The following is a 288,358-nucleotide window of genomic DNA, read 5'->3' on the forward strand; positions in this document are numbered from 1 at the left end:
GATTAGAAAAACACAGATTAATAAAAATAAAAACCCAAAATGTATAATAATTACGATCTTGTGGCAAGGACCGGTCTTAGGAACTGCAACGCGTGATAGTGACGGTATCTAGTTCTGGTCCTTGACGCAGATCCACTGCGAACCTGGCCCTCAGCACGAACATCACTGTTGAAGCGGTCCTTGATCGAACGCCAACGTGTTCGGACTTTGTCCACTGTTGATTAAAAAAAACAGTGCCGTCAAGGACAACAGTCACTGCGTCACAATGTAGCAATACAATACTCAAAGCAGTCACTGTAGACCCCGATGACACTGTTGGGTTTCCTGCTAGAATACGCCTAGCACGAAACCCAACAGTGCCGTCAAGGACAACAGTCACTGCGGCACAATGTAGCAATACAATACTCAAAGCAGTCACTGTAGACCCCGATGACACTGTTGGGTTTCCTGCTCGAATACACCTAGCACGAAACCCAACAGTGCCGTCAAGGACAACAGTCACTGCGGCACAATGTAGCAATACAATACTCAAAGCAGTCACTGTAGACCCCGATTACACTGTTGGGTTTCCTGCTAGAATACGCCTAGCACGAAACCCAACAGTGCCGTCAAGGACAACAGTCACTGCGGCACAATGTAGCAATACAATACTCAAAGCAGTCACTGTAGACCCCGATGACACTGTTGGGTTTCCTGCTCGAATACACCTAGCACGAAACCCAACAGTGCCGTCAAGGACAACAGTCACTGCGGCACAATGTAGCAATACAATACTCAAAGCAGTCACTGTAGACCCCGATTACACTGTTGGGTTTCCTGCTAGAATACGCCTAGCACGAAACCCAACAGTGCCGTCAAGGACAACAGTCACTGCGGCACAATGTAGCAATACAATACTCAAAGCAGTCACTGTAGACCCCGATGACACTGTTGGGTTTCCTGCTCGAATACACCTAGCACGAAACCCAACAGTGCCGTCAAGGACAACAGTCACTGCGGCACAATGTAGCAATACAATACTCAAAGCAGTCACTGTAGACCCCGATTACACTGTTGGGTTTCCTGCTAGAATACGCCTAGCACGAAACCCAACAGTGCCGTCAAGGACAACAGTCACTGCGGCACAATGTAGCAATACAATACTCAAAGCAGTCACTGTAGACCCCGATTACACTGTTGGGTTTCCTGCTCGAATACACCTAGCACGAAACCCAACAGTGCCGTCAAGGACAACAGTCACTGCGGCACAATGTAGCAATACAATACTCAAAGCAGTCACTGTAGACCCCGATTACACTGTTGGGTTTCCTGCTAGAATACGCCTAGCACGAAACCCAACAGTGCCGTCAAGGACAACAGTCACTGCGGCACAATGTAGCAATACAATACTCAAAGCAGTCACTGTAGACCCCGATGACACTGTTGGGTTTCCTGCTCGAATACACCTAGCACGAAACCCAACAGTGCCGTCAAGGACAACAGTCACTGCGGCACAATGTAGCAATACAATACTCAAAGCAGTCACTGTAGACCCCGATGACACTGTTGGGTTTCCTGCTAGAATACACCTAGCACGAAACCCAACAGTGCCGTCAAGGACAACAGTCACTGCGTCACAATGTAGCAATACAATACTCAAAGCAGTCACTGTAGACCACGATGACACTGTTGGGTTTCCTGCTAGAATACGCCTAGCACGAAACCCAACAGTGCCGTCAAGGACAACAGTCACTGCGGCACAATGTAGCAATACAATACTCAAAGCAGTCACTGTAGACCCCGATGACACTGTTGGGTTTCCTGCTAGAATACGCCTAGCACGAAACCCAACAGTGCCGTCAAGGACAACAGTCACTGCGGCACAATACAGAGCAGGGAAATACTCACTAAACGCCTTTTTGGCGGATGCTGTGGCGCTGTCCCAGCCATCCATCAACGCTGCGGCCACCTCATTCCATAGCCGCCGGGTCACCACATTGTCCTTGTACAGCCGGTCACGGCTGTCCCACAACGGCGAACGCTCCTGGACCAGGCTGATGAGCTGCTCATTATCCAGGTAGACGTCTTCATCCCGTTGTGGAACCTAGACAAAACACATTCATTAGAATAATCAAATTTAAATTGACTAAAAAGTTACAAAAAAAGAAACAAAAAAAAGAGTAAAAATAGAAGATAAAAAAAAAATAAAGAACATTACAAATCATTTGATACTTACATTCCGTATCACCACCGGGACTTGTCTTCGCTGCTCCTGCTCTTCGCCCTCACTATTCCCGTCCACAGATGATGATGACGATGTCTGAAAGTTGAAAAAAACGTAAGAGATTTGGAGAAGCAGCAGATATACTTACCAGATGCACGAAAATAATCACCTCACGGTCTGCTTGCGCCAATTCCTGCCGCGATGGGGAATACTCAGATTCTGAAGACATACTGCATGTAAAAATAATAAAAATCATTAGTACATACATAATTTAAAAGGACAGGCATATAATGTAATATACTCACATTCTTTGCTGATATAATGGGTTCTTGGTTGAATGTCTGCTCTTCAATCTGTCTAGTGTAGTAGTGGCAGAGTTTTGGCAGGCACCTCCTTTATATAGACTTTTTTTTTTTGACTTTAGAAGATTCTAACTAGGATAAAAAGTGGACACCACCCAAAAAACGCAGCGCTAAAAAATCGCATACCTGCGCATGCCAGTGCGCACGTATGCGCATCCATAGGCTATAATGGCCATTTTTAGCGCAAAACGTGCGCATGCGATTTTTTCAAGGGCCAAAAAATGCAACATGCAGCGTCTGGAAAATACCAACGCACACCCCAAAAAAACGCAGCGCATGAAAATCGCATACATGCGCTTACAAGCGCGCAGGTATGCGCACCCATGTTAAATATAGGGGAAAAATCGCATGCGCACGTATGCGTTTTTTTCCAGCGCTAAAAAACGCAAATGTGAAACCAGCCTAACCTGTGAGCTCCCCTGGCTGACTGAAGCTTCTGGAAGCTTACCTCAGTATTTATTCAGACAGACCAGGTAGCCCCACCCTCTGTCACCTGACAGTCACCTCTGCCCAATCAGAGTCACCTTGACCTCTGGCAGTTATGTAACACTCAAATGACAGTTACATAATCACTGCCATCGGCGCTCTCCAGTGACCTCTGATGGGCAGACTGCCACATGACAGCTGCTGTCAAACTCTCTGTCTCCTATCACAGACAGAACCGTACCCAGCTCAACCTCCCCACATGGTTGCAATTGAATGCGGCCAAGTACAGAGATATCCTGGATGAAAACCTCTTTCAGAGTGCTCTGGACCTCAGACTTGGCCGAAGGTTCACGTTCCAACAAGACAATGACCCTAAGCACACAGCTAAAATAACAAAGGGGTGGCTTCAGAACAACTCTGTGACCATTCTTGTCTGGCCCAGCCAGAGCCCTGACCTAAACCCAATTGAGCATCTCAGGAGATGTAGGGTTCAGGCTGAAAGAGGCGCGATTAGGTGTTTGTTGATGCTGATAGGCGGGGGAAGGTGTGCTGTGATGCTGATCCCACAGAACTGGGGGGTGACCCACCTCTTGGCGTCGGCAGACACGAGACAGAGACAAGGGTTGTGTCCAACAATTCAGATTTTATTGGCCGTTTTCTGGTCGACCACCGTACTTCATCACAGGATTAGTCCACACTTCACTTCTTACACAGACCCGGGTACTTTCTCTTCCTTGTATTACCGTTCGTGGCGTCCTCTATGGCTCTTTCCCGCTGTGGCTGCCCTAGGTACTTTCACCACAGCGTTGCCCCCTTTAGAGTACACCGTCCACCTGAGACTCACAGTCTGTCTCTGTCCGCAGCCACTATCCTTTTGGGTCACTCCCCCCCGTGACCGTCTCCACTGTAAGTCTCCCTCTCTGAGGGTTCTTCTCCTGCCACTCCTCATAGCAGGCCCTCCTCTCTTGTGAGCTCCCCTGGCTGACTGGAACTTCCAGAACCTTCCCTGACCTCTTATACTCCCAGTCCCAGTAGCTCCGCCCATTATCACCTGACAGTAACCTCTGACCAATGGCAGTTACACAGTCACCCTCCTATACTCCCCACTGCCCTCCAATGGTCAAACTACCACATAACACCCTTTTCTCTGTATCTCAGTCTACACTGCGCTATCTCTCTGTCTCTCACTACAGACAGACCTGTCCGAAAGCTCAACCTCCCCACAGAGAGTCCTGAAAATGGCTGTCCACCAATATTCACCATCCAACCTGATGGAACTGGAGAGGATCTGCAAGGAAGAATGGCAGATGATCACAAATCCAGGTGTGAAAAACTTGTTACATCATTCCCAAGAAGACTCATGGCTGTACTAGCTCAAAAGGGTGCTTCTTCTCAATACTGAGCAAAGGGTCTGAATACTTATGACCATGTAATATTTCAGTTTTTGTTAATAAATTTGCAAAAATTTCTATGTTTCTGTTTTTTTCAGTCAAGATGGGGTGCAGAGTGTACATTAATGAGAAAAAAAGAACTTTTTTGAATTTACCAAATGGCTGCAATGAAACAAAAAGTGAAAAATTTAAAGGGGTCTGAATACTTTCCATACCTACTGTTTGCTGATGTTGTCTTTAGTGGGATTTGAACCCAGGACTCCAGTGCTAACCACTTAGCCACCATGCTGCTTGAAACAATACTATTATGTGGATTTGCTGCAGTAATGCTATTCTAAGATCTCTGCTCGCCTTTTTGTAGGCTGGGTTTGTGACGTGTACCAGCCCCCATGACTCCAGAGTGACAATGTCTTGAGCTATATAGGATTCTGCACAGTGAATTTAAATTATCATCTAATCACGGGATAAGCTGTAGAAGAGAGAACCAAGCTGCAAGTGCTGCTGAAGGGCCTGGACCAGAACTGCTGGGGCCGAACCTCCTGTTGCAGGGGGGAAGGAAATTGAGGACTGTGGAGAGCCATTATCTGCAGAGAGGGGGTGTGGTGAGTCAGGGGAGTATAAGGAGGTTTGCGTGGGAAAAGAGAGGGGCTTCCCGCCGGAGGGCTGAGTGAGACAGGATCTGCACCGCGAGCAGCGATAAGGGTCAGGTGCGGTAAGGACCCTGGGAGCGTTTTCAAGCATGCAGGTCAGAGCACGCCGAGCGGGAGTTTGTTGGGAAAGGCTCTCGGCTGCAGAGCACAGATCCAGGATGGGCGCAGTAAAGACTCACAAGTACCAGCAGGCGTGCAGAGATACGCGCGCCGGGCAGAGCGTTGCAGTGCGGATATCCAGGTGACGGCTGCTCAGAGGCACATAGGCCGATTGGAATATTACAGAGAGCTTCACTCTTCAGCTCCACAGTTAGATGGACTGCTCAGCGGGTGAAACCGGTTACCGCCTGCTGCCGCCAGAAGTGAAACCGCGTGTTGGGTTAGGACGTCTGAAGACGCTGTCCTCCGGTATCTCATCACCTGTTAGACCTCCAGAGAGTAATGGACAGCGGCGCTACGATAAGTTAAATCTGATATAAAGACTGTATAGTTGAATAGCAGTTATATTGTTTCCCCTGTGAGAAGTTTATTACTAGTAATTAAGTAAGTTAACCCCTGCTCTGTGCCTCCGTGTCACTGCATCCAAGTACCTGTGTTACAAAGCGATCACTTATAGATCAGTGGGTCTGTAATTAGAAGTGCTCCGTTCTGCACATTGGTGCAGCTACCAGTGGTTGGACCCCCCTTATCTAGAAGTTATTGCTTATCCTGTGAATAGATACCATATCCCCTGGACAACCTCTTTAATACTTCTTCGACTACTTAGTTCTATGAGGGATTATTTTCAATGCAGTCCTGAATGTCTGATAATACCTCCTTGTCTACACACAGATTTTAAAAGGGTTGTTCCAAAACTTTTATATTGATGGCCTATTCCTAAAAAAAAGTAATCGATATCTGATTGATGGGGTTGCAACACCCGGGAACCCTGCCAATCAGCTGTCCTCAGTCCTGGCAAAGGCACAGCTTCGTCGACTGTATAGTGGCTTTGGCCGGGTGCTGCACATCCACCCCATATTCGAATCTATACAGGCTGGATGTGCCATGCTGGTGCTGTACAGCTATGCAACTAAGCACTTCCGACCAACACCAGGAAGAGATGATCAGCGGGGGTCCCGGTGTCACACCCGCATCCATCTGGTATTGATGATATATCCTAAGTATTAGCCATCAGTTTAAAAGTCCCAGACAACCTTTTTACATACTGCGTATATGAGGCTGCTGAGTTAGGAGACCTATGGCCATTACGGACATCACAGTGTGTACTTAGACCACAAATATCAGATATGAAGCCAGGCTAACAGAATACAGATATAATACTTTAGTGTATGCCAAGTTTCATTCTGAAAAATGTGAGATTTCCTTAAAGTATTTAAAAATACAAGTAATCTAGGGTCCAGGACTGAGCGACTCTTTTGTAATCCCATAAACACACAAGATCATCGGTTGCTACTAGTGGGATGTGTGCAGAAAATTGTTAAATGTTTTACTTCTCTACTGAGTCAGTAAGGAACATGCCACGACCATGATTTCATGGTCGGGATAATCCGCCGGATTAGATCTGTGAGGAGCACGAGTGGTGATGGAGCGTCGACCTGAGCAGCCACCTGTCCCACAGCTCTGGAAGAAGAATCCAGCACACGCCAGGTATGTAGCCCAGGGATTGTCTTCATGTCGCTGTCTGCATATATTTTCTAAATCTCACGTCTTTTTGGACTGTTAAGAGCCTGACTTTGCTACGGTTGCATGATGCATATTCATAGCTCTGATTAACTTTACCATTATTTTTGACCACTGGATCTAACATACAAATTAGTTAGATACAGTAGTCAAAAGCGTAATTTTTGATAAAAGGGAAATATGTCCTCCCATCTCCTTTGGAAGAGAAAGCAAAGAGACGGTGAGATGAAGTAGTAGGGGTCCAGAGGTGAGCATGGGGGGGTTTCATTTACAAACACAATTGGTGCATATGGAAAATCAAATATTGTAAGGAGACAGAAGTTTACTGATGGACCGCATTCCTGCTCTCCCATTAGGTGAGCATACTAGATACAGGGACCACCACTATCAGTCACTGATCAAGGCCCTGAGGCTGTAGTTTCCAAAACGGGGGTCACTTCCACTGTGTACCCAGACTGCACTTCATGACTACGTATGAGGTATTACTCAGCACCCAAAAGGATGTGTGATGAAAAATGTGGTACTTTATTACAACGCAAAGCAGCCCATTTAACACTAATGACGTTTCGTCCAACTTGGACCTTCATAAGAGAAATGCAGACCATGGCAGAAGGAAGGACTATATCAGTCAAAGTGCTAGTGTCACTGTCTAGAATGGCGGTCACTTTACACTAGCATTTTGACTGATGTCATCCACAGATCGCTACAGCTGAAGCAAAGACCTGTGCAGGCGCTCTATGCTATGCCCTATTAAAAGTCCTACAATGTGATGGCACCTATTAACCCAGAAAAGTCGGTGCCGAAGCATGCGTAGTACGGGACGCTTGCTGCTTTAGGCTATGTGCACATACTGCGGTTTTTGCTGCGGATCCGCTGCGGATTTGGCCGCTGCGGATCTGCAGCAGTTCTGCAGTGTACAGTACAATGTAAGTCTATGGGATTTACATTCTGCTGTGCACATGCTGCGGATTTTCAACTGCGGAAAAGCTGCGGTTTTGAATCCGCAGAAAGAATTGACATGTCAATTCTTTCTGCGGATTCTGCTGCGGTTTGCCACCTATTCCACTGTCCAGGTTTCAAACCGCAGGGGAAAACCACAGGCCAATCCGCAGGTAAAATCCCAGGTCATTTTACCTGCAGTTTTACCTGCGGATCCGCAGATACAAATCCGCGGGTGAATCCGCAGCGTGTGCACATAGCCTTATAGAGCGCTTGTGATCTGTAGATGCCGTAGGACACACCATCTACATCAATCAATCCAAGAGGACGGCATCTGCAGGGTTTCATGAGGTGCCAAGAAAAGAAAAAAAAAGATGCCCATCGGACCGGACTGCGCCATATTCCAGAAGTATAGAAGGTATCTTTGGCAGGTGCAGGGGAGTTGAGGCTATAGATACAGGTGGTAATCGAGCAATGGTGACTTTATATTAGGAAAACCCGGTGACTTGTTTCTTTTTAACAAGTTATTTTTACCGCAAACAAAATCTAAAAAACAATGGTGTATTATCTGTTTTGCACATTACGGTCAAATGGATGGCATCATTTACAACTAAAAAAAACAAAGCCCTCATATGGCCAGAGAAAAATAAAGAAAGAGTTCTTTGGATGTAAAAATTATTTTTGCAATTGGTTTTCAATAAATATTTTGCACCGTTGCTTTTCCAGGCTCTTTTTCCCCCCCCTGCACCTTCAGCTTTAATTAGGCATTTGGACATAAATCATCTGAGAGGAGCTTCACACTGCACTCTGCACCCTCCTGCGGCCCCACACTGTGCTCCACGCCCTCCTATGGACCGCAGTTTACTCTGTGTCTTTCCCTGTGGCCCCACACTGTGCTCTGCGCCCTCCTGTGGCCTGCACCCTCCTATGGACCGCAGTTTACTCTGCACCCTTCTGCGGCCCCACACTGTGCTCCACGCCCTCCTATGGACCGCAGTTTACTCTGTGTCTTTCCCTGTGGCCCCACACTGTGCTCTGCGCCCTCCTGTGGCCTGCACCCTCCTATGGACCGCAGTTTACTCTGCACCCTTCTGCGGCCCCACACTGTGCTCTACGCTCTCCTGTGGCCCACACTGTACTCCGCACCCTTCTGCGGCCCCACACTGTGCTCTACGCTCTCCTGTGGCCCACACTGTACTCCGCACCCTTCTGCGGCCCCACACTGTGCTCTACGCTCTCCTGTGGCCCACACTGTACTCCGCACCCTTCTGCGGCCCCACACTGTGCTCTACGCTCTCCTGTGGCCCACACTGTACTCTGTGCCCTCCCTGTGGCCTGCACCCTCCTATGGACCGCAGTTTACTCTGCACCCTTCTGCGGCCCCACACTGTGCTCTACGCTCTCCTGTGGCCCACACTGTACTCCGCACCCTTCTGCGGCCCCACACTGTGCTCTACGCTCTCCTGTGGCCCACACTGTACTCCGCGCCCTCCCTGTGGCCTCACACTGTACTCTGTGCCCTCCTGTGACCCCGCACTGTATTATGCTCCCCCCTGTGATCCTGCACTGTATTCCGTGCCCCCCTGTGGCTCACGCCTGCACTGTACTCTGCTCCCCGCCCCTTGCTGTGGCCCTCCCTGTACTCCCCGCCCCTCCCTGTGGCCCGCATTGTACTCCGTGCCCCCCTGTGGCCCACACTGTACTCCGTGCCCCCCTGTGGCCCCACACTGTACTCCGTGCCCCCCTGTGGCCCCACACTGTACTCCCCTCCCCTCCCTGTGGCCCCACACTGTACTCCGTGCCCCCCTGTGGCCCCACACTGTACTCCGTGCCCCCCTGTGGCCCCACACTGTACTCCCCGCCCCTCCCTGTGGCCCCACACTGTACTCCGTGCCCCCCTGTGGCCCCACACTGTACTCCGTGCCCCCCTGTGGCCCCACACTGTACTCCGTGCCCCCCTGTGGCCCCACACTGTACTCCGTGCCCCCCTGTGGCCCCACACTGTACTCCCCGCCCCTCCCTGTGGCCCCACACTGTACTCCCCGCCCCTCCCTGTGGCCCCACACTGTACTCCGTGCCCCCCTGTGGCCCCACACTGTACTCCGTGCCCCCCTGTGGCCCCACACTGTACTCCCCGCCCCTCCCTGTGGCCCCACACTGTACTCCCCGCCCCTCCCTGTGGCCCCACACTGTACTCCGTGCCCCCCTGTGGCCCCACACTGTACTCCGTGCCCCCCTGTGGCCCCACACTGTACTCCGTGCCCCCCTGTGGCCCCACACTGTACTCCGTGCCCCCCTGTGGCCCCACACTGTACTAAGTGCCCCCCTGTGGCCCCACACTGTACTAAGTGCCCCCCTGTGGCCCCACACTGTACTAAGTGCCCCCCTGTGGCCCCACACTGTACTCCGTGCCCCCCTGTGGCCCCACACTGTACTCCCCGCCCCTCCCTGTGGCCCCACACTGTACTCCGTGCCCCCCTGTGGCCCCACACTGTACTCCGTGCCCCCCTGTGGCCCCACACTGTACTCCGTGCCCCCCTGTGGCCCCACACTGTACTCCCCGCCCCTCCCTGTACTCCGTGCCGCCCTGTGGCCCCACACTGTACTCCGTGCCCCCCTGTGGCCCCACACTGTACTCCCCGCCCCCCTGTGGCCCCACACTGTACTCCCCGCCCCTCCCTGTGGCCCCACACTGTACTCCCCGCCCCTCCCTGTGGCCCCACACTGTACTCCCCGCCCCTCCCTGTGGCCCCACACTGTACTCCGTGCCCCCCTGTGGCCCCACACTGTACTCCGTGCCCCCCTGTGGCCCCACACTGTACTCCGTGCCCCCCTGTGGCCCCACACTGTACTCCGTGCCCCCCTGTGGCCCCACACTGTACTAAGTGCCCCCCTGTGGCCCCACACTGTACTAAGTGCCCCCCTGTGGCCCCACACTGTACTCCGTGCCCCCCTGTGGCCCCACACTGTACTCCGTGCCCCCCTGTGGCCCCACACTGTACTCCCCGCCCCTCCCTGTGGCCCCACACTGTACTCCGTGCCCCCCTGTGGCCCCACACTGTACTCCGTGCCCCCCTGTGGCCCCACACTGTACTCCCCGCCCCTCCCTGTACTCCGTGCCGCCCTGTGGCCCCACACTGTACTCCGTGCCCCCCTGTGGCCCCACACTGTACTCCCCGCCCCCCTGTGGCCCCACACTGTACTCCGTGCCCCCCTGTGGCCCCACACTGTACTCCGTGCCCCCCTGTGGCCCCACACTGTACTCCCCGCCCCTCCCTGTGGCCCCACACTGTACTCCGTGCCCCCCTGTGGCCCCACACTGTACTCCCCGCCCCCCTGTGGCCCCACACTGTACTACGTGCCCCCCTGTGGCCCCACACTGTACTACGTGCCCCCCTGTGGCCCCACACTGTACTACGTGCCCCCCTGTGGCCCCACACTGTACTCCGTGCCCTCAAAGTGGCTTCAAATCGCTTGGAAAAGCACAAGCATTCTGCAAGCTAAAAACGCTTGTGTTTTGCTGGAAAACGCATGCAAATTCTGCATGCTTTTTACCTGAGGCAGGGAGTTGCGTAAATGCTGCGGACGATTCCGCAGCATTTCTGCAAAGTGTGCACATGGCCTTATGGTGTTGCTTTATCCTCAGAGTTGCAGACGGCACAGCGCCCTCCTGTGGATTGCAGCTGTCCATGGCTACTGGTCGCCTGGAGTGCAACGCTATGAAAGTCACGGCCTTATTTTTTAGTCTCCGCAACTTGTATCTGCTGCCGCTAGGTGTCGCTGTGGCATGAGACCACAGAGGAAGCTGTGCTTTAGAGCCGGAGTCTATGGTTGTTATGTTGTACACGCCGTCCTTCTCTATGGTAGCTGTATGTATCCGCATGAGACGTCGCTGCCCGGTGCATCTCCGTGAAACGCTGGCGGTCTGTCCTCCGGGTGCCGTAGCTGTTACACCTGCCCAGAGCCCTCATTCCGCTGAGTACGCTTATACCGCGCGGGGCACCCGTATCTGAGGTCCGGTCATGGCCTCTGGACGTTATGGAGCCCCCGATGCGCAGGCACCGAGGTCACTAGATGCTTTCCGCCAGTGCCATGAAAATGACAAGCACTGGGCGGCCCGCAGGGAGTTCCTGGCCCGTCACATCCATCTGTACCCGGGCCGCAAGACCGACCAGCTGATCGCCCTGTCAGTGGTGTGGAGCAACATCGTCTTCATAGGGAACCGGTGAGTGCAGCCCTGTGCCCGCCAGAGGTAACAACAGACACTGGTGTGTACAGGTGCAAACTGAGAGCAGCCATCTCTATACATAACAAATAAAGCAGGCTCTGTAGAGCTATAGTATGGGAACATGAAATGTATGAACTGCTCTAGATAACAAGAGAAAATGGAGTGTTGAGGTGGCAGTGTGCCCAGCATCCCAGGTATGGAGGTGGCAGTGTGCCCAGCGTCCCCGGTATGGAGGTGCTGTGCCGGATGTCCAGAGTATGGAGATGGCGGTGTGCTCAGTACGAAGGTGCTCTGCCCAGTGCCCCAGTATGTAGGTGCTGTGCCGGATGTCCACAGTATGGGGGTGGCGGTGTCCTTAGTATTGAGGTGTTGTGCCCAATGTCCCCAATATGGAGGTGGTGCTGTGCCCAGCATGAAGGTGCTGTGCCCGTGTCCCCTGTTGCAGAAGTGGCAGGTTCCGTGGTATGAAGGTGTTGTTCCCTGTGCCCCAGTATGAAGGTGTTGTGTACAATGTCCCCAATATGGAGGTGTGCGCAGTATGGAGGTGTTGTGTCTGTGTCCCCTGTATGGAGATGGTGGTGTGTCTGTGTCCCCCTGTATGGAGATGGTGGTGTGTCTGTGTCCCCCTGTATGGAGATGGTGGTGTGCCTGTGTCCCCCTGTATGGAGATGGTGGTGTGCCTGTGTCCCCCTGTATGGAGATGGTGGTGTGCCTGTGTCCCCCTGTATGGAGATGGTGGTGTGCCTGTGTCCCCCTGTATGGAGATGGTGGTGTGCCTGTGTCCCCCTGTATGGAGATGGTGGTGTGCCTGTGTCCCCCTGTATGGAGATGGTGGTGCGCCTGTGTCCCCCTGTATGGAGATGGTGGTGCGCCTGTGTCCCCCTGTATGGAGATGGTGGTGCGCCTGTGTCCCCCTGTATGGAGATGGTGGTGCGCCTGTGTCCCCCTGTATGGAGATGGTGGTGCGCCTGTGTCCCCCTGTATGGAGATGGTGGTGCGCCTGTGTCCCCCTGTATGGAGATGGTGGTGCGCCTGTGTCCCCCTGTATGGAGATGGTGGTGCGCCTGTGTCCCCCTGTATGGAGATGGTGGTGCGCCTGTGTCCCCCTGTATGGAGATGGTGGTGCGCCTGTGTCCCCCTGTATGGAGATGGTGGTGCGCCTGTGTCCCCCTGTATGGAGATGGTGGTGCGCCTGTGTCCCCCTGTATGGAGATGGTGGTGCGCCTGTGTCCCCCTGTATGGAGATGGTGGTGCTGTGCCTGTGCCTCCCTGTATGGAGGTGCTGTGCCTCCCTGTATGGAGGTGCTGTGTCCCCCTGTATGGAGGTGCTGTGTCCCCCTGTATGGAGATGGTGCTGTGCCTGTGTCCCCCTGTATGGAGATGGTGCTGTGCCTGTGTCCCCCTGTATGGAGATGGTGCTGTGCCGGTGTACCCTGTATGGAGGTGCTGTGCCTGTGTGCCCTGTACGGAAATGGTGGTGTGCCGTGTATGGAGGTGCTGTGCCTGTGTGCCCTGTACGGAAATGGTGGTGTCCCCTGTATGGAGGTGCTGTGCCTGTGTCCCCTGTACGGAGACGGTGGTGTGCCCTGTATGGAGGTGTTGTGCCTGTGTCCCCTGTACGGAGACGGTGCTGTGCCTGTGTGCCCTGTATGGAGGTGCTGTGCCTGTGTGCCCTGTATGGAAATGGTGGTGTCCCCTGTATGGAGGTGCTGTGCCTGTGTCCCCTGTATGGAGATGGTGGTGTGCCCGGTATGGAGATGTTGGTGTGCCCGGTATGGAGGTGCAGTGCCTGTGTCTCCTGTATGGAGGTGTGTTATGAATGAGTCACCCGAGGAGGAAAAAACAAAAATACAAGCTAAGTCCAGAAAAGCGGAGAGGTTGGTAGCTAGCGGATTGCAGACCCCTGATCCTATTCACAACAACTAACAGTAGCCGTGGGGTGTTCCTACGGTGGTCCTAGACACCTCGTTCACAGCCGGAGAACTAAATAAACCTAAAGAAAGGGGAAATCTAAACTGCCCCAGAGCAGACCCCAAAGCAATAGACAGCCCCCAACATGTATTGACGGTGAAAACAGATGAAAACACAGACAGAAAGACAGGCTGAGCAAACGATGGGGCCCTCACTAACTAGATAGGACAGGAAAGAAAAGCAACTGTCAGCAATCACGCAAAAACCCTGCCGAAAATAATGTCCAACACGTCTGATAGAAAAGGCCCTGAAGTCACTAGACTTCAAAAATCACTATATCAGCACTCAGGTATATTCTGAAAACAGAGCAAAGAGATCAACTGATCAGAGACAAAAATGGAGTTCAGCCAGTCCCAACCAGGGCTGGCTGAACACAAACACTAAGTAAACCAGACAAAATCTCATGGAACAATAGCAGAGCAAAAACTTAGCTTTAGTAGACAGGACTAAACTGGAGGCCAGAGCTCAGAGCAGAGAGGATCACCAGCAACCCAGCAAGGCGTCGGCGGCCTTATATCCACTCAGAGATTCCGGATGTCCAATCACACTCCACCTGTTCAGATGACAGGTTTTTCCCATCCAAATCAATTTCACTACCTCCTTTCACCAGCAGAGGGAGTTCATCGGACATCAAAGGTGAAGGAGAAAATGAGCTCATAATAGTACCTCCCCCTTGAGGAAGGGTCACCGAAACCTCATCCACGCCACCAGGGTGATCAGGATGGGCCCGATGAAAAGCACGAACCAATCTTTCGGCATGAATATCGGATGCAGAGACCCAAGAATTATCCTCCTGGCCATAACCCTTCCACTTAACCAAATACTGGAGTCTCCATCTAGCCAGACGAGAATCCAGTATCTTCTCAACCTCATATTCCACATTACCTTCAACCAATACAGGGTCAGGAGGTGCCACCACAGGAACTACTGGCTCAACAAACCTCTTTAACAGAGACTTATGAAACACGTTATGGATCTTGAATGTAACAGGAAGAGCCAATCGAAAAGAGACCGGATTAAGAATCTCCAAAATCTTGTAAGGTCCACTAAATCTAGGTTTAAACTTTGGAGAAGCAACTTCATAGAGATATTCTTTGATGACAACCAAACCATATCACCCACCTTAAACCGGGGACCAATGGTCTTATGCCGGTTGGAAAACCGCTTGGCCTTTTCCTGGGAGAGAGACAACTTATCCACCACTTGGTCCCAGATCTGGTGCATTCTCTCCACCACAGTGTCAACACCTGGGCAGGCAGAAGACTCCACCTGCCCTGAAGAGAATCGAGGGTGAAACCCAAAGTTACAAAAAAAAGGTGACATCAAAGTGGCAGAACTAGCTCTGTTATTTAAAGCAAATTCGGCCAAGGGCAAAAATGAAACCCAATCATCCTGATCAGCAGAAATAAAACATCTCAAATAAGACTCCAAAGTCTGGTTTGTTTTCTCCGTCTGCCCATTGGTCTGAGGGTGAAATGCAGAGAAGGACAACTGAATTCCCAGCTTGGAACAAAATGTCCTCCAAAATCTAGAAACAAACTGAACTCCTCTGTCAGACACAATGTTCTCAGGAATCCCATGCAAGCGAACCACCTGTTGCAAATACAAGGGCACCAACTCTGAGGAAGATGGCAACTTAGGGAGTGGTACAAGATGGACCATCTTAGAGAATCTATCACAAATCACCCAAACAACAGTCATTCTCTGAGAGACAGGCATATCAGAAATAAAATCCATTGAAATATGGGTCCATGGCCTCCTGGGCACTGGCAAAGGCATCAACAACCCACTAGAGCGAGAACAAGGTTTAGACCGGGAGCAAGTCCCACAGGACTGCACAAAATTCCTGACATCACGAGACAAGGCGGGCCACCAAAAAACCGACTCACCAACTCTCTAGTACCAAAAATACCTGGATGACCAGCCAATGCGGAGCAATGAACTTCAGACATTACTCTCTTCCTCCGCTGGTCAGGAACATACAATTTTCCAATGGGATAGCGCTCAGGTTTGTCCTCCTGAAACTCTTCCAGAGCACGTCTCAAATCGGGCGAGATGGCAGAAAGAACTACCCCCTCACCTAAGATGGTAGGCTTGGTCACAATAGGAGAATCAGCAAAGAAACTCCAAGAGAGGGCGTCTGCCTTGACATTCTTAGTGCCCGGAAGAAAAGAGACCACAAAATCAAAACGTGTGAAAAACAAGGCCCACCTAGCCTGTCTAGGATTCAAGCGTTTGGCCGACTCAAGGTAAATCAAATTCTTGTGGTCAGTAAGGACCACGAATTGATGTTTAGCTCCCTCCAACCAATGTCTCCACTCCTCAAATGCCCATTTCATGGCTAACAGTTCCCGATTCCCCACATCATAGTTGCGTTCAGATGGGGAGAACTTTCGGGAAAAGAAAGCACAGGGATTCATTTTAGATGTTACCGGATCTTTTTGGGACAAAACAGCTCCTGCACCAATCTCAGAAGCGTCCACCTCTACCTGAAACGGGAGTGAGACATCAGGTTGCCGCAAAACCGGTGCAGAAGTGAACCTCCGCTTCAGCTCCTGAAAGGAAGAAACAGCCTCTGGAGACCAATTCAGCACATCAGCACCCTTCTTAGTCAAATCAGTCAATGGTTTGGCAATACCAGAAAAATTAGCTATAAATTTACGATAAAAATTAGCAAAACCCAAAAACTTCTGGAGGGCCTTCAAAGAAGTGGGCTGAACCCAATCATAAATGGCCTGTACCTTGGCTGGGTCCATTTCGATAGTTGACGGAGACATAATAAATCCCAAAAATGAAATCCTCTGTACACCAAAAAGGCACTTCGATCCCTTAACATACAGGGAATTCTCCCTCAAAATCTGGAACACAGTCCGAACATGTTCCACATCAGAGTCCCAATCCCTGGAAAAGATCAAAATATCATCCAGATAGATGATCAAAAATGTATCCACAAAGTCCCGGAAAATATCATTCATGAAGCACTGGAAGACAGAAGGGGCATTAGTGAGCCCAAAAGGCATCACCAGGTGCTCAAAATGTCCCTCCGGAGTATTAAACGCCGTCTTCCATTCATCCCCATGCTTAATGCGAATAAGATTATACGCCCCCCTGAGGTCAAGCTTGGTAAACAAGCAAGCACCTTTAACTCTGGAGAATAGATCAGAAATCAGGGGTAACGGATACTGATATTTAACAGTAATTTTGTTGAGGGACCGATAGTCAATTCAAGGCCTTAATGAACCATTTTTCTTGGCAACGAAAAAAAACCCAGCACCCAAGGGTGAAGAGGATGGTCTAATATGACCCTTCTCCAACGACTCCTTAATATTAGATCGCATAGCCTCGTGCTCGGGTACAGATAAATTGAAAAGTCGACCCTTGGGAAATTTACACCCAGGGCTCAACTCAATTGCACAGTCATAACTCCTATGAGGAGGCAAAGACGCAGACTTATTCTCACTAAATACATCATAAAAATCAGCCAAATAGTCAGGAACATCATGCGACTGGGGAGAGGTGGAGAAAACAGGAGCATCACTAAGGGCACACCGACAACCCCAACTCACCACAGACACAGATTTCCAATCCAAAACTGGATTATGGATTTGCAACCAGGGAAATCCCAGAACGATGGTATCATGCAAATTATGCAACACCAAAAATCTGCAATTTTCTTGATTGTCTGGGGCAACCCGCATTACCACCTGGGTGCAAAACTGAGGTTTATTCTTCGCCAAAGGAGTAGCATCAATCCCCCTCAAAGGGATAGGCGTCCGCAGAGGTGTCATAGGAAACCCACAACGTTTAGCAAAATCCAAGTCCATCAGGTTCAGAGCCGCTCCCGAATCCACAAAAGCCTTAGCGGAAAATGTGGACAGGGAGCAGATCAGAGTAATTGCCAGAAGAAACTTAGGTTGAACACCACCTACAGCAAATGTGTGTGCAAAACGTTTCTCTCGTCTAGGGCAGACAGAAATCATATGAGAGGCATCTCCACAGAAAAAACACAGCTTATTACGCCTTCTGAACTCCTGACGTTGCGCCCTAGACAAAACTCTATCACATTGCATAGGTTCAGACATTTGTTCAACAGGTGGCAACATTTCTCGTGTACTTTTACGTTCACGTAAACGCCGATCAACCTGAATGGCTAATGACATAGAATCTTTTACGGTTTCTGACAAACCCTTCCGAAAGAGAGCTGCCAAGGCACCATCATTCCAAGTAGTAAGGACCGCCCACTTTCGGAATTTTTGACAGTATAACTCTGCAGAATTCTGACCCTGGCTCAATGCCAACAGGGCTTTCTCAGCTTGATCAATAGCATTAGGTTCATCATACAACAACCCCAAGGCTTGAAAAAATGCGTCCACATTAGTTAGAATAGGATCATCAGGTATCAAAGAAAACGCCCAATCCTGGGGATCGCCGCGCAGCAAAGAGATGACAATTTTAACCTGCTGCGCAGAGCTCCCCGATGAGTTGGGCTTCAAGGCAAGAAATAATTTACAATTATTCTTAAAATTCAAAAATTTAGACTGATCCCCAAAAAACACATCAGGAGTAGGAATCTTTGGTTCAGCAGCATGTGAATTAGCAAGATAGGCGGAAATTCCCCGCACTTCAGCAGCCAGCTGCTCCACACGATCAGACAATTGCTTAATCTCCTTTAAGAAAATTCCTCCTACGGCCCCAGAGAAAAAGAGGAAAAAATATACATAAAAGAAAAATTGTGACTTTTTTTTTTTTTTTTTTTTTTTATACAATTCTTTCCTGCTATTGAGTATCCTAGAATCTGCGGTATGGCTGGTGATTCTGTTATGAATGAGTCACCGGAGGAGGAAAAAACAAAAATACAAGCTAAGTCCAGAAAACCGGAGAGGTTGGTAGCTAGCGGATTGCAGACCCCTGATCCTATTCACAACAACTAACAGTAGCCGTGGGGTGTTCCTACGGTGGTCCTAGACCCCTCGTCACAGCCTGAGAACTAAATAAACCTAAAGAAAGAAAGGGAAAATCTAAACTGCCCCAGAACAGACCCCAAAGCAATAGACAGCCCCCAACATGTATTGACGGTGAAAACAGATGAAAACACAGACAGAAAGACAGGCTGAGCAAACGATGGGGCCCTCACTATCTAGATAGGACAGGAAAGAAAAGCAACTGTCTGTAATCACGCAAAAACCCTGCCAAAAATAATGTCCAACACGTCTGATAGAAAAGGCCCTGAAGTCACTAGACTTCAAAATCACTATATCAGCACTCAGGTATATTCTGAAAACAGAGCAAAGAGATCAACTGATCAGAGACAAAAATGGAGTTCAGCCAGTCCCAACCAGGGCTGGCTGAACACAAACACTAAGTAAACCAGACAAATTCTCATGGAACAATAGCAGAGCAAAACTTAGCTTTAGTAGACAGGACTAAACTGGAGGCCAGAGCGCAGAGCAGAGACTATCACCAGCAACCCAGCAGGGCGTTGGTGGCCTTATATCCACTCAGAGATTCCGGATGTCCAATCACACTCCACCTGTTCAGATGACAGGTTTTTCCCATCCAAATCAATTTCACTACCTCCTTTCACCAGCAGAGGGAGTTCATCGGACATCAAAGGTGAAGGAGAAAATGAGCTCATAACAGAGGTGCTGTGCCTGTGTCCCCTGTATGGAGATGGTGGTGTCCCCTGTATGGAGGTGCTGTGCCTGTGTCCCCTGTATGGAGGTGGCAGTGTGCGCAGTATGGAGGTGCTGTGCCTGTGTCCCCTGGTGCAGAAGTGGCAGTGTGACCGGTATCACGTATGTTGCTGCAGTGTGCCAGATAATTCCTATACTCCTATACAGAGGTGGCAGTGTGCCCAGTGCCCTCGATATTGTGGGGGAGGTGGCAGTGTGCTCACTATCCCTGATGATGAGGTCCTCTGCCCTCAGGGTTATGTCTGGGTGGTTCCTGGATTGTGATGATTAGATCAGGTTAGAAGTGGTCGTCCATGAAATGACCATTTCTCATTGAGAGATTAGCAGTAATCACAATGATGGAAATCTTTTCATTATTCTTATCTCACCCAGTATTGGCTCCTTCATGCGTCCTTCACATGGGGCAAATATCTAGACTTTAGTGTTTTACTTATGCTGCAATAATTGAAACATCATTGCATGAGCGTCCATTAAGATTGGTCATGAATGGTGAGAACTGCTTACAATGTGAGACAGAGAGATGAGCTGAAGGAATAATTGTAAGCTAAACCAGTGTCTGACAGATCTCTTATACACACAGCTGACCTGGAATGAGAATTGTTACATATAATAGCCGTTTTATATATATATATATATATATATATATATATATATATATATATATATATATATATATACACACACACACACACTTTTACAGTTGATTTCAGTCTGCAATATTCATTCAGTTTAAGAACCCCTGATCTGCCACCTCATCCAAGTTTCACATTTTTCTCTTGTGGGAGTGTCCCTACTGGTAGTACAGGCTGGATGTGAGGCCTGTGTCTATCCAGGGTGCTGCTATCTTCATTTTTATGTATCTGCAAAGCTCCAGAGCTAATAACCAAATTAGTGCTCCCAAGCAATAAGATGCAAAAAGATCATCATATGTTATATATCAAGAAATTATAGCATCCAAGTAGGACCAATGTAAGACAATGTTCCACGCTAAAACAGTAAGAACATATAAGCAAAAGCGTATTATGAACAATAAAATCATAAACTTGGTCCTCTCCACTCTGTACCAGTCTGTCATTGTAAATTTGTTGTGGAAACTTGTTTACTGTTAACGATATCTATAACTTTGTATGTAACCCCAAAATATAATAAATAATCAGAGGCATAAATAGGCCAGCATTCTAATAATAACAAATATGAACCTAGCACTCAACTTAAAGGTATTTGTAAGGCGGTTTATTGTAGTACACGAAAAAAGACGTTTCGGTCAATGTGACCTTCAGTTACGTGTGGTATATAGATTGTGTAGAGCTTATAGGCATCTATCAGAAAGGACGATGGTGCTTTAGGCATTGAGGAGAATGATCTCTCTAAGGTAATGAGCTTGTCAGTATATAGGAGAGGGGCAAACGTGCCTCCAGATGCGGTGTCCACACGTAATTGAAGAAGGTGACATTGACAGAAACGTCTTTATTCGTGTACTACAATAAATCACCTTACAAATACCTTTAGGTTGAGTGCTAGGTTCATATTTGTTGCTTTAACGGTTTGGGAACATAACCTTAGCACCATCTTGAGTTGTGCTCACGGTGTTCTTTCTATAAGCATTCTAATAATAACTGAGCATCAAACTTCAATTCACAGACACTAGTATAGAATCATATCAAGATAATTAGAAAGCAACCACAGTGCCTACAACCATGAAGAACACACTAAACATAAGAACTAACGTATGATGCTCCATAACCACAGAGTCCCAAAATCCGCAAATCTTACCAGTTGCCAGGTGATGGTGCCACTGCCTCTATGCGCGTTTCGACAGCGTGCCTTCGTTCCGCCCTTCTGTGGGCATTGGCGTCACTTTCCTACCGCGCCGGTGACTGCGAGTTACTGGTACTTCTGCTCCCAGTGTTTTTGCGCGCTGGAGAATGCCGGGAGCAGAATGGTCAGATTTTGGCAAGACAAAAGTTTTGTCGCCCATAGAAAGTAATGTGATATTCAAACAACTTAAAATACAAATATATGTTGCATAACATTGGTGAATGAAGTTGTGGTGCTATTAGAGTCATATTTACAGTCATATGTTAAAGTTTGGGCACCCCTATTAATGTTAACCTTTTTTCTTTATAACAATTTTGGTTTTTGCAACAGCTATTTCAGTTTCATATATCTAATAACTGATGGACTCAGTTATATTTCTGGATTCAAATGAGGTTTATTGTACTAACAAAAAATGTGCAATCTGCATTTTAACAAAATTTGACCGGTGCAAAAGTACGGGCACCTCAACATAAAAATGACATTAATATTTCGGAGATCCTCCTTTTGCAAAAATAATAGCCTCTAGTCGCTTCCTGTAGCTATTAATGAGTTCCTGGGTCCTGGATGAAGGTATTTGTGACCATTCCTGTTTACAAAACAATTCCAGTTCAGTTAAGTTTGATGGTTGCCGAGCATGGACAGCCCGCTTCAAATCATCCCACAGATGTTCAATGATATTCAGGTCTGGGGACTGGGATGGCCATTCCAGAACATTGTAATTGTTCCTCTGCATGAATGTCTGAGTAGATTTGGAGCGGTGTTTTGGATCATTGTCTTGCTGAAATATCCATCCCCTGCATAACTTCAACTTTGTCACTGATTCTTGCACATTATTGTCAAGAATAGAGAACCCATCTCTTCAACCTATCACTAACAACTGGTGTTTTCCCCTCAAACTTTAAACATGCCTCCATCACACCTATCCTCAAAAAGCCCTCTCTTGACCCATCCTCTATATCTAGCTATCGCCCTATATCACTTCTCCCCTATGCCTCCAAGCTACTGGAACAACACGTCTACCTTGAACTGTTCTCCTACCTCTCTTCTTGCTCCCTCTTCGACCACTTACAATCTGGCTTCCGGTCACACCACTCCACTGAAACTGCCCTTACTAAGGTCACCAATAACCTCTTAACCGCCAAGAGCAAGCGACACTACTCTGTCCTCCTCCTCCTGGTCCTGTCGGCTGCCTTTGACACAGTGGACCATTCCCAATTATTACAGACCCTCTCATCCCTTGGCATCACAGACTTGGCCCTATCCTGGATCTCATCATACCTAACAGACCGGACATTCAGCGTCTCCCACTCACACACCACCTCCTCACCTCACCCCCTATCTGTCGGAGTCCCACAAGGTTCAGTCCTAGGGACCCCTGCTCTTCTCCATTTACACCTTTGGCCTGGGACAGCTCATAGAATCTCATGGATTTCAGTATCATCTCTATGCTGATGACACACAGATCTACATCTCTGGACCAGATATCACCTCCCTACTAACCTCCCTACTAACCAGAATGTCTGTCCACTATTTCATCCTTCTTCTCTGCTAGATTTCTGAAACTTAACATGGACAAAACAGAATTCATCATCTTTCCCCCATCTCACGTGACCCCCCCCAACAAACCTATCCATTACAGTAAAAAAAAATATTTCACTAATCCGTTCATTCCTCAACCAAAAATCTGCAAAAACCCTAGTCCATGCCCTCATAATCTCTCGCCTTGACTACTGCAACCTCCTGCTCTGTGGCCTCCCCTCGAACACTCTCGCATCCCTCCAATCTATTCTAAACTCTGCTGCCCGACTAATCCACCTGTCCCCCCCGCTATTCCCCAGCTTCTCCCCTCTGTCAATCCCTTCACTGGCTCCCCATTGCCCAGAGACTCCAGTACAAAACCCTAACCATGACATACAAAGCCATCCACAACCTGTCTCCTCCATACATCTGTGACCTCGTCTCCCGGTACTTTCCTGCACGCAACCTCCGATCCTCACAAGATCTCCTTCTCTACTCCCCTCTTATCTCCTCTTCCCACAATCGCATACAAGATTTCTCTCGCGCATCACCCCTACTCTGGAACTCTCTACCACAACATATCAGACTCTCACCTACCATCGAAACCTTCAAAAAGAGCCTGAAGACCCACCTCTTCCGACAAGCCTATAACTTGCAGTAACCACCGATCGACCAAACCGCTGCATGACCAGCTCTACCCTCACCTACTGTATTTTCACCCATCCCTTGTAGATTGTGAGCCTTCGCGGGCAGGGTCCTCTCTCCTCCTGTACCAGTTATGACTTGTATTGTTTAACATTATTGTACTTGTTTTTATGTATACCCCTCCTTACATGTAAAGCGCCATGGAATAAATGGCGCTATAACAATAAATAATAATAATAAAGAATCTGCTGATACTGAGTTGAATCCATGAGACCCTCAACTTTAACAAGATTCCCGGTGCCGGCATTGGCCACACAGCCCCAAAGCATGATGGAACCTCCACCAAATTTTACTGTGGGTAGCAAGTGTTTTTCTTGGAATGCTGTGTTTTTTAGCCTCCATGCATAACGCCTTTTTGTATTAACAAACAACTCAATCTTTGTTTCATCAGTCCACAGGACCTTCTTCCAAAATGTAACTGGCTTGTCCAAATGTGCTTTTGCATACCTCAGGCGACTCTGTTTGTGGCGTGCTTGCAGAAACGGCTTCTTTCACATCACTCTCCCATACAGCTTCTTCTTGTGCAAAGTGCGCTGTATTGTTGACCGATGCACAGTGACACCATCTGCAGCAAGATGATGCTGCAGGTCTTTGGAGGTGGTCTGTGGATTGTCCTTGACTGTTCTCACCATTCTTCTTCTCTGCCTTTCTGATATTTTTCTTGGCCTGCCACTTCTGGGCTTAACAAGAACTGTACCTGTGTTCTTCCATTTCCTTACTATGTTCCTCACAGTGGAAACTGACAGGTTAAATCTCTGAGACAACTTTTTGCATCCTTCCCCTGAAAAGCTATGTTGAATAATCTTTGTTTTCAGATCATTTGAGAGTTGTTTTGAGGAGCCCATGATGCCACTCTTCATAGGAGAATCAAATAGGAGAACTACTTGCAAGTGGCCACCTTAAATACCTTTTCTCATGATTTGATACACCTGGCTATGACGTTCAAAGCTCAATGAGGTTACAAAACCAATTTAGTGCTTCAGGAAGTCAGTAAAAAGTAGTTCCGAGTGTTCAAATCAAGAAAATGATAAGGGTGCCCATACTTTTGCACCGGTCAAATTTTGTTAAAATGCAGATTGCACATTTTTTGTTAGTACAATAAACCTCATTTGAATCCAGAAATATAACTGAGTCCATCAGTTATTAGATATATGAAACTGAAATAGCTGTTGCAAAAACCAAAATTGTTATAAAGAAAAAAGGTTAACATTAATAGGGGTGCCCAAACTTTAACATATGACTGTAATATTTTGTGTGACTTCCATAAGCTTGAAGGACTGCATCCATGGGGTTCAACAATGATTCATACAATTTAATAATGAAGTCATCAGGAATAGCAAAGAATGCAGTCTTACATGCTTCCCAGAGTTCATCTAGATTCTTTGGTTTTGTCTTCCAAGCTTCCTCTTTCATCCTACCCCAAACCTGCTCAATGATGTTCCTGTCTGGTGACTGGGCTGGCCAGTCCTTGAGCACCTTGATCTTTTTTGCCTGGAGGAACTTTGTGGTAGAGATGGATATATGAGATGGAGCACCATCCTGCTGCAGAATTTGACCCCTTTTATGATTTGGAATATAAGAGGCAGCTAATACTTCTTGATATTTTAGGCTATTAATATTGCCTTCCACCTTGCATATGTTTCGCACACCCCCATACTGAATGTAATCCCAGACCATGATCTTTCCACCACCAAATGTAACTGTTTTCTGGGTGTATTTTGGATCCATACGAGCTCCAGTAGATCTCCTGCAGTATTGGCGTCTGTGGTGTAATTTTACTGAAGATTCATCAGAGAAAGCCACCTTCTGCCACTTTTCCTGCGTCCATCTGTTTAGCAGGCTGTGGGACTTTGCAAATGCTGCACAGTTTATTTGCCTTTTGTTTAGTGCTGGCTTCTGGGCACTGATTCGACCATGGAGGCCATTTCAAGACAGAATCCTACAAAGTGTTCTAGTTGACACAGGGACTTGAGGTGACCAGGCCTGTTGGAGCTCTGCTGCAGTGGAAGAGGGGCTTGCTTTGGATTTTCTAACCAACAAACGTTCCTCCTGAGCAGTTGTCTTGCGGGATCTGCCGGACCTGGGCTTGTCAAACACATCTCCAGTCTCTTCAAATCTTTTCTTTAAATTCTTTGTACTTCAAGCTGAGAGGTGCCAGCCACCTCTGCAGTGGATCTGGTCTTCAGCCTCTTGATAATCCAGGCTTTGGTCGCAGGGTGGATTTTTGGCATGTTGTCAGAGCTCAAGTTGCAGCTCAAGTGAAGATCTGGGGTGCTGGGCTTCTTTTTATACACACCCACTAATTAACCAATCATTTACTGAGCACAGGTGAGGATGTAAACTAGGATTGGGGGCATTATATGACCAGGCGACAAAACTTTTGTCTTGCCAAAATCTGACCATTCTGTGTCCATTAAATGATCAATATTTCTGCATTGATGCCAATTAATTTTCTTAACCTAAACCACATTTCAGAGGGTTTCAGCTTTCAAAAGAATAATGTATACAACTAATGGATGAATTTAACGTCAGGTTATAAGCTTTTATTTACATAACATGGATAAGCGACATAACTTCTGTCAGGGAGTGTATAACCTGTATGCCCATACTTTGTATGGTCTCTGTACTGTCTGTTACCAATGTGTGCAGCCCATAATCTGATGTCAGGTCGTAATGTTTGTGCTCTTAGGTATGGTGAGCAACTAACACAAAAAGTCCACCAGATGGCTGATGGAATCGACATCGGTGAGGTGCCATCTTATGAGCTGGTGCCAGGGGCAAAGGCAACAAAAAGACCAACCACTTCAGATGCCGGTAAGTCTTCAGTGATAAATATCGCTGATTTATCTCTGTTAATGGTATTTAAAAAGAAAACCCCCAAAAAATAAAATTAGGCAAATGAGTAGCAAAATTTCCTCCAATAACTGCAAAGAATGAATCCCAAAAGTCAATAACCAGTTTATTGTATTGGAGTTCATCAGCTTCCAGGCTTCCCTCTGGGGCTTCTATAAATAAAGTGCTGTCATATAAATGAATTATTAAAGCCTTTGGAGGAACTGTTTGCTGTAGCTATAAATGACAAGCTCTAATTAAAGAGAGCAAAAGGGAAGACACTGGAAAAAATTAATAAAATCTGCTGTCAGGACTCCTAGCCACTGTGCATGGAGAAAGCAATGAATGTGTTATTGATTGATCCAGTGTACTGTCAGTCACATCTCCTATAGCTCTCTCTCTGGATCACTGGAGATTAGTGAAAGGACTCGGATATAAGCGGATACAATAGTATATCATCTATACCTAGTACAACGTGAACACTAGCATCTCTGGAGTCATACGTCCTGAGCTAAACCTCTAGGCAAAATCAAAGGGGTTTTCAACTCCGTAAATGCTAGAATATGCCATCACTGGCTGATCATATTAATCACAAGAATAAACCGAGGCCTCTTCCACATTTTTTCTGCCTGGCACTTCTATGGAGAACTGTGAAGGGAATGTGCTGCGATATCAAACACGACACTTGTGTCCGATACCTTCCCATAGTGCAAGGCTGCCCCGACGTTCTCCACTCACCAGCACGTGATGGCACTGAGTAAGGAAAACCCTTTTCAGTGTACAAGAATAAGAATTGGATTGGTTATTTAAATCCCCTCTACCCCAGTATTCCTTGCTAGTAGCGTATAAACAGCTCAGTACACATGCAAGTCATTAGCACAGGCCTACTTGTCTCAGCATATAGTATAGGGATGTTATATGCATTATAAACCCCCCTCTCCCTATAGGCACACAGCATAATGTGTCCACTGCATAGCAGTCTATGGTATGGACTGATGGACATGAACTGTTCTGCACCCTTCGGTTGTTATAGACTTATTCTTACGGTTATGTCATATGATTGTATAATAAATTCAGGTTCCAACAAAGGGACCCACATCTATCTGGAGAGCTGGGCCCCTTCCAGTCAGTGGAGAGGTAGTCGGAATTCCCACACAGATTTATTAGCGCTTCAACCACCTCGTCACTGATAGCGGTGCATGTCCGGACCCTGTTCTCGGGATACATGTGGAATCCACACCTACTATACATTTGTGGTATATCCTATGTATAAGTGAACGAGATGGGAATACCACTTAAAAAACAGCCCTATTAAAGGGAATCTCATCACCAGGTTTTTGCTAGGAGAGCTCGCTACTGCAGTCTTACTTGATACTGGAGGTTTGTTTTTATAACTTTTACGAAAAGTGAAGAGAAAATTGAGAAGTGGTTGTCTCAGTAATGGACAATAGTGGACAATTTCCATTTATTTTTATGTTTAGATAACTCTTAGGGTTTGTGCAGACGATCAGGGATTAGCAGCACATGTTCGCTTTGTCCAAAGCGCTGCCATCTATTGAACGTAGGTGAATCTGGATTTGCCGCGTCCTATATGTTCTATTGGTGAAATTTCTATTGCGGAGACTAGCATCTCTGCAAGAGAAATTGACATGCTGCGGTCAGGAGAGACACGTTGCTTGTCAGTCTCCGCGGGTGATCCACAGGCGTCTGTGAACACATAATGGACATGGTATTTCTTGAAATCCTATCCACTATGCTGTAACATCTGGCTGATGCGGGTTGGATGCTGCACATGTACGCAGTGTCCAACCCGCACCGTTTCCGGATTGTCTGCACATACCCTTACAGAAAATATTTCTGTACAATCCATATTTACTTGTAGCTGTATACAGTGACTTAGTTACTTTTTACTTGTGAAGACATTTTTAATATTATAACATATATATCTTTTTCACGTGCAGCTGGACAACCTCAAAAAAAGTTCGGCCCACGGCCACGTTTCGAACCAGTCCATTTTGTGGTGAGCACAGTGGAGGATGATAAGCAGTTTCAAGTAACTGAAAAAGCAAATAACAATACGAGCAATAAGGAAAAAGCGAGCCCTCCTCATAAGACAAATGCTGTCCAGGACCATTTAGAAGCAGAGGAATTTTCAGAAATGGAGTTGAATCCCAGCCCTTATATATATGACCCCTACGTGATGGATGAGCCAAGTAAAAGTGACTGCAGTAACTTCATGACCAAAATGGAGCAGGATTACTCCGCGAAGTTTGAGTCTCATTATTCTAACATGTCCAAAGATTTCCGTTCCAATGTGCTAGATTCATGGAAGAGCGTAAACAGACAGGGGAGAAAGGGCATTGGTTTTGTAAAACCACCGAAGAAAGCTGGCAGGTTTGGAAAGGAAACTGCATCAAGTTCTGTGGGTTGTACAATGCAGACTTTGGATAAATCCAGTTTTTTCAACCAACTTTCTGCCTATGTGAAACAAAATATGCAAAATCCTCAGATGGCATCTGGTAGCTCGCAAATTAACTACACTTACATGTTAACCGTGTCTGTTCAGGCATGTAAAACAAATCCAGAATATATTTATGTTCCCATCAGAGAAATACCTCCGAGCAATGTCCCTCGACTCAGGAAAATCCCCTTAGATGGCTTTGCTTGTGAAGTCAGATGCCAAGATGTTTACTTGGCCACAGGGTATTCTTGGACCAAAATTGGGGCTCGGGACAAAGCCGCTGAGCTGGCCATACAGCTCTTAGTAAAGCCCATGTTGGAAGTAATATCTGTGAGGCGAAAGTTTGGTTATGGTTATCGAGAAGACCTGGTGGTATGTTCTAGTGATTCACCAAGGACTGAATACCCACCAGCTTTGAAACAAGATGGCGGGCATGAAGGTGCCCAGGCAGGTCAACAGAGCTCTGAGACTCTGAAAGGTGCATCAAGTAAACCATGGTCAGAATTTACTCTGACTGAAAACGCTTGTGACGCAATAGGCATTTTGAACAATTCTGCCACACTTAACAAAATGACAGTTGAATACAAGTATGACATGATGCCCAATAACATGTGGCGGTGCAGTGTATACGTGCAAGACCATTGTGTAGCAGAGGCATATGGAAATAAGAAGAACAGCAAACATGCTGCAGCCGAAAAGGCTGTCAAGGTCCTAAAGAGTTTGCAGACAAACAAGCCAAAATCAGACTTGGCTAGATCCACTGGTAATGGAGCAATAACCTCATTAAAAGACATTGTGATTTGTGAGAATGAAGAAAATGCCATCTGTGTTTTGAATGCCACCGCTCAGTTTAACAAAGTCTCTATAGAATATGTATTTGAGAGTATCTCAGAAGTAAATTGGAAGTGTAAAGTCTTCATTGCCCAAGAGTTTGTAGCAGAAGCCATTGGCATTAAGAAAACTGTGAAGCGCGAGGCTGCAGAGGCGGCTGTGATGGCTTTAAAGAAGACCCAACCCGTGATCATTAATAATCTGAAGAATGGCCCTGTAGAAGATGCCATTTCTCGAAATCAGATCCGAGGCTTGTCAAATCAAGAGGCCTACACGCAGCAAATCAAGGAGGATAATATCGGAAACCAGCTTCTAAGGAAGATGGGGTGGACTGGTGGGGGCTTGGGCAAGGGAGGGGAAGGCATTGCAGAGCCAATTTGTGTTAAGGAGAAGTTTAGTCGTGAAGGTCTTGGCCTAGCAACAACTACCCAAAACATCACAAAGGGAGATATTCATAAAATTATCAGGGACTACGCATCGTCTGGCAATCAGGAAGACCTCACATTCTCTAGTGAACTGAGCCACGAAGAACGGAAACAAATACACAAGACAGTCAGGAGATATGGACTTAAGAGCAAGTCATATGGGAAAGGCACGCAGAGGTTTTTGGTGGTATGTAGGAAAATGAAACAAATGGATCTTATACACCAGCTCCGACAAGAAGGCCAGGTTGGCCATTACGCTCTAGTTCTGCCTGATCAGTAACACAATGGCAGCTATTATTTATTATAGGATCCCTGTTTGTCAAACAACTAAATAAATGGTGTTTTTACCCTACTTTTTGGGAGCAGACCCAAGCAGATATATTTTTAAAGGAAAAAGGAAAGGTGAATGCCAGACATGGACACGTTTAAGGTATTTATGATTGAAACACCTTGTGTCTTTATGTTTAGTTATTTCTTTTCGATGCTGCATAGCTAATTTTTTTTTCTTTTTTTTATAAAGTGTAAGGCCTCTATGATGGTGGGGTAGTCTCCTCGATGTTTATTACAAATGTAAAATGGTAGTTTCACATCTCACGTTATGTCTCAGTAAACTTTTACTGTTATTTACTTGAGTCATTTTCTATACCTTCATATTACCAATTTTATGCTACAGCTTTTTTAAAAATCTGGACTTTGGAAAAAAAAAAGGGTTGATTTATCACTATCTTCTGAGACTAATAATTTATTTTTATGGTGATGTGATTGCTTCCCAATAAAAACTGAACTAAGGCCTCTTTCACATGTTCTGATAACTGCGGTACTGGTTTATCCGGTACCAGAATTATCAGTGTTGTCTAACTTGTAGCATTCGTGTGGCAACCTTGTGCCGCATCAGTACCACACCTACCGGCGCCTGGTAATCAGCGGTACAGTTAGCACTGTTCCCTGGCGCTGGGTGCTGAAGACCGTTTGCATCCATTCTAAACTGCTCACACTGCAATCAGCGCAAGCAGGGGAGAATGTTGAAAGTTATATTCGGCTGACAACATCAGGCAGCAGCTGATGGGACTACTACACATCAGCCTTCAACTGCTGCCGCTAATAAGTGACAGCTGCTGCTGCACTATAAATAAATTAAAAAAATGGCCTGGGTTCCAATGTATTTTTGACAACCAGCCAGGCAAAACTGATTATCAAGAATAACACAACATGGGGTCCTCTCATTCTTGACAACCAGCCTTGCTAAAGCAGACAGCTGTGGGCTGGTAAGGGGCCATGACTATTGGCCCCCCCCCCAGCCTAAAAATAGCAGGCCACCGCCCAATTCTGTCGCTTTGCCCAGCTCTGTCAACTTGCCCTCTGGCGGCGGCAAGTGGGGTTCATATCTGTGGGGTTGATTTCACTTTTGTGTTGTCTGGTGCCATCAAGCCCACGGCTTAGAAATGGAGAGTCGTCTATAAGACAAGAGAATTTCATGTTAATCTGCGACCTTTTCCTCACGGAGCTGAGGTTACTGCAGTTCAGCCTGGTTGATAATGCAGCTTCAGTGCTTCACGTCAATGATGTCACTGCTGCGGTTTGCAGCAGCTCATTCATTAGTGGTTTACACCCTGGACGGTCGCATCTTGGCAACCCCAGACATGGATTACGGCATGGGACATGTTTTTTTTATTTTTGTTTTATTACAGGAGACTAGGTCTTTGGTGGAATGGGTGTTAGATGAGTATAACTGTGTTTGGCATTTTTTTAAAATAAAAGTGGAAAGGTTTGTTGTTTTACGTCAAATAAAAGACTTTATACTTGCTGCATGTTTATTTATAACATAACTAAAGATTAGTAATGGATATGTGTCTTATAGACGCCTCTCCATTACTAAGCTGTGGGATTGATGTCACCAGACAATACAAAGATGACATCAACCCCACCTGCCACTGCCACAGGGCAAGTTGCAAGAGTTGGGCAAAATGCCAGAACTGGTGCATCTAATAGATGCATCTTTTCTGGGCGGCTGCCATTTTTAGGCCTGGGGAGTCCAATATCAATGGCCCCTTACCAGCCCCCAGATGTCTGCTTTAGTGGCTTCATGTCAAAAATGGGGGGGAGGGGGGTACCTCACATAATTTGTTTTATTTAAAAAAAAAAAACGTGGGGTCTGGGGATGCCTTTATTAATAAACAGCCTTGCCAGTGCTGACAGCTTAGGGTTGCAGTTTTGCCTGGCTTGTCATCATAAATACAGGGAAACCCAGGCCATTTTTATAGCGCCTGTGGCGACTGATAAATTCTCACATCAGCTACCTGCTCTCAGTTATTAGCGGTAGCAGGTGTAGCCTGATGAGAGTAGTAGTCCCATGAGCTGCCACCTGCTCACGCTGTTGTCAGCTGAATACAACTCAACATTCATCCCTGCTAGCGCTGATCTCATGATGAGAGCAGTCTTCAGCACCTAATGCCGGAGAACAGCACTAACTGTACCACTGCTTCCCAGATGCCAGTATGTGACACACGGATGTCCTCAGTGTGCGTGAAGTTTTGCGGCCCATGCTGCTGTTAAAAAATAAATAAGACACATGGTCCGTGGAAACACTGACATGCATGGACCCAGTCACCACAATGGATCTATATGTGTAAGTGTCTTGGTCAAATATTCAAAATGCACATAATGGATCTATAGGGTTGGGAACTTAGATTATGAACAATGTAAAGAGGGGAAAAATAATTGAGTAATCATGAACCATAAGCGGGGCTAAAAAGAGAATAACGTTTTAAATACAATATGTGAAAAACATCAAAAAATATCAACAAGAGGTCCTATAGTAAAGGAAAGTACAAGGGGGCATTTTTTTTTTTTATAAATTACAAATATCCTCCATGGGACAAGTACCAAATAATGCAGTGATGTGTCTGGATAGAGAGTGACATAAGGATTTCCAGCTAACATATGTCACTCACTACCCAGATAAAAATGCCCCCCCCCCTGTATTTGTTGTTCCTCCTTTACTATAATACCTCATTATGTTTGTGTTTTTACATATTGTCTTTAATAAACTTTATTCTTTTTATCCCTTCTTGTGGTTCATGATTACTCAATTTTTTTCCCTTTTTTACATGTGTCTCCAGTACATGTGAAAACAGTCACTGGACACACCGATGTTTGATAGAGACCTAAAGTCGTGTACCAGCAAAGGCAAAATGACCACTAACAACAATCATTACCCCCCCTTTGTCATTTACTGTACGTTACATTTTTTCTAATCAGGTTTTTATGGAAGTTGAAATGTTTTAGGAGTGAGGGTGTGCTTTCAACTTCTAGGACCCAATTAATAATTTGCAGGGTTTTTTTGCCATCTGTTGGCATTTGTTCATGTTTCTATAGTATATAGTCACAGCATAGCACTGCAGGACCAAAGCAGCACAGAAAAAAGGCGACGCCAACAACGGGCAAGTATAAGAGTAGGGGCAGGGACCTTAGGTTTAAAGCACCACTCCAGCAATGAAAAAAAAAACCCCACTGGAGTGATGCTTTAAAATGGCAAATGTGGTTCATAAATTTTGCACAAAAAGTCATGTTTCACTAGTATTGCAAAATTTGTGCAAGAAAAAAAAAAAATCAAGCTTCACTGAAAATTAAAACAGAAAGGTACCAAACACTGAAGAAAGGCAAATAAGGAAATGAATCAGATCTTTAGTGTTTTTACATTTTTCCACTTTATGCCTTTGCCTAACCGACACAAATGTGTGATCTTTTATACTGCAATAATAAAAAGTATTATACATTATAGTAGAGCAAAGTACAGGTGATGGGAACAGTTGCCTGCTGGACATAAGCCTCAATGATTTTTAGGTGGGGGTTGGAGTTAATTAGCCAAGAAAATAAAAGAAAGCCATTACTTATCTGTTGAATCAAGTGCTGTTGCTCCAGTCTGTCCTGCAGTGATAGCGTCCTAGTACTCACTGCTGCAGACATTGGGAAAGTTGGGTTTGCAGCTCAGTAAGTAGATCACCAATCAGTCTGGGGAGGCAGGGTGAGCAGGCGAGGATGTGATTGTTACATTTGGTAATAGCATCACTTGCTCCTGTGTCAGTCGCCGCTGTAATTTCAGTATTCTAGTCAATTTAGACTTTGTGTGAACAAAGCCAATTTAATGGTTAGGCCTCATGTCATTTTCATAGAACACATACCCAATGTACTCTATGGGGTTGTTTACATGACGTGGGCCATGCCTGCAATAAATAAATCCCACATGGAGACCTATTTTTGATCCAAAACATGGATTAAACTCACCAATGCAAGTCCATGGGTTTGATGAAAATTCAGACAAGACCCTGATGCCATCTAAGTGCTGTCCATTTTTTCCACCAACATTGAAGACTGACACAGGCAAGACAGTGCAATTTGGAGGCTTTGAAAACATGGCAGCAGTTGCGGTGGGCATTCTCGAATGGACCAGCTGGCATCTCAAGAATTCAGGAAATTTACATTTTCAGGTCATTTTTTAGGGGCTGGGGTGAGAGTCTGTAGTTTGACTATTAGAAATACTGCCGACATTACAGGATTGATAAAGTCTATAGTGCGCCCTCCAACCTCCCTCATCTCTGCTGAGGACTTTGCTACACACTTCAAAAATAAGATCGACCAAACAAGGCAAGCCTTCATTGTTCAACCACCATAAACCCTTTGTATACCAGACCAATGCCCAAACCCCATAACCTCCCCTTTCATCATCACTGAAGGGGAGCTTAATTGTCTCCTCTCCAAATCGCACTTGACCCCATCCCACTTCCTCCCCAACACTATTATCCCATCCCACTTCCTCCCCAACACTATTATCCCATCCCTAACCCACCTCTTCAACCTATCATTAACTTTTGGTACCTTTCCTTCTGCTTTCAAACATGCCACAATCACACCTATCCTTAAAAAGCCAATCCACGATCCAACCGCTATGTCCAGCTATCGCCTAATGTCACTGCTCCCATTTGCTTCCAAACTCCTGGAGCAGCATGTCCACGCTGAACTTTCCTCACACCTTTCATCTAACTTGATCTTTGACAGTCTACAACCTTCTGCCCCATCACTCCACTGAGACAGCCTTGACCAAAATTACTAATGACCTACTTACAGCCAAAGCGAACAGACAATACTCTATACTCCTGCTTCCAGACCTGTCCTCTGCTTTCGACACAGTTGACCACTGCCTCCTACTAGAGATCCACTCCTCCTTTGGCATCAAAGAACTCACCCTATCCTGGATCTCCTCATACCTTTCCAACCGCACATTCAGCGTCTCCCACACTACCTCCTCATCCTACGCTCTCTCTTGGAGTCCCCCCTAGGCTCTGTTCTAGGCAGGGTGGATTTGATTTAAATCTAACTGATTTAAATCACGATTTAAATCACTAGTCAGTAAGGCTTGATTTAAATCAGTGATTTAAATCAAAGTTTCTACCTAAACTAGTTCTTGCTACTTTAACATGCAAGTAGATGAAGATTTTTAGAATCACTTTTTATATTACTTTTTTCTCCCCAGTTTAATGGGTTAATCATTCATATTTGGACACCACTGTTCTGTTGTACTTAGGAAGGAGAAAAATAATCCTGAACTTAATAACAATTTAAATAGATTTATTCAACTGAAACAATAACATTACAGCATAAGTTATTTGCTTAAACAAACATCCATTGTTAACTAATTTGGCTAAACAAAATATATATATATATTTTAAGAAACTTAGACTGTCAGCCCAGCCGACACATGAAAAACTTAAATACTACTGTCCCTGCTGTCCTCTGTAGCTCACTTGTCGTCATCTTCATCATCATCTTCTTCTTTGTTCCTATTCATAATCTGGAAAAGAAAAACAAGCTTTCCTGCTTTACTGGGTCCCAACCGATTTCTCAATTTAGAATGAATGAGTCCAAAGGAAGAGAATATTCTTTCAACGCCTGCAGAAGAAGCTACTGCTGTTAAAAGTGAAATCATTACTTGAACAGTCTCTAAATCCAAGCGCTTAAGTGACTTCCACCAGTTTACTGGTGTGACCTTCCTTAAAATATCTTCAGCAAACATATATTTCTTGAATGGTTCCCCCTTAGCTCTGAAGTTTATTATAGTTGGCATTAAAGATGGATGATTGCTGGATACCCATGTCATAGCTAACTCCTCTTCCTCAGCACTTAGGTTTTGACCCTGATATTGGATATTGACAATATTTGCCAAAAAATGAGCTGGAGTCAGTGCTTGTCCCATTCGTTTGTTTACTGCTTGTAATTTAATTCTGTCCATGTGTAGTTCTGTTTTTAAGTGTTCACTCAGTTCCTTCCAAATTTCAACAGCATCCGCAATAAAACAGCTATTTTTCTGTATTTTGTTTAAAGCTTGAGAGATGGGTTTCAGGAAGCTCAGCATATGTTCAACATTTCTCTTAAGCCCAATGTTGAGGATTTTGTCCTTGACAGTGCCATCTATTTTATCTCGATTTTCTTCACAAAGTGTCATCAGAATAGGCCAGTTTTTGATATACTGCTCAAAACAGTCCACCACAGAGTTCCATCTAACATCTTGTGGGAGCGTTAGCTTGGTTCCACCCATCCTTTTCAGAGCTGCTGCAGCAAAATGATTATTACGGAAGTATTTAGCAATTTCAACAACATTAGCCTTTATTTCTGGAACACTTAAGTCTTTGGCTAAGAGGTGCAGCAAATGAGCACTGCAACCATATGTTATTAGCAGCTTTGTATTCCCTCCCTGCTCTTCTAAATCTCTCCTCATCTTGGATACGTTTGCAGCATTGTCAGTGACCAAACTGCGTACTAGACATTTGAATTTTTGTTCACATGTCGTTATAGCTTTTACTGCCACTTCTTGTAAGTATTCTGCTGTGTGTGCATTTCCTGACGTATCAGTTGTTTGTGCAAGGAAGACTTTACCTTCTTCTGTTGTTATACAAGCACATACAATAGGATCATTGTGGACATTACTCCACCCATCAATACTTAGGTTAACAATTTTACCCTCCAGAGCTGTTGCACATTGCTCCATTTCTCTGTCATACACTTGATCCAGCAGTTTCCCTGCAACATCAGCTCTGCTGGGTGGACTGTATCCTGGTCTCAGTGACTGAACCATATTAATGAAATGTGGGTTCTCAGTCAGACGGAAAGAAGAGTTCGTTGCATAAATAAACTGGGCAATTTTTTCAATCAATCAACTCTTTTTCTAATCTGCTAGTTCTTATCACAAACCTATCTATGGTGGTTCCAGGAGGTAAAGGTTTTTTCTTCCTTTTGGGTGATGGTGATATGTGGGTGTCTGATGGTGATGCTGCTAATGAAGCACTATCCTGGATGGATAACTCTGAAACTGTAGAACAGGATGATGGTGATCTTGGAGGTGGATAGTTTCCAGAATCCATGAATTCCCCTAAACAAAAAAAAGTCAATGCTGTTATTTTATTGTTTATACAATTTCTGCTTATTGTACACAACACATCACTGCCCCTGCCCCAAAAGGAATATTTGTTTTTCTTCATAACTGTACCAAATGACAGTAACATGCAGTAATAAGAAATATAACTTTTCTCACACATGACAGTTCCAGACTTGTCTGTCTGTGGCTATGCTGCAGTATTGTGCTCAAAGTTTCACTTTCATTTTCTTGTCTGCTTGCCCTTCCTCCTCCTCACACTTAGATTCACATTCTTCTTGTGTTGTGCAGATCTATTCCACTCCAAACAATCAGAAAAAATTTTGTCTAACTTCTTGGACTTGGCACTGAAGGGGTTGATTCTGTATTCATAGGTTTGTAGGACAATAGGATTAAGGTCTTTTTCTCAACTCTGTTCATGTTGTAACATTTTTGCCGTGAAGAAGAGGCTGGGACCTCTGCGGAGTCAAATTCAGTTTTGAGAACTGCGTAAGTAAAGCGAGCGTCTGTGATAATATAGGAGAGAAACTGCCCACTAATCCTACAGAAACCTCTGGAAGAGCATGGCATTGTGAATGTTACACATATACAGCCTTTATTCTACGGAGTTAAACAACTCAGCTTTATCTCATGATGGAAGAACCTTTGGATGGTAAAATATTTTCCTCAAAAAGCAGTTTATTGAAAAAAATCCGATTTATATCAAAAAAACTGATTTAAATCAAAAAAATCCGTTTTTATTTTTAAAAAAAAACCATTGATTTTTATCCACCCTGGTTCTAGGCCCCCTACTCTCCTCAATCTATACACTTGGCCTGGGGCAACTCAAAGTCCCATGGATTCCAGTACCACCTTTATGCTGATGACACTCAGATCTTCCTCTCTGGCCCAGATGTCCCCTCTCTACTGTCCAGAATCCCAGAGTGTCTATCAGCCTCCTCACTTCCTCAAACTCAATGTGGATAAATATGAAGTAATCTTTCCCCCCATCTCACAGCTCTTCCTTACCTGACCTATCACAATTAACGACATCACACTTTCCCCTGTACCGGAAGTCCGTTGCCTCGGAGTAACCCTTGACTCTGCCCTGTCCTTCAAACCGCACATCCAAGCTCTCACCACCTCCAGCTCAAAAATATCTCCAGAATCAGTCCTTTTCTCAACCCTCAATCTGCCAAAATGCTTGTGCATGCCCTCATCATCTCCCACCTCGACTACTGCAACATCCTTTTCAGTGGCCTCCCTGCTAACACCCTCGCACCTCTCTAGTCCATCCTTAACTCTGCTGACCGACTAATTCATCTCTCTCCTCGCTACTCCTCCCCTCTGAAAATCTCTTCACTGGCTCTCATTCCCTCAGCGTATCCAGTTCCATTGACTAATACTGACCTACAAAGCCATCTATAACCTGTCTCCGCCATATGTTAAACTGTTAAACTGTAAAGCGCTGCGGAATATGTTGGCGCTATATAAAGATTATTATTATTATATGTCTCTGAACTAATCTCCCGATACCCTCCCTCACGTAATCTCCGGTCCTCCCAAGACTTCCTTCTCTCCTCACCCAACCGCCTCCAAGACTTCTCCCGAATAACCCCCATCCTCTGGAATTCTTCGCCCCAACACTTCCAACTATCAACCACATTCGGATCCTTCAGACGGACCTGGAAACCCACCTCTTCAGGAGAGCTGACAGCCTGCAATTACCCTGCTACCTCCTCACAACTACCAGAGATATCGCCTCAACCAACACTGGAACTGCTGCAACCCCCCAACCTACTGTCTCCTTCCCCCCCATCCTGTAGAATGTAATCCTGAAAGGGCAGGGTCCTCTCTCCCCTAGATCAGTCTGTGATTGTTAGTTTGTTTACTGTAAGTGATATCTAATTTGTATGCAACCCCCTCTCGTAAAGCACCATGGAATCAATGGTGCTATATAAATAAATGTTATTTTCATATACAGTGTACATGTTGACAATATTGAAATCCATTTGTGTTCACCTAACAGTTCCAAAAACAGGCAAAACCAAGAGTCACACTACTAAACAGTGCAGACTACAAAATGTGGAATTCTCCACCTGACCTATATCCTCCTGTCTGTGTTAAAGGACAAATATTTTGTTTCATATTGTTAAATTCATAATGTGCTGAAAGAGGGAAAAGCAGCCCAAAATTCTGATGTTACATAGGACACACACGTAGGTTACATTTTTTGTTTTATTTACAAGTTTACGATGTACAGTTTTACATGGGTTACTTGTGTAAAGTGAAAAAAAAAATTTTGCTCCTTCAGTAGAACTAAACAAAAAGGAAAATTAATTACGATCAGAAAAAAAATAAAGTGCCCGATTTTTGTCATCTATAAATTCTCATCCAACTCCTAGCTGTCTGAATCTGCTCAATGCGGTTGTGTTGTTGGGCAGCTACATAATGGACAACCTCTAGGGTCTCCTCTGTGTCACTAAGACTTCTTGCAGACGATGTCTGGTGGTCTTATGCACATTTCCTCTTAGTGATATGAGGCAAACACAGACACTAGAATAAAGGAGTTGTCCAGAGTCCAGCTCTTGCTTTCCGGAGACCCTGAAAAGCAAGAGCTGCCACGCAATTGATTACGATGGTCAACACCTCCACCCTTTCCCCCTTGAACTAGTTTGATAAATCTCCTCCAAAGCTGTACATAGCAAGTTCATGTATGACTACGGTAATATTTTACTGCCCGTGTGCCACAGCGCTAGCTGAAAACTGCCCATACAGCAGTACAAAACAGTGGAAGTTTTTGCTGAGGTGGAGAAAATAACGACATTTTTAAACCAATAGGAACTAACAAGTTTTGGTTTTGTCTCCCCCTAAGACAAAGTGAAGATGAAAAAGGAGCAACACTGAATTAATTTAAGAACAATGTTTAACCCAACCTGCAAATCCTGGATGTTGAGAAGGTCATTAAAATATAAAGCCTGCTAAAACCAAAATGTAATTAAAAAAAAAAAAATCCACATGAGCAGTGTTACAAGCCCAACGTCCTTGTCTGGCATCAGACCGGTGAGTCTGTATTCAGCAGAGACACAGATGGCAGCTGATGTTCTTGTATAACAGTGAATGACTGGATCACAGAAGAGTCACCATTTTGCAAGTAACCCACATATGGTACATTTGTTTTCAATACGAGTGCTCTCAGGTGTCCGAGGGGGAGGGAGAAAAGCGTCAGCTGGGGCTAAGGAAGTCAGTGACAGCACAACAGCCATTTTGCAGTTGATGCAAATGTAAAGATTCTAGCAAGAGGAAGATCACTCAAACACTTCTTATATAGAGGTTTCCTCTCGATCAGAGTGTTCATATACAAGGGCCAGTGTCAACAGTCACGCCAGCTCTGTTCCACTATTGCGGAAACCCTTTTTTCATATTCGCGCTTGTTTTCTTGGTACAGTTGAGCTGCCTGGCTGTTTGCAGGACTATTTGGGTTTGGTTCATCCAGCAGAGACTACAAAGAACAAAGGAGAGCGTTACATTGATGCTACTATACAAAAGTAAGCACTAGACCATCTACAGAAACTGCACCCACCTGTATAGAGGTTAAAATTGAAGAGACATCATATGTTGGACTCCAACGATTCTGAAGAATGTCCAAACATATACTGCCATCAGCATATACTGAGGGGAAAGCAGAAGGACACATGTAAGAAACACTTAAATTCAGGTTTGATAGTGACCGTGCCTGTAACTGTCAGCCAAGATGGACTAGCACTAAAGGCATTGTTGAGGCCATTTTTTTTTTTTTTTTTTTTACTATGGGCCTAAAAACCGATAGCGGTAACTACGTGCCTGTTCTACTGAGCACTGGCTAAGAGCAGTCCCAGACCGTCCCTGCTGTTGACTCAGCTGCTCCAGGTATATAGGGCAGCTCGACCTCTGGTGTCATGCTGATAGACAGCTGTCTTTCCAAAGTTATGCAGCAAGGAGTCGGCAGTCCCACCCCATCAACAGAGCAGAGTGATAAGATGCTCTGCCAATGTGACCAACAGAACCGCAGGCAGGAACGGTCTGTGTTGGCAGAGATCAGCACTAGCCATATAGTTAGCAACTACATGCCTGTTAGGCTGGTTTCACAGACCTGCGTCGGTCTGCGCACGGCTGCCGCTAAGCTCCTCCCCCTGACACGCCTCCGGTTAGCTCCGCCTATGGGCGCATGACGCTGCATGCGACCTGCGTCCCCTATCTTTAGACTGTGTGCATGTATGCGTTTGCCAGAGCATGCGTCCTTTTGATGATGCACCGACCAGCGCCAAACGTCAGCTGTTGCATTTTGGTGCGCTCGGCGCACCATCAAAATGACGCATGCACCGGCAAACGCATACCTGCACACGGCCTGCGTCCCCAATGCTAAAGATAGGGGACGCAGGTCACATGCAGCGTCATGCGCCCATAGGCGGAGCTAACTGCAGGGGCGGGGCTTAGCGGCGGCCGTGCGCAGACCGACGCAGGTCTGGGAAACGCCAGTGTGAAACCTGCCTTAGTTCTTAGGCCCATAGTAAAAAAAAAAAAAAAAAATAAAAATAAAAATTAGATAATGAAATAGTCAAGGAAATAAAAAGTTGAAACTGGCTGGAGATGCATTTTTCATTCTGCTTTTGAAGCAAAGCATAGCAAACTGGCATCAGCAGTGGTGAGAAGTCTGGCTCTGCACCTACCTGCAGATATCTGTTTAATATTTTCCAAAACTAATAGAAGAAAAAGTAGCATTCACCAACTCAACTTTAAGATATCCATTTTACAATTTATTAAGAGAACACTTTCTAGCAAATTTCAAGTCTATTACCATAAAAATCATTACTCTGGAAGAAAAAAAATAATTTAAACCTTCAATATAGTATCGCTGTATTAGGGCTTTGTTATGGTGCCACAAGCTGTAATTTTGAAAGACACCATTAATTTTACCATATGTACTGAAGAAAAAAATTAAAAAAAAACTTCTTAAGTTTTCATGAAAATTGTAAGTTAAAAAATGCAATTGCGCCATTTTAAAAGTCATTCATTGTGCTGCAAATGACCTGGCAACATGAATCTCCAGGCCTGTATGAACAACGAACCCCTCAAGAAGAGGAGGTTGGGGAAACCATTAGTCAGACTTAATTTTTAAATAAATAATATTTGGCCCTCCACAACAACCACAGTCTCATGATTTGGCCATTCCCATCTCCAAGATCCTATCCCAGTAAAATGTAGCACTAAAAATTAATAGTGAATGGCTCCAATTAGAAATGTAGTAAATTTCTTCTGATCTCCTATGTCGCTTATCGCATGTGCAAGGCATGGCAGCAGCTTAGGCTATGTGCACACGTTGCGGATTCCGCTGCGGGTTTTTCCGCGCGGAAACGCAGGTAAAGTGACCTGCAGTTTTCCTGCGTTTTGGTCTGCGGTTTCGCACCTCTACTATGTTAATGGTGTGAAACCGCTGCGGAAACCGCCCAAACAATTGACATGCTGCTGTTTGTAAACCGCAGCAAAATCGTGCGGAAAAACCCGCAGCGTGAGCACAGCGTTTTCAAAAACCCATAGGCTTTCATTGTACTGTACCATGTCAGCGGAACTGCTGCGTTTCCGCAGGGCCAAAACCGCTGCGGAAACGCAGCAGAATCCGCAACGTGTGCACATAGCCTTAGGTAACTATGGTCATGACAACTAACTCACTGTGAATCAGATGCACTTGGGTACAAAAGCTCCCCCTCCTCCCCCCAAAAAAAAAACAAACAAAAAAAAACACCCTGCTATGGCACTTACCATTTGGATGAAACATTTTTGATACAAATCGCACTGTGGGTGGTTTATTGGGATATTCTTCTGTAAATTCTATCGTAAGTTTAAAGGTTCCTAAAACGCAACAGAAATAGAAAAGAGATCAACTTTACACAACATATATACATAATACATGCATATTATCAGTATTGTATAAATCCGGTTATGTCAGGAATAACCTCCCAGAAGTCAATTCTTGGAAGACCTATAAATGTAGACCTTTCTAAAGCCGTTTAGAGTGGCCATGTATTCCTCATCTGACTTGCTTTGTTTGGGCACGGCTACACGACTGACCATCTTACAGGCAATATGGCCGTATGATACACACCATAGTAATGACTAATGTAATTGGTATGAAGATATCTGGTGTGATTAGAGTGGAGTCCACGTTGCACCATACAGTAGAGAAAAGCATTATTACAAGTTCTTGAACACTGCTATTATTGTATTCCAGCCACTACAATGCTGGAAGCAGGGAAAAAATCATGAAAAGCCACTACCATCAGCAGAATGCACGCTGCCACATACCGTATTTTTCGCTTTATAAGACGCTCCGGATTATAAGACGCACCCCAAATTTTGAGGAGAAAATTAGGAAAAAACGTTTTTTTTAATAAAATGGTGGTGCTTCTTATAATCCAGGTGTCTTACTGCTTACCGGTCTGTCCCCGGGGTGCTGTCGCCACCGCGCTGGGTCCTCCGGGTGCTGCCGCCACCGAGCTGTCACGTGCTGCGTGGGGGGCTCTGCCGTTCCATCCATGCCTGCGCGGTGGCTTGCTTCCTGGAAAATGGCTGCCGCGCAAGCGCAGATGGAGATCTCGGCACTGAAATATCGGGAGATGAGATTTCAGCGCTGAAATCCCATCTCCCGAGATTTCAGTGCCGAGATCTCCATCTGCGCTTGCGCGGCAGCCATTTCCCAGGAAGCCACCGCGCAAGCATGGATGGAACGGCAGAGCCCCCCACGCAGCACGGGACAGAGCCCGGTGGCAGCGACAGGCACCGGGGGATACAGCACGGCGGCAGCAGCACCTGAGGGACCGGGTGCTGCCGCCGCGCTAGGAGGACCCAGCGCGGTGGCAGCAAGTAACTGACACCCGCAGCGGCAGGCCAAAAAACGTATGTTTGCATTGTAAGGTGCACCCCTATTTTCCCCCCAAATTTGGGGGAAAAAAAAGTGCGTCTTACAAAGCGAAAGATACGGTAAATACCCTTCTGGTCTCAGGAAACACAACAAGGCCCTAGATTTTAGCATACAAGGTCTGGAAAGAATTTCTATGGCAAATGCTGTGATGACTTTCCATCTAAATACAAGTGATTAGAACTCTGGTCTGTCCAAAAACCACCTGGAAAGCACACAGAATAATAAAAGGAAAGACCCAATGATGGGGGAACACTAGATGTCTGTATATTTATCCAGTGTAAATATGCTTTACTACTTCCACTGATGCAGTTATCACCCCCTATCCCATTCATATGCTGGACATACACAGATGCTTCAGCCAATTGTGTGGCTGATGGCCACCTCCGCAGCCTCTCCCATATGCTGGAGAGCTCCTGTGTTTTACATGAGAAAGCTGCTGACTGATGTTGGCTGGCGGCTTAACTCTGGCACAACAATGCAATCTGAAATCGGACATGCATTATCGACATCTCTCCCAACCAGAGCCCCCATACACAGACCGTCGGCTGTACCTGGCTATATTGGCAGGTCTGACAGTCTAATGTAAGTGGGGGCCTTTAGACTAAATACGTTTGGGTATGATACCCACAGAGAAACCAAGAATAGGCTGAAGGTACAAATGTCACAAGTGGTTTGTTAATCCCACACATTCGGTGACTATTTTGTGCCATTCAAAGAGGATCCGTCCTCTCTCCGGCCACGTCAGGTTTACTAATACACTTGTCTTATCCATAATACAACAATTCTGGAGCAGCTTTTCGTACAATTCTACATTGTGTTTCCCCAAGAAAGTTCTGGATACATTAACAACTTGGGCAATACTATTCCCCTTGGCAAATGGATGTGTCCCTCAAATGTCCGCTACCATCAGCATTTTTTTTTTTTCAACAGTTCGTCTGTAGGAACACCTCCCGCTAGTAGCATTCAGCCGTCAGTTTATTCATGTTTCTAGGAGGTATAAAGGGATTGTTCCACGTTTAATTTAGTTAATAGATCTTGGAAATATAGTAGAGAGGGTAGAAAATTCCTGTGCCGAGAATCTGATAAATATTGTCCCTGCTATGTACTGTGGAATTCTTGTGTCAGACAGTGCAAAGCTGTTACAGTTCATTGTAGGCACATATCACAGCTTCTGACTGGAGAGGAGCATAAGTCACTTGTGAGTATATAGACAAAACAGCCAGGGCTTGCAGCTGCTACTTTCTGGGGTAACACATTTCCCTGCCTGTTTGATCACAGGAGTGAGTGTTTCTGCAACATCATCTATGAGCTCAGGCTGCTCAGCATAAATCAAGCTAGTATCATAAGCTCAGAGGCCACTGGAGCTTTTGCCTCACCGACTTGATTTACGATGAGCTCAGAGGGCTGGTGATGGGGCAGAAATATTCACTCCTGTAGTAAAAAAGGCAGGGAGATGTGTTGCCTCAGAAAGTAGCAGCTGCAAGCCCTTATTATTTCAGCTGCATACTCACTTAGAATGGACTTAAGCCCCTCCACCTGAAAAGGAGCTGTGGCAAGTGCCAACCGTGAATTAGATAGATATCTTATTTGTGGGACAATCCTTTTAACAGAGTTACGCATTGGGGAAACAGATTAGGAAAGATGTCAGGTCCTCCAAGTGTTAAAAAACATGTTCCTTTATACACCATAAGGTTTAGTTTACCACTGTCTATAATTACACAGCACATAACTATTTGTACATGTTGCCGGACCAGTTCTTGTAAATGTCAAAATAAGTGTCCCACACAATGCTAGATGGTGAGACATTTAAAACACTTAGGGAAGAGTTCCCTTTGGAGCATACTATGTTTTACCAGTATCTGCGACACACATTCTCTAAAACAGTGGAGGTCACCAATAGTGATACAAAATGACAGTATGTTGAATATGCTTGGCCCCCAGAGGGGTACTAGGGGTCTTATATCGATAATGTACAGGGGATTGCTGGGTACGTTTTTGGATAGACACCCACTGATGGCTAGATCCAAATGGACAAGGGATTTAGGAGACATATCGGATGAGCAGTAGGAGTCGGTTTTACAATATGTCTCTAGAATATCTATAAGTGAATCTGGGAGGGTGTCACAGTTATACACTATACATAGGGTATACAGGACACCTGTGTGGATGAAAAAGGCTGGACTAAGGGCAGACTCTGGATGTCCGAGATGTACGATGGATGAAGCTGATATTCTTCATATGCTATGGTCTTGTCCAAGATTACAGGCATTTTGGATTGGGGTCCTGGATTTGGTGGAAAGAGTGACGGAAACAAATATTACTCGAGATCCGTTGACGTGTATTTTAGGACATGTAGAGGAGGTGGCGTCGGATGAATGGGGTAGGCTAGCAATAGCCAGATTGCTTTATGTTACAAGGAAGACTATCACATTGCACTGGTTAGATGAAAATCCTCCTACTAGGAAAGAATTTGTAAGTAAGAGTTTATTTTGTAATCCTTATGGAGCGAAGCGTCTACATGAAAAGAGGCAAGATGAACCACTACGAGAATTTCAGGGGGGGGATGGGAAGATTTTCGTTGGACTCACCATATTGGCTTCCGCAGAACTCGTCAAAAATAGGTTATTAGGGTTATAAAAAAAAGTGTACAACATTGTAATGCATGGATAGGGATTGTAGTTGGGTGACGGGGGGGGGGGGGGGGGGAAGGGGGGTTTCTTGTTATGGGAAGGGATGTGTTTGGTGTATTTGCTTTTATTAAAAAATGTGAAAAGCATAATTTGTACTCTAATGTATACTTATGTATGAATACTATCCTGTATGCTTTCTTGAATAAAAAGTATTTGATTTAAAAAAAAGTAACGCACAATGCAGGGTGCCAAGTATGGTGTCCGCACACTCACATCCATGGAGCAGGTGACTATTTCCTGCAGAAAATACACCCTCTCTGGTATAAGGACCCTCCTGTATAACCATTAGTGCCCACTCACTGATTTTTTTTTTCTTTTCACATGCTGTGAACCAATAAAACCTGAACCTAACTGATCGCATGGAAAAGTTATGATTTTTGTGTGCACCCATTCCCTCTCTAATTTGGGACTTCTAACATCAGTCGTTGAAAAGTTGTTGTGACCGACATTGATGGCATGCACTATGACCCACTGCATATTGTGGCCTTTCTGATTTGGAGTTCAAATTATTTAGCATCACCCATTTTAAACAAGCATAGAATTAGGCACACCGCTACTTATTGTGCATAGGGTGCAGCCAAACCACGCAGCCAGATATCCACTGACCACTGTTTCACAATTGCGTGATCATTAGCCTACCAGGTGGATAGATCTTCTGCTGTGCTGATAGCACCATTCAGCTCTACCCACAAACAAATGGTATAAGTGGTACTGAAGAGCATAAAAGGGGCTTATCCAGGACCAACATATTGATAGCCTTATCCTGAAGTCATCAATATCAGATCGTTGAGGGTCCAACGCCCCCCACTAATCCGCTCCGGTGGCAGCCAGAGCAGCACAGCTCTGTATAGTGCACTGTCCCCTTCTGAGGTGCAACGCATGAGACCTGCCACCACACATTGTACAGACCATTGTAGATCTAGTCCATACAAGAGCTGATACCATCATTCGAAGCCTCTATTGCCATAAGTCAAGTTATACAAAAGCCTAGCTGTAAAGATGGAAGCATACTGTTGAACATTAGTCTGGGGAGATAGGATGGGAAAGATCTTTTCCTAATCAAACATGGCTGCAGTCCTGTATACAAACAGGGTTTACAAGAGACATGGTGCTGTTCACGATCTCAGCTCAGCCATTTATGGTGATGGCAATGAAGAGTTACCATACAGCAGAGTGGAAACAACATGACAATTCAGTCCTATCAGCAATCTGGTGATCAACGTGTCACAATGTTCACATATGACAGCAATGTCAGTGATAAACTCCTCAAGGGCAAGTTCACAGAGGGCAAACATCCTGCAGACTTACAAGATTGATAAGAGTTTACCAAAGCTCATCCACAAGCTATGAAAGATCAGTGGATTTCGCTGTGAAAAGTCTGACAAAGGAGTGTATTAATGCAGCCTGTCCGTCCTGTGTGCCCACACTGCTCACCAAGCACAGCATTACCGGATCACCATGTGCATGAGTTTGTACCACAAATATAAGCTAGATGCAGCTTTGAGTAATTACATGGCAAATATAGGTCATGCAGCGGAGATTTTTTTACTTTTGTAAGAGCCATCAAAAATACGACGTATAAGGAAATATCAACTAATGGAAATAATAGCGTACCATCTTCAAAAGGCGTTCCTTCTGGCCTGTGGAAAAGTAAAAGAAAAGTTATCAGTGATTACAATTGTCATTTCTTCTGCAAGATATAGAAAAATCCATTGTATAATGTATTTTGTTCTGGAAATAACTGGAGTCTATTGTCTGTTTGCAGATAAAAAAAAAAAAAAAATCAAACTGACATTTCCTTTTTATTTTGAGCCACAGATCAAAATTATGTGAAGCACAAAAGATCGTTTTACCAAATAAGCAAGTACTTTACTCGTTCACCAGGTGATTGGCAGTCCGGTTACACTGCCAGATAATCATATACCAAGCGTTCCATGATGTAGAACAATTTCCTTGACACCTGGCAGATGTGCATGCTTAGTGTCTACATCTACACATAGAAACACTAGAGCCCCCCATACACACTGACTAATGACTGGTTCAGCCAAAAGTAATGTGTATGGGAGCTCTGGACAACTTTGTCTGATTTTGAACTGCAGATTGTATTGGTCTCCTGAAGACAAGCTGAAGCTAGACATGTCGGCCGACAGCACTCTCAGAGAGCAGGAGTGCTCAGCCAAGCAAGCGCTCCTGAGAGATGACTGCCTGCCAAGGGATTGTTCGGTGGGCAGACGTCTAATGTGTATGCACATAGAAGCCGGCAGCGTATAAGACCGTGAGTGTGTAGACACATGTACTTACGTTTGTGACCATGTCACTTAAAGAATTAAAATTAACTTTATTAGTGCATAGTATAAAAAATAAAAATCAATACAAATACAACTAGCAAAACAGTGGTCCACAAAACAGTAGGTAAATATTATATATAGTAAAATACATTCAGTCTAGGAACATGATAAACATAAGGAATTACAGGACCAACATACTAGAAATAGTGATTAGTAAAGTATACCGTAAATAATAGTCAATAGAGTGGTCTGTAAGCAGGGCTGTGGAGTCGGAGCTGGTATAAAATGGACCGACTCCTAAAATATATAATAAATTGGGTACAGTTGTGCAATGCAGAATGTGCTGAATATTTTTTCATAGGAATTTGGGAAAGTTATGAAATGTCCTATAAATGACTGTTCTATTCCTGATCTAAGGCTACATTCACACACAGCGTTTTTCCTGCGTTTTTTTGGAGGATACGTTTTTCAGTTGCAAAAGCAGATCAGCTTTTTAAAAAACCGCATCACCTGAAAGGTTTTTGAGCTCAGATAATGTTTTCAATAGCAAAAGCAGATTAGAAATCTGCTCTATATATCCATATCTGCTGTCTATCCATATCATATCTGTACCAAAAAGAATGAAAACCGGATAGCACACAGACTAACACTCCTTTTTTTTTTTTAGCACCAGTCAGGTACACCTCATAGCTGCCCAAAAGGACGCCCAGGACAGGCATTGCTCGTCTTCAGTAACATCAACTGATAGTTGGAATAAATAGACTGCATTCATCACCACCACATCTTCTTAAGGTGCAGGCTTTATTTTCAAGTGTAGGGGTGTGAAGTATGAGGTTCTGCAGCAGCTGAGGTGTGCAGTATGAAATTCTGCAGAACAGTATGAGATTCTGCCCCCCCCCCCCAGGTTTGATCCTGGCTACGCCCATAGCGTGAATGTAGCCTGAGGATCTAGGCTTTATCTTAGCCGAGATAAGTCATAGTGTGTGTGTATATATATATATATATATATATATATATATATATATATATATATATATATATATATATATATACACACACACACATACAGACCAAAAGTTTGGACACACCTTCTCAAAGCGTTTTCTTTATTTTCATGACTATGAAAATTGTAGATTCACTCTGAAGGCATGAAAACTATGAATACATGTGGAATTATATAATTAACAAAAAAGTGTGAAACAACTGAAAATGTCTTATATTCTAGGTTCTTCAAAATAGCCACCTTTTGCTTTGATTTCTGCTTTGCATACTCTTGATGAGCTTCAAGAGGTAGTCACCGGAAATGGTTTTCACTTCACAGGCGTGCCCTGTCAGGTTTAATAAGTGGGATTTCTTGCCTTATAAATGAGGTTGGGACCGTCAGTTGTGTTGTGCAGAAGTCTGGTGGATACACAGGTGATAGTCCTACTGAATAGACTGTTAGAATTTGTATTATGGCAAGAAAAAAGCAGCTGAGTAAAGAAAAACTAGTGGCCATCATCACTTTAAGAAATGAAGGTTAGTCAGTCCGAAAAATTGGGAAAATTTTGAAAGTGTCCCCAAGTGCATTGGCAAAAACCATCAAGCGCTACAAAGAAACTGGCTCACATGAGGACCGCCCCAGGAAAGGACCAAGAGTCACCTCTGTTGCAGAAGATAAGTTCATCCAAGTCACCAGCCTCAGAAATCGCAGGTTAACAGCAGCTCAGATTAAAGACCAGGTCAATGCCACACAGAGTTCTAGCAGCAGACACATCTCTACAACAACTGTTAAGGGGAGACTTTGTGCAGCAGGCCTTCGTGGTAAAATAGCTGCTAGGAAACCACTGCTAAGGACAGGCCACAAACAGAAGAGACTTGTTTGGGCTAGAGAACACAAGGAATGGACATTAGACCAGTGGAAATCTGTGCTTTGGTCTGATGAGTCCAAATTTGAGATCTTTGGTTCCAACCACCGTGTCTTTGTGCGACGCAGAAAAGGTGAACGGATGGACTCTACATGCCTGGTTCCCACCGTGAAGCATGGAGGAGGAGGTGTGATGGTCCTTTGCTGGTGACACTGTTGGGGATTTATTCAAAATTGAAGGCATACTGAACGAGCATGGCTACCACAGCATCTTGCAGTGGCATGCTATTCCATCCGATTTGTGTTTAGTTGGACCATCATTTATTTTTCAACAGGACAATGGCCTCAAACACACCTCCAGGCTGTGTAAGAGCTATGTGACCAAGAAGGAGAGTGATGGGGTGCTACGCCAGATGACCTGGCCTCCACAGTCACCAGACCTGAACACAATCGAGATGGTTTGGGGTGAGCTGGACCGCAGAGTGAAGGCAAAAGGGCCAACAAGTGCTAAGCATCTCTGGGAACACCTTCAAGACTGTTGGAAGACCATTTCCGGTGACTACCACTTGAAGCTCATCAAGAGAATGCCAAGAGTGTACAAAGCAGTAATCAAAGCAAAAGGTGGCTACTTGGAAGAACCTAGAATATAAGACACACAGTATTATCAGTTGTTTCACACTTTTTGTTAATTATATAATTCCACATGTGTTAATTCATTGTTTTGATGCCTCGAGAGTGAATCTACAATTTCCATAGTCATGAAAATAAAGAAAACTCTTTGAATGAGAAGGTGTGTCCAAACTTTGGTCTGTACCATATACATGTACACAGTGTATTACATATTTGCAATTTATTACAGTTGTGTTCTAAAGTTGTATTCCAATAAATAGATATTATGTTCTAAATATCTTGATTATTGGATCATAGAAATGATTAAATGTCTGATGTTCACATTGTACTACAATAAATTTTTCACTTAAATATAAGCAATATGTGTGGGAGTCGGAGTCGGTGTAAGGGAAATTGAGGAGTCGGAGTCGCAGGTTTGGCTTACAGACTCCACAGCCCTGTCTGTAAGGATACATGTCCCCTATCAAGGCATGCTATATAGAAAAGCAATTTACCCAGACCAAAAGAATGTAAGGGAAGAAATAACATGTATTTACAAAAACAGGACTGTGGAACCAGATACCGTATCCAAAAAATATTTTATTATCTATAATATTTACCTACTAGTTTTTGGACCACTTTTTGGCTAGTTGTATTTGTACTTTTTTATTTTATGCATTAATAAAGTTTATTTTTATTCTCTGGATGATATGATTATCTACAGTTTTGGTATGATTTGAATGTGGTGTGTTTAACATATAAAGAACAGCAGAGGAGGGAGGGGCAGGAACTGACAGATAGTAAGCAGTCAACCCCGCCTCGTGACAGTTCTTTGTCACCACAGGGAAGCTGGGATTAAGAAGAGATGGCCAGAAATCATGCTATGTACATAGCGACAGATTTCTGTGAAAGACACCTGGTACCCCCGCTGATCAGCTGTCAGTGTTGCCGAGCGCCGCCCTGAAGTACTTACTTGCCGAGATGCTCCATCTACTCGTAGTGGCCACCGCAGGGTACTACACATACGCCCCCTATTGATTTGAATAGGAGGCAGATGTGTAGTACCCTGCGGCAGCCACTAAAAGACTGAGCAACACGGCAAGTTAGAACTTCTGGCTGGCGGCCACCACCGATAACAGCTGATCGGCAGCGGAAGTGCCAGACCCCAGTCGATCAGATATTGATGATCTATCCTAAGGATAGGCAATTGATGTAAAAGTGGTCAACCACTAAGATTTCAGCATAGAGAGGAAACTATATAGTGCTGTAACAGGGAACTGCCCTAGTGAAATACCCATTTAGAGACATTTAGGAAACCGATGAATTCTGGTTACCCACCTGTTTCCTGATTTCAGAAAAAAAAAAAAAAAGAAAAAAAAGGAACAAAATGGTTGCAGCAAAGTGAGAATTTAATAAATCTCATCCCAGTGATGCAGCAAAATAAAAATGATGTGAAGGAGTTGACCTGCGCTGCAGATTATAAATCCACAGCACAACAATTCTATGTAGATTAATTCTTTGTAATGCACGGCGAGCAGTCCGCTGTAAATCTGTAACAATTCCTACATGTAAGGCCTCCTTCAGACATCAGTGTTTTTCACATACAAAAGAAAAAAAAAAATACTGATGTGAGCGTTGTAGATTGCACGTCACCAGCGATTTTCACCTATGGTTAAATACAATCACAGAACTTAACCCTATTCTTGCAATATGAATTACTGATGGCATCCATGTGCTGTCTGATTTTCATGCACTGGACATCTCTCTGATGAGGCACAGTAGATTTTGCATCAAATCACCAATATAGTGCAAAACGGGATTGTTCGTGTGTCACTTTCCTCAATTTTCTGCCAGCTAGTCCAGATGTTCAGCTGCTGTGAAGCTGTAGAAGGGTCCTTGCTTTACCCAAGTGCAGCCATTAAAAGGTATCAACCACTGAGGACTCAATTCTGAATATTTTTCTACCTACTGGCTAACAGTACAAAGATATACAGCTTTCCTGAATAGAAGTGCAGCCATCACCTATCCAGACAGTCATGTCAATATGGGGGTGTATATAACCAGGTTATCACACTGCTATGGAGAGGGAAGAACACACAAGATATGATCCTCCCAAGTGTTTTTTCAAGGAGGTGTACATATGAAAAGGGTATTACCATCCCATAGAGTGGCACATCAAAGATATGCCACCAGTTTGATTGCTGGAGGGTGGGTAAATCAGATTTCTGGGACCCCGCTGATCCTGTACCATACGATGGTGGCAAGACCCTGGCATTGCCATATTCATCAGTACTCAGCAGATATGATCAGCCATTCTGACATGGATTTTGAAAGCAATTACATCAGCCTCATCTGGTCTAAAATCTATTGAATAAAATATGCCCTTTATGTGTTGTGTTCAACCAGATTTGTCAGCAGAATTTAGGTTAGGATCACACTTCCATAGCTCTCTGTCGAACACTACATTGGGACTTCAGTCCTAATCCCCAAAAAATTATTCCGATGAGGACAAGCCATCCACATGAATGAACACAATCGAGTCAGTCTTTGAGAAAACCATCTGACCACTTCCCTAGCAGCATGTGTTTTTTCCACCCAGACATGCAGAAAAACCTGGCCGACGACGTTGCAGCTCTATAGCGGTTCCAGCCAGAATACAATTTTTCAGGGATTCCGATAAACCCCGTCGGTGCTCTATGGAGAGTGCGGTGTTAAATGTGATCGTACCCAGACAACTACAGAATACAGTGGGGCTAAGGGGATAAAACAGGACGTGCGGTTACAATCAACTATATGTGGAGGATACACTAACCAGTGTTCCCCCAACTCCAGTCCTCAAGAGCCACCAGATCGTGTTTTCAGGATTTCCTCAGTATTGCACAAGTGTTTGGAATTCGTGCCTGTCCAGGTGATACAATTATCACCTGGGCAATACTAAGGAATTCCAGAAAACTTGACCTGTTGGTGGCTCTTGAGGACTGGAGTTGGAGAACACTGCACTAAGTTGTACGGGTTCTAGGGCATGAAGCATGACAATTGTCTGTCTTTTTTGCCCCACCCCCCCTCTTTTGATACTATTAATACAGGTACAGTGTCAATATACGACACATTACATATTAAAAGCAGCAATATCTTCTGGCACTATGTCATCAGGCAGATGGCCGTGACTTTTCATACACAAAAAAAGATGGTAAGAGTGTCAGTGTTTTGGATCCAAATGTCAGTTTTTCACCATCAGCTTTTTGATCTACGAAAAAAAATAAATGAAAAAGCTTCTCCTATTCATTAAAATATAAACATCTGAATGAGACTTTTCTTCTTCAATGGGGAAACCCTTTACAGCAGTGTAATACAAACAGGGATCATGCTGCCAGGACAATCCTTCTCCACGTTTCATGTACTCCAGAGCCAGTTATGTATCATCTGCTCGGCTTCAGTACAGTCCGTTGCCTACAAGAGCTGCAGAACCGTTTCATTTGAAGCGGAGGTATGTGCCCAGACATTTCACTCAATGTCCACACAGTGGACTACTGGAAATAGCCAGCTCCATCTCTCCTATAGACTAAATGGAGCCGCACAGGTACAACTATAAGGCTGTGTGCCCATGTCGTGTTTTTTTTAAGCGTTTCCGCAGCGTTTGTGCTGGCTCAGACGCTGCAAAAACGCTTAAAAGAAGCTTCTAATTAAATGTAATGCATTTTTGGCTTTTTGTGCCAATGCATGCGTTTTTAAACGCTTAGAAAATGCTTAGCGGCTAAAAACGCAGCATGCTCATTAATTTCCGCATAGCTGAGCGTTTTTAGCCATTTCCAATGTTCCCAGAAAATGCGCGGAAAAAAACGCGTGGAAATAAAATGCGCGGTTTCTGGGAAGGAGTCCGGTTTTCTAAGCGTTTATAAATGCCAACGTGGTAACATAGCCTTACTGCACTCCACGATATAACGTATCCATAGGTGATAAAATCACTTTTTATACTTTGCAGTTATTTTCACAGGCACCGTACCAGTTACAGTGTCACTAGGACTCCTATAGAGGCGAATTCTCCTATATAGCCTATCACCCCAAAAATAACTTTTAGACTGACTCCCTTTAAATATAGTTGAGGGCAGAGCAGAGTTCTGTAGTGCGCAGGCGCCAGGAAAGGTCAGAGGTCCGGCGCCTGCGCACTGCAGGACTCTGCTCTGCCCTCAACAGGGAAGGTAAAGTACGCCTGCCCAGGAGCCATGATGAGAAGAAAGAGGACGTCATCGCTAGAAGATGGGAAGACCCGGACCTCGACACCAATCGGACTCCCCCCGGTGAGTATAAACTAGTTTTTCTCCTTTTTCAGGTTACATCAGGGGCTTATCTACAGCATTACAGAATGCTGTAACCAAGCCCCTGATGGCGGTGGCCGCATCTTGTATGTGAAAAAAAGAGGTGACAGATTCCCTTTAACTGAACATGCAATACTTCTCCTAATGTGCTACATACGGAGCTATGGCTGTTGTCACTTCTGTAGTTGTACACGCCTCGTCACTTTTTCAGAATGACAACATTGAAACTATTTCTCGTTCCACAGATACTGGTTTCGCAGAACAAGTTGTAGTTTTAATTAAATTTGCACTCGAGAGGAAAGAAAACAAAACACTGAATATTTCTGCATCACCTGACTGTCTTATGCTTTAGGTCAGTGTAATTACAACATGCCGATACTAAACATGCATAGCTTTTTATTATTATTTTGTTACTTTAACCCCTTCATGACCCAGCCTATTTTGACCTTAATGACCTGGCCATTTTTTGCAATTCTGACCAGTGTCCCTTTATGAGGTAATAACTCAGGAACGCTTCAACGTATCCTAGCGATTCAGAGATTGTTTTTTCGTGACATATTGGGCTTCATGATAGTGGTAAATTTAGGTCGATAATTTTTGCGTTTATTTGTGAAAAAAATGGAAATTTGGCGAAAATTTTGAAAATTTTGCATTTTTATTCTGTTAAACCAGAGAGTTATGTGACACAAAATAGTTAATAAACAACATTTCCCACGTCTACTTTACATCAGCACAATTTTGGAAACATTTTTTTTCGTTAGGAAGTTATAAGGGTTAAAAGTTGACCAGCAATTTCTCATTTTTACAACAAAATTTACAAAACCATTTTTTTTTTAGAGGCCACCTCACATTTGAAGTCACTTTGAGGGGTCTAAATGGCAGAAAATACCCAAAAGTGTCACCATTCTAAAAACTGCACCCCTCAAGCTACTCAAAACTACATTCAAGAAGATTATTAACCCTTCAGGTGCTTCACAGGAACTAAAGCAACATGGAATGAAAAAATGGACATTTTAATTTTTCCAACCAAAATTTTATTTTAGCATCAGTTTTTTCATTTTCACATGGGTAACAGGATAAAATGTATCCTAAAATTTGTTGGGCAATTTCTCCTGAGTACACTGATACCTCATATGTGGTCATAAACAACTGTTTGGGTGCACGGCAGGGCTCAGAAGGCAAGGAGCACCATTTTACTTTTTGAATGTAAAATATGCTTGAATGTTTAGCGGTTGCCATGTCTTGTTTTAAGAGTACCTGTGTGCCTAAACATTGGAGCTCCCCCACAAGTGAGCCCATTTTGGAAACTAGACCCTCCAAGGAACTTATCTAGATGCATAGTATGCACTTTGAACCCCCAGGTGCTTCACAAATTGATCTGTAAAAAAAAAAAAAAAAAAAAAGTACTTTTTTTTTTTTCAAAAATTTTATTTGGCCTCAGTTTTTTCATTTTCACATGGGCAACAGGATAAAATGGATCCTAAAATTTGTTGGGCAATTTCTCCTGAGTACATCAATATCTCATATGTGGTCATAAACCACTGTTTGGGCGCACCGCGAGGCCCGGAAGGGAAGGAGCGCCTTGTGACTTTTTGATTGGAAAATTAGCTCCAATCGTTAGCGGACACCATGTTGCATTTGGAGAGCCCCTGTGTGCCTAAACATTGGAGCTCCCCCACAAGTGACCCCATTTTGGAAACTAGACCCCCCGAAGGAACTTATCTAGATGTGTGGTGAGCACTTTGAACCCCCAAGTGCTTCACAGAAGTTTATAACGCAGAGCAGTGAAAAGAAAAAAATAATTTTTTTTCCCCTCAAAAATGATTTTAGCCCGCTATTTTTTATTTTCCCAAGGGTAACAGGATAAATTGGACCCCAAAAGTTGTTGTCCAGTTTGTCCTGAGTACACTGGTACCCCATATGTGGGGGAAAACCACTGTTTGAGCGCACGGCATGGCTCAGAAGGGAAGGAGCGTCATTTGACTTTTTGAATGGAAAATTAGCTCCAATCGTTAGCGGACACCATGTTGTGTTTGCAGAGCCCCTGTGTGCGTAAACTTGGGAGCTCCCCCACAAATGACCCCATTTTGGAAACTAGACCCCCTAAGGAACTTATCTAGATGCATAGTGAGCACTTTGAACCCCCAGGTGCTACGCAGAAGTTTATAACGCAGAGCCGTTAAAATAAAAATATTTTTTTTCCCTCAAAAAATAATTTAGCCTGCTATTTTTTATTTTCACAAAGGTAACAGGATAAATTGGACCCCAAAAGTTGTTGTCCAGCTTGTCCTGAGTACGCTGGTACCACATATGTGGGGGGGACCACTGTTTGGGCACACGTTCGGGCTCAGAAGGGAAGTAGTGACGTTTTGAAATGCCGACTTGATGGAATGGTCTGTGGGCGTCATGTTATGTTTGCAGAGCCCCTTATGTACCTAAACAGTGGAAACCCCCCACAAATGACCCCATTTTGGAAACTAGATCACCCAAGAAACTAATATAGATGTGTGGTGAGCACTTTGAACCCCCAAGTGCTTCACAGAAGTTTATAACGCAGAGCCGTGAAAATAAAAAAATATTTTTTTTTCCTCAAAAAATTATTTTTAGTCCACTATTTTTTATTTTCACAAGGGTAACAGGATAAATTGGACCCCAAAAGTTGTTGTCCAGTTTGTCCTGAGTACGTTGATACCCCATATATGGGGGGGGGACCACTGTTCGGGGACACGTTGGGGCTCGGAATGGAAGTAGTGACGTTTTGAAATGCCGACTTGATGGAATGGTCTGTGGGCGTCATGTTACGTTTGCAGAGCCCCTGATGTACCTAAACAGTGGAAACCCCCCACAAGTGACCCCATTTTGGAAACTAGACCCCCCAAGGAACTTATCTAGATGTGTGGTGAGCACGTTGAACCCCCAAGTGCTTCACAGAAGTTTATAACGCAGAACCGTGAAAATAAAAAATCTTTTTTTTTTTTCCACAAAAATAATTATTTTAGCCCCCATTTTTTTATTTTCCCAAGGGTAACAGGAGAAATTAGACCCCCAAAGTTGTTGTGCAATTTTTCCTGAGTACCCTGATACCCCATAAGTGGGGGTACACCACTGTTTGGGCACACGTCGGGGCTCGAAATGGAGGGAGCACCGTTTGACTTTTTGAACGCAAAATTGGCTGGAATAAATGGTGGCTCCATGTCGCGTTTGGAGAGCCCCTGAACAGTGGAAACCCCTCAATTCTATCTCCAACCCTAACCCCAACCCTCAACCCTCACCCCGTGTCCAACCCTCACCCCGTGTCCAACCCTAACCCCGTGTCCAACCCTAACCCCGTGTCCAACCCTAACCCCGTGTCCAACCCTAACCCCGTGTCCAACCCTAACCCCGTGTCCAACCCTAACCCCGTGTCCAACCCTAACCCCGTGTCCAACCCTAACCCCGTGTCCAACCCTAACCCCGTGTCCAACCCTAACCCCGTGTCCAACCCTAACCCCGTGTCCAACCCTAACCCCGTGTCCAACCCTAACCCCGTGTCCAACCCTAACCCCGTGTCCAACCCTAACCCCGTGTCCAACCCTAACCCCGTGTCCAACCCTAACCCCGTGTCCAACCCTAACCCCGTGTCCAACCCTAACCCCTAGTCCAACCCTAACCCCTAGTCCAACCCTAACCCCTAGTCCAACCCTAACCCCTAGTCCAACCCTAACCCCTAGTCCAACCCTAACCCCTAGTCCAACCCTAACCCCTAGTCCAACCCTAACCCCTAGTCCAACCCTAACCCCTAGTCCAACCCTAACCCCTAGTCCAACCCTAACCCCTAGTCCAACCCTAACCCCTAGTCCAACCCTAACCCCTAGTCCAACCCTAACCCCTAGTCCAACCCTAACCCCTAGTCCAACCCTAACCCCTAGTCCAACCCTAACCCCTAGTCCAACCCTAACCCCTAGTCCAACCCTAACCCCTAGTCCAACCCTAACCCCTAGTCCAACCCTAACCCCTAGTCCAACCCTAACCCCTAGTCCAACCCTAACCCCTAGTCCAACCCTAACCCCTAGTCCAACCCTAACCCCTAGTCCAACCCTAACCCCTAGTCCAACCCTAACCCCTAGTCCAACCCTAACCCCTAGTCCAACCCTAACCCCTAGTCCAACCCTAACCCCTAGTCCAACCCTAACCCCTAGTCCAACCCTAACCCCTAGTCCAACCCTAACCCCTAGTCCAACCCTAACCCCTAGTCCAACCCTAACCCCTAGTCCAACCCTAACCCCTAGTCCAACCCTAACCCCTAGTCCAACCCTAACCCCTAGTCCAACCCTAACCCCTAGTCCAACCCTAACCCCTAGTCCAACCCTAACCCCTAGTCCAACCCTAACCCCTAGTCCAACCCTAACCCCAACCCCTAGTCCAACCCTAACCCTAACCCCTAGTCCAACCCTAACCCTAACCCCTAGTCCAACCCTAACCCTAACCCCTAGTCCAACCCTAACCCTAACCCCTAGTCCAACCCTAACCCTAACCCCTAGTCCAACCCTAACCCTAACCCCTAGTCCAACCCTAACCCTAACCCCTAGTCCAACCCTAACCCTAACCCCTAGTCCAACCCTAACCCTAACCCCTAGTCCAACCCTAACCCTAACCCCTAGTCCAACCCTAACCCTAATGGAAAAAAAAAATATATATATATTTTATTTGTCCCTACCTATGGGGGTGATAAGGGGGGCGGTGATTTACTTTTTATTTATTTTGATCACTATGAAAGTTTATCATAGTGATCAAAATAAATGAATGAATCTGCAGCGTTGCAGATTCGATTCGGCGCACTGCCCATGACGCTGGACGGCAGGACACCGGGACGGATAGTGGGAGGTCGGAGGCACAAAGGAGGGTGAGAGTGGGTGATCGGAGGGGCGATCGGAGGGCTGGGGGGGGCGGAGGGAAGGCGGAGGGGCAGATCATGACGGCGGCTGCCGATCGGTGCCGTCAGACGGTGGCGGCAGCCGACCGGTGCCGTCAGTCGGTGTGGGGGGGGGGGTCGGGTCTCGGTGTCCAGCCATGTCCGATGCTATTTCAGCATCGGCCATGGCTGGATTGTAATATTTCACCAATTTTCATTGGTGAAATATTACAATCGCTCTGATTGGCTATTAAAAGTGAAACTGCCAATCAGAGCGATCGTAGGCACGTGGGGGCTAAGCCACACCACCAGGTGTTAACTCTGAAGGGTCCTTTGTGTGCGGGTCGGGTGACCTTTCAGTGACCCCGGTCACCCGACCCGCAGGGGGGCTATTTATAGCATGACGCCTATGTAGGCGTCATAGGTCGTTTGGGCACTGCTTTTCATGACGCCTACGTAGGCGTCATGGGTCGTGAAGGGGTTAAAAGCCATTCTGGACTTAGTAAAGACTCTGAGCCCATCCCATTCTTCTGTCACTGCGAGGAATGGGATAACAGCGATACAGGTAGATCAGGGAGTTTTCCTTCTTTACAGAATTGTTCAGTAATTTTATACTTTGTTAGTTCTGACCCCTAAAGGCACAGCAATACTGAATGACCCCAGAAACAGTGGGGAACCAGCCCTGGACGTGGGGAGGGAGAGTACCCGCTGTTATTTTACAGAACTTTGGGGTCCACCTTTCTAAAAAATGGAAAACCCCCTTTAAATGTCACTGTCTGATTGCCAGCAGCACTTCGTGGTTACCAGCTCCTGTCAGCCGGCATTGTACGGTGTGATCCCTAGGCAGGCTCTATGCTGGCTCTGCATGCCACAGAGAGGGAGGGTGCAGATCCACTACCCCTCATACGCTGTGTGCCCCCTTATATTGGCCTCCCAACAGTCACATGACACTTAGGCCACATGAGCCTTGCAGCCGGTCCGTGGCCAGTGATGGGCTGCAGCGCTCACACTGGCCCAGCACAGACACTGGCCAGGAGAGGAGAAGGGTTTATTCATCTTTAATAGGCGACTATAGCATGTAAGAAAGGGGACCCAAGGAATGGACAGCCCCTCTGATGGAGACCATGACTAGCAGAGGGGTTTCCAGGGAGTGAGGCGACCATGGTGAGGGGATGTTACTTATCTAGGGGACAGGTGTAGTACACCCCCCCCCCGAGCAGCGACGTGGTACAGCCTTACCCGAATATCACAGCGTTCCAGACCATGATGTTGTTCTCGGAGGGCGCACCACTCACTCCGGCGGGGGGATCCTCTTGAAGCCTGTGAGACACCCAGAGACACAGCATGAGCATAGCCGCTCCCCTCCAGCCCGTGAGCCGGCACCGCCACGTCCCTTCCTTCCGGCGGCTATGCCGGCTCGGTTACCACAGGGAGACGCCATTTTATAATCTGCCACTTACCTTTTGAAATCTCTCATAAGGCGCCGTCTCGCTGGAGTTGACATTTGCCGCTGTTTCCGAAAATAAATAAAATTAAGGGAAGGGAAAGTAACGTGGACGTATCAGCGGGTTCTGGGAGACCTACGCCCGAAATATCACGGCGATCAACACCGAGCACCACAAAGCAAGGCCGGCGGCAGGAGCAGCTAACCTCTCTTCCGGGAGCTGCCGACCGACCCTGGCGGAGGGATATAGGATTGCACAGCGACGGAAAGAAAAACAAGTCCTGCGCTTAGGCCTCATCCATTATTAACGGGGGTGCTCGGTTATACCTAGCTGGCTTCTGGATATTCTGACAGAGTTGTGACAGCTGTGTGTCCAGAAAGACATGTGATAACACTTGTGTAATAGCGTGAACAAAAATAATAAGATGTACGGGGTTAGTAAACATAACGGAAACCTAGCGAGCAGCACAGACTACCCCCATTTCATTTTTGGTACGATCCATATAGTGTTGTCATCTAAACAGCTGCTCCACCAGCATGACGTCATTCGTTACCGCCCCCCGAGAGTGGCTTACGTCTCCAGCGGGGACGTGACGGCTCTCGGAGATGACTGCTGTCGGTGTCTCCCGTGTGCCCGGGCTTGTGGCTGCTCGTCAGACCAGTCCCCTCACAGCTGGGATACATTGTTACTGGGCAGCTCACCCGCCAAGACTATTAGAAGGATGAATAAAGTTACAGTAAATGCTTAACCCCTTCACCCCCAAGGGTGGTTTGCACGTTCATGACCAGGCCAATTTTTACAATTCTGACCACTGTCTCTTTATGAGGTCATAACTCTGGAACGCTTCCATGGATCCTGGTGATTCTGACATTGTTTTCTTGAGACATATTGTACTTCATGATAGTGGTAAAATTTCATTCAAATAACTTGCGTTTATTTGTGAAAAAAACGGAAATTTGGCGAAGATTTCGCAATTTTCCAACTTTGAGTTTTTATGCCCTTAAATCACAGAGATACAGCACACAAAAAACTTGATAACTAACATTTCCCACATGTTTACTTTACATCAGCACAATTTTGGAACCAAAATGTTTTTTGTTAGGAAGTTATAAGGGTTAAAAGTTGACCAGCGATTTCTCATTTTTACAACGCCATTTTTTTTTTAGGGACCACATCACATTTGAAGCCACTTTGAGGGGTCTATATGATAGAAAATACCCAAAAGTTACACCATTCTAAAAACTGCACGCCTTAAGGCTACCTTCACACTAACGTCATGTGACGTACATCGCAATGCGCCGTTTTGGAGAAAAAACGCATCCTGCAAAGTTGCCCGCAGGATGCGTTTTTTCTCCATAGACTTGCATTAGCGACGCACGACGGATGCGTCGTGTTTTGGCGGCCGCGACGCACAAAAAAGTTACATGTAACTTTTTTTCTGCGTCGTGTTCGCCATTTTCGACTGCGCATGGGCGGCCGAAACTCCGCTCCCTTCTCCCTGGACATTACAATGGGGCAGCGGATGCGTTGAAAAGCTGCATCCGCTGCCCCCGTTGTGCAAATCTTTCACAACATGCGTCGGTACGTCGGCCCGATGCATTGTGACGGGCCCGTACCGACGCAAGTGTGAAAGTAGCCTAAGGTGCTCAAAACCACATTCAAGAAGTTTATTAACCCTTCAGGTGCGTCACAGGAATTTTTTGAATATTTAAAAAAAAAAATGAACATTTAACTTTTTTTCACATTTATACTTCAGCTTCAATTTTTTTTGTTTTACCAAGATTAACAGGAGAAATTGAACTGCAAAAGTTATTGTGCAGTTTGTCCTGAGTACGCCGATACCTGATATGTGGGGGGAACCACTGTTTCGGCGCATGGCAGAGCTCAGAAGGGAAGGAGCGCCGTTTGACTTTTTCAATGCAAAATTGGCTGGAATTCAGATCGGACGCCATGTCACGTTTGGAGAGCCCCTGATGTACCTAAACAGTGGAAGCCCCCCCAAGTGACCCAATTTTGGAAACTAGACCCCCCAAGGAACTTATCTAGATATGTGGTTGGAACTTTGAACCCACAAGGGCTTAACAGAAGTTTATACCGTACAGCGGTACAATTAAAAAATCATATTTTTTCCACAAAAATGATCTTTTCACCCCCAATTTTTATTTTCCCAAGGGTAACAGGACCCTAAATGTTATTGTGCAATTTGTCCTGAGTACGCTGATACCCCATATGTGGGTGTAAACGACTATTTGGGCGCATGGCAGAGCTCAGAAGGGAAGCAGCGCCATTTGACGTTTTTGGCTGGAATTGAGATCGGACACCATGTCGCGATTGGAAAACCCCTGATGTGCCAAAACAGTGGAAACCCCCCACAAATGACACCATTTTGGAAACTAGACCCCCCAAGGAACTTATCTAGATATGTGGTGAGAACTTTGAACCCCCAAGGGCTTCACAGAAGTTTATAATGTACAGCCGTACAATTAAAAAATCATATATTTTTCCACAAAAATGATCTTTTCACCCTCAATTCTTATTTTTCCAAGGGTAACAGGGCCATAAAAGTTATTGTGCAATTTGTCCTGAGTACGCTGATACCCCACATGTGGGGGTAAACCACTATTTGGGCACATGGCAGAGCTCGGAAGGGAAGCAGCGCCATTTGACGTTTTTGGCTAGAATTGAGATCGGACACCATGTCACGTTTGGAAAGCCCCTGATGTACCAAAACAGTAAAAAAAAAACACAAATGACACTATTTTGGAAACTAGACCCCCCAAGGAACTTAATTAGATGTGTGGTGAGCACTTTGAACCCCCCAGTGCTTCACAGAAGTTTATAACGCCCGGGCGTGAAAATGAAAAGAATCGTATTTTTTCAACAAACATGATCTTTTAGTCACCAATTTTTTTATTTTCCCAAGGGTACCAGGAGAAATTGGACCCCAAAAGTTGTTGTCCAATTTGTCCTGAGTACGCTGATACCCCATATGTGGGAGAAAACTACTGTATGGGCACACGTCGGGGCTCGGAAGGGAAGTAGTGACGTTTTGGAATGCAGACTTTGATGGAATGGTCTGCGGGTGGCATGTTGCTTTTGGAGAGCACCTGATGTACCTAAACAGAGGAAACCCCCCACAAGTGACCACATTTTGGAAACTAGACCCCCTAAGGAACTTATCTAGATGTGTGGTGAGAACTTTGAATCCCCCAGTGCTTCACAGAAGTTTATAACGACCGGGCGTGAAAATAAAAAAATCGTATTTTTTTAACAAACATGATCTTTTAGTCACCAATTTTTTTATTTTCCCAAGGGTACCAGGAGAAATTGGACCCCAAAAGTTGTTGTCCAATTTGTCCTGAGTACGCTGATACCCCATATGTGGGAGAAAACTACTGTATGGGCACACGTCGGGGCTCGGAAGAGAAGTAGTGACGTTTTGGAATGCAGACTTTGATGGAATGGTCTGCGGGTGGCATGTTGCTTTTGGAGAGCACCTGATGTACCTAAACAGAGGAAACCCCCCACAAGTGACCACATTTTGGAAACTAGACCCCCTAAGGAACTTATCTAGATGTGTGGTGAGAACTTTGAATCCCCCAGTGCTTCACAGAAGTTTATAACGACCGGGCGTGAAAATAAAAAAATCGTATTTTTTCAACAAACATGATCTTTTAGTCCCCATTTTTTTTATTTTCCCAAGGGTAACAGGAGAAATTGGACCCCAAAAGTTGTTGTCCAATTTGTCCTGAGTACGCTGATACCCCATATGTGGGAGAAAACTACTGTATCGGCACACGTCGGGGCTCGGAAGGGAAGTAGTGACGTTTTGGAATGCAGACTTTGATGGAATGCTCTGCGGGTGTCATGTTGCCTTTGGAGAGCCGCTGGGCCGGGTGGCAGGGAGGCACATGCCCCCTGGGCCGCTCCCCCAGCAGCTGTGCAGGGCCGGCCGCCTGATGGCCCTGCACAGTGAACTGCGTGCGGCCGTGCACATCACACATCGAAGAGGACAGAAGAGGACACGGAGGCCGCGGTGCCGGGAATCAGGATGAGGTGAGTATAAACTTTATTATTTTTTATATGAGCGTGCTGTGGGGCCAACATATTATATATATGGGGGGGGGGGCTGCGGCCATTATATTATATATGGGGGGGGAACTGCGGCCATCCTACTATGTATATGGGGGGGAGACTGCGGCCATCATACTGTGTATATGGGGGGGTGAACTGCGGCCATCATACTGTATATATGGAGGGGGGAACTGCGGCCATCCTACTATATATATGGGGGGTGAACTGCGGCCATCATACTGTATGGGGGGGAATGCGGCCATCATACTATATATATGGGGGGGACTGCGGCCATCCTACTATATATGGGGGGGGACTGCGGCCATCCTACTATATATAGGGGGGGGAGCTGCGGCCATCCTACTATGCATATGGGGGGAGACTGCGGCCATCCTACTGTATATATGGGGAGGGACTGCGGCCATCATACTATATATATTTGGGGGGGAACTGCGGCCATCCTACTATGTATATGGGGGGGAAACTGCGGCCATCCTACTGTAAATATGGGGGGGAAACTGCGGCCATCCTGCTGTATATATGGGGGGGAAACTGCGGCCATCCTACTGTATATATGGGGGGGAACTGCGGCCATCCTACTGTAAATATGGGGGGTAAACTGCGGCCATCCTGTATATATGGGGGGGACTGCGGCCATCATACTATATATATGGGGGGGAACTGCGGCCATCCTACTATGTATATGGGGGGAAACTGCGGCCATCCTACTGTAAATATAGGGGGGAAACTGCGGCCATCCTGTTGTATATATGGGGTGGAAACTGCGGCCATCCTGCTGTATATATGGGGGGGAAACTGCGGCCATCCTACTGTATATATGGGGGAAAACTGCGACCATCCTACTGTAAATATGGGGGGAAACTGCGGCCATCCTGCTGTATATATGGGGGGGAAACTGCCGGGAATCAGGATGAGGTGAGTATAAACTTTATTATTTTTTATATGAGCGTGCTGTGGGGCCAACATATTATATATAAGGGGGGGGGGCTGCGGCCATTATATTATATATGGGGGGGAACTGCGGCCATCCTACTATGTATATGGGGGGGAGACTGCGGCCATCATACTGTGTATATGGGGGGGGTGAACTGCGGCCATCATACTGTATATATGGAGGGGGGACTGCGGCCATCCTACTATATATATGGGGGGGTGAACTGCGGCCATCATACTGTATGGGGGGGAATGCGGCCATCATACTATATATATGGGGGGGGACTGCGGCCATCCTACTATATATGGGGGGGGACTGCGGCCATACTACTATATATAGGGGGGGGAGCTGCGGCCATCCTACTATGCATATGGGGGGAAACTGCGGCCATCCTACTGTATATATGGGGAGGGACTGCGGCCATCATACTATATATATTTGGGGGGAAACTGCGGCCATCCTACTGTAAATATGGGGGGGAAACTGCGGCCATCCTGCTGTATATATGGGGGGGAAACTGCGGCCATCCTGCTGTATATATGGGGGGGAAACTGTGGCCATCCTACTGTAAATATGGGGGGTAAACTGCGGCCATCCTGTATATATGGGGGGGACTGCGGCCATCATGCTATATATATGGGGAGGGACTGCGGCCATCATACTATATATATTTGGGGGGGAACTGCGGCCATCCTACTATGTATATGGGGGGGAAACTGCGGCCATCCTACTGTAAATATGGGGGGGAAACTGCGGCCATCCTGCTGTATATATGGGGGGGGAACTGCGGCCATCCTACTGTATATATGGGGGAAAACTGCGACCATCCTACTGTAAATATGGGGGGAAACTGCGGCCATCCTGCTGTATATATGGGGGGGAAACTGCGGCCATCCTACTGTATATATAGGGGGGAAACTGCTGCCATCCTACTGTATATATGGGGGGGAAACTGCGGCCATCCTACTGTATATATGGGGGGAAACTGCGGCCATCCTACTGTAAATATGGGGGGAAACTGTGCCATCCTGCTGTATATATGGGGGGGAAACTGCGGCCATCCTACTGTATATATTGGGGGGAAACTGCGGCCATCCTACTGTATATGGGGAGAAACTGCTGCCATCCTACTGTATATATGGGGGAGAAACTGCGGCCATCCTACTGTGTATATGGGGACTGGGGCCATCCTACTATGTATATGGGGTGGAATTGGGACCACCATACTGTATATATGGGGGCTGGGGCCATCATACTATATATATGAGTGAACTGGAGCCATCATACTATATATATGAGTGAACTGGGGCTATCATCCTTTATATATAAGGAAACTGGGGTCATCCTACTATATATATAAGGGAAATGGGGCCATCCCACTATATATATGGGGGAACTGGGGCCATCATACTATATACAGGAGGGGTCTGGGGCTATCATTCTATATACATGGGGAACTGGGGCCATCCTACTATATATGTGGGGGAACTGGGGCCATCCTACTATAGATGTGGGGGAACTGGGGCCATCCTACTATATATGTTTGTGAACTGAGGCCACCTCACTATATACAAGGGGAGAACTGGGGCCATCCTACTATATATGTGGGGGAACTGGGGCCATCCTACTATATATGTTTGTGAACTGGGGCCATCTCACTATATACAAGGGGGGAACTGGGGTCATCATACTATATATATATATGGGAGAACTGGGGCCATCTTACTATATACATGGGGGAACGGGAGCCATTCTACTATATATATATATATATATACATATATACAGTATATATATATATATATATATATATATATATATATATATATATAAACTGGAGTCATCATATATATGGGGTGAGCTGGGGATATCTTACTATATGTATATGGGGTTGTGGGACCATCATACTTTATACATGGGGAAACTGGGACCATCCTACTATATACATGGGGGCAACTGGGGCCATCAAACAATTTATTTGGTGCAGTGGGGACCTTTATACTATATATACAGGGCAGTGGGGCCATCATACTATACAGTTGAAACCAGAAGTTTCCATACATTATATAAAAAGACACATATGACCTAAAACAGGAAAGGTTTATTCTGACTTCATGTCAGATAGAGAAAAACATGCAGATTTGTGTTTTTATACAGTATATAGTGGATGTAAACTTCTGGTTTCAACTGTATATACATAGGGGGCAAAGGGGATTTCATACTATATACAGGGAGCAGTGGGGACCTTCATACTATATATAGGGGGCAGGGGGACCTTCCTGCTTTATATAGGGTCATTGGGGTCCATCATACTATATTTAGGGGCAATAGGAACATCTTATTTTATATAGGGGCTATGTAGCCATTTTACCATGTATAGGGAGATCTGGGGTCCTCCATGTATAATAAAGGGCTTCGGGGACCATCGTATTGTGTTTTGTGGTATGTAGGACCATCATTCTGTATATTCAGAGCTTTGTGGGCACTCAGAGGACATTATTTGTTATAAATGGAGACATTATTAGTTAGTGATGGGGCACTCAGGTTCCATTATTTTTTCCTTAGGGCTCGGTTCTGCTCCCATATGTCTGTAGTAAGCTTGGATCTGCTCTCATATTTCTGTAGTAAGCTCAGTTTTGCTCCCATAGCTCTATAGTAAGCTCCGTTCTGCTCCTATATCTCTGTAGTAAGCTCGGTTCTGCTGCCATATCTTTGTAGTAAGCTCTTTTCTGCTCCCATATCTCTGTAGTAAGTTCCTTTCTGCTACCATATCTCTATAATAAGCTTGGTTCTGCTCCCATATCTCTGCAGTAAGCTCTGTTCTGCTTCCATATCTCTGTAGTAAGCTCTGTTCTGCTCCCATATCTCTGTAGTAAGCTCGGTTCTGCGCCCTTATCTCTGTAGTAAGCTCGGTTCTGCGTCCTTATCTCTGTAGTAAGCTCGGTTCTGCGCCCTTATCTCTGTAGTAAGCTTGGTTCTGCTCACATATCTCTGTAGTAAGCTCTGTTCTGCTCCCATATCTCTGTAGTAAGCTCGGTTCTGCTCCCCGATCTCTGTAGTAAGATCAGTTCTGCTCCCATATCTCTATAGTAAGCTCGGTTCTGCTCCCATATCTCTGTAGTAACCTCTGTTCTGCTCCCATATCTCTGTAGTAAGCTCTGTTCTCCTCCCATGTCTCTGTAGTAAGCTTGGTTCTGCTCCCATATCACTGTAGTAAGCTCCAGTCCGTTTCCTTATGTACTTAACAAACTTGGTTCCGGTCTCGTGTCTATGTAGTCAGCTTGCTTCTGTTACAGTATCTATGTAGGCAGTAAGCTTGGTTCTGCTTCCATATATATGCAGCAAGCTCCATTCTGTTCCGATATCTATGTACCACCCTGTTTTTAAAGCCTGTTATCTCTGCTTCTTTAATGCAGCTGCCAGAGATAAGCAGAGCAAAAGCACCGCAACTGGAGGGCCACTGACTTGTGATTGCCCCCCAGGCTGAAAAGTGCCAGCCAGCCCCTGGCCCCTAATGTACCTAAACAGTGGAAACCCCCCACAAATGACACCATTTTGGAAACTAGACCCCCTAAGGAACTTATCTAGATGTGTGGTGAGCACTTTGAACCCCCAAGGGCTTCACAGAAGTTTATAATGCCCGGATTCGGGGACCTGCAGGGATGGAGCCCCCCGCAGCAGCGCTGCACATTGCGCTGCTGTGGGGGGCTCAGGGAAGCACGGAGGGAGCCCCCTTCCTGCCGATTCTTCCCTTTAACCCCTGGTACACCGCGATCGTGTTTGATCGCGGTGTGCAAGGGGTTAACGTGTCGGGGGCGGTCCGTGACCGCCCCTGACACATTGTGCCGGGGCCGGGTGTCAGCTGTGATAATCAGCTGACACCCGGCCGCGATCAGCGGCGCTCACCACGTGGGCGCCGCTGATTGCTGTGACGTACTATCCCGTCCCTGGGAATTAAGTCCCAGGGCACAAGGATGGGATAGTACGTCACATGGCAGAAAGGGGTTAAAGTACCTAATATTGTGAGAATTGGGCCCCAGCTACACTGTGAGGTGCCCATGAGCTGAGCCTCTGCTGCCGGAGGTGCTGACAGCGTAACTGTGAGGGTCCTGGTTGTCAGACCCTCAATCTGGTATTATCACTTATCAAAGTGAGAAACCAGACCTATGTACAAGCTGCTGCTCTTCCTGTGGATACTCGGTTGCCAACCGGCCATAAATTCACAGATTGTCCAAAAAAAATTAAGCACTTGTTTTCTTTTGTCTGTAGTGTCCAGCAAAAAAAGCATCAGTCACTGGAACTTTACCTATGCAGACATAAAGCTCCCGTCACACTCAGCAACGCTACAGCGATCCCGACAACGATACGACCCGGTAGGGATTGTTGCTGTGTCAGTATGTGGTCGCTGATGAGATGCCAAACAGGCAGATCTTCCCAACGACGCAGCAACGATACGGCGACCCATAGCGACCTTTGTAACGATGTCGGCGGTCATTGGGACCCTGTCACATAGCAGCTACTCTGACGATTCAGATCTCGATGAGGGATGTACTGTGTGACACTGTAGTCACAAAGGCGTGAATTTGCAGTGCCTTTTCTGCTCCCCCTCAGCTCAGATTGGTGGTCGCTACTGCGTCCTGATTGGCGGCACTGCTACATCTACAGCAGAGAAAACAGGGATTCTATCAAAACGGCACCAAGCAGCCCAGTAAGTGATACATTGCTGGCATCAGGGTCTCTGCCCCTACAACGTGCAGCTCTCAGATTACATAGCAAGAACACACGGACAGATTCCCTTTAAGATGCACATATCCTGCGTGGGGAGCAGCCATGAACAAGCTCCATCTGGCAACATGTTTGCTGATCAGCAATCAGTTTATAACTTGTTTCACAGGCTGGTTGTGCTTCAGATGCTCAGTGAATGATCTCTAATAAATCTGTCAGAGATTGTTCTGCATGCATATGCTGCCAGGAACTATGTACTTGTAGGAATGCCTAAAGCTCATTTCACCCAACGAACAACAATTTTGTTTGCTCCTTTGGTGACTTTTAGCTGGTTTACACTGCACCATTATCAGGAAGCAAAAATTCCTAGAAACACTCATTTACAATAATCATGCAGCGTATGTAAGAGGAAGTAGTGATACCCCTGAAGAGCCTTTGCAGGATGTGATCATGGTGAGGAAAAACTGCAATCTGCTGGCCGGGCGCAATCAGGTAGAACCAATTTGTACCGGAAGAATTACAAGGGAAGCAGCTTCATGTGCTGGACCTGATCAGGTGACTCTCAGGACGGAGCCCCAGGATATAAAAGCCGTGCATGCCAAACCACCAAGAGATTGCGCCAAGAGAAAGCGAGGAGCAGATCCTGACCAGGGATGGCACTGAGGCCAGCGTGATAAACCTCAGTGGTAAGTCTACGCCACCAGGGTGCCGATCACCGCCTGACAAGGTTCAGCCTACAGGAAGACCAGGACCTGCGCCTTACGCCAGTTAAGAGCCAGAGGCCAGACGTCGTCAGTCAAGAGCCAAGCCTCAGTCCTCTCCGATCAAGGCCCAGCAGATATTCACCGACGGTCAAGCAGCAAAGATCCACGAGGAGACAACAACTAGAGAGTCACGTCTGCGATTGCAGACAGACAGCGCGAGTGCGCAGGGCCGTCACATCCAGTTTTCACATAGAGTTCCGGGATTGACCAGAGTCAGAACAACAGGTTGGGAGGAGGCCAGTTGGTGTGTGGGAGGCTCAACGCACATTAATAGACTTCGTCAGAAAGACTTGTGGCCTAGTGGCAAAACCCAGTGAACCCCGCTAGGGCCAGAGTTCAAGAGAGAGAATCTACGTGGTAACTCCAGTGAATGAGCGTACCACCTTTGTGAAGAGAACATTAGTATTAGTGTATATACTGAAGAACTTATGTTACTATTTCACCCATATCAGTATTTGGTTTAGTGTTTGATTTGCCTTATTATCACCAACTGTTTAGAATTACTGTAAATTTCTATTACTATAGAATTATATCGTTCCCTGATTGTTCTTACCTTGCGTTATCTGTGTGTTACATCCGATCACCTGCATTATACGTACATGCAACTAAGTCACTGTCTCAGCCACTCTCAATACTCATAGCAAGCAGCTGGATGAATGGTGGGGTAAGCCATCCATGTGTCTGTCTGGACTTTGGCAGAGGAGAAGTGTGTTAATGACTGATGATGATGGGAATGCCATCACTTTGCCCAAATCCTACCACAACGAGGTTCATATGGAGGATGTCAATCACACCTGGAGAATCCAAGGTAGGACTAGTCTGGGTGGCTGTGACCTACTAGACTAGTCCAGTCTCATTAATATTTGCCAAACAGCACGTGAAAGCTTTATTTTTTAAACATATAAGCATTATTGTGTCACTTAAAGAAGCCCTCCTCCCATCATAGTTGTTAATCTCTTAATATATTGCAGTCATCATATTATATAGCACTGTGTACTTACAATTGCTCATTTTGCTATTCTACCCACCTATTCATTCTCTTTTCTCTGCTCTAGGTACAAACAGGAAGTCTCTTGAACCTGCATTTATCATTACTCTCTTCAACTCCTGACCCAGCTGCTCCTTGGTCCCTCTGACATTGACTTTTGCCGTGACTTATGATTCATACAAAATTGACCTCCTGTTTCTACATAAAACCTAGAAAGATTGAGTTAGTTGTTTTTAATCATGTGATGTCATAGACCTAATGGAAAAGAGAATAATTAGCTGTGTAGAAGGGAAAAATAAGCAGTTGTAAGTACACGGTGCTATATAATATGATGATGATTGCAATATATAACCCCTTTGTGACCTTGGACGTACTATTCTGTCCAGGTACCCTGTGCCCCTTTGACCCTGGATGGAATAGTACATCATACGCGATCAGCCGTGCTGACGGGGGGAGCGCCGCTGATCGTGGCAAGGTGTCAGCAGCACTGACTGCTTATATGGCATGCAGATCTGCATGCCATATAAGTGATCAGCCAGCACAAAATGAGTGTCCCATAGTGGGACAAAGTGTAAAAGTAAGAATGAAATAAAAAAAATGTATTAAATAATTGTAAAAATATTACAAAAAAATAATAAAAAATCAATATTTTTTTCTATCACTAAATCAATACTTGAATAAAAAATCTAAACAATAAAAGTACACATATTTAAAATCACCACATCCGTAATGACCTGACCTATAAAACTGTTCCACTAGTTAACCCCTTTAGTGAACACCATTATAAGAAAAAACAAGGCAAATAAACAATGCTTTATCCACATACTGCCGAACAAAAAGTGTAATAACACGCGATCAAAAAGACCGATATAAATAAACATGGTACTGCTGAAAACGTAATTTTGTCCCGCAAAAAACAAGCCTCCATATAGCTCCATCACCAGAAAAATAAAAAAGTTATAGCTCTCAGAATAATGCGATGCAAAAATAATTACTTTTTCTATAAAATAGTTTTTATTGTATAAAAGCATCAAAACATAAAAAAATGACATAAATGAGGTGGCCCTGCGATAGGGAACAGGGACGAGGAGACCTCCTGCACTCCCCTGAGTCAGTGTCTCTACACTCCTAACGATCCCTAGGCCGGTTCCGCACCGGGCGCCGATCAGGATACCTGAAATCCCTAGCTCGCCCTGAATCAATCCCTTACTAGTGAAGTGGATGGTGCAGAAACTAATCCCACCATTGCACTAAAACACATTGAGGAAAGTGACAAACAGGGAAACACCACTTAGCTTTGCTATGTTGCTAATGCTCCAAGCAACAGAGTCCGACACCTGAGTGGATCTTTTCCTCCAACCGGATCCAACACCTGAGTGCAGCTTTCCAGCAACAGAGTCCCGCATCTGAGTGCAGCTTTATAGCAACAGAGTCCAGCATCCGAGTGCAGCTTTCCAGCAACAGAGTCCAGAATCTGAGTGCAGCTTTCCAGCAACAGAGTCCAGCATCTGAGTGCAGCTCTCTTCCAGCAACAGAGTCCAGCATCTGAGTGCAGCTTTCACCATAGCTGCCACTCAAGGATTCTGACTGAGCTGCCAGGAACTCTCTCTAGCTCCTTCCTTCACCAAGGATGGTTGGAAAACACCAATATCACCAACCGTGAGTGAGAACACCTGACACACCTTTATAGTTAGGAGCCAGAGTCTCACACCTGTTAGAGATTCCCGTGCAATAACGCTCACCACCACCGGGGGCAAACTAGAACAAAAGACACCACTGTATAATAACCCTAATGGCCACCGGGGGCAAAACCAACTCTAAGCAACTAGCTCAAAGGAAAAAAAGGTTACTTATTCAAAACCTGTCATATCCAACCTGGATCATGACAGGTATAAGACGACTGGACGGATAAGATGACCCCCCAACTTTTCCAGTTAAAATATAAAATCTTCTTAAAAGTCAGGGGTCTTCTTATACGCCGTGTGTCATCTTACACGCCGGGTGCAGACCAATCTGCATATGGTGGGGGGAGTGGTCCCGATGACGAAGGGAGGGGACACCTCACAAGGAAGATGTAAGTGGAGTTATCCCCCTTTTACCTCATTGGTGGCAGCAGTGCTATCTGCGGGACTCTGTGTTGGGGGTCGGCGGTGGCTCCTCTTTGTGCAGCGTGGGGGCTTTGTGCTGGGGGGCCGTGGCGGCTCTTTGTCCAGTGTCAGGGCTGCGCCGACATTTCCCCAAAGCCTGAAGGCCCCCGCGGCTCCATTGCTGCGATGCGGTGGCGTCCGGGAAAATGGCTGCTGGGGGCGGCGCATGCTCAGATTCAGATCTCGTCCCGAGATCTCGGAAGACGAGATCTGAATCTCAGCATGCACGGAATAGCAAAAGGTTTCACGCGTTGCCAGTTTTGATCAAATCAGAGAGTTGATCGATCAGAGACAAGGGCACACAACCAGTGTCTGTTAGTGTACAGGCTTGTCTGACTCTCAGATGCCCAGTCACAAGTTTTTATTACAACCACAAAGATAAGGAGAAGTGGGAATGGTTTCTTACATTACATTACCTAAGACAGAAGCTATTTAAGTTGGGAAAAACAAAATCGTAAATTATGGATTCTGCCAAAATTCCTTTTACACAATTTGTACCCAGCTTTCTATGCTTTCTGTAGCAAAGAAAGCTTAAGACACCTCAAACTCAAAAAGGCTTTATCCGCAGGACCAAAATACATTTAGTGTTGCCAAAGCAATTGAAATAGATGTGACAGGGGAGGGGATTGGGGAAATAATAGTCCATTTGGGGGTTTTAAGTTCCTCTCAGCTTATGACACATTGTGACATATTTGGCGGCGATCTCCACTGTTGATTCCTCATCCCCAGTAGGATGCAGAGTTTCCTCTCCTCGTCCATGGATGGGAAGTCCGGGTTGTGAATGGAAAGTCTTTGGAAGTGGGAGGCCCTTACTGCTGAGTATTTGCTACAGTGAAGCAGGAAGTGTGCTTCGTCCTCCAGTGCCCCCTGCTGGCAGTGCTGGCACAGTCTGTTCTCCCGTGGCTTGTATGTCTGTCGGTGCCATCCTGTTTCCACTTCTAGACTGTGGGCACTCAGTCTGTATAGCCACAGGGTCTGTCTGTCTTTGGGGTGATGTAACCTCTCCAGATATGGGGCCATATTATAGTCCCTCCACAGTGATCGGTAGATAGTGAGTTTGTGGGAGTTCTCTAATTCACTCTGCCAACCCTTTATATATTGCATCTTGCGGCTCTCTGAGGTCTTCTTTATTTCGGCTTTTGTCAGGGTGTGTTGCTGACTTTGGCAGGACTGGCTGCTGGGGTTCGTGGCTTGCTCTGGGCTTTGGCTCAGTAGGGCTTTATAATGGTAGGAGATGGCTGAGGTTACTGCTCTGAGTGTGCGCCTGGTGTGATAGCGCCCTCCTGTTATAGTTAGCCATAAGGGAATCGGCCCAACTCTGCCTGACAGGCTATGTTTGAGGTGCTGCGATGTACTTGGAGGAGATATTTGCAGAACTCCAGGTGAAAGACTTCGGTTGGGCTGCAATCCTACTTTGTGTGGTCTGGGTAAGTCACTCTCTATCAGTGACAACGCCCTGTGTTATTGCTTTTATGAATAACACTTAGAAAGTTAACACTACAATACAAACTTATCAAATTATATATAGGTAGATATAATTGTCTAAATAATAATCAAAGCAAATTATAAATATTTACCATAACATACTCCACTACAAGTCCTGCCCTTGTAGGTACATTTGTTTGCATCTTCTTTGGTAGAGTAAACACATGTGATCTGCTGGGTCACCTCAGTTTGCATGTATTAGTATGTCTCATAACTCTATACACTGGCTGTGATACTTCTGTAGTCATCTACTTAATGCAGAAATCTGACCCTTCATACTTGTAGCCCTAGTGATTGCATAACACGTCCACAGCACAGACTTTACTGTGAGCGCGAAGCAGATGAACTCCGCTCTCTGAAAGGTGTAAATGCAAAATGCAGGTATTTATAACATTTCATCCAGTAAAGTCCATGATAATATGTTCTTGGACTGAATAGTGATGGCTTCCATGAACATGTTGTGTTCTGTGATGGAGGGACCTCTGATGAAATTTGAGGGTCTGATGATGAATAAGTAATGATAATGTGCTCTCCACCTGCTCTCCAGTCCAGAAGATTGACAGATGGAGGCAGATCACTACCATTGCCTCCAGATGACATATGCCTGTAATCTGATTGTCCTTATTAGTAGCAGTGGTAATCATGTCTTCTCAGGGTTGCTACGTTTTACCTTTTCTCTCATTACCTGCAGAGGGACCAGTGAACATTTTGGTAAAAATGTGGGAAACAGTCACATAGATAGTGTCTTGGTTCCTCACAGTGGCATAGCTAGAGTCATTTGGGCCCTGGTGCAAACTTTAGACGAGAGCCCACACCACCATGTCAATCAGATGTATTGTTCCCTGTAACAATGTCACCATCCTGTAATAGTGTCCTCCATCCTGAAATAATGTCCCCCATTCTGGTTTCCTTTCTGTATTAATATCCCCCATCCTGAACCCCTTCCTGTAATAATGACCCCCATCCTGGGCCTCTTCATATAATGATGTCCCCCCTTCTGGCCTCTTCCTATAATAATATCCCCCATCCTGGTCACTTCCTATAATAATGTCCCCCATCCTGGTCACTTCCTATAATAATGTCCCCCATCCTGGTCGCTTCCTATAATAATGTCCCCCATCCTGGTCACTTCCTATAATAATGTCCCCCATCCTGGTCGCTTCCTATAATAATGTCCCCCATCCTGGTCACTTCCTATAATAATGTCCCCCATCCTGGTTGCTTTCTTTATGAATATTCACCGTCCTAGTCACTTCCTGTAATAATGTACCCCATTGTGTAATGATGTCCCCCCTTCCTGGAACCTATTCCTGTCTGTTTTATGGAATATATGAACTTAACATTCTCTGGCATAAAGCACTTATTTTAACTCCTTTGATCTTCCAGAGAATCAAGCGCTAATGAACCTTTTTTTTAAAATGTATCAATTAGAAGAAGATGGCTTAATCATTCATTATCTATTACAGCCATGCAGTGATTCTCCAAAGCATGTACACCCTTATAAATGCCCATTGTCATTGCTTACTTACACTCAACAGTTTCCTATGTTTAAAGAAAATGACAAATTATAAGACAGGAAATTTATTCAACACATTAAAGGGAATCTGTCACCCCCTGGGATGTATATGACCTACAGTATTAATATGGGCATACAGGTTATAGAAATGTTACACTAGTCCTACCTGTATGCCTCATATTTGCGGTCTTGTTGAGAAATCACATTTTAATTCTGTATGCTAATGATTTCTTCCAGGGTCCGTCGCGTGCATTGCTTAAAAGAAATCTCTGCCTCTGGTCTTCATTATGATACCACCCCCCTCCTATCAGTGTCACATTGCCCTATGACGTGTAATGGTGGCCCTGGAGTCTCGTGCCTGTGCCCTGCAACACCGCGGTTATGCAGTACCTATTCCGCCCTTCTATGGGCATTGGTTTCAACGTTCATCTGCGCAGGCGCCAGTGTGTGCGGCGATAAGGTGCTGTCCCCACTTCCTTCCTTCCTGCATAGTTAAGAACCATACAGTTTCTGATGCCACTATCACCCATGTAGTAATAGAGGCAAGGAGGGCACCACTAAATAAGAAATAGGGATACTGCAATCAGTAAAGACATACATAGAGAAATAGTAGAGAAAGCTACTGGTCAAGAAAACGCAGGGATCACCATAATGTATGAAAATATTGTGACCTGTTCATTTTTCAGAGCAAACGGATTATATTGCAGCTATTATAGACAATAAGGTGGTGATATTAATACTATCTTGTTTCACATGTTTTCAGTGTATTTTTCTGATAAACACCATTACTGTCTGGCCTTTGCCATTTGACAGGGTTTGAATTGTGAAGCCATCTTTTTTCTTACATGTGGTTTGTCTTGTTGGCTCTATTATGAGCCCTCTGTGTGCTTTTGTCCTATCATTGTATATGTCTTTTAAATGTTTTTAACACTAATTGGAGTTGTTTTTGTGTGTCCAATAAAATGTACAATATTTTCATACATTATGGTGATCTCTGCGTTTTCTTGATCAGTAGCTTTCTCTACTATTTCACTATCACCCATGTATGCATGGTGGGGAGAGAAACTTACTGCCGCGCATGCCGGAGGTCACGGCAACGGAAGTAGCAATGACTCGCCAATGCCTGCACAGAAGAACGCTGAAGCAAATGCCCATAGAAGAGCGGATAATGTTTGTATAATCGTGCAATCGCAGGGTGCATGCGCGGGATTCCGGGGCCAGCAGTACACAGGGCAGTGTGATGCTGATGGGAGAGGAATAGTGCGCAAACGAAGACAGGAGGAAGAGATTTCTTCCAGGCACCACACGCCCCAGAGCCTGGAAGAAATCACTAGCATATAAAAAAATAAATGAGATTTCTAAACAACAATACTGCAGCTCTTTTCAGTTAGCCATTAAAAGGTATCAACCACTGAGGACTCTCAATTCTGAATATACACCTCAGAATTGAGGATTTTGATAATGACTGATCAAATTTAGCATAGAAAGAAGAGGATTTCTCTAATAAGATATATTACAAAGTTAGTTATCTTCATGTGCATTAGTGATTTATGAAATAAAAATTAAAATGACGGTTACTCTTTAACCCCTTCACAACCTATGACGTATAGGTACATCATAGGTCGTATCCCCACACTCCATACTGGTTCCGGCTGAGCCCACATGTTTTCTGGCATATTTCAGCTGATTTCATCAGCTGACATGTGCCCCCTAACACCTGCGGGGGTGGAATTGCGATCCACCCCCAGCTGTTAACATGTTAAATGCCGCTGTCTTCTGTCTCTCCTTTTAAACGCGCCTGCCATCTGCACAATCGCACTGTCATGATCCAGGACGGGATTTCGCTTTGGCCCGTCCTGGTCAGACTGTGGGTTAATTGTTTCTGCCTCTCTCTGGCAGAGGGCGGATATTTAATGCTCACTGGACCTAGGTCCGGTGTCAGTTATACTCCTGCCCTCGGCTGAGTTAGTTGACCCCTTGTGTACGTGTGCCTTGTGCCTGATAACTTGTTGCTTGTTTGGTTGTGATCCGGTTCTGTCCCTGTTACGAGTTCTGCCTGCCCCTCTTGTACCGCACCGCTCTCTCGTGTATGACTCTCTGCTTGTGACCCGACTTCTCTCTGTTCGTCTCTCTGGTACCGCACCGCCTTCTTGTGTATGACCTTTGGCTTTGTCTGACCTCCCGTCTGTTTATCCCTCCTGTACCTCGTTTGCCCGTACTGTGTATAACCTCCGTTTTGCCTGCCTTTGAGTTTTCTACCATATCTGAAAGAAGGACGCTAAGCCCCGCCCCCTTGCTGTCACATGACCATAGGTCCTGTGCCTGCTTGCTAAAGCTTCAGCGTTCAGGTCCTGTGCATCTGTACTTTCCGGCTATTCCAGTCCCTGGGGCCCCTACAGTACAGGTGAGTCCCTGCTCAGCGGAGGCTGTATGCCAGCGCTGTCAGGAACCTGATACGCACTTTCTGATGTCATTCATGCAATGAAATAAAAGTCTGCATTTTCAAGGATCAGGTGAGTGCTGTAATTCTTCTGCTCTTTTATAATGGTCTATACAGTATATACTATTACAACATTCAAGATTATTACTGGGTGATACATGATTTAATCACAGACACAAGCACAAGGTTGTTGCATTGCACATAGTAGGAGCAGAATGTGTACGCAACCTTTCATTTAGCAGTAATAATATTATGCCTTATGTGTCAAATACCTTGTAAGCAGGTCTATTTCTTGTGCTCCTCTTTAGTTAGGCACCCTTGTTATATATTTGTATATATTTGTTGTACTTAATAAAAGTCTATTCATTTTAAGGACTCTCAATGTTCACTTCTTTTGCCCTAGACTACATATATTTGTACACGGACTGGGGCATTTGGGTTTATGTAGTGTTGTGAAGTGCAATCCAACACATGACATGTGATCAGTATATGGCTTCATCCATGTGTCTCCCGTTCTGAGTAATTACCTTGCTATTTAGTCAGCTCTCTGCCTTAGATTGCTGCCAGTTTTAGCTTTGCTGTAGAGGTGTGTGTGTGGTCCGTGCTCCTAGTTTTGTATTCTGATCTTTGGTGCTTGACCTTGAATTTGCCTTTGACTTGCAAATTTGCATAGCCCTTTTGTCGTGATCCACTACCTTCTTGGGATTCTAACCATGGACTGTGACTTGACTACACCTCGACACTCTGTTTATGACGTACCCTCCTGGCTTTTGACCTCAGTCCTCTTGACTACCCAGCCTCGTGGCCTGTCAGTAAGTAGTGACTACCTTCACATTACAATTGGCCTTACATTTGTCTTTTTTGCCAGTATGGATCCTGTTCACACGCTCTGTAACCAGGTGGCGTATCTGACACAGATGATTCAGGATCTGGTGAAGGAATACTAGAGTCTTGAATTGTTGCAATATCTGTTGCAGGGTCAAATGATTAGTTTGATGAAAGTTTCCATAGCTCTCCACTGCTGGCAGTGGCTGTCACGTCAGAATCCTCTGATGTGCAGGTGGTTTCTCCTGAACCAGTAGTGACCCTTCCTGACAAATTTTCAGGGAAGAAAGACCTGTTTAGAGTGTTCACAGAGAACTGTGGGTTATTTTTTACCCTGTGACCCCTGTCATCAGAGAATGAGTCCCAGCCGGTGTCAATAACCATGTCCTTACTGCAAGGTGGTCCTTCAGCATTTTCGTTATCCCCCCAAGCCCTGCAACAGTCATCTGTTGACGCTTTTTTTTTACACTTTAGGGTTAATCTAAGAAGAGAACTAAGTAGTCTTGTAAGCTTGCTTTTTTAACATCACTTATTTTATTTGTTAGCCATTAAAAGGTAACTACAAAATTATTATTTTGCTTCTCCCACTGAGAGCAATCAATCTTTTACATACACACACACTATGCATTACCGCAAAGTGCCAGTTCCTTCTAGGCCTGAAAGGTCCTTGATCTAGTTGGGTGGAAGGTCTTTTTAGCTTCTGCTCTTCTCTGCACCGATCACATAATTCAGTGTAGGAGAGCAGTTCTCTCTGTGATTGGGAAGGACGCAGAGTCAGTGCTCTCCTCCATCACAGAGCGCTGCCTCCGGACTATAAGACTCACACACACTTTTTAACAAGAATATTTCTTGGTAAAAAATGCATATTAAAGTCCCAAAAATACGGTATATATAAATGCACAATCTCTTTCTTCACGTCCATAGTTCTGACTGTATATGACTTTTGCTTTGGTTAATGGAAGAAAAAATGTGTCTATAAAAACCACATAGAAAACGGACATAACAAAAGATCAACAAGGATGCAATTGAAACACAAACAGGACAAAGTTGCATTCTATGTCCATTTTTATATTTGCACTTCTATCATATATCAGTACACTCATTTGAACAAAGCCTTAAAGGGAACCTCTCACATGATAAACCTGCAGACATGGGATTAATCTGTAGGTTAATAGCATTCTGAACCTGCCCGCAGCCCACACTTAATGTAGAACCTCGAGGAAATGAACTTCATTCCCTCAGCAGCATTTGGGCTTCAGTCATGGGGGTGGCACCAGCGTAGTTTCAGTCACTTCTCTGTGTATAGAGAGCGGAGGATGTAACCGCACCCAGGGACTTACTGACAGATTCAGAACGCTATTAATCCCATATCTGTGGGATAATAGCATTTTTCCATGTGACAAGTTCCCTTTAGAGGTGTAAAATCTCTCTATAAGTATATATTTATTACCTATACAGGATAGATGATAAATATATTGTAAGCAGAAGGACCGGGCTGGGGGTACCTTTCTGGTCGCGGCAGGAAACGAGACCTACTTGCAGAGGAGTTCAATCCACTTGCTACAACTGTGGAGAACCTGGACACTTGGCCCGGGGATGTGTCCGGCGGGGTCGACCTCTTCAACGTCGTCCATTAAACTAGGGGGCTCTGTGGCTGGGGGACGACGCCTGGAGCCTGAACAGTCAAGGAGAGCAAAATGCCCCACAAGTTTAGTATCCTTGTGTCCTCTGGTATGGACCGAAATGGATGGACGGGCCGTTCGCTGCTTAGTTGACACCGGCTCCTAAGTAACCACGATGCCGGAGTCCTACTTTAGAAGACATTTCTCTGAGACAATGTGGCCTCAATGGGGTCCAGTGATCAAGTTGACAGCTGCAAACCAGTTGCCCATTCCGGTCCCAGGGGTGGTTTGGATGCAAATCACCATATGTGGTAAAAACGTGGGTCGAAAAGGAGTCGTGTTAACCATGGGAGACCCTGGCAGTGGTCCCACTGTGACTTTAGGGATGAACGTGCTAAAAGAACTTGGAAATCTTCTAATAATTGTGTCGTCAGATGTGTTTCTGAAGCAGTGGAGCTTTCGCACCCCCCAAAGGAGGGTGTTTCAACTGATAATCCGGGTAGTGCAGGCCCAAGAGACTTCAAGCGACGGAAAAACCTTGGGGAAAGTGATAGTCCCAGCCGCAGCCAACCTTGTCTTGCCACCAGGTCAAACGATGCTCACTCTGCTCATCTGAGCCTGTACTCCCCTGGAAGGGGTCGAAGTTCAAATTATGACAGCTTATATGGAGCAGTGGTGGGTGGCCCGGATCGCTAAATACCAGTATAAGATCGCTTACTGGAAAGGAGCTGAGAACACCCACACAGATGCTTTGTCCAGAGTGACACACAAGCGACCTGGACCCAACCAGGATGAAGACCTGGAGGCTGAAGAAATCCCTGGATTCTGAACTTCCGCCAGGACGATGGCGGCTACGCAGGAACAGATTCGGAAGGCACTCAAACGTACCCTGGGGTGATCCCGTGACAAATGGGTACGACTTCAGCAGGAGTATAGAGAACTTGCTCAGATAAGGCATTAGGTGGCCCTCAAACAGCTGCCCAAACAAGGAGAGACTTCCTGTCCACAGGAACTTTGCAGATCCTTCGCCAGTGGGAGAGACTTCAATTGCAGAATGGCTTACTGTATCGGAAGATCCAGCTAAACCAAGAACTAGGAATCACCTGGCAGGTGGTGCTCCCTGAAATGCTGCTTCATAAAGTGGCCAGATAAGCACATGAAAGAGGGGCCCACTTTGGTAAAGATAAGACGTTTCAGTGGTTACAAAAAATAGTTTATCATCCCCGACTGAAGACCGCTGTAGAGGAAGCCTGCCGGCAGTGTAGAAACTGTGAGTTAGCAAAACCTCCTGAACAGAGAGTTCCTACGCAGACCATCGTAACTTCTGCCCCCTTGGAAGTGTTGATGATAGATTATCTAACTATAGGCCCAGCTCATCTTGGATACGAGCATTGTCTGGTGATGACGGACCACATCACTAAGTTCGCTGTGGTGACTCCGACCCGGGATCAAACTGCTGAATCAGCGGCCCAGGCCATCTGTAGGGACTTCATCTAGGTTTATGGCTGCCCAAAGAGAATTCACTCCAATCAAGGTGCCTATTTCCAGGGGCGATTGATGGAAGAACTGCATCGCCTGTATCAGATCAAGAAATCACTGACAACGCCTTACCACCCTCAGGGAAATGGGGCCTGTGAACGGTTCAATCAGACCTTGATCCAGATGCTGAGGACGTTAGAGGAAAACCGGAAAATATGCTGGCCTGAATTTGTGGCTGAGCTAGTTTGGGTGTGCAATAATTGAGTACATCGCACCACTGGATACACGCCCTACATTTGCTATTTGGCCGACTGGGACCAGAGATCACCGAGCTGGAGTTGGATCCATAGGAGGGAGGACTACTCATGGATGGGGCTGTCCACCTGGGTCCGAGAACATCATCTCCGTTTGCAAACGCTCCATCGGCTGGTGCAGACTATGTTTCGGGAACGCGAACACCCAAAGACAGCTCCTCTACGAGGGACAGCTCTCAAGGTCGGAGATCGTGTGTTAGTCCGAAACAAAAGTCCTCGAGGCAAATTGGAGTAACGGTGGGGAAAAAAACACCGTATCGGGTAAAGCGAAGGATCAGCTCCGAAGGTCCTTCCTATGAAGTTCAACTTGAAGGTGAAGAAGGCACTACCACTCAGGTGGTTCATCGGAATATGTTACGTCCTTGCCTCTCAAAGGACCCTAATGAAATGGAAGAAACACTAAGTGCACTTGAAGTACTTTCTCCAGCAGATGGTGATTCTGATGAAGAAGAATTCCTTGACTCACTCCATGCTAGCCCAGAAGAAGAACAGGTTCTTGAAACTCCGGCTATGGCTGTTCTACTGGATTTGGACGCATCCCTGTCCTCGCCCATTCAACCTGACTCTACTACTCAACCTGACTACTTCGCAATCTGACTGACATCGCACCGAACGGACAACATCTGGAACACCCCCAAACAGATACAATCAAGACCAATTTATTTGGCAGAGAATCTTCCAGGTGTGAGAATCATGTGGGAATAGTGGATGAGGGCAGGTATATCTCGCCCAGATTCCTTTCCTATGTGGCCTAGTCTGGTCAGTATCGCACCTGCTTGCTAATGAATAATGGGAGGTGGATATAAAAGGATGTCAGGTGGTTGTGTGAGTGTCTCAGCCTGGGAACACAGAGAGCCTGTCTGTGTGAGAGACACACGTGAGTGGAAGCAGTGCCCACTGCAACTGTGGTTTGGCTGGACGGGAGAAGCCCGCCAGTTGGTAGTTAGGTTGTCCATTGTTTAGTTAGTGCCGGACAGGCAAGGATTTGTTTTATGTTTTATTTCATATGCATTGCTTTCACCGTTAATAAACCTGACCCAGGGTCAGTTATACACGAATCCCAGCTCTGCGCCTGAGTTTCATGCTGAATGCACGTGACCTTTGACCCCAGCAAAGGCGATCCCGGAGTGTTTTATCACATTGGGAATAGAAATATTTCAACCGTTCTTAAAAGAACTCTCGCCCGAGGAATGGCGAGCAAAAGGAGAGGGGGAGTGTAAGCAGAAGGACCGGGCTTGGGGGTACCTTTCTGGAGCCGGGTCTGAAACTGTCAGGACTGTCTCCTCTGTTGTCCGGGAGAAAGCTTAAACAACCAGACCGACGAAAGCTTAAACAACCAGACCGACCTTTGCACCTAGCAGCAGGGGGCGTGGTTAGCTCCGGGAGAGTGGAGCATGCGCAAAAGCGAGCAGACTTGGTGGGAAGAGACGTGTGGCAGGGGGACATAAGTGCTCCGTCCCTGCGACACCAGAGCAGTGCAGGCTCGCGATTGAGAATACCCTCAGAAACTGTGGACAGAGACTTGGAGTGCCTCCGCGGCCTCTCCCATACCAGGGTGTCGAACACTGTGATCCTGCTTGTGCCGGGCTCATACCGCTTCAGCGAAAGACCTGGTATGTGAGCATGAACTGTGCCCTGACTCCCCGGTCCATATCTGCCAAGCCACGGTGGGTCTGAATTGTGTTGCGGCCCACACTTTACCCGCGACCACAATCCCCGGATTCAGAACCCTGCGTAGGGTACCAGAGATGAACTGTCACCGTACAGACTCCACCGGATCATCATTTACCTCAGGACTCCTCCGGAACAAGCCTTCGCTGACGGCTGTCGGCGTCACCGCTCCACATTGTTGAATCCAGCACCTGGAAGTCTACTGACTGGATAAGTTATCCTTTAAGAACTTGTTTATATCTGTTGCTCCGTTCACCTTATTTCCTTGTTGTTTTTCCCCCATTACTGCAATAATCCTTCAAAAACTTGTTAACTCCTTGCGTGCAGTATATCCCTGTACACGTGAATACGCTAACCCTTGATCTGTCTCCCGTCTGTCACTGCATCCCGCAACCTGCTCACAGTGTGATCATTTGGCATCTGACTGCTAGGAATGTTATTGCTAACAAGAATGATTTCAAAGTCCGTTGTATGAAGGCATCAGTATTGCGGAGGCTTCTTTCACTCTGACTGAGATTACTAAACCATCAGTTCTGTTAAAATTAATCATGCAAGATAAGTGACATATCTATCATCAAGTTTGTAGATAATTTTATATATGTGCAAAATCCACTACACATGCATGTTTGGCATGTTTTTGTTTGTTACCGTAGGGGGTATATAAAGTGCTGCCCTTTTCTGTGAGTTTGATCAACTTTGAAACTGATACAAATCAGACAATTTTGCCTTGCTAGAAAAGCCTGGGACCCTAATAGGGTGGACAGGCAATATGACAAGACAGAGGGTGGGAATGCAAGGGTCAAAGGGTTTATGAAAGGGTCAGAGATTGGTGGTGGACGTGTCAGGAATTTGATTGGCTAGGGGATGGAAGGGGGTTGGGTTATAGAGGACAATATAAGAGAAGGGGTGAGCAGGTACCTCCTCTTGGATCTAGCTTGAATTGTTAGCCACTCCAGGAACGATGACAGCGTCCTCGACCCTCCCAACACGCACTCGGAGGTAATGGATAGTTAAGGAGTCTGGGGGCGACCCAGGAGCCCCCTCGGGGATTCTCTGGGGTAGGGGGAGCAAAGCGCATATCCTGCTTCTCCTCCTGTCCTCAGGAGGAATCTTCACCAACGCCTCGGTCTTCTGGAAGTGGGTCTTGCCAAGTTGGGGCCTTTTTCCGGTCTGCAGCCTTCTGGGACCCGGACCTGTCCAGCGGTGGCCCCTGGTGAAGTGCCGGCCAGGGAGTTGAACCCAGTTTCACGGAGCAGAGGAGCGACCCTCCCGCAGTTGGCGGGAGGTTGGTCGAGAACAGCAGATGCGCCATGCTGAGGGCATAGCATACTAGGTGGCAGCAGGCCCAGTTAGGGCCTTCAGGGCTCCCTATACTGGAGAGTCCTCCCGGCGTCCTGCAAAGAGAGCTGCGGAGGTTGAGGCCATGGTGCAGAGACCCGGGAAGCTGGCCGCAGACAGCATTGGTCGGTTCCTCCTAAGGCTTCCCGTGGGACTGTCTGCAATTCCAGGACCCCTGTTTCAAGGAAGAAGATGCAATCTGTCCCCAGTAATGTCGGCAGACAAGGAAACGCCAGCATACAACGGAACCGCTGATCCAAAGACTCCTCTGATGGAGCCTGGTGAGCGGACCATAAATGCACTGCTCAAAAACATAAAGGTAATACCAAACTACTACATTCTAGATATCACTGAATAAAATATTCCAGTTGCAAATCTTTAATCATTGCATAGTGGAATGCATTGAGAACAATAAAACATTAACATGATCAATGTAAATCAAAATTAAGATCCCATGGAGGTCTGGATTTGGAATGATATTCACAAGTGGAAAATCAAATTACAGGCTGATCCAACTTCAGTGGAAATGCCTCAAGACAAGGAAATGATACTCAGAAGTGTGTGTGTGGCCTCCACATGCCTTTGTGACCTCCCTACAATGCCTGGATATGTCCTTGATGAGGCGGCGAATGTTCTCCTGAGGGATCTCCTCCCATAAAGCATCAGTAATCTCCTCGACATTCTGTGGTGCAACGCGGCGCTGGTGGATGGAATGAGACATGATGTCCCGGATGAGCTCGAGTGGATTTAGGTTTGGGGAACGGGCAGGCCAGTCCATAACATTAATGCCTTTATCATGCAGAAACTGCTGACACACTCATCAGCATGAGGTCTAGCATTGTCATGCATCAGAAGGAACTCAGGGCCCAGTGCTCCTGCATATGGTCTCACAATAGGTCTGAGGATCTCATTCTGTACCTAATGGCAGTTAGGGTACCTCTGGCTAGCACATGGAGGGCTAAGTGGCCCTCCATAGAAATGCCTCCCCACACTATCACTGACCCACTGCCAAACTGTTCATGCTGGGGGACGTTGCAGGTAGCAGAACATTCTCCATGGCATCTCCAAACTCTGTCACATATGCTCAGTGTGAGCCTGTTCTCATCAGTTAAGAGAACGGGGCGTCAATGTTGAATCTGTCAATCCTGGTGTTCTCTGGCAAATCCCAATTGCCCTGCACGGTCTTGGACTATATATAAGCACAACACCCACTTGTGGACATCGGGCCCTCATATCATCCCCATGGAGCCTGTTTCTGACAGTTTGAGCAGACACATGGATGTTAGTGGCCTGTTGGAGGTCATTTTGCAGGGCTCTGGCACGCTCCTCCTGTTCCTCCTTGCACAAAGGAGGAGGTAGCGGTAATGCTGCTGGGTTGTGGCCCTCCTACGGCCCCCTCCATGTCTCCTAGTGTACTGGCCTGTCTCCTGGTATCTGCTTCATGCGCTGGACACTGTGCTGACAGACAAAACTAACCTTCTTGCCACAGCTCGCATTGATGTGCGATCCTGGATGAGCTCCACTGCCCAAGCTTCTTCTGTGGATTGTAGACACCATCTCATGCTACTGTACAGTACTTCTAGGGGTGAGAGTAATGACAAAATGCAAAAGTGACCAAAACAGCAAAAAAAGGCTGAGAACAGAGATATGGTCTGGTCACCCTCTGCAGAACCAGTCCTTTATAGGGGTTGTCTTACTAATTGCCTATCATTTCTAGCTGTTGTCTGCTACATTTGCGCAACAGTAGGAGAAATTGATTTACAATCGATGTTTCATAACTGGGCAGGTTGAACTCACAGAAGTGCGATTGACTTGAGTTACATTTTGCTGTTTAAGTGTTCCCTTTATTTTTTTGAGCAGTGTCTATTTGATTTATCTGTTGTGGGGAATTTATTCTAATGGCGATGGAGCAAGGAATATGGGTAAAGCAGTACGGGATAGTCAGGGCCCCAATGCTGGGACTTCGGATTTGAGGGATCAATTGTGCTGCAAGGTTCGTTAGCAGAACGGTTAGGGACCGGTAATTTGCAACCTTCTGATGGAGATTGGATATCTCGCTGTGTGTGGGATTAGCAGTCGAGCGGGTTCCTAGCTAGGAACAGCAAATGGGGGGTCTGCTGGGGCGGTGGCGGAAACGGGTTCTATGGATAATGAAGATGAAGTAGTGTGTTTGGATGATCAGGTGGGGAGCAAGGTTTAAGTTTGTTTTGGGAAAACAACAGGAGGTATCACTCATGCGCTGCTGAGATAGAATCCTTAAAATAAAAACGTTTATTAGAACAGGTTTACAAGTCAACGCGTTTCAAGATCACGCCGGACCTCTTCATCAGGACAAACCTGATGTCCTGATGAAGAGGTCCAGCGTGACCTTGAAATGCGTTGACTTGTAAACCTGTCCTAATAAATGTTTTTATTTTAAGGATTCTATCTCAGCAGCGCATGAGTGATACCTCCTGTTGTTTTCCTTTAACCTGTGGTCACCCTGTAGACTGGTATTTCTGCAGCAGCTGTTACATGCCGAGCATGTGTTACCATTGAGCAACTTAGTAAGGTGAGTGTATCTCACTTTTTCCCGACACCCTATTGTTATTGGGTAAGTCCCTATTGCGCTTTTTTCTTCTCAGAATTTTTTCCTGTTATGTTTGTTTTGAGGGCTCCTTTTGGGGTGCATTTGGAGAAGGATGTTAGAATTAACATTTGGAAGGGGGAGTATGTGGAAATATTGTCAGTATTTGATTTGAAGAAGTTCAATTTGGATAAGGTGAAGCCTATCGATTCCAAAATAGAGGAGGAAGAAAAAAAACAAAACAAAAATGTCAGTATCGGTTAATTCTGTGGACGTTTTCTAACTGGTGCAAGCGTTTGCAATTCTGGCAAGTGTTATATAGGGGAAAAGGAGCCTGAGCATCCTTCAGCTTTGTTTGGGTATACGGATGCGATTGGCATGGCTTACAGAGTGTGCGGGGTTATAGCCTGGTTTTGGCATGATGAGCAATTTAGACAGTGTAAGGGTATGAGGTCAGGCATGAGGTGGGATCATAAGGACATACAGTTGTGCTCAAAAGTTTACATACCTTGGCAGAATTTTTGCTTTCTTGGCCTTTTTTTTCAGAGAAAATGAATGAAAACACCAACCTTTTTTCTCCACTCATGGTTAGTGGTTGGGTAATGTATTTTATTGTCAATTTATTGTTTTCTCTTTTTAAATCATAATGACAGCCCAAAACATCCAAATGACCCTGATCAAAAGTTCACATACCCTGGTGATTTTGGCCTGATAACATGCACAGAAGATGTCATAAATGGGTGTGAATAGCTTCTAAAGGTAACATCCTCACCTGTGACCTGTTTCCTCGTAATCAGTGTATGTGCATAAAAGCTGAGTGAGTTTCTGGGATCCAGACAGACTCTTGCATCTTTCATCCAGCCACTGACGTTTCTGGATTGTGAGTCATGGGAAAAGCAAAATAATTGTCAATGTATCTACGGGAGAAGGTAGTTGAACTGTATAAAACAGGAAAGGGATACAAAAATATATCCAAGGAATTGATAATGCCAGTCAGCAGCGTTCAAACTGTGATTAACAAATGGAAAATCAGGGGCTCTGTAAAAAAAAAAACACGGTCAGGCAGACCAACAAAAATTTCATCCACAACTGCTAGGAAAATTGTTCGGGATACAAAGAAAAACCTACAAATAACATAAGCTGAAATACTGGATTCTCTGAAAACTAGCAGTGTGGCTGTTTCAAGATGCCCAATAAGGAGGCACATGAAGAAAAATAGGCTGCATGGTCGAGGCGCCAGAAGAAAGCCATTGCTACACAAATGCAACAAAGTATCTCACCTACAACACGCAAAACAGCAAGCCTCAAAACTTCTAGAATAAGGTAATTTGGAGTGATGAGACCAAAATTCATCTTTTCGGCCACAACCATAAACGTTACATTTGGAGAGAGGTCAACAAGGCCTATGACAAAAGGAACACCATTCCTACTGTAAAGCACGGAGGTGGATTGCTGATGTTTTGGGGATGTATGAGCTACAAAGGCACAGGAAACATGGTCAAAGTTTAAGTAAAGATGAATGCAGCACATTATCAGCAAATACTGGAGGCAAATTTGCATTCATGAGCACGGAAGCTGCGCATGGGTCGTACTTGGACGTTCCAACATGACAACGATCCAAAACACAAGGCCAAGATAACCTGTCATTGGCTACAGCAGAACAAAGTGAAGGTTCTGGAGTAGCCAACTCAGTCTCCTGACCTCAGCATCATTGAGCCACTCTGGGGAGATCTGAAGCACGCAGTTCATACTAGACAGCTCAAGAATTTACAGAAACTAGAGGCTTTTTGCCAAGAAGCATGGGCAGCTTTACCATCTGAGAAAATGAAGAACCTCATCCACAACTACCACAAAAGACTTCAAACTGTCATTGATGTTAGAGGGGGCAAAACACTGTATTAAGAAATGGTGTATGGCTCGCATTGCTTCCAACCAATTATATAAGCATAAATTACATGGAGGTATGGGTCTGCCTAATGTCTCGGCTTATTATCTTATTATTATTATCTCGTCGATATCTATGACGTGATATAGCGAGACTTGTGTTTATCATGTGACCTCTCCCTGAATAGTATGGGTCTTTAAGGCTGGAGTTAGGGAGATCGCGTTGAGCGCTAATGCACATGCGCGATATTCTCGTCATAGTATCGCGCGGGATTTGGGTTTTTCCCTGTGTAACAACGGACAGGCGCTTTTTGATGACTAATGGGGGGTTGTTGAACATTGGACGGCGGTTCTATGATACCTCAGGATATGTGAGTGAATCCAATAGGTCATTAGGATTGGCGCCGGTTTTGGTGATAACATCCATTGGCTGACTGGTTTTGTTGTTGATACTTTTTTGTATGACTACATAGGATTGGTGGAGGGTTGCTATGATACATGGGGACACTGACACATGATTAGTGGTAGCATATATGTGATTGGATGTATCTTTGTTTACCTTTACCATGTGTTGTTAAGATTGTACCATTTTTGTATTATATTTTAAATTTTATGTTTGTCTTGCATTGTAATGTATTTATTCTGCATTTGTATGTTTTTGGTATATTTGTTGGCTATTTATCCCACAATGGGCGGATACTAAATGCTGATTGGCCATTTTGGCCTATTTAAGACCGCTTTTGTTGTTATATACTATGCTTGAAAAAGACCATGTGATGGTCGAAACGTTGCATGTTTTCATGGCAAAATAAATTTTTACATGTTTTTTTACCTGGAATTGATGCTGCTCTCCATCATTCTTTGTGTCCACTGGTGACTCGTCGCCCTCCTATATCGGAGCCAGCGATTAATATTTTGTGCAACTCCGGCTATGACATATTTTGGTCTACTCATTATATTTATCAGTGGTTCAATAACGATTCTACACTTATAAAATCCCCATATGTGAGTAAATGGGAATCTGTTTTGAGCTTGTATGTAAATCTAGATGATTGGACCTGGCCATGTCCTTAACCTACCATGTCTAGGACTCATCATGAGTCCTACTTTAAAATTATATTGAGATGGTATTATTTGCCATCTCATTTAGCATTCATTAATCCTTCCACGTCCCCTCTCTGCTGGAGGGATTGTGGACAATATGGTAGCCTCTCCGATTTGTTTTGGTTCTGTCCATGTCTAAGGCCTTTTTGGGATGACATTTCCTCTCTTATTTATATTATTTTCAAACAATCAGATTTTTCACTGACTCCTCAGTTGGCTCTGCTCTCGTTGGATGCGAATCAATTGAATCCTTCTGTTATGAAACTGATTATACAATCTTGGTTTCTAAAAATGCAGTTGCTTTTTCTTGGAAATCTTCTAGGGTGCCCTCTTCGCAGGATATTATTGAGAAATTGACTTTGCATAAGTCATATGAACAAAGATTGGCGTTGCTGAATGGTGGTTTCCCTTCCTTTTTAAAAAAGTGGTCACCCTGGCTGGAAGTGTTTCCTTAAGTACTGTTTTTTATTGTTTTGTTGTTTTACTTATTCTTTCATGTATCATGGATGGCTCATGGTATTGCATGACTTAGGAAAGTCTGACTGACGGCTTCACTGTAATGACCCATCCCAAAACCCACACTTACCCCTTCTTAACTTAAATAAGACACGACTGCGTGACATTGGATGTAAAAGGCCACAGCAGCCCCGTTTATTAACACCAAACAAGCAATAACATTTTATCCATAAACGTAGAAATATTCCATAAACATAACCACCAGCAAAAGGAGGGGGGGGTAAATGAAGAGTCCATTGTACATGATTGCAACACCAGCTCCACCACGTGCCCTCAGCCGCACCACACCGGCTCGAGGACACCCAGCCGAGTGTTGCCCAACCAATGTCCTGCTGGGACCCAGCCCAGCAGGGACCCACGTTAACATGCCCCGCTGTGACCCAGCACAGCAGGGTCCCACGTTAACATGTCCCGCTGTGACCCAGCACAGCTGGGACGCATCTTAACCAAGTATACCATTGCACCACCAGGGGTATCCCGCTCCTGCACTGGGTTCACCCCCCCCTTTGTGCAATCCACCGACTTCAAATACCCCCCTCCTTTCCGCCACCGCGAGCACGTATGACACCTTGTACGTGCGAGTACCACCACCAAAAAACTCAACCCGAGCCGACTCTGCGGCTCGAGTAACCAATGCTTCTGTACCAAGACCAATCGATCAAAACTGATCCCCATTAGACCTCACAATGCCAACCTACACCAAACAACCAGTACAACAAGGTCAGCCACACCCAAGACCTGCAACTAGCCAACCGCATCGTCCAATCCTATGCACCGCCTGTGCGACCAGTCCCCAACCTGAGCCGCCGCCTCTGCCTCGTTGAGACCGCAACATTGCAGGCGCCTCCGAAAATTGCAGTTCACCTAATAATTAATCAAAGCCAACCATTATTGCCGTGAACAAAAGAACCTACATTGGTTCCCCAAACCTCCGATAGATTCTTGAAAATGTGCCCAGTAAAACCCACAATGTAGTCATTCCAAACAGGAGCCCCTATGAACAACAACACGAGCACGGCTCCCAGGCAGAAAATTGCACTCCACCTGATAATAATCAAAGCCAACCATTATTGACGTAACAAAAGAACCTACACTGGTTCCCCAACCTCCGACAGATTCTTGAAAAATGTGCCCAGTAAAACCCACTATGTAGTCATGAACAACAACACGAGCATGGCTCCCAGGCAGGAAGAAATGAACCACAGCATTCAGGCCCGATGTCTCAGATCCACACGTGCAGTACCAAAACGCTGTTGGTCCCGTCAACCCTGCGTGATAGCATCGATCTTAAAATATCCACCCAACTCGAAAACATAAAGCAATCCACTCCGTAATCACCACGACCCGGAAACGAATTAATTGTGTGCATCACCCGTGCACTTCGAACCCAGAATCACAACACTACTGTTGCCACCCTCTTACCAAAAGTGAGATGTACTCCGCACCCGTTCCCCGCTGAACTGCGGACTCGACACTACTCACAAAAAGAAAGAAAAGCGACTCCACACCACCTGAAGTCCAGGAAAACTCAGACACACATCACGTCTCCCGAAAACCCCAGACACCATAAACCTGGGCCATCCGTCAAAACATTGCACTCACCGGTGCCCGATGCTTGTCCACCACTCAGCCTTAAAGCACCGCAAAAAACACCCCCAAACGGAGCACAGCCCCAGACGATTACCAGGTCCTTATAGTCATTAAAAGTCAATGCACATCGCACTAGCTTCCCCTGCCACGGCGTACCACCAGCCCGACATTAATGAAAGTAATGTTATAGTTGCAACCTGCTCACCCACTACCTAAAGTACACCTCCCCCGCAGCAGCGCTGCACCACAACCGTGTCACCATAATACCAGCCGGTCCTGACAAGTGCGCATAACGGAATGAATGACATAGCCATGTATTGCCGGACGGGCTACACCCACGCGAGAGACCATTCACACGGCCATCGAAACAACATGTCCTGCCTCATGCTCTATACAGAATTCCCGACAAATGGAACAACACCCGCTGGATAAACAAACCGTTCACCAACCAGGACCCCCGAGACCAGTAAAGCACACGCTGGGTTACCCAACTCAATTGTTGCATCATCCTTGCGCAACACTTCACCCTGGCCCCCCGTCCGGAAAAGACTCTAAGGAGAGCTGTATACCCAGAAGGCAAAGCAGGACCAGCTGCACCCACAATAAACCTCCTAGCCCATCGTAACGAAAAACTACCCACTCTGTATAATAAACTCCTACGTAGCTGCCATCGACGGCTGTAACAAATACCACCCGATACAGTTTGCCAAAAGCTCAATCGGCAACCCTAAAGAACCGCAGTGAGAACCCACCAGTCCTTACGTACAAATGTTGTTAAAACTGCCCCTGGGCAGCCACGACCAGCAAATTACCGTAAGAACGCCATATGACTGCAGATCATGCAAAAGCCCCCAGTGGATCGTAGACCCACGTATTCAATAACCAAACTCAACCCCCAAAACAGCAGCGCGATATACACGGGAACCTAATAACGACCCCCGACCTGACACGATGTACTCGTTAACCAAACCTGACAGACATAGGGCCCCAGGTGAATCAAACACGTTGACTTATCCAAACACATGATAACCGCAACTACGCCCTGAGCATGAAGAAACCCTAAGTAGTCAAGGGTTGGACCATGAACAGAAAATAAGCACACCACCTTCCCTAATACCAGATAATCCGTAGTAGTCCCAGGTTGGATCATGAACAGAAAATAAGCACTGCACCATCCCTAATACCAGATAATCCCCGACTACCACACAGAAATCAAACCACGGACCTCAACAACCAGACATTGACCAACCATAAAACCCCAGCTCCACGCCATATCTACGTACCCCCAGAAATTAACCAGGAAAACAAATCCGGTAAAAGGTCAACTCCAAGCCCCCCGGGGGAAATGTCATCCATTGCTGCCAGAAAGGCATGTTCCCAAAAGATCTGCCGTCCCAAACATCTCGACCTCTCCTGAAAGTCTGCCGCAACAAACCATAATGCCCCTAGTGAACATGAAAACCCTTAGTACACTCAAAGCCCCTATTGGAGAACCGAACCCGGACCGAGGCATATAAATAAAACACACCGTAATGAAAACTCGACCACCTACCCCCTCACCTCTGACCAGCAATAGCACACACCCCACTGTAACGTGAAAGATTAAGCCGCCCGATGCACTCCCCAAACTGCTCACCACGTCAGTGAACTGCCGTCCAACCCTTATCAAATACGAGGCGCGGCGATAAAACTGCTCACCACATCAGTGAACTACCATCAAACCCTTATCAAATACTAGGCGCGTCGATAAAACTGCTCACCACATCAGTGAACAACCATCAAACCCTTATCAAATACTAGGTGCGGCGATGCGTGGTGATAAAACTGCTCACCACATCAGTGAACTACCATCAAACCCTTATCAAATACTAGGCGCGGCGATAAAACTGCTCACCACATCAGTGAACTACCATCAAACCCTTATCAAATACTAGGCGCGGCGATAATCCTCCAGCCAAAAGACCCCTTAACAATAAACCATAAAACCGGCATGGATATGGCTATCCACCACAGCTCTGCCAATATCCGTATCACCACCTGAATTACTCACAAACGCCATGGAATCACCACCAGTCATACACAAAAACCCAGAGAATGCAAGCACAATTATACCAACCAAAATAAAATGATGTCGTCACCTATAGATATACCCACTATCATGAAAACAAACTAGCATGAAAATAAAAACCACCCAACACTCATGAAGTGCACAAAACGGCCTCCTGGACCACAAAGCAACCATTCCCTTGCAGATTCGAACGCTGGCCACATGGACCAGCCGTGCATAGTTACGAACCCCCGTGACAAACCAACTACCACCCTAGTGCGAAACCATAAGTAGCAACACCCTTCCCAACGAATATAATCTAGACATAATAAAGGTTTAAGTGTGCCTTAGTGAGCCTTACTTACTATAGATATACCCACTATCATGAAAACAAACTAGCATGAAAATAAAAACCACCCAACACTCATGAAGTGCACAAAACGGCCTCCAGGACCAAAAGCAACCATTCCCTCACAGATTCGAACGCTGGCCACATGGACCAGCCGTGCATCGTTCCAAAACCCCGTGACAAACCAACTACTACCCTAGTGCGAAACCATACGTAGCAACACCCTTCCCAACCAATATAATCTAGACATTAATAAAGGTTTAAGTGAGCCTTACTTACTAGGCTGACTCCACGGAACCCCACGGAACAGCCGTCACGTGTCCTCCGCGTCGAGCACTGCGATCTTCTTCATGGATCTACGCCGACTGCAGCCCTCCTGGGCCGCAGCGCCAGCGCCCAGACCGACTGTCCTTCCGGGAACGCTTGGCAAAAAGTCACCGGCTCGGAGCCTCAAACAGGGGGGGGGAGGTTGGCGCTCCAGCCGCAGGCAACACCTCCTGAATCTGGCACCCAACGCCGGGGGAACGCGACGCCGGACCACATGACCTGTGGCCCTTGGCTGCTGAAGGGTGGCCACATGACCGTGCCACCGCCCGCTTCCCCCCAGCGCCGCGAGAAAGGAAATGAGGCCGGTGACGTCACACACCACCTCGCCACCTGGCTCCTTGCCGCGTCACGTCACCGCCGTCCACCGATGCCGATGACCGCGCCGGGTCAGGTGGCCATGCCGGGTAACGTGGCCGCGACGTGCGCGTCACCACTGTGTGCCGCGATCCGAAATGGAGGGGAGGCCGGCCACGTCACTAACCGCCCCGCTGTCTTGCTGCCTGCTTCTCGACTTCTGGCACCGGCCCCGCGATGTCTTCTGCAACAGGTCTGCTAATGGGGCTCATCCACCGCTGCAAACTTAACTCCGGGCTGAGGTGCTCAGGAGGCCGTGATCGTCGCTGCCGCTTCGGAGGCAGAGGGGTCCCATCTTCTCCGCCGTCGCCATCACCAGACCATCGCTGCAGCTGTTCCTTCATCCACTGCTGGCCGCGCTGCTCCATCATCCTCTTCATCTGTGCCACGAGGTATTCCATCTTCTGGATCCAAAGATTCAAGCTGAAGTCCCAGATGTGAGAGGCTGATGATTCCGGACGTCTGCAAGGTAAGGAATGACCATCCCCCCACAGTTCTGCCCTATATATCCATCCCACAACTGACCACTCCCTGCCAACTCACATTGCACCATAAGCCCCATAGCTCCAACCCACACCTTCCCCACAAACACAAAAGCACTACACCTTAACCCTTCACTAACCCTCAGGCCTAGCATCCCTCCTTAGTCATGTGCGCCCTCCCTGTAGCCCCTTTGGGGCAGGCGTCCGGGCTTGCCTTTTATGCTACTCTTGCTTTTACATATGCTTTGTTTTGGTTATAAAATTTGTTTGGAAAAGAAATGGTGTATGTGAATTTTTGATCAGGGTCATTTGGATATTTTGGGATGTCATTATGATTTAAAAAGAGAAAACACAGTAGGTATGCAAATTTTTGAGCACAACTGTATCCTTGTGAATGCGCCTGATGGCGGCTTCTGCCTCACAGCCATTTCGGGAGGGTGCCGGTGTTTCTAGCCCAGCAGGCAGATCCTTGACACTCCAAAGAAGAGGTTTTTTGCTGGCAGTATAACGAGGTGAGTGCAAATTTGGGGCTTTGGGTAAGTTCAAGCATGAATATTCCAGTTGTGGGGGGAAGTCACAGCCTGTCAAAGAGTTTTAAGCGAGCAACAGGAAAGTCTGGTGGGGTGTTGGAAAAAGGGAGGACTCCGGTGAAGATCGTGGTGATGCCCCCCTTTTTTAAGTAGATACCTGAATTTAGAAGCAGTGCTTCAAATTCAGTCTGTGTTTTTCAGAAGGTTTTTAGAATTTTGTTTGATCTGCAGGCTTCAGTTTTTTAGACCAGGAAATTTGAAATCAGAAGGACATGGAACTTGGGCGTATCGTGGGTTCAATTTTCAGACTCGTCATGGCTAGTTTTGAGGGTGTCTCCATTTGACATGGTCCGAAAACGTGAAGCTAATAAGTTTAGGCTTATTCATAATTTGTCTTATCAATCTGGTGCGTCGTTTACGACAACATTGATATGAAAATGTCCTTCTTATCATATGTGTCATTTGATAAAGGGGTGAATTTAGTGAGATTAAATGTGTAGGACTTTAATTGAAAAGTCAGGCATCAAAGCAGCTTTTTGTTTGCTTCCAGTCGACTTTGACTGTTACACCGCTCCGACATTCTCACCCGGCTCTGCATATTCACCCGGCCTCCGATCCCACGCCGCAGCCTCTCGCCACCCGACAGCCACAGCGGTCACCTCTGACAGGCTTGCGGCCGACGCCATCTCTGCATGCAATGCGCATGCGCCATAGGCCGCGGCCGCGCCTCCCTTCTGCTTCTTGTGCTCCGGCTGTGCCCTGACCCGGAAGCACCTTCGGACCAATGGCAGACCAGACGGGGCCATATCAGGCCGCTTCCCCCTGAGGGAGGCGCCTGATCGTTGTGTTACCTTGCACACTGGGCCCTGCTTCCTCCTGTGCTCTCTGCAGCCTCTCGGTGCCGTCCTCGGTGTTTCCTGCAGCAGCCTCGCAGCCTGTCTTCCGTGTTCCCAGCAGTATTCTCAGTCCTGCTCCAGTGTTCCTGTTTCCTCCGTCTCCTGCCCTGTTCCTGTTCCAGCCTACTCCAATCCTGCCTACCGTGTTCCTGTTTCATCCTGCTCCAGTCCTGCCGTCCTACTCCAGTCCTGCCTGCGGTGTTCCTGTTCCATCCTGCTCCAGTCCTGCCGTCCTACTCCAGTCCTGCCTCCGGTGTTCCTGTTCCATCCTGCTCCAGTCCTGCCGTCCTACTCCAGTCCTGCCTCCGGTGTTCCTGTTCCTTCCTGCTCCAGTCCTTCCATCCTCCTCTAATCCTGTCTCCTGTGTTCCTGCTCTAGCCATCCCTCCACGTTCCAGTCTACTGTCTTACTCCATTCCTGTCTCCTGTATTCCAGCTTTGTTCTGTCATCTAAAGTACACTTCAGTCCCACAGTCCTACTCCAGTCCATCCTGAGCCGCCCCTCTCAGTACCAGCTACCGTGGTACTTGAACCCCTGGGCCTGCTCCTAATGGTCCCTATATAGGGGTCGGTTCCAGCTGGCAGCTCGCCCGGGGCCCCTCGGTGCCACGGCCCAGAGGGTTCACTCCTGGAGATTCCGGTGTCATGATCCAGGACGGGGTTTCGCTTTGATTCGTCCTGGTCAGACTGGGGGTTAATTGTTCTGCCTCTCTCTTGCAGAGGGTGGCTATTTAATGCTCACTGGACCTAGGTCCGGTGTCAGTTATACTCCTGCCCTCGGCTGAGTTAGTTGACCTCTTGTGTACGTGTGCCTTGTGCCTGATAACTTGTTGCTTGTTTGGTTGTGATCCGGTTCTGTCCCTGTTACGAGTTCTGCCTGCCCCTCTTGCACCGCACCGCTCTCTCATGTATGAGTCTCTGCTTGTGACTCGACTATTCTCTGCTCGTCCCTTTGGTACCGCACCGCCCTCTTGTGTATGACCTTTGGCTTTGTCTGACCTCCCGTCTGTTTATCCCTCCTGTACCTCGTTTGCCCGTACTGTGTATGAACTCCGTTTTGCCCGACTCTGAGTTTTCTATCTTCTCTGAAAGCTGGATGCTAAGCCCCGCCCCCTTGCAGTCACATGACCGTAGGTCCTGTGCCAGCTTGTTAACCTTCAGCGTTCAGGTCCTGTGCATCTATACTTTCTGGCTGTTCCTGTCCTCAGGGGTCCCTACAGTGCGGGTGAGTCCCTGCTCAGCGGAGGCTGTACGCCGGCGCTGTCAGGATCCTGATATCCGGCTCCTGACCACCCACGCTAACACTGACAGTTTTTCACTTGTTGTATTGCATGTGGGATGGTGAATTTTATGTTGATTGTGGTGTGGTTTTGTAATAACGTTTAGGAGAGATGTATGTCACCAAGGAACATGCAGACCAACAGTAAAATGGGAGGTTTATTTACAGGGGATAATACTGGTAAAACATACAGTATAATAGAGAATGAGATATAACAGATTATATCAACAGCAGAGAGACATATATGAGGTTCAATCAGTAGAAAAGGTATTCTCCTATGAGACAAACTTATCAGTCCCGGGGGTCTTGATTGGAGGGGATCACTCTTGTCCAACGTTGGCACCGAGGTACCAGCGGTGCTTGATGTCCTCTGTCTCTGGGGTCCCGGATATAGTCCAGCTGGAGTATAAGGGGTTAACGCAGGAGCCAAAGGGGTCTGAGGCTGATGATATGCCCCTTTTGCTCCAAGTCCTTCTCTCTGCTTTGGCAGCGGTGTTCTCGCACCAGCATCAGGGGCTCTACATTAACACACGAATCACAGCCCCTTGTACGTGGCTCAGTCCCTCTATAAAGGTCTCAGCTCCGCTACTAAATGCAGCCTGTCTGCAAGGAAGCGTCTTGCCACTTATCACAGTCTCTCTAAGGAGGTTCACAAGGAAGTCTCTAGTCACAGCATACAGCCTTTGCTCTGAGCACAGACCTCACACTGGGATCAGGAGGCACCTCATATGTCTCAGCAGACTTTAACTGTTCGTAGTCACGGGCTACGGTCTCTGCTTCTTTGCAGGTTTCAATCTGTCCACGGGGTCAGGGCGCAGCTCCACGGTCTCCACAGTACACAGTTTCACATACTCAGGTTCAGCTGTCCCTATGCACGATACCCCGGACTTCCTCTGTGACTGGGAGCTCTGTCTCTTCTGCAGTCTGTCAGCGTCCTCCCCCTTCAGCTCCCCAGGTTGCACTGAGAGAAAGCCCGTGCAGATTTCCCGCTCTCTGCTCTCCTCTCCATGCTCAGCCCCTCCAATGGTTCTGTGCATGGAGCAGAGGAGGCAGCCCTCCCCCAGCTGCTCTTGTACTTCACCTCCTTACAGTTTACCAATGGGTCCCCCTATCTCTTGTTCATATTTTAAGGCCTTTAGTTTATTTGGTGAGTGGGTGCAGGATGTTTCTCGCATTCCCTTATAATTAATTACTGGGATGATTTTTTCTGTGTAGGCTCTTCTGGTTAGGTGGACTGATCAATCTGGTTGCTTATTTTGAAGAAAGTAGCCTCAGCATTTGGGATTCCTTTGTCCTCAGATAAGACTGAAAGCCCAGCTATGGTTATGTGTTCTTCTGGTTATTGAGATTGATTCGGTGACGATGGAATGCAAACTTTCGATGAAAAACTTAGCGGATTTAAAGTGGGCAGTGGCTGTGCTTAGGCAGACTAAGAAGGTTCACTTGAGAGGGTACAATCATTATTAAGCTCAATTGTGCATGTTGTATTATGCCTATGGGTCATATTGTTTTTCTTGGCGTTTGGCAGCTGTCACGGCAAGAATAAAATCTCCGGCGCACTTTGTGATGACCAAGCGGGAGGATAGGGCCAATTTGGCAGTTTGGAATTGTTTATGAAGAAATTTAACGGACGTTCATTGTGGATGGAAAAAGTTGTGTCTAATGGTGTCTTGTAACTATATACCGATGTTGTGGGATCAGTTGGTCTTGGGGCATTTTCAAAGGACATTGGTGCGCCGGCTGATGGCTTGTATGTTAGTGCAATATGGTTTTGGTGAGGATTGGTGTTTTTTGGATATTTTCCAATTATAATGGTGTTTGAACATTGGGGTTTGGAATTCAGAAATAGGAAGGTTTGTCTTCATGGTAATAACTTGTCTGTGGTTCAACTTGTCTGTATGTAATACATTTTCTTAAGGAAAAATAACTCCTGGTAGTAGCTTTTTTGCGTCATCTGGTATTGCGGTGTTTGTAATGGAATGTGTGCATTATTATTATTATTATTATTATAGTGCCATTTATTCCATGGTGCTTTACATGTTAAAAGCGGTATGCATAATAAAAACAAGTACACTAATCTTAAACAATACAATTCATGACTGGTACAGGAGGAGAGAGGACCCTGCCCACAAGGGCTCACAATCTACAAGGGATGGGTGAGCATACAGTAGGCGAGGGTAGAGCTGGTTATGCAGTTGTTTGGTCGATCGGTGGTTACTGCAGGATGTAGGCTTGTCGGAAGAGGTGGGTCTTCAGGTTCTTTTTGAAGGTTTCCACGGTAGGCGAGATTCTGATATGTTGTGGTAGAGAGTTCCAGAGTAGGGGTGATGCGTGGGAAAAACCTTGTATGCGATTGTGGGAAGAGGAGATAAGCGGGGAGTAGAGAAGATCTTGTTCATTATAGCTAGACACGTGCCAATGAGATAGCTGCGGGTTGTTCTGTTTGCAGTTCGTTAGGTTTTGAAGTCTGGTTCCGTGGGCATGCAATGTGGGTGCAGAATGTCCTGGCTGGTTATGAAGTCTGGTAACAGGGTAGTTTTTATTTAAATAAACAATCAATGTGCAGAGCTACGTGGTGACGGTACAGAGAAATGTGGGAAGTTTTAGGTGTGAGTGCGAGAGTTGGTTCCTCCTATAGGTTGGTCACAATTTTGTTGGGGGTAGATTAATGTTGACAGTGACGCAGCGTCTGTAGGCTGTAGCAATTTTGTTTAAGTTGCAGGGGTCGGAGGAAGTAATGAACGATGTTTGGTTGGACAAGCGTTGAGAGTTTTTTTTTCGTAGAAGGACACAGTCATTATAGGAGGAGACCGGTTTCCTTCTGTTCGTTGGACAGGCTACTGTATTGTTGAAGAATGAGTTATTTCATATTATGCAGTGTTACGGTTCTCGGCAGCTTTTGCATTAGCGTTTTTATGGGGATTTTCAAATTAACTGGTTATTTCCTCTAAGCAGGCACAAAGGGGGTCTGCAGGTAGGTGAGACAACTGGGATGGAGGATAGAGTGGAACGTTTTCAGGCGTTCGAAGATATATCAAGTTGGCTGGGGTATGCTGGTAGGCCTGTATGAGGTTGCAAGGCCCAGGTAAAACGGTTAAGGATTTCTTGAGCGATAGAGGTGGTTCTTTATTGAGACATGTGGATGGTTCGACATTATTTCAATGTCAGTTTCTTGCAGTATTTTGAAAGTTTTTGACACATGTGCAAGTACCTTGATGAATATGTATCGCATTCTTTTCACATTGGGGCAGCAACAGAAGCATCATGCTGGGGTTTGGGTGAGGAGTTGGTTTGGCACATTGTATGTTCGCCCTCATATGTTACAAGTTAAGAGACTGGTTTGGTTTGTATTTCATTACTACATGTGGTGTATTAACCCAGTTGTCTTTCACTATAGGACCATGCCTGGTTTGGATCCTGCAGACACTTGTATATTTTTTTTCTGGGTTAGAGGTGGCATCACAAGAGGACGTGCGCCCTGATGGTTGGCAGTCTGTGCAAGATAGGGTACGACATCGATCAAATGGCTGGGAAACCGTGGTATGACATGGAGTAGGGTGTCGCTGTTTTTTTTTCATATTACTCTCAAGGGGACCGTACATGAGTTGTGTTGGTGTTGCACATTGGATGGAATTACATTGGTGTCAGATCCTTCAGGGAATTAATACAAGACATAAAAGTTTGATTTGTTGGGGCTGCGGTCATCCTATCCGGGAATCAATAGTTTGGCTGACATTGTATCGCGGACTACTTGGAGGTATATGAGGATGGTGTAAAGTCTAATAAAGTCAAGGATTAAGGTGCATAAGGTTGTGGCTTGTTTGGTGGCCAGGATTGGCGGGATTGTGGTGCTGCACAGAGACTCAGAGAAATTGTCAAGAGAGTATTTGAGGCTTGATTGTGTTCATCTTAATGCACTTGGCATGGATGTATGGGTATTGGGATTCTGGCACAGCATCGAACAGGCTTCTGAGGTGTAGAGGGACCGGCCCTTGTAATATATAGAATCATAGAATCGTAGAGTTGGAAGGGACCTCCTGGGCCATCACACGATTGGGTCTGTGGCAGGGGATAAGTTTGGGTCAGAGACTTGTTAAGTGTTGTGTCCTTTTGCATAAAGGCCACTGTTGGGGGATAGTGACTTTGGTTACATCCCAGTATAACTGGATGGCGTAGGTCCTGCATGGTTAGGGGTATTAACCGTGTGGTGTTAATATCTTACTCCCTGGGCTGGTGTGGTGTGGCCAGAGAAAGTTCTCTAGGACGTAGGGTTTGCATCTGGCCTGGGCCTTTTAGCCTTTAGGTGCCGTATTTTGTGGACTATAGGACACATCGGACAATAAAACACACCTCAAATTTCGAGGTGGAAAATAGCAAAAAAAATTTTTATAAGATGCGGGTCTGTCTTATTGTCTGATTTTAAGGTGTCTTACCTGAGGGTCAGCAGTGGTAGAGCGGGGTCACAGGAGGCATGGTCCCTTCCTCATGAAGACGGCGGCGGCAGAAGTGGGGCAATGCTGCAGTCCTGGGGTATCCCAGCAGTGGGATGCTGCGGGTCTGGTGTCGGCGGTGATGCAGAGCAGAGTGAATTGCATGGAGCAGGGTCCCTTCCTCTGGATGCCGGCGGCAGAAATCTGGAGATGCTAAAGCTCTATGTTGACGTTGATCAGATCCGAGTGCATCAGTGGTTTCTCGGAGGCTATTTTCCTGAAGCCGAGGATCGCAGGATCTCAATCTGCGCACGCGTGGCCTTTGGAGCCTACTTTTCTGAAGCCGTAGGCCGCCGAGATCTCAATCTGCGCATGGACGGTCTCTGGTGGCCATTTTCCTGAAGCCCACAGCCTCAGGAAAATGGAGCGCGAGAGACCCAGCTGAGATCTCAATTCGCGTACGCGCCGCCTCTGGCGGCCCACAGCTTCAGTGAGATGGCCGCAGGGAAATCAATGATGCACTCTGCACTGCTCACCATCAACTCCGAGCTTCAGCATCGCCACAATTCTGTCACCGTTGGTTCCCTGAGGAAGGGATGCTGCTACACTAGTGATGAGCGAGTATATTTGTTGCTCGGGTTTTCCTGAGCATGCTTGGGTGATCTCCGAGTATTTTGGCATGCTCGGAGATTTAGTTTCTGTCGCTGTAGCTACATGATTTTTGGCTGCTGGACATCCTGAATACATGTGGGAATTCCCTAACAAACAGGCATTCCTCACATGTATTCAAGTTGTCTAGCAGCCGCAAATCATGCAGCTACAGCGACAGAAACTAAATCTCAGAGCACGCTAAAATACTTGGAGGCCACCCAAGCATGCTCAGGGGAAACCTGAGCAACGAGTATACTCGCTCATCACTATGCTACACCACTGCCGCAACCCCCCCGGTAAGCCTGCACTCGGACTATAAGACACCCCTCCCATTTTCCTCCCTAATTTTTTTGAGAAAAAGTGCGTCTATAGTCTGAAAAATACGGTAGTAAAAAATGTTAATTGTCATGAGATCGCCAATGCTGTGGTTTTGTTATATTATAATTTAATAAAAGGCTGCTGTGGCCATTTTACCCAAGCTGCAAACAGTCATGTGTTTTATTTACATATGGGAAGGAGGTGTTATTGAGTAAGGATTAATTAAACGACCAGATCTTTCTTAGCTTGTCATGTATAGTGCATTTATTCACATGGGCAATAACTATGGCTGTTCATATTTATACATGTAAACATTAAATGTAAACAGTCAGGAAAAGGAGATTCAAGTCGAAATGCAAATCCCGCTGCCATGGTCCAGCATCCAGTCCAGGTCTCTGTGGCAGCCAGTCTTATCTTCTATGCCTACCATCCTGGCTGTCTCTTGCACTTACTAGACTGCGCAATGTTATGACGTCATGGTGCTTTGCACATTATGACATTACAGGGCATAGTGATTAAGACACACATGACATCATGACGTTGTGAGGCCAAATAAAAGCCAGAGGCGCCCAGTATGCCGTGCTCAGAATGCTGGGCGCAGAAGCAAAGACCAGCTGCCATGGAGGACCGGACTGGATACTGAACCAAGGCAGCGCAAGTCGAATTGCACAGCTCTAGTAAAAGGAATTCCCTTTTGTAACTTCAGGTATGGTATCAGGGGCGGATGTACAATTGGTGCAATCTGTGAAGGCATACAGAGGCCCAAGAGCAAAGGGGGACGATTTCCAGCTCCAAAGCAGGTAGAATTGTGCCTTATGATGTGCTATTGGGCTGCAAAGGACCCATATATTGTTCTTGTACAGGGGCCTCTTCTGTCTCTGTCTGCCATAGTATATAATATTATGCCTCTGTACAATTAGTGATGGTCATTAGTGATAATCTTTGTAAGATCTTCCAGAAGACCCTGAAAATAGAGAAAAACACTATATAAGTTCACTGTACAAAAAGAAAACTCAATAAGCACAGCAAATTATAAAAGTAGGTAATGGGTTTTGAGTACCATGGCATGAAGGACTACCTTCCTACAAGCAGCGCCCAAATAGGAAATGCGCCAGCAAGTAAGATGTGATTTGTTTGGGGAATACCTATAAAAATCCCTCCTGTCCCATGAAGAAATGAGGGACTACAAGAAGCCATGTAACATGTCCTGTCCTGCAAAATATGGATAACCTGTTCCAGAAATGAGATATATGCATGTCTCATATGTCAGATGCAGGTATATGGAGCAGGTCCTTTCTTGGCAGCCAGGAGAGTTCTGAAGTTGTTAATTTGTCAAAATACCACAATTCTTCAATACTCTATGAGGACTAAAATAATATGTAAAGAAATATGTAAAATATGATTACAATTTCTTAAAAAAGACCAAATTACCTCCGTTTACCTGTTCCAAAATTAAAGTAAACAAATAAATACCGTAAATATGCATTTTTGTATCACCACATCCATAAAAGTTCAATGATTTTTTAGAGTATAAAACATTTTCTCTCACAATGTATTAGGCGAAAAACAAAAATTTTGGAATAAAGAATGATCGAAAATGTTGTATGTATCCCTTGGTACTGTGGTAAATGGTATCAATAAAAATTACAGCTCGACCTGCAAAACACACTCTCACACAACTCCATTGAAGGAAAAATGCAAAAAAGTTCTGAGTACCAAATTGTTGTTTTTAAATGTATGAATTATTTAAAAGCTGAAAACAAAAAATGACATACATTGGGTAGCATAGTAAAGGTGCATACCCGCAAAATGCAACTGACGATACCAGGTCATTTTTACTGTACAGTGAAGGACGAAAAATTATGTTTTTCCCCCATCACCCCACATTTTAACATATTTTGCGGATTATAAGATGCACCGGTTTATAAGACGCACCCCAAATTTTGGGGAGGAAAATAGGAAAACATTTTTTTTTTTTTATAAAATCTGCTTTTACTGTACCTTACCTGGGGGGTGGAAATGATGGAGTGGGGTCTCAGGTGGCAGGGTCGCCACTGCAGGAAGATGTTGCAGACCCCAGGCAGGTAGGATGTGGTGATCAGCGGCAGGAGTGGTGCGATGTTGCGAGCCCCAAGCTGGTAAGACAGGATACTCGGAGGTAAAGGTGCTCTGCTGACATTTTGTGAAAGCCCAGAGCCCCGCATCTTCCATACTTTTTAATGTGGTGGACTCTGGGAAGATTGCCACAGGAGCCGATGCATGCTTAATTGAGATCTTTGAAGTCAAGATCTCAATCTGTGCATACCCTGCAGGAGGTGCCCATTTTCCCAGAGTCCACCACATTGAAAAGGGTGGAAAGTGAGGGTTTCGGGCTTTGACTAAATGTTAGCGGAGCCCCTACACCGCTGAACACCCCGTCCTACCAGCCTGGGCCCCCAATCCGGCCTCCGGCGCGGCTAGATGCTTTTTGCAGCAGCGACAATTCAGATTAAAAGTCCCATTCCCCCCCTCACACACATTTTTGGGGAAAAAAAATTTGTCTTATGATCTGAAAAATACGGCAATTCTTTGTTTACTATTTTTAGTACATTATATAATAATGTGAATGATCTCACTCAAAACTATAACTGGTCGCGCAATAAATAAACCCTCATTCACCTATACTTATTGAAAAATAAAAGTAAATTATGGCTCATACTCTACACTCACACTAGCTTACAGTATTTTCAATCCGAGTGCTGTCTGTGAAAAAAAACGGACCTCACACCAACAGCACTCGGACCAGTGTTAATTTTGTTGGGCTTAAGATATGTTTTGTGACACAGACTAGACACGTAAAAAAAAAAATCACAGCACACGCTGGTCTCTTCTGCATTTTGGATGAAACTCGCCTATTCAAAGTGTTTGAGTGTTTAAAACAAAAAAAATACTGAATCCCATATGGATCAACAGTGCAGCATCCGATTTTTAAGGATACATTGCAATTCATTAACATGAGAAACTGTTTTTGGTCTTGTAAATTTATTAACTGCTGATGTATTAAAACGGATGCCACAAGACAGATGACAAATCATTTGCTTTTTTTTCTGAATATAAATAAAACGATTTTTAAACGTTCATGTCAGAAAGGTGAGAAAAAAATTAAAACAACAAAGCTAATATTTGCCCCAACGAGAAGGATGTAAAATACTGATATTCTCTATTCCGAACATCTCAACTAAAATCTTTTGGCTGACACTTCCTATTTATGTGTTAGGTAAATTTTTTTTTTTTTTTTTTTAAATATTTTTGAATAGTTATCCAAACAGACGGCGCTATAGAATTAAATCATTTATCTTATGTTTGATTAATATATGAACACAACATGATCTAGGGTGGAATTTCATATAAAACCCTTATAAACAAACTCAGGATGAGACAATTAGAGACCAAAGTTTATAAAAAGTTTTGCATCAGAGCCGCAAATAATTATCATCATTGTAATGAACATTGGGATTATATCCAACATGATTATTACATCTGTTTTTAACACTTTAAATGCAGTTACTTACATATAAGGTTTCTTTGTTTGCGAGTTGGTCTTGTAGAGCCTGATGGGTTGCCTTCAAATTCTTCTCATTAAGAACAAACTTCACCAAAAAATTGGTCACAAATCCTACAGGAGGTCAGTAGTTAGATTCAACTTAGATTGATCGCATATTCCCTCCTCCACAAATCTTGGAGGGCTGAACATGTCCTCCCATTATGCTGCACAATTAATGCTTTGGCGCCTCAATAAGTGACTCCATCATTTGGGCCAGAACAAATAATGTTGAATGTTTAGCTTGTGCTAATAAAATGCCAGAGACCGTGACAAAAATCCAGTGGGCACCGATAGTGTCATAAATGCTGTGAATTTAGCGGTCTTGCTTCTAAGATGGTGTTAAATACAGAGTGTAATCAGAGGCTAAGTAGATTTGGCACTCGGGAGCCTGACAACGCCATTTTAAATTTTTTTTTACATAAATTTATATAATTAAGAATTTAACTAAAACACTTTAATTGTGTTTTTTGGAAAACAGTAATATTATTTAAATATTACTGGTGCAACGTACCTTGAACTTTATTTTTTAGGACTTCTAGTGCCTTAGCCTGTAGTTCACTTGGTGTCAGCTCTTGTGGACGAAATTCAGACATTAGCAGATCAGCAACTCCATTCAAACACCATATAATCTGTTCCTCTGCATACATGTCAGGTATATGGTTTAGTATATATTTATTATAGCTCTTCATAGCGCTTAGAAAAAAATAAGAAAATAGAGTTGCTAAAAGTTTTGTTAAAATTGTTAACTCATTAACATTATTGATTAGGGATTACAGAATAAGGCCTCATTCAGATGTCACTCTTTCACATACACAAAATAAAGGTCCCTGTGTCATCAGTGATTGGTCCCTGTAATCACTGTGTCATCAGTGTTTTAGATCCGTATCATCTGTCATGGGTCCCTGTGTTACCAGTGTTTTGGATCAGTGTTTTATCAGTATTTGGTCCCTGTGTCATCATTGGTTCCTGTGTGATTACTGTGTTACCAGTGTTTAGGATCAGTGTTTTATCAGTATTTGGTCCCTGTGTCATCATTGGTTCCTGTGTGATTACTGTGTTATCAGTGTTTTGGATTGGTGTGTGATCAGTATTTGGTCCCTGTGTCATCAGTGTTTTGGATTGGTGTGTGATCAGTATTTGGTCTTTGAGTCAGCACTGTGTCATCTGTGTTTTTCCTGGATGGATAAATAAATTACAAAGATTCTCCTATCTTTGGCACTGATGGCATTGCAGTGTTTGCCTTGGACCCATAGGCTTGCACTGGTGTAGGGGTTACAAGGACTATGCTATACCCCTAACCCCTTATATATCTATGTATGCTGCTGTGTATATATGTATAAGTATGTTATGTATCTTTCTGTTGCACAGTGTATATTATAGGGAAAGTATAGTTAACTAGCTGCTGGCCCGATTCTAAAGCATCGGGTACTCCAGAATATGGCCAGCGGCAGATTAAAATAAAAAATGTGATATACTTACCATCCGACGGCCCCCAGAATCTGTCCCTCCTCTCCACGCTGCCGGCATCTTCTGTTCCCAGTACTGCTTTGCGCCAAAGACCGCTGCTGACGTCCTCTCACGACGTCATTTGCGGTATTTTGCGCAAAGCAGTACTGGGAATGGAAGATGCCGGCAGCGTGGAGAGGAGGGACAGATTCCGGGGCCGTCGGAAGGTGAGTAGATCACTATTTTTTATAATTCTATTTTTTACACGTTTATGGTACCGAGGGTCCAAAGGAGTCTCTTCTCCTCCGGACCCTGGGGACCGGCTAGTGCCGGGCATCTCTGGCTGCGTCGCCGCTGACGCCCGTGCGCCCGGAGATGACCCGCAGCAACCGTCGGGAGCGCACTGCACCTGTTGCTGATTGGTTGCGGCCTGGCGGCCGCGACCAATCAACGCAGCGCGATTTCGGTTACAGACAGACATGATAAGGCGTATATATATATATATATAGTTTGGCCACCAGATGGGGGCACTGAGTCCTTTAGTCTAGTCGCCCTAGATATAGTTAACTGTAGGAGATGATAGTTGGGGAGTAAGGCAGGAGTATTTCCTGGATATAGTCAGTCAGGGGGTATACCCCTAGGTGCTCGGGTGGGCTATAGGCCTGGGCTGCCCATTTACCCTGTAACATTCAATAGAGTGCCCAGCCATCCATGGTACACAGAGAAGAGCAAGGAACAGCAAACCGGCCGTAGAGAGCGAGAGGAAGCAGAGGAAGGCAAGAGGTCACTGCAAAAGTGTACGGGCAGGTCGTTCCAGAATGTGAAGCAAGAAGAAGAACTGCAGTCATAAAGTTCAAAAAATATTCATAATTTTATTAAACATGTATAAAAATTTACACCAGACAGACTTTACAGAATGAGGCTAAAAAGATGGAACATGATGATCACAGCATCATAAAGACTGCCCAAGTTGGGTATGTCCATGTATCGGGGTACTCACGAAACTATACAAAGCACATGTGTGTTATAAGCACAGCGTCCATATAGGACTGCATAAAGATTCGCCCATACAGAATAATCATAAATTTGTATAATTGGCATATGTAAGCCACAATCATTTGCAGATGCCACCGCTGGGTGAATAGATAACCAATTGCAATACCCCCCAGATGTGAAATGTTGATTTGGTGTCGGGCAGCCATAGGCCTCAGAGGAAAAGATTACCAGGCAATGGTAGAACCAGTGTACTCTGATAGCAGGCCCACTGTCCTGACAGCCAGAGGGGTAGTTGATGTCCGTAAAGGGAGGGTACCTGTACGCCTCTTGAATTGTGGGGAGGAGGAGGCCACAATACCTCGGTATGCCACAGTTGCTAAGCTGCTTACTGTCAGCAACAACGCCATACAGGCAGCAGAGCCCTTGGTCTCATCCGACCAGGTGGAGGACAATGGCTCTGTAAAGCAGCTGGAGGAGTGGTGTCAGCATCTGCATGTGGGGAATGACTCCACCCCTTCATACCAAAGGAATGGGGTTTACCGAGTGACTCAGGAGTATGAGCGGGTATTCAGTAAACACCCCCTAGACTTTGGGAAGGCAAAAGGTATTCAACACCATATCCCCACTGGAGATCATCCACTCATCAAAGAAAGGTACCGGCCTATACCCCCAACACAATATCAATGTGCCAAAAGTATGTTTCTGGAAATGAAGGAGGCTGGGGTGATCAGAGACAGTTGTAGCCCCTGGGCAGCTCCAATAGTCTTTGTGAAAAAGAAAGATGGTATCATGAGAATGTGTGTTGATTACAGAAAGATTAACAGTATTACACATAAGGATGCCTACCCATTACCCAGAATTGAGGAGTCATTAGCCGCACTTAAAACTGCTAATTATTTTTCCACCTTAGATCTCACTAGTGGGTATTGGCAGGTTCCCGTGGCAGAGGCAGACAAGCAGAAAACAGTGTTTACTACCCCAAAGGGTCTCTGTGAGTTTAACTACATGCCATTCGGGCTCTGCACCGCCCCAGGGACATTTCAACGGCTAATGGAGTGCTGTCTTGGACACAAGAACTTCGAGACAGTCCTGTTGTACCTTGATGATGTCATTGTTTTCTCCAAGACTTATGAAGACCATCTGAAGCACCTGGCTGAGGTGTCTGAAGCCTTGTCCAACTTTGGCCTGAAAGTGAAGCCTTCCAAATGCCACCTCCTGAAGCCCAAGGTTCAGTACCTCGGTCATGTAGAGAGTGCAGAAGGTGTGGCACCGGATCCTGACAAAGTCAAAGTCATCCGGGACTGGCAGAAGCCCAGCAACCTCCATGAAGTACGTCAATTCCTCGGGCTAGTAGGCTACTACCGAAGATTCATCAAAGGCTTCACTGAGATAGCCACTCCTATGCAAAATCTTCTGGTGGGTCAGCCCAAGAAGGCCAGAAAGCAGAGTCCTACATTCGAATGGAATGAGAAGCTGGAGAGGTCCTTCACTCGACTGAAGATGGCTCTCACAGGAGATGAAGTTCTGCCCTACCCAGATTATGACCAACTCTTTGTGTTGTATACTGATGCCAGCAACGTGGGAATGGGAGCAGTACTGTCACAGGTACAGAATGGCAAAGAAAGAGTGATCTCCTACGCCAGCAGGAAGCTTCGTCCCACTGAAAGGAACCCTGACAACTACAGTTCCTTCAAGCTGGAGTTCCTTGCCATAGTTTGGGCTGTGACTGAACGATTCAAGCATTACCTAGCTTCAGCCAAGTTTACCATCTTCACGGACATCAACCCGTTGACTCACTTGGAAACTGCAAAACTAGGTGCACTGGAGCAGCGATGGATGGCTCGGCTGTCTAACTATGAATTCACCATCAAGTACCGAGCAGGGCATAAGAACGCCAATGCTGATGTACTGTCCAGAATGCCTAATCTGCCAGATGCAGGAGAAGACCCTGAGGAACTTGAAGAAATCGAGTTACCTGCCTTCCACCGGCCAATTGCGGTCCAAAGTGCCCAAGGAGTGAGAAACAGACGGTCTGGCTTGAAAGATGCCACCCTAAATCCATTGCCTCATCATGACTGGGCAGAAATGCAAGATAGCGACCCCGCAGTCCGCCTGGTGAAGGAGCTACTGTCACAAGCTGACTCACGCCCAGAGTCGGATGCTCCTGAAGAAACCCAACAGTTGTGGAAGGAAAGAGGTCGGCTGCTCATCTATGAAGGAAAGCTGTGCCGGAGGAGTATCAATGCCCGCACTCATGAGCTGGTCTGGCAGGTGGTAGTCCCAAAGAGGGAAGCATCAATGGTCTTGAAAGCATACCATAATGGAGCTGGACACTTCGGATGGAAGAAGTTGGAAGCCTTGCTCCGGGAGAGATTCTACTGGGCTGGTATGAGGAAAGCCATTGAAAATTGGTGCCAGGAGTGTGGACAATGCAACCTGCGCAGAAAGGACCGTAACAGTCTGCGAGCTCCTTTGCAGCCAATAATAACCAAACAGCCACTTGAGTTGGTTGCCCTGGACCATGTGAAGCTGGTCCCAAGCCGTTCAGGCTACATTTAAGCTCTTACCATCGTTGACCACTACTCAAGATTCTTGGTAGTTGTGCCTGTCAAGGTTCAAACAGCCAGGACAGCAGCCAGAGCCTTCCAACAGCACTTTTGTCGACCACACGGATACCCTGAGCGAGTGCTTACAGATCAAGGTCCAGCCTTTGAGGCGGAAGTGTTTCAGGAATTCTGTAACTTGTATGGTTGCAAGAAGATCAGGACAACACCGTACCATCCACAGACCAATGGCATGTGTGAAAAGATGAACCAGGTGGTGATCAACCTACTGAAGACCTTGCCTTTGGAAGAGAGGAATCTGTGGCCAGAAAAGTTGCCAGATCTGGTGGACCTCTACAACCACATTCCTGTGAATGCCACCAACTGCACTCCAGCCTACCTAATGAGAGCGAGGCCTGGTATGCTGCCTATTGATTTGGATATGGGAGTCCTTACACCTGAGGTGACATCACCAGATGCTGACTGGGACACAGAGAGGCAGCAACAGTATCGAAGAGTACAAGAGTGTGTTGAAAAGAGTCTAGGTCAGGCAAGACGAAAACAAGAAAGGCACTACAATCACCATGCACCTGCAGTTCCGTTGTCACCTGGAGAACAAGTCCTAAAAAGGAAGAGGAGGATGCATAAATTAGATGACCAATGGGAAGCTGAACCCTACACCATCTTACCATCGAACTTCGATTACACCAAGGTGTGCCTTATCAGTAAGGATGGGGAGAAACCTCAGCAGCAGTATCAAGGGATCATTTGAAATTGTGCCCTGACCAGTTAAAAGAAAGAATGGAATATCAAAACAACATCCAACCCATAGAGGAAGAAGAAAAGGTCAGCACTGTACTCGGAGAATTCCATGCAAATTGGATTAGAGTGAATCAAGCCATAGTGGTGCCAGTTTTGACCTTTCCCCAACTGGTAGTACAAGAAGAAGTGACTCAAGAGAACTCTGAAAATCAGGAAGTTCAGGTAGCAGATGCCACACCAGCAGTGGAGCCAGAGAATCCTCGCCTTGCCAGTGGTGAATCTGTCATGCCCATGGTGAGTCTAGGAGTTTGCAGACAGCTACTAACCAGTTTACCCACAGTGAGTAGAAGTGGTCCGAGGAAATCTAGTATCCCTGTGCTACGCAGAACCTCCAGTATTGTAGCCAGTACAGTACACATTACCCCAGTGGTTAGCACCAGACAACCAGTGAGATCCCCAACAACATCAGTGCTACGTAGGTCTGTCCGTAGTACCCAAGGTATTCCACCCCTCAGATATCGTGTATAAATTAGTTCATGTAAATGTTAAATTGTATGTATATATGTAACGTTTAAGTTTTGTGCCTACAGAGACTCAGTAAGAACCCCTTGTATATAGTTCACCATTTGCCCAGGAATGGACCATGGACATTGACGCATGGACTAATCCTCACAGGACTATTTTTGGAGCTTTTGGTTTTTGTATTTTTAATTTTTTTTCTAAATCTTGTACATTTATAATTGTTCAATTGTTTATATGTTCATGTGTTTTTTTTATCACTCCAGGAGTACTGAATTGCACTAGGGGGGAATGTGGCGCCCCCCAGGAGTATGGTCACCACAGTGGCATTACCTTCCTCCTAGGGAGTGTGATGTCATGCTTAGAAGCAATGAAGGGTCTCTCTGGCAGCTAACCATAACATGCAACACAATTCCCACTCCAGGCCAGCAGAGGGAGCTCTGAACCAATACTAAGGGGAAGAGCTTCTCTCTGGGGGCCAGGAGGGGAAATTAGTCAGTTCTGTGAGGAGGGAGAAGATTGTAGACATGGAGAGAGAAGCTGGGAGACTGAGGAGAGTTGAGAGCTCGTTCCCAGCTGGAGCGCATGATCTGGAGCCTGGTCTCCAAGGTTGTATGGATACTGACGGTCCTGCAACAGAAACCAGAGGAATAGGAAGCTGTAAATCCTCTATTCCCATCTAAGACTCAGAGGCACAACAGCGACGTGTGAGCGAAAGGAGATAGAAGGCTACAGCTGTCTGCCATACGAGGTAGTTCCAAAAGGGAAGAAGAAGGAGGAACGTCAGTGTAACACAGTACTGTATGTACCTCAAGTAAGCGCTAGAGAGGAGACTACACAACCCATCTGATAGAGAGATTCTTAAGTTGCATCCAGACTAATCAGCTCCTGTGCCATCTGTAATCTGGACCCTGGACTGCATTTGACAAGCAAAGTAAAGGTAAAGAATCTGCACCCTGTGGTGACCTTGCCTCCTTCCTGCAACCTCTTCAGCACTGCTACATCTCTGTCCTAAACACTGCACCCTCTTCCTAAACACCTTTCCTCACTGCCCTGGGACTACAGCCCTGCCTGTGGAGGGCTACAGCATCATTGCTGCACTACACCATCTGTCCCAGAGGATCTGTCTGCAGCGTCGTTTTAACACCTCCCTTGCCGAACACCACAGGTGGCATCACGAATCATCCACTCATAAACTTTATTCCCATCACTCAACCCCTTTTACTTGGGCGCCCAGGGCCACGGACCGGGTCCCCACTGCTGTGACAATCCCCTCTGAGAGACCGGCCCGGTAGCGAGTACCCCACAGCCCTGGGAGGGCGACCCATATTTCTATCTGTATATTAATTGTTGTCACCCATAATGTTCACCAGAATTCTCTTATACGTTCCAAAATGTGGCAGATAGCTTCGGGGGCTGAATCTCTGATGTCCGGGGCGAAATGGACGGGAGATCGCTTCACCGTGGTGATGCTGTACAGGGAGGACACTGAGGGGCTGTCAGATGCTCCGTCCCATGGAAACACTTAGTGACGAGGGAAACAGTAAAGGGAAAGATGAAGTGATGTGCTGTTTGTACTGTAATGGAAATGCTGGAAACTACTTGGATGTGCTGTGTCCTGAAGTGAATAAAATTGTTCGGTTAAGAGGTACCCTGGACTGCGTCTCTATTCATTGGGATTCAGAAGCCGCTTCATGCCAGTGTGGAAAAAGGGACACTGACCACACAGTGAGTACTGATTGTAGAATGCAGAATAAGAAGCACTTTTTCATTGTAAAGGGAGGTCAGGGTACACAATGCCCAACAACCTCAGCCACTATTATACCCTGGCCGACCTTTATGCTGTGTGCCCACGTTGCATTTTTTTAAGCGTTTTTAATGCGTTTTTCAGGGTCAAACCGCATCAAAAACTCTTAAAAGAAGCATCCCATTCATTTTAATGCATTTTGGCCTTTTTGTGCCAATGGATGCGTTTTTTACTGCTAAGGAAACGCTTAGCGGTAAAAAATGCAGCATGTTCATTAATTTCTGCTTAGGTCTGCATTTTTGGCTATTTCCTATAGTCCAAAAGACGCGCGGAAAAAAACGCATCAAAAACGCGCAAAAATCGCTGCAAAAAGTACCCGTTTCCTGAACGTTTAAAAATGCTACTGTGGGCACGTAGTCTTACACTGGCACTGTTTATCTGTGCTGCCGGTAAAAAACGGACATGTGAACAGCACCATAGACTACAATGGGTACTTGTTGTATCCATGAAATAGAACATATAGAACATGTACATACAACATGAAAGTCTGAATAAGGCCTAAGACCATAAGAAAATGAGCAATTTCAGCTTCCTAACTGCAAATGGCCTGTATGCTTTGAGGATATTAGCAGTCAAGTTCATTGCCCAGATGTTTTCTTGCAGTGCTTACATTGAATAAAAAGGTTACAGACTCTCTGGGAGACCTGATGCTGAAATCACAGGAATGGCACGAGTGCAAGAGGTTTGCTTTGCTTTTTCTTTTTTTGTTATTATCTTTTATTTTTCCATACTAATATTAAAAGTTTCCTACTATTTTGCTGTTGTAAAGTTCTGATTGTCCTGCCACTTTTGCAGCCCTGCTCCTGACTATAGTCTGCTCTCTGTGGCACCCCAGGAGTCCGGGTGCCACAGTGGCATTGCCTCCCTCAGAGGAGGTGATGTCAAAGAGAATTTCCCTAGCCAGATATCACCAGCATACAACACCTTTCCTGACTCCAGACCAGAAGGGGGAGCTCAAAGCCTGGTTTCAGGAAAGCTTCCTTATTAGTTCTGGCCTGGAGGCGGGGTTGGTCAGTCTGGGAGAGTCTGTACAGGGGACAGGAGCTGTGAGGAGCTCATCCCAAGAGCAGAGTGAAGAGAGAGGATTAGGGTTGTGACTAAAGGCCCCGTCACACTAAGCGACTTACCAGCGATCCCGACACCGATATGAAGGTGTCAGGATCGCTGGTAAATCGCTATGTGATCGCTGGTGAGCTGTCACACAGACAGCTTCACCAGCGATCAGCACAGCGATGCCGAGCGCCCGGCATCGCTGGCCATCCTGTAAAAAATAGAATCAAAATAAAAAATATAGTTATTCTCACCTTCCGATGTCGCGTTCAGCCATCCTGCCTCTCTCCACGCTCCGGTCCCAGTGATCCTTTGCGAGAATGACCGCGAGATGTCACAGTCTCGCGGGATAACAAAGTCTCGCGGTCATTCGTGCAAAGGATCACTGGGACTGGAGCGTGGAGAGAGGCAGGATGGCTGAACGCGACGTCGGAAGGTGAGAATAACTATATTTTTTATTTTTTTAATTATTTTTTTACACCTGATCGCTGGTCTCCCGCCTGTCACACGCAGTGATGCGTGCTGGCCAGCGGGAGACCAGCGACCAAAGAAATGTCGAGAGGTTTCTTCCAGCGATCAGCGATACTGGCAGGGGGGCCGCTCGCTGATCGCTGTCACACACAGCGATCTCGCTGGTGAGATCGCTGTTACGTCACAAAAGTTGTGACTCAGCAGCGATCTCGCTACCGAGATTGCTTAGTGAGACGGGGCCATAAGCTCACCCCAGGGAACAGCGCTTGACACCGGACGCCGGAGTCCGTGGCTGCAGGGGTACAACAGTCTCAACAGCCAAATCCGGAGGGCAGGAGACTGCAGGCCTCCTGGCCCCATCATAAACCTGAAGGCACAGCAGCATACCAGAGCCGGAGCCACCACGAAGGAGTGCCCGGATCTCTATTTCCACCTGTAACAGTGCTCCAGTCTGCACCTCAGAACATCCAGTAAAGGAAACTGTTGCCCTGCTGTGTCCTCAGAGTTATTTACTGCGTCACCTGCCCTGCATTACATCCATCATCACCATCTTTTATAATATAATTGCCCTGGGACTTAGCTCTACCAGAGAGGGGTGGGAGCATGTAAATTGGAGATGATAGTATGGAGGGGTAAAAAGGAACAAGTCATCAAGAAGGGCAGATTGTACAGGTAGTACTGAGAGTAGATAGGAAAATAAGCACACACATGGGAAAGAGAATGTAGGGAATGGCTGTGTATGAGCTCACAGAGAAATTATGGGGATGGAAGAGGGAATCAGACATTCATCATCAGTATCTGTTACTACACGAAGATCCCTCATAAAGGCTATGGTATTACATGATAGCTAGTAGAAGCACCAGTGTACTAGATTCATAGCCCTCACATTTGGTATGAATAACTGGGAGAATCAACCCACAGTAGAAACCGAAATCTAGGAGCAAGCTGCACATCAGATGGTCCAAACGTGAAATCAGAATTGAAGATTGCAAACTGAAAGTTAAAATTGCTGTCCGATACATAAAATGCACTTTTTTAAATATCTATCTTTAACCCCTAAACACTTTGGTAATTTGCATCTGCAGTAGATGATGGGGGTGCCTGGTGGCTATCCTAAGAATAGGACATCAATATCAATATCTATCTGCTGGACATACCTGTTATTCTTCTGTGAACCCAAACATCACATATTAAGCCAATAAGCATACATGTCCTGCTTGGCTAGATCTGTATGCTGAGATCGGACATACTATGATTACTGCTGATGACCCTTCTCTTATTTTTAATACTGAAAAGTGGGTAAATGCCATGATGTTCCCATAGACATTGAAGAATGTACTTACCCAATACTGTGCAGGAAACTAACGACACCCCCTAAAATAGATTATTATTAGTTAGGTATAACATCTACAAAGCATCACCGAAACAGCCGGCAACACAAGAATAAAGTATTCAATACACAATAGATGGCTGTCGGAAGAACAATTGCTAGGTTGACAATACACAGGAGTGCTCGCTTGCCACTTCTGTGTTCTCCATGGAAGCCCCAGCCAGACCCCTGATAATGGCTTATCTCTGAAAGAATGAAAGCCACCCCTGCTGAAATATCTTCAGATATAATCCTTCAGGGGAGAGTCGGGAGGCCTCAATGTCCATTAGACTACCAGCTGACAATATCGATATCGCTGAGTTCGGACAACCTCAGTCTAATGTGCATGGGGCCATAAGGCTCTGTTCACATCTCTTTTTATGAATATATAGTTTTAGGTTGTGTCTTGTAAAGAGATAAAATATAGATAAGATACACATTTGGTCACATGCACCCAGCATATGCCAAAAGTGTGTCCCTTTGGCATAAAACTGGACAGAATGACTCAATCTAATGTATAGGAAAGCGTAGTCAGCTTCACTTTCCAACACAAAGGGATACAGTAAAATGTATAATAATAATAATCTTTATTTATATAGCGCCAACATATTCCGCAGCGCTTTACAGTTGAACAGTTTCAAACACAACAGTAATAACGTTAACAATACAATAATTAAAGCGAAATAAGACGACCCTGCTCGTGGGAGCTTACAATCTACAATGAGGTGGGGGCGATACAAAGCACAGGTTTGTATTTACAATGATGTATTTACAATGATGGTCCAGCCATCTTCAGGGGGTGGGGGTTAGATGGAGATAGTGAATGGGCTACACACACACAAGCATAAAATGACTTTGATTACTGAATGTGATAGGCCGCTCTGAACAAATGTGTTTTGAGTGAGCGCCTAAAACTATGCAAATTGTGGATGGTCCTAATATCTTGGGGTAGAGCATTCCAGAGGATTGGCGCAGCACGGGATTTCCAAGTGAGCGATGTATGACACTGCATGCCCATTAAGAAGCAAACATTACAGCCTTCCACTGGAGATATAACTTGGATATCCATCTTCTATGAAAGGAAGAAGCAAGAAGTCAACAGAACTGTTTACAGCAACCAGCTAGATTCTTGGAGAAAAGGGATTTGTTAAAAGGATATACAGGACCTGAATATTGATGACCAATCAGTAGGTTAGGTCATCAATCTTACATAAGTTGGAGTTTAATTGACTAGGGATTGATGTAAAGCGCACATAGGGCAGTAACCAAATAGCATGTGGTCTTATTGCGTTTTTTGCGCTCACCGGTTCCCTGAAAAATGCCCACAGGAAAATTGCCCACATGGAAAATTGATAATTGCAGAATCACAAAGTTTAAGATCTATTATTCTTGAGCTGCAAGGTGAGAATGTTCACATGATATGTGATTAACTTGTGATTTACAGTTGATCTAGTGCAAAACTGCAAAAATAAAGATCTGTGTTTGTAGCAGTCTGTCATTATCAGCAATAGATACTGTAGATATAGTTGGCTCTCATCTCTCAGTGAGTCTGCCTTAAGGCCCTTTTACATTTAGCGATGCACCAGCGATCCAACCAGAGATCCGACCCGGTCAGGATCGCTGGTGCATCGCTAAATGATCGCTAGTGAGCTTTCATACAGAAAGATCTCACAGCGATGCAGCAGCGACGCAGCGCACGATACTTACCATTCACACACAGCGATCCTGCGTCCTCCCGCCCGCCTCCACGCGTCGCTGGACGTCACAGCAGGAAGCCCAGCAGGAAGCAGACGACGAGAAATGGAGCCGGACATTCTCGCGCGATCAGCGATGAGCAGCGGGGGAGCCGGTCGCTGGTAAGTATCACACATAGCGATATCGCTAGCAATATCGCTATAACGTCACAAAACCAGTGACGTTATAGCAATATTGCTAGCGATATCGCTTAGTGTAAAACCCCCTTTACTCCTCCCACCAGCCCAAAACAGCAGCACATGCAGAACCAGGAGAAGTGTGATCCAGAGGAGCCATCACAGAGGTATCACTGTATTATCTGTGGAGTTACATGGGACTGCAGGTCACATCTAATACATTATCATCTCAGTGGGAGCCCAACAAAAGCAGTTTGCTGCTGGCAGAGATAGTTGTTCCTGGAAGCCCAGAAGGCACAGCAGAAAGGTGAAATTCTGCCACTTGTACCACCTTGTGTACTTGCTGAGAATGTATGTTTTTGCAGTGGTGTAAATGAAGTCCGATGGGCCCCTGTGCCAAATTTGGACCTGCCCCCACCACACATGCGTTGATCAGATGTATGGGCCCCTGTAGTGTTCTAAATTCTATAAAGACTTATGAATTGCCCCTTTCATTATGTAGTAAAATGTCCCCCATCCTGGTATATATGCCCATCATCCTGGTGAATATGTCCGCATCCTGGTATACAGTATATGTCCCAATGCTGGTATATATGGTCGCCATCCTGAAATATATGGTCCAAATGGTCTCCATCCTGGTATATATGTCCCCATCCTGGTTTACAGTTGTGGCCAAAAGTATTGACACCCCTGCAATTCTGTCAGATAATACTCAGCTTCTTCCTGAAAATGATTGCAAACACAAATTCTTTGGTATTATTATCTTCATTTAATTTGTCTTAAATGAAAAAACACAAAAGAGAATGAAGCAAAAAGGAAAACATTGATCATTTCACACAAAACTCCAAAAATGGGCCAGACAAAAGTATTGGCACCCTCAGCCTAATACTTGGTTGCACAACCTTTCGCCAAAATAACTGCAACCAACCGCTTCCGGTAACCATCAATGAGTTTCTTACAATGCTCTGCTGGAATTTTAGACCATTCTTCTTTGGCAAACTGCTCCAGGTCCCTGATATTTGAAGGGTGCCTTCTCCAAACTGCCATTTTTAGATCTCTCCACAGGTGTTCTATGGGATTCAGGTCTGGACTTTTTGCTGGCCACCTTAGAAGTTTCCAGTGCTTTCTCTCAAACCATTTTCTAGTGCTTTTTGAAGTGTGTTTTGGGTCATTGTCCTGCTGGAAGACCCATGACCTCTGAGGGAGACCCAGCTTTCTCACACAGGGCCCTACATTATGCTGCAAAATTTGTTGGTAGTCTTCAGACTTCATAATGCCATGCACACGGTCAAGCAGTCCAGTGCCAAAGGCAGCAAAGCAACCCCAAAACATCAGGGATCCTCCGCCATGTTTAACTGTAGGGACTGTGTTCTTTTCTTTGAATGCCTCTTTTTTTCTCCTGTAAACTCTATGTTGATGCCTTTGCCCAAAAAGCTCTACTTTTGTCTCATCTGACTAGAGAACATTCTTCCAAAACATTTTAGGCTTTTTCAGGTAAGTTTTGGCAAACTCCAGCTTGGCTTTTTTATGTCTCGGGGTAAGAAGTGGGGTCTACCTGGGTCTCCTACCATACAGTCCCTTTTCATTCAGATGCCGACGGATAGTACGGGTTGACACTGTTGTACCCTCGGACTGCAGGGCAGCTTGAACTTGTTTGGATGTTAGTCAAGGTTCTTTATCCAACATCCGCACAATCTTGCGTTGAAATCTCTTGTCAATTTTTCTTTTCCGTCCACATCTAGGGAGGTTAGCCTCAGTGCCATGAGCTTTAAACTTCATGATGACACTGCGCACGGTAGACACAGGAACATTCAGGTCTTTGGAGATGGACTTGTAGCCTTGAGATTGCTCATGCTTCCTCACAATTTGGTTTCTCAAGTCCTCAGACAGTTCTTTGGTCTTCTTTCTTTTTTCCATGCTCAATGTGGTACACACAAGGACACAGGACAGAGGTTGAGTCAACTTTAATCCATGTCAACTGGCTGCAAGTGTGATTTAGTTATTGCCAACATCTGTTAGGTGCCACAGGTAAGTTACAGGTGCTGTTAATTACACAAATTAGAGAAGCATCACATGATTTTTCGAACAGTGCCAATACTTTTGTCCACCCTCTATTTTATGTTTGGTGTGGAATTATATCCAATTTGGCTTTAGGACAATTCTTTTTGTGTTTTTTCATTTAAGACAAATTTAATGAAGATATTAGTACCAAAGAATTTGTGTTTGCAATCATTTTCAGGAAGAAACTGAGTATTATCTGACAGAATTGCAGGGGTGTGAATACTTTTGGCCACAACTGTACATGGTCCCAAATCCTAGTGTATGTGTCCCCGTTCTGCCCCTAATGCATAGTTAAAAACAAATACATTCTACTCACCTTTCCTCTGCTCCCACGTCGCCCAGTGTGTTTTGTATCCACCGCACAGCCCGGCAGCTGACATCGGAGTGTGCGCCATTGTCATGCGCCGCTCCCGAGGCTGCACCTCAGACGTCAGCTCACAGCCACTGCATGTGTTGCAGTGCAGCATGTATAGCAGTGCAGGGTTAAGCAGGTTCGCAGGATGCAGTGACGAGACACTAGACGGATGGTGGATTGTGAAATAACTTTTATCAAACTGTAGCCACTGGGGCTTGGCTGAACAAACATAAAAATAAGAACAAACAAACAGTCCACGCTGGGACTCAACAATCTTAACAAAACTATTTTGTAACTTTGCCTTCCAGGGGCTGTCGGTTTCGTGAGCGTGGCCGCGTAGAGGTCGCTGAGGCGGCTGTCCTGATGCCTCGCTACTCCTGGAAGGAATGGGGCTCAACAGGCCCTGAAGAGAGCGATGTCGATGGGGCACAACAGGCCCTGAAGAAAGCAATGTCGGTGGGGCGCAACAGGCCCTGAAGAAAGCGATGCCGGTGGGGCGCAACAGGCCCTGAAGAAAGCGATGCCGGTGGGGCGAAACAGGCCCTGAAGAAAATGATGCCGGTGGGGCACAACAGGCCCTGAAGAAAGCGATGCCGGTGGGGCGCAACAGGCCCTGAAGAAAACAATGCCAGTGGGGCACAACAGGCCCTGAAGAAAGCGATGCCGGTGGGGCGCAACAGGCCCTGAAGAAAACGATGATGGTGGCGCGCGGTGATGACACAGTTCCCAGATGACCCGTAGTCGTCCTTTATCAAGAGTCTCTCCCAAAGCTGGGTAGCGGGCCTTTAATCTCGCCTATGACGAGGTGGCGTATCTTCAGGCCGGTGACGGCAGGGTCGCCGTGGTGGGGGAAGGCTGGGGGGGGAAGTGTCCAGTCCTCTGTGGCCTGGTTACGTGTATACACGGCCACAACCTGAGGTAAAGATTCTCTCCCACAAAGGCGGGGGGCGGCGGGGATGGTTCTCTGAGAACGGGGGCAGGGAGCAATCTCCGGTATCAGTCTCTCACGTCTCTCTTGACGGTAAATGCGCAGTTTTCTACTCACCGACTCCTGTCGGTGCCCCTGCAAGTCACCCTGCTTCCTGCCTCCAGTCAGGCTCTCTCCCAACTGCCACCTCAGCGCGCCCTCTGCTCCTTGTGTCCTAGCCCCACCCCCTGTTGCCCTGTCAACTTCAGTCGCATGTCTCCCTTTGTAATCCCCCTGGTGTGGTTCCTTCAATAACCCTGATGGCGGTCTCCTTGGTTCCGGCCCAATCACTATATGGGGTCCTCCTCCCCACATTCCCCCACCCTGTAAGCTCGCCAGTCCTCGGGCGAGGGCGTTAGTCTATTAAGATTGGCCTGTAAGTGTGTCGATATTCGTTGTCATACGAACTGGTCTTGTTCATACCGTTTGGGGGGTTTGCCGGCTGTTGACCGCTCGGAGCGTCTACGTTCGACTGAGGTGGAATCTTCTAAGGTGGTGGACATTGGGGGGGCTGCATGATGCAGGCGGGTTAATTGGGTCAACTGGCTCATTATTGAGTGGAGGGCCTTTGGGGTTTGGAGGGAAATCCTCGTCGTCTGAGTCCCAGCATCTGGACTCCGGTTCGGATGTCAACGGGATGGGTTCCAGTTGTTTCGGGTCAGTGGAAATACACGGGCGTAACATATTACGATGCACAATACGAGTGGGCAGTGTTTCATCCTGCTCGGGCCGTATTTCGTACACAGGTCCTTCTGGGTGGGTACGGCGTAGTACCCGATAAGGACTCTCTTCCCAACGTGACTCCAGTTTGTTTTGGGGGCATTGATCCAGTACCAGCACACGGTCCCCGCTTTGGAGATGAGGAGGGGAAGTTGTATTCTTCCCTGGGTGTTCCCAGTCTTGGAGTTTGGTATGTACAATTCGGTGAAGAGTTTGCAGCCTGTGGCGATGATTTTGGACCCAGGACGACACTCCGGTCCAGGGCTGAGGCTCTTCGGGGTCCAACTCTACCTCCGTGATCCCTTTACCCTCTCGTCCAAACAGCAGGGAATAAGGCGTATAGCCCGTAACTCGATGTACCCGATTATTATAGACCCATACTAGTTCAGAAACATATTCAGGCCAACGAGCTTTCTTGTCACTCTCCAGAGTAAGCAGCATTTGAATCAATGTCCGATTAAATCGTTCACAAGCCCCATTTCCTTGCGGGTGATACGGTGTGGTCCGGGATTTGTCAATCCTATAGAGATGATGTAGTTCCTCCATAACTTTCCCCAAAAAACATGCTCCCTGGTCGGAATGTATACGTTGAGGGCAGTCGTACACTTGTATAAAGTTTGTGCAAATTGCGGAGGCGGCCGACTCCGCGGCCTGGTCTCGAGTAGGGGTGACCACAGCGAACTTGGTAAAATGATCCACCATGACGAGACAGTGTTCGTATCCCTGGAATGCGGGACCGATGGTCAGGTAATCCACTGTCAGGAGCTCAAGGGGTGCTGAAGTCACAATAGTCTGTGTTGCGGCTCTCTGAGCAGGCGGTTTGGCCAATTCACATAAGCGGCAGGTACGGCAAATTTCGTCCACAACAGCTGACAAGCGTGGGTGATAAACTTTCTGTTGTAACCATTGCAAAGTCTTTTTAACTCCAAAGTGGGCTCCTTTTTCGTGAGCCTCTCGAGCCAGTTCATGTAGTTGAGCTCCAGGCGTAACCACCTGCCAAACAGTCATTGAGGTTGTTTGCGATGTTATTTTACGGTACCGTAGTCCCTTTCGGATAGTCAGCCTCTTCCATTGTCGCAGCATCAGCGACAGGTCTTGGGTCAAAGTTTGCCGTTGAGTATCAGTGGGTAATTGACCAGCGGCGACCCATATCCGGAGAAGTCCAACTTCTTCATCTTCCTGTTGTTGTTGTATCCACTTATCCCGAGATTGTTCCAGGATGCCCCTGTGGGCCTCTGGGGAAGATACTTTTGAATCAACATTGTTGAGCATGGCAGCGGTAAGAGCGAACGGTATTTCCTCTCCTTCTAATTCTTCGTCTCGATTCTGTCCGGGAGTTGTATGTCGAATCCTGGAGAGGGCATCTGCATGGACATTCTCGGCCCCTCTTTTGTAGATAATCTTATAATTGTACTTCGCCATCCGGGCCACCCATCGCTGCTCCAAAGCCCCCAACTTGGCGTTTTCCAAATGTGCCAGTGGGTTGTTGTCAGTTCGCACTACCACCTCGGAGCCCGCCTGGTTCTCTGCGAATCTCTCCGTCATAGCCCACACCACTGCGAGGAGCTCGAGCTTAAAAGAGCCGTAATTGTCAGGGTTACGCTCGGAATCATGGAGTGAGCGACTTCCATATGCGATCACTCTCTCCCAGCCATCCTGAACCTGTGACAACACAGCCCCCAGCCCGTGAAGACTCCCGTCAGTGTGCAGGATGAACGGCTGAGAGAAATCCGCATAAGCCAACACTGGAATCCGAAAGTGCAGCCTTGAGGTCTCGGAAGGCCTCTTCCTGAGGGTGTTGCCACTGAATTTTTTGCCCATTGGCCCCAGCGGGAGCCCCCTTCAGCAGGTCATGCAGGGCTTGAGCTCGACATGCAAAATTCTTTACGAAGCGACGGTAATATCCAGCTAACCCCAGAAAAGCCCGCACATCTTTCACCGTCTCGGGGGTAGGCCATTCCTGGATAGCAGCAACCTTCTCCCGGGATGGCCTCACACCCTCTGCCGAAACGACATGACCCAGATACTCAATCCGAGAGCGAAATAGATGGCATTTCTGAGGCTTCACCTTCAACCCGTACTTTTGCAACCGGCTGAGTACCTGTCCCAACCTCATCAGGTGGTCCTCGAAGGAGGCGGCATAGACAATGATGTCGTCCAGGTAGATTAACGTGGCCTCAAAATTGAGATCCCCCAGACATCGCTCCATCAATCGCTGAAAGGTCCCGGGGGCGTTGGCCAGCCCAAATGGCATCCGATTAAACTCAAACAGTCCCATGGGCAAAATGAACGCCGTCTTAGCTCTATCTTCTTCTGACATGGGCACCTGCCAGTACCCACTGGCCAAGTCCAAGGTCGAAAAATATGTTGCCTTCCCCAGCGCGGACAGGGATTCTTCTATGCGGGGCAGAGGGTATGAGTCTTTAATAGTGCAAGCATTCAGTTTACGATAATCCACACAGAATCGTAGTGTACCATCTTTCTTCTGGACCAACACGATTGGGGCTGCCCAGGGGCTTTGACTTTCCCGTATCACCTCTTTTCGCAGCATTTGGGCCAGCAAAGTTTTCACCTCTTGATAGAGTTGTGGCGGAATCTGTCGATATCGTTCTCGGATAGGGGCCGCTCCTGCTGTGGGGATCTCATGAGTGATGGCGGTGGTACACCCAAAGTTGTCCTCATGGCTAGCAAATACGTCATGGTACTGTCCAAGCAATATTTTTATCTGTGAGAGTTGGGCTGCAGTTAATCCATAAAGCTCAGCCCGCATCTGCTCCAAAATATTTCGGCCCTTCTCTTGTGCCTAGACTTCGTGAGCCTGTAAGGTTTGTATTGTTACTTCCCAAGGATCCTTGGGGTGTACTCGTAATTGAACCACAGGGGCTGGCAGCACTTCTTCTAAAGGCCTCACTAGTTTGGCCAGTACAGTCCATGCTTTCAGAACGGTGTCTCGGTCTTCAAGGTTAACACAGCGTATCAGGACGGTTCCTTTTTGCACCGTAGCGAGGGAACGGGCCACCAGTATGCCAGGAGGTAAGTGCTCTGAGTGAAACAGCTCCACCTGCACCTCCACGCCCTCCAAAGGTATCGGGGCTCGTATTGGCAGGGCCACCACTGTCTGTCCAGGAGGCAGCACAAGCAGAGGAGCCGCTGACGCGATGACCTTACCCAGAGCCTCACCCTCCTGGCAGTCCTGATGCACCCGCGCACCTCGCACCAGCTGCTGGAATACCTGTCCCTGAGCTGTGTGAGAACCCCACTGCTTCAGTATCTTTTGTGTGGGATCATTAAGCAACAGGTTACCAAACTCTTAAAATATTCATGCCTAGGGTGACGAGGTGTCGTTGATCAGCTTCTCCTTGAGTGAGCACCACCCCTCTGCGGCCAAGGGGTTTACCGCACAACGTCACCTGCACCCACACTACCCCGGCAACCGGGACCGGCAGTTGGTTGGCGGCTACTAGTCTGATCATGGGCCCCCACTGAGGCCTTGCTGCCTCCGGAAAGTTTTGTTGAAAGTACGTTACGGGCATAGTGGTTACTTGTGACCCCGTGTCTACCAGGCACCGGATGGCCCGGCCCTCTACTTCTGCCCAAACTACCGGACACTTTGCTACCAAATCTTCGGGACTTCCACCACCTCTAGTTGTGGTTTTCAGCTCCGAGCGGCGTCCCCCCAGCCCGGAGCCCTTTAGTTTAATGGCCGCCGGGGTGGGTATCTCCCACGCCGCAGACACTCACGGGCGAGGTGGCCTGGTTCTCCACACTCATAACACTGGGCCGGTATAGACTGACCACCCCGCGGAGTGCGTGACCCCCAGGGACCGGGATTAACGCTAGGTCGTCCAGTCTCGATTCGGTTCTTCTCTTTACTTCAGCCAACTCGCTCTTAATATTTTTCAATTCTTGCTTCATCTCCTCCACCCACTGAGGTTCCTCAACTGCGTTCGAGGAGGCCTCCACACCTCGGACCTTCCCCACAGGGACTGCCATCCCCTGCTCTTGCTCCCGAACCCGTGCCTGACTTCCCACTTCTGAAAAGTCTATTTGGGGATTCATTCTGATCTGTTCCCGTAATGCCTGCTTTATCAGTGGATCTCACAGTCCAGTCACCAGTAGGTCAGGTAGGGTAATGTCAACAGGTTCTACCCCTACCCCGTCTTTTCTTTCAATAGCCGTATGCAATTCTTGGAGTACATTCATATACTGAATAATCGTCTCCCCCTCTGCCTGCATCCGACTAAACAGACGGGTCCATAACTCTCCCAAATTAGTGGGATCCCCGTGGGTCTGTTCCACTATCTGTAACACCTTTTCAAAAGTGTCGCGGTGCCCCGGAGGTTTCAACATCACTGACCTCCGCACCTCCCCGTCTAGGGCCATGAGTGCCACTTCAGCTTCCAGGTCAGGGGTCATTGGGTGCATCCGAAAGAGCCCCCGCATTCCCTCTGTCCAGCTCCATAGCATAGTATTGGAGCCGGAGAATCTACAGTAGGCAGGTGTTATGAATGAGTCACCGTAGGAGGCAAAAGCAGAAATACAAGCTAAGTCCAGAAAACCAGAGAAGTTGGCAACTATCAGATTGCAGACCCCTGAACCTATCAACACAACTAGCAGTAGCCGTGGGGGGTTCCTACGATGCCCTAGACCCCTCGATCACAGCCGGAGAAATACATAGGCCTAAAGAAAGAAAGGGGAAATCTAAACTGCCCCAGAGCAGACCCCAAAGCAATAGGCAGCCCCCAACATATAATGACGGTGAAGCAAGATGAAAATACTAACACAGACAGAAAGATAGACTGAGCAAAGACGGGGCCCCAAAACTACCTAGATAGGAAAGGACAGGAAGGCTGCTGTCTGCAATCTGCCAAAACCCTATCAAAGACATAAGCCAACCAGCTGATATGAAAAAGGCCCTGAAGCAGCTAGGCTTCAAAAAATGGATCAGCACTCAGGTATTTTCAGAAGACAGAGCTAAATGAATTCAGCACACCCCAGAAGGGAATGGCAGAAATCCAGAAAAACAAAGCAAAAACAAAGTCAAAGCATAAAAGCAAAAGGCCGAGCAGCAAACTTAGCTTTGGAGGAGCAGGAATTCAGACTGGTCTCCAAGGATCCCACAGAGAAATCACCCGCAGGGCAGAAGGGCGTCGGCAGCATTATATCCAGTCCGTAACTCCACTCAGCCAGTCACAATCATCAGCCTCAGGTGTTTGACAATCAGGCTCACTACCTTTCTTTACCAGAAGAGGGAGTTCCTCGGGCCTCAGTAATGAAGGGGAAAATGAACTCACAACAGGCAGGTTGTTCAGCATGGCCCCCAATGAAATGCTGGTACGGGGGCCCTCATTATTTACAGAGTTTACAGCTTCCCCCTGACCTGGGCAACCACTGTCCGTGCTCGGAGACTGCATCCTGCCGACTACGCCAAGTGTAGGGTTGAGCAGGTTCGCAGGATGCAGTGACGAGACACTAGACGGATGGTGGATTGTGAAATAACTTTTATCAAACTGTAGCCACTGGGGCTTGGCTGAACAAACATAAAAATAAGAACAAACAAACAGTCCACGCAGGGACTCAACAATCTTAACAAAACTATTTTGTAACTTAGCCTTCCAGGGGCTGTCAGTTTCGTGAGCGTGGCCGCGTAGAGGTCGCTGAGGCGGCTGTCCTGACGCCTCGCTACTCCTGGAAGGAATGGGGCTCAACAGGCCCTGAAGAGAGCGATGCCGATGGGGCGCAACAGGCCCTGAAGAAAGCAATGTCGGTGGGGCGCAACAGGCCCTGAAGAAAGCGATGCCGGTGGGGCGCAACAGGCCCTGAAGAAAGCGATGCCGGTGGGGCGCAACAGGCCCTGAAGAAAGCGATGCCGGTGGGGCGCAACAGGCCCTGAAGAAAATGATGCCGGTGGGGCACAACAGGCCCTGAAGAAAGCGATGCCGGTGGGGCACAACAGGCCCTGAAGAAAACGATGCCGGTGGGGCACAACAGGCCCTGAAGAAAGCGATGCCGGTGGGGTGCAACAGGCCCTGAAGAAAACGATGATGGTGGCACGCGGTGATGACGCAGTTCTCCAGATGACCCGTAGCCGTCCTTTATCAAGAGTCTCTCCCAAAGCTGGGTAGCGGGCCTTTAATCTCGCCTATGACGAGGTGGTGTATCTTCAGGCCGGTGACGGCAGGGTCGCCGCCGTGGTGGGGGAAGGCTGGGGGGAAGTGTCCAGGCCTCTGTGGCCTGGTTACGTGTATACATGGCCACAACCTGAGGTAAAGATTCTCTCCCACAAAGGCGGGGGGCGGCGGGGATGGTTCTCTGAGAACGGGGGCGGGGAGCAATCTCCAGTATCAGTCTCTCACGTCTCTCTTGACGGTAAATGCGCAGTTTTCTACTCACCGACTCCTGTCGGTGCCCCTGCATGTCACCCTGCTTCCTGCCTCCAGTCAGGCTCTCTCCCAACTGCCACCTCAGCGCACCCTCTGCTCCTTGTGTCCTATCCCCGCCCCCTGTTGCCCTGACAACTTCAGTCGCATGTCTCCCTTTGTAATCCCCCTGGTGTGGTTCCTTCAATAACTCTGATGGCGGTCTCCTTGGTTCCGGCCCAATCACTATATGGGGGTCCTCCTCCCCACACATGTCATCTGGATCTGGATCTTCAGTGAGGACGGAGATCAAGCAGAAGCAGGCATCTGTAACCCCATGCCTGCTCGTGGCCTTCAAAACAGTCGCTGCACCTCTGTTTTTTTTCTGTTGGTGAACCAATAGTCTTACCAATGAGTGTTCCCCTCACTCAGTGTTGTCTGAGTGGTGTTCTACCCGTGGGGATTGAGTGCGGGCATTCAGTGGGATGAGCCCTGGTTCTTGCAGGCTCTCGAAAGACAGCCAGGTAGCAGACAAGAGCACCCACTGACCCATGTGTCTCCATAGTGATGTCACTGACCAACACAGGAGCCGGAAGTGCCAGAGCAGCGCAGCTCTCCTATTGATTTCAGTGGCAGTGAATCTGGCGCCTGCACTTCCTTCCCTGTCCACTTATGACTACCAAGAGTAAGAGTGAACAGATCCTACGTAGTTATGTATCATACACATATACTACAGTTGTAGGCAGGCATAGCATGAAAGAAAATGCAAATTGGAGTGGAATTATTTTTAGCACAGTGGACTGACAGCTCGTAAGAACAGAATCTGTACTCTGGGACTAGGTATGGGTGAACCGAACCTGTAGAACCCGGAGAGATAAGCTGGGCCCACAGACCTGTGGTGAAATCCATTCTGCATTTTCTCTGCTGCCTGTGTTTTGCTGTATTGTATTTCAATGGAGCCCATGGAAGTCACCGGGCTTTCCTTGTTGACATTATTTCACATGTTCCTTCCAGCGCTCCCCCACCCCCATTGTTTCAAATTGGCAATCCTGTCATTCCTTTTGATACAACCCCAGTGAACAATGGCTTTCCTGCGGCGCCAGCCAATTGTGTTTTGGTTAGTTAAAGCATGTACTTTAATAGCTCTATCCCCATATTTTTTTATTTCTTTTCAATAAAAGTGCATTTTGAGTTCATCTAAAGTATTCTAGGCAGAGGAATAACAAAGTTATGATTTACTTGGGGTTTGAATATCTTGCATTTCATACTATCAACGCAGTGGTGACTTGGAGATGCCGACTGCATCGCTCTTCAAAGTGCCATTCAGTTCTCAAAACAAAAGATGACAACGTAGTTCAAGAACCAACAGAACATTATCATGACTCCTGCCCTCAAAAGCAGAAGCAAATGTGCTTCTGTGCTGCAGAGCATCTCACCTAAAATTCTGTATTATTTTCCTGCCCTGCAGAGCATCTCACGTATACTTGCATACTATCCCCCGTCCTGCAGAGCATCTCACCTATACCTGTATACCATCCCCCTGTCCTGCAGAGCATTTAACCTATAATTCTACACTATTCTCTGTCCTGCAGAGCATCTCACCTATAATTCTAGATTATTCTTCTGCCCTTCAGAGCATCTCACGTATACTTGCATACTATCCCCCTGTCCTGCAGAGCATCTCACCTATAGCTCGCTACTGTTTTCCTGTGGGTATTAATGTCTGTGGGCAATTTTCTGTGGGCATTTTTCACATATCATGTGAACATCCTCACCTTGCACCTCAAATATCATAGATCTGAAACTTTGTAATGATGCAATTGGCAATTTTCTGTGTGGGCAATTTTCTGTATGGGCAATTTTCCATGTGGACAATTTTCTGTATGGGCAATTTTCCATGTGGACAATTTTCTGTATGGGCTATTTTCCATGTGGGCAATTTTCCATGTGGGCATTTTTCCACGTGGGCAATTTTCCGCGTGGGCAATTTTCCGCGTGGGCAATTTTCTTGTGGGCATTTTTCCTGTGGGCAATTTTCCTGTGGGCATTTTTCCTGTGGGCATTTTTCTGGTCACCACGCTCACCATATGAAGTAGTGAACTACAGCAATTGAATAGCCTTAGCTCGCAATACCCCAGCTGCTGTTGCTCCACTGGTTGGATAAACCAACTTTGATGTGTACCAAAGGGAGAAATGCGGGTGTGCTGCACTGCTGGTGAACAATTCACAGGATACAGATCAACTGTACTTTATTCCCAATGAGTTTCTAGGTCGAACGTAACTACAATAAAGATCTTCCCCTGAGGAGGAGGTTTGCTAGACATACAGTACAATCCCTTTTCTACTCATTGGTATCCTGTGAAATCTTCACCAGCAGTGCAGCACACCCACATTTCTCCCTTTATTACATTAGTGGGAGTCCGACTCTCTGCACTCCCGCTGATCAACAGTTTGAGAAGACCGTGGCACATGAGCAAGCTTCTTCAAGATTTACATCGCACTGTATACCTACCATGTAGATAATGTCCAGGTAGGCGGCACTATGTAAACATTTAAGAGGCTGAATAGATCTGTCACAGGGATACCGTGACAGAGAGGGGCCAGAAGATTGCTGCGTCTGGTTACACAAACTCCTCCACAGGTTTTTCCTTGATCTGTCATTGCAAGGGTTAATCAGTTCAGTGGACCTCCTTGTGCTCTCCATCTTGAATTGTCTTAGCTGTTCTGTGTTGGCCACTCCCCTTAGGTATATATGCCCACCAGTGGCTCTTGGGAGTGACAGTTGTTCTACTTCCTGGCTTGGAGTTGAAGGAGAGAGTTAAGTGTTTTTCAGGGGATTGCTGTGTGGAGATGGCTTGCGTGTTTATCCGTATCCTCTCCCATTTGGTTTGTGCCTACTATTCCTCCTTTGTTTCCTATTCTGCTGTTTTGTGAGTGAATTTAGGGTGCCCCTAGTACGAGAGAACGGGTAGGTGCCCTCAGTTACTTGTTACTACATGACAGGACCACTCTGTTTGTGCAATCACTGCAAAACAGCTGATCATCGGGGGTGCTGCGAGTCAGAACTCCTCGGAGATAAAATTTATGGCATTTCCTAATGTTAGGCCATGAATATTCTAAACCCAGAAACCTTTTTAAAATTATATCAAAACTGGCAAAAATAAAAAGTTGAGTAACTGCCCAAAGATGTTTTATTGCATAGCACATGACTTTGTAGTCTCATTCTAAATTGCGCTCAGCTACTTCAGTCAGTCCCACTGACGGATGCGCATCTCTGCTCCATTCAGTATGGAGCTGTAGAGCCCCTTTCTCAGGGTTCCAGAACTCCAATTTCGCGGATCTAGGGGGTCTCAGTGGTTGGACGCCAGTGATCAACAAGTGATTCCCTTTCCTATGGTGGCCAGTGAATAACTTGATTTTTTGTGAATAACCCTTTAAGTCATGTGAAACTAAATAAAAAACGAGTCCCCAGTTTTTTCAGCACACACCTGAGAGTATGTGCACACAGTAATTTTCAGGTGGTTCTGCTGCAAACCCTGACTGAAAAAACGCTATCTAAAAGCTCAAAAGAGTGAACATATTCATTTCTATATAAAAATACAACTTGCTGTCCATACTGTATGTTAGGGTATTTGAGCACCTTTTATCCACTGCAAATATGCAAAGATGCCGGGCGTTATCGTGTCTTGCAAAGTAATTTACACTTTACAATACAAGCAATGGGAGGGCTAAAAAATAACGCCCGCCAAAAACATTAAAAAAGCACTCAAGAAATTACCCAAATACAACAAAAAGTAATGAAAGGATGACCTATATACAATGTACTGTACCTGATAAAACTTCATCGACTAATTGATAGATAACAATAAGGACGTCCTTCTGTAGTTTCTGCTTCTGTTGTTCCATAGTTTGTGTAATGTTCTGGTCGATCACGTCTAAACCTCTCTGACCCGGATTTTGTGGCTTCAACCTGGTGAAGTCCACATTGTTGGGAGGCTGAAAAGATAAGAAACACCTATCAAAACAATAGGGAAACTTACAATTGAACCATTTTGCAAATAGCGTATGCAAGGTTGTCTCAAATCAATTCAATCAATCAAGATTATTCCTTGAATGTATAGGAAGATATAAGCAAGGGTATTAATCAATAAGTGGGTTCTCTTAGATAGAAAACCCCTTGACTACAAGCTCTTGTGCTAAGAAATAGGGCTCTCACTATGGTACAGAACTGCCCACAGGAAAATGTATAGCTTATCCGGCAAAATCAGCTGATTGCTGCAAAGTTTTGCATTAAGGGCTCGCTCAGACGAGCGTATAAATCCGACGAGAGCAATCCGAGAAAAAAATCGCACTGCACTCTGATCAATGTTAGTAAGTGAGTCAGTGCTCAACTGCACATTTTTTCTCAGCTCGGATCGGACAAAGAAGAAAAATCACAGAATGATGCGATTGTCTGCGAGAATCAGATTGCACTCGCCAATGGAAGTCAATCGGAGTGAGAAAAAAAATCGGACGGCACACAGAGCATGCTTGTGCTGTCCTATTTTTATGCAAACATCTCAAAAGAAACCTGACATTTCATCAGCCGAGTACAGTAAATTTACAGCACGAACCTTCAGAACAGAATACATACAGTATATTTATAAAATAGATATGTAGAATAGATGGGATAGATGTCCTGTAGATATTAAACCCCTTCACGACCTTAGACATAACCATACGTTCAGGTTGGGATGTCCTGTAGATATTAAACCCCTTCATGACCTTAGACATAACTATACGTCCAGGTTGGGAAGTACTTCTCGACCTTGGACGTGCAGATACGTCCTGGTGATTTTGTGTGCACAGGAGCTGTGCGGGTGCGATAACGACGCAGCATTTAGAAGGCAGGGAGAGGGAGGGGGCTCCCTCTCCCCTCCTATCAGAGCCCCCATTACGTCATCATGAGGGGCCGATTGTTGCTATGGTGACCTGACGGCACCAGAGCTAGCTAGCTTGGTTAGATCACGTGCAGTGCATGGTCTAACAGGCTTGAGTCAGTGCAGAACTATCAGCTTATAAAGCATTGCAATACCTTATAAAGCAATCAGACTTCAAAAAGTGAAAGTCCCATTTTTTAAAAATCTCAAAATAATAAAAAAAATATTGTACCCATAAATAAGTATTTTTATGAAAAAAAAAGTACACATTTACATATTTGGTATCGCCGTGTCTGGTATGACCCAACTTATCAAACTGTTCCACTAGTTAATCCCTCCAGTGAACACCGTAAAAAAAATACTCTTTTTGCTCGGTGGTTTAACGAAAAAGCAGAGTAAAATGCGATCAAAAATAAAATAAAAATATTATCTCTGAAAGCGTCATGTTGTTCTGCAAAAAAAAGTTATAGTTTTCAGAATGAAGCCATGCAAAAATGATTTTTTACTTTAAAATAGTTTTTTTGTGTAAAAGTGCCAAAACATAAACAAATGATATAAATGTGGTATCGCTGTAATTGTACTGATCCGATGAATACAGCTGCCTATCAATTTTACCACATGTGGAACGGCATAAAAAAAAAAAATCCTGAATTGCTGGTTTTTGTTCATTCTGCCTCACAAAAATCGGAATAGAAAACAAAAAATGTCATGTGCCCGAAAATGGTAACAATAAAAACTTCAACTCGTCCGACAAAAAACAAGCCCTCACTTGACTCTGTTTGCACAAATATAGAAAAATAATAGCACTAAAGATATAGTGATGCAGAAACTTGTATTTGGAAAAAGCGCCTTTAAAGTGTGTGACAGCAGCCAAACATAAAAAAACTATATAAATATGGTATCACTGTAATTGTACCGACCCAAAGAATAAAGTAGTCTAATCACTTATACCGCACCAGGAATGGTGTAAAAACAAATAAAAACAATTCTTGACCTGCTGTTGATTTGTTTATTCTGCCTCCCGAAGATCGAAGTAATGCTCGGCGCACATTTATCCTGTGCTCTGCACCGAGTGCTTACACCGGGGTTTATGTGTAAATCTCTGAAATACGGGATTCAGTCGGATCCCCCAGCAGAACATTCCCTATAATGAGGCAGATGGACGCACTGTGGACCCCATCTTGCCTATGATCTGGCGATATCCATTTTTTAAGGGTGCATAAAAGTACTGTCAGCCACAGTTTTGCATACCTTTGAAAAGGACACCGCTGAACAGAGGCCAGACTGAGTCAAGAGTAACTCTGCTGCCTCATTATAGTGAATGGATAATAATAATAATAATAATAATATTTATGTTTATATGAAGGGGGTTTCAGGGGTTTCATCTAAATCACGTCATTTGGAGATTTAGATGGAAACCCCAATATAAGTGCTCGGTGTAGAGAACAGGATAAATGTGATCCAAAATGTTGCATAAAATGTTTCCAATAAAAGCTTCAACTCAATCCACAAAAAAAGCAACCCCCAACTCAGGTTTGTCATCTGTTAATGGAATTATAGGGGTCTTTCACATTACTGGTAGTATAAAGGCTCTGGAAAAGCGTGGTGGCTCCTCACCCCCCAAAAAGAAATCAGCATAGAGAACAGGATAAATGTGATCCAAAATGTTATGTAAAATGCTTCCAACAAAAGCTTCAACTCAATCCACAAAAAAAAAATCAAGCCACGACTCAAGTCTGTCATCTGTTAATGGGATTATAGAGGGCTTTCACGTTACTGGTAGTATAGATGCTCTGGAAAAGCGTGATGGCTCCTCACCCCCCCCCAAAAAAAGATATCCAAAGAATTCTGTGCTCCCAAATCCCCCTCCCTTCTTAGCCCCAGTGTGCTTAAAATACATTTAGTGTCCAAATGTTTGGCATTTCTGTAGAGATGAGAGCAAAGAAGCATGAGCTGGCATAACGTAATGGGCACTACAATGTACTGAGCACTACAGTGTAAGGGCATTACAATTGTAGATTTGCAATTTTCACTTAGCAACATCCACTGCTGCTTGTTTCTGGAAAAAAAACATGGAGTCAAAATTATCACTACACTTGTAGATAAATTCTCAGAGGGGTATCATTTCCAAAATGGGGTCAGTTGAGGAGGGGTATTCTGTTCTTCTAGCACTTATGGGCTCTGTATTTGGAGTCCACATACTAGTCTAGGAAAATCTGAGCTCCGGGAGGCAAATAGCGCTCTGTCCCTCCCAAGTCTCGCCATGTAGCTAAGCAGTACTATACAGCCACATATGGGGTATTTCCAAGTTCAGCAGAAATTGTGTGACAAATTTTGGTGCCATTTTTACCCATTTTCCTTTGTGAGAATGTAAAATTTGGGGCTAAAACAAAATATAGTAAAATAAAAATTCTGGTTGTCAATATGATAACTGTACCTTGAGGGATCTAGTTTCCAATACGGCGTCACTTGTGGGGAATTTCCACTGTTGAACTCATTGAGAGGTGCAATTTGTAAAATGGGGTCACTTATGGGGGTTTCTGATGTTCTGGCACCGCAGAGGTCTCCCAGTGAGTCATTGTACCCGCAAAGTATAAGAGTAAAATCTGCACTATAATATGGAGCTCCTTCCTTTCTGAGTTTTGAACTGTGCCTCAAAAATATTTCCCGATTACATGTAGGGTATTTGTGCACTCACGAGAAATTGTACAATAAACTGAGAGGTCCACTTTTTCCTATTAACCCTTCTAAAAATGAAAAAAATAAATTTTTACTAAAACAATTATTTAATTATTCTTTCTTCAATGCCCAGTTGTATAAATTTCTGTGATGCAAATGTGGTGTCAATATACTCACAGCACCCCTAAATGAAGTCATTGAGAAGTGTTTGTAAAATGATGTCACTTATGGGGGTTTTTGCTGTTCTGGCACCTCAGGGGCCCTGCCAACATGACATGGCACCCTCAAACAATTAAAGCAAATTCTAAACCCCAATATGGGGCCTCTTCCCTTCTGAGCTTTGCACTCTGCCTCAAAAGTAGTTTTTGACCACATTTTGGCTAACGGGGTAGTCAGGAGAAAGTGTATAAGAAATTGTATGGTGCAATTTCTCCTATTTCCCTTTGGATTAAAAGAAGATTTTTGCGGGAAAAATGTGATTTTTTTAATTTTCAAATCTCTACATTATAAGCTTCTGTGAAGCACCCTGTGGTTGAAAGGGCTCACCACGCATCTAGATACATTCCTTGAGCGGTCTCATTTCCGAAATGGCGTCACTTGTGAGGTGTTTTCACTGTTTAGGCACATCAGGGGGTCTCAAATCACAACGTAGCATCCGCTAATGATTCCAGCAAACTTTGTCTTCAAAAATTCAAATGGGGCTCCTTGCCTTACGAGGTCTGCCTTGTGCCCAAACAGTAGATTTCCCCCACATTTGGGGCATCAACGTATTTAGGAGAAATTGCACAACAATCTTTGGGGGTCCTATTTTTACTGTTACCCTTGTAAAAATTAAAAACATTGGGGCCAGAAAACATTTTTGTGGAAGAAAATTAGATTTTTTATTTTCACGGCTGAACGTTATACATTTCTGTGAAGCACCTGGAGGTTTAATGTGCTCACCACACATTTAGATAAGTTCTTTGAAAAATCTAGTTTCCAAAATGGGGTCACTTTGGGGGTTTCCACTATTTAGGCACATCAGGGGCTCTCCAAATGTTACATGGTGTCTGCTCTCGAGTCCAAGCAATGTTGAGTTCAAAAAGTCAAACGTTGCTCCTTCCCTTCTGAGTCTTCCTGTGCACCCAAACAGTAGTTTTCCCCCCACATATGTTTTTTCGGCGTGCTCAGGAGAAATTCAACAACAAATTTTGGGGGCCATTTTCACGAGTTACTCTTGTGAAACTAAAAAAACTTGGGTCTAAAGTAAAATTTATGAGAAAAAAAAGTTAATTGTTCATTTCTTCCTTACACATTACTTCAGTCCCTATGAAGCACCAGAAGCATTAATAAACTTCTTGATTGTGGCATTGAGCACCTTGAGTGGTGCAGTTTTTAGAATGGTGTCAATTTTGGGTATTTTCTGTCATATAGGTGCTTCAAAGTCACTGCAAATGTGATGTGGTCCCTAAAAAATGGTTTTGTACATTTTGTTGGAAAAATGAGAAATCGCTGGTCAACTTTTAACCCTTCAAACTTCCTAACAAAAAAATTATGTTTCAAAAATTGTACTGATGGAAAGTAGACATGAGGGAAATGTTACGGTATTTATTAACTATTTTGTGTGACATAACTCTAGTTTAAGGGCACAAAAATGATGATTAGAAAATTGAAAATTTTTCTCCAAATTTCAGAGTTTTTTTTTTCTTTTTTAGAAATAAACACAAATTATAACAAAGAAATTTTACCAATATCACAAGTACAATATGTCACACACAAAAAACAGTCTGAGAACCAAATGTATCTGTTGAAGCATTCCAACATTACCGCACAACTTGGCACTGGTCAGAATTGTAAAATTTGGCCTGGTCATAAAGGTGAAAACAGACTTGGGGGTAAAGGGGTTAATGTCACAAGCCCCCTACAAATAATAAACTAGCACCTTTCAGTATGTTTTATGTGGCACTAAGGGGTGTTTTTTAGTGCCTTTCAGTTTCCTATTTATGGACTACTTTGGATTCCTAGGACTACTTGGGATCTACTTAAAAAAAAAAAGGTTGGTGAAACAGGGCTTGAGATGGGGTCTGTTTTTTAAAATTGTGGGGCGGCTGTGGGCTTGTATTTTTAGACTGGGGTGGGGACCTTCCCAGTATGATAATATAAGCCCGCAGCTGTCTGCTTTACCTTGGCTAGTTATTAAAAATAGGGGTGACCCCACGTCATTCTATCTATCTATCTCTCTATCTATCTGTGATTGCTTTATTAGTTTGAAAACTAGCTTTAAATTACATGGGGAATTACAATATGTTAAAAGCACTTTGCATGTGGATTGCATACATGTTTATACACATGTCATACGGATGCTAGTTGAGAAAATTCGCATTGTACTTGCATTGTACTCGCTTGACATTAGTCCTACTTTTCTCGATCAAAATCGGACCAATTTTTTTATACAATTGTGGGATTCCAGCCTAAAAAAACGTTTGTGAGTTTGACAATTCTATCAACAAAGGCAAAAGAATTACGAGACAGCCTAACCTACCTCAGCAGTATGTGTTCTGGTGCTGGGCTTGTCCTCTTGCTTATTGCGAGAATTAAGTTTACCTAGTAAAGAATATGAAAAGTGAGAAGTTAATTTATATAACTGCATTTACCAGCACAGGTATTAGTCCATGTTCACACGTTCAGTATTTGGTCAGTATTTTACCTCGGTATTTGTTAGCCAAAAATCAGGAGAGGAAAAATTGGAGGAAAAGTATAATAGAAACCTGTCACCACTTCTGGATTTATCACCCACTCCTGGTTTTATCTTACATATACTGAGGTAAAAAAACTCACCGAACACTGAACATATCTATTATCTGTTAGGCTGAAGACACACGAGCGTATGGCATCCGATACGAGAGCTTTGGATGCGATATGCTAATGACACTTGGCTCCAGCTCTGCTGCAATTGTGAGCTGAGTGTCAATGCTCTATGGCTATGCTGTGATTCTGTCTCATCAGAGAATTGCAGCCCAGGTGAGGAGGAGACAGAGAAAGTAATCTCTCCATCTCCTTCATTGCAAGTCTCAGAGTATATCAGACTGCACTCGGATGACATCAGAGTGCAGCACGATGTTTCACACGCAACCATAGTTTGTATGGATGAGTCTGTGCCGATTCTCTGCAGCAAGCTGAGATTGTTCTCTCACACCGAATCAGAATGAGAAAATAATCTCTGATCTGCACTGCCCCATAGTACAACACTGGGCCGAGTGTTATCCAATAAATCATCAGATAGCACTCAGCCGTGTTATACGGCAGTGTGAGCGAGGCCTAAAGCTATATTTTTATGAAACATATTCATTGTGAACCTGTGGCAGCAGATAGGTGGGAAAGCCACGCATTTTACCATTTGCAAAGAGAAAGGTGAAACTCACATCGGCAGCATAAGATGACATTCTGCGGATCTCAAACCCCCTGTTTAAGCTATAGATATATTTTGCAGCATGTACATGACAGTTTACACCAGCTGCATGTATATGTTTCATAAAATCCAATGTGTTTTCACCTTAGCCTTAAAGCACATGCACATGTTGTGGATTAGATGCAGAATTTCCGCTTTGCATTTGCAGCATATCAACAAAGTTTGTGCAGCTTTTCCGTATCAAAACCCACAAAAATTAAATGCACATTTTGCAGCTAATTTTGTTGATAATTTCACCCTGTGCATTACAAGAGTGAAGTCAGCAATAAATTCTGCAAAAAGAATTGACAAGCTCAAGATTGTAAAATTTGCATAGGTCAATTTATGTGCAAAAAATCTCTGCCTACATATAGATGAGATTTTTAAAATCTCGATAACTTTGCCAGCACTGTAGTATACTGCAGATTTTCTTTTTTGGAGAGCAACATGTGAAATCTGTGCTTGCAGTACAACTGTGTGTTTCTTCAGAGTCTTCTCTGGGGGCATGCTCTTTCACCCCTCTCTCCCAGATGTTGCCAATCACTGCTCAGCAGCTGATTCTGAAATGTGATGGGTAGCATCTCGGAGGGAGCTGTCCCCAGAGAATACTGTGAAGCAGCATACAGTTGCACCACAAGCAGAGATTTCACATACTGTGCTACAAATGTGAATCTCTCTGCAGTGTAAAAAGGAAAAAAGCAGCACAATCAGGGGAGCTCAGGGTTTTCTAAAAGGTATTTCCATAATTATTTTTTAAATGTATCAGTTTTTCATCAGTTTGAAACTGATCCAGTTTTTTTTGCTTAATGGATCCATTTTCAAATGAATGAATATTGGACACATAAACTCAGTATTATCTTTCTTGCTTGTGCTGATAGACTATAAATAACCAATTAAATACTTTTTTTGTGTTTTCTCTTGAATCGTTGCCATACACCATCTGGTTGATAACAATCCTTAGGATCACTTTTGTTGAATTTGGAGGATTCACCGTTGTTTTTGGACTGTACAATAAAGAAACAGAATATAATTTAGCAGGTTACTTTACTTGGAAGCATTGACAACATAGCATGTGGCTGCAATAGGGCTGCATATAAAATCTTAATACTTTAGCCATATTAGCACCAAAACCATAGTATTACACATATTAGTTAATGCAGAAGGAGCAACGCTGCAGAAGAGCATCACTTCAAAAGGTTACATATTAGAATGAAAAATAAACCAACAAATGCAAGATGGAATATTTTTTGTGCGAAATTTGTATAATATAAAGTGGTATTCTCACTTTGGACAATTATAGCATAAATATCGTATAGATGCAGATACAGTTGTGGCCAAAAGTATTGACTCCCCTGCAATTCTGTCAGATAATACTCAGTTTCTTCCTGAAAATGATTGCAAACACAAATTCTTTGGTATTATTATCTTCATTTAATTTGTCTTAAATGAAAAAACACAAAAGAGAATGAAGCAAAAAGCAAAACATTGATCATTTCACACAAAAGTCCAAAAATGGGCCAGACAAAAGTATTGGCACCCTCAGCCTAATACTTGGTTGCACAACCTTTAGCCAAAATAACTGCGACCAACTGCTTCCGGTAACCATCAATGAGTTTCTTACAATGCTCTGCTGGAATTTTAGACCATTCTTCTTTGGCAAACTGCTCCAGGTCCCTGATATTAGAAGGGTACCTTCTCCAAACTGCCATTTTTAGATCTCTCCACAGGTGTTCTATGGGATTCAGGTCTGGACTCATTGCTGGCCACCTTAGAAGTCTCCAGTGCTTTCTCTCAAACCATTTTCTAGTGCTTTTTGAAGTGTGTTTTGGGTCATTGTCCTGCTGGAAGACCCATGACCTCTGAGGGAGACCCAGCTTTCTCACACAGGGCCCTACATTATGCTGCAAAATTTGTTGGTAGTCTTCAGACTTCATAATGCCATGCACACGGTCAAGCAGTCCAGTGCCAGAGGCAGCAAAGCAACCCCAAAACATCAGGGAACCTCCACCATGTTTGACTGTAGGGACCGTGTTTTTTTCTTTGAATGCCTCTTTTTTCTCCTGTAAACTCTATGTTGATGTCTTTGCCCAAAAAGCTCTACTTTTGTCTCATCTGACCAGAGAACATTCTTCCAAAACGTTTTAGGCTTTTTCAGGTAAGTTTTGGCAAACTCCAGCCTGGCTTTTTTATGTCTCGGGGTAAGAAGTGGGGTCTTCCTGGGTCTCCTACCATACAGTCCCTTTTCATTCAGATGCCAACGGATAGTACGGGTTGACACTGTTGTACCCTCGGACTGCAGGGCAGCTTGAACTTGTTTGGATGTTAGTCGAGGTTCTTTATCCAACATCCGCACAATCTTGTGTTGAAATCTCTTGTCAATTTTTCTTTTCCGTCCACATCTAGGGAGGTTAGCCACAGTGCCATGGGCTTTAAACTTCTTGATGACACTGCGCACGGTAGACACAGGAACATTCAGGTCTTTGGAGATGGACTTGTAGCCTTGAGATTGCTCATGCTTCCTCACAATTTGGTTTCTCAAGTCCTCAGACAGTTCTTTGGTCTTCTTTCTTTTCTCCATGCTCAATGTGGTACACACAAGGACACAGGAAAGAGGTTGAGTCAACTTTAATCCATGTCAACTGGCTGCAAGTGTGATTTAGTTATTGCCAACACCTGTTAGGTGCCACAGGTAAGTTACAGGTGCTGTTAATTACACAAATTAGAGAAGCATCACAGGATTTTTCGAATAGTGCCAATACTTTTGTCCACCCTCTTTTTTATATTTGGTGTGGAATTATATCCAGTTTGGTTTTAGGACAATTCTTTTTGTGTTTTTTCATTTAAGACAAATTAAATGAAGATAATAATACCAAAGAATTTGTGTTTGCAATCATTTTCAGGAACAAACTGAGTATTATCTGACAGAATTGCAGGGGTGGCAATACTTTTGGCCACAACTGTATGTGCATTGTGCTTGCATCATATTCTTATGTCAGTGCATCAATCTATTTTTGTCTGTACCGTAGAATGTTACATCCCATAAATAAGTCCTATTTAATGCATCTTGGGCAAACTGAATAGACCTACACAGGGCTTCATTCACTTCACCTCCTGACATTCAGTTAGCAACAACATATACTGGGTCAACACATCTGACATATACATGTAAAACTAAACTGGATCATTAGAAGATTAATAATTGCTACTGTGGTTATTATTACAAAATCACTGTATATGAATTTTCTTGTAGAACACATGTATTTTGGCCCCTTCTCATGAGCAAACTGATCCTTGTACCTCAGGTGTGACGGTTGCCTTCTCTGGACTGCAGGTTTCAGCTTCTTCCACAGATGTTCTATAGGATTTAGATCACGGTTCATAGAAAACACTTCAGAATAGTCCAATGCTTTGTTCTTAGCCATTCTTGGCTGTTCATAGTTGTGTGTTTTGAGTCATTATTCTGTTGGAGGACTCATGGCCTGTGACTCAGACTAAGGTTTTTGACACTGGGCAGCACATTTTGCTCCAGAATGCCTTGATAGTCTTAAGACTTCATTGTACCCTGCGCGGATTCACGACATCCTGTGCCAGATGTAGCAAAGCAGCCCCAAAACAGAACTGAGCTTCCTCCATGTTTCACAGTAGGTACCATGTCCTTCTCTTTGGATGCATCATTTTTGTACCAGTGAACATAGAGCTGATATAACATCAAAAAGCTAAAGTATTGGCTCATATATCCAAAGAACATTCTCCGAGAAGATGTGTGACTCGACGGCTTATCGTGCTGAAAATACAAGGATCAGACATGCTGGATCCTTATCACCTTCAACAACCTCTGTTGGGAGAGAGTCGGGAGGCCCCCTCACATTAGAGACTGTCTGCTGAGCCAATGTCTATTGGGGCCTTAAGACACTGGCTAACCTACAACAGCAAAGATTAGCCTTGAAGCGTTTTAACAGAAGGGAGAAGTTTCAACTTCAAAACCATCTTAATATCAATAGCAGAATAAAACACTAAATAAAAGTTTGACAAAAGATAAAACCTAACTTTTAGTACCTTGTTTTCCTGTTCTGATGTGTCCAGAAGATTGCTGGATTTTTTATCTGCAGCTGTAGAAAGGTAAAAAATTGAGTTCTGTTATTCATACGCATTTATGATTAGTTGTTTTTTTTTTGTTTTGTAACATCTATACTTTATATCACTTTTCTTAAAACCTTTTGGTACTGCAGGCAATGTAGCTATTGCATGGAATTGAATCTTTAAGGCTACTTTCACACATCAGCTTTTGTGCATCAGGCGCGATGCGGCGAAAAGTGTGAAAACCGGATCCGGCGCCTGTTGCCACCGGATCCGGTTTTTTCCCCATAGAGTTTCATTATTGCCGCATTGCGCCGGATGCCTATGCGGCGTATCCGGTTTTTGCTGGATCCGGCAAAAACAGCCGGTCCGGCGTCTGGAAAAAACGTTACATGTAACGTTTTTTGTCTGCGGTAAAAAACCGGAAGACGCCGGATCCGGCGACATACGTTTTTTTTTATAATGGTAGTCTATGTTCGCCGCATCCGGCGGCATCCGGTTTTTGCCTGATTCCGGCGCCGGATCCGGTTTTTGCACTGAGCATGCTCCAAAAAGTATCAAATTTGGGGAAAAACACCTGCCAATCTCCACCCACCCTATAGGAAAGGTAGAGAGAGGGCATTAATCACCCTTAATACAGAGGAGAAAGAGCTACTGGAGACACACACAGCCACTGGATTCTGCCACATATACACCAGCCAGACAGACATCCAGCAACCAACTGGATTTTTGACAGCCATCCACTATTGGACCTCCAGCGAGCAGGAGTTTGAGTGTGAGTATAAAAATTTTCTTGCAAGCATAGGTTTTCGTTTTGTCTGTGTGACTGCCGATACCTGCGCACCCATCCCCGTCACAGCCAGCGACTGTCTTGCCGCCTTCCCAGATAAACTTGTCACCACCATGACCCCCACAACCGCCACTTGAACCCTCTGCCGCAGAACCCCCATCACTGCTGTCACTGCTAGCCACCACGCTGGAGTCCCATGCTGTACCTGCTGCTGCCTGCCCAGCATGTATATGTATATATACACACACACACATGTATGTTGTTCATACATTGTACTATTGTTTTTAAAAAGTTTCAGGTGTGGTCATCAGTGTGGGGGGGATTCTAATTATGAAGGACAGTGTGAAGTAGTTTGCGTGGGTGGGTGTGTGAATTTATGTGTAAATACTGTAGGGGGAGGTACTGTATATACTCATGTATATGCCAAGATGTTAGGCCCATTTTTGGTGCTAAAAGTCCCCCTCTTGGCTTATACACGGATCATCTCCCTGTGGGTCAGAGGGGGAGCAGGGGTGTCACAGATCATCCTGCTGTCATATCTGTAGCCTTGCTTGCTTCTCCACTGTCTCCCTTCCTGTCTTCAGTGGTAACGTTACCATTCCTGAATCTGTGCGTTGCAAGCATAGTGATATCCACCTTTCCTGGGTCCATTGCTGCTCACTGCAGTCTCTGCTGCATCCTCAGTGGGTGCGTTGATGTGAGAAGTGCGTGTCCCCCTCTGCTGGATGAACAGTCACTGACACAAGAAGTGGCAGACAGGGGCGATGGACCCACAATAGGTTTTTTTTTTTTTTGGCATATGGGGGCAATACTATGGAACAGCATATGGGGCCATAGTGTATGGGTTACACACTGGGCTTATGTGTTCCCAATTTTTGGGCCGGTGCGGCTTATACACGAGTATATACATAGTAATTTTGCGATGGTTTGTTGTCCAAGCTGCATTTTATAGCGTGGTGAGAGTGGAATTCAAAAAATCTTATTTTTTACTATTTTTGTTGTTTTGTTTGATTGTAAAAATAAATGTTGCACACAGCACAAATCTAAACTACATCGTGCTTTTTTCATGCAGGAACTTGCCCAGGACACTACTGCAAAATCCTAATTTGCAACCCATATTGTAAGTATACAGGCCTGAAAGCTTTGAATATGGTTAGTGTTGTAGGTAACAATTGTTTTCATTACAGAATTTCAGCCAGACATGTCTTCTTCTGGGAGCCCTCCCTCACATCGCCAGCGAAATGAGGTATTTTTTTTTTATTATTGCCAGAACATTCTTGGTACACATAACCCTATATATGCATTCTTGTTTAATAGGAAGCTGAACCAGAGGGTCTCTCAGAAGGAGACGGGCGTAGCGGAGAAATGCCTGGAGTGGGCTCCCCGCATGTAAGTATCTTTGCATTAATTGCACTAAAACATGTTCTTACACATCACTGGACCTAAAAACAAGATCAACATAACAGCATTTAATTTTCCTTTTCTTCTTTTTTTTTTCATTATAGGCTTCTGAATCTGTGGCTCGTCCGAGAGTTCCTCAAAGTGCCTCCCAGAGTCGTCGGCAACCACGCCGGGGCAGTCGCCATAGAGTAAGGTTTTTTTTTTTTTAGGACTTTTATAAGGTTTGTACATAATGCTGTGATTGTTATGTTTACCTTTTTTGTCTTTAAACAGGCTTAACAGCGTGCTCACGATTCCGACAGTGAGGATGTGGCTATTGATGTGGACCTCTTGATTGATATGGTGAGAGATCGTGAGCCGCTCTGGAATATGGCGGACCGCTTCCATGCAGATGCTAGTGTTACTAGACGACTCTGGGAGGAAGTGTGCCATGCTGTGGTATCTAACTGGGAGGAACTCCATTCTCGGGCACAGAAAGAACAGCGTAAGTATTCACATTTCAGTAATGTTTCCGGATGTATTGTGCTTGATCCTAATCATTTTGTGTTTTCAATTTTCAGGGGAAAGAGTTCAGTTGCGGTGGCGGTCAATGCGGGATCGCTTCAAGAAGGAGTTCAACAAAGAGATGCAGGCTCCCAGCGGATCAAGAGGACGCAGGAGCCGCTATAAGTATTCTGAGGCCCTGTCATTCCTGAGATCAACTATGGTGACAAGAAGGTAAACATTCCTACCAGAAGTGACTAAATAAAAAATGGTCAAATGTGTAATCTTTTTTTTGGCAGCCAGGGCTAATGAATATCATGATATTAATGTCTATTTTTTTCTACTTTTTTCAACAGCACCTTCAGCAGCACGCGGGAGCCTGCATTGAACCCTTCTGGAGCGATCCCCCAGGAGGCCGTCACCATGGACCACAACATACCCAACCCCTCTGCACCCTCCCTGCCTTCCCTTGTGTGTGATCCCTCAGCCCCATCCACCTCTGCTGGAGCATCTGTGCAGGCTTCATTACATGAAGCTGCTGTTGACGAGGTAGGCTTTCCTTTACCTCACCCCTCTGACACAGCTGCCCTCTATAGAACACCTTTGAGTTCTGGGCGGCTGCGTCAGCGGGGTCAGGAAAAGCAGTTGGCTGCAGAGTTTATGAATCTACATGCATCCTTTCAAAACACTATGAAAGTCATGACCCAGCAAATGTCTGCTGGGTTCAATCTTGTTACTAGAGAGGTGCTTGATTTAGGCACGCGTGTTGAAAGGATGCATCTAGATGCAAATAAAGCGCCGCATCATTCTTTTTTCAAAGCTGTGATTGAGCGACTGGACAACCTAACTCCTGAACAGCAGCTACATGTAATGCAAGCCTGCCAGGTGGCCTTAGCACAGGTGACATCAGCAGCCCCTCCAACAGGCCCAGTAGTTGCTCCAGGCCCGGTCCTTCCTACCCCTCCTGTACCATACCATTTTACCCAGTACCAACCTCCTGCCCCTTTCCAGTCTGCTTCCCCGTACCAGTTCCCAACTGCATCCGTGCCTCCACTCCCTTCCCAACCTACACTCCCTTCCCAACCTACACTCCCTTCCCAACCTACACTCCCTTCCCAATACATCCAGTCTCCTTCCACATCCCAAATTCAAGCGTCCTTCACCCACAGTTTAGTTTCCCCCCAGTCTATTGTTTTCTCCACCCCTTCATCAGCTTTATCCACCCCTTCACCTTCTTTCTCCATTCCTATACCTTGTCCTTTGCTATCTGACCCCTCACAAACTACATCCTCCCACAACACCCCTGTTGAAGTGGTCCAAACTGAGCGCCCCTCCAATACTATTTCCGCTACACATTACACCAATCTTTAATGTGTTTTGTTGTTACCAATAAAAAAGTTTTATTACAAAAATATAAAAGAAAAAATTCCAGCTAAAGCTGATAAAAATAAAAAATGTTTTTCAGTCTGTCAAATGTTTTTGTTTGTTTTACTGTTAATATAACATGTCGATGTATAAAACTCAATGAGTGTGTGTGTGTCAGTGATTGTGCGAGAGTAGGTGTGTGTGAGTATGTGAATGTATGGGAGTGTGTGTACAAGAACATGTATGAGTAATTACGTACGTGTGTGGCGGTGGGGGGAGGCCTGCTGGTGGGCAGTACTGTGGAAGGTCCTTGGATACCGCTTTATAGCCCCTATATTATTTTCTACACACCACACTACATGATTTAGTAGAAAGTTTTTTACTAAATGATAATTTTTGTTCAATTTTAAAAGAGCTTTGTCAGGAATTTAAAAAATGGGAATATTTTGGTACAAAAAATAGGTAGTAAAACAATATAGAATACTGATACAAAGGTACTAATACTTTACCAAAATTGAAGCTAACAAGGTACAGTAACTTAAACCAGAGAAATGGTTTGGTACAACAAGGTTAAAAATTGGTTTTAACATCTCAAACTATGTCATCCTGCCATTCAACTCTACCTTCAGGTGACATAAAGTACTCGGCAAATGTGTCCCTCATTCTGGACACTGCTAGAGTACTTCGCACATTAACACTGCGATAATCATGCAATGTGGTTTCAACATCATTGTCTTCGATGGCAATCTGTTCCTTACTAATAACCAAATTGTGTAGCACAACACATGCTTTTACCACCTCATCCACATTTTCTGTTTTCAAGTTAATTGCGGTCAACAGTACTCTCCATTTAGCGGTAAGAATTCCAAACGAACACTCCACCATCCGCCGTGCTCGTGTCAGGCGATAGTTGAACACTCTTTTTGTTGGTGTCAAGTCTCTGCTTGCGTACGGCTTCAGCAGGTGTTCTGACAGCTGAAACGCTTCATCACCTACGCAGACAAATGGCAGTGGTGGCCCAGAAGTTTGAGGAAGCGGTCTTGGAGGTGGGAATTGGAATGTGTTTCCGTACAAATTACGTCCCATTGCTGAAATTTTAAAAACTTGTGAGTCATTGGAGCGTCCATAGGCCCCAATATCCACCGCAATGAATTTGTACTTGGCGTCTGCAATCGCCATCAGGACTATTGAGAAATATTTTTTATAATTAAAAAACTCAGATCCCGATCCTGCTGGTTTAGTGATCCTGATGTGCTTGCCATCAACTGCACCCAGGCAATTCGGAAACTGACAGATGCTGTAAAATTGGTCAGATATTTCGAGCCACCTCTCTGTTGTGGGCTGTGGGATAAACTCTTCATGTAGACTGTCCCACAATGCGCGGCATGTGTACTTGATGATACCTGATAATGTTGAAATCCCAATCCTATACTGGTACTGTTGCAACGAAAGCGATTCGCCTGTTGCAAGGAATCTGTGGGAAAAGTTAAAAAAATAATTAATGCAAAATAACTGCAACAACAGGAGGAGACACATTTCCAGTATACTGAAGTCTGCTTTGAAGGACAAAGAATAACAATTGCTTACCGGAGAGTGACCATCAAACGCTCCGGTGGTGAGATGGAGAAGCGGCAGTAGGTGTCACGTCTCCGGATCAGTTCTCCAACCCTGTCCAGCAAAAAATCAAAAGTTTCCACTTTCATCCTCGTATACTGAAAAAACTTCTCTGGATTTCCTCGCAACGACAGATATAACGTTGCAAACACTCCCAGTGTGAGCCTCTGTGCAGTTATAGGGTGAATCCAGAAACGACGTCGGCGCAGACGCATGATACGCTGCCTTTGTCGCTCCTTCGCCATGACAATTGCTGCCAAAGAATTGGCCTCAAAAGTGAAATCAATGTAAGCCTGAGCGATGTTCCCAATAATGGCTTCCATCTTGCTCCAAAACAACAACCTCTCAACAGGGTGTATACCAAGGTATATATAGGATTTTCTGTAAATGCCAGTAGCCAATGGTGGCTTTTGGGCGTTTTTTTAAAAACCGGATCCGGCAAAAAAACGGACAAAACGGATGGAAAAACTGATAAAAACTGATGCACCGGTTCCGGTTTTTTGCCGGATCCGGCATAATCCGTTGACCGGATCCGGTAAAAAACCGGAACCGGTGCATCAGTTTTTTCACATGTTATGCCGGATCCGGCAATGCGGCACGGCGCCGCATCGCGCCTGATGCACAAAAACTGATGTGTGAAAGTAGCCTAACTGTAGTCTCAAAGTCTCGCTTATTTGGCTTCTGTAGAAGGAGAACCACAAGGGACCACCAAGCCGAGGCATGCAGTATGATGGCACATACCGGTTCTGAGCCATGGTTGGACACACTGCACAATCTGAAGCGAGTCACGACAACCACCCAGGATCTGAAAATATAGTGGACTGCTGTCCACAAATTCCCCAAAACTTTCAAGGTTGCAGCTGAATTTTTGGTTTGTGCAAAAAGCATCCCTTTTAATTTCCCAAAAGGTTATTTTTTCATATTTACTTTTAGAAATCAACATCTACACCAATGCTTACCCTAGAAAGGAGATGGCCTTTGATTTGTTAAGAAAAAAAAAAGAGAAGGGCATTATAGAAATATCATGGTAGTCTATAGTGAAGTATACGAATGAGTGGGAGGTGTTTATTATGGTAGATACAAAACTAGCTATTAGATACAGACCCTCATAGGATTGTTCCTCATCATTTTCATCATATAAAGATCTAAATGCAATCTTGGGGTAATGAGGGTCCTTTCTGCTGTTACTAGAGTCTCCACTTGATTCATCATCGGTGGTGGTCTGCTCACTGAGATGTTCCTCCTACGTTTTTATTAAAAGACAAGCATGTTTTGGGGTGAATACATTGTATACATTGCAGGATATTTGTTAAAACAAGGATAATTATTTCCATCATTGTTTTTACATTCACATAATGATAACCATTAAAGAACTGCAGCAATCTTTTTAATGGGACAAATCTTGAATTGAAGCTCAGTTCAATTTACTTTTATGACAATGAGCTCATGGACAAGACGCCGTTGTTTCTGGGACCAAAAGAAAGATTTTTTTTTTCTTCAATCCTAGGAAACATGTATCATATAGGTACATACTTATTGTTAAGATACAGACTAAGCCCAAAATAAAGATTATTTTCTGGTAGCTTTGTGTCTTCTTTCAGTTCTATGTGCCTCTCCCTACATCCAGCTTTAGCGTGCTGAATGGGCGATCCTATTCTTACACCATTTCCCAGCAGCACCCAGCTTCTCCTCAGTGCTACAGTCCTCTCCCTCTCCTTTGTGCTCCTGACTAGTCCCACCTCTCTGAAATAATCTTTCAGAGTTGTACTGTAAGCCATCTGACGAATGTGTAAAATAGCACCAGTTTCCTACACAGCTATGCCAAATGGTACTCAGCTCAACAAATATCTGGCATAGGGCTAAACTATGGTAAGAATCCACTGTATTCTCCTGCTGTGCACTATATGGTCTTGTGTGTAACACTGTCTAAAAAAATGTTGTCTTCTGTCATCTACATCAACATAGCCACAAGAGTATTTTTCCATTTGTTAGCTGGTTTCTAGCAAAGAACAACTTTCCTGCAATCTGCTCTACTTTGCCTGCACAATGGAGCTTGTGATAACTAGGTCTGAGCTGTGCCTGATGACAACTTCTGACAGGTCAGTGATGTAAAACTACAAATTCTGCTCTGCTGATGGATATGGCAGAGGATTATCTTGTGGAGGCAAAGCAGAGTGCATCACTGTTGATCTCTTATGGAAAACAGCTAACAGATCAATGATGTAAAAACACACATATAGCTACAGTGAATGTAAAAAGTCTACACACCCCTATTAAAATGCCAGGTTTTTGCTATATGAAAAAGACCATACCAAGAAAAATAATTTCAGATTTTTCCACATTTAATGTACAATTCAAATGAAAAATAAACTGTAATCTTTTTGGTGGAAAAACAAAAATAATGAGGTTGCATAAGTATAAGTAAAGTTGCATAAGTAAACTAATACTTTGTTGAAGTACCCTTTTAATTTATGCCAGCATTCAGTCTTTTGGGAAGGATTTAATCAGCATGGCACATTTAGAATTGGCTATCTGTTCCCATGGTTCCATGCAGTAGCGCTCCAAATCTGCGGGTATCTTTTGAATACAGCACCCTGTTTTGGTCAACCCACAGGTTTTCAATTGGTTTTAAGTCTGGGTCATTCCAAAATGTATATCTTCTTCTGGCAGGTATGCATGGGGTTGTTATCATGCTGAAGGGCTGAAATTTTTGTTGCAAAATTGGCTGACATTTGGAGCTGTTCATAATTGCCTCCACCTTAACTAAAGCCCCAATTCCAGTTGCTGAAAAACAGTCCCAAACATACTGCAGCCTAGACCATGCTTCACTGTGGGTATGGTGTTCTTTTGGTGATGCATACTGTTGGCTTTGCATCAAACATATATTTTAGAATTATGGCCAAAAAGTTCAACCTCTGTCTCATCAGACCATAACATGTTTTCCCACATGCTTTTGGTAGTTTTGATGTAGGTTTTGGCAAGACATACAGTTGTGGCCAAAAGTATTGACACCCCTGCAATTCTGTCAGATAATACTCAGTTTCTTCCTGAAAATGATTGTAAACACAAATTCTTTGGTATTATTATCTTCATTTAATTTGTCTTAAATGAAAAAACACAAAAAGAATTGTCCTAAAGCCAAATTGGATATAATTCCACACCAAACATATAAAAGAGGGTGGACAAAAGTATTGGCACTGTTCGAAAAATCATGTGATGCTTTTGTGTAATTAACAGCACCTGTAACTTACCTGTGGCACCTAACAGGTGTTGGTAATAACTAAATCACACTTGCAGCCAGTTGACATGGATTAAAGTTGACTCAACCTCTGTCCTGTGTCCTTGTGTGTACCACATTGAGCATGGAGAAAAGAAAGAAGACCAAAGAACTGTCTGAGGACTTGAGAAACCAACTTGTGAGGAAGCATGAGCAATCTCAAGGCTACAAGTCCATCTCCAAAGACCTGAATGTTCCTATGTCTACCGTGCGCAGTGTCATCAAGAAGTTTAAAGCCCATGACACTGTGTCTAACCTCCCTAGATGTGGACGGAAAAGAAAAATTGACAAGAGATTTCAACGCAAGATTGTGCGGATGTTGGATAAAGAACCTCAACTAACATCCAAACAAGTTCAAGCTGCCCTGCAGTCCGAGGGTACAACAGTGTCAACCCGTACTATCCGTCGGCGTCTGAATGAAAAGGGACTGTATGGTAGGAGACCCATGAAGACCCCACTTCTTACCCCGAGACATAAAAAAGCCAGGCTGGAGTTTGCCAAAACTTACCTGAAAAAGCCTAAAACGTTTTAGAAGAATGGTCTCTGGTCAGATGAGACAAAAGTAGAGCTTTTTGGGCAAAGGCATCAACATACAGTTTACAGGAGAAAAAAAGAGGCATTCAAAGAAAAAAACACGGTCCCTACAGTCAAACATGGCGGAGGTTCCCTGATGTTTTGGGGTTGCTTTGCTGCCTCTGGCACTGGACTGCTTGACCGTGTGCATGGCCTTATGAAGTCTGAAGACTACCAACAAATTTTGCAGCATAATGTAGGGACAAGTGTGAGAAAGCTGGGTCTCCCTCAGAGGTCATGGGTCTTCCAGCAGGACAATGACCCAAAACACACTTCAAAAAGCACTAGAAAATGGTTTGAGAGAAAGCACTGGAGACTTCTAAGGAGGCCAGCAATGAGGCCAGACCTGAATCCCATAGAACACCTGTGGAGAGATCTAAAAATGGCAGTTTGGAGAAGGCACCCTTCAAATATCAGGGACCTGGAGCAGTTTGCCAAAGAAGAATGGTCTAAAATTCCAGCAGAGCTTTGTAAGAAACTCATTGATGGTTACCGGAAGTGGTTGGTCGCAGTTATTTTGGCTAAAGGTTGTGCAACCAAGTATTAGGCTGAGGGTGCCAATACTTTTGTCTGGCCCATTTTTGGACTTTTGTGTGAAATGATCAATGTTTTGCTTTTTGCTTCATTCTCTTTTGTGTTTTTTCATTTAAGACAAATTAAATGAAGATAATAATACCAAAGAATTTGTGTTTGCAATCATTTTCAGGAAGAAACTGAGTATTATCTGACAGTATTGCAGGGGTGTCAATACTTTTGGCCACAACTGTAGTTGGGCTGGATGTTTCTTTGGAATGAAAGGCCCCCTTTTTTACATCAAACTTCAAAGGCCAGACATTTGAAGAATACAGGAGATTGTCACATGCAGTACACACCCAGGTCTTTCCAGAATTCCGGAAGCTTCCTTAACCCCTTCATGACCGGAGGTATTTTTGCTTTTGCGTTTTTGTTTTTTGCTACCCTTCTTCCCAGAGCCATATAGCAGTGTGAGGGCTTGTTTTTTGCAAGATGAGTAGTACTTTTGAACGACACCATTGGTTTTAACATATCGTGTACTGGAAAAGGGGAAAAAAATTCAAAGTGCGGAGAAATTGCAAAAAAAGTGCAATCCCACAGTTGTTTTTTGTTTGGCTTTTTTACTAGGTTCACTAAATGCTAAAACTGACCAGCCATTATGATTCTCCAGGTCATTACGAGTTCATAGACAAACATGACTAGGTTCTCTTTTATGTAAGTGGTGAAAAAAATTCCGAAGTTTGTTTAAAAAAAATTACGCAATATTCCGATACCTGTAGCGTCTCCATTTTTCATGATCTCGGGTTGGGTGAGGGCTTATTTTTTGCACGCCGAGCTGATGTTTTTAATGGTACCATTTTTGTGCAGATACGATCTTTTGATCACCTGTTATTGTATTTTAATGCAATGTCACAGCGACCAAAAAAAATTAATTCTGGGGTTTTTACTTTTTTTTGTCTCGGTACGCCGTTTAGCGATCAGGTTAATCCTTTGTTTTTAATTGATAGATTGGGCGATTCTGAATGCGGTGATACCAAATATGTGTATATTTGATTTTTTTCATATAGTTTCATTTTGAATGGGGCAAAAGGGGGATGATTTGAACTTTTATATTTTTGTATAATTTTAAAAAACTTTTTTTTCACTTTTGGCATGCTCCATGGGAGACTAGCAGCTGCCATAAGCCGATCGGCTCTGTTACATGCAGGCGATGAGCAGATCTCCTGCATGTAGCAGAATACCTCACTTGTTATGAGCGCCGACCACCGGGTGGCGCTCATAGCAATCCAGTAGTGACAACCATAGAGGAGACCTCTTGTTGTCATGCCAACTGTGAGGGTCCTCACAGGGGAAGGGGGGCATCGACTTCGCTCTCCTCGGGGGAGGGGAGAGAAGGACCCGCAGGGATCAGCTTTCTGGCGCCAACAATGGGTTCCGCTGGATTTTGTCTCCGCATAGAGACTAAATATGCCTACCGTATATACCTCCTGTTAGCTATGCTTTATAACTCCCTAATGCAGGGAGATGACTAAATAATATGGGCGCGTGGGGAAAGGAATGCTGATTCCGATAATGTGCTCAGCTAGGCTCTGAGATATTGCATTCTGTTATTATAAGTCATTTTCCAGATTCAGTACCTCAGAGCCTGCTGTGACTTGTTGCACAACAACGGTGTCTCCATATGCTTCAGTTAGTTTGCCTGTAGCTGCAGGAGCTCACACCTTGGTGCTAGTTGGTGGGGACTAAAGGCCCCATTACACTAAACGATGCACCAGCGATCCCGACAACGATATGACCTTGTCAGGATCGCTGGTGCATCGCTACATGATCACTGGTGAGCTGCCAAACAGGCAGCTTCACCAGACGCTGGTTTCTAAGGTAAATATCAGGTTACTAAGCGGTGCGCGTCACTTAGTTACCCGATGTGTACCTTAGAAACCTGCATGACGCGCGCCCCTTAGTAACCCGATGTTTACCTTAGAGACCAGCTCCCAGCGCCTGCTTAGAGCGCTAGGAGCCTTGCTGATCGTTGGCTCCCGCTGCCACACGCAGCGATGCGCGCTAGCAAGCGGGAGACCAACGATCAAAAAACGGCCGTGCACGATAGTGCACAATCAGCGATACCTGGCGGGGGGGGCCGGGCGCTGATCCTCGTCACACACAGCGATCTTGCTGGTGAGATTGCTGTGTGTGACGGGGCCTTAAGCTTCAAAGAACTTGATCCTTGGTTTTTAATTAAGTATAAACAGCATTGCTTTTTATGGCCTGGGGGAATTGCAAGGTGGGGGCACATTCCAGGAGAGACATCTCTGTTGTCCCTCACACCAACCCATCTGTGACCCACAATCACGTGATGGGGGTCACCGATGGGCGGATTTCAATTTCCGGCACGATGGGCGGATTTCAGTTTCTGGCGCGATTGCTGGAAATGCATGTTAAATGCCACTGTCAGCATTTGACAGTGGCATTTAACTGGTTAATAGTCACAGATGGATCACGATTCCACCTGCATCTGTTCCGGGCATATGCCAGCTGTTCAAAACAGCTAACATGTGCCGGGAAAGATGTGGGCTCACTGCCTAAGCCCATATCAAAGGGAGGGAGTCCAACATGAGCGTACTATTATGCCCAATGTCGGAAAGGAATTAATGTTTTAGACCTCTTGGCAGCCTACTGGACCAATTTTCTTCTTGTCTTTTGATAACATTTTTGAGGGATGTCCAGTTTTAGGTATGTCACTTTTGTGTCAAATTTAAGCCACTTGTTGACAGTCTTCACGGTGTTTCATGGTATATCTAATGCATTGAAAAATATTTGTATCCTCTTCTTGACTGATAACATTCAACAATATGATCCCTTTGCTGTGTTGTAAACAATTTACAAACCGTGGCTTTTAATGTAAAATACAACTAAGGAAATGTCTGGAAAATCCCCCTACAACAGCCATGCTATATTTGGAGGTTAATCACAATCACTGAATTGTAGCAGCTGTGCACTGACTTATCATGAATGTAAATGTGATTGGCCTAATCTGACAATTTAACAGGGGTGTGTAGACATTTTATATCCCCTGTATATTGATGGCAAAAGATAAAATCGGGCTGACAGACTTCTATGTAGGACCAAACAGTGCGTAGAAGACTAGCGTCCTGCCCACTGGACTTCTAAGCATTTTCCCACAAATATAAATCATGTATCACCTGCTCCATAACACATTGCAGATATTGCAGGTCAGACAAAATGTTTAATGTAACAAGTTCCCTTTTACATATTTAAAACATTTTGGACATAAACCCCTCTACAATCACTGTCTTGTGCTTGAAGCCCACTGTCTGCATTTTATTCATCGGTTCACCATAAATTGGTGAGTCTTCTTACTATCTTTCAATCTTTCTCTTTTACCTCACTACATGGAAGACCTTTTCGAATTCCTTTTACATCATCTTCATAGTCAAAAGGTGAGAAGAAAAACATAGCCTCTGTATCCTGCTGAATTTTGATAAGATCCAACAGTTTCTGAAAAAAAAACTTCGAAAAAAAAGGAAAAATGAATGAAATATAACATTTAGTATTTAAAGAAGATGTCACCAGTTCTAACTATAGATTCTGTATACATTATGAAATCGCTCACCGCGTCCTGCAAAATATCACACAGCTACTCAATAACCCTTTCCAAATACTCAGCGCTGTACGAGTCCGACTACACATTGCCAGATGATACGAGACTAGGCTGCCGTCTCTATAGCACTATAGTATGAAAGCGCCAGTCTTTCAGCAGCGCTTTCAGTGTATAGTAAGGCTGTGTGCACACGCTGCGGATTCCGCTGCGTTTCCGCAGCGGTTTTGGCCGCTGCGGACACGCAGCAGTTTTAGCTGCGGTGTACAGTACCATTCATTTGAATGGAAAAACAAAAAACGCTGTGCCGACGCTGCGGAAAAAACCGCGCGGATTTGCTGCGGTTTTGAATCCGCAGAAAGAATTGCATGTCAATTCTTTCTGCGGAAACCGCTGCGGATTCCTATCTCCACCATTGTGGAGATAGTGAATCCGCAGGACCAAACCGCAGGCGAAACCGCAGATAATCCGCAGGTCATTGGACCTGCGGATTATCTGCGGTTTTTGCAAAATCCGTGCGGATTAATCCGCAGCGGAATCTGCAGCGTGTGCACACAGCCTAACAGTGTCTAATACCATCTGCTGCAAAAGCCATGTTCACGAAAAGTAACTCTACAACACAAAATACACATATGCAGATTTCAGCTTTCAGCAGAATCTTGAGCACTTAGACATTGTGGGAGAATGAACTGGTTTATTTGGGACATACAGTGACCATTCGCTGCATCATCAAAGTATGGAGGATTACGAGAAGGATCTGAATACTAAGAAGCCAGACAATACAGTATAGAGAGGAACTACGTTCACACAGAAAAACTAAAATAATGAACACAGTGCTATCTACTATCTGCTTAAGGTATTTCCTCCACAGCATAAGCCTGCAGCTCCTGTATATTCCAACACATTATATGTATATGATAGAATGTGTCAGATTTGCCTAAAATTATCACCAGGTCATTCACAGTTCACTGCACATCTTGTGCTTGCGCAACTGAAGCACAAGCCTGTGCATGCACATTTGGTTAGGTGAGTGGCCTCTGATTGGGAGATGCCCAAGGCCTCTCACCTAGCCAAATCAGATCTGCTTTGAGGAGGAGCAACACTCTGAAATGCGTCTGCAAAAGGAGTTTCTAGTTTGGCTTCTAATCCTAACTCATGTGGCAAATCTTGTTAAATGGTCGATTTTGATTTTTAGGATTGTTACATCCAATAGGTGGTCCCGGAGATAAAGTCCTTTTCCTTTTGAATAGTCTATTTGGATATTCGTTATTGTAATATTTCAGTGACTCACTTTTATAAACTTATCTGGAGTTGTGCCTATTGAGTGGAAAAATGGACCGTCGTCATCACTTATGGATCCTCCAATAGCATCTGACTTTGGAAACTTTGGGAAATCAGTATATTTCTGGGAAACAAACAATGAAACATGTTTTTTCAATGTTATTTATAAGACAAACAATACAGCTGTTTCTCATCTGAGACCAAAATCATTCTTATAGACACTTGTAGTTTATAGAATTTGGCATGTAGTGTGCTGTTTATGAATATAGCGATTTTACCTTACAGAATTAGGGTCCTGGGATCCATTCCCCTCTCCAATAACATATGGGTGGGTTAAATGGCTTCTTATGAAATTTGTATGTATGTGTCTAAAATAGGGAATCTATAGTGTAAGCCTCACTAGGGACAGACACTGATGTGAATGGTACTTGTATTAGTGATCGCACTTTGGATTCCAAATAAGAAATTTATAGCATTTGGCATATTGAGACATAAACATATGAAGTAAGTAAGCTCCATAAAGGAGTCGTCTGCTACTTTGATACTGATGTGGTGCACACACTGTCAAGACTCTTCAGTGTCGGTGGCAACAGCATGTGGACAAGTGACCGCAAATATGTGATTTGCAGACTTCTGGCCACAATCCAACTAGACTAATTCAATTGTATTTAGCAAGGCAGCACAGTCTAGTTGGAATGTGGCCAGAAGTATGCAAATCACTTACTTGTGGGCAGTTAACCACCTGCTCTTGCTGCCGACACCAGAGAATCCAGACAGCAAACAGTGTGCACGCTTTGAAGACTCGGAATTCTGCTGTCACATATAGTGACTGCAGACTTTTATCAGAAGAATGATAGCAAGGAGAAATAGGAGCAAAACAATGTCCTTAATTAATTTTTATTAATTAATGTACAAAATTACATATAGAATCATACAAATAAAGTACCAGTACAACGCAGAAAAATGACCCCCGCCCCCTCAAATCACCTCAGTAAAACCCCATGTAAAAATGTAAGTAAAGTGAAAGACAAAGGGGTAGTAGAATGTTCACAGGAAGCTCTTAAAAGGCAATGTAAAGCAATCACTATAGCAATCAGGATTCCTCAATGGGAACCCATTAGGATGTGCCCCTTGAGAAGGCGGCCGTGTGTTGCCTCGAAACGCGCATCGGGGCTTCTCACATCATCTGACCCCTCTTCTCCCCTATTTCTCCTTGCTCTCATATGTTAATTGGAGCTGGTGCTTTCAGTCCGGGGTTATGATGTCATTTTATGTCATTTTCCCTGGTCTTATAAATTTGTATTTGGGATTTTGTTGGTTTTTATCAGAAGAGTGTACAACCCCTTTAAGTACAGAAATTTTGCCTTAATTTTTTTATTCGATTGAAGCTGTTAACAATGTTGAAGAAATAAAGTGGTAACTTTCTTCTGTGGTTAGTACAATTACAGTCATACCAAATATCAATATTTTTTATTAGGTTTTAGGACTTCTGTGGTCTGGATACACATACGACAAAAGATCATGTGTATTTGTGTTGCCATATTCTAGATGTAGTGGCTTTAAAATGTTTCCATCAATGGAAATCTGTAAGGGACTTTTTCCTTTGCGGTGCAAGCTTCAGTACTCATTGGTACCCTTTTATTGTACATATATTGCATAACTTTTAGAGCGGTGGAACTATAAAACAGTGATTCTGGAGTTATTACTTCTTTAAACATGGCTAACCATTCAGTATAAATGACAGGTTACATTTATGTGATACAAGAATACCACAGTCTGTTGTTTTACTACTATTGCAAAAATAAAATAACTTTATAAAAATATTTTTTTTGTTGTCATGCTCTGACACCCATAACATTTTTCTTTTTTTTCCTGTAGTTTCCACTGATACAATTTTGGGTTACATATGGTACTAATAATGCAAAACAATAAATCTGGAACATTTTTGTCTAGTTTTTAAGGCATTCAGCATGCATTACATTCCATATGTTAACTTCACTTTGTGGGTTGATAAAATTAATGAGATACAACATTTGTACTTTTATCACTCACAACTTGTATTGCTCCATCAGTTTATGACAATGAACAGACTTAATTCACAACTACATAAACACAAAGTATAACAATATCAAGATTGTGTGTTTGCTAGTAAAAAGCAATGTTAGTGTTACCTGGCATATTTTTTCATATATTAATTTAAAGTCTTCAGCACGTCTTTTAGTATTCCAGAGGACAGCACCTGGTGCACTCTCAGCGTATACAGAAATCACATATTCATCTTCTTTTTCTACCGAGCTCTAAAGAAAGGTAGAAATACATTTGATATGCTTCTATATATTTTTATATATTATAATATTATATTAACAAGCATCAAAAAAAATTTGCTGCAAAAGTAAATAATTTACTTTTTTTAAGCTTACAAATATTTCTCCCATCATAGGGCTATCTGACTATTACTTAAATGGGTTATCCAGGACTATTGAATATTTTTTACTATGTCCGAAGAACTAACGAGCAGGTAGTTGCTAACTACCTTCCTTCTCTGCCAACACACTGACCTCTCCTGTCAGTGATTCTGCGGTTTCTGCTGACGTCATGTCGACAGAACAAGGGATTCTTTTCCACCCTGCTCCATTGGAGGGGCGTGACTGCCGATGTCATGATAATTGACAACCGTCTCTCTGCTGCCTAACTGCAGGAAGTTGGCTGTCAATCAGCATGACGCTGGCACTCACGCCCTGTCGATAGAATCGCCCAGAAGAAGAACTGCTCTGTTGACATGGAGCAGCTGAATCGCAGCTAGGAGCGGTCAGTGGCTGTACTGAGCCCGTGCCGTATAGAACAGTATAACAGATAGCAACTACTTGCCTGTTATTTTTATACTATGAGCCAAAAAACTAATATAATCCTGCATAGCCCCAGTAAATATGGCAGTTGAACTAAAATAACAAAAGGTAATGTTATCACATTTTAAAATGCCTCCCGTACCTGCACCTGGTATTCCTGATCCTGTGCCAGAAACTGACCGAAGGGGTCACATGGTGAAGAGTTAAGACACTATGGTGATGTGAACAAGAGTCGATGGGGACTGAAAACATGTCATTGGGCCTTTTTAAAAGGAAAGTTTTGTAGACTTTACCATTTGGAGACTCTTGCCTTATTTTTATAAAGTTTGGAAAACTCATGATTAGAGATGATAAATTCACAGCTGGAAATCCAGTCGCATCCCATGCCGCAGGAAGAAACATGTTGTTAACTTTTCAAATACCTCTGAAACTTTAGCAGTCCAGTGATTCTGTTGCCACTTCTGAAGTGTAGTGTTAATAATGGATAGCGTTGACTTTATACCATTTTCTCTGTCATCTTCTTCATCGGAGCCCTCTTTGCCATCATTGGAGTCCTCATTGTCATCATCGGAGCCCTCGCTGCCATCATCGGAGCCATCATCGGATCCCTCTGTGTCATCATTGTTGTCCTCATTGTCATCATCGGAGCCCTCTCTGCCATCATTGGAGTACTCATTGCCATCATCAGAGCCCTGGGTACAAATTAATCAAGGTGTAAACATCACACAGTTAGACAGCAGTGCTATAGCCATATAATATGAACCGCAGGACTGTATATTTATTGTAGCGATTTATTGCACTTACATACATAAGCCCCCAGCTTACATAATGTACCAAAATCCCAAAACAAATATTTTAATGATAAAATAAAAAGATTAATAAAAATGATAGCTACCACAGTTAAGAACAATTATAGTAAACACTTCCATAAACATACAATAAAGTGGGGCCACAAAATCCTGCCATAAATTTAGAGGTAAATGAGGGGCACCACATATATCGCCATATGCCAAACACAATAGTTTACAAAAATTTCAGCTTCAAGGGACTATGCCCTGGAAAGAGCAAAGCAAATGCCAAATATTCCATATTTCTGAATAATTACAAGCAATCTGGCAACAACTCCTACAGACCATCTACCAACTTTTTCTGCCAAGACAGTAAGTATAAAACAACACACAAGATAAAGGGGTTTTCTGGGACTTTGTGCTCTTTGGTTCTGGCTAACAGCAAATTAACTCAGATGTATACTGTATATTATAAAGTTCTTTTTGTTTTTTGAGGGAATCTTTCTAATGGCTGGAGGAACATCTTTAAACACACAACTGTGCACCTCAGCACATAATTAAAAAGAATTTATCATTCGAAAATTACCTAGAAATAAATTGAGGCTTATGTGTTAAATGCAAATTTATTTATTTTTATATAATTATTTTTCTATATATCACAATTTGTATGTCAAAAAAAAATCTTGCCATTTTCACACTGGCCACTGGGGCTATTTTAGACTAAAACTTCTTGATGATTATAAAAAAATTATAAAAGACTTCTTCATAGAAGACTTTTCGAAAGTCTCATCATCAAAAGTAAAAGTACAATGACAGGTAACACTTCTACTCACTGCTGAAAACAAAGGATCCACCAAACATAAGAGATAATGTCAAAGCTGATCCTCCTTACATAATGACCTTTGCACATGCTCATTAGATGCTTTCATATTAAAAAGGTCAGAGTCTGACCATTGCTGCTAATTTACATGTGAATATCCTGAAAGAACAGGAAGTATGAATCTAGTCTATAGCCCCTGTGGTCAGCGTAAAGTTGCAATATCTCTTAATGTGGATTGGGAAATGAAAATTAAAAAAGAAAATGGAAATTATTTTTCTTCTTAAATACATTGAATATAAAATCCTGATTGTTGGAATAATGCATATTGATCTGTATGTATTGCAACAACTACTACTGTACTGTTTGATATATTGTGCATACTGTGAGATTGTTAACAAAGTTCAGTGACAAAAAAAAGAACAGACAGGATGCCCCCTCCTTCTCTTCCCTTCTTGTTGTTGTAATGCTCCCATGCTGCAAGCCACAGCAGATACCAGACTGATCACATTTCATGCTGTAAGCTGTTCAACCTGGATATGAATAAATCTACATTCTGTGTTGCTGACTCTGGATGTTACGCTGATTAATCCGCTGCTAACAGGTTATGGGGCCCAGAGTCCTAGAGTCCCAGATCCTCAGAGCACAGAGAAAAGAAAAGAAAGGAAGACAGCAAAGATGGCCACCAGCAGCAGCAACTCCATGAAGTTTACAGTACCAAGTCTCACTAACCAGAATTATCAATCCTGGAAATTCAAAGTGAAAATGCTGCTGATAAGAGAAGGTACGTGGAAATACACACAGGAGCCTAAACCTGACCCAGTATCACAGGAGTGGATAGAGATGGATCAGAAAGCACAAAGTACCATATCACTCAGTATAGATGATGATCAGATTGTGCATGTGTGTAAAAGTGAAACTGCAAGAGAAATGTGGGAGCAGCTGCAAAAGGTGCATGAGAGGATAAATTTAAGCAATAAAGTTTATCTCATGAGAAAATTGTACCAGTCTAAACTACAGAATGGCCAGGATATGCAGGACTACATAACAAGCATTCTAGAGATTGTAGAACGCCTGAGAGGCATTGGGGAAGATTTGAAGGACTTTCATGTAGCCGCATTACTGCTTAGTGGTCTTCCAGAAAACTATGACACGCTTGTAACCGCACTAGATGCGCGCCCAGATGATGAGCTTACATTGGAGTATGTCAGAGGGAAGCTCATAGATGAATATAAGCGGAAAGCGGAAGGTGTAAACAGCAGGACATGCGATGCAGAATCTGCTTTACAGACACAAAATCTAAATGATAACAGAAAGCACCTAAAAGAAACACGTGAATGTTTTGTTTGCAATAAATCAGGACATTTGAAAGCCGACTGCAGAGTCTGGAAAGCTAGAATGAATCAGCTGAAAAAGCAAAGCAGTCTTCAAAGGGTTAAAAGTGCTGTGTCTGCAGAAAATGATTCTGTGAATACTGAAACTGCATTTACTGTCAGTGTAAATACATCAAAGCATGCATGGTGTATAGACTCTGGAGCAACTAGTCACATGACTAATAACAGGGACTTCTTTTCTAAGCTTAACCAAAGTAAGTCAGAGAAAGTGATTATGGCTAATGGTCAGTACATGACTTCACAAGGTATAGGAGATGGTTATTTTGATTGTCAAATCTCACCAACACAAAGCAAGAAGATCCCAGTAAAAGATGTGCTCTATGTGCCTAGTCTTGAGAGTAATTTGCTATCTGTGAAGAAACTCACAAAACAAGGAAATGAAGTTACATTTAAGCATGATAACTGCATCATCTCAAAAGAGGGCCACACACTAGCAGAAGGAAAAATCACAAATGAACTTTACCAGCTTAAATGCAAAGAGTGTGTGTACACTGCTCAGGAAGAAAGGCACAATAACTGCATTCATGTATGGCATAGGCGCCTAGCACACAGAGATCCAGAAGCAATTGATCTATGTAACCAGATAATGAAATGTACTAGCTGCATCAAAGGGAAAATGTCTAGAAAAACTTTTCCTAAGAGAAGTACTACAAGAACAGGACAGACACTAGATTTAATACATACAGATGTCTGTGGTCCAATGAGCACTCAGACTCCTCGGAAGAAGAGATATTTTCCCACATGTATTGTTGATCATTCAAAATATACAGTTGTCCATCTGCTTCACAGCAAGAAAGAAGTTCCAGAGAAACTTGAAGTATATCTAGCTGAGGTATATAATAAATTTGGGAGAATGCCAAAGATTCTACGTGCAGATAATGGGACTGAATACACAAGTAATGAGACACAGAGCATTTTAAAGAAAAATGGAATCCTATTTCAGACCACTGTACCGTACAATCCTGAGCAAAATGGTGTCGCGGAAAGAAGGAACCGAACACTCTGTGAAAGTGGAAGAAGTATGTTGTTTGATGCAACTCTGTCCACAGCATATTGGGGTGAAGCAATCATGACAGCTTGCTATCTTCAGAAAACACTACCAGGTAAAGCTACAGAGAAAACTCCATTTGAGCAATGGAACAGCAGAAAGCCAAAACTACATCATATAAGAATATTCGGAAGTAAAGCACTTGTACATGTTCCCAAAGAAAGGCGAACTAAGTGGGAATCTCACGCTAAGGAAGGGATCCTGGTAGGCTACAGTGAAACCCAGAAAGGTTATAGGATTCTACACCCAGAAACAAACAAGGTCACAATATGTAGAGATGTAGTGATTAATGAGAACTTTGTGTCCCCCAAGTTTTGTGACATCAAGCCAGTAGTCCAGCTGAAGTCACAATTACAAGACAATAACAAGGAGGATGTAGAGGTCTGGCTGGATTCTTCAACCACTGAAGGAACAACAGAAAAATCAGGTGAGTCTGAAATCAGGAGATCGTCAAGATCAAACAGAGGCGTACCAGCTAAACGTCTATCCTACATAGTCAAGACACTACCTGAATCAGAGCCGCAGCCATGGGATGAAATGCAAGAACTACCTGTCCATGAAAGAACAAAGTGGATCAATGCTGCTAATGAGGAAATCAAATCGCTTCATCAACTTCAAACTTGGAAACTCACCAAGCTGCCACAGGGCAAAAAGGCAATCAAGTGCAAGTGGGTCTTCAAAACCAAATATGACTCTGAAGGTAAAATCCACAGATTTAAAGCAAGGTTGGTGGCTAAAGGATATTCTCAAAAGTATGGCGAAGATTACGATGCTACGTTTGCTCCAGTCGCTAAACAGACCACGTTCAGAGCTTTGTTAGCTGTAGCTGCTGTACAAAAGATGAATGTCAGACATTTGGATATAAAAACTGCCTTTTTAAATGATGACATTGAGGAGGACTTATACATGACTCAACCTGAAGGTTATGTAAAAGGGGGTGAAGAGAATCTTGTTTGCAAACTACAAAACTCCCTTTATGGTTTTAAGCAATCAGCAAGAGCATGGAATACCAAGATAATTAAGGTCTTGTTGGAAGAAGGTTTTAAAAGAGGTCAAGCGGATCCATGCTTATACACAAAATATACAGATGGAAAGTGGATGTATATTCTCTTATATGTGGACGATGTGATTGTAGTTCATCAGGAAGACGCAGAAATTGGAAAAATGGCTGAAATTCTGAACCAGCGTTTTGAAACGAAAGACCTTGGAAATGTGACATATTATCTAGGAATCCAAATCCAGAGAGAGGAAGATGGAAGTTTTCTTCTAAACCAAAGTGCAAAAATTAATTCGATTCTGAATCAGTTTGGAATGTCAGAAGCCAAAGGTATATCAACCCCAATGGAACCATCCTACCTGAAGCTGGAAGGAGAAGATGACCTGTTGCCAAGCAATGAGAAATATCGTCAGGCAGTGGGGGCACTTCTATACATATCAACTATGACTCGACCGGATATCACAACAACAGTTGGAATCCTTTGCAGATATGTGGAAAAACCACGCCAAAGAGACTGGAATGCTGTTAAGAGACTTCTCCGATATTTAAAAGAAACACAAGATGTAAATTTAAAGCTGTCTGCAACGGGAGATCTAGAACTCACCGGCTATGTAGATGCAGATTGGGCTGGTGATTCGCATGATCGTAAATCCACAAGCGGGTACTTGTTTAAAGTTGGAGAAAGTTTAATCTCCTGGTCTAGCAGGAAACAAGTGTCTGTTGCCTTGTCATCTACAGAAGCGGAGTATGTGTCCGTAGCCTATGCAAGCCAGGAGGTCATTTGGCTAAGACAATTGATGGATGATCTTGGCACACCTTCAACTCAGCCGACGGTGATTTATAAGGACAACCAAGGATGCATTAAACTTGCATGCAGTGAAAAGATCAGTGCTAGAACCAAGCACATTGACGTCAGACATCATCATTTACGTGATTTGATAGATCGTGGCATAATTCAGTTCATCTATTGTGAAACTGATAAGATGGCAGCTGACATTATGACAAAGCTATTGCCACGAGGCAGGTTCCAAGAATTGAGAACCACACTGGGACTAAGAGGATAAGTAGTTGTTGAGTGGGGGTGTTGGAATAATGCATGTTGATCTGTGTATTGCAACAACTAATACTGTACTGTTTGATATATTGTGCATATTGTGAGATTGTTAACAAAGTTCAGTGACAAAAAAGAACAGACAGGATGCCCCCTCCTTCTCTTCCCTTCTTGTTGTTGTAATGCTCCCATGCTGCAAGCCACAGCAGATACCAGACTGATCACATTTCATGCTGTAAGCTGTTCAACCTGGATATGAATAAATCTACATTCTGTGTTGCTGACTCTGGATGTTACGCTGATTAATCCGCTGCTAACACTGATTTAAACAGTGAGTAATTTACTGATAACACATTTCCATAAAGTGCATGAATACTGCTCTCATTGCATCATTTCGCGCAATGAGTAATGGGCTGCTTCTTCCTGCCAACATGGCCAAAAACACTAGTGTGCCAGCAGATTCATATTACCATTTTTATTCATTTCTAGGGGACTAGTATTCAGGTAGTGAAATGCTCTGATTCCAAAAACATCTTCCTGTTAGCCCAATAGGAAACATTTCTAAGAACTGTACATATCTGTACAATCCTGATAAGTATATAAAACAACAAATACAAAATGGCCCATTATTCACCCTAGACCTAGGAAAAATGTAAAATGGAAACACATATTAGTATAAAAAATGGATTGGCTACTTACCCCGTCCTTAGCATCACTATCAAAATTTAATGATCGGAAGCTAATAGCTTGCTTTGATTTTGTTGTTTTTGACTTATCCCTCTTAAAAAGCCCTAGATGGAGTAAAACATAGGGAAAAAAAACTTAAAGGACCTTATTCCCATTATAAATAAAAAAGTAATGAAGTATCACACAAGGCTATTGAGGGATCAAACGAGCCATATATCAACAGTGTACGGGGTGCTGTTTAATGAGGCAGCCCAAAAGTCTCTGTACCCATATATGTGGAGATCAGTATTATAAATTATGCATGGTAGTTTCAGGACCTTGTTACAGATTTTGAGGCCCAGGAGTTTTATTTTACACCCCTGAAAAAAATCAGTTTGAAAGCTTTAAAATAAAAAAGTCAGGTCTCTGATTTTCGAAACATGCATGATGGTTGAGGTCACTAGGAAGATCCTTCTCCACCAGTATAAATGAAGACTCATGCATATCGTTCAGCCGATGCTTTCATAAACCGTAAAGATCTACTTAAAAAGAACCTAGCATCTGTCTGAGGCTGCCCTTTATATTTAAGAAAACAATGGGCAGCCGTAGACAGGTGATTACATGCTGCCCTCGGCTGGTCTTCAGTCTTCCAAGAAGAATGAATGGAGCTGCAGTGCACATGATCAGTCTCTGATCCATTCACATGAAGCTCTTAGGAGTCATGGACGGTTCTCAGACCCTCGGCGATTGGTAAGTTATTCCCTATTCCATGAGTAAGAAATAATGTCCAAAATTTAACGTACCCCTTTAATTACAAAAAAGTGTCCCTAATGTCCCAGTACAAGACTTTGTTAGAAAACTTGTGGACAAAGTTCCAGTTTGTGAGATCCCGACATGCAGAGCAGCACAGCACAAACCTCCACAGCCCTCTTACAGGGGGGAGATGTCGCTGCCACATCATGTGCTGTACGTGACAGCCACCGATCGGTAACATTCTTCTAGCTGTTAATGATCGCTAATTGATGTGTACGTAATGTGGCAGCTCTGTCTAAAGGCCCCGTCACACTAAGCGACTTACCAGCCATCCCGACACCGATATGAAGGTGTCAGGATCGCTGGTAAGTCGCTATGTGATCGCTGGTGAGCTGTCACACAGACAGCTTCACCAGCGATCAGCACAGCGATGCCGAGCGCCCGGCATCGCTTGCCATCGCTGTAGAAAATAGAATCAAAATAAAAAATATAGTTATTCTCACCTTCCGACGTCCTGTTCAGCCATCCCGCCTCTCTCCACGCTCCGGTCCCAGTGATCCTTTGCACGAATGACCGCGAGATGTCACGGTCTCGAGGGATAACAAAGTCTCGCGGTCATTCGTGCAAAGGATCACTGGGACCGGAGCGTGGAGAGAGGCAGGATGGCTGAACGGGACATCGGAAGGTGAGAATAACAATATTTTTTATTTTTTTTATTATTTTTTACACCTGATCGCTGGTCTCCCGCTGTCACACACAGCGATGCGTGCTGGTCAGCGGGAGACCAGCGACCAAAGAAATGTCCAGAGATTTCTTGCAGCGATCAGCGATACCGGCAGGGGGGCCGCTCGCTGATCGATGTCACACATAGCGATCTCGCTGGTGAGATCGCTGTTACGTCACAAAAGTTGTGACTCAGCAGCGATCTCGCTACCGAGATTGCTTAGTGAGACGGGGCCTTAAGTTAAAAACATGGGCTCTCTCCCTGTAAAGTGGGTGTGGCGGTTTTCAGGATCATGTTCAGCATGCCGGGATTGCACAATCCAAAATATAGGATTTTAGTTTTCCTAGAAAGTCTTTTACGCTAGCATTAGGGGAACTCCTGGACTTTTTTTTCTAATTAATGTTATTCAGTAAAATCACCTATCTGCAGCTGCCCACTGTGTCTAAGAAAAAGGGCAGCTACACACAGGGGATTGCCCACACATAAAGCTGAACGACAACACATAGGAGACCTACATAAGGTGAATACATTTCATAATATAATAAATGAAGAGATCCTTTACCTCTAACTTTCTTTAAAATCCCCTTCTTTTCTTTTTTTCTGTAATAAATACAAACATAACAAAATAATAAGTCAAAGTGTCTATAATTCTGTGTCACAGAAAAGAAAATGTATCAAATATACAGTATATATTTACCCATTACCGCCATATAGTTCACATGTATGGAATATGAGCATGTCAAACACTGGCTTGCAGGGTGATTATATTTGACCTGCGATGCTGGCACTGGCCCGGCTATGACTTTCAACTGTATCAGCATCATGGTTGTCGATACAGTTGAAAGCAATTATGGAAGAGGGATCATCAGCTAACGCTCCCTTCTCCATTATTATCCCTCTGCGCCTGACATTTCAGCACAGAAGCGCAACAACATCACTATTTCACACCCTCTGTGCTGAGAAATGAGCAGCTTCAGAATGCTCACTGCCGAGACCGAAGCAGCAGATCAATGAGGAGAGGTGAGTATTTATTTATTTAATGTGTGGCCTATTATTCTGTATGGAGGACTATTTGAGCCCATTATACTGTCTGGAGGACTATGTGGGGCCAGTTGCTGTATGGAGGATTATGTGGGGCCATTAAACTATATGCAGGAATATGTGGGCCATTATACTGTATGGAGAACTATATGGGGCCCATAATACTGAATGGAGGACTATGTGGAAACATTATACTGTTTGGGTGATTATTTTGATCCATTACACTGTATGGAGAACTATGTGGTGCCCATAATACTGTAGGGAGGACTATGTGGGGCCCATTATACTAAGTGGATAGCTGTGTGGGGATCACTGTTGGGGCATCATACTCTATTGGGGTCACAATACTTTGCTGGGTTGGACAGTAGGGTCATCATACCATTTGTATACATTTTTTTTAATAAATATCAAGGTTGGTGACTTTTTCCAAGTTTGTAATTTTGGCCCTCTGTGTATTTGAGTTTGACATACCTGTCAGCTTGGTGGAGGTGTATGGAGTGGGCTCAGGAGCTGAGCCCGCACAATACCTGGCAGACGCCAGTTGGTGTACAGTCAAATTCTACAGGGAGCAGCAGTGATTGAAACTGGGCAGTTATATCTTGTTAAAGAGGACCTTTCACCAAATTTTTCATGTTGCGCTGGACACACAATGTAATACTGGCTGTGAAATAAAATAAATAAGTAAAAATAAAACTAAATAATACAATAAAAAAATAAAATAAAAGCAAAATAAAACGTTTTTATTTTTTCCTTTCGCGTCTTTGTCGTGGAGATATTTGCCACCTAATTAATTAATTCATTGATTTAAGTCCACGTGGGTGTTATCCGACAGGTTTCACTAGGGGCTTGTCTTTCTTCTCCCTGTATGAGATGGTATCTGATAAAACCCACTTAGACTTAACAAAAGTTAACTCAAGAGGTGCCAATACTTTGATTGCTGATATCTCAGCAATGGAGAGACGATATTAAAAAAAAAGTTCTATTCCGATTTGCAGATGAAATTACATAGTGTGTCCAGATCAATATAAAAAAATTGATGAAAAGTCCTCTTTAAATGCTGTTGTCAATCTCTGATCGTGGAGTGCCAATGAGTTCCCATGGTGACCAGAGGTCTTCTGAAGGCCCCCATGGCTGCCATGTGGGTACTCCAGTGAAGCCCAGTCTTTGGCTGAGCTTCATATCAGACCACAGGCTCGGACTGGCCCATAGGAGAACAGGAGAATGGGCTCCACCACTCCACCTATATGAGAAGTGTCACGGTCCTGTTAAGGTCGGCGTGCAGCCACCGTTGAGCAAGGACTCACCCACACTGCAGAGGGGCCCGGGGTCAGACCTGGAGAAGCTAAAATCAGTGATCAGTGAAGGACCTACGGTCATGTGACCGCAAGGGGGTGGGGCTTAGCGTCCTGCTGTCAGAGATAGGCAGAACACTAATACAGGAATTCTCAAAGTCAGACAAACCGGATCATACACAGAGATAACAGTAAAGTACCAGGGATGAGACAGAACAGAGAGTCAGTGCAAGGCAGTGGTCAAAGCCAAACAAACATAGAAGGTACCAAGCAGTATCCAAAGAACAGACAGAGTCGTACACAGAGTATCCGATAAACAAGAACATAGCACAAACACACTCAGGGGTCACTACACCACACTACGCCAAGGGCGAAAGTATAACTGACGGAGATAGGAGCTTCCTGAGGCTATAAGAAGCCTTTCCCAGAACCAGGGAGAGGCCACAATCATAAGCCCCAGGTGTGCAGGTAAGCCTGCACTGGGATCACAACCTTTAACCCCAGAAATGCCAGTCATCAGCACTGGTTCCAGACATTAACCCCACATGTGCGAGTCAAACCCGCACTGAGATCATGACAGTACCCCCCTCTCAATGGGGGGCCTCTGGACCCCCAGGCTTGCCAGGGTACTTAGCATGGAAAGCCCGCACCAGGCGATCAGCATGCATCAACCGGACCGGTACCCAGTACCTGTCTTCCGGTCCATACCCCTTCCAATGAACCAGGTACTGTACTGACCGCCGTACCAACCTGGAATCTACGATATGACCAACCTCATACTCCACCTGCCCCTCGGAAAAAACAGGAGGAGCAGCGGACTCGGAGTCTCCCCGGATTGCTTCAAAAGGTTTCAGTAGAGATTTGTGAAAGACGTTAGGGATCTTAAAAGAGGGTGGAAGGCCCAGCCTATATGCCACTGGATTGATTTTTTCCACAATCTTGTATGGGCCAATGAATTTGGGCCCCAACTTGGCTGAAGGAACCTTCAACTTAATGTTTCGCGTGGAGAGCCAAACCTTGTCTCCAACCTGAAATGTGGGCTCTGGTGTTCGTTTCCTGTCCGCGAAAACCTTATACCTGCCCTGAGACCTAGATATACTCCGCTGGACTTCTGCCCACGTATTCTGTAATCGCTGAACAGAGCCCTCAGCCCCGGGACACCCCGAGTCCAGACGAGAAAACTCACCAAAGTGAGGACTGAACCCATAATTGATCAAAAAAGGAGTCATACCCGTGGATTGACTCACCCTACTATTGAAGGCAAATTCAGCCAACGGCAGTGCATCGCACCAGTCATTCTGTCTAGCAAAAGTTAGACACCTGAGGATCTGTTCCAGGGACTGATTAGTGCGTTCCGTCTGACCATTGCTCTCAGGATGGTATGCAGATGAAAAGGACAGAGACATCCCTAATTTTTTGCAGAAAGCACGCCAAAACTTAGCCACAAACTGCACACCACGATCAGACACCACATTCAGGGGTACCCCATGCAACCGGATCACATGCTGCACAAACAACCTGGACAACATCTCAGCTGACGGTAGTGCGGACAGGGGTACAAAATGAGCCTGCTTAGAAAACCTGTCCACCACTACCCATACCACCGTATTACCCTTAAATGGAGGGAGATTGGTAACAAAATCCATGGATAAGTGAGTCCATGGTCTTTCGGGCACTGCCAAGGGCATCAGCTCCCCTGCCGGCCGTCTATGAGAGCTTTTAGAACAAGCGCAGACCCCATAACCAGCAATGAATTTTTTTATGTCTGAACCAAGAGTAGGTCACCAAAAGATCCTAGCCATCGCCAGACGCGTGGCTGAAATACCAGGGTGAGCACTCAGCTTGGATTCATGGAACTCCTGCAAGAGTTTCAGGTGAAGTTGCTCTGGGACAAACAACTTACCCCCAGGCTTGGCCGCCGGAGCCCGCGACTGGGCCACCTGAATCTCCCGTTCCAATTCAGACGAGACCCCTGCTAACACAACCCCAGGGTGAAGAATGGAGGACGGTGGCTCAGGGGGAGACACCGGCTGAAAACTGCGCTATAAGGCGTCAGCCTTGACATTCTTAGACCCTGGCTGAAATGTAATAGTAAACTGAAAACGGGCCTGTCTGGGCGTTAATCTTTTAGCAGACTCAATGTATGACAAATTTTTGTGATCCGTGATCACCGTAACCGGGTGACTGGCCCCCTCCAAAAAGTGCCTCCATTCTTCAAACGCCAATTTTACCGCAAAAAGCTCTCTATTGCCTACATCATAATTTCTTTCCGCAGCAGAGAACTTCTTGGAAAAGAAAGCACACGGCCTGAGGTTGGTTAGAGTGGCAAGCCCTTGGGACAACACCGCCCCCACCCCCACCTCGGAGGCGTCCACTTCCACGACTAATGGTTTGGAGGGATCTGGCTGTACTAACACGGGAGCAGACATAAAGCTTCTTTTCAGGGTCGCAAAGGCCTCTTTTGCGAGCGAGGGCCAGTTTCTCACATCCGCTCCTTTACATGTAAGATATGTGAGTGGCTTGACCACCTTTGAAAACCCCCGAATAAATTTGCAGTAATAATTGGCGAACCCCAAGAAGCGCTGAAGACCCTTAAGGTCTCGGGGTTACACCCAATCCGCAATGGCTTGCACCTTCTTGGGGTCCATGCAAAAACCCTCACAGGACACAATTAATCCCAAAAAAGACAATTCTTGAACAAAAAACTCACATTTCTCCAATTCGGCATACAGATGATTTTCCCTCAGTCTTTGGAGAACGGTTCCTACATGATTCAGATGAGATTGACTGTCGGGAGAGTATATCAGAATATCGTCTAAATAAATGACAACAAAACGACCAATGAGATCCGAGATTACCACGTTGATGAAATTCTGAAATATGGCTGGGGCATTGGTAAGACCAAACGGCATGACTAAATTTTCAAACAGTCCCTCGGTCGTGAGGAACGCGGTTTTCCATTCATCTCCCTCCCGGACCCTTATCAAATTATATGCCCCCCGAAGATCCAGTTTGGAGAACCATTTTGCCCCTGAAAGTTGGTTACACAAATCGGGAATCAACGGAAGGAGGTACGTATTTCGTACAGTAATCCTGTTGAGCTGACAAAAGTCGAGGCAGGGACGTAAACCGCCATCTTTTTTCTTTAAAAAAAAACCCCTGCCGCCACAGGTGAGACTGAGGGACGTATGTGTCCTTTGCGAAGAATCTCAGCAATGTAATCTTTCATGGCCAAGCGCTCAGGGCCAGACAAATTAAACAGATGGGCTTTAGGCAATTTAGCCCCCGGGACTAACTCGATAGCGCAGTCAAACGGTCTATGTGGCGAAAAACGTCTCAGCCTCGCTTTCAGAGAAGACATCTTCGAATTCTTTCAGGTACTCCGGAATACCTTCCAGCTCGACAGATGACACAGATACAGATTTAACAGGTTCAACCAATAGTGCAGACTTATCACATAACATCGAATCATTAAACCTCCACTGAACAATCTCTCCCGTTTTCCAGTTAATGACTGGGTTATGGCGTTGTAACCAGGGCATGCCCACCACCAATCCTGCTGGTAGATTGTCCAGAACCAAACAATTTAAGTTTTCCACATGGGTAGCGCCCACTTTGAGCGAAAACAAGTCAGACATAAAGAGAATTCCCTCTTTAGTGAGGGGGAGGAGTCAATGGCCACCACTTTGATCGGAACCTTAAGTCTAAGGGTACCGTTACACTTAGCGATGCACCAGCGATCCCGACCACGATATGATGCGGTCAGGACCGCTGGTGCATCGCTAAGTGGTCGCTAGTGAGCTGCCAAACAGGCAGATCTCACCAGCGACATAGCAGCGGTCGGGGGTCGCTACTTACCTGTCAGATGAGGCGATCCTGACGTCCTCCCGCCCGCGTCCACGCGTCGCTCGTCGCCACAGCAGGAAGCCCAGCAGGAAGTGGCTGACGAGAAACGGCCCAGGACGTTCTCGCGCGATCAGCGATAATCAGTTGGGGAGCCGGTCGGAGGTAAGTATCACACATAGCGATATCGCTAGCAATATCGCTGCTGCGTCACAAAACTAGTGATGTTATAGCGATATTGCTAGCGATATCACTTTGTGTAAAGGGCCCTTAACTGTCCCTATCTTACAGCGTGTGACCAATTGGGATTCAATAAGATTGATGGATGATCCGCAGTCCTCGAAAGCTGTAGAGGAAAAAAACAACCGCCCACTAACAGTTCCACATGAAGCAACACCTTAGAAAAGGAGGAAAAGGGTACCTGAGGGTCTGAGTAGTCTCCCCGCTGACTACCCAGACCTAGTCATTTCCCGTCGACCGGGTCGAGGATGGACAATCAGGACATTCCCTTTTCCAATGTCCCGTTTTACCGCAGTAGAAGCATAACTGCTTTTCTCTCCGGCGTTGTCTCTCCTTTTCCTTCAGGGAGAGAGCCCCTACGTCCATGGGCACAGAAACAGTCTCTTTTCCACTAGGGAACAATGGAGTCTCCGCCTGCATCATCCCCCTGGCCCGCAGTCCATCCGGACGACCTGGGTCATGGAGTCCTCGAGTGAGTTAGTTGGGGGATGTATTGCCAAGGCATCCTGTAACCGCTCGGACAAGCCTCTGCGAAAGAGTTCTCGGAGTGCGTCGTCGTCCCAAGAGACCTCTGCGGCCCAGCGGCAGAATTCCGTATAAAACTACTCAGCCGAGTGTTTCCCCTGACAGACACTCATCACCATGTCATCTGCCAATCGCACTCGGTCCGGCTCATCATATATGTGTCTGAGGGCCTCAAAAAACGCATTCATAGACACTCTCTCAGCAGCAGTGGGAGGAAGAAAGAAAGCTCAAGCTTGTGGGGACCCTCTTAATAAAGACATAATGACCCCAACCTTCTGACTTTCGTCCCCAGAGGAACATGGCCTCAAACTAAAGAAGAGTTTGCCCCCCTCCATGAAGACCCTGAACTCCTTTTTGTTCCCAGAAAAGAAGTCAGGCAGTTTAACAGGTGGTTCTGGGGACACCAAAACAACATCACTTGCCCCAGCCCCCAGAGTCCCAGCAGCTAAAGCCCCCCACACTGTTTCAGAAACCTGCTGCTGAGAACGATCAAGAGCTTGCTGCTCCAGAGATAAACCCTGAAACATCTGAAACACCGCTGAGGAAGGACTCACCCACACTGCAGAGGGGCCCGGGGTCAGACACGGCCGGATAGTTCAGGCAAACAGGGCCTGGAGAAGCTAAAGTCAGTGAGCAGTGAAGGACCTACGGTCATGTGACCACAAGGGGGCAGGGCTTAGCGTCCTGCTGTCAGAGATAGGCAGAACACTAATACAGGAATTCTCAAAGTCAGACAAACCGGGTCATACACAGAGATAACAGTAAAGTACCAGGGATGAGACAGAACAGAGAGTCGGGGTCAGGCAGTGGTCAAAGCCAAACAGACATAGAAGGTACCAAGCAGAATCCAACAAGCAGTATCCAGAGAACAGGCTGAGTCGTACACCAAGTTATCTGGCAAACAAGAACACAGCACAAACACACTCAGGGGTCAACACACTCTGCCAAGGGCGAAAGTATAACTGACGGGGATAGGAGCTTCCTGAGGCTATAAGAAGCCTTTCCCAGAACCAGGGATAGGCCACAATCATAAGCCCCAGGTGTGCAGGTAAGAGCCTGCACTGGGATCACAACCTTTAACCCCAGAAATGCCAGTCATCAGCACTGGTTCCAGACATTAACCCCACATGTGCGAGTCAAACCCCCACTGAGGCTCCTTTCACACTTGCTTTTTTTGCAGCGCGTTTTTCCTGCAAAAAAACGCATGGAAAACGCATACAAACGCATACAAATGCTGCGTTTTTTTCAAGCATTTTTAACCTTTTTAACCCTAACCTTAACCCTAACCCTTAACCAAACCCTACCCAAACCCTAACCCTAAACCCTAACTAACCCTAAACCCTAACCCTTAACCAAACCATACTAACCCTAACCCAAACCCTAACCCTAACCCTAACCCTAAACCCCCTTAACTAACCCTAACTATAACCCAAACCCCTAAATTCCATTGTCTAACTAATGGTCAACAAAAAAACGCATGCGCAAAAAAACGCATACATGAGCATGGCAATGCGCACATATGCGCACCCATAGACTTATAATGGGTGTCTTGCTGTAAAAAAAAAACTCATTGCGCACGCATGCGTTTTTTTGAGGCAAGTCGGACACCCAAAAATGCAACAGGATGCATTTTGTGCGTCCGAGCGCACACCACAAAAAAACGCATGCGCGGAAAAACGCATACAAACACATGTGTATGCGCACATAAGCGCATCCCATGCAAAATATAGGGGAAAAAAACGCAAGTGTGAAACCAGCCTGAGATCATGACAATAAGTAGTTGGTACAATACATTTGTTTCACTGTGTACAGAAAAAGGGCATATTCTCAACATTAATTTAACAAGCTACCCCATTTATTATTATATAGAAATTTGTAAATGAGGGTAATGTGATATTTGCATGTAGCTAAATAGTGAACTACCAGAGTCAGTTACTGGTCGGCCCTTGGCACCCCTCTCAGGCACTGTCAGACCATGATTTTACCCATAGAATAAGTAATTTTATATAGAGAACAAGCTGATAATAGCAATGATGTCCCGTAGAGGGATCAAAAATAGTTCATGAAGACATTCAAAATCTTTTAAAATAAACATATTTGGTAAGAGGAAATCTATCAAAATATGGAATTATTTAATCTGTCCAATAAACGCAACCTACCCCAAAGAAAATGCAACAAAAAGTAAGCAAAGTATCACGTGTCACAAAATTGCATCAATAAAAAGATTAGCTCAAGATGAGAAAGGAAGTTCTCACTCAACTCAATCGATGGATAAAAAAAACAAAATTATATTTTGTTTAAAATTTTCAGATATTTTTCAGCATTGAAATAAAAAAAACCTCAATTCTAAGTTCAATTCCAGTATTACCGCAAGTGTTTTACTATGAGAGTGAAAACTTAGGCTTTACACACAACAGCAAGATAGATATCCTCATAAACTTACTGACCTGAAAAATTACCAGGATTATTTGACCGCATTATAACTATTTAAAAACAAAAACCACGTTTTACTGCATCATTTTACAGTACTGAGTATGGAGAAATGAATGGTGTCAATCAAAACTACAAGCCCTTTTAAACAAAAGCGTAAAAGAGAAAAAGAGAAAATTGAGTGTCAGAAAGGTGTTAATACCTGTGCATAAAACAAAATTAATACAAAAAAGTCATTTCCCACAACTTGTCTTTGCACTTGAAACAAATAAAATGAGAAAAATGACATTGAAAAAGGGATAAATGTAACAACGTGGCTGCCATAATAAGGATGTCATCACAATATGCAGACACGGGATCATTTTATGTGGCTCGTATTTAGCAGAGAAATACACTAATACATTAAAGGATTAAAATCACATGTGAAATGCACAAATGTGAACAAGTCTGTAGGACAATGTTCACACCACCCACAGATTGAAACACAAACAAAGCACAGAATGAAAAATGTGCAAAAATACCTTGCAGTAGGACATATAATAGTAGACAGCAAGTGCTGATAAAAAGATGACAACAAATACAGGGTATTTAGTCGATACGTTTTTTTGCAAAAAAATGTATGCTAAGCTGCTCCACCACGTCAAGGTAACCCTATTGAAGCAGTCCCTATCTAATATATTTAAAACCTGAACATGTGAACATTGTCTAAATGAGCAGGTTCAAGACAGGCGCTTACCTGTATGGGCTCGTGGCGTGAGACAGCTCCTTTTGTGCATGTCACACAAGAGAGGGGTGGGTTCTCTCAAATCATGCATAAGCACGAAAGGATAGCCTGTATAGCAACTGTCGTAGTAGTATACTTACATTGTGCCCGCTGCCTCTGCTCCTGTAGAGGTATCGGACTGATTGTCACAACGGCTACTGCATATGATAATATCACTTTCCATGACAATATCGGATTCATTTTGTGCGCTGCTGCGAATGCCCTGATTCTTCTTATCACATGTGCCGGAAACTTTTTTCTGCTGAGTGGCTGGGTTATCATTCAACAATACTATTGCTTCATTTATAAACGTAGGTTTAGAAAAATTGTTGATAGATTGTTCTAAGACTGAAAAAAATGTGCAAAGAAATGGAAAACGTTAAAACCAGTTACCATTTCTTTTTGAGACTTTAAATATGCAAATGTTCTCTCCAGAGAGAGGACTAGAACTCTAGCACCACCTACAGGAAGCAGCCATTCTAAAAGTCAATATTGACCCTTTAACGAGCCTTGTCACATGAGTTAGGATAAAAGCCAAACCAGAATCTCAATTTGCAAACACAATGTTTCGGGGTACTGCTGCTCGTAAGTGCAAAGTGCGAGATCTGGTTTGGCTGGGTTGGAGGCGTCTGACCTCTCCTTGTGGTGACATGTCAAGCCTGGCATGCCAAGGGAAGGAGACTTTTAAGCCTTGCAATGCTCCTCATGGCATGTCAGGCTTGACGTGCGGTGTATGCCGCTGTGAGCAGAGGACTCCATGGCTACAGCATCCAGCAAATCTTAAGAGAATCTCTGATGAAGGTCCTATGTTGGACCGAAAACGTTAGAATAAATGTTATCTGGATGCCAATAAAAATGGAACTATTTTTTTCACGAATTTGAGTGCCAAGTTCATTATTATTCAGCACAACAGAGGCGCAGAGAACAGGAAGCAGCAGTGGTAGCAGGAGAGGTGAGAGTCAGACAAAAGGATAAAAAAGAAAAAAAAGCCATAGTCAACTTTCTGGCTGCCAGCACTGCTCCCTGCGTCTCCTGCTCAGTGTTCACAACGTGTGCCTGCAGCCGAAAGTCACAGCCCAGTGTTCACTCTAGATCGGGATTTCCAGATGTATATAGGCCCCGATACATGCGCAGTGAACCCCAGGGCCGACTCACAGCCCTAAGCTATGGCCTAGAGCAGGGATGTCAAACTCAAATACACAGGACAAAATTAAAAGCTTGGACAAAGTCGTAGGCAAATTTTGTCCCTGGAGAGAAAGAATGATAACGTGTGTTTATCTTCATTAAAAGCATTTTCATTGCTGCTCAGCAGCTTCTCTGTCCATCACTATCATCATGGTCTAATGAGTGTGAAAACACCAATTATAGCAGAGAGCAGCGTGACAGTCGCCAATAGTGAAGAACTGCTGAGCAAAAATGAAAACTCTACTAATGTAGTAACCTTTGTTGTTGAGCATGCTGCCTGTTTCTTCGGCCTGCACATGTACATTAGAAGCGTGCGTGGTGCTGAGGGATCAATGAGAAGCCATGCCATCCACAAGATGGCAGCACAGTTCTACTGAAAAATAGTTCAATGACTCAAAAGTTGTTTGATAGGTTTTGACTGATTTGAAAGTCAGAACCTAGGTAAAACAAGTATTTTTCAATAAAAGTTGATTTTTGCTGATTGGTAGTCTTTAGTGTGGGCCTTAGGCTTGTACTTATTTCAATACTGCAGGATGAGAAATGAACGTAGGAAACACTGTTCCCAGCAATGACACAGAACAAAACATAGAAGAATAACCTGCTCAGTAGAAATGAAATGTGACACCAACAGTGGACTATAATAAACAGGATACTCATCGCTAACCCTATAGTCTCAGTGTGAAGCCTGTAGATATTTTGGACTTTTGCATTGAAGTGTGATTAACTTTTACGACTTAAGCAAAGAAACAAGTGACAATTAAAAATAACTGTTCGGGGGGGCGAACTTTAAGACCTTAGTAATCATTATGGCCTGACGTTAACCTTCAATGACCTGAAACTGCAAAGAATACTGTGGCCTGCCCCATGGGGACCAGCGGACATTTGTATCTCCATGGTACACTTGTGTCCTAAACAATACAGACTGTTCCTACCCAATGAGAGACAGTGCAGGATGTGACCTACTGCGAGGTGTTTGGTGACAACCACCCAAACTACTGGTGTTTGATGATGGCGGATACTGCCTGCTGTACTTGTTAGTAACTGCTTCTTATAATAACAGAGACCCAAGCAAAAAAGCCCCGGTCAACAAGAGAGAAGGGATGGACACAAGAGCATGACAAAAAATATTAATGATTTTAGTATTATAATTTAATAAAAAAACAGAGAGAAGTAAATGCAAATAAAGGACTGATAATTAAAAAGGCAGCAACACCAATCCAACTTAATTAGTATTTTTCCTCTTTTTATATGTAGATCACCCAAGTATTGTTGACCCTTACATGTCACTTCTTTACTTGAATTTCACCTGAGTTTGTCCTTTCCCACTGGGTTTTGTTCCATGGCTTTCTTTTATGAACCCTTGTCTATTCAGGTAGTTACATTTTTCAATCTCATCCTCACTCTGTGTTACACTGGGCTCTCCCTTAGATGCTTTCATTATGTCCTCAGCTTAGACTACTTGCTCCTCTTCTCATCCTGTTTACCATCTACTGCGGCGTGCGCTCCCACCGACGGGGCTCTGGTTGCCATGGACACGCATCCCTCTGACATTGCCCTCCTTGCTGACGCGTCGGCGGTGAGCGTGGATCTGATACATGGGACGCTGACTCCTAGCCTTCCGGTCCCCGCCACTGCTGCCAGAAGCGCCACTAATGCCACTCGCACAGGCGAGTATTAGCTCGCTATAAATATGACCTGCCTCCCCCTCCCTTGACACACACGCCCCTAAAGAAGCAAACCGCGAAACTAGCATCGGAGCCTGCCTTTTCCACGTTCTGCAGCAGGTTGGTCACTGGGTCGTTAGCTACTTGCATTTTGCCTTATTGATTTATCAACCAGAGGTTTTCCACACCAGGATTCTCTATTATATCATTAGCCGTCATCACTTTATTAATCATGTATTTATTAAACTCTTTTTACAACTGTGTTATCTATGATCAGATCTTTTTTTTACCACATTGATTGTTTATTATTTGCATTTAGCTGTATTCTTTATGTATATATTCTGTGGTTGGCAGTATTCTTTTCTTGGCACCTTACCTTGAATGCTAAAATTGCCAATTTCTACTTCTTGCACAAGCACTTTTTATTGCCCCGCTGATTATGTACTGTACATGTATATATGTGTGTGTACGTGTTTCTATGTATCCTTTTTTGTATATTGAACATCTTTTATGACAGCCCCCAGTTTGTGTGGTGTATATTTATACATATATTTTTGCTCTCCCCATTTTTTTCCTGCAGTTATCCATCTATATACTGACATATCCCATACATTATGACTCGGACGTGGCACTATGGTGTCGCTGCCCTTTTAATTATCAGTCATTTATTTGTATCTACATCTCTCTCTTTTTTTATGAAATTATAATAATAAAATCATTAATATTTTTGACATGCTCTTCTCTTCGGTTATTCTTATAATAACAGTAACCACCAAATTCTATGTCACCATGGAGTAGTGTAACTACCAAGCTCAGTGCCCCATTATTGTAATGTAACCGGCCAAGCTGAGAAATGGTTCCTGATATTATGGAACCTCCATTGCACCGTGGACGCCATTAATCCCAGAAAGATCCCACTGCCTTATAATTGGGTCTATCTTGTTCTGCCGAGGTGTCCTTCATTTTTCACAGCAATGAAGTGTGGTATGCAACAGTGTTTTTATTTATTTTTATTGAAAAGACGCAGAAATAATACTTTTTTTAGGATATCTTAAGAGTATTGTGCAAAATATTACCATTAACTGAAAGGATTTCAGTTAGGAAGACATAAAGAAGCTGGGAACTCTTCATTGAGTCTGGTAGCCAATAGTCTAGAAGACGTGCAGTGTGCTGTCTAAGAAAGTCAACTTCTTCTTGACGCCTTGTAAATCTGCAAAACGTGAAAACAGAATATGTTTTCTTACCTAAATACAAGCTAAAAGGGACACACTTTTTCTTTTGTGGAACATTGTGGGGACATTTATCAAAACAAGTGCAAATAAAAAGGGGGTGGTTTCCCATAGCAGCCAATCAGTTTTCGGATGTCTTAAAAGAAAAAAAAAGTAATAGCGTCTGAGCATGGATGGGAGTAGATAATCTCACTCTCTGAATTCAGATCTCTGCTACAGTTTCCAATCAGCTACTAAGGCTAGGTTCACATTTGCTAGGTCAAAACGACACATGTGGAGTCATCCGCATTCTGCGGCACGACCTGCGTACCCAATGCTAAAGATAGAGTACGCAGGCCGCATGCAGAAGTATACGGCTGTAGGCGGAGCTGACAGGAGGAGGTGAGGCCGTGGGTGGAGCTTCATGGAGGACGTCCGCAGCCTTCTGCAGATTGAACTAGGCAAACAAGCCAGCACTTTCAGCATGGAGTTAGAAGAAAGCAAAATAAGGTAATGGATTTTATTATAAAGATTCATAACTTTGTACAGTATGGTCAATAATTAAATTAAAAAAACCTTTAGTTTAGATACTCTTTAATAATGTCCCACCTGTAACAATCTTTTCTGTGTTTTTTCCTCTAAAGGTGCATTTAGGTGGTTACAAGTGTTTGTAAGATTGTGTGTTTCCCCGATTACTGACCTGTATAAATATGTCATGCAAGAATACGACGAACGAGCTAATCTCTCATTCGTCAGGTGATTAGATTGTTTATGCAGGCATAAAAATAATTACTTTTATCAGCAGCACATTGCCTAGCATGACGACAACATGATGCTGTTTTGGGACAAAATTTATCATAAAAATGAATCTTCTGTTCCCACCAGTACTCATCGGCTAGCACAGACAGGTCAGTAAGCGAGTGATAATCAATTTGCACTATAGTCAATTGGCGTTCACTAATGAGACAAAATCTGCCAGTCTAAATACAGCCTGACTCTCCCCTCCAATTCATCGTCAGCTAAGATGCTAAGTTTATCTCTCTCGTCGTTCTTCTAATGCTTCTCTTCTCTGTCAGTTCCATAACTGGATAGCGGCTACCAATTGCCAAAGGAATAATTTCAAAAATGCCGACAATGACATCTCTGTACTGGCCTCCTGAAACTCACATGTAATTTTTGGTACAAACCACACCCTGCTCTCTTCGCTCCTCTAGCCTGGTCCTTCCACTGTTGTCTCAAACTTTCTCTTTTGCATCCCTCTTACTCTAAATCTCTCTACCCCAAATTATTGTGCTCCACTATGTAACCTTTCAAAAGCATCCTGCTAACAGAGCTCTTCAGAAACACGATAACCCCAATGTCACCATACAAATATTATTAAACTATTGTCCCTTTCCCATTTCTTTTGTAGAATGCAAGACCCGGTCTGTCTTTCTGTACCAGCCTGTCACTCCATTAGCTCACTTTATGTCACATGTATAAAGTTCTGGAAGATAATGATGTTTTCTATACAGTACTGGATTGTGGTCCAGTTTACTTCTCCAGTTTCTAGATGTTATATGTTGCATAATTTGGGTTTCTGAAAGAGGTTGTCTACTACTAGGACAACCCCTTCTTATAATGAATGTTTGCTCCTCTTAAAATAAAAACACCCATACTGACCTCCCATGCCGACACTACTTCAATGGTGTCAACACTTGTATTCCGATCACTGCCCCCTCCGTATAATTAATCATGAGGAGGTGAGCTGACTCGCATGAGTCCTGGAAATGCAATATCCGAGAACAATGGAACGGTGCCGTTATGGTAGGTGAGTATAGGTGTTTTTATTTTAACGGGGGCAAATATTCAGGATGAGTAGGGTTTGTCCTAGTAGTGAACAACCCCTTTAAATTTCATCAAAGAGAAGCACTCATAGATAATGCTGAACTATGTCATTCATAGTCAGTGTGGAAGGAGATCTCATTTTTCAGAGAATGATCTCAGTGAGCTAAAGGGGAAAATTTACAGCAACCTGTAACCAATCTTTATTCTTACCTGTAATTCACCGTTTGCTTTTTCTTTTTCTTGTTTTGAAAATGAGCAATCAACCCAGTAGCGACAGATATTATTATTTCATATTCCTCCAAGGGAAGCACTCTGCTTTTGATATTAAAGAAGACGCTCTGTAATCCAGAGTTAATCTCTTTATAAAGAGGCTGATTCTGTAATGTCTCAGGTGGGCTATGCCAGTCTAAAATGAACTTCCGGTAGATGGCCTCCGATACTGCAAACAGGCAAGTATAAGAAGTGAGCTGGGCAGGCATTACTATGAGTGGCAAAATCATAATCACAGCTTTGATATTTATTTTTTTTAACTACTTCCACAAACATCTAAATGCATTTTTATGAAAGTTATAGGGTCACATTTTACAAACAAAATTTTGGTAATTTACTATTTCTGTAATTTTTTATTTCTGTAATGGGATTTTCCATCTTTCCTGTAATTCAGGTTTTTTTTTACTTGTTAGGATGGATTATTGTGTCCGAGATCTCTCGTATTTTCTATAGCTGTCAAACCTGGCACTTGACTTCCCCCCAACCCCTTCCCCAAAACTTATTGTCATGTCTCTGTTGGCGAGTGACCTGGGACCAGGGGCTCCTTCCCTGTCTCTAATGCTAGGGGGCGCCCTAGCTCGCTCTGTTCTCTGGGTTACTTCTGAAGATGAAGATGCCGGGGCCACTTATCTTGCCTTATCTCCTGAATCCGCCCTCCGTCTGTACCCTTTTCCCACCCAGGGAGGAGGGGAGTAGCAGTGCACCAACCAGACAAACAAGTTAGCACAAAGAGGGGAAATGGAAAATACCAGTAATACAAATATTCACTCACATATAACAGAGAAATGCACCAGGGAGTAGTGGATGAGATAAAACCAAAGTAGGGGAAGAAAAGGGAATTATCACACTTACTAAACTAAGCAACAGTCACCGATAAACCCACCCTACATCTCCTCATATAATTACTAACTTCTATCCTCCTATCCATGCACCAAAATCTAGCTCTGACGATGTGTGTCAGTCAGGACCCAGATTATATAGGGGATAGGAGTGGCCCACCGTGCTCAGCTGATAGTCCAGACACCCAGAGCACCCAACATGGCCAATTAACCCCTGTACTGCCAAAATAAATTTTCACTGTTTAATAAGAAGGTGAATTGCTTCTATTCAGCGCATAAGTAGGAGCAATCAGATGCTGCAGTCTTCTGTCTCCTTTCTGACGCAGTAAACCTGCGACACTTATATTCACATATAAACTGTATGATAAAAGCTCTACAAATTGCTTTTTAAATATATCTGTTTTCTGAGACAAGATTATCAATTTGGGTCAATGAAAATAGCACCGGTGTATGTATAACAACCAAAGAAGACCTATAGAATATTGCATAGGAATCCACATAGAAGAAAGGCTGCACTCTTCGAGATGAGAAGATTTTCACAGGTTTATTGACATATAAATTACATGTCAGGCTGGGGGAGTGACATATCAAGTGCAGAAAAGGCTGACAACGGCCGTTTCGCGCTGTAATTTATATGTCAATTAACCTGTGAAAATCTCATCTCGAAGAGTGCGGCCTTTCTTCTATGTGGATTCCTAGGATTATCTTTTTCCAGGTCCAGCACCCGGGATTCCCAGTGGTTGGTTCTCTGAATACCGCGCTACACAAGAAACCATACGGTAACAGCGGTGCCGTCTGCGTTTTTTCTTGTTTTCGAATATTGCATAGGCCTCACCTTTGAAGTTCAAAATTAAAAAGTATATTTTATTTTTCTCCCGATTCCAATATAAAATTAATACATTAAGGGCAAAAATAGAGAAAAAAAGATTTCTTTTGCAGGGTAAGTTGTATATTGAAAGGGAACCTGTCAGCAGGATTGTGCTGAGTAACCTGCAGACAGTGTCAGGTCGGCACCGTTATGCTGATTACAATGATACCTTGGTTGATGAAATCCATATTGTGGTTGTTTAATCTTTATTTGTAGTTTTCAGTTAATTAGATTCTCGTGCTCTGTGGTGGCCTGTGGGGGGGGTCCTCATGTGGTGCTCTGCTTGCATATTCATCTGTGTGGGCTTTTGACAGGTCACTGATCCCTCACTGACCTGCCCCCTATTTTACATACTTTATATCTTATTGTTTTGAAAAAAATTACACTCATCATGCAGGTGGAGCCTGCATTGTAGAATTATTGGATATACTGTATAACATCCATATATTAATTTTATTTAGTGATATAAATTTGTTGAGAAAAAAAATGTCTTCCTCGAAATGGCGCCAGCCGTGCGCAGTAGCATAATTATTTTGCTAGAGGAAAAAAAAATGTTTCCACCATTTTTTTTTTCCTTCTAGCAGAATGGCACCGGCCACGCCTTTGCAGTAGCATCAATCTAAATGAAATTAATATATGAATATTATAAATCTGACCATGCCACAGCGTAGGCTCTGCTGCTGCCTGCATGATGAATTTAATTTTTTTTTCAAAATACTAAGAGATACAGTATGTAAACGAGGGGGCAGGTCAGTGAGCTGTCAGAAGCCATACTGGTGAATACATAAGCAGAGCACCACGTGAAGACCCCCCACAGCCCCGCCCACGGGAGCACGAGCATATCATTAACTCAGAACTGAAAATAAAGATTACACAACAACCACAAGACGGATTTCATCAACCAAGGCATCATTGTAATCAGTATAACGGCGCCAACCTGACAGTGTCTGCAGGTTACTGAGCACAATCCTGCTGACAGGTTCAGTTTCATTGGCACCCTTTTGGGGTACATACAATGTATTTTATAACTTTAATTAATTTTTATTGGAGGGAGGATGTGAAAATAACAGTAATTCCATCATTATTATTTTCTTTTTACAGAATTCACTTTGTGATATAAAAAAACATTATTTTCAGAATGGATAAAACTACAGTGAAACCAGCTTTTTATATTTTGTCTCATGCTTTTTGCTACATTTCCATTGTACGAATGTTTTTTATTTTAAAAAAAATGCTTTCTAAGATCCTTAAGCCATTTTGTCAGTCGGCGTTTGTTAGGTGAATGGCAGACATGGCATCACCAGCACTCATGTTTAGTTTCATGGTGGCTATTAAGTGAAAAGATAATCTTTCTGTATGTATTTTGTCGTTTCCAATAGTACAAGATATTTGTCACGGCATTTATAACCAATTTATCATCCAAGCTGGATGAGGGTTGAAAACTATCACCTAATACATTTTGTTTTTCGACCAGCCTTACTAGTTTGTTCTACCTTCCCAAAATTAGCTGACTTCTTTCTAACTGCCGATACTTTACAGTGAACGATCTTTTTTGATTTATTGAAATACTTCTTAATTATGTACGGTGACTTAGGGAGGTTTACAGTATTTGAGCCTACCTCTAAGAATGTATATTGCTTTTTTGAATTGGGGGGGTCAGTGATGGAAAGATAATATTTTGCTCTGAAAAATACTATTTCTTTTTTCACACTAAAATTCCAAAATAATATCTATGAGCCAAGATTAGAATTGGGCATCTTACAAATACCTTAGTGCCACTCAGTTCTTAGCCAATGACAGTCACTATTATATAAAAGAAGATTCCCTATTCACCATAAATTCGAGATAATGCATAAAAAATGTAGAAAATAAATAATCAAGAACCTTTACCATTGTTTAGCCATTTCTTGTCTATAGCTTCCTCAGGGGGTATTGAAAGGGTATTCTTTTGTTATTAAATTGCTTTAGTTAGACAGCACGAAAATAAGTTAGTTTGCAATCAACTTTCTTTTTCTATCTAACAACATAAGAACCAGATGGTGCATATAAGTCTCATAAAATATACAAAATGAAACAGGAAAGAAGTATAAAACAGGTAAAACCCAATAGAGGACTACATGAATAAAGACATATGCTATAGATTTATATATAGCAAAATAATTAGCCTTTTCAGGGCAAAGTGCTGTTGAGATGGCTGTGTATTCTGCCAGAGCAAGACAAGACTATCCAAAATGCAGTATGTGTGTAAGAAGATGAGTCGGGACAGAGTCAGCGGTTTCCGGTACACTTTGGGGCTGGAACTATCAGGACTGTCTCCACTGTTGCCGGGGGACGATTCTTCTGGGAGGGGAGGACCTTTGCACTGGACAGCAGGGGGCGTGGGAGAGATAAAAGGGATTGAGCACGGGAACGAGGGAGATTTGGCGGGAAGGCGACAGGAGAACAAGGAGAAGATTGACTCCCTCCCCACTGCTCCGACTGCTAACTCCTCATCATTTATCCACCAGCATTCTGACTCGCAAACTGACTGTGCCCTTGCTGAGCTGTCCCCGGACCTTCCCTTACTGGACGGCTCCTTCCCGCTCCCAGTGAGAGATATTCTTACTTGCTCTGTTCTTAGCGACCACTTCGGAGGTTCACACGCTGCCGCGGCCTGCGAGCGTGCATGCTGTTCTGCGCCATTCCAGAGGAATCTACAAAAGAGACTGTTTCAACGTTCCAAAGCACTTAAGCCAAGCAGGACAGGATACATCGGCACGGTTGGGAGACAGTGCTTTTTGTTCCTCCGCAACAGAGCCAGAGACATTGTCCACGATTTGTGACGTCGGCGGGAGATATTTCAGCCTCTCTCCAACAAGAACTGCAAACGATAAGTTATCTTTTTTCATACACTTTCTTCTCAACTATTGTGTTTGTGTTCAAATGCTGTTGCTGCTGCTGTCGATTTCGTCTCCCTGTGTGGAGTACTCCTTGTCTGATAATACCCTCCTGTTCAAGTAATTTCTGTTAACCCCTTCTCTGCCTCCGGCTCTTCACTGCATCCAACGAATCTTGTTTCCAGTACCTCTTACATTTTGGCGTAGTCGTCAGGATCAAGTCTGATAGCACTGAGGCGGCAGAACAGGCAGCTGTGTCCAGAACCAATATCTCCATGGGGACCCCACTGACATAGGGGAACTTAGGACTCACCTATTTAGCCATATGCAAAGAGAAGGGGAGATGGTTACGCAATATATGAATGCACTGCAATTGTTACACACCGCCATTGCTAGAAAGGACAGAGTGGGGATAAAGCCGACAGATGTCGTGTTGCGTTCTTGTTGGTGACTGGCTTGTGGGACGCCCTGACCAAGCAGACCCTGACAGAGCAGGTGCAGGCGGACCCTCATATCACTTTTGCTGACATAGGAAAAGAGGCCCGCTTACATGAACAGGAGCAGGGGGTGATGGTCCCGGTAGGAAAGGTCCAGAGTGGTGAAGCAGCAGTGAAGATAGTTGCTGAACCCCAATGGGTTGAAGAAATGAGAAAGGAGCTGTTGAATATTCAAGGGGAATTGGCTCAGGTGAAGGAGAAAGTTGAAGCCGGCCAGTATGCAGCCGGGGGCCAAGGTGAAGTAGATGTCCGTAACGATACCATAGATCTCCCCAAAAGAGTAAAAACAGAGGTAAATATTAATTTGCCCATACACATCAATACTTTGGCCAAATTTGACAAAAGATCTCAGAAATGTTCATTGGCTTAGGAGCCGGATCTGTGACTCTCATTAAGTGGCATCAATATCATAGAGTTCATCAAATGGTATAAAAAAATTAAAGGAAAATACTTGCAATTACATATGTTATATTAAGCATAAAGATAAAATACCTTTCTCCAGAGATTTTGTCAGGTTACTAGTCAAGCTGAAGTCAACCGTGTCTTCTACTTCCTATTTAAGCAATTATAATATGGATTAGTAAAAAAAAAGTAAACAAAAGGACAATTTTAAAAACTGACTAAGGGTTTTGGATAACATATGCAGAACTTACCATCTGGCCAAAATATTTTTATGCTTGCGGTTGAAAACATAATGCAAATGTAGACATACGTGCCTTATTAATTAATGTTCAATTCTGTATTAAAACTGTTAGACAGTGGTCGTAAGGTTGGATTTATGGTGCATTGTCAAGTTTTTTGGTAAACGGGAATATGTATTATGCTCTGACTGGTAAATGGATTAAAGTAGGAATAAGAGGAAGGTGTCCCATTGCCTCCACCATCTTGGAGACCAAGTGGTCTCAAACAATCAGTTCCCTGCATGTCTTCACTGACACTCTCAGTAGCAAGACCACCATTAGAAGATGGAGAAAAGCAGCTGAGAAATACATCTGGATCTGCCATTCTCTGGGATGCACACATGATCTGGCTTGTTTAACTCCAACTTGCTGCCTGTCATGACTCTGTTGTCGGGTGTCCTGGGACCAAAGGCTCTTTCCCTGTCCCTAAAGCTAGGGGCTCCCTAGCTCGCCCGGTTTCCTGGATTACTGCTGATGGTGAAAACGCCGGGGCCACATACCTTTCCTTAGTTCCTGAATGCACCCTCATTCTGTACCCTTCCCCCACCAAGGGAAGAGGGGTATAGTAGAGTAACATAATACATCAGCCAGACTAAGAAAGTAATACGAACAGGTGAAGTGCTTCTAGTCAGTGCAGGAGAAGGAGAATTCAGTCTTCTGGCTGCACTCTATGACTGCAAACCTGTGAAGTAAAGCCATTTCCGTTTCCTATTTGCCTGAAACAAACATGTTAGTGCTGCAATGTGCATCACTAACATGATGTTGGGGGCAGCTTAATAGCAATTAAGGACGTGACAGGTACATTTTAAAGTCCATCAAGTCTACACTAGAATTAGAAAAAGATATCGGGAGAAAACCAAAAATGGAGGTTTTATATTTTCCTAATGCTGAAAATAAATTCTTTTCATTTCATTCCTCATTAAAACTGTGATTTGAGATGGATTGTAACAAGCCTGTTAAGAAATATGTCCCTGGTGCTACATTTAGGTCTGTCTACAGATTAGATCCCTCTTTTGTTGAACATTTGGAAGCTCCCTCTAAAGGTAAATCTAGCAGTGGCCCAACTGGCTAGGATGCCTACATTTCCTCCTGACTTCTTCCTTTTGTAAGATCCTGCGGTCAGAAATGCAGATGTTTGGGAGGAAACCTGTCATGGTGCGAAGAACCAGACAATCACCAAAGTCTTGGAGATAGGGCTCTTTACAGGACAAAGCTTGAATCTCAATGATCTTTCTTACTGATGAATTTAGGATGGATGAGCAACTTTTTCTTCAATTGCAGGGGAACAATAAGGGTCAAAAAGCCAAGAAAGTTTCTCTCCAGCTGGTTGAAGAATTCAATTATCCTTTGCTACAAGCAGGAAGAACTTCAATCCCCTACTGTTAAGGCACATTCTACATGCTCCACAGCAGCATTTTTGGCAAAATCCCTATATACTCCTCAGTATCAAACATGCAAAGTTGTAATGAGGTCAACATTGTCTACCTCTATTAAACATTAAAGACTAGAAATGACAGTGAGCTCAGCCTTCAGTAAGAGAGTGTTAGAGAAAGCTGCTACTTATCCCCATACATTTTCTGTTTTTCCTTTTTATTGTGCATTAAGTCTCCCATACTGTGCTGCCATTGGATGCCCAGGAAAGAATAAAATTTGTTACCTGAAATACCTTATACAGTGGTAGTCATTCTTGTTGCCAATAACTGCTAATTAATTGTCACTTCTGCGGTATCAGGGAAGTAAACTTAACCCCAAACTTTGCTGCCTACGGGCTTCAGGAAGCAAAAACTTCAGATAATAAATTTTATTATTTCTTTTACAGTTTTCTGGTGCATTTTTTTTACTTGAATCTTGCAAAAAAGGCAATAGTTTCCATGCATTTTAACTAAAGTTTCACCATACATTCATGGATTTCTTTAACCCCTTTCTGACATCGGACGTAAAGATCCATTCATGTGATCTGGGCCAGTTTGACCTTGGACGGATCATTACATCATATGTGAGAGCGGCCGATTTCCTAACAAACAGGCAGGACCAGTGGAAGCGTGATTAACGCGAAACGGCCATATTCCTGTTTCATTACAGCATGCCTGCACGCACCTTGCCCTCTTAACCCCTTACCTACATTAGAAGTACTATTCCGTCTATGTGACCTGGGACCTAAGTCCCAAGGACGGAATAGTACGTCCAACGCGATCAGCGGCGCTCACGGGGGGAGCACCGCTGATCGCGGCCGGGTGTCAGCTGATTATCACAGCTGTGCAGCCTGTGCAGCACCTGTCAGGTCGCTGATCTGACAGAGTGCTGTGCAAACTGTCAGATCAGTGATCTGATATTAAATAGTGATGTCCCCCCTGGGACAATATAATAAAGTAAAAAAAAACAAAAAAACACACTTGTAAAAATAATTTTAAAAAAATTCCTAAATAAATAAAAAAAATATATTCCCTAATAAAAAAATTTTTCTAAATTATAAAAAATACAATAAAAGTACACATATTTAGCATCGCCACATCTGTAACGACCCGCCCTATAAAACTATCCCACTAGTTAACCCCTTTAGTGAACCCCTTAAAAAAAAAGAACAATGCATCATACCGGCTAACAAAAAGTAATAACACGCAATCAAAAAGACATACATAAATAAACATGGTACCGCTGAAAACTTCATCTTTTCCCGCAAAAAATGAAAAAATAGAAAAGTTATAGCTCACAGAATAAAGCGATGCAAAAATAATAATTTTTTATATACAATTGTTTTTAATGTATAAAAGCGCCAAAACATAAAATAATATATAAATGAGGCATCGCTGTAACCGTACTGACCCGAAGAATAAAACTCCTTTATGAATTTTACCACACGCGGAACGGTGTAAAAGTCCCCCCCAAAAGAAATTCATGAATTGCTGGTTTTTGTTCATTCTGTGTCCCAAAAATCGGAATAAAAAGCGATCAAAAAATGTCATGTGCCTGAAAATGGTACCAATAAAAACGTCAGCTCTTCCTGCAAAAAATAAGACCTCACATGACTCTGTGGGTCAAAATATAGAAAAATTATAGCTCTCAAAATGTGGTGATGCAAAAACTATTTTTACAATAAAAAGCATCTTTTAGAGTATGACAGCTGCCAAACATAAAAACCTGCAATAAATAGTAAATCAAACCCCCCGTTATCACCCCCTTAGTTAGGGAAAAATAAAGTTTAAAAAAATGTATTTCTTTCCATTTTCCCATTAGGGTTAGGGCTAGTGCTGAGATTAGGGTTAGGGGTGTGTTGGGGTTAGGGTTCGAGTTAGAATTGGGGGGTTTCCACTGTTTGGGCACATCAGGGGCTCTCCAAAGGCAACATGGAGTCTGATCTCAATTCCAGCCAATTCTGCATTGAAAAAGTCAAACGGTGCTCCTTCCCTTCCAAGCTCTGCCATGCACCCAAACAGTGGTTTACCCCCACATATGGGGTATCAGCGTACTCAGGACAAATTGCACAACAACTTTTTGGGTCCAATTTCTCCTGTTACCCTAGGGAAAATAAAAAATTAGGGGCAAAAATATCATTATTGTGGAAAAAAAAATATTTTTTTATTTGTATGGCTCTACGTTATAAAGTTCTGTGAAGCACTTGGGGGTTCAAAGTGCTCACCACACATCTAGATAAGTTTCTTGGGGGGTCTAGTTTCCAAAATGGGGTCACTTGTGGAAGGTTTCCACTGTTTAGGCACATCAGGGACTCTGTAAATGTGACATGACATCCGCAGACCATTCCATCAAAGTCTGCATTCCAAAACATCACTACTTCCCTTCCGAGCCCCGACGTGTGTCCATACAGTAGTTTTCTCCCACATATGGGGTATCGGGTTTCCACTGTTTAGGCACATCAGCGGCTCTCCAAACACGACATGATGTCCGATCTTAATTCGAGCCAATTTGCATTGAAAAGTCAAACGGCACTCCTTCCTTTCTGAGCTCTGCTGTGCGCCCAAACAGTGGTTTACCCCCACATATGGGGTATCACCGTACTTAGGACAAGTTGCACAACAACTTTTGGGGTCCAATTTTTCCTGTTACCCTTGGTAAAATAAAAAAAATTGGATCTGAAGTAAATTTTCTGCAAAAAAAAGTTAAATGTTCGTTTTTATTTAAACATTCCAAAAATTCCTGTGAAGCACCTGAATGGTTAATAAACTTCTTGAATGTGGTTTTGAGCACCTTTAGGGGTGCAGTTTTTAGAATGGTGTCACTTTTTGGTATGTTCTATCATATAGACCTCTCAAAGTTACTTCAAATGTGATGTGGTCCCTAAAAAAAATGATGTTGTAAAAATTAGAAATCGTTGTTTAAATTTTAACCCTTACAACTTCCTAACAAAAAAATAATTTGGTTCCAAAATGTAAAGTAAACATGTGTTATTTATTAACTATTTTGTGTGACATATTTCTCTGTTTTAAGGGCATGAATATTCAAAGTTGGAAAATTGTGAAATTTTAAAAATTTTCGCCAAATTTCTGTTTTTTTTCATAAATGGACAGTAGTCAGAATTGTAAAAATTGGCCTGGTCAATAACATGCAAACCACCCTTGGGGGTAAAGGGGATAATGCATTTTTCTACTATCAAGGGAACCTGTCATATCAAAAACCAATATTAGTCCTCAGATATGGGGTTAATCTACAGGTTCAAAGCGTTTTAAAGCCATGTGGCCAACGCAATGAGGGCCCAGCTATTGGAAAGAAAAATATTCCTCAGGGTCAGAGGTGTCACAGTGTGGCTACAATCACTGCTCAGTACAGTGAGAGAGGGGGGACTGTAACCACACTCCCCAGCAGTGACTGACAACCGGCTCTGCAGTGCATCAAACTTTGATGCCGATTCATCATTGAGGTTACACGTTTTTTTTTTTTTTGGTATTAATTTATCTTTTTTTAGTTTTTTTGGACTAATTCATTATCTGTTTTGTGAACTTTTTTTGCACCTTTTTAAAGCTCTTTGCCACTTTTCTTTTCTTTTTTCTTGGCACGACTGTAGCATGCACTACTTTTCTCAGTATGTAGGATGAGACGCACCAATTCAAGTCTATGGGTGCATAAAAAAATAGGATATGACACAGAAAATCTGTGTAGCATCCGATTTTTATGGATGCATTTCTATTATAATGCTTAGAAACTGTATGTGATCTTGTATACAGTGGGGAAAAAAAGTATTTAGTCAGTCAGCAATAGTGCAAGTTCCACCACTTAAAAAGATGAGAGGCGTCTGTAATTTACATCATAGGTAGACCTCAACTATGGGAGACAAACTGAGAAAAAAAAATCCAGAAAATCACATTGTCTGTTTTTTTTTTCATTTTATTTGCATATTATGATGGAAAATAAGTATTTGGTCAGAAACAAAATTTCATCTCAATACTTTGTGATATATCCTTTGTTGGCAATGACAGAGGTCAAACGTTTTCTGTAAGTCTTCACAAGGTTGCCACACACTGTTGTTGGTATGTTGGCCCATTCCTCCATGCAAATCTCCTCTAGAGCAGTGATGTTTTTGGCTTTTCGCTTGGCAACACGGACTTTCAACTCCCTCCAAAGGTTTTCTATAGGGTTGAGATCTGGAGACTGGCTAGGCCACTCCAGGACCTTGAAATGCTTCTTACGAAGCCACTCCTTCGTTGCCCTGGCGGTGTGCTTTGGATCATTGTAATGTTGAAAGACCCAGCCACGTTTCATCTTCAATGCCCTTGCTGATGGAAGGAGGTTTGCACTCAAAATCTCACGATACATGGCCCCATTCATTCTTTCATGTACCCGGATCAGTCGTCCTGGCCCCTTTGCAGAGAAACAGCCCCAAAGCATGATGTTTCCACCACCATGCTTTACAGTAGGTATGGTGTTTGATGGATGCAACTCAGTATTCTTTTTCCTCCAAACACGACAAGTTGTGTTTCTACCAAACAGTTCCAGTTTGGTTTCATCAGACCATAGGACATTCTCCCAAAACTCCTCTGGATCATCCAAAAGCTCTCTAGCAAACTTCAGACGGGCCCGGACATGTACAGGCTTAAGCAGTGGGACACGTCTGGCACTGCAGGATCTGAGTCCATGGTGGCGTAGTGTGTTACTTATGGTAGGCCTTGTTACATTGGTCCCAGCTCTCTGCAGTTCATTCACTAGGTCCCCCCGCGTGGTTCTGGGATTTTTGCTCACCGTTCTTGTGATCATTCTGACCCCACGGGGTGGGATTTTGCGTGGAGCACCAGATCGAGGGAGATTATCAGTGGTCTTGTATGTCTTCCATTTTCTAATTATTGCTCCCACAGTTGATTTCTTCACTCCAAGCTGGTTGGCTATTGCAGATTCAGTCTTCCCAGCCTGGTGCAGGGCTACAATTTTGTTTCTGGTGTCCTTTGACAGCTCTTTGGTCTTCACCATAGTGGAGTTTGGAGTCAGACTGTTTGAGGGTGTGCACAGGTGTCTTTTTATACTGATAACAAGTTTAAACAGGTGCCATTACTACAGGTAATGAGTGGAGGAAAGAGGAGACTCTTAAAGAAGTTACAGGTCTGTGAGAGCCAGAAATCTTGATTGCTTGTTTCTGACCAAATACTTATTTTCCACCATAATATGCAAATAAAATGAAAAAAAAAACAGACAATGTGATTTTCTGGATTTTTTTTTCTCAGTTTGTCTCCCATAGTTGAGGTCTACCTATGATGTAAATTACAGACGCCTCTCATCTTTTTAAGTGGTGGAACTTGCACTATTGCTGACTGACTAAATACTTTTTTTCCCCACTGTATGTTTTACTGTAGATGTATGAAAACAGATTGCACATGAGAATTATCCCTGTTTCAGACAGAAAACTCAGACTATTTTGATTTTCACCTTATTTTCATTCTTGTGTCCATCCTTTTTAAGTCCATATGACGTCCAGGTGTAATCTGTTTTTATACATCTATGTTAAAAAATCTACATGCTCAAACACAGTCTCTTAGGTTTATAATATATATTCATCTGTAAAAATCAGATACAACACAGATGTTCAGTATGGGACCTAAATTTTTTTACACAATCATAAATTTTAACGGATGAGTCTCATCCAAGACTCTGAAGAAAGTAGCGCATGCTGCGATTTTTTTTCTCACGGACAGTTGGACAGACAGAAAAACCATTCATCTGAACCACACTATTGAATAATATGGGTCAGCGTGTTGTCCGTTCCAAAAAGTTGGATAGCACACGTCCGATTTATATGCTCGTCTGCATGAGCCCTAAAGCTAACTTCCCATGAAACGTATTTGTTCTGGACTTCCAGCAGCGGAGGTCCAGCAGTGATACCCTAAGGCCGGGATCACACATGCGATAAACTCGGACAAGTCTCGCATGTCAATACCCGTCACTGCTGCTGGCACTTGGATCGGAGCGTTCAACTTCATGTATTGCTATGCAGCCACACTCTCCACTCCAGAGAGCCGGCGGCAGTGCCGGGTATTAACATGCGAGATTCGTCCGAGTTTCTTGCATGTGTGATCCCGGCCTTAGCGGTAGCTATTGCTGCAGATATCATTGAGAAAAAGGTACTGAAACTCAAAAAAGGCAAACAAAAAAATGCACTGTGTGAATGAGATTTTAGAAATTGTTATTCATTTTGCTGCAAGAAATAAAACATAGGAACAAATGATATGCTACGTGTGAACAAGCACTGAAAGAAAACATCAGATTTTTGCACTTTGAAAACTTAGCCTAAAAATTCGCAAAAGATTGTTAAAAAAAGACGCCTATGATTTATCAATCATTACACGTTAGATATCAGTCAAAAAGACAAAAACAGAAAAGTAGCACAATAACGAATCAGCCCCTTTGTGCCAGTAATTTAGCAAAACATATTGCACAAATCATGCACAACATCTTTAGTAATTGTGGGCCAATGATTTACGAAATTCCATATACAGGAGCAAACCCCATGATGACTTTACCATGCGATTGCAGGAAACAATGAAGAAGACTAACCCCTTATCTCCTTAATCGCCTTCCATATGACTTAAAGTGGCGCTTCAGGTGTCTACAGATAATGGTTTACCTTCGCTCTGCTGTACACAAACTGGATCTGCCACTTTTACCAGGCTGAGAGGTGACACCATACAGATGTAACGTGCGACTTCACAATGTTGGACATTACACACACATTATTCAGGTTATTCTTCTACAGACGGTCATCAGCCTCTCTCCAAGACACACAGTATGGGAACACATGATCCCACAGACAGCTGCACTTACCCCTGGGTGGAGTGTCCCTCGCCGACACTGTACATTATTCCCACTTCTTTCTTTTCCTATTCCCTGGTGAATGTGCCTGGTCTCTCTTCCTTCACCATAGAACAGCACAATCACAATATTAAGGAATAGATTGTAGAGAAACCCTAAAGGCTTCTGTATCCATTCAAAGAGAGACATATCTGAAGTGTGTGCAGGAACTAGCTTGTTGTTTCATTTTTAAAAAATGCCACGTCATTACCAGAAGGTGGCGCCAGAGCAAAATCACTATGTGGGAGGTTGAGCAATGTAGATATATTTACTTTGTATCCTGAATTGGCATTCTATAATTAGTGAGCTCTGTATTATGTGACCGCGGAAATTTTAGTAACACTTTTTTTTCATTTGCTCGTTATGCAAAAAAGACAAGTAGTTTGTTCTTTTTTTATTTAACATATGCAGACATTTGTATTTTTGTTTACCATCATTACTTGTATAGACAATGATTTTAGGGCTTACTTCCTTGAGACATTCTGATCCGATCCCTATTGTGATGCAGTTTCTAACTACAGGCTTTTTACCGGTGAAACATCAATTAATGCGTTTCACCTCTGGAAATCTCATTGCAAAATTCTGTCAATTCTCTCAATTCTCAATAAACCTAATCATGGGTTTGGGATGTGGTTTTGACTGAGAGGTAAGAAACATCTCCTGGAAACATACCCTTAGGCCATGTGCACACATTCAGTATTTGGTGAGTTTTTTACCTCAGTATGTATAAGCCAAAACCAGGAGTGGGTGATAAATACAGAAGTGGTGACGTGTTTCTATCAGGGCCGCCATCAGGGCATTACTTCTGTGACTGATGTATGGGGCCCGGTGGTCAGAAGGGGCCCGCATCAGGCCCGGTCTCCTCTGCTCACCGGGCCCCTACCGGCAGGTAAATCGGGCACTTAGCGCGGCGTTGCGGGCGGCAGCTAAACGCTATTGACATGCGGGCCGGCACGTCAATAGTTAACAGCCGTCAGCCGCAGCGCGCACCTCGCCGGCGTCTGACGTCAGTGTCAATCACCGGCTTGAGCGTGCTTCAGCAGCTTGGAGGGACGGAGCCTCGCCCGCCGCTGGAGCGCGGCCAGGTAAGAAGAACTTGTTTTTGTTTTTTTTGTTTGTTTTTTTTGACAGCGGCGATCCGGGGGGCCCGGGGCAAAATGCTGGACATGGGGCAGAATGCTGGACTGGGGCAGAATGCTAGAGACTGGGGCAGAATACTGGACATGGGGCAGAATGCTGTAGACTGGGGCAAAATGCTGGACATGGGGCAGAATGCTGTAGACTGGGGCAGAATGCTGGACATGGGGCAGAATGCTGTAGAATGGGGCAGAATGCTGTAGACTGGGGCAGAAAGCTGTAGACTGGGGCAGAATGCTGTAGACTGGGGCAGAATGCTGGACATGGGGGCAGAATGCTGGAGACAGGGGCAGAATGCTGGATACTGGGGCAGAATGCTGGGTTGGGGCAGAATGCTGGAGACTGGGGCTGAATGCTAAACATGGGGCAGAATGCTGTAGACTGGGGCAGAATACTTGACATGGGGCAGAATGCTGGAGACTGGGGCAGAATGCTGGAGACTGGGGGCAGAATGCTGGACATGGGGGCAGAATGCTGGACCTAGGGGTAGAATGCGAGACACTGGGCAAAATGGAGATACGGGGCATGATTGGAGACAGATGGGGAAGGGTTGGAGACAGATCGCACAGGATCATGGGGCAGGATGGATACGACGGAGATCATATGGGGAAGAATGGATACTCATGAGGGCGGGATGGGAGAACATATGGCTAAAGCCAGGAATGAGACACATGGGGGTCAGGATGGGGGATATTATTACCATAGGGGCTAATTAAGGGATATTATTACTGCAGTGATGTATTTAATTTTTTGAGGATACTGTTTTAAATAGGGGGGGGGGCGGTCCTGTTACTGTGAAGAGCGACACTATGTCACCTTTTTTTCTTCATGTGGTGTAATGTAGAAGTTGGCAAAAAATAAGTAATGTGTTCTGCAAGCGGAGCTCTAGATAACTGTGTTATTTCCTGCAGAGACGAGCCCTGGCTGGAAGACGTGATGGCGGTCTATGCTGGATGAATGAAAAGCAAGGATGAAGGACTTCACCTAGAGACATCACTGGTGAGTTAGTGTGTTACCTGTACACTGACACTATACATTGTATACTATATATACAGAGGTCCTGTGTATAATGTCACCAGTGATCACTGTGTTACCTGTACATTATATACAGAGCTCCTGTGTATAATGTCATTGATCACTATATTACCTGTACACAGATACTGCATACTAAGTACAGATTTCCTGTGTATAATGCCACTTATTGTGATAGTATTATGTTTTTTTTATTAATGATCAGTATTGTAGTATTCAGTCACCATGTGGTGGTAATATGTGGTCTGGGCATGGTGCGGTGGTATTTGTCCCTTGTATGTGCTATTATTCGGTTACTATGGTAGTAATATGTGGTCTGGTCATGGTGTGGCGGTATTTGTTCCTTGTATGTGATATTATTGGTCATTTTAAACATTGAAAAAAAAATAAAAATATACCTAAAGTGTATTGCATATTTTAACAAATATTTAATAGGTTACAGTAGAGTAGAGCCCGGCCAAAAGTGTCTACCCTGTTATGGTGGTGGCTTAAAAAAATCTTTTGTCCAAAGCAAAAGCTGCCGGCTATATGTGTGATCTGGTGATGGGAACTGTTAATGTGTGATAGGTGAGAAGTGGCGTTTTTCCAAGAGAGAGCGGTGGGACTGTGGACAGCTTGAGGGGTGGAGGCAGGGCTGGGTGGAGCCTGGGCGGAGTCTCAAGGGGACCCCAAAAATTTTGCCAGTATGGGGGCCCGAAATTCCTAGTGGCAGCCCTGATTTCTATTATGCTTTTCCTATGACCATCCCACTCCTGGTTTTGGCTTACAAATACTGAGGTAAAATACTCACCAAATACTCAATGTGTGCATGTGGCCTTAGGGATCATTCCCACTTGCGATGAAATTGGACTAATGCAATCCGATAAAAAATTGGATTGAATTCAGACCAATGTTATTCTATCATTGTGTGTTCAGCTGCGTTTTTCTTTCCAGCTCGGATCAGATCAAGATCGGACTGGAAAAAAAATTGTAGCATGCTGTGATTGTAATCAGAAATCGGATCACATTCTGTAATAGAAGTCAATGGGTGCGAGAAAAAAATCACACAGCACTCGGACCGTCTGATTTTTACACACCGTTCGCATTTGAAAAGCCGGCAATTCATATGCAGCTACTGTAAAATCACACTGACAGGTTAGAATAGATATATACACATACAGTAGAATATATATCACAAAGACACACATACATGTCATGATCCAGGACGGGATTTCGCTTTGACCCGTCCTGGTTAGACTATGGGTTAATTGTGCTGCCTCTCTCTGGCAGCAGGAGGCTATTTAGTGCTCACTGGACCTGGGTCCGGTGTCAGTTATACTCCTGCCCTCGGCTGAGTTAAGTGACCTCTTGTATACGTGTGCCTTGTGCCTGATATCTTGCTTGCTTGTTCGGTTGTGACCTGGTTCTGTCCCTGTTACGAGTTCTGCCTGACCCTCTTGTACTGCGCTACCTCTCGTGTATGACTCTCTGCTTGTGACCCGACTTCTCTCTGCTCGTCCCCTTGGTACCACGTCGCCCTCTTGTGTATGACCTTTGGCTCTGTCTGACTACCCGTCTGTTTATCCCTTCTGTACCTCGTTTGCCCGTACTGTGTGTGACCTCTGTTTTGCCTGACTCTGAGTTGTTGTATGGTGTCCTGTCCTATCTGAATACAGGACGCTAAGCCCCGCCCCCTTGCAGTCACATGACCATAGGTCCCGTGCACATTATTCAGTTTCAGTGTCCGCAGGTCCTTTGCCTCTTTACCTTCCAGCGCTGACTGGACCCTGACACTATTAGCCTGAAGCACGCATGGTCACCTCTGCTGCCCGCTCCACAGGTATCTTTTAGCACTGCTTCTGTACTCAGGACATACGCACTGGCTCTATGAGCAAGTGCAGTGCGGTGTCTCTGACAATACACACATATATATGTATTTATATTACATAGAGAGAGAGATAGATAGATAAAAAAATAAGAAACAACAGCACAGGAAAAAATAGGGTGCAAAGCCTCTCAGGCAAGTACCTGTCCTTGTACATAATAATCAAAAAAGATGGAGGCAGCACACCATATGAAATTTTAGAAAGAAGTGTTATTTAATAGCCCATATGGCCGTATAATTCTAGTCCGTATTCTACGGTCCGTGCCAATCGCAGCATGCTGCGATTGTCAGCATACTACGCCCGTAATACGCCAATGCAAGTCTATGGGTGCGCAAAAAATACGGATTACACACAGACCACACGTGTGACTTGCGAGAAATATGCAAGTCTTTTGGCAGGTGACAGGAAATGGGCCAATCCATCATCAGGAAGCTTAGACATGCTAATTAGCTCAAAAAGCGCTCCAGACATCCAGAAAGTCAGCCTCCACGGAGTCCTGCAGCGTCATGGCGCCATATTTCCTCAATGTGGAGATGCTTATTGCATTAGTGCAGGAGCGGCCAGAAATCTGGGACCAACCTGATGCCCATTATACCAACCGGGCAAGAAAGGAGGCGTCATGGAGGCGCATATGTCGCCAGATGTTCCACGATTTTGCTGATCGGCCACGTGAGGAGCAGCAGCAACTGAGTAAGTACAACCCAAAAACTGTTTAAAACTACCTCACATCAAAAAAGGCATTTAGAATCAGCCCCCCCCCCCTCCTGTGCTTGGACTTTTTTCCTCATGAAGCGAGTAGATTTTTACGTGACCCATGGTTTTACACAGCCATAATTTGGCCCAGGCCACAAGCTCCTCATCTTCCTAGCCAACCAAGTTATTAAGTGTAGTTACTTGATACCTGAACTATTGTGACCCTGTATATCTGGCCTGGATGCCCCAATTATATATGCCACCCTGGGTAGAAAGCACACCCCAGAAGGCCACATGCCTAGGCTACTGGTAGCAAATTTGACCTATCAAATAAGTGAAATTGAGAATATTTCCTGTCACATTGCAGTGGAAGATGTGATGAGACGCTGGCGCAGCTTCCGCGACCAATACAGGTGGGAACGTCAGCAGCGGGCCAGGAGTGGTGATGCGGGCCACACAAAGCGAAAATATATTTATTATGATCGCCTCTCCTTCCTCGCTCCTCTGGATCTGAGACCGTAAGTGGATACTTCACACCACATTACACAGATACTATACAGGGCCACAAAAATGTCTTTCATTTTGGCTCTGTTCTATTTCATAACAGAACTCAGTCCAACCTTACGGAGAGAGGAACTGGCTCAGATACCGAGCCCATCATAGATCTTGGGTCTGTAGGGGATGAGGTGGTTGGCCCGTCTTCTCCCCCTCCAAGAAGCATGGGTGAAGATTCCTCTCAGGAAAACCCAGTGCCTGCACCACAAACCCCACCACCAGGACCACATCCACAAGCAGGACCGTCGGCTGCTGCACCATCAGCCATACAGGAGGTGCAGGGCAACATGAGCAGCAGCCCAACTGGCCAGATCCGGGGCTCCCCACAGCCTGCTGAACCATCCCGGCGAGGAAGAAGAAGGCGCCATATCCCTGCCCAAGATACCCGTACCAATGTTGACACAGGGGTACTGAACTATCTGGCTAGAGTCAATAATGATGATGGCAAGGAGGCATACTCACGCAGCCTGGCCCTTTATCTTCGTGCCCTTTCCCGTGAGGTGAGGCTACGTATTCGAGGATGTTTTCAGATCCTGCTTGATGCAAGCAAACACCCCAATACCCCATATGAGTTATTTGAATATCTGGAGAGGTGGCAGCTTTCACCCAAAAATCTGATGCGCCTTAGACACCCCACACACATGCTTGCTCAAGCAGGCTCGGAGGATCCTCAAATACGTGGGCCTACACCTTACCCCCTTCTTCCCCCTACCCAACCTTTTCAACAGCAGCCACATATGTCTGGCTCTAGCCAACCTCACCAATATGGCCACTTGTTCCCACCCAGTGTTGGAGGCTGGTCCCAACCTGGTTGGGGACGACATGGCTATTTTGTTGGGTATGAGACACGGGCCTACCAGCCCCAACAAGAGGCCCCTCTCCATTATCACTTTGGTCAGTACCAACCACAATCCCAGGAGGCAGTACACTACCCACATCATGGGCAACAGTATGCCCTCACACAGGGCGATGGCCAAGTTGGACAAAGTAGCCAGCAGCAAACACAGGCTGGTCTTACGCCTTCTCCTCCCACAACCTACCAAAATTTATAATGTTGCCATTTTGGTATTGCCTAATGGTTTTGTGGCTGTTTTGTATGTCAGAAAATGTTATTTGTACGCAATGTTCACATCTGCACAAAGGCCAATTTGGCCCATTGCCACATTTATCATATGGTAATAATATGTTTTTCTTGAGAAAAAAAAAAAGGCAAAAGTAAACATTTGTCTACTACATTTTACGTCTCTGTCTCAATTCTAAAAAAAGGTGTCAGCATACTAACATACGCTTACCAGTGCAATTAAACAGTCATAGAATCATAAGGGGTTTAAATATATATATTTAGACACACACAAACCAAAAAATTATAACATAGACACAGCATGCTTTTACCAAGAAATTTCCCCCTCAGGTGACATAAAGTAATTTGTGAAAATATCACATACTTTGAGCCCAGAGAGCTGTCTACGTTGAGGATTGTTAGGTGGTTTCGCCCTACGCACATTGTCCGACCCACGCACAACACCAGCAGAGGAGGAACATTCATGTATCCTGGTGAAGTTATGAAGGACCACACAGGCTTTAACAACTTCATTAACATTTTGTTCACTCAGCTGAATGGCAGACTGGAGTACCCGCCATTTGGCACAAAGAATGCCAAAGGAGCACTCCACCAGTCGCCGAGCACGTGATAGGCGCAAGTTAAAAATTCTGTGCCGGTGGTCCAGGTTGCGCCGGGGATATGGCCTCATGACATTGCGCATTAACTGAAACGCCTCATCTGCCACAAGGACATAAGGGACTGATTCTTGAGTGGAGCCTGGTAGCTGGCGTGGTGGTGGTAGATCCAACTGGTTGGTGCGTAGCCGCCGAGCCATAATGGAAGTATTGAAGACTCTAGAGTCTCCCGTCCTTCCATAGGCCCCAATGTCAACAATTATAAACTTGTATTGAGGGTTGACCAGAGCCAACAATACAACAGAATAGTATTGTTTATAATTGAAGAATTGGGAGCCAGAGTTCGGCGGCTTACGCACCCGGATATGTTTGCCATCAAGGGCCCCAATACAATTAGGAAACTGGCCTTCCTCCTCAAAGTCCCTTGATATCCTCAACCAGTCTTCCATCCTGGGCTGGGCATGTCGACCTGACTATGCCAGAAATGGTAGATCTTCCAATGAGAAACTCAAGGTGGAGGGCGGCATAAGACAGGCCAGTGGACAGGAGGCTGAAGAACAACAGAAATGGAACATTTTAGAAAGCACAAATTAACAAAAGACCAGGTACATACATACCAAACTTGTTAGTGATTCAGATCTACTAACACACATATATTTGGTCGCACAATGACTAAGTGATATTCAGTACATATTACACATAACATTCTGGTCTGTAAGTTTAAACATATCTGGAATAAGATGAGGGCATTAAACAGTCCAAGAAGCAAAAAATACATACTTTGGGCAACACATCATGAACATAGAGAATGTGGTTGTGTAGTACATACCGTGATGTGAGTAGAAGTCGCTCCTCTGCAGATATAGCTTTGCGCATCCTTGTGTCCTGAAAGGTTATCCCAGGGCGCACTGTCTCCAAGAGTAGATCAAATGTTTTTGCAGGCTCATGCGACAGTATTGGTAAAATTTTTCCGGATGCTCCCGCAGAGAAGAATAGAGGCGGTGAAAATGACCTCTTGTGAGTCGTTGCCTCAAAAGTGGATGGACCCACATGCGTCTCCTCCTCCGCGGATCCACTATCACTGGGTATGGTTGACCAAAGCGGCGTGACAAAAGCCAGTTGAAGAGAACCTGCTCAGTTGTGTTGAAACTCAGACTGTCTGCCATGTTGCACATACAACACCAACACAACTAGTCAAGGCAAGGTCACAAATGGACATAATAGAGGCAGCCACCTGTTCCTGAGCCAATAAATAGGGTGCAGGCTAATGATTTAAATAGTTTGCAGGCCTCAAAACCGTTAAATGTCCATTTTGCAAGCCTGCGAGAAAATCTCGCCATACGGATGCCATACGGATTACATACGGATACTGACATGCACAAAATACGCAACCACACCTTGCTTACGGATGACATACGGAGCAATATTTAGGGCTCATTCTTCCGTATTACGCATGTGGGTAGCCCGCCAGGGCAGTGGGGTCCTCGGTACCGGGCCGGTATCTCAGAGGGAAGTGTCACAGTAGCGGTGACCCGGTCTGTGGCCCTGGGCGCCCATGTAAAAGGGATTAAGTGATGGAATAAAGTTTATGAGTGAATGATTCGTGACGCCACCTGTGGTGTTCAGCAATGAAGATGTTAAGCCGACGCTGCGGACAGATCCTCTGGGACAGATCGTGGGGTGCAGCAATGATGGTGTAGCCCTCCACAGGCAGGGCTGTAGTCCCAGGGCAGAGTAGATGAAGAGGGTAGGTGTTGAGGAAGAGGGTGTAGTGTTTGGCACTGAGATGTAGCAGTGCTAGAGAGTTTGCAGGAAGAAGGCAAGGACACAACAGGGTGCAGTTTCTTTTCCTTTACTTTGCTTGGCAAATGCAGTCCAGGGTCCAGATTACAGATGGCACAGGAGCTGGCTAGCCTGGAAGCAACTTAGGAATCTCTCTAGGCAGATGGGTTGTGTAGTCTCCTTCCTAGCGCTTAGTTTTAGGTACTTGCAGTACTGTGTTACACTGAAGTTCCACTTGCTTATCCTCTTTAGAACTCCTTCATATGGCAGACAGCTGTAGCCTTTCTCTTCTGGCTCACTCGTCGCTGTTGTGCCTCCGAGTCTTATGTGGGAATATAGCATTTACAGCTTCCTATTCCTCTGGTTTCTGTTGCAGGACCATCAGTGTCCATACAGCCTTGGATACCGGACTCCAGATCATGCGCTATAGCTGGGAATGAGCCTGAACTCTCTGCTCAATCTCCCAGCTCTTCTCCTCACATCCACACACGTTGCCCTCCTCACACGACTGACTAAATTTTCCCTTCCTGGCCCCCAGAGAGCAGCTCTTCCCCCAATTTTGGGTTCAGAGCTCCCTCTGCTGGCCTGGAGTGGGAGCTGTGTTGTGTGTTGTCATTAAAGGGAATCTGTCACCCCTTTTTTGAGATATCATATAATAATATCATTCAATTGTGTGTCACATAAGGATTCTCTTAGTACTTTTGCTTCCCCCTGACTCCGCACCTTTCATGCATAAATACCTTTTTTATATCGGTTCAGATGTATGTAAACTGCCACGGTCCGGTCCGCTGGGCGGGGCTTATTCAACTGTTCCCCCCTCCCTGTCTTGCTCTACACAAGAAGAAATGCGTAGAGCAAGACAGGGAGGGGGGAGCAGGTGAATAAGCCCCGCCCAGCGGACCGGACCGTGGCAGCTTACATACATCTGAACCGATATAAAAAAGGTATTTATGCATGAAAGGTGCGGGGTCAGGGGGAAGCAAAAGTACTAAGAGAATCCTTATGTAACACACAATTGAATGATATCATTATATGATATCTCAAAAAAGAGGTGACAGATTCCCTTTAACTGCCAGACAGATCCTTTATTGCTTCCAAGCATGAAATCACACTCCCTAGGAGGAAGGTAATGCCATTGTGGCGACTATACTCCTGGGGGCGCCACTCATGTAAAATACGGACCGTATTTTGCGTCGGTTAGTGTGACCCCGGCCTTAGACTTACCTGTGTTAAAACATTTCACTTAGTTTGGACATTTTGAAAGAGATTTGTAATTTCGGATAATTGACCACATTCCACCTTTGTGAGGGGTGGTGATAGAGTTAAATTGCTTAAAATTAAAGAGTTTGAATGGATTAGATTCTGAATATTCTGAAGCTTAATGACCTATATGTCGATTCTAAACTTGTGATAACATTGTGATTTTATGTGGTTTGCCTTATATCATGACTGATATTGTGATCTTTTTGCTTCATTTGAAGTAGTGTAGTTAGGTAACCTTTTTTTAAAAAAAAAATTGTTGTTTTTTTTTAAATTTTAAAAAACTTTTCCTTTTTCAGATCATATTGTGCAAGATTGAACATGACTCATCCCATCCATTGAAAAATTAATATATATAATTATAATTGTTTATGTACTCTGCTTGTTACAGAATAAAGAGTTTTTTATTTTATTTTTTTGTATTTCCATTATACAGGGGATTTACGTGTTTAAAATCTGGTTTAAAATGTAACTAGGTATGGACATTTGGATTGACTTGTGGTAAATGTGCACTTACAAGGGTGATTTTAACCATTTTGTCTCCTTTGGTTCGACGTGTTACCAGCCCCAGCTCATGGGGGTGTGTTCCTGCACCAATGTCCCGCTAGTATTTACTTACCAGTATGAATATTAACACTGCCCCGTGTTCAGCGTTATTTGATATATGATTTTATTATTTTTTGATGCAATTAGTATTTTTTTGTTTGTTTTGTTTTTTTGTTTGCGCTGGCTTTTTGAACGTATTGCCTTATTTACTGAACATGCAGATACTTAAGGATGTGTGCACACGCTGCGGATTCTGCTGCGGTTCGGCAGCGGATTTGGCCCTGCGGATCCGCAGCAGTTTCTGCTGCAGTGTACAGTACCATTATAACCTATGGAAATCAAAAACCGCTGTGCAGACGGTGCAGATTTTTCCACGCGGATTTGCTGCGGTTTCTAAACCGCAGAAAGAATTGACATGTCAATTCTTTCTGCGGATTCCACTGTGGTTTACCATCTCCTCCATTGTAGAGATGATAAACCGCAGGGCAAAACCACAGGCTAATCCGCAGATAAACCGCAGGTCTTTTGACCTGCAGATTTACCTGCGGATTTTGCAAAATCCGCGCTGATCAATCCGCAGCATGTGCACATACCCTTAGGTGTTGTCAGCAGTGTCTGACGTGTGCACGGGGCATTAAGTTGCCAGATTTTAAGATGGCATAATATGAATTCCTGTTTGTAATCTTGTAGATATACACATTAGCTATTGCTGGACGCCGGCTTTTGGTGCAATGTGTTAGGATGGGTTGAGCCATGATGTTTGACTATGCACAGCTGGTCTTAATGATCAATTTTACATATACATGTTTTGTATGTTATTATATATTTTATATTATATTTTTGCATAACTGTGAAATTGTTATCACAATGCTACACATTGTATTAATTGCTACTAAATACTTGTTATTTGGGTTGCCTTAAATACCGAGCATATGCACTATTGTAACTGCTTAAGAAAGGTCTGCACTCAAGACCGAAACGTCGCCATATGGGCTATTAAATAACACTTCTTTCAACAAAAAAAAAAGAAAAGAAAAGCCATGTGGGCTATTAAATAACACTTCTTTCTAAAATTTCATATGGTGTGCTGCCTTCATCTTTTTTGATTTCTAGATAGATAGATAGATAGATAGATAGATAGATAGATAGATAGATAGAAGAAAAGCCAGTAATTAATTTGTTGGCTTCTGTAATATCACAGCAGGAGCCAACAGGATAGAAGAGATGGATTACATACGGTAAATACAAATACAATAGGAAGATATATAGATGTCAGTAACAAATACAATTAGTACAGTGTGTGTGCAGCTTACTGTACATGTATTTAATTAATAAAAGATTATTTTTTTGGGAAAAAATAGTGTGGGCTCCCGTGCAGTTTTCATAACCAGCAGAGGAATACCTATTGTATTTGTATTTACTGTATGCCATCCAGTGGCGGATTAAGTGGACTATGGGCCCGGGGCTGTTCATAAAACCTGGGCCCCTGTACCCCCCTTCCCACCTGAGCGCTGCGGTCCCCGTGCGGGAATTGACAGCCGTACGGACCGCAGCACTTGGTTTGCTGCGGGTTCATACGGAAAACCCGCCACCATTCCACCACGTGTGGACATGGCCTAAAAAGACGTTGCACATAAGCTGTAGGCCTACGGCCAATACGCACAAAATCGCCCAACATGATCCTGGCCATAGGGGATCCACTTTAATGTCCCCACTTTAATTTGAAGTCCCCTTACTTCATCCATTGCAGTCCCCTATCACCCACTCACTTCATCTGCAGTGCCGCTTCATCATTTGCAGCCCTTATCCCCCCTTCCATTTTATCATGTGCAGTCCCCTTCCCCCCCAACTTCATGTGCAGCCCCACTACCCCATCATCATGTGCAGTTAATTTTACCCCCACATCATATGCAGTCCCCCTTACCCCCAATTCATCATGTGCAGCCCCACTCACCCCCCCTTCATCATATGCAGCCCCACTCACCCCCCCTTCATCATGTGCAGCCCCACTCACCCCCCTTCATCATGTGAAGCCCCCACTCATCCCCCCTTCATCATGTGAAGCCCCCACTCATCCCCCTTCATCCTGTACAACCCCAGTCACCCCCCTTCATCATATACAGCCCCCAGTCACCCCCCCTTCATCATATACAGGCCCCAGTCACCCCCCCTTCATCATATACAGCCCCCAGTCACCCCCCTTCATCATATACAGGCCCCAGTCACCCCCCTTCATCATATACAGGCCCCAATCACCCCCCCTTCATCATATACAGCCCCCAGTCACCCCTCCTTCATCATATACAGGCCCCAGTCACCCCCCCTTCATCATATACAGGCCCCAGTCACCCCCCCTTCATCATATACAGGCCCCAGTCACCCCCCCTTCATCATATACAGGCCCCTGTCACCCCTCCTTCATCATATACAGGCCCCAGTCACCCCCCCCTTCATCATATACAGGCCCCAGTCACCCCCCCTTCATTGTGTACAGCCCCAACTCACCCCCTCCCCCATTTAATTCATTTTATAAATAAAAACAAATAAAAAAAGTTCCCCATACTTACCTCACAGCCGGCTCGCTCCCCAGCAGCGCCTCTGCTTTCAGCATCCTCCGGGACATGTCGGCGCGTGCACGGTGACGTCATCGCGCACGCCCGACATCTGACCCGGAAGTACAGCCGGAGCTGAGCAGCCGTCAAGGTGACGGCCGTGCACAGCTCCCGGCCCCTCATAGAATGTGACGCGGGCGGCTGTCTGCTGCCGGCGGCGTCACAGCACAGGGCACGGCCGGCCCTGTACAGGTGCTGGGGGAGCGGTCCGGGGGGCATTTGCCTCTCTGCCACCCGGCCCAGCCCGCCCCTGCCCCTGGGCCCCCAAAAAACCTTGGGCCCGGGGCGACCGCCCCATCCGCCCCTATTAAGATCCGCCATTGATGCCATCCATCTCTTCTATCCTGTCGGTTCAGTTTTTTGTTTTTTCTTCAGCATTTTTGTATTCAGTACAAATAGGGTGTGGCCTCCTTTCTACTGAGCTGTGTAGTTCACTTAGGCCGGGGTCACACTAACCTGCGCAAAATGCGGTCAGTATTTTACATGCTTAATACGGAAGAATGGCCCCTAAACAGTGCTCCGTATGTCATCCGTAATCAAGGTGTGGTCGCGTATTTTGCACATGTAAGCATCCGTATGTAATCCGTATGGCATCCGTATGGCGAGATTTTCTCGCAGGCTTGAAAAATGGACATATAATGGAGCCCTATGACAGAGTTTCTAACAGAAACGAAAGAATAGATATAGACACATAGAATACATATATATATATATATATATATATATATACACTCACTGGCCACTTTATTAGGTACACCATGCTAGTAACGGGTTGGACCCCCTTTTGCCTTCAGAACTGCCTCAATTCTTCGTGGCAGAGATTCAACAAGGTGCTGGAAGCATTCCTCAGAGATTTTGGACCATATTGACATGATGGCATCACACAGTTGGCGCAGATTTGTTGGCTGCACATCCCTGATGCGAATCTCCCGTTCCACCACATCCCAAAGATGCTCTATTGGATTGAGATCTGGTGACTGAGGAGGCCATTTGAGTACAGTGAACTCATTGTCATGTTCAAGAAACCAATCTGAGATGATTCGAGCTTTATGACATGGCGCATTATCCTGCTGAAAGTAGCCATCAGATGTTGGGTACATTGTGGTCATAAAGGGATGGACATGGTCAGCAACAATACTCAGGTAGGCTGTGGCGTTGCAACGATGCTCAATTGGTACCAAGGGGCCCAAAGAGTGCCAAGAAAAAATTCCCCACACCATGACACCACCACCACCAGCCTGAACCGTTGATACAAGGCAGGATGGATCCATGCTTTCATGTTGTTTACGCCAAATTCTGACCCTACCATCCGAATGTCGCAGCAGAAATCGAGACTCATCAGACCAGGCAACGTTTTTCCAATCTTCTACTGTCCAATTTCGATGAGCTTGTGCAAATTGTAGCCTCAGTTTCCTGTTCTTAGCTGAGAGGAGTGGTACCCAGTGTGGTCTTCTGTTGCTGTAGCCCATCTGCCTCAAAGTTCGACGCACTGTGCGTTCAGAGATGCTCTTCTGCCTACCTTGGTTGTAACGGGTGGCAATTTGAGTCACTGTTGCCTTTCTATCAGCTCGAACCAGTCTGCCCATTCTCCTCTGACCTCTGGCATCAACAAGGCATTTCCGGCCACAGAACTGCCGCTCACTGGATTTTTTTTCTTTTTCGGACCATTCTCTGTAAACCCTAGAGATGGTTGTGCGTGAAAATCCCAGTAGATCAGCAGTTTCTGAAATACTCAGACCAGCCCTTCTGGCACCAACAATCATGCCACGTTCAAAGGCACTCAAATCACCTTTCTTCCCCATACTGATGCTCGGTTTGAACTGCAGGAGATTGTCTTGACCATGTCTACATGCCTAAATGCACTGAGTTGCCGCCATGTGATTGGCTGATTAGAAATTAAGTCTTAACACACAGTTGGACAGGTGTACCTAATAAAGTGGCCAGTGAGTGTATATGTGTGTATTCTATGTGTATATATCTATTCTTTCATTTCTTTATTAAAACTGTTAGTGTGAGTTTACTGTATAGCGCACTGAATTGCCGGCTTTTCTAAAAGACACCTGGTGCGTATTTCTCGCAAGTCACATGTGTGGTCCGTGTGTAATCCGTATTTTTTGCGCACCCATAGACTTGCATTGGCGTACTACGGCCGTAGTACGCTGACAATCGCAGCATGCTGCGATTGGCATGGACCGCAGAATACGGATGAGAAATATACGGCTGGTGCGAGGGACCCCATAGAGAATCATTGGTCTGTGTGTAATGCGCGCTTTTAGCGCCTCTCACTCGGCCGTATTCCTCCCAGGAATGAGCTCAATCAGGCAGTCATATGGTCGATGTGGAGGAAGACTTTCTGCTTCCTTCTTGCTGAAGACGTCTGCGAACAATGGCGGATCTTAATAGGGGCGGATGGGGCGGTCGCCCCGGGCCCAAGGTTTTTTGGGGGCCCAGGGGACTGGCGTAGCGTGGTGGGGGGGCGGTCCGCCCCAGGCGGCATGTGTGTGGGGGCGGCGCGGCAGCAGCAATTCCACCCTGCAGTGCAGTGCAGCGGCGGGCAGGGAGCGATGCGATCACGGCAGCTCCGCTGCCTGCAAGAGTGAATAGCAGGAGCGGAGCGGCAAGGGTCTGTCCTGCTTCCTGCCCGGAGGCCGCGCTTCCTGTTTCACACAGAGGAGCGCCGCTGAATGATGTCATCATTCAGCGGCCGCTGCTGTGTGAGGGAGGAAGCTCGGGCGATGCTGCGGACAGGTGAGAGGAGAGAGGTGGTGTCTTGTGTGTACGTATGTATGTCTGTGTGTGTGTGTATGTCTGTGTGTATGATGGAGCAGGCAATGATGGGAGTGATGGTCTAGAAGGCAGTGATGGGGTGAAGGAGCAGACAATGATGGGGTGATGGAGCAGGCAATGATGGGGGTGATGGAGCAGGCAGTGATGGGGTGATGGAGCAGGCAATGAGGGGAGTGATGGGGTGATGGAGCAGGCAATGATGGGGTGATGGAGCAGACAATGATGGGAGTGATGGGGTGATGGAGCAGACAATTATGGGAGTGATGGAGCAGACAATGATGGGAGTGATGGGGTGATGGAGCAGGCAATGATGGGGGTGATGGCGCAGACAATGATGGGGTGATGGAGCAGGCAATGATGGGGGTGATGGAGCAGGCAGTGATGGGGTGATGGAGCAGGCAATGATGGGAGTGATGGGGGTGATGGAGCAGGCAATTATGGGGTGATGGAGCAGACAATGATGGGGGTGATGGAGCAGGCAGTGATGGGGTGATGGAGCAGGCAATGATGGGGTGATGGAGCGTGATTTTGTGCGTATTGGCCGTAGGCCTACAGCTTATGTGCAACGTCTTTTTAGGCCATGTCCACACGTGGTGGAATGGTGGCGGGTTTTCCGTATGGACCCGCAGCAAACCAAGTGCTGTGGTCCGTACGGCTGTCAATTCCCGCACGGGGACCGCAGCGCTCAGGTGGGAAGGGGGGTACAGGGGCCCAGGTTTTATGAACAGCCCCGGGCCCATAGTCCACTTAATCCGCCACTGTCTGCGAAGGACCAGTATGCGGCTGGTAACCCTGTGGGAGTGGAAACAGGACGTGAGAGGGGAACTGGTCAAACTGACAGTAGACACCTCTCCTGGCAGGACAGGCCCCAACGAAGTACGTCCCCCGAACGCCAGTCGAGAGTCAGTTCATGTGCCCTTAACCACGGGAGACCAAGAAGAAGAGCGTGGGACAAATTAGAGAGAACATAAAAGGCTATTCTCTCCTGATGCAGGAGGCCCTCTTGTAAATCCACCTCTTCGGTAACCTTTGTGACAGTCTCTGGTAAAGGTCTGCCATCCACCGAAGAAATCAATAGAGGGTTCTCCAAGGTCCTGACAGGAATCTGATACTTCTCGATCTCTTGCCTAAAGAAGTTACCTGCTGCGCCCGAATCCACATAACCCTCCATAGAGTAGCGTTTGGAACCTAAAGAGAGTTGAACTGACAAAATTAGGGGTAGAGAGGATTCACTTAAACCTAGGGAGGCCTCCATTACCTGTCCTAGGTGGAGGAGATTCCCGGACGCTCAGGACAGGAACAAAATAAATGCGAAGCACCACCGCAATAGAAACAGAGACCCTGTGCGCGTCTTTCCTTGCGTCGTTGCTCCGCCAATTTAAGCCGATCCACTTACATCAGTTCCGGAGCAGCAGAGGGCGATGACTCCACGGGACACAAACCAGGTGGCATAAGATCAGAAGAAGATGGGCAACCAGATCTCTTCTCACGAATGGCTTCACGAGAACGCTCCTAGAACCTGCTGTCATGTCGGACGCTATTCACACCACAGCGTCCGGCAGGCAGAGGTAGTTCCACCTCCGTCCACTATAGCCTCAGTGGCGCCGGCTTGAGTTTCTCAGGCTATCGGGGGTTAATCTAGCTGATGATCAGGTTGGATGTTTGGTCACGCCCACGGTCTTTAAATAGTCATGCTGGCCTATGGGCGTCGCCGATTATTGCTTGTGTTTCATACCAAGTGGTTCCGGTCTGGAGTGGTGGTGTTGCAGAGAGAGAGATTCGTATCTGGTGTTGTATGATCCGTCGTTATCCTTTCTCCTTCCCATATTTGTGTTTAGTTGTGCCCTGTTCACATTACTGTATATTCCTGTGTGTGTGCGGCGCAGTGCAGTTTAAGTTCTCCCTGTCTGTCTTTATTTGTGTGGGGGCTTTGGTGGTGTGTCTCCTCACTGGGTGGAGGGTGGAGGGTTAAGTGCAGGGCTGAGCAGGAGATAAGGAAAGGGTGGAGGCTCAGGCATTTGCACCTTCAGCAAAAACCCTGAGTTGAGGGTCAGACAGGGTTTCCCCTAGTGAAAGGGACACCACAGGGGCCCGGGTATTTCTGCCTTAGTTGTCCTAAGCCCCGCGTGACACCTGCAGGTCGATGCGAGTAGTGAAAAAAATTAAATCCTCCAGAGAAACTGGAGTATCTCATCCTTCAAGCTCATCCTTAATGCAACATGACAGTCCCCGCCAAAAAGCTCCTACTAGTGCCTAGTTATTCCAGCCCAGCTTAGAAGGCAACGTGTGAAAACGTATGGCATATTGACCTACAGTGAGCAAGCCTTGACGGAGATTAAAGAGAGACTCAGTGGTAGAGGCCAAGCAACCCGGCTCATTGAATACTCTATGAAAGGTCTCCAAAAATAGGGATAACTGTATCATCACAGGATCATCTCAATCCCACAAAAAATGTACTCATGCCAAAGCCTCCCCCTCTAGGTGAGAAACAACAAATGCCACCATAGCCCGATCGGTGGGGTATTGCTGAGGTAAAAGTTTAAAGTGGAGGTGGCATTGGTTCAAAAATCCCCTGCAAAGTTTAAGATCACCACTGTACCTGGGCGGCTTTCCGAAGCGAGACGAGGGCTTTCCCAAGCGAGACTGATGCTGAATCTCGGGTTCCAACCGGAACTAGGGCCGCGGCTGCTGACTGGAGGCTATTCAGCCGATTATCCACTGAGGCCATGTAACTTAACATACGGGAATGTGTGTCCCACTGTAGTGCGAGCTCCTTTTGCAGGCATGTAAGCTGCGACGCATTAACTGGATCAAGGACTGTAAAGAGGTCAAGTGAGTATCCATGGACTTCATGAAGGACATGATACGGTTCTGATTCTCGCGCAGGAATGCTAACTCCTTTTGAGCCGGAAAGGAGGTACAGGCGGGATCCATGGCCTGAGTATACTGTCATGATTCCTAGAGTGGACCCACTGGCTTGTGGACCCACTGGCTTGCAGAACCAACTGACCCCGGGCGAGCTGGCCAGGTGGAACCGACCCCTATACAGGGAGCATTAGGGGCATGCCAGGGGGGAAAGCTCCGTAATAGCTAGTAGCTGAGGGCCGGCTCGTAGGAGACAGAATGGACTGAAAGTGTGCAATGGACAGGTAGCAAAAGCTGGGAAGCCAGAGCAGGAAGGCCAAGGACACGGGGCAGGAACCGTACTAGGATCTCCGGGAATGGGGCCGGGACAGGGCGGATTGTAAGCTGGGATGAAGGCAGGACAGGGCGCACACTGGGAAGCGTACAGGGCAGAGGTCAGAGCAGAGCGCATGCTGGGAAGCATACATTGCTGAGGACAGGGTAGAGAGCATGCTGAGCAGCGTACAGGGCTGAGGTCAGGGCAGAGCGCACGCTGGGAAGCGTACAGGGCTGAGGCCAGGGCAGAGTGCACGCTGGGAAGCATACAGGGCTGAGGTCAGGGCAGAGCACACACTGGGAAGCTTACAGGGGTGACGTCAGGGCAGAGCCTACGCTGGGAAGCGTACAGGGCTGAGACCAGAGTGCAGGAATGGCAGCTGTGATACCAAACGGTAGCACCGGGAGACACAAGAGATACTCAGGCACTTACCCTCGACAGAAGGCAGTCAGATATACCCGGTGGAGGCTGCCATGACAGGGCGGAGCTTCTGGGTCACAACCCTCCCCCCAGAATGCCGAGCAGAAGGAGTGAACCGCCAGGACCTTCTGCGCATGAGCAGACAATGGAATCCCAGAGATACAAGCGAGGCATGGCGCAGACCCTGTCCAGCGATGCCACGGGAGCCCAGGTAAGTATCGTGGGGCTGGGGGGATGTAATAATCCCAAACCCCCCCTATCATGCAATACACTGAAAGAAACCGGACGCCTATAATCCACACGACTATTTCCCCTCCGAAAACCCTTTACCACCTGCTTCTCCAAAAACATTTTAGCCAAATCCTCAAATCCTGCTTACCCCTAACTTAAAACCAAACGCCAAAGCAGTGATAATCCGCAAGACCTTTGCCGTCGATCCTCAACGATCGATCCACACTCGCCGCCAAACATCCCCATAAATACCATACCGACTGGTAAGCAGCCCAAGTGCTGGGAACCAAAGAGGACCTAATCAGGGACTTTGCGGCCTGTAGGCTACATTCCAAAGCTCCGCTGGGTACTTCAACCCCTTGTCCTCCGCCTCTGGGGCCAATAACCAAAAACGTTCCCACTGCAAACGAGAAAGTGAATCAGCAATGGAATTCTGCACCCCCAGCGTGTGAGACGCCATAATATAGACATTTACAGACCTGTCTCTCCAGCCAGCCAGGAGCCTGTGACTCTGCCACGATCCTGAGGCTCTCCAGGAGCTGAGCCACAGATGCCATGGTAAGCAGTGATATGGGGGACTACTCTTTACACCTGTGAGCGAGAACTGAGGTGGCCCCACTCCTGACCTGGCCATATAAATGACCCCAATGCAGTACCACCCCTCTAAATTGATGTGTGGCAACATGGGAGTATGGTGCCACAGTAGCCTTACCTCCCTCCTAGGGAGAGTGATGTCATGCCTGGAAGCAAAGAAAGGATCTCTCTCTATCAGGTAGTTCAAGCATACAACACAGTTCCGGCTCCAGGCCAGCAGAGGGAGCTCTAAACTCAACTTGGGGAGAGCTCTTCTCTCTGGTCAGGAAGAAAAAGTTAGTTATTTAGAGTGTGGACAGGGAAGTGAGAGCTCGGGACAGGAGCATAGCAGAGCTCATCCCCAAGCTTAAGCGCCAGAGACCGGACGCTGGAGTCCAAGGCTGTGTGGATGCTAAAGGTCCCACAGCAGAAACTGGAGGACAAGAGGCTGCAGATCCTCTGTTCCCAACTGAGACACGATGACACAGCAGAACGTGTGAGCCAGAGATGCCTTTGAGGAGTGACTCCTCAAGGAGGCTACAGCTACCTCTCATGCGAGTGGAGTTCTAAGTAACAGAAAGAGGAACTTGAGTGGAGTTCACAACCGCAAGTACCTCAGAGAATAGCACTAGAGACGTAACCTCACAACCCACCTGTATAGAGAGATTCCCCAATTGCTTTCAGGCTAACCGACAAAGCACCATAAAAGGTAAAGGAAACTTCACTCTGTTGTGTCCTTTGAATTCTTTCTGCAACACCTTCTCAGCACTGCTACATCCTTTGCTAAATACTACATCACCATCTTCATCAACATCTTTCATCTGCCCTGGGACTAAGCTCTGCCTGTGGAGAGCTATTCCAACCCTGCTGCATCTCACCATCAGTCCCAGAGGATCTGCACTGCAGCGCTGGTCCCTTCTGATCAGAGACCACAGGTGGCGTCATGAACACTTATTATAAAAACTCTTTATTTTTTCTTTCCTTGTAAATATACCTCTTTTATTAGATGCCGAGGGCCACGAACTGGGTCACGCCGCTGTGACACTGCCCCTTTAAGAAGCAGTCCGGTACCGAGTACCCCACGGCCCTGCCGGGCGCTCCAGATGACCCTACCTCCTCCAACCATTATCATGCCGGCCTCCGCCCATACTGTTGGGGAAGGGGGCCGCTCTGCTCCAGCCCTTACTTTTTCTGCTGCCTCATTCAGACGTTCTTTTTTTTTCATAGATAAAATTTATACCCATTATAATCTATAATCTATTCACACGCCCGTTCTTGATCAATGTCACCAGTCAAACTTGAAAGTCAATAGGTCCATGAAAAAACGGATAGTACCGTCACCTCTCTGCTGTCCAGAATCCCGGAGTGTCTATCAGCCATAACCTCCTTCTTCTCCTCTCACTTCTTCAAGCTCAATGTGGACAAATCTGAACTCATCATCTTTCCTCCATGTCACAGATCTTCCTTACCTGATCTAGCTATCACAACTAACGACATCACGCTTTCCCCCATACCGGAAGTCCGCTGCCTCGGAGTAACCCTTGACTGCCCTGTCCTTCAAACCGCACATCCAAGCTCTTTCTACCTCCTGTCGCCTCCAGCTCAAAAATATTTCCAGAATCCGTCCTTTCCTCAACTCTCATTCTACTAAAATGCTTGTGCATGCCCTCATCATCTCCCGCCTCTACTACTGCAACATCCTTTTCTGTGGCCTCCCTGCTACCATCCTCACACCTCTCCAGTCCATCCTTAAATCTGCTGCCCGACTAATTCATCTCTCCCGTCGCTACTCCTTCACTTCTCCCCTCTGCAAATCTCTTCACTGGCTCCCATTCCCTCAGCGTATCTAGTTCAAATTACTAATACTGACCTACAAAGCCATCTATAACCTGTCTCCAACATATGTCTCTGAACTAATCTCCCGATACCTTCCATCACGTAATCTCCGGTCCTCCCAAGACCTCCTTCTCTCCTTCACACTTATTCGCTCCTCACCCAACTGCCTCCAAGACATCTCCCGAATATTCCCCATCCTCTGGAATTCTTTGCCCCAACATGTCCGACTATCAACCACATTCGTATCCTTCAGATGGAACCTGAAAACCCACCTCTTCAAGAAAGCTTACAGCCTGCAATGACCCCGCTACCTCCTCACCACTACTGGAGATATCGCCTCAACCAACACCAGAACTTCTCAACCCACCAACCTACTGTCTCCTTCCCCACCATCCTGTGGAATGTAAGCCCGAAAGGGCAGGGTCCTATTTAGCTGCCAGAATAGCCTTTCTTCCACACATAATAAGCACTCCCTGGACCTATACACTCACTGGCCACTTTATTAGGTACACCATGCTAGTAACGGGTTGGACCCCCTTTTGCCTTCAGAACTGCCTCAATTCTTCATGGCAGAGATTCAACAAGGTGCTGGAAGCATTCCTCAGAGATTTTGGACCATATTGACATGATGGCATCACACAGTTGGCGCAGATTTGTCGGCTGCACATCCCTGATGCGAATCTCCCGTTCCACCACATCCCAAAGATGCTCTATTGGATTGAGATCTGGTGACTGAGGAGACCATTTGAGTACAGTGAACTCATTGTCATGTTCAAGAAACCAATCTGAGATGATTCGAGCTTTATGACATGGCGCATTATCCTGCTGAAAGTAGCCATCAGATGTTGGGTACATTGTGGTCATAAAGGGATGGACATGGTCAGCAACAATACTCAGGTAGGCTGTGGCGTTGCAACGATGCTCAATTGGTACCAAGGGGCCCAAAGAGTGCCAAGAAAAAATTCCCCACACCATGACACCACCACCACCAGCCTGAACCGTTGATACAAGGCAGGATGGATCCATGCTTTCATGTTGTTTACGCCAAATTCTGACCCTACCATCCGAATGTCGCAGCAGAAATCGAGACTCATCAGACCAGGCAACGTTTTTCCAATCTTCTACTGTCCAATTTCGATGAGCTTGTGCAAATTGTAGCCTCAGTTTCCTGTTCTTAGCTGAGAGGAGTGGTACCCAGTGTGGTCTTCTGCTGCTGTAGCCCATCTGCCTCAAAGTTCGACGCACTGTGCGTTCAGAGATGCTCTTCTGCCTACCTTGGTTGTAACGGGTGGCAATTTGAGTCACTGTTGCCTTTCTATCAGCTCGAACCAGTCTGCCCATTCTCCTCTGACCTCTGGCATCAACAAGGCATTTCCGGCCACAGAACTGCCGCTCACTGGATTTTTTTTCTTTTTCGGACCATTCTCTGTAAACCCTAGAGATGGTTGTGCGTGAAAATCCCAGTAGATCAGCAGTTTCTGAAATACTCAGACCAGCCCTTCTGGCACCAACAATCATGCCACGTTCAAAGGCACTCAAATCACCTTTCTTCCCCATACTGATGCTCGGTTTGAACTGCAGGAGATTGTCTTGACCATGTCTACATGCCTAAATGCACTGAGTTGCCGCCATGTGATTGGCTGATTAGAAATTAAGTCTTAACACACAGTTGGACAGGTGTACCTAATAAAGTGGCCAGTGAGTGTATATGGCCCTTGGAAGCAATAAGTCATGTGCCAATCCTTTGTAGTGGCCACTTATATATTTATACATGTAAATGATATCCTCTGGGGCATCTTTTCTTTAAGCTAAACCAACCCAACTTTTCTAACCTCTCATCATATGAGAGGTCTTCCATCCAGGAGCGTAGCTTCCGAGGGGGCAGTCACCCCGGGACCCGCACTCCGTGGGGCCCACCTGGAACTACTCTACTATTAACTGTATGGACATGCACAGTGCACCCATACAGCTACACTACGCGGCATAACAGGGAGACACGCTCTCCCTGCCCTGCAACCTGGCTGCTATGGGGCCCTTGAGCAGGAGGGGGGCCCAGTGCCAGCACCAGACCCCCTGCCCATCATCACAAGTTCAACTGTATCAGCTGGATGCCGATACAGTTGAAAGCACTAATGAGACCAAGCATCATGCTTCTTTTCCCATCATTCTCTCTCTGTCTCACGTCCCTGACGCAGATACTGACAGGGGTCGTAATGATGTCACTACTTGGCGCCTGCTGTCATGAGATGAATGGTTGCACTGAGCAGCGGGGAAACGAAAAGGAGAGGTGAGTATTGTATTTATTTATTTTTTTATGGGGAGTGCATTATACTATATACAGTCATATGTTAAAGTTTGGGCAACCCTATTAATGTTAACCTTTTTTCTTTATAACAATTTTGGTTTTTGCAACAGCTATTTCAGATTCATATATCTAATAACTGAAGGACTCAGTTATATTTCAGGATTCAAATGAGGTTTATTGTACTAACAGAAAATGTGGAATCTGCATTTAAACAAAATTTGACCAGTGCAAAACTATGGGCACCTCAACATAAAAGTGACATTAATATTTCGTAGATCCTCCTTTTGCAAAAAATAACAGCCTCTAGTCGCTTCCTATAGCTATTAATGAGTTCCTGGATCCTGGATGAAGGTATTTGTGACCATTCCTGTTTACAAAACAATTACAGTTCAGTTAAGTTTGATGGTCGCCGAGCATGGACAGCCCGCTTCAAATCATCCCACAGATGTTCAATGATATTCAGGTCTGGGGACTGGGATGGCCATTCCAGAACATTGTAATTGTTCCTCTGCATGAATGCCTGAGTAGATTTGGAGCGGTGTTTTGGATCATTGTCTTGCTGAAATATCCATCCCTTGCGTAACTTCAACTTCGTCACTGATTCTTGCACATTATTGTCAAGAATCTGCTGATACTGAGTTGAATCCATGCGACCCTCAACTTTAACAAGATTCCCGGTGCCGGCATTGGCCACACAGCCCCAAAGCATGATGGAATCTCCACCAAATTTTACTGTGGGTAGCAAGTATTTTTCTTGGAATGCTGTGTTTTTTAGCCTCCATGCATAACGCCTTTTTGTATGACCAAACAACTCAATCTTTGCTTCATCAGTCCACAGGACCTTCTTCCAAAATGTAACTGGCTTGTAGAAATGTGCTTTTGCATACCTCAGGCGACTCTGTTTGTGGCATGCTTGCAGAAATGGCTTCTTTCGCATCACTCTCCCATACAGCTTCTCCTTGTGCAAAGTGCGCTGTATTGTTGACCGATGCACAGTGACACCATCTGCAGCAAGATGATGCTGCAGGTCTTTGGAGGTGGTCTGTGGATTGTCCTTGACTGTTCTCACCATTCTTCTTCTCTGCCTTTCTGATATTTTTATTGGCCTGCCACTTCTGGGCTTAACAAGAACTGTACCTGTGTTCTTCCATTTCCTTACTATGTTCCTCACAGTGGAAACTGACAGGTTAAATCTCTGAGACAACTTTTTGTATCCTTCCCCTGAAAAGCTATGTTGAATAATCTTTGCTTTCACATCATTTGAGAGTTGTTTTGAGGAGCCCATGATGCCACTCTTCATAGGAGAACTACTTGCAAGTGGCCACCTTAAATACCTTTTTTCACGATTTGATACACCTGGCTATGAAGTTCAAAGCTCAATGAGGTTACAAAACCAATTTAGTGCTTCAGGAAGTCAGTAAAAAGTAGTTAGGAGTGTTCAAATCAAGAAAATGATAAGGGTGCCCATACTTTTGCACCGGTCAAATTTTGTTTAAATGCAGATCGCACATTTTCTGTTAGTACAATAAACCTCATTTGAATCCAGAAATATAACTGAGTCCATCAGTTATTAGATATATGAAACTGAAATAGCTGTTGCAAAAACCAAAATTGTTATAAAGAAAAAAGGTTAACATTAATAGGGGTGCCCAAACTTTAACATATGACTGTAGAGTCTGCCTATGAGGGGTGCATTATGCTATACAGAGTCTGAATATGGGGAATGAATTATACCATAAAGTATGGCTATGGGCATTATATTATACTATGAAATATTAATCTGCAAAATTGCTATGAACAATTTCAGTAAAAAATAAGGTACTATTGGCCAATATATGCAGGGGCGCACCTATCATGAGGCAGGTTGAGCACTTTGCCTCAGGGGATGGTGCGTCCCTGAAGATACGGGGCGGCAGAGCGGCGGTCAGAACACGAGGTGCTGGTGCCGACTCTCCCTAATCCCTGCAGATACTTGCTGGCACAGTGACACTCTTGTGCCCCTGCTCACAACCTAAGGTTGTGCCAGGAAGCCAGGTGACTGTCACCTAAGTTACCAGTCCACTTACCCGTCTCCTGACTCTGGGACACACATTGCTGGCTTGGGACTTGTGGAGCAGTACAGTAAAGTAAACATGATCTGCCTGCCTGCCCGCGCACTGCCAGTCTGGGAGCAAACATTGCCTGCTGCTGTATTTGTGCTCCAGTTTGCAAATCTATAATATATAATGTCCTGAGGCAGAGACATATTTATACACCCCCACTCAATATGGGACTCCCAGATAGAGTGGGGGTTTATAATTATATCTCTGCATCTGGACATTATATAGAGTGGGAGTGTATAAATATATTTCTGCCTCTGGACATTATATAGAGTGGGGGTGTATAAAAATATATCTGTCTCTGGACATTATATAGAGTGAGGGTGTATAAATATCTCTCTACCTATGTACAGTATATCTTTGTACCGTGTTGCCTGATGAAGAGACCTGAGTAGTCTCGAAAGCTTGCAATTTGTCACTGTCTTTTCAGTTAGCCATAAAAGGTATCAACCACTGAGGACTCAAATATTCTAAATATTTCTCTGCCTATGGACATTATATAAAGTGGGGGTGTAAAAATATATCTCTGCTCTGGACATTATATAGAGTGGGGGTGTATAAATATATCTCTGCTCTGGACATTATATAGAGTGGGGGTGTATAAATATATCTTTACCTCTTGACATTATATAAAGTGGAGGTGTATAAATATATCTCTGCCTCTGGACATTATATAGTGGGGGTGTATAAATATATATCTTTACCTCTGGACATTATATAAAGTGGGGGTGTATAAATATATCTCTGTGGGCCGGCGATATCATCTGGTGTGGCCGGCAGCCACTTTGCCCGTTTTTTGGCCGTGGGCCTTTTAATTCTAGTGCCGTAAGGTTTAATTTGAGCGCTGGATCACAGACCGCTGAAGTGCCCTCGAGAGCCTCATGTCTGTTGGTCAGGAGCTCTGTAGGGCTGATACCTGGCAGCTACAGATTTCCTAATTGGACACTATGCACACACTTCTGCGCTCTGATTTGTTGGTTAGGATTTTCTTGCAGTTTCGGTCACTACTCGGGTGCGATCTGTCCTCAGCGGTTGCCGGTTTTAGTTGAGTAACATCACACCCGTTTACTGGTGGAGCGCTGTGAGTGAGGCGGCTCTGCGGAGCTCCTCAGATTGAGAGTTGGTGGAAGAGCGAGATACGCAGCGCTGGTGGCGCCAGGGGCACCCTGCGGGAGAGTATGCGGGTGAGTGCAGGGGATTAGCAGTTATTGCTGCACATGCAAATGAACGCATCCGTTACATAGCGGCACTAAATGGCATTGATCTGTAGCTTGGTATCTTTTATAGCCTTATATATGGTAAATACAGTGATGGCAGCTTTTGTTTAGCAATAGACAATCTTGTCAATTTAGCTACTAGCACAGCTTGATATTTCTTTCTCCCTTTCTTAATAAAAAAAAGCTGTTGAGATAAACCAAGTCCAACCATGTCAGTATGCTGATAAGTATTATCCTGAAGGTAAAACTAATTCCTCAGATATTTGTTCTTTAATTACAGGGTTGGTCAAGAGTGACTCATTCAGGCAGAACTGAAAGGAAGTGGATAATGGTTCAGAAATATGAAACTCAGCATACATCGTGACGTCATGATCTGACAGCGAAAATAAAATATACTGCATTTCAAATTATTATGCAAATGTTATTTTTCTCTGATTTTCCTAAATGTTTGATGCAAATGAGTCAGTACAATGTTCAACTCATCAGCCATTAAGAGTGTAAATCACATTTTATTGGACAAACCTCCCAATGGTAACAGTATTTTTTTTTTAAACTAAAAGCACTCACAATGCACTGTTACATATTATGCACAACCGAGTTTAAAACTATTTTGGAGGTTCTAAAGAACTGAATTTGCAGCATTAAGAGGTCACATCTACAGAAATCAAAAGCTTTTTAGTATTAACAGGTCAAGTTACATGTTCACAAAGGACCCCTTCTTTGATATCACCTTCACAATTCCGTTGAACTTCTGAGTTTTCGGAGAATTTCTTTGCAGAATGTCAGAATAGCCTCCCAGAGTTGTTGTTTTGATAGAACTGCCTCCACCCTCTTAGATATTTTGCTTGGGAGGATGGTGGTGTGGTGGGGGGCCCGGATTGGGGGGTGGTCCACTGCTTACCCCTAATAGACGATGCAAAGACGAAACGGAGGCAGATTCCAATTGTAACAGGTCCGAGTTTATTGGCCGTCCTTCTGACGACCGTAGCCATACACCGCAGCACGTTTACAGATCTCCGTTTCCAGGCCCGGGTACCTTCACCTTTCCTGCAGTCGTGATGACGTCTCTCGCGGATCTTTCGCTGGGGCTGTCCTAGACCAATCTACCACCAGCGCTTCACCTGCCTGAGGTCGTCGTCCAATCGGTACCCCCGGGGCCTTGTCTGTCCTGCGGATCGTTGTGACAGGGCCACCCCCCTGACTGTCTCTTCCTGTCAGTCCCCTGGTCGAGCTCTTCCACCGTTCTCAGTCTTCTGTCCTGAGTCTTCTCCTCCTGAGCTCCTCCCTGGACTAGCCTAGCCAGGAAGCCCCAACCTGTCCTATTTATCCCCTCTCTCACTGGGAATTTCCCTCCTGGGTTCCTATCTCCCCGCCCCCCATTACTAAGCAGTTTCTATAGCCATAAGCTGATGTCAAGTCCTGAACTACACTCCTCCCTGCCATCTTGTGGTCAAATCTCGGTACTGCACTCCCTTTTCTGTATTTCCCTGCTGTTACCTTTCTGTCATTGCCAATCTCCGTCTGTAGTGCACAAATCGTCCCCTCCTACTTCCATTCAAGTCTGTCCGTCAAGTCACCTTCCCCACACTCCCCCTTCCTTTGTCTATTGTCGTCCCGACAATCGTACTCCCTATCTACGTCGTCCTAAAGCTTGTCCACAGTCTGTTGTCAAACCGGTCGTTGGGCCAAACCCGCCGCCCACGGGGGCCGAGCCAAACCGGGAGCACCATGCTCTGAGCAGTTTACTGCTACTCGCCGGCTCGCACGCCACGTGACAACTTCTTTCAGGTTGGCGAGATCCACCCGGACTACTCTATGGCGTATACCTCCCACTACTCTCCCCTACTACTTCCTTCAACTATCCGGAATGCCATGACCGAGGCCTTTCGCCTACCAGGTCATCGTTGGCGCCCGGCCTTCCTTTTGGGGTGTCCATGGTGTTGGGACCTGACTGATGGACCACTGTCCTTTGCGATATCTCTCATCTCTTCGTCCTTCACTTAAAGAGTCATGGTTGGCGTCTTCATCACATCTACCTTGTACCCGGGACCTGTTACACACAAATTTTTTTTTTTGTTACACACACTACTCATTAAATCAACCTTTTAGCATACCATTACCTCTTCTTTAATAACAATAGGAGTTACTCAACCGGAGTAACCCCTTTTCCTTTGTTTGTTTTTTCGTTTTTTTTTCTTTTTTTTTTCCTTTTCTTTCAACATAGCATCTTAAAACAGAACATAAATACTCCTCCTCCCTTTAACATGAGTACTTCCTCACCCTTATCCCTGCTATATCCACAATTAGGGCCTGAACAAACATGGCACTTCCCAACGAATGTATACACCAAACAGATCAAGGAAGCATTATGCCATAAAATACATGTTGCTTTATTGAAATACATATAAAAGACATAGACATGATAAAAAGAGATGGGTATATCAGTGGATATCACAAATGCATATGTGCTAATCAGATGTAAAAAGTGTACACCAGAGATAAAGTATCAAAAAATCATAACAAAATACATCCAGTATGGAGCATAGGGGATGCGCCGGACATAAACAGTCATGAGCAAATAGACTATGGTCTACTGCAATGATGGTAATACCTGACAGAGATACTATAAAGACATCCAAAATTGCAAGATAATATGGATGGTGTAATCAAAACACTTATCCTACATTAAGAGAGAGGCTCTCGGCAGACTATGTGAAGTGTCACCAAAGTAAGTGCATAACACTGCTAAATTAGCAGTAGCACAAAAAGCATGTAGTAATGAGGTACTGATAATGTATATTACTTTGCTGAAATAACAGTGACACTAGACAATAGTGTTCCAATAGCATACACAATCATGGAATAAATACATATAATGCAGCAAAAATGGTAAACATGAAAATGAAAAAAGAGAGAGACTCGTTCAAATGTATATGAGTATACTGTCAGGCTCATGCCCAACACTGTCTAAATATGGGGGCAGAAGATAATATACTCAGAATAGAGTGCCATCAGAAAAGTACAATGAACAGCACATATGTAAGTTACCTCCCAGGAAGAAGCTAAGGCGAAACGCGCATCGGGGACTGCAGTATCACAGGTCATATGTGCTTTTTTTACTTAGGGGCTGTTGCTATACACTCTGAATAGGGGCATATATACCATGTGCACATATGTGCTGTTCATTGTACTTTTCTGATGGCACTCTATTCTGAGTATATTATCTTCTGCCCCCATATGTAGACAGTGTTGGGCATGAGTCTGACAGTATACTCATATACATTTGAACGAGTCTCTCTCTTTTTCTATTTTCACATTTTCATGTTTACCATGTAATCCACAGGTGAGCAAATTTGTAATCCACAGGTGGGCAGCCCAAGTTGAGTTCTCCTGGCGCAGGCCTGCCGGGGAAGATGTAGTATTAGCGGGGGGCGATCCAGCCGACTACGCCAAATGTGGTGGGGGGCCCCGATTGGGGGGTGATCCACTGCTTACCATGACTAGACGATGCAAAGAAGAGACGGAGGCAGATTCCAATTGTAACAGGTCCGAGTTTATTGGCCGTCCTCCTGACGACCGTAGCCATACACCGCAGCACGTTTACAGCTCTCCGTTTCCAGGCCAGGGTACCTTCACTTTCCTGCAATCGTGATGATGTCCCTTGCGGATCTTTCGCTGGAGCTGTCCTAGACCAATCTACCACCAGCGCTTCACCTGCCCGAGGTCGTCGTCCAATCGGTACCCCCGGGGCCTCATCTGTCCTGCGGTCCGTTGTGTCAGGGCCACCCCCTGACTGTCTCTTCCGGTCAGTCCCCTGGTCGAGCTCTTCCACCGTTCTCAGTCTTCTGTCCTGAATCTTCTCCTCCTGAGCTCCTCCCGGGACTAGCCTAGCCTGGAACCCCAACCTGTCCTATTTATCCCCTCTCTCACTGGGAATTTCCCTCCTGGGTTCCTATCTCCCCGCCCCCCATGACTAAGCAGTTTCTATAGCCGTAAGCTGATGTCAAGTCCTGAACTACACTCCCTCCTGCCATCTTATGGTCAAATTTCGGTACTGCACTACCTTTTCTGTCTTTCCCTGCTGTTACCTTTCAGTCATTGCCAATCTCCGTCTGTAGTGCACAAATCGTCCCCTCCTACTTCCAGTCAAGTCTGTCCGTCAAGTCACCTTCCCCACACTGGCCACAACTAGTCATGGGCGAGCACTAAAATGCTTGGGTGCTCGTTGCTTGGGTCAAGCAAATTGGAATGCTCGGGTGCTCAACCCGAGCAACAAGCCCAATGTTAGTCTATGCGAAACTTGAGCATTTTTCCAGCGGCCCCCCACCCCTACCCCGGAGGTCTGCAGAGGGACTAGAAATTGTGGAAATCGATGGGAACTGTACTCAAATGACATGGGAACAGCATGGGAAAGATCCCTGGATGCATTTCTGACTCCCAGATCACTGCTGTGAACAATGTTGTCAGTCTTATGCCACATTTACAGACTTACAATGAAACTTACAAAAACAAAACCAAAATGGATTTTCCTGGGAAATATGTTAAGAAACATCCTTTCCAGGTTAATGACTTGTTTTTAAGTCAAAATAAATAACCAAAAACAAAAATGCTCCTCCACACCTTGGACTATGCTCACAAGTACCTTTTTTATGCGTTTTTGAACTTTAGGATTGCTTTCAAACTAGACAAATGCATTCACTGGGAAATGTAATTTTAACATTTTACAACCTTATGTAGCCATGTGGTGTGTGACACATCATCAGACACATCCTGTTCCATTTATGAAGGAGGGACTCTGAAAGTCACAAAGCCTATTTTTATACGGCCATCAAGAGGCCTTTACTACTCTTAAAGGGCCAGCAGTCAGCGCTCACTATTCTTAGAGAGCCATCAGCTGGCTATGCTTTGTTTGACCCATTATTAAACAGTAGGTCTCCTATACTGTTATTGCATATGCAGTGAGTGGCAAGGCTGCCCAAAATTTGGACGCACCCCAATACCCCTTTGAAGAGACGTACAGGAGGGCCTCATGAAAACAATGTTCCCATTATTAGGAAGTGGGTCTCCTATACTGTTTGCCTATGCAGTGAATGCAAGGGCTGCCAAATATTTGGAGGCACTCCAATGCCCCTTTGAAGAGACGTAGAGGAGGGCCACATGAAAAAATGTTCCCATCATTAGGAAGTGGGTCTCCCATAGTGTTTGCCTATGCAGTAAGTGGCAGGGCTGCCCAAAATTTGGACTCTCCCCAATAACCCTTGGAAGAGACGTGGAGGAAGGCCTCATAAAAAAATGTTCCCATTAGAAAGGAGCAGGTCTCTTATACTAGTAATGTCCATGCACTAAGTGTATGGACTGAAAAACATTTACCCCTGGGGGGTATACATGAACATACTGTATACCAATTTTTACGGGCATCATAAACACCCTTTAAAAAGTGGGTGTTGCATCACGGACCATGGTCACCCTGGTGATATGGTGGTGGAGGATGAGGAGAAGGAGGAGGACAACAGCAAATAGCCAAAATCAGGATGCGTATACCCATGTGTGGGTGTGAAGAAGTGCATGGGAATAGACCTCTCTAAAAAAGACACTGGATTTGAGTTTATGTCACGCTGCTATCATTCGGTGTTGTTGAGAAGTCTGGCCCAATCCAGCCCTTGCTTATTTTTATAAGAGTCAGCCTGTCCGCATTTTAAGTTGACAGGCGGATGCGCTTATCAGTTATAATTCCACCAGCGGCACTAAAAACCTGCTCTGACAAAACACTAGCAGCAGGGCAGGCCAGGAGCTTCAAGGTGTAGACAGCCAGTTCATGCCACGTGTCCACCTTGGATAGCCAATAATTATAAGGCACAGAGGAATCACGGAGGACGTTGGTACGGTCAGCAAGGTACTCCCTCAGCAACTTCTCAAACTTTGCACTCCTCGTGAGAGTACCCCGTGCCTCAGGGTCTGTGCGATGGGAGGGTCTGAGAAAACTCTCCCTGAACTGACAGTGTTCTCCTGCCTCTGCTGGATTGGAGTTGTGTCTCTCTCGCCTGTACTCCTTGGTTGTCCAACAAACTGTGACCTCTGCAGCCAGCGTTTTCAGATGGGAATTTTTTTAATAATTCGGCAACAAGGGCCTTCTGGTACTGCCCCATTTTAGCAGACCTGTCCACTTCGGGAATAACAGAGAAAGTTCTCCTTGTAGCATGCGTTTAGAAGTATCACCAACCAGTAATGACTGTCACCCAAAATTTTGAGAATGCTAGGTGACGGGAATGGCAGCATAACATAAACTCAGTCATGCGTGCCACACTGCTAACAGGCAAGACTTCCGTGTCCTCACCAAGAGGACGACTGAGCATGTTCTCCTCCTCCTCTTCCTCCCTGTCCTCATGCCATCCACTCTGAACAGATGGTTTGACAGTTGTGCAGGTAGTACTGACTATAGCGCATGAAACTAGCTCCTGTTCTTCCTCCTCCTCTTCCTCATTGTCACCCAATCCACGTTGGGATGACATGAGGCTGGGCTATGTGTAATCACCCTGTATGCTTCCTTGCTCCATCTCATCGTGCTCTGCCTGCAATGCATCCTCTTTGATTGTGAGCAGAGAGCGTTTCAAAACACAGAGAAGCAGGATGGTAACGCTAATTATGGCGTCGTCCCGCTCATCATCTTGTTGGAGTCCTCAAAGTTTTGTAGGATGGTACATATGTCTGACATCCATGTCCAATCCTGAGGTCTTATGTGAGGAGTCTGAACTGAATACTGTCGGCCTCGTTGATGTTGGTAGTCAACAACTGCCCTCTTCTGTTTACAAATCCTTCCCAACATCTGCAGTGTAGAGTTCCAAAGCATAGGGACATCACACACCAGTCGGTGAGCCGGAAGCTGCAAACGCTGCTGAAGCACGGCAAGGGTGGCGGAAGCTGTTGCTGACTTCCTAAAATGGTCACACAGGTGGCGTACTTTGACAAGCAGATCCAGCAGCTCCGGGTAGGTTTTGAGAACCCGCTGAACAAAGAGGTTAAGGACATGGGCCAGGCATGGTACATGTGTGAGCTTGCCTCGCCTCAGAGCCAACACCAGGTTCCGGCCATTGTCACACAAGACCATGCCTGGCTGTAGGTTCAGCAGTGTCAGCCACAGATCTGCCTGCTCTTTCAGACCTGTCCACAATTCTTCAGCATTGTGTGGTTCTCACATTAGGATATTAGCTTCAGCACAGCCTGTTGCTGCTTGGCTGAGGCAGTGCTGCAGTGCTTCCAATTTGTGACTGATGTGGTCATTTCGGAGATGGAGGCTGAAGAGGAGGAGGAGGATGAGGTGCAGGAGCTGAAGACTGTGGGACCACCCTGATTGACCTAGGGTCCGCAATGCTTTGTGTCGGGAGGAAGTGTTCCATCCCAAGGTCCGACTGGGTCCACTTTGTTAACCCAGTGTGCCGTCAGAATGATGTACCGTCCCTGCCGACAAGCACTTGTCCACGTGTGCGTGGTTAGGTGTACTTTCCCATTAACTGGATTGTTGATGGCACAGCTAATGTTGTGGGACACGTGCTTATGTAATGCGGGGACAGCACACCGGGAGAAATAGTGGCAGCTGGGGATTGAGCCGCCATCAGGTTGCGGAAACGTTCCGTCTCCACAAGCCTAAAAGGCAACATTTCGAGCACAAACAGTCACGAAATTTGGGAATTTAGTAGTGTGGCCTGTGGGACGTTGGCTGCGTACTTGCGCTTGCATTCCAGGACTGGGGTATGGACAACTGAATGCTGCGCTGAGACAAGGACGTGGATGTGCTTGCTGATGGTTCTAGTTGAATGTATGCAACGACAGGTACAGCGGAAGAACCAGTTGCGTGATCACCCTCAGACACTTTTCCTGGACCCTGGGGTTCGGCTCATAAAGTCGGGTGCTTTGCTGCCATGTGCCTGATCATGCTGGTGGTGGTCAGGCTGGTAGTTTTGCTACCCCTGCTGATGCTGACTTGGCAGGGCATGCAAATGGCCTTTTTGGGCTATCGGCAGAGTCTTTAACCCCTTTGTGACATTGGACGTACTATTCCGTCCATGTGTCCTGGGCCTTAATGCCCATGGACAGAATAATACATCATACGCGATCAGCCACGCTCACGGGGGGAGCGCGGCTGATCGGGGCTGGGTGTCAGCTGATTCTCACAGCTGACATCCGGCACTAAGCGTCAGGAGCCGTCACGGACCTCTCCCGGCACATTAACCCCAGGAACACTGCGATTGAACATGATCGCAATGTTCTGGGAGCAGGCAGAGGGGCTGTCAGCTGTGACAGCCCCTCTGCCTTTGGATCGGAGACCCCACGGCACGATGCGGGGTCACAATCACTCCCATGGCAGCCCGATGTCATCATGACGACATCCGAGTTACCAGAGCTCAGAGACTTCCTGTCATGCGCAATGCATGTCAGGAAGTCTTTGAAGTCAGTGTTCACAAAGTGCAGCGCTGACAGCTTATATGGCATGCAGATCTGCATGCCATATAAGCGATCAGCCTGCACAAATTGAGTGTGTTCCCATAGGGGAACACATTGTAAAAGTAAGAATTAAATTAAAAAAATAATCAACTCCTGTGTTTCTCCACTCCATTCAATGTCAGCAAGCAGTTAATCCTGAATACTATAATGTGTTTTCAACTATGCAAGCTTATATCTGGTAACCAGCTCTTTCAATCTCTGCTCTGAATCAACTCCAGAAACCACTGGAGCCATAGGCGGAGGAGGACATGACTTGGGGATGGGTGGACCTTTACTCCTGCAGCTTTTTTGGTATAGTGGTGTAGATTTTAAGCACGAGGGATGTTGCTTTCAGAGTAAGAAGCCCAGTATGTCTGTGCCTGGGGGTTACTGTGAGGAGGGTGAGGCTTATATAGAGCAGGAAATCTGTCTCTCTCCCTCTTTCTTACACAGGATGAACAGGAGGAAGCATGTCTGCAGTATCAGGGAGTATAATACTGGGGTTATCACCTCACACAACAGATGATAGGAGCACATTCACCTCAGACATCATGTACTAGTGTAGTATCAGCTCCTACATTATGTATGGGACCAATATTACCTCAGCAATTCATGTAGCTGCCATGTCCCTCATGTGCATGCTACATTTTCCTCACAGTCTGTGAGACAACTTCTGGGTGACCTCCCTGCAGACATGTTTGATATACTACTCTGCATTCACCTCAGACATTGTGTAGTGTGTACTAGTGTAGTATCAGCTCCTACATCATATCTGGGATCAAGATTACCTCAGGAATTCATGTAGCTGCCATGTTCCCTCACTTATTGCAGAGGCAGCTTTTGTGTGACCACCCTGCAGACATTTCTGATATACCACATTACTGCTGTATTATACAGAGTCTTCATGAGTTCTGGGTTTATGTATGATAGGACAGAGCAGGGACACATATAGTGTCTGCCATTACTATGGTGGAGCTGGGCAGTCACATGTATTAAGGTACTGTCACACTTAGTGATTCACCAGCGATCCCGACCAGCGATATGACGCGGTCAGGATCGCTGGTACATCGCTAAGTGGTCGCTAGTGAGCTGCCAAACAGGCAGATCTCACCAGCGACATCGCAGAGGACGGGGGTCGCTACTTACCTGTCACACCAGGTGATCCTGCGTCCTCCCGCCCGGCTCCACGCTAGTCTCTCCACAGGAAGCGCCGCAGGAAGCTGACGACGAGAAACGGTCCAGGACGTTCTCGCGCGATTAGCGATAACCAGCGGGGGAGCGGGTAGTAGGTAAGTATCAGACACAACGATAATCGCTATAACGTCACAAGTTATAGCGATATTGCTAGTGATATCGCTTAGTGTGACAGGCCCTTTAGAGACACTGGTGAGAGGAGCAGTCGGGGGATGGTATATGTATGATGATGAGAGACTGCACTTCATGTCAGTGCAGTGTATACTGACCCTGCTGTGTGCTGATCATCCCCCCTTCCCAGGAGTGTGATGAGCTGTATGTGACCTCATCTCTGTTACATACTGTGAGGCTGGGTGTGCAGATCCAGTGTAACCAGGTTACTCACTATATGTGGTATATGGGTAAAGGCTCCATCCCTGTGCTGTATACTTAACCTGTACCACAGGTCTGTATACATGATATCACTCCTCACTCTGGTATATACGGATCATGCTGCGTATAGACATCTTGTGTCTCCAGGTTATTTTCCTGGCTGTACATATAACCTGGACATGACTTCCAGCTTAGTGCTTGATTTCTGTAGCTATTGCTGCCTTTAGTCCTCCCCCTCGTATGTTGCATTATCAGAGTATACCTGTCATGATCCAGTGTTGGATCTGGCAGTATTAAAAGCACAAAGTGAACTTTTTTTACTTTGGTTAAGTTCAAAGGTGTTTTGACTGTCCCCTTAGGTGGTGAGTGGTATCGCACCTTAGCTTTAGTTTTAGGTTAATGTGCACTTAATTATAATTCAGGTGTTGGACTCTATAAATGGGTCTCAGGGTGTTCACTCACTGCTGGTGATATTCATTGATTTCTTTCTGAGTTGTTGGAGAGCCTGGTGGAAGGATGGAGCTGGATAGGAGTCCTGCGCAGTCAGCCAGAGGGAACGAGTGCCAGCTAATGGTGTCTGCAGGAAGGACTGGCATGGCCTGGTGGAGTCGCAGTTTATGGTGTCGGCGGGAAGTGCGGGCATGGCTTAGAGGAGTGGCGACTTGGAAGAGAGTTGCACTCAGCATGTTCGACTTGGTTGCTGAGAACTGGACTCGAGCATGCTTGGATTCTTGGCAGAGGCTGGACTCATCTTGGGACTCTGTGTACTGGACTGCTGCAAGTGGTGATGGACTCTGCTCCCAGGCTGCACTATGGTGATGGATCCAGTTATGTGATCGATCAGGGTGGAGGAGAAGATGCACACAGGTGGTGGGCTCTGTTGCTAGGAGCGCACGCAACAGAGCAAAGCTAAGTGGTGTTCCCCCTGTATTGTCTCTTTCCTCATGTGTTATTAGTGCAGTGGTGGGATTACTTTCCGCACCGACCTATTCCCTAGTGAGGGTTTAGGGTCAGGGCGAGCTAGGGCATTGAGGTACGTGTGCGGCGCCCGGTGCGAAACCGGCATAGGGAACGTTAGGAGTGCAGGGACACTGGCTCAGGGGAGCTCAGGAGGTCTCCAATTCCCTTTTCCCTATTGCAGGGCCCACCATTGTTAAAGTTTCCCAGGTTCCCCCCTTATTATTTAAATTCGCCGTACTGGAGGCGGTGTTTCCAGATATATGTATGCATGGCGTGTAATACCTAAATCCGCCAGGTGGAGGCGGCGTATCCACCTGCACGCTTTATTATTTAAATTCGCCCCACTGGAGGCGGTGTATCCAGGGTCACGTGTGTTATGGGTTCGCCTTGCGACATCATCTGCGACCAGACACACATGACCATGACAATACCCACCAAGAGCTTATTTTATATTACCTAAGATGGTGGATAGCACAGGCCTGAGTGGATTATGTTTTATCATGTGTAAAATAAATAATCAGGAAGTAACTCGGCACATTTGAGTGGACACTAATAACTCCACACATGGCAGGCAGTGAGTGGGCACTAATAACTCCACACATGGCGGGCAGTGAGTGGGCACTCCTAGTGTGAGGCTGCACATTGCTCTGGAAAACACCTCATGAGCCCAGTTTTCAGCCCTGTCTCTCGTCTATTGTAATTGTATGTAGTAGAGTGACTGGGATACAGAACTTGCAGTTTTCTGCTCACACACTTATGGCTGCAGGCAGCTTATATTAGACCTGCATATTTCTTACCATTTATGCGCAGCTGGTGATTAGAGTCTGTAACTGCTGTAGAGGAGCAGGCGGCTTCTCATTTATTGTTACAGCATATAACAGCATTGCCCATCTCTGTCTATTTCTGGACTTTACGATGGGATATTTTCCATTATTAACCTGTTGTATACCTTGGTTGTAAACCTGCATGGTTTTCACCCTCACTTATCCCACATTTTGTGCGGTTGGAGGGGTCTTTGAAGTTGGTTAAATATGGTCTGGGGGATCTATTGGGATATGGATTCCTCTTTTTGGAAGTTAATATGGTTCTGGACCTGGTGAAAGGTGGAGGGGAGTTTCGGCAAGAGTTTGTCGGATCCCCAGGAAATTCAAGTGAACATTGGAACCCTTGTGGCTATGGTGCTCCCGATCTAGTGGGGTAACGGCTGGGAGTAATTGTTGGTACATTTTATGTTTGGTAATCACCAGATTTGGGAGCTTCAAGGACTCCCCCCAGCGTGTTAATGTTATTTATGCTTTGATGTTTATTTTATGTTTATTTTAATAAGAACATGAATTTAAAATTAAAAAAAAAATAAAAAGTTATTTGTTTTCCTTTTAGTGGGTCCTTGGAAGTTATTTATAAATTAGTCAGTAGGGGTAACCATATTAAGTATGGACCTCTGGGGTGGGGTTCTTGGAGTTGACGCTGAATCAGCGAAGAGGAATTGGAAGTTAAAATTCTGGATCTGGCTTTTGGTTACGGCTCAGGACGGGTAACTCTGGACAGGGTGTTACCCGGGAGCTTTTGGTGGTTGGACTTCCCGGAACGGGATGTTTGGTGCCCTTGAGCTGGTGGTTTACGGCTGAGGGTAACGTGGATTTTTAAGCTCTTGTTTTTTTGTCAAATATTTAGCAAGAATTTTTGGGGCACCAAGAACCCTCCCCTCATGTCGTATAAGATTGTGTATTTAATACTTATTGTAAATGTTTGTTATTTGATAATAAACTGGCCGATGACCTCCCCTGGGTTTGGAAGGGTAACCATTTCAGGTATGGCACCCTGGTTTTGAGGGGTAATCATCTCAGGTATGGCCCCCTGGTGTGGAGGGTAACCATCTCGTGTATGGCCCCCTGTTGTGGAGGGGGTAACCATCTTGGGTATGGCCCCCTGGTATGGAGGGGTGGCCATCACGGTATGGCCCCCTGGCCTCCAGAAGCATTTATATTTTATAGGACCCTGTTAGGGTAAAGTCCCTGGGGTCATGGCAATCATATTTTGCATACCTACAGAAGAAATTGGCTCCTCTGAGCCAGGAACAGTGGCTGGAGAAGAGAACAAGGTTGTCGTCTGGACAACGCAGTTATCTAGTGCATGAAACTGAAGAGCAATGTACCTAATCTGTGTGCCCTTGAATCAGTGGGAGTGACTAAGGGTAAAATAATCAAGTGCATTAACATGAAGGTCAATATGCCTATTCCCGATGCCCTTGAGCTGGTGGGAGCGGCTATGGGTATAATCAAGTGCATTAACACAAAGGGCAGTATGCCTACTCTCGTTGCCCTTGAGCCAGTGGTAGTGGCTAAGGGTAAAGTAATCAAGTGCATTAACACAAAGGGCAATATGCCTATTCCCAATGCCTTTAACCCAGTTGGAGAGGTCAACAGTAAATGTTATCAAGCGCATGAAAAACAACAATGGCGTGGCAGTTTTATTAATAGTGCCTTTGTAGACTTTTTCTGCTTTAGGCTTATTTAAATTACTACTTCCAGATATTCTGAACGTTATTTTATGGTCGGTTATAATGTTGTTATATTGTGTATAGTTTTTAATTACTCCCTATTTATAATATCTTTCTATTGATATGTTCATCACTTTTCGGGTAGTGATAGTAAGTGGGTTTAAGAAATTTTACTGCACAGCTACTGTAAATAATGGTGGTTTCTAGAACTAAAATCTGTGATTTCGTGAATTATTAGAGCTGGCTACAATACGTGTGGTATAATAGTTTTTTGAGGCATGACAGATGTCATTATACAAGTATTCAGATTGTGGCTACGACCTTAATTATGGTTTACTTTCCACATTCCCCATTATGGGATCCTCATTGCAGGATGTTTAGCAACTGCTATTTTGCTGTAGTTACCATATTATTATTATTACCATATTAATTTTATTACTTCTGTGCACAGACTTTCCAAAGCATGTAGAAATGGTTGATGGCTTTGTTAGGCATGGTTGATGGGGGTTGAGTCCATTTATGGTGTCAAATGGCCTCTCTGGTGGCAGTTTAGGAGTCAGGTGGAAGTTGCAGGCAAGTTAAGGTGGACTCATTTTAACTAATAGAGGATGTAAAACCTCATGGTGGTGAACAGGCTCGGCTTTGGTAGCCAGCCTCAAGGACGTTGTAATGGTAACGTCAATCAGGGGCGGGCACAGTGGTTAAGCACAGGAGTGAGGATAATAGGGTCATTGGTGCCCTGAAAGTTTACTGGCTCTGCTTGAATGGCAAGCCAGTGCGTGCCGCCCCTTTTTGGCTTCTGTCCTGGTTCTGTATGTCAGACAGCTGGGGATATCACAGTACTTGTGAATCCCAATGTACTAGCACTTCACCTGACTCCTACTGTGATTGTTTTAATCCTGTGATTTAAATAAAGCTGTGGCCATTTTGACAGCCAAAATAATGTGTTGTGTATTTATTCTAGTGCCTAGGTTTACTGCAGTTATGGTGGTTTTAAGATGGAGTGGGGGTCCGTCCCATATCCATAAGTCAAGAAACCACTGGAGCCATAGGCGGAGGAGGACATGACTTGGGGATGGGTGGACCTTTACTCCTGCAGGTTTTTTGGTATAGTGGTGTAGATTTTTAAGCACGAGGGATGTTGCTTTAAGAGTAAGAAGCACAGTATGTTTGTGCCTGGTGGGTTACTGTGAGGAGGGTGAGTCTTATATAGAGCAGGAAATCTGTGTCTCTCCCTCTTTCTTGCACAGGATGAACAGGAGGAAGCATTTCCCGCCCACCCGCCCTGTTTATAATCATTGTCCTAAAACGTTTTAATTATTGCTTGTATGATGAATGCTTTATTGTATTTTTAAACTTACCATTGTTTATTTTGTTCCAGGTTTAATTTTATCATGGCTATAAAGAGTTAACAGCATTAGCCTTCTAAGCCCAAGGGAAGGGCCATCCTTCAGCCATGGTTCCCTAGAGGTTTCCTCCATAGGGGTTTTTTCCTCTCCTGAGTGCTGTAGGATGACTCTTTGTGAGTCGGGGGTTTGCCAAGTTAGTCCCCTTAATGCTTTTGCAGGGACTTCTAGTTTATAAGTTTACTAAAGTGATTTATTTAAAAATAAAAAAGGTGTCAAATGTGAACTTATAACCCGTCACAGCTTTGCGGTTTAGTCAGGTGGAAGTTGCAGGCAAGTTAAGGTGGACTCATTTTAACTAATAGAGGATGTAAAACCTCATGGTGGTGAACAGGCTCGGCTTTGGTGGCCAGCCTCAAGGCCGTTGTAATGGTAACATCAATCAGGGGCGAGCACAGTCGTTAAGCACAGGAGTGAGGATAATAGGATCATTGGTGCCCTGAAAGTTTACTGGCTCTGCTTGAATGGCAAGCCAGTGCGTGCCGCCCCTTTATGGCTGTCTGTCCTGGTTCTGTATGTCAGACAGCTGGGGATATCACAGTACTTGTGAATCCCAATGTACTAGCACTTCACCTGACTCCTACTGTGATTGTTTTAATCCTGTGATTTAAATAAAGCTGTGGCCATTTTGACAACCAAAATAATGTGTTGTGTATTTATTCTAGTGCCTAGGTTTACTGTAGTTATGGTAGTTTTAAGAAGGCGTGGGGGTCCGTCCCATATCCATAAGTCATGTGTTTCTCCACTCCATTCAATGTCAGCAAGCAGTTAATCCTGAATGCTATATACAGTGGGGCAAAAAAGAATTTAGTCAGTCAGCAATAGTGCAAGTTCCACCACTTAAAAAGATGAGAGGCGTCTGTAATTTACATCATAGGTAGACCTCAACTATGGGAGACAAACTGAGAAAAAAAAATCCAGAAAATCACATTGTCTGTTTTTTTTTCATTTTATTTGCATATTATGGTGGAAAATAAGTATTTGGTCAGAAACAAAATTTCATCTCAATACTTTGTGATATATCCTTTGTTGGCAATGACAGAGGTCAAACGTTTTCTGTAAGTCTTCACAAGGTTGCCACACACTGTTGTTGGTATGTTGGCCCATTCCTCCATGCAGATCTCCTCTAGAGCAGTGATGTTTTTGGCTTTTCGCTTGGCAACACGGACTTTCAACTCCCTCCAAAGGTTTTCTATAGGGTTGAGATCTGGAGACTGGCTAGGCCACTCCAGGACCTTGAAATGCTTCTTACGAAGCCACTCCTTCGTTGCCCTGGTGGTGTGCTTTGGATCATTGTCATGTTGAAAGACCCAGCCACGTTTCATCATCAATGCCCTTGCTGATGGAAGGAGGTTTGCACTCAAAATCTCATGATACATGGCCCCATTCATTCTTTCATGTACCCGGATCAGTCGTCCTGGCCCCTTTGCAGAGAAACAGCCCCAAAGCATGATGTTTCCACCACCATGCTTTACAGTAGGTATGGTGTTTGATGGATGCAACTCAGTATTCTTTTTCCTCCAAACACGACAAGTTGTGTTTCTACCAAACAGTTCCAGTTTGGTTTCATCAGACCATAGGACATTCTCCCAAAACTCCTCTGGATCATCCAAATGCTCTCTAGCAAACTTCAGACGGGCCCGGACATGTACAGGCTTAAGCAGTGGGACACGTCTGGCACTGCAGGATCTGAGTCCATGGTGGCGTAGTGTGTTACTTATGGTAGGCCTTGTTACATTGGTCCCAGCTCTCTGCAGTTCATTCACTAGGTCCCCCCGCGTGGTTCTGGGATTTTTGCTCACCGTTCTTGTGATCATTCTGACCCCACGGGGTGGGATTTTGCGTGGAGCACCAGATCGAGGGAGATTATCAGTGGTCTTGTATGTCTTCCATTTTCTAATTATTGCTCCCACAGTTGATTTCTTCACTCCAAGCTGGTTGGCTATTGCAGATTCAGTCTTCCCAGCCTGGTGCAGGGCTACAATTTTGTTTCTGGTGTCCTTTGACAGCTCTTTGGTCTTCACCATAGTGGAGTTTGGAGTCAGACTGTTTGAGGGTGTGCACAGGTGTCTTTTTATACTGATAACAAGTTTAAACAGGTGCCATTACTACAGGTAATGAGTGGAGGAAAGAGGAGACTCTTAAAGAAGAAGTTACAGGTCTGTGAGAGCCAGAAATCTTGATTGCTTGTTTCTGACCAAATACTTATTTTCCACCATAATATGCAAATAAAATGAAGAAAAAACAGACAATGTGATTTTCTGGATTTTTTTTTCTCAGTTTGTCTCCCATAGTTGAGGTCTACCTATGATGTAAATTACAGACGCCTCTCATCTTTTTAAGTGGTGGAACTTGCACTATTGCTGACTGACTAAATACTTTTTTGCCCTACTGTATGTGTTTTCAACTATGCAAGCTTATATCTGGTATATAGTTATTTCAACTTACTCTGCTTGTCCCCTTATGTTGTGAGGTCAAGAAACTTTTCAAAGTGCTTTATGATCCATGTAGTGCTGGACATCTGTTTATCTGACCACAACATTTTATGGGGTCCTGCTGTCTCAATTTAGTTTGATTGATTAACGAGGAGAGAGCACATAAAAAAAAATCTAAGCCTTAGCCTCCTATATATTCAGACATAGCTTGGGGGAGCATTTATGCAGGGGGCATTTATGCACATGTAATCGAAGTACATGTATCAAAGTACTGGCAGTTCTAACATGGCAGTTAGACAGGGCAGGAGACAGGTAAGACATTTGTATACATCTACTCCCTGTACATTTGGATTACAACAAATATATACCATATGCATTTGTGTAATTTATATCCTGGCTGCTGCATTCACACACATCCACCACCCTGGCATTAACTCTCTACACTCCATCCATATCAGCCCCTCACTCCTTTCCTCTCCTATGTATAGCACTCACGCTCTTTTCACATTGTTAAATTTCACAGATCCAGTCAGTCCCACCATTCAACATAAAAGACGCTCTCACAAATCACTTAACCATCTGCTCACTCTTTCTATCCTCCTCCTAGTCGCAGAAGACATTGCTCCCAACCCTGGTCCCCCATGTTATAGAAAGTCAAACCCCCCAACTGCTACACTCAGAAACCCCTCTAATCTTATTAATATTCCCTGCATGCCATCTGTGTCTCTTAATTGTGCACTTTGGAATTCTCGCTCAGTGTGTAACAAACTCTCCTTCACTCATGACTTTTTCCTTTCTAATTTTCTTAATCTCCTGGCTCTTACCGAAACCTGGATCCAGCAGTCAGACACTACCGCTGCTGCTGCTCTTTCATATGGGGGACTACACTTCTCTCATACCCCAAGATCAGACAATAGAGCAGGTGGAGGCGTTGGTCTGCTCCTATCACCAAAATGTACCTTTCAGGTTATCCCTCAACTACCCTCACTAGTCTTCCCTTCTTTTGAGGTCCATGCTGTCAGACTCTACACCCCCTTCTCCATGCGAGTGGCGGTAGTGTATCATCCTCCCGGCCCCTCCCATCAGTTCCTGGATCATTTTGCCACTTGGCTTCCACATTTTCTCTCCTGTGACATCCCTACCCTCATCATGGGAGATTTCAATATCCCCATTGCTCTTCCCCCTCCCCATCTGCTACTCACCTTTTATCTCTAACCTCCTCATTTGGCCTTTCGCAGCTTACTAATTCTACAACGCATGAAGATGGAAACTCCCTCGACTTGGTCTTCTCTCGGCTTTGTGCAGTGGATGATTTTGCAAACTCCCCTCTCCCGCTCTCTGACCACAATCTTCTTTCATTCTCTATAAAGAACTGCCAGGCTGCTCAGGTCACCCCCACTGTCCATACTTATAGAAACATACAGGCCATTAACACCCAGAAACTTATGAAGAACTTGCAGTCTTCATTGGCCCCTATCTCCTCCCTCTCATGTCCTGATTCTGCACTGAAGCATTACAATGAAACACTTCAAAGTGCCCTGGATGAATTTTCACCCCCTATAAATAGAACACCACAACACAGACGGCGACAACCCTGGCACACCCTGCAAACACGTTTCCTGCAGCGGTGCTCCAGGTGCGCCGAAAGTCTGTGGAGAAAATCCAATCTACACAAAGATTTCATCCATTATAAGTTTATGCTTAGAACATACAACACTGTCCTTCACCTCTCCAAACAAACCTATTTCAACACCCTCATCACCTCACTGTCCAATAACCCGAAGCGTCTCTTTGACACTTTTTCATTATATACTCAACCCAAGAGTACAGGCCCCAACCACGGAGCTCTGAGCTGATGATCTGTCCAATTACTTCAAAGAAAAAATTGAACAGATTCGACAGGAAATTATCTCCCAATCACCTCATACCATGCACTGTCCTCCCTCCCCCACTGCATCTACTGTAGCTCACGCTCTGATTTTGAACCAGTCACAGAAGAAGTAGTAAGCAGGCTCCTTGCATTTTTTCGCCCAACCACTTGCATCAGTGACCCATTTCTGTCACATCTCCTCCAGTCCCTTTCCCCTGCTGTCACCCCTCACCTAACTAAACTATTTAACCTCTCTCTCGCTTCTGGTATCTTTCCCTCCTCATTTAAGCATGCCATCATACATCCACTACTTAAAAAACCATCCCTCGACCAAAACTGTGCCGCTAACTATAGACCTGTCTCTAATCTTCCCTTCATCTCTAAACTCCTGGAACGCCTGGTCCACTCCCGTCTTATCCGCTATCTCTTTGATAACTCTCTTCTTGACCCTCTCCAATCCGGTTTCCGCTCTTTACACTCTACTGAAACTGCCCTCACTAAAGTCTCTAATGATCTACTAACAGCTAAATCAAATGGTCATTACTCCATGCTAATTCTCTTGGATCTCTCTTCAGCATTCGACACTGTGGATCATCAGCTCCTCCTCACTATGCTCCGTTCCATTGGCCTCAAGGACACCATTCTCTCCTGGTTCTCCTCCTATCTCTCTGACCGCTCCTTTACTGTGTCTTTTGCCGGTTCCTCCTCTCACCTTCCCCTTACTGTTGGGGTTCCTCATGGATCGGTTCTAGGCCCCCTCCTCTTCTCATTGTACACTGCCCTATTGGTCAAACAATCAGTAGATTTGGTTTCCAGTACCATCTCTATGCTGATGACACCCAATTATACACTTCTCCTGACATCACGCCAGCCTTTCTAGAAAACACCGGCGATTGTCTAAATGCTGTGTCTAACATCATGTCCTTACTATATCTGAAACTGAACCTGTCAAAGACTGAACTCCTTGTGTTTCCTCCCTCTACTAATGTACCTATACCCTACATTGCCATTTCTGTGTGTGGTTCCACTATTACTCCCCAGCAACATGCCCGCTGTCTTGGGGTCATACTTGATTCCGAGCTTTCCTTTGCCCCCCACATTCGATCACTGGCTCGCTCTTGTCATCTGCACCTCAAAAACATTTCTAGAATTCGACCTTTTCTTACTTTTGACTCTGCAAAAACTCTTACTGTTTCTCTTATTCATTCTTGTCTCGACTATTGTAACTCTCTTCTAATCGGTCTCCCTCTTACCAAACTCTCCCCTCTCCAATCTGTGTTGAATGCTGCAGCCAGGACCATATTCCTCACCAATCGTTACACCGATGCCTCTACCTTGTGCCGGTCATTACACTGGCTACCCATCCACTCCAGAATTCAGTATAAACTTATTACCCTCACCCACAAAGCCCTCCATGGCTCAGCACCACCCTACATCTCCTCCCTTGTTTCAGTATACCACCCTACCCGCACCCTCCGTTCTGCTGATGACCTGAGGTTAGCATCCTCAATAATCAGAACCTCCCACTCCTGTCTCCAAGACTTTACACGTGCTGCGCCAATTCTTTGGAATGCACTTCCCAGGTAAATACGATTAGTCCCCAATCCCCACAATTTTAAGCGTGCCCTGAAAACGCATTTATTCAGACTGGCCTATCGCCTCAACACATTAACCTAATCTATCCCTGTGTGGCATAGCCAAAAGTTTTACCATAACCAGGTTCCCCGCATCATGTTCCCACATGCTTTATGCATCCATTAGCCCTCTGTGTCTGTACTGTTACACATTTAACATTATGGCTGGTCCATACAATCAGGACAACTGTTACCACCCACTTTCGTGTCTACCTCTTTCCTCATAGACTGTAAGCTTGCGAGCAGGTCCCTCATTCCTCTTGGTATTTGTTATAGTCTATGTGATTATTGTTATGCTGTAATGTCTATAAAATGTATTATTATTATAATAATTGTAAAAATATTTAAAAAATAATACAAAATAATAATAAAAAAAATCAATATTTATTCTATTATTAAATCAATATTTGAATTAAAAAACAAAACAATAAAAGTACACATATTTCGTATTGCTGCATCCGTAACGACCCGACCTGTAAAACTGTCCCACTAGTTAACCCCTTTAGTGAACACCATTAAAAAAAAAACAAGGCAAAAAAACAATGCTTGATCATCATACCGCCGAACAAAAAGTGCAATAACACGCGATCAAAAAGACGGATATAAATAAACATGGTACTGCTGAAAACGTCATCTTGTCCCGCAAAAAACAAGCCAACATATAGCTCTATCACGGGAAAAATAAAAAGTTATAGCTCTCAGAATAAAGCGATGCAAAAATAATTATTTTTTATATAAAATACTTTATATTGTATAAAAGCACCAAAACATAAAAAAGATATAAATGAGGTATCGCTGTAATCGTACTGACCCAAAGAATAAAACTGCTTTATCAATTTTAACACGGAACAGTATAAACACCCCCCCCAAAAGAAATTCTTGAATTGCTGGTTTTTGTTCATTCTGCCTCCCAAAAATCGGAATAAAAAGCGATCAAAAAATGTCATGTGCCCTAAAATGGTACCAATAAAATCTTCAACTCGTCCTGCAAAAAACAAGACCTAACATGACTCTGTGGGCCAAAATATGGAAAAATTATAGCTCTCAAAATTTGGTGATGCAAAAACTATTTTTTGCAATAAAAGCGTCTTTTAGTGTGTGACAGCTGCCAAACATAAAAACCCGCTATAAAAATCCACCAATATAAATAGTAAATCAAACCGCCCTTTATCACCCGCTTAGTTAGGGAAAAATAATAAAATAAAAAAAGTATTTCCATTTTCCCATTAGGGTTAGAGTTAGGGTCGGGCTAAAGTTAGGGTTAGGGATGGGGCTAAAGTTAGGGTTAGGGGTGTGTTAGTGTTAGGTTTGTTGTTAGGGTTACGGTTAGGGTTGGGTGTTATGAACGGGTCATCGAGGAGGATGACAGGAACAGGCTAAGCCACCAGAAGACCAGAGAGGTTGGTAACTAAGTGGATTGCAGATCCTTGATCCTATCCGCACAACTAGCAGTAGCCGTGGAGCGTTCCTGTGATGCCCTAGATGCTTCGTCACAGCCGGAGGACTAACTAAACCTAAAGACAGAAAGATTAAATCTAAACTGCCCCGGAGCAGATTCCCAAAGGAATATACAGCCCCCAAGCATATATTGTCGGTGAGACAAGATGAGACACAAACACAGGCAGAGAACAGACTGAGAAAATGGTGAGGCCCAAGCCGTCTAGACAGGACAGGATAGAAAAGATACTGTCTGCAATCACGCACAAAACCCTGAAAAAGTCCAACACTACTGATATACAAAAAACCTGAGATCACACGATCTCACCCCCGCTAGATCAGCACTCTGGTATAAACTGGCAGCAAAGCAAAAACATACTAACATAACAGGGGACTGAACAAGCTGCAACATATGAAGCAGGGTGCAGCGCTACCCCCAGCAGGTAGCAAGCTGAACCCTAGCAGCAAAACAGAAAGAAAAAAAAGACAACCAGATTAGATGCAAAGGGTTAGCAAAATAATCACTTAGCTGAACCATGCAGATCAGGCAGGGGACAAAAGAGCTCCAAATTCACACTGAAGAAATCACCAGCAACATCCAAAAGCAGCCAGCTCAATTATATGCTCCCAGCCAGTAATCCCAGGTTTCCAATTATCGTCGTCTGGTGGGGAACTTCCATCCACCTGGCCAGCTCCACTACTCTTAGCAACCACCAAAGGGAGCAGAGGGAGCTTCGACTCAGAACTCCGAGCAAGAGAATTCACAACAAATGGGACTAGGGTTAGGAGTGTGTTGGGGTTAGGGTTGGAGGTAGAATTCAGGGGTTTCCATTCTTTAAGCACATCAGGGGCTCTTCAAATGCAACATGCGGCTGATCTCAATTCCAGCCAATTCTGCGTTGAAAAAGTCAAACGGTGCTCCTTTCCTTCCGAGCTCTGCCATGCGCCCAAACAGTGGTTTACCCTCACATATGGGGTATCAGCATACTCAGGACAAATTGCACAACAACTTTTGGGGTCCATTTTTTCCTGTTACCCTTGGGAATATAAAAAATTGGAGGCGAAAAGATCATTTTTGTGAAAAAAATATGATTTTTTATTTTTACGGCTCTACATTATAAACTTCTGTGAAGCACTTGGGGATTCAAAGTGCTCACCATACATCTAGATAAGTTCCTTGGGGGTATAGTTTCCAAAATGGTGTTACTTGGGGGTTTCCACTGTTTATACACATCAGGGGCTCTCCAAACGCGACATGGCATCCGATCTCAATTAGAGCCAATTTTGCATTGAAAAGTCAAATGGCGCTCCTTCCCTTCCGAGCTCTGCAGTGGTTTACCTGCATATATGGGGTATTAGCATACTCAGGACAAATTGTACAACAACTTTTGGGGTCCAGTTTCTCCTGTTACCCCTGGTAAAATAAAATAATTTGGATTTCAATTAAATTTTTTGTGAAAAAAGTTAAATGTTTATTTTTTAAATCATTCCAAAAATTCCTGTGAAGCACCTAAAGAGTTAATAAACTTTTTGAATGTGGTTTTGAGCACCTTGAGGGGTGCAGTTTTTAGAATGGTGTCACATTTTGGTATTTTCTGTCATATAAACACGTCAAAGTGACTTCAAATGTGATGTGGTCCCTTAAAAAAAAATGGTGTTGTAAAAATGTGAAATCACTGGTCAACTTTTAACCCTTATAACTTCCTAACAAATAAAAATTTTGGTTCCAAAATTGTGCTGATCTAAAGTAGACATGTGGAAATGTTATTTAATAACTAGCTTGTGTGACATGTTTTAAGGGCATGAAAATTCAAAGTTGGAAAATTGCAAAATTAATTTTTTTTTCCAAATTTCCATTTTTTCACAAATAAACGCAAATCATATCAAATCAATTTTACTACTATCATGAAGTACAATATGTCATGAGAAAACAGTCAGAATCACCAGGATCAATGGAAGCGTACTAGAGTTATTACCTCATAAAGGATATGGGTCAGAATTGTAAAAATTGGCCTGGTCATTAACATGCAAACTACCCTTGAGGGTAAAGGGGTTAAAAAACAACCAGACTCAGGAAGACCTAACAGTAGTACTGGCAACTTCCGTAATGTTGGTGTTACGTGGAACGGTTGCCCGCCTTCTGTCTGCGGCTACCACACTGCTTCTTCCTGCCTGTTGCTCCCTCCCCCTGTGTGCTGCTATCCTCGCTCTGCATGTCCTCCTGCCAGGTTGGGTCAGTTACAATATCATCCACCAACCAACCAACATGGCTGTGGCATTAGTGTGTGGCAGACAATCCATGTGTCACGCCGTTCTGTCTTTGTCTGCTTGTCAGCATGACAATGCATGTTTTTTAATACATAATCTTTATTTAATAAATTATCTTTATTTTATATAGCGCCAAACGCAACCTGCTGCAGTTTGGTTGCGCTCGGCGCACCGTCAAAAAGGCGCATGCGCCGCCAAACGCATACTGCGCATGGCCTGCGCCCCAGTGATAAAGATAGGGGACGCATGCAGCGTCATGCTCCGGCAGGCGGAGCTACCGGCGGAGGCGCGGCAGGGGGCGGGTCTTAGCGGCGGCCGTGCGCAGGCCGTCGCTGCGCTCAAAAGCGCTAATGTTAAACCGGCCTTTACAGTTTTGCACATATTTTCATCACTGTCCCTGATGGGGCTCACAATCTAAATTCCCTATCAGTATGTCTTTGGAGTGTGGGAAAAAACCGGAGTGCCCGGAGGAAACCCACGCAAACATGGGGAGAACATACAGACTCCTTGCAGATGTTGTCCTTGGTGGGATTCGAACACAGGACTCCAGCGCTGCAAGGCTAACCACTGAGCCACCATGCTGCTGTTTTTTGCTTTAACCCTTTGCTCCTTTCCCCCTAATTGAGCTGGGATACTGCTGGCTTTTACCTGTATGGAGCCAGCTCAGTTCCCTGCTCTGCTGCGTAGCTGCACATGTGTTGTTAGGTCTTTGCTCTGCTGCTTGACCATCCGCATGTGCGGTCCCTGGTTGCCGCTGTGGAAGCTGTCCGCGGGTTGCGAGGTCATTTGCAGCTGGTGATTGTCTTTCCACGTGTGTCTTGGCTGGCAGCCATTGCTAGGTGCTCTAGGCTGCAGTTCCTGCACTGACTGTGCTGTAATGGTTTCTGTGTGTGCTTAGGGCGTGCGCAGCCACACCTTCACTGCTTTTATCAGGGTTAGTGTGTGTACTTGAAATGCTGTCCCCAGCCAACTGCTGAGGGGCAGCTCCTTTATAAACTTACCCTGCCCTATGGGTGGGGCCAGAGCTACTTACAACTCACAAAGCTCCTGGACTTTGCTATGTGTGTCTCATGTCTGTGGACCTCGTCTGTCTCGGTTATGGTACCAAATTCCCTGACTTGATTCCTGCTTTATCCTGTTCCCTCGCCCTGCCCCGGAGGCGGTATATCCGGGCCTGAATCCATGATCCAGTACCTGTCCTGTACCTGACCCTGTCTAAAATCGCCCTGCCCTGGAGGCGGCGTATCCAGGCTTGAATCCTTGATCCCTTACCTGTCCTGTACTTGACCATGTCTGAACTGTCTGCTGTGTTATGTTCCTGGAATCCCTCTGTGTTTGGAGCCCCGCACCCAGTGACTCTGAGACTCTTGTAACCGGTGTCCCTGCTGAGCATCTATTATGCTGTGCTATGACAACCATGCAGTGCTAGCTCGATGCAGGCCCACCAATCCTGCGGTGTTAGTACCATCACGCTTGAGTTCCTTCCTAGGTCCGATGCCCGGAGCCTGACGACCACAGTCTGGAACCTGATGACCACTGCCTGGAGCCTGGAGCTGGATGACTGCAGTGGTGCCTGTAGGTCGTGTTGGATGTCCGGAACCAAACGACTCCCGTCTGATGTCTGCCGATGACTCTGATGTCCTGTGCGTGACCCTGATGACCTTGTGTGTCCTGATGACCTTGTGTGTCCTGATGACCTCGTGTGTCCTGATGACCTCGTGTGTCCTGATGTCCTGATGACCTCGTGTGTCCTCATGTGTCCTGATGACCTCATGTGTCCTGATGTCCTCGTGTGTCCTGATGTCCTGATGACCTCGTGTCCTGGTGTTCTGATGACCTCGTGTGTCCTGATGACCTCGTTTGTCCTGATGAGCTCGTGTGTCCTGACGTCCTGCCTGTGTCCCGATGTCCCGCTTACGAGTGCCTTGGTGATCCTATGGTGCCTTGGGGTCCACTGGGTGATACCCTTCTGTGAGGTGTGGAATCGGGAGCCTAGTTTAGCCCTGTTTTGTCTATGTACTGTGACTTTAAGTAAACTTTACTTTATTTATACCAGAAGTTGTGCGGTGTCATCAAGTCCTACGTGTCCTTGTCCACATGCTCATCTGCCACAGTATCCCGGTCGCTGCCCTTCCCTAGTTCGGGTATGCCCGGGTCCCCCTCTGTGGTATAGAGGGTCCATATTGCGTCCCCGGGTGATGCCCGCCCCCTCGCCATCGGCGTGGAGGCACCTACTGGGCCGTGTCTGCGGCCACAGTCATGACACCATGCATGTTCATTGGCTCTCTAAAGAGCACCAAACATGCAGGGCGGGAACCTGAGCTCCAACCGAGCAACCCTGGAAATACTTGGCGAGCTCCGAGCAACTCGAGCAGTGCGATGCTTGGGTGAATACCGAGTAGTGGTGAGAAAGCTCGCTCATCACTAGCCACAACATACTGTAAGTTTCTCTCCTTTTATACCCATGACAGCCAATGATTCAGAGGTATTTTTTGTAGCATGAGATGGTGCATTGTCAGCATGAAAATGATTGTGCTGTTCTTTTTTTTGTACCATGGAAGAAAGTGGTCAGTCGGAAACTCTATATACTTTGTTGAGGTCATCTTCACACCTTCAGGGACCCATATGAAGCCTACCAGCTCTCTTCCTATGATACCATCCCACTTATTTCAGCAGCTGCAGTCCTAATCCAATTTATTTGTCTGGCAGAAACCTTCCTCATTATGCCTTTATCTGCACAAACCTGTCTGTGCTCTGTATCAGCCTCAAATCTCAGTCTTCAAAGTATGATGATCATGCTTAAGTTTTTGTGAAATATCTAATGTCCAAATACCTTGGTCATATAAAAATTTGAGAGTCCACAGTCATTAGGCTAAGTGTATGTTCAAACGGTCAGTAAACCATGCTGGTTGGATGCTGTGTACTTGCTCAGCATCCAACCTGCAGCATCCAGATGTTACAGCATAGTGGATGGGATTTTAAGAAATCCCATGCCCACTATGCGTGCACCGATGCCCATGGATCACCCGCGTAGACTGACATGTGGCCAATCTTTCCAGAATGCAGCATGTCTATTTATGTTGCGAAGATGCTAGTCTCAGCAAGATAAATTTAATCCGTATAATGTTGGACACAGTGATTCCGCACGGTTCAAGGAACACATGCGGAATCACCTGCGTTCAATAGCCAGTAACGGTTTGGACGCAGTGGACATGTGCTGCTGATTACTGAACGTCTGCACATACCCTAATAAATGAAGTGAGATTCTTGTATACAAAATAAGATCTGGGTGCCATTTAATTTAATGGAGAAAACCGTTCTTATATTTAACAGGGAAAAACCCCAAAGAATATTCAAAATTACACAACACATAAATCCGGGAAAATGGTGTAATTTGCTAAAATGATGGCCCCATTAACAATAATGAACACAATACCCGTTATGAGAACAAATAGTAATGAAAAGCTGACAGGATCAGAAAAACATGATAAAAGAGAGAACTAAAAAGATAAAACAAAATACCATATGTAGCCCAAATAAACCGAAACAGAAAAGGCTAGATAAGCAGACCTATACCAGGGAGTGTCTCATAGACACTGTGGTTTTGTCCTGATGAAGAAGTTTATAAACCTTGAAACGCGTTGATTTAATAAATCTCGATTATACCACATCTCTGTCTATAATTGTACTTTGGATACTTTGCAGCACGGATTTTGAATCACCACATTCCTCATTCTATTGCATCAATGAGCACATAGTCCATTGTCTAGTGATGAAAAAAAATATGCAGGTTGTATAGTAATCTGAAGCGTAACTTAGCCTGTGTAGTGTAATATATTGTAAAATCTCCAAATGTATAATAAAGACAAGAAAATCTGTAAGAAATGTTATGTACTTTTATCAGAAATGATACAGCTATTTTCATTTTCTGTGCGTTTTCTTTGTCACTTATGATTGTACATGCATCGTTATTACTATTATCTTTAGCACTCTAATGATACAAGTGGCTGCTGACATACACTTTGGATCATCATCACAGTAATTGTAGAGACCTTAAGAATAAAACTGTCTCATCAATTTTACCACATGCGGAAAGGCATAACCCCCCCCCCAAAAAAAAACCAAAACAATTCCTGAATTTTAGGGTTTACATTCTGCATCACAAAAATTGGATCTGAAAGCAATCAAAAAATTTTATGTATTGGAAAATGGTATCAATACAAACATCAACTCGTCTCTCAAAAAATAAGCCCTCACATGACTCTGTAGGCAGAAAAACGGAAACATTATAGCTATCAAACATGTCGATGAAAAATCAGCGACCAGAAGAATAAAGTCACGTAATCACTTATACCGCACAAGGAACGGCGTCAAAAAAACATTTCTTGCCTACTGTTGATTTTTTCATTCTGCCTCCCAAAGATCGCAGTAAGGCTTTATCTTGCGCTCTACGCTAAGCACATACAGCGGGGTTTCTGTGTAAATCTCTGATATACATAATTCAGACGGAACCCCCAGAGAAAGATTCCCTATAATGAGGCAAGTGAAGGGACTTTGGATGTTGTCTGTCCTACGATCCGGCGGTGTACGTCTTTTTAGGCGTGCATAAAAGTGCGCCCACCACTTCGGTTCGGCACCTCTGAAAAGAAGGACACCGTTGGATAAAGGTCAGATAGAGTCCAGAGTATCTCTGCTGCCTCATTATAGTGAATGGATCCCTCGTGGGTTTCATCTGAATCATGTCATTTGGAGACATATAAGGAAACCCCAATGTAAATGCTCAGCGTATAGCGCCAGATAAATGTGATCCTAAGTGTTATGTAAAATGTTCCCAATAAAAGCTTCAACTCAATCAGCAAAAAAAAGCAAGTCCTCACTCAGATCCAGCATCTGTTAACGGAAATAAAGGGGGCTTCCTGGTAGTACAAAGGCTCTGGAAAAGCACTATGGCCTCTCACCCCCAAACGAAATCAGCAAATTCTGTGCTCCCAAATCCAAATGCCCCCTCCCTTCTGAGCCCCACAGTGTACCTAAACTATATTTAGCATCCACATGTTTGGCATTTCTGTAGCGATGAGAGTCCCCCAATTTATGGATATTTGTCTGCAGAAGCACGAGCTGGGCATAACATACTGGACACCACAACGTACTGGTCACTACAATGTTGTTAGTAACGGCGGAACGCACTAAATAAAATAATAAAGTGCGTTCGCCGTTCTGGGTCCATCGTGCAGTAGGTGGTATAACTGCTGCTAAGTGGTGGCAGACAAGCAATATGGCGGTATGAGGCACACGGGTTCAACTTCACCCGGAGTGCTCAGAGCGGCCTCTGTTCACACACAGAGGTGCCGCAACAAAAAACATACACAACGCTGAACCTGTTAGTGACACAGGCTTCAGGTTGATGCACACAAAATGCTGAACCTGTTAGAGACACAGGCTTCAGGTAAGTGCACACACGGTATCTGGTCATAGGAGCAGGACCCAAGGCAGGGGAGCTGCGTCCCTCTAGACCTACTGTGTATGCGAAGTCGCTGCTGCGAATGCCAAGAAGGGCTGCAACTGCAGCACGGCGTAGGACACTGCCGCGCAACGACAAAGCCAGATAGCAAGCGCGATGTCTGACGCTAGCGTAGCGGTGCGGTGAGCACAGTGGCTTAAGGCTTGCCACTGACTGGCACTGACTACTAAACTAATTCCCTATCACCATGCGTAATATCAGAGGGAAGGGGTTTCAAATGAGTCAGTCACCAGAGTCATACATCCGTCACCATTCACACATAGCAAGTATAGTTTATACTAGCGCATGGCGGAACAGCCATGCGCGCCTTTTATAGTAGCCGGGACCTTCTGCACGCTTCCAGATCTCTGAGATGGACCAATGAGAACTGGAGCGGGACCTGAGCACATGACTCCCGATCTCCAATGGGAGATCGTCCCATGAGCATGCCCAGTAAGAGGACAGAAGGACTTAGCCTCAGGAGAGATTTTCTGCAAGGCAATCTCCTCTGCAATCTCCTCTGCAGTGGAAAAATAGGAGAAGAGTGCAGAATGTGAGGATCTGGATCCCTGCTGAGTAAACGCAGAAATCCGACTCCTAACAAATGTACTGGGCACTGCAGCGTATTTAGGACTACAGTGTATGCGCTCTACAACGGTAGTTTGTAATTTTCACTCAGTCACATCCACCATTGCTTGTATCTAGAAAACATCTATGGAATCAAATCGTCACTACACATGTAGATAAATTCCCAAGAGGGTATAATTTCCAAAATGGGGTCACTTGAGTTAAGATTCTGCCTTTCTAGCACTTAGGAGCTCTCTATATGGAGCCTGCAAACTATTCTAGAATAATTTGCGCTCCAGGAGGCAAATAGAAAACCATCCCTCTTGAGTCTCGCCAAGTGGCTAAGCAGTAAAGTACAGCCACAATTAGGGTATTTCTATGTTCAGCAGAAATTGTATGACAAATTTTGGCCCCAATTTTTCCCCTTGAGAAAATGTAAAATCTGAGGCTAAAACAAAATTTTTGTTGTAAAAATGTAATTATTATTTCTTCACTGCCCAATGGTATATCATTCTGTAACACACCTGTGATCTCAATATGATCACTGCACCCCTAGATTAATTTATTGAGAGGTGTCATTTGTAAAATGGAGTCACTTATAGGTCTGCTGTTCTGGAACCTCAAGGACTCTCTCAGTGGGTCATGGTACCCGCAAACCTTAACAGTAAAATCTGCACTAAATTAAGGCTTTCCTTCACTTCTGAGCTGTGTACTGTGCCTCAAAGGTCTTTCCCGATTACATGTTGGGTATTGGCGCAGTCAGAAGAAATTTTTACAACAAACCGAGGGGTCCATTTTTCCTATTAGCCTTTCTCAAATTGAAAAAATTGTGGCTAAAACATGTTAGCGGTAAAAATGTAATTGTTCTTTCTTCTCCGCCCAATGCTATAAATTTCTGAGAAGCATTTTTTTATTTTCACAGCTCATCGTTATAAATTCTGTGAAGCACCTGTGGGTTCAAGGTGCTCAATACACACCTAAGTACATTCCTTGGGGGGGTTTACTTTCCAAAATGGGGTCACTTGTGGGGGGTTTACACTGTTTAGGCACATTATTATTAATATTATTATTATTATTTATTTATAAAGCACCATTGGTTCCATGGTGCGGTACATAAGGGGTTACATACAAATTACAGATATCACTTACAGTAAACAAACTAACAATCACAGACTGATATAGAGGGGAGAGAGGACCCTGCCCTTTCGGGGCTTACATGCTACAGGATGGTGGGGAAGGAGTCAGTCAGTAGGCTGGGGGGTTGCAGCAGCTCCAGTGATGGTGAGGCGGTAGCTCCAGTAGTGGTGAGGAGGCAGCGGGGATCATAGCAGGCTGTAGGCTTTCCTGAAGAGGTGGGTTTTCAGGTTCCATCTGAAGGATCTGAGTGTGGTTGATAGACGGATGTGTTGGGGCAGGGAATTCCAGAGGATGGGGGCTATTCAAGAGAAGTCTTGGAGGCGGTTGGGTGAGGAGCGAATAAGTGTGAAGGAGAGAAGGCGGTCTTGGGAGGACCAGAGATTACGTGAGGGAAGATATTGGGAGATTAGTTCAGATAGTTCAGAGATGTATGGAGGAGACAGGTTGTAGATGGCCTTGTAGGTCAGTATTAGTAATTTGAATTGGATACGCTGAGGGAATGGGAGCCAGTGAAGAGACATGCAGAGGGGAGAAGCGGAGGAGTAGCGAGGAGAGAGATGAAATAGTCGAGCGGCAGAGTTGAGGATGGCCTGGAGAGGTGCAAGGTTGTTAGCAGGGAGGCCACAGAAAAGGATGTTGCATTAGTCGAGGCGGGAGATGATGAGGGCATGCACAAGTAGTTTAGTAGATTGAGGGTTGAGGAAGGGACGGATTCTGGAAATATTTTTGAGCTGGAGGCAACAGGAGGTGGAGAGAGCTTGGATGTGCGGTTTGAAGGACAGGGCAGAGTCAAGGGTTACTCCGAGGCAGCGGACTTCCGGTACGGGGGAAAGCGTGATGACGTCAATTGTTATAGAAAGGTCGGGTAAGGAAGATCTGTGAGATGGGGGAAAGATGATTAGTTCAGATTTGTCCACATTGAGTTTGAGGAAGCGAGAGGAGAAGAAGGAGGATATGGGTGATAGACACTCTGGGATTCTGGGAGGTGACATCTTGGCCAGAGAGGTAGATCTGAGTATCATCAGCATAAAGGTGGTACTGGAATCCATGGGACTTTATGAGTTGCCCCAGGCCAAGTGTGTAGATTGAGAAAACTAGGGGACCTAGAACAGAGCCTTGGGGGACTCCAACAGGTAGAGGGTGGGATGAGGAAGTAGTGTGGGAGTGGGAGATGCTGAATGTGTGGTTGGAAAGGTATGAGGAAATCCAGGATAGGGTGAGATCTTTGATTCCAAAGGAGGAGAGGATCTGTAGTAGGAGGCAGTGGTTAACTGTGTCGAAAGCAGAGGACAGGTCTAGAAGGAGGAGTATAGAGTATTGTCCATTAGCTTTGGCTGTAAGTAGGTCATTGGTAATTTTGGTCAGGGCTGTCTCAGTGGAATGATGGGGGCGGAAGCCAGATTGTAGACTGTCAAAGAGCAAGTTAGATGAGAGGTGGGAGGAAAGTTCAGCGTGGACATGCTGCTCTAGGAGTTTAGAAGCGAATGGTTGCAGCAATATTAGGCGATAGCTGGATGTGGCTGTTGGATCGAGGGTTGGCTTTTTAAGGGTAGGCGTGATTGTGGCATGTTTGAAAGCAGAAGGGAAGGTACCAGATAGGTTGAAGAGGTGGGTTAGGGATGGGATAAGAGTGGTGGTGATGTTGGGGAGGAGGTGGGATGGGATAGGGTCAAGTGCACAAGTGGTGAGGTGTGATTTGGAGAGAAGATGAGCAAGCTCCCCTTCAGTGATGTTAGATAAGGAGGTTATGGGGTTTTGGCATTGGTCTGGTATGCAAAGGGGTTGTGGTTGTTGAGCAAAAAAGACTTGCCCTGTTTGGTCTATCTTGTTTTTGAAGTGTGCGTCAAAGTCCTCGGCAGAGATTAGGGAAGTTGGAGGGGGCAGTGGTGGGCAGAGGAGGGAGTTAAAAGCATTGAACAACTGTTTGGGGTTGTGGGATAAGGAAGATACAAGGGATATAAAGTAGGCCTGTTTACAGAGGTGAGGGCAGATTTGAATGCAAGTGTTGCTTGTTTGAGTGCAGTGAAGTCGTCTTGCGAATGCATTTTCTTCCAGCGCCGTTCTGCAATTCTAGATGCTTGCCAAACCTTTTTAGTGGTGTTATTGTGCCAGGGTTGTCTATTGATTCGTCGCACTCTGTTATGCATGACAGGGGCGACTGAGTCGATGGCTGATACAAGAATGGCATTGTAGAAAGCAGTGGCAGTGTCTGTGTCATGAAGTGAGGATATGGAGGACAGTGGTAGAATAGAGTCAGAGAGTGTGCGAGTGTCTAGATGTGCGAGGTTTCTGCGGGGGTACGCATACTGCTGGACATGGGTGACAGGTGAGCAGGACAGAGATGAGAAAGTGAGTAGAAAGTGAGTAGATGGTGGTCAGATAGAGGGAGAGGGGAGGTGGTGAAGTTAGAATGAGAGTAGAGGCGGGTGAAGACCAGGTCTAATGTGTGTCCGTCTATGTGGGTGGCTGAGGAGGACCACTAAGTAAGTCCAAAGGAAGAAGTAAGGGACAGGAGTTATTCCAATTCCAATCAAATAAACTCATGCTCCATCCTCTATATAATACCAGCAGCATAGACTTTGCTACTACCTAAGGATATCTATTACCCTATCTGTATCTCTTGCAGTTTTCTGTGAAAGAAACTAAAAAGACCATTCTGATGAAGGTCAGTTGTTGGATCAAAAACGTTCATACGATATGAGTCTATTTTTCTCTGGATGCTAAATAAAGAATATACTGCTTCTTCAATTTTTGCGTGCCAAGTATTTTTGTACATGTTTATGGATTGGATACCTAACTTGAGCACCGAACAGCCTTCCTTTTTCTCTGGAGTGCCGTGTTCTTTTGCCTACTGTAGGGTGTGGAGAACGTGATTGATGAATTTTTTGATCCTGAACGCTGCCTGATAGCCAAATATCAAGGAAAGGATGGCATTTGATAATTTATAGTGGGAACATTTTTTTTTTTTTTTTCACGTGATGTTGTTAATCTCTATTCTTCTATTCCTCACAATCTTGCTTTACAGGCCATCAATCACCATTTAAACCATTTCAGTAATTATTCTGCAGAATTAAAAACCTTCCTTATCAGTTCACTTACATATCTGCTTGGCCACAATTTTTTATGTTCAACAAAAACATTTTTTTTACAAATCCTCGGTGCCTCGATGGGTTTAAAATTTTCCCCTTCCCTGGCTATATTGTATATGGCTTGGTGGGAAGAAAAAATTATTTTTTCTGATTAGTATTATTTTTCTTCTCATATCCACTGGTTCACCAGATATGTCGATGATATGATTTTTATATGGAAAGGCCCACGTACAGCTCTGGATTCGTTTCATGTTTATCTGAATTCAAATAATTTGAATTTATCCTTCACAATTAGTGGTATCGGAAATGAGTTATCTTTCCTTGATATTTGGCTATCAGGCAGCTTTCAGGATCAAAAAATACACATGTCTGTGTTCCGGAAAAAAGTTTCCGGGAACACACTTCTTTCCACTTCTTTACATGATAGACACACCATCAAGGCAATCCCGTACAGAGTTTAATAGAACAAGACACCTGTGCTCTAATTATAATTCCTTTCTCAGCAAAAGTCGCATGGTGACGCAACGTCTCCTGAACAGAGGCTATAATGCACGTATTGTCAAACACGCCTTTAATCAGGTGTCTAAACAACCCAGATTTTCTCCAAAAACGTAGTCTCATCTAATTCATCATGGCTTGGCTTTTATCCTAAGTCATGTAACTAGGCTCGTTAAAGGGTCAACATTGACTTTTAGGATTGCTACATCCAATAGGTGGCACTAGAGTTCTAGTCCTCTTCCTCTCTGAAGAGCCAATTTGCATAATTAGCTAATTCATCAATCACGCTCTCCACACCCTACAGTCCTCAATTTAATGCCATTAAATCCATTATTCAGAAATACCTTCCGGTTCTCAATCAGAATGAAAAATTGAGCTCTATCATAGGTCAGGAATGCCGCTATGTGGCAAAAAGAGGTTTCAGTCTGAATAATGCGCTTTCTCCCAGCTTGTTTCAAGAGCGCTCACACAATAAATCTTGGTTATCTGTAGAAGGCTTTTATAAGTGTGCTGACAGTCATTGGAACGTCTGTTATTTTGCTCATGAGAAAACCAAATATATCTTTTCTTTTTCAATTCCTGAGTTCCTCAAAAAATTTTTTCATTTATTAACTGCAATTCACTAAGTGTTATTTATTGCATTTTTTGTAATATTTGCCATGTCCAATATATTGGTTGCACCTCTAGAAAAATTAAACGCATTGCTGAGCACATCTCTAATATTTCCAATAAAAATGCTTGCTATTCAGGAGAAGCCAAACATTTTGCTAATTTTCATCATGGTAATCTTTCATCTTTCAGGTTTTTTGAGTTTGAAAAAATATTAAATCCTGCACGAGGAGGTGATAAACAAAAAATGCTATTTATGCGTGAAGTTTTTTGGATTCTGAAATCAAATACAAGATTCCCTTTAGGCATGAATTTCAAGAATGATCTGTTCTATATTTATTAAGCTGTTTTAAAACAATCTGCTTATTATTCATCCAGTTGTGTTTCACAGGTTTTTTGCCTTTGAAAAAATTATTATATCTTTTACGAGGAGGTGACAAACAAAAATGCATTTTATGCGCAAAGCTTTTTGGATTCTGAAATCAAATACAAGATTCCCTTTAGGCATGAATTTCAAGAATGATCTGTTATATATTTATTTAGTTGTTTTAAAATGATATGTTCATTGTCCATTCAGCTGTGTTTCACAGGTATTCTCCCTTTTTTTTTTTTCTCGCTTCTCTCGTTGCACATGTGTCTTTGATGAATATTTGTTTCTCATTGGTTAACCTTTGTATATATACAGTCATATGTAAAAGTTTGGGCACCCCTATTAATGTTAACCTTTTTTCTTTATAACAATTTTGGTTTTTGCAACAGCTATTTCAGTTTCATATATCTATTAACTGATGGACTCAGTTATATTTCTGGATTCAAATGAGGTTTATTGTACTAACAGAAAATGTGCAATCTGCATTTAAACAAAATTTGACTGGTGCAAAAGTATGGGCACCCTTATCATTTTCTTGATTTGAACACTCCTAACTACTTTTTACTGACTTCCTGAAGCACTAAATTGGTTTTGTAACCTCATTGAGCTTTGAACTTCATAGCCAGGTGTATCAAATCATGAGAAAAGGTATTTAAAGTGGCCACTTGCAAGTAGTTCTCCTATTTGATTCTCCTATGAAGAGTGGCATCATGGGCTCCTCAAAACAACTCTCAAATGATCTGAAAACAAAGATTATTCAACATAGCTTTTCAGGGGAAGGATACAAAAAGTTGTCTCAGAGATTTAACCAGTCAGTTTCCACTGTGAGGAACATAGTAAGGAAATGGAAGAACACAGGTACAGTTCTTGTTAAGCCCAGAAGTGGCAGGCCAAGAATAATATCAGAAAGGCAAAGAAGAAGAATTGTGAGAACAGTCAAGGACAATCCACAGACCACCTCCAAAGACCTGCAGCATCATCTTGCTGCAGATGGTGTCACTGTGCATCGGTCAACAATACAGCGCAGTTTGCACAAGGAGAAGCTGTATGGGAGAGTGATGCGAAAGAAGCCGTTTGTGCAAGCACGCCACAAACAGAGTCGCCTGAGGTATGCAAAAGCACATTTGGACAAGCCAGTTACATTTTGGAAGAAGGTCCTGTGAACTGATGAAACAAAGATTGAGTTGTTTGGTCATACAAAAAGGCGTTATGCATGCGCTGTATTGTTGACCGATGCACAGTGACACCATCTGCAGCAAGATGATGCTGCAGGTCTTTGGAGGTGGTCTGTGGATTGTCCTTGACTGTTCTCACCATTCTTCTTCTCTGCCTTTCTGATATTTTTCTTGGCCTGCCACTTCTGGGCTTAACAAGAACTGTACCTGTGTTCTTCCATTTCCTTACTATGTTCCTCACAGTGGAAACTGACTGGTTAAATCTCTGAGACAACTTTTTGTATCCTTCCCCTGAAAAGCTATGTTGAATAATCTTTGTTTTCAGATCATTTGAGAGTTGTTTTGAGGAGCCCATGATGCCACTCTTCATAGGAGAATCAAATAGGAGAACTACTTGCAAGTGGCCACTTTAAATACCTTTTCTCATGATTTGATACACCTGGCTATGAAGTTCAAAGCTCAATGAGGTTACAAAACCAATTTAGTGCTTCAGGAAGTCAGTAAAAAGTAGTTAGGAGTGTTCAAATCAAGAAAATGATAAGGGTGCCCATACTTTTGCACCGGTCAAATTTTGTTTAAATGCAGATTGCACATTTTCTGTTAGTACAATAAACCTCATTTGAATCCAGAAATATAACTGAGCCCATCAGTTACTAGATATATGAAACTGAAATAGCTGTTGCAAAAACCAAAATTGTTATAAAGAAAAAAGGTTAACATTAATAGGGGTGCCCAAACTTTTACATATGACTGTACTTGTGGCTATCCCTGTTTCTGTATCCTATGACTAAGAGTGCAGAAGAAGCACTTGAAACGTGTCAGGCAACTTGATTTTAAAATGGCTTGATTTGCCACAATAAAATTTTCTACGCTTTTATTTTTCTGGAGTGCCGTCATATTCCATTTTTCTTCCTACTTCGCTACGATTTGGGAGGGTAAAGGTGGGATTGGGTTGAAAGTGCAGTTGAAAGAAAGGAGAAGGCCCACTCCTCCGCCATGTCTGTCGCCAGGGCCAGGAGTGTAGGTGAAGTGGTGATCGCCGTAACATAGCGTAGCAGGGGAGGCGGTGTCGGAGGGTGTCAGCCATGTTTCGGTGAGGCCAAGGAAGGAAAAGTTACGAGAGGTAAAAAGGTCGTGAATCACATGGAGTTTATGGCAGACGGAGCGGGCATTCCAGAGTGATCCAGAGAGAGGGAGCAGAGTGGTGGGCGTCAAAGGCACGGATTTGAGGTTGGAAAGATTTTAGGTGTTTTTATTGGATTGGGGGTGATAGAAGGGGGTAATAATGGAAGGTATGAGCTGTGGTGGTCCAGGTGTCATGGTTAGGACATGGTTAATGTCCTGTTCTGACAGGGTTAACATTGCCGGACTCTCCTTGGATCTAGGAGGGGTATTTATGCTCACTCCATACTGGCATTCTCTGTCAGTTATACTGCTATTCTGGTGTGTCTGACCCCTGGTGTGTGTGTGTACTCTGCATTGTTTGTTTGCTTCCCGTGTATGACCCGGCTTGTTCCTTCACTCTGTACTCCGTCTCTCGTTTTTGGTACCATTGTCTTTTCTGGTTCTGACCTCCTGGCTTGGCTATCGTTACTCCGTTACAGTTTACCCCTATTGTACCGTCTAATACCTGTTCTGGTTTTCTGATCTATTGCTACATCCTGACTATTCTGTCTAAGCCCTTTGGTACTGTCCTGCTATCTCGTGCTTTGACCCGGCTTGATCTGGTGTCTGTCTCTGTCTATGTTCCTTGGTAACATTGTCCTGTAGTTACCCTTCTAGGAGTTTCCCTGCAGCTCCTAGCTCTGTGGAGCTTAGGCCACGCCCCCAGCAGTCACGTGATTCAGGTCCTGGAGCATGCATTGTCACCACTGCTGCTCGCTCCGCAGGTATCTTTGTGCACAGTCTTTGTACTCGGGACACGATGCCCTGGCTCAGTGAGCAAGTGCAGTGCGGTGTTCCTGACACCAGGATTGGGAGATATGTCACCAGCAGTGAAGAGAAGCAGAGAGAGGCGGAGCAGGTGGGAGGAGGAGAGTGGGATACGTGTTTTGTGTGTTAGGAGCGATCTGAAGTTGAGGAGCAGTTCAGCAGAGGAGGTCAGGTGGGGAGGCAGACTGAAGGAGAGATTATTATTTGGTTAGTGGGTGCTGAGGTTTGCGGATAGCGAAGGAGAGTGAGGATTAAAGGAGCCAAAACTATTAGAGCGTATGTCAGCATGGTGAGAGTAATTTATAAGGCAAAAGAAATTTAGTACATTTAGATGCAGCGTTTAGTTGTACCTTCTGGTCACTTCAGGCTCATTTCAGGCACATCAGGGGCTATTCAAATGCGATATGGTCTCTGCTAATGATTCCAGCATATTTGGCATTCAAAAAGTCAAACAGCTTCAGGAAGATAGCCGCCGGTGGTAGCACTTAAACAGATTGAGATCTCGGCCGAGCACGGCTTCAGGAAAATGACCTCTGCAAAAGCAATGCACTCCGCTCTGCCTCACTGCTGACATCGGGACCGCAGCATCACACCACTTCTGCCACTGCCGGCTTCCTGAGAAAAGGACTGCGCATTTTAGTGCACCTAGTTTAGCATGGTAGTGTATTAGTGTAAATAGTTAATATAGGAGGGGTCATTGTAGTTAGAGGAAGGGAGCTTCCTGATTAGAGGCAGAAGGGCGAGGGCACCCATAGAGCTCAGGTGGGCTAATAGCCAGGGCGACTTAGATACCCCGTAACGTTATGCCTAAGCAGTTCAGGAATCTAGGGTAAGTGGGAGAGCACAGTCCAGCTGCAGGAGCTACAAGTGTGTGAGCTACAGGAGAAGACATGGCAGGACAGGCGGGCGGGTCGCTCACCATGTGGCAGGTCATGGCATGGGTTGATGCCCTCAGATCCGGGGTGAAGCGGCTGAGGGAACACCAGTGGCAGTGAGTCTTGACAGGGAGGACGCTGAGAAAACGTACAAGATGGTATGACCCGACATCAAGCTGTGTGATAGGGAGAGAAGTGAAGGTAAAGCTGGAGTGATGTGTAATGGGGAACCTTCTGTATTGAACCTGGATGTGCTGTAAAGATATGAGAGCAAAGTTTTACGTTTTGAGATACATCTGGACTGTGTCTCTGTTGTTATTCCACAAACGGCCAAAGGTGACCTTAGACAGTGAAGGAAGAACCCTGACGGCGCAGAGAACGGAGAGGCTAGTAAGCTGAAAGTGAAACGTGAATTTTATGTAAAGGGAGGCCAGCCGACCTTTACACTGGCACAGCTTCTAATCGACTGAGCTGCACTATGCATGTGTTACGAATCCTAGCGTTGACCCACTGCATCGCGGTACCAACCGATCCAGGATGAGCTGGCCAGGTGGAACCAACCCCTATACAGGGAGCGTTAGGGGCAGCCCAGGGGGAAGGTATACCGCAATAGCTAGTACCAGAGGGGCGGCTCGTAGGAGACAGAGTGGACCAGACTAACAAACCTGGAATGGGACAGGGCAGCGCGCACCCCGGGGAGTGCACTAGGACAGGGCGGAGCGCACACAGGGAAGCGCACTGAGACCAGGACAGGGCAGAGCGCACACAGGGAAGCACGAGGTACGAGACAAGGCAGAGTGCAAACAAGGAAGAAAGAGGAACCAGGACAAGGCAGAGTGCAAACAGGGAAGCGAACTGAGATCAGGACAGGACAGAGCGCACACAGGGAAGCACGGGGTACGAGACAAGGCAGAGCACTGAGACCTAAGTAAACACCAGCACAGAGCAATTACTAGAGAAATAATGAGGCACCACCTCAAGGAGGAAGCCACCTGATATACCTGACTCCGTACACAGAGGATGCCGATACGTCCGGGTCGGGCAGCATAAAGCAACAGGCAAGCGTGCGGCCATGGCCTAAGGTGTGCAGGGCGCATGCGAGGTCAGCGGGAAACCCCATGGAGGCCGCGAGATCGGAAGCACAGAGGAGCCACGGCGCAACCCCATCCCACCAGCCCGTTGGGACACAGGAGCGTGGCATGCTGAGAGGGACTGGGCGGCCAATAGTATCCCCTCCCTTACGCCCCTCCTTCTTAAGACCAGAGAGAAACTTCCTAAGAATACGGGGTGCATGAATGTTCTCCTAGGGCTTCCACAATCTCTCCTCAGGACCAAAACCCTTCCAATCAATAAAAAAAAAGGTTCTCCCTCTAACCTTCTTCATGGCAAGAATATCCCTAACCTCAAAGACATCCTCGGTGCTAATGGGTGAAGGGGTATGACAGGAGGTGGCATGGAAGCGGTTAAGCACCACAGGTTTAAGGAGAGACACGTGGAAGGCATTGGGAATACGGAGCGCGGCAGGCAACTTTAACTTGCAGGTAACATCATTAACTTGCTTCAGAATTTCAAAAGGACCAATTCAGCGAAGACCCAATTTGTAGGACAGAATCTTGAGTCTTATCGGCATGTCTTTTCATTTTGCTGGAGGTCTTTACAAGAGCACCCTAAGGGTCCCGTTTGACTTAGCGACACACGAGCGATCCCGACAACGATGCGACCTGGTAGGGATCGTTGGTGCATCGCTAAATGATCGCTAGTAAGCTGCCAAATAGGCAGATCTCTTCAGCGACGCAGCAACGATCCAGCGATCAAACACAGCGATGCACGCTGGCCAGCGGGATGCCGATGACGAAAAAATGGCCCAGGACATTCCTGCATGATCAGCGATATCCAGCAGGGGGGCCGGTCGCTGCTGCGTGTCACACGTAGCGAGATTGCAGGCGAGATCGCTGTTGCGTCACAAATCGGTGATGCATTAGCGATCTCGCTAGCGATCTCGTTATGTGAGACAGGGCCTTTAGTCTCCTTCCAAATCTTGGAAAATTCCTTTGACATAGAGTCAGCTGCCGGAACGCCCGAAGCAAGGGGAACCGGGAGAGGCATGCTGGGGTGTTGCCCAGAAACAATGTAGAAAGAAGATATGGCAGAAGATTTGCTGAGGTGATTGTTGTATGCAAACTCTGCCCAGGGAAGAAGACTGACCCAATCATCCTGATGAGCATTAGAAAAGTGCTGAAGATAAGAAGTAAGGACCTGGTTAATTCATTATACCTGGCCAATAGTCTGGGGGTGATAGGCCGAGGAAAAATCCAGAGTTATGTTCATGAGTCTACAGAGAGCTCTCCAGAAGCGGGAGGTAAATTGCACACCCCTATCAGACACTATGTGTAGCGGAAATCCATGAAGCTTGAAGATATGGCTAATGAAGTTCTTCGCCAACTCAGGAGCAGATGGCAAGCCGGCTTAAGGAACAAAGTAACCATACAATCCAAGGAACGTGGCAGGTCAGTAATAAAATCCATGGCTATATGCTGCCACTGCGCCGAATGTACCAGAAGAGGATGCAGGAGCCCGGAGGGAAGTTGTCTTGGAATCTTGTTCTTGGTGCAGGACAGACAAGAGGCAGCATAGTCCTCCACATCTTGATGGAGAGAATGCCACCAATAGCGAGAGATGAGGAAAGTAGTCTTCCTGATTCCGGCATGGCCAGCCAATTTAGAGGAATGACACAAGCATAGTATCCTTACTCTGTCATTCTCCGCCATGAAAGCCTTACCCGGTGGTGGGGTAGAAAATCTGAGGGGAGCCATGGTGATTATCCTGGAAGACGTATCGATGATATGCGAAGGTTCCTCCTCAGCATCCTCCGTCTGGGAGAACCTAGATAAAGCATCCACCTTAGCATTCTTATTGCCTTGCCGAAAGTGGAGGTTCGAAGTCAAACCGGGCGAAAAACAGAGACCATCTAGCTAGTTGAGGATTAAGCCTCTGAGCGCACCGAATGTACGCTAGATTCTAGAGGTCGGTGTAGATGATAAAAGGGTAGATAGCTCAATCGAGAAGGTACCGCCTCTCTTCCAACGCCAACTTTATGGCCAACAGCTCCCTGTCTCTGATGGAATAATTGCGTTCAGAGGTAGAAAATGCCTTGGAGAAAAAAATGCAAGTGACTAGTCGACATGAAGGAGACTTCTGGGAGAGCACAGCGCTGGCTCCTGTGGACGAGGCGTCCACCTTGAGAATAAATGGCCTACTGGCCTCTGGACGATGTAATACAGGAGCAGCTGCAAACTCCTGCTTCAAGGTTACAAAAGCATTCTCAGCCTCAGACGACCAGGCATTGGGGTTGGATCCTTTGTGGATAAGAGACGTAATTGGCTTAGATAGCGAAGAGAAATGAGGGATAAATTATCGGTAATAGTTTGCGAAGCCAAGAAAACGTTGAATGGCCTTAATCCATTGAGGTTATGGGAAATTGAGAATTTAAAAAACCAAGGGAGCGTTGCAAAGGCCGAAGGGCATGACCAAGTACTCATAATGACCGTCCCGGGTATTAAATGCGGTCTTCCACTCATCCACGGGACAAATCCGGACCAAATTGCAGGCCCAGCTAAGATCAAGCTTAGTGAAGATCCGTGCTCCTCACTGACGATCAAAAAGCTCAGGGATGAGTGGTAGAGGGTACTTGTTCTTAACAGTGATATCACTAAGACCTCTACAGTCGATACAAGGACAAAGAGAGCCATCTTTCTTTTTAACAAAGAAGAATCCCGTGCCTGCGTGAGAAGAGGACTTCCGGATAAAGCTTTTGGCCAGATTCTCCTGAATATAATCCGACATGACCTGGGTCTCGGCTGGGGATAGAGGATAGATTCTACACCTGGGAAGGGTAGAACCAGGAATGAGCTCAATTGGCAGTCATAAGCCCGATGCGGAGGAAGACTCTCCGCCTCTCTCTTGCTGAAGACATCTGCGAAGGACCAATATTCGGCTGGTGCTCCGACAGCAGCGGAGGGAGGTCGAGAATGCGCTGTATTTATGCCAGGAACTTCCGGTCAGGGTACGTGGAGGCAACTTTCAATGGAAAGTCAACAATTTGCATACCATGTGCTCGCACTCCGTATGGTATGGAGATATCTTTATCGAATGATTTTTTCATTCATTTTAATTACAAATGTGTAAACTTTTTTTATCTGTATTATAATAAAATAAAAAGATAGAAAGGCGATTTATGGTGATAGGTTCACTTTAAAGGAGTGATCTGAGATACAACTATCCCTATCTATGTAATGTCCTAATATAAACTACAGGTGCATCTCACAAAATTAGAATATCATCAAAAAGGTAATTTATTTCAGTTTTTCAATACAAAAAGTGAAACTCATTTTATATAGAGTCATTACAAACAGAGTGATCTATTTCAAGTGTTTATTTCTGTTGTTGATGATTATGGCTTACAGCCAATGAACACAATAGTCATTATCTCAGTAAATTAGAATAGTTTATAACACCAGCTTGAAAAAATGAATTTAAAATCCAAAATGTTGACCTACTGAAATGTATATTCAGTAAATGCACTCAATACTTGATTGGGGCTCCTTTGGCATCAATGCGGCAAGGAGGTGATCAGTCTGTATCATTACTGAGGTGTGTGATGTGAGACTATGATAGATCTCCTGGAGTGGACCCGCTGGACCGTGGCAACGAACCTCCCACGGGTGAGCTGGCCAGGTGGACCACCCCCTATACAGGGAGTGTTTGGGGCAGGCCCGCGGGTAACTATCACCACGGCAGCTGATACCCAGAGAGAGTACAGGAGGGCCGACAAGAGACCGGAGATGCAGGCCGAAGACCTGCTCTGGAACAGGAACACGGTTGGCGGGCAGATCGGGAGCACGGCCGAGACGGAAGGAAGAGGGCACCAACTAGACAACAGAGCCAGGGGACCAGGACAGACCGGAACGCGCCCTTGGCCTCCAGAACCTAGGAGAGAGGACAGGGGTAAGATGGGAAAGCTTAGTGGCAGGGAGGAGACAGGAGTGCGCACAGGGACAGGGGCCAGAATCACTAAGCAGGGCATCAGTGATAATCAGGCACCGCCAGTAGGAAGAGGCGGCCTGATATAGGGTGTTGTAGCAGGACTTCCGGGTCATGGCCGCTCCCAGAGCTAGGAGGGGAGCGCGCGCGACCTTAGGAGGGGATAGGGAGCGCGCGTGCGCCTGACAGCAGTGTGCGCGTGCGCCCCCGCTGCGGAGCAGGAAGCCGGCCCGGGGTGCGCGCCCGACGAGGCGCAGGAGATCGGGCAGAAGCAGGCGCCGGGTCCGTGCGACGGAGGAGGGAGGACCTCCGACAGGATCGTGGGAGCCGGGACCGTGGCGTGGAGACCGCCCGAGAGTGTGGCAGAGGAGCAGGTACAGGCGGGGGCCGCGGCGGCAGCAGCGTGACAGTACCCCCCTCCCTACGCGCCCCCCTCCGCAGAGTGGAAAAAAACTTAGCCAAAATACGAGGGGCCCGAATATTCTCCTGAGGCTCCCAGGATCTCTCCTCGGGACCAAAGCCCTTCCAATCGACCAGAAAAAAGGTACTCCCCTTTCGCTTCTTCATGGCCAAAATGTCTTTAATCTCAAACTCATCGTCCGCGGAGACAGGCGGCGACGACTGAGTGGCAGAGGTATGAAAGCAATTGAGGATGACCAACTTTAGAAGGGAGACATGAAAGGCATTAGGGATGTGGAGTGAGGCGGGAAGTCGTAGTTTGTAGGAGACGTCGTTAATACGAGCCAATACCTCGAAGGGACCAATATAGCGAGGACCTAGTTTATGAGACGGGATTTTGAGACGAATGAACCTGGAGGACAACCAAACCCTATCACCAGGGTGATATGGCGGGGAATCCAAGCGCCTTTTGTCTACGTGTCTTTTTACCCTGTCGCGTGCTAACTCTCCTGCCAGATCCTGGAGAAATCCCCGGACAGAAGGTCAGCCGCCGGTACACCCAAGGCAGAGGGAACCGGAAGCGGTACACCAGGATGCTGCCCGTAGACGGCAAAAAAAGGAGATTTACCAGAAGACTCGCTGACGTGATTGTTATAGGCGAATTCTGCCCATGGGAGTAAGTCTGACCAGTCGTCCTGGTGGGAATTAGAAAAGTGCCGGAGATAATTCACCAAATTTTGGTTAGTCCGCTCCGCTTGTCCATTGGACTGTGGATGATACGAAGAAGAGAAGTCAAGTGTGACATCCATAGACCTGCAAAGGGATCTCCAGAAGCGAGAGGTAAATTGGACTCCTCTGTCGACAATATGTTGGGGTAGACCATGGAGATGGAAGATGTGGTGAATGAAAACTTTTGCCAAGTCTGGTGCTGAAGGTAACCCGGGAAGATGAAATGTGCCATCTTCGAGAATCTGTCGACCACCACAAGGATGACGGTACAATCTGCAGACGTGGGTAAATCGGTAATAAAATCCATGGCAATGTGTCGCCAGGGGGACGATGGAACTGGAAGCGGATGTAAAAGACAGGAAGGCAACTGCTTAGGCACCTTGGTTTTAGCACAGGACGGACAGGAAGCGACGTAGTCTCGGACATCCAGGAGAAGAGTCGGCCACCAGTAGTAGCGGGAGACAAGGACACGTGTCTTCTTAAGGCTGGCATGGCCCGCAAGTTTGGAAGCGTGTCCCCAGCGTAGGATCCGTCTTCGGTCCCTCTCTGGTACAAATGTCTTACCAGGTGGCGGCGACACGAGAGAGAGAGGTGCCACCGTGATGAGAATGGATGGATCCAAGATATGCGTGGGTTCCTCCTCCACATCCACAGAAAGGAAGGACCTGGACAAAGCGTCAGCCTTGAGGTTCTTGTCGCCGGGACGAAAGTGCAGTTAAAAATCGAATCGGCCGAAGAACAGGGACCACCTGGCCTGCCGAGGATTGAGTCTCTGTGCCGAACGAAGGTAAGCCAGGTTTTTATGATCCGTGAAGATTGTAAATGGATGTACGGCTCCCTCCAACAGGTGCCTCCATTCTTCCAGAGCTAACTTGATGGCAAGCAGTTCGCGATCTCCGATGGAGTAGTTTCGCTCCGAAGTGGAGAAGGACTTGGAGAAGAAACCGCAAGTAACCAGCCTACCAGAGGAAGATTTTTGAGACAGAACTGCTCCCGCCCCAGTTGCGGAGGCATCCACCTCGAGGATGAAAGGTTTGTTGGCCTCGGGGCGATGAAGCACGGGTGCCGTGGCAAAAGCTTGCTTCAGAGACATGAAGGCGTTCTCGGCTTCAGGGGAGCAGACGTGCGGATTAGCTCCCTTACGGATCAAGGAGGAGATGGGACTAGTCAAAGAGGAAAAATGAGGAATAAACTGCCGATAGTAATTTGCGAAGCCCAGGAATCGCTGAATGGCCTTTACCCCATGGGGACGCGGCCATTTAAGGATGGCAGATACCTTCTCCGGGTCCATGCGCAAGCCAGAGTCGGAGATGACGTATCCAAAGAACGGAAGTGAGGACTGTTCGAAGGCGCACTTCTCCAACTTAGCATACAGGCAATTCTCCCTTAAACGTAACAGTACTCGACGGACATCTCTCCTGTGGGCGGGCAGATCGGGAGAGAAGACAAGAATATCGTCCAGATATACGACCACACAGGAGTACAGAAGGTCTCGGAAGATGTCATTTACAAATTCCTGAAAGACTGCGGGGGCGTTGCACAATCCGAACGGCATGACAAGATACTCGTAGTGCCCATCCCTGGTGTTGAACGCGGTCTTCCATTCATCTCCGGAGCGAATGCGGATGAGATTGTAGGCTCCACGGAGATCCAATTTGGAAAAGATCCGTGCCCCTTGCAGCCGATCGAATAACTCAGGGATGAGAGGTAGGGGGTATTTGTTCTTGATGGTGATCTCATTAAGACCCCGATAGTCGATACACGGGCTGAGAGACCCGTCCTTCTTCTTGACAAAAAAGAAACCTGCTCCAGCGGGTGAAGATGACTTCCGAATGAAGCCTCTGGCCAAATTCTCCCGCACGTATTCTGACATGGCTTGGGATTCGGGCGGACTCAACGGATAAATCCGCCCTCGGGGCGGGGTGGAACCTGGAACAAGCTCGATCGGGCAATCATATGGCCGGTGCGGTGGGAGAGTCTCTGCTTCCTTCTTGTCAAAGACGTCAGCAAAGGCCGCGTAGGCCGGAGGCAGGTCCACAGGGCCCGAGGCAGGTAGCGAAGTCTTGAGAGGTTGTACTGGAAGAAGACATTTGGTCTGGCAAGGACGGCCCCAATGAAGAATGTCCCCAGAACGCCAATCCCGGATAGGTTCATGTGTCCTCAACCACGGAAGGCCCAGGAGCAGGGTGTGGGACAGTGACGGCAGCATGAAGAAAGCTATCCTCTCACGGTGCAGAGCCCCGATCTGTGAGTCCACCTCTTCGGTGACCAAAGTGACGGTCTCGCGCAGGGTAACACCGTCGACTGACGCTAACTGCTGAGGAACCTCCAAGGACCTGACAGGTATCCGCAATCTTTTTACCGCCTCGAGTTGGATGAAGTTCCCTGCAGCCCCTGAGTCGATATAGGCCACCTCACAAAAACGTTGAGAACCCAGGACAAACAAGACAGAGAGGGTCAAGGGTGGAGAGGTATCACAGACACCTAGGGAGGCCTCTCTTACCTGTCCTAGGCGGAGGCGTTTCCCGGCCTCACTGGACAGGAACGCCGAAGATGGGAGGCACTGCCACAATAGAGAGAAAGACCATGCGTTAGTCTCTCCTGGCGACGCAGCTCCGCTGGTCCGAGTCGATCCACCTGCATGGGCTCCGGGGCTGACGCCGTGGTGGAAGGACGCGGGCGAGGAGGACTGCGTGTGGAAGGGGAAAAACGAGGCCTTCTCTCCCTGGCGGCTTCGCAGGAGCGCTCCTGGAAACGCAGGTCAATTCGCGTTGCCAGAGAGATGAGGTCCTCCAAAGACGTCGGTGTATCTCGACCAGCCAACTCGTCTTTGATTCGAGCCGACAAGCCGCGCCAGAAAGCCCACACCAGGGCCTCGTTGTTCAATCCAAGCTCAGAGGCCAACGTACGGAACTGGATGGCGTACTGCCCCACAGAGAGGGCACCCTGACGGAGGTTAAATAGGGACTCGGTAGCAGAAACCAGGCGGCCGGGCACATCAAAGACTCTACGAAAGGTCTCTAAGAAGGTCGCAAGCTGGGAGACTACCGGGTCGTCCCGCTCCCACAAGGGGTTTACCCAAGCCAACGCCTCACCCTCCAAATGGGATACCACAAAGGCCACCTTGGCCCGGTCGGTAGGGTACTGCAGGGGCGTCAATTCAAAATGCAGCTGGCATTGATTAATGAACCCCCGACACAATTTGGGATCACCGCTATAACGCGGGGGTTTGGCCAAACGGGGAGATGGATGCGAAACTGTCGCCTGAGCAGGGGCTGCAGCAGCGGTCTGGAGAGCTGATAGGCGGTTATCCACCGAGGCTATATAGTTCAGAATGTGGGCCTGAGTGTCGCGCTGCTGGGCAAGCTCCTGCTGGAGACCGGAGATCTGAGAGGCCATCCCTGGATCGGAAGTTTGCAAAGAGGAAAGACGGGACTCCATGGATTTGAGGAACGACATGATCCTCGCCTGATTTTCTCGGAGGAACAAAAGTTCCTTCTGGGTCGGGGTACCAGCGGGATCCATGGCCTGATTATTATGTGATGTGAGACTATGATAGATCACCTGGAGTGGACCCGCTGGACCGTGGCAACGAACCTCCCACGGGCGAGCTGGCAAGGTGGACCACCCCCTATACAGGGAGTGTTTGGGGCAGGCCCGCGGGTAACTATCACCACAGCAGCTGATACCCAGAAAGAGTACAGGAGGGCCGACCAGAGACCGAAGATGCAGGCCGAAGACCTCCTCTGGAACAGGAACACGGTTGGTGGGCAGATCGGGAGCACGGCCGAGACAGAAGGAAGAGGGCACCAACTAGACAACAGAGCCCCAGGGGACCAGGACAGACCGGAACGCGCCCTTGACCTCCAGAACCTAGGAGAGAGGACAGGGGTAAGATGGGAAAGCTTAGTGGCAGGGAGGAGACAGGAGTGCGCACAGGGACAGGGGTCAGAATCACTAAGCAGGGCATCAGTGATAATCAGGCACCGCCAGGAAGAGGCGGCCTGATATAGGGTGTTGTAGCAGGACTTCCAGGTCATGGCCGCTCCCAGAGCTAGGAGGGGAGCGCGCGCGACCTTAGGAGGGATAGGGAGCGCGCGTGCGCCTGACAGCAGTGTGCGCGTGCGCCCCCGCTGCGGAGCAGGAAGCCGGCCCGGGGTGCGCGCCCGACGAGGCGCAGGAGATCGGGCAGAAGCAGGCGCCGAGTCCGTGCGACGGAGGTGGGAGGACTGCCGACAGGATCGTGGGAGCCGGGACCGTGGCGTGGAGACCGCCCGAGAGCGCGGCAGAGGAGCAGGTACAGGCGGGGGCCGCGGCGGCAGCAGCGTGACAAGGTGTTATGGAAGCTCAGGATGCTTTGATAGCAGCTCGTCTGCATTGTTGGGTCTGGTGTCTCTCATCTTCCTCTTGGGGTTAAGGCCAGGCGAGTTTACTGGCCAATCAAGCACAGTGATACTGTTATTTTAAATCAGGAATTGGTACTTTTGGCAGTGTGGACAGATGCCAATTCCTGCTGGAGAATGAAATTTCCATCTTCAAAAAGCATGTCGACAGAGAGAAGCATGAAGTGCTCTAAAATTTCCTGATAGATGGCTGTGCTGACTTTGGACTTAATAAAACAGTGTAACTATACCAGCAGATGACCTGGTTCCCCAAACCATCACTGATTGTGGAACCTCTATATATGTGACTCTACATAACACAGTTGGTACGGAACGTATCCACAGTCCTTTAAATTTTTCACTCTTTGTTTCATTGCAGCCATTTGGTAAATTCAGACCAGTTCATTTTTTTTACATTAATGTACACATCTTGACTGAAAAAAACAAACAAAACAGGAATGTAGAAATTAGCTGTGTGCTTAGGGTCATTGTCTTGTTGAAAGGTGAACTTTCGGCCAAGTCTGAGGTCCAGAGCACTCTGGAAGAGGTTTTCATTCAGGATATCTGTGTACTTGCCCGCATTCATTTTTCCTTCAATTGCAACTGTGGCACCCCTGAGGGTTCAGTCGCCACAGAGGTACTGCACCTCAACCAGAAGTGTGGTACCCCACTCTCAGGTAAGGAGGGAGCACCACCCAGGATTCTAACACCTGTACCCAACACACACTATAGCAGCAGGGCACCCTGGTCGTACCCTGCGGGAGGATGATCTCATCTCTGGCTGGGTAGTAAAGGGTGTTGGGAGGTGGGTGGAGATGGTAGGAAAAGGGGAGGAGCTTAGAGAGCAGGAAAAAACAATGCAGAGTGAGAGAGAACTTCTGAAGAAAGTGAAAGTAAGCAGACGTGCTGTCAGGCAGCTCCCTGTCAGGAGGAGCTGCAGAGAGAAAGCTGAAAGGGAGAGACAGAAGGAAGCTCCCAGAAGAGAGAAGGGGTCCTAGGGACATGGATAGCGACCATCCTATCCATGGGGCCCGATGCAAGAGTGGAGGGACCATGTTGCAGTGGGGTACTGGCCCCCGAGCCTAGTGGAGAAATCATCAGACTCAACTAGCAAGCCGGAAGCAGTAGCATCTCTAGGTGCTTCAGCCACGAGCCACAGTTATCTTATCCGAAAAGGCAGCCATATAGAAGCAAGGGGACGCAGAGAGGACGTTGCCCGACAAGGTCCGCGGCTGCTGGCTTGGGACACTGACTGTGAGGTGTTGGGCAGGAAGGGAGGAAAGCCAGCACAGTGAGACAACCAGGAGAGGTACATACTGAAAGGATTCCTGCAAAGGTGTATCGTGATCTACCTGGGAGTTTGCTGGACCACGGGCCCGAAGGACACAGCATCCGGCTGGTGTTTGTGGACTGGAGAACTGTGAGTAAAGCTTTAGAAACTGCACCCAGCTGTGAATTCTTCCTGCGTCACCTACCAACTCTGTTACATCTATCATCATCAAATACAACATCTTTGTACCAACTCTGCTGCATTACCATCAGTGCCAAAGGATCAGCTCTGCAGCACTGGTCACCTCTGACCAGAACCCACAGGTGGCGTCACGAACACTTTCTTATAAACTTTATCTCTCTTGTATATATCCCTTTAATTGGACACCGTGACATATCGCCTTTAAGAAGTGGCCTGGTACCGAGTATCCCCACTGCCCTGGCGGGCTATCCAAAACCAGTCGTCCTGTCCCTGCAGCGGAAAAACACCCCCATAGCATGTTGATGGCACCACCATGTTTCACTGTTGGGATTGCATTGGGCAGGTGATGAGCAGTGCCTGGTTTTCTCCACACAAACCACTTAGAATTATCACCAAAAAGTTCTATCTTCGTCTCATCAGACCAGAGAATCCTTTTTCTCATAGTCTGGGAGTCCTTCATGTGTTTTTTAGCAAACTATGCGGGCTTTCATATGTCTTGCACTGAGGAGAGGCTTCAGTTGGGCCACTCTGCCATAAAGGCTCGACTGGTGGAGGGCTGCAGTGATAGTTGACTTTGTGGAACTTTCTCCCATCTCCCTACTGCATCTGTGGAGCCCAGCCACAGTGATCTTGGGGTTCTTCTTTACCTCTCTCACCAAGGCTCTTCTCCCATGATTGCTCAATTTGGCTGGACGGCCAGGTCTAGGAAGACTTCTGATGGTCCCAAACTTCTTCCATTTAAAGACTATGGAAGCCACTGTGCTCTAAGGCAGGGTTCCCCAACTCCAGTCCTCAAGGCCCACCAACAGATCATGTTTTCAGGATTTCCTTAGTATTGCTCAGGTGATAATTGCTTCACCTGTGCAATACAAAGGAAATCCTGAAAACATGATCTGTTGGTGGGCCTTGAGGACTGGAGTTGGGGAACCCTGCTCTAAGGAACCTTGAGTACTGCAGAAATTCTTTTGCAACCTTGGCCAGATCTGTGTCTTGCCACAATTCTGTCTCTGAGCTCCTTGGCCAGTTCCTTTGACCTCATGATACTCATTTGGTCTGACATGCACTGTGAGCTGTGAGATCTTATATAGACAGGTGTGTGCCTTTACAAATCAAGTCCTATCAGTTTAATTAAACATAGCTAGACTCAAATGAAGGAGTAAAACCATCTCAAGTAGGATCACAAGGAAATGGACAGCATATGACTAAAATATGAGTGCTTGAGCAAAGGGTCTGAATACTTATGACCATGTGATATTTCAAGTTTTTCTTTTTTAATAAATTTGCAAAGATTTCTACATTTTTGTTTTTTTACAGTCAAGATGGGGTACAGAGTGTCTATGAATTTCACTTTTTATATTGACCAACTGAAATAAATTAACTTTTTGATGATATTCTAATTTTGTGAGAAGCACCTGTGTTTTCTAATATACATGTATTAAAAATTCCCTATCTTTCCCTAACTACACTAACCGTTTTTTTTTTTTTTACACTTTCCTCTTTTTAATGATACTTTATTTGCGAATCCCATTGAATGTGTTAGAAGATGAATTCCGGGCTTGCAGAGATATCACTTGGTGTCTGTACGCCTGGTATTTATCTTATATCACATGCACAGTGAGCTCTAGTGTCAGCTCCTTACTGCTGATCTGAGTCAGAGAGAGCGTG

General features: G+C 45.2%; 4 protein-coding genes and 2 long non-coding RNA genes across 9 annotated transcripts; 3 read left to right on the forward strand and 3 right to left on the reverse strand.

The window, feature by feature from the left end:
• The first annotated feature begins 11,472 nt into the window (after nt 1–11,472).
• NKRF (NFKB repressing factor) lies at nt 11,473–30,922 on the forward strand. The gene is made up of 3 exons (XM_073560959.1): nt 11,473–11,876; nt 26,274–26,398; nt 28,378–30,922. Exons 1-3 carry the CDS (start codon nt 11,674–11,676, stop codon nt 30,411–30,413), a joined length of 2,364 nt encoding a protein of 787 aa, XP_073417060.1. The 5' UTR covers nt 11,473–11,673; the 3' UTR covers nt 30,414–30,922.
• Nucleotides 30,923–39,758: 8,836 nt separating this feature from the next.
• UBE2A (ubiquitin conjugating enzyme E2 A) lies at nt 39,759–62,841 on the reverse strand. The gene is made up of 6 exons (XM_073560960.1): nt 62,597–62,841; nt 62,376–62,456; nt 48,801–48,826; nt 43,338–43,427; nt 41,122–41,210; nt 39,759–41,040 (listed from the first exon to the last, which is right to left on the reverse strand). Exons 1-6 carry the CDS (start codon nt 62,638–62,640, stop codon nt 40,912–40,914), a joined length of 459 nt encoding a protein of 152 aa, XP_073417061.1. The 5' UTR covers nt 62,641–62,841; the 3' UTR covers nt 39,759–40,911.
• On the reverse strand, nt 41,321–43,321 carry LOC141073644 (uncharacterized). The gene is made up of 2 exons (XR_012227030.1): nt 42,033–43,321; nt 41,321–41,670 (listed from the first exon to the last, which is right to left on the reverse strand). It is a non-coding gene; the product is annotated as an uncharacterized lncRNA (long non-coding RNA).
• Nucleotides 62,842–108,483: 45,642 nt separating the features above from the next.
• On the reverse strand, nt 108,484–206,743 carry LOC141073647 (uncharacterized). 4 transcript variants are annotated; one of them, XM_073560962.1, is made up of 22 exons: nt 206,532–206,743; nt 198,085–198,145; nt 192,453–192,681; nt 190,284–190,417; nt 186,460–186,706; nt 181,268–181,372; nt 176,787–176,824; nt 174,781–174,872; nt 168,409–168,678; nt 167,312–167,437; nt 165,151–165,264; nt 163,646–163,771; nt 156,985–157,123; nt 150,207–150,259; nt 147,052–147,154; nt 145,245–145,306; nt 138,956–139,121; nt 122,767–122,797; nt 112,341–112,522; nt 111,798–111,901; nt 110,253–110,381; nt 108,484–109,210 (listed from the first exon to the last, which is right to left on the reverse strand). In XM_073560962.1, the coding sequence occupies exons 1-22, from the start codon at nt 206,706–206,708 to the stop codon at nt 109,163–109,165; spliced, it is 2,736 nt and encodes a 911-aa protein (XP_073417063.1). In that variant the 5' UTR covers nt 206,709–206,743; the 3' UTR covers nt 108,484–109,162. The 4 variants fall into 4 exon arrangements, with proteins under 4 accessions (XP_073417063.1, XP_073417064.1, XP_073417066.1 ...); XM_073560963.1 differs by lacking the exon at nt 181,268–181,372; XM_073560965.1 differs by lacking the exon at nt 110,253–110,381.
• On the forward strand, nt 151,976–152,591 carry LOC141073646 (uncharacterized). Its single transcript, XR_012227031.1, has 3 exons — nt 151,976–152,263; nt 152,335–152,406; nt 152,523–152,591. It is a non-coding gene; the product is annotated as an uncharacterized lncRNA (long non-coding RNA).
• On the forward strand, nt 152,703–154,343 carry LOC141073645 (uncharacterized). The gene is made up of 3 exons (XM_073560961.1): nt 152,703–152,902; nt 152,979–153,135; nt 153,258–154,343. The coding sequence occupies exons 1-3, from the start codon at nt 152,758–152,760 to the stop codon at nt 154,270–154,272; spliced, it is 1,317 nt and encodes a 438-aa protein (XP_073417062.1). The 5' UTR covers nt 152,703–152,757; the 3' UTR covers nt 154,273–154,343.
• Nucleotides 206,744–288,358: the final 81,615 nt, after the last annotated feature.

This window comes from Dendrobates tinctorius, unplaced genomic scaffold (genome assembly GCF_039654945.1).
Source record: "Dendrobates tinctorius isolate UK_male_01 unplaced genomic scaffold, ASM3965494v1 ptg000309l, whole genome shotgun sequence".
In the NCBI taxonomy this organism is placed as follows: Eukaryota; Metazoa; Chordata; class Amphibia; order Anura; family Dendrobatidae; genus Dendrobates; species Dendrobates tinctorius.

Coding starts and splice junctions, on each gene's coding strand:
- NKRF (XM_073560959.1), top strand. CDS start 11,674: ATGGCCTCTGGACGTTATGGAGCCCCCGATGCGCAGGCACCGAGGTCA. Junction 11,877..26,273: donor ATCGTCTTCATAGGGAACCG/GTGAGTGCAGCC, acceptor TTGTGCTCTTAG/GTATGGTGAGCAACTAACAC. Junction 26,399..28,377: donor ACCAACCACTTCAGATGCCG/GTAAGTCTTCAG, acceptor TTTCACGTGCAG/CTGGACAACCTCAAAAAAAG.
- UBE2A (XM_073560960.1), bottom strand. CDS start 62,640: ATGTCAACTCCAGCGAGACGGCGCCTTATGAGAGATTTCAAAAG. Junction 48,827..62,375: donor TGGAACGCTGTGATATTCGG/GTAAGGCTGTAC, acceptor ACTTTTCCACAG/GCCAGAAGGAACGCCTTTTG. Junction 43,428..48,800: donor AGGAACGCCTTTTGAAGATG/GTACGCTATTAT, acceptor GTTGCGTTTTAG/GAACCTTTAAACTTACGATA.
- LOC141073645 (XM_073560961.1), top strand. CDS start 152,758: ATGGTGAGAGATCGTGAGCCGCTCTGGAATATGGCGGACCGCTTCCAT. Junction 152,903..152,978: donor TCGGGCACAGAAAGAACAGC/GTAAGTATTCAC, acceptor TTCAATTTTCAG/GGGAAAGAGTTCAGTTGCGG. Junction 153,136..153,257: donor TCAACTATGGTGACAAGAAG/GTAAACATTCCT, acceptor TTTTTTCAACAG/CACCTTCAGCAGCACGCGGG.
- LOC141073647 (XM_073560962.1), bottom strand. CDS start 206,708: ATGTCTCTCTTTGAATGGATACAGAAGCCTTTAGGGTTTCTCTACAAT. Junction 174,873..176,786: donor GATTTTAAAGAAAGTTAGAG/GTAAAGGATCTC, acceptor TACTCCATCTAG/GGCTTTTTAAGAGGGATAAG. Junction 111,902..112,340: donor CCTAAAAAATAAAGTTCAAG/GTACGTTGCACC, acceptor GACCTCCTGTAG/GATTTGTGACCAATTTTTTG.